The 288,358-nt window shown below is 37.9% G+C and overlaps 4 protein-coding genes across 8 annotated transcripts; all 4 read left to right on the top strand.

The window, feature by feature from the left end:
• Nucleotides 1-7,455: 7,455 nt before the first annotated feature.
• Nucleotides 7,456-63,688, top strand: FAM149A (family with sequence similarity 149 member A). 2 transcript variants are annotated; one of them, XM_079142340.1, is made up of 14 exons: nucleotides 7,456-8,536; nucleotides 43,433-43,543; nucleotides 43,740-43,881; nucleotides 46,359-46,501; nucleotides 47,769-47,894; nucleotides 48,800-48,970; nucleotides 50,079-50,269; nucleotides 51,058-51,212; nucleotides 53,284-53,387; nucleotides 53,883-54,092; nucleotides 58,290-58,410; nucleotides 59,595-59,723; nucleotides 59,822-59,900; nucleotides 62,074-63,688. In XM_079142340.1, the coding sequence occupies exons 1-14, from the start codon at nucleotides 7,878-7,880 to the stop codon at nucleotides 62,145-62,147; spliced, it is 2,415 nt and encodes an 804-aa protein (XP_078998466.1). In that variant the 5' UTR covers nucleotides 7,456-7,877; the 3' UTR covers nucleotides 62,148-63,688. The 2 variants fall into 2 exon arrangements, with proteins under 2 accessions (XP_078998466.1, XP_078998467.1); XM_079142341.1 differs by lacking the exon at nucleotides 7,456-8,536 and adding an exon at nucleotides 39,261-39,623.
• A 7,074-nt stretch (nucleotides 63,689-70,762) lies between these two features.
• On the top strand, nucleotides 70,763-91,463 carry CYP4V2 (cytochrome P450 family 4 subfamily V member 2). Its single transcript, XM_079140502.1, has 11 exons — nucleotides 70,763-71,119; nucleotides 75,001-75,113; nucleotides 75,958-76,043; nucleotides 76,894-77,084; nucleotides 77,545-77,614; nucleotides 78,986-79,112; nucleotides 81,177-81,362; nucleotides 85,379-85,481; nucleotides 87,853-87,987; nucleotides 88,084-88,263; nucleotides 89,943-91,463. Exons 1-11 carry the CDS (start codon nucleotides 70,906-70,908, stop codon nucleotides 90,128-90,130), a joined length of 1,593 nt encoding a protein of 530 aa, XP_078996628.1. The 5' UTR covers nucleotides 70,763-70,905; the 3' UTR covers nucleotides 90,131-91,463.
• A 13,305-nt stretch (nucleotides 91,464-104,768) lies between these two features.
• KLKB1 (kallikrein B1) lies at nucleotides 104,769-135,594 on the top strand. The gene is made up of 15 exons (XM_079142342.1): nucleotides 104,769-104,855; nucleotides 105,489-105,547; nucleotides 110,139-110,301; nucleotides 112,111-112,217; nucleotides 114,618-114,777; nucleotides 115,204-115,313; nucleotides 125,111-125,270; nucleotides 126,199-126,308; nucleotides 126,470-126,632; nucleotides 126,718-126,830; nucleotides 126,989-127,154; nucleotides 130,622-130,797; nucleotides 131,736-131,831; nucleotides 133,430-133,569; nucleotides 134,081-135,594. The coding sequence occupies exons 2-15, from the start codon at nucleotides 105,490-105,492 to the stop codon at nucleotides 134,270-134,272; spliced, it is 1,914 nt and encodes a 637-aa protein (XP_078998468.1). The 5' UTR covers nucleotides 104,769-104,855; nucleotide 105,489; the 3' UTR covers nucleotides 134,273-135,594.
• A 3,659-nt stretch (nucleotides 135,595-139,253) lies between these two features.
• Nucleotides 139,254-156,924, top strand: F11 (coagulation factor XI). Of its 4 annotated transcripts, none has more exons than XM_079142370.1 (16): nucleotides 139,254-139,605; nucleotides 140,699-140,754; nucleotides 141,955-142,044; nucleotides 143,580-143,742; nucleotides 145,008-145,114; nucleotides 145,771-145,930; nucleotides 146,582-146,691; nucleotides 147,038-147,197; nucleotides 149,227-149,336; nucleotides 149,438-149,600; nucleotides 149,697-149,803; nucleotides 152,280-152,448; nucleotides 153,270-153,445; nucleotides 153,905-154,000; nucleotides 154,678-154,817; nucleotides 155,235-156,924. In XM_079142370.1, the coding sequence occupies exons 2-16, from the start codon at nucleotides 140,700-140,702 to the stop codon at nucleotides 155,394-155,396; spliced, it is 1,968 nt and encodes a 655-aa protein (XP_078998496.1). In that variant the 5' UTR covers nucleotides 139,254-139,605; nucleotide 140,699; the 3' UTR covers nucleotides 155,397-156,924. The 4 variants fall into 4 exon arrangements, with proteins under 4 accessions (XP_078998496.1, XP_078998498.1, XP_078998497.1 ...); XM_079142372.1 differs by having other exon boundaries at nucleotides 152,280-152,333; nucleotides 153,275-153,445; XM_079142371.1 differs by lacking the exon at nucleotides 141,955-142,044 and having other exon boundaries at nucleotides 139,255-139,605.
• The last annotated feature ends 131,434 nt before the right edge of the window (nucleotides 156,925-288,358 follow it).

Here is a 288,358-nt window from a genome sequence, read left to right on the forward strand (position 1 = left end):
TGCCTTTTATAATTGTTCTCAGGGGGAGTCCTTGTCCCCTGGGTTCAAGACAAGGGGATTGCAGAAAAAGATGTTTATCTGACCTTCTGTTTACTTGCCACAAGTGACTTGCCTTGTTTGAAGAGTCTGGGGTGCTACCATGTAATCTGATTACTCCAAGGCTTTCCTATTTTTTCCTGTGTAAAAGGAAACCCAACTGGTTCATCCTTGAGTTTAAAATAAATCTCAGTATTTAAATTTTACCTAAAAATGATACCTTTCAGATTGTGAAAAATCATTTGTAAAAGGAACACCACAATAAATGATGGTAACCATTAGAATATAAAGATACTTCGAACCAAGGTGTACTTCTGGCAATGTATAGGGACAAAACAGATTGGTGGTTGAGTGGGCCTGGGCACAGGTATGATGAGTGACTGTAATAAGATCAAGAGATCTTTTTAGGGTAATAAAATTGTTCTCAAATTGAAATGTTCTCAAATCGGAATGATGGTACAACTATGTAAGTTTACTGAAAATCATTGAAGTGTACAGTACAAATAAGTGGTCTTAGGGCATGTGGATTATATATTTATAAAGCTCTTAGAAATAGTGTTCACTGAGCAGCTGCATGTGCCTAGCCCTTTTGTATAAAATGATGAGTTAAGTTGCAGAAAATGGGACGGAGGAATTAGGTTAGGAAGTGAACATCCACGGTGGACGTGGATAGCGAATGTTCCATTGAGTAGAGGCAGTTCCCTCAAAGGGGGATGGGATTTTGAAGAAAGGCAGAGAGACAGCACAATAAGTAGTAAGAGGGAAGGTAGGGAGGGAGACGTGAACTGGGTATTGGGAGTCGGGATGCTGAAGAGGATGAAGCCATGCTGAGGAAAGCATCACAGAGGCATTTAAGTTGAAGGAATTGAGGTATTCTGGAGTTGTGACTTTATGAGTCACAGTTGGTAAAACTAGGCATTATAATAATATTCCCTCCTGGAATCTATGACTTAGATTTAGTCAAGTGATAACTAGTTGTACAGAGGAATAGAGCTTATAATTTCATATTCAACCTGCCAGACTTACTCTCATATAACAAAGGGGTTTTGAAGCACTTAACTGTTTTCCATAAATATATACACTTCCATACCACACAACGTTTTAGTCAATGATGAACTATGTATACACAATAGTTCTGTAATATTCTATTGCCTAGTGATGTCATAGCCATCTCAGTTTGTATGAACATACCCTATGATGTCTGTGAGACAACAAAATTGCCTGATGACAGATTTCTCAGATCATACCCCCATCATACTGAATCCATGGCTGCACATCTGAGCTGAGATAATAAGGCATGGCAATCAACCAGTCATTAGTTCCTAAATACAGTAGGTGATCTATAAGCCACTCTTAGCTCTTACAACCTTCTAACCTTGATTCATCTTCCTGTTTAAGGAAGATTCTGGTTCTGTTATGTGACTTCCCCCCACCAGTGTAACAAATCATCCTCTGTGTGCATTAGACAGGAGCGTTTCTTTTCTTTTCTTTTCTTTTTTTTTTTTTTTTTTTTTTTTTTTTTTTTTTTTTTTTTTTTGGCACCAGGGATTAACCCTAGGGACACTTAACCACTGAACCACATCCCCAGCCCTTTTTTTTGAGACAGGGTCTCAGTGAATTGCTTAGAGCCTCACTAAGTTGCTGAGGTTAGCTTTGAACTTTCGATCCTTCTGCCTCAGCCTTGCAAGTTGCAGGGATTATAGGCATGTGCCACCGTGCCCGGCTTAAGCTTTTCAATAATGGACATTTTCCAGTGTTGTGTGAGAATTTCTGGGCACTCAGTATTAACTTTTTTTAGCTCTCTTTTATCTTAGGTAAGGGCCCCAGAAAATAGACTCTGGGATGGAGATTTGCATGCAGCAGATTTGAGAGACGTGATCTGATTTATAGGGAGTAAAATAAGCTGCATCATGAAAAGGGTGGACCGCAGTGCAACTGCAATTTGCAATGGAGGCCTCAGCCCACCCTGCAGGGAGCCCAGGAGTTGGAGAAGACCTGAGTTGGTGCAAATCTAGGCAAAAGAGCTGGTCTCTCTCTCCCATCGCGGTACAGGCAGCCCCAAGGAGGAAGTGTGACTGTGATCAAGACTATGGTCAGAAGAAATTCTAAAGGAGGAACCCCACCATGAACCCTCAAAGGCTAACACATGTGCAGCTGGAGAAACAGGTGCCTGGATCCTGAGGGGGGATGTCCATGTGTCACTCCAAGCGCACTATACCTTCTAAGTCGTTTAAGAATTAAAATGTACAGCACTCAATTGGCTTCTTTTGGCACTTCAGCAAACTTCCAACCTTTTGAATATGTTTTTAATTAAATCTTTTCCAGAAATTCTGGGGGAGAAATGAGTTCATAGGTGCAAGATAGTGCGCTCTCTCTCTCTCTCTCTCTCTCTCTCTCTCTCTCTTTGTAAATAAGGCTATTCTAACAGGGCTAATGTCCCCAAGACATAGGCAACCAAGAAACACACCTGTAGTTCAACCAGTTTCATTTCACTCATTGTAGTGAGTGGGGAGACACACTCTGGGGTATCTCAGTAAGAGAAAATCTAGTTGGGCTTGGGATGGGTAATTTCAGGAACAGGAAATTAGAACATGGATATAGTCACAGTTGCTAGAGAAATTACAACCCCTTAGCCAAGAGAAGAGTGCTCATGGTGTTGGAAGGGGGCTCAGTGACCTTCAAAATCATGAAGTGATCACGCTTTAACTTTACATGGTAGGGTAATCTTGTCTTGGGTTGGTATTCTGTGAGGGTGTTTATGTCCAGTAGGAGAATAACATAATCTATCTATTGGCTTGCTTCTGACAATCAAGATGCACATAAGCAGCTCACATCATCAGGAAGCAGAGAGAGAGGCCCCACTCTCCAGATACAAAACATATACCCCAAAGCCACACCCCAATTCCAATCTCCTCCAGTCACACCCTACCACTTCAATTAATCCCACCAGGGATCAATTCACTGATTGGGTTAAGACTCTTACAACTAATCATTTCTTCTCTGAACCTTCCTGCATTGTTTCACATGTGAGTTTTTTGGGGACACATCACATCCAAACCATAACACAAACCATAACAACCATCTACAGTCTTCCATGGGTTCAGAGCCTGTGGCATACATTTGGACTTTGAGCTTCCAAAACTGTGAGCTAAATATCTTTCTTAACAATTTAGCTCATTTCAGGTATCTTATTATGGTAGTGAAAAGTTAACTCATCTTTATGAGCTTAGAAGAAAAACACAAACACTGAGGGAAAACCCCCAACATGTATGTATATTGCTGTTATTATTTTCTTTTATAAGCCTCTTGCCAAAATTCCATATGATATGACATGGATAGTGTCATCCATAAATATGATGATTGAGCTAGAGATGGTCTATCACTACTTCTTCAATGAGAGCATTTGAAATGGTCAAGAAAGGCTCTCTTCTGTTATATTTATAGAGCATGATGGGGACTATAAGTGGGTAGTTGCCCTTTTAACATGATAATAATGGCTACTCAACCACGGCAGATGCTGTCAATCACCTATCCAACAAACACCCCACCTGTCCCTCTTTCTTGGTTTGTGCATGCCTAATTTTGTTCAAGTAACATCAGGATCAGAAGTAGAGCCCTTCTCTCACACTGGGGTAAGAGCAATGATTATAAGGCATGATAATAATGTTTCCCTTTGTTGATAATTAGTTTATGAATGGACTTTTGATCTAGCTCTGGAAGTCCAGTCAGCTTGAGAAGCTTCTGCAGTGTATTTTGTTCTTTAATGATGAGAAGAGAGAGTGAATGAAATTTCTTCTTGCCTTTCAGCATAGTAGGAAAAGATTGTTGGTACCATAACACCCTAAAAAATGTGTGAGCAAATAAAGAAAAGATCTTGTCTCTGATAACATTGGTAATTCATTGCATAAATCCCAGAACCAATGAATTGTGGGCTTCCTGCTCCGTGAGCTACATAGCATCTTGCCTGGTCAAACTTGAGTTAGTGAGGAGTTTCTCTATTACAGGCAGCTGAATGCACCAGGACTGCTCATTATTCTGGTCCTCTGCCCTTTCTTTCCTCTGCACTGCATCAGCTGTGACACCCAGTAGATACATTCAGGGTCTATTAATAATCTCTGTGATCCAATACTGCTTTTTGATGAGCTTTAAATTGTTCTTCCTGTTATTATTTTAATACTTTTCCCCTTATAGAATCCAGAGCCTTTAATCAAATATCAAGCAAATTTACCTAAGGCTTTATAGAGTTTTTCATTTTTTTTTTCTATTTCTCATGAAAAAGAAGTAGTAAGATCCATTTATTGAAAACATTCGAATTGTACAAAAATAAATTTATTTATTTATTTATTTATTTGGTACCAGGGATTGAACCCAGGAGCACTCAACCAGTGAGTCAAATCCCCAGCCCTTTTTATTATTTTATTTTGAGACAGCATCTCCCAAAGTTGCTTAGGGTCTCACTAAGTTACTGAGGCTAGCTTTGAACTTGTGGTCCTCCTACCTCAGCCTCCAGAGCCACTGGAATTAGAGCCACATGCACCATCATGTCCAGTGTCAAATGAAAAAATTTAGAAATAAATGTAGCTATAATTTCCTTTTTTCCAGATCTTTCTCTAGTTTTTAAATGTAATCTAGTGTCACATAAAGTAAAAATTAACTTATACTGAGAGCTTGCTATGTGCTGGGCTCTGTTCCAATGAGCTCACATGTGTAAGTAACAAATCCTACAAGGTGTCATTATTTATATTAGGTCCTATTTTATCCCTGAATTAAGTAGAGAAACCTAAGGAATGAGAAGAAGCCTTGGTAAATGACAGAAACCAAATCCGAACTTAGGCATTCTAGCCCTAGCGTCTATCATATTGTAATGCCTTTCCTGTGGTGCTCAGTAAATATTTATTAAGTCCACACATGTCTCTCATTGTTGAGAAATTTAAAATTTTTTATCATCGAACTTCACAGTATTTTTCTTTGTAGTTTCTGGTCTTAGTGTCATACTATGTGAGGAGATGTCACTTTATAAACAGATAAATTATTCTGGTTATCTGTTGTAACTTTCAGGTTTCCAAAACATAACATTTCTTCACAGTAATGTGGTCATAACTCCTAATACTTTCTCAATCATGCATCCAAGCATTGTTATGCACGTCGGTAAAAAAAAAAAAAAATCAATTTCTTAACCAATATAAGCAGAAGAATTTTATCAGATGAAACACTCCTTTGGCATTTCTAATATTCTGTCTAAAATAAACCCTGTCATGGGTAGATACAGTGATTTCCTGTTTACTCTCATTTTATTATTCTTGAAATAATGACTCAAGCCAGACCATCCTGGCGCATCACCTAAGGCTCACTGCTAAGAGAATGATGTGCTCTGGTAATTAATGAAGAAGCCTGGTAGCATCTCATGTCTGGCTGAAAGACTGTTGATTGATGAACAATGGGCATAAAAGACCTACCATCTTGCTAAGAATTGTTTAGTATGTTTGCAATTGTAGGTCATTTTCAAAGGAAAGACCTTCAAACAAAAGGATCAATCATTCCTTCATGTCCCTTTTCACCAGCCTGGCTGTTCAGAAAGCCACAACCACTACATTATCCAACAGTAGTACTCCCCGCCTCCTCCTCTGTCACCAACTCCTGTTTATAATTTCTGTCATTCTTCCTATAGATTTGACATATAAAATTATGACTATCATTTTCAATTGTAGCCAGGTTTTTAGGGCAAATGTACCCACCGAAGACTTTCATAGAAGTATCAGCAAAATAATATGATTCTAAAATGCCATCCAAATTAACTAATATCTCACTAGTCTCATAACAAATTGCCACAAACTGGGTGAATTAACACAAGAGATTTATTCTCCCTCAGTTCTGGAAACTGGAAGTCCTAAATTAGGTGTCTGCAGGATCATGCTCCCTCTGAAACCTGCAAGGTAGGATTCTGATCTGTCTCCTCTAGCTTCTGAAGGTGCCCATCCATCTGGTGTGTTCCTTGGTTTACAGCTGCATAGTCCCAGTCTCTGCCTCTCTCCTCACATTCTCACTGTGTGTCTCTGTTCAAATTTCCCTCATCTGAGGAGTACACAAGTCATATTGAATCAGGGGCCCTCCTAACAACCTCATCTTAACTTGATTACACTAGTCACCCCCAATCCAGGTTCACTTTCTAGGTTTCAGGTGCCCGGTGTTGACCACAATCCAAAAATATTATTATACTGCAACGAGAAATTAAGATATTTCTGGAGATAAAACAAAGAATCAATCATTCACATAATACTTACTGCAGTATATTGTTATAATGCTCCGGGAAGAGCACATCTCCTTCTTTGCCTCTCAGTGCTGAATACAATCTCGAGGAAGAAAAGTGACTAGAACATGTTTGTTGGTGGTGATTGGAGGCAGAAAATCGATCACAACAGGATGTCGATATCATATGCAGGAAAGTAGTCAGCTGTCTGCAAGAGAACGCAAAGTTTGGCATTGCCATGGAAATACACATGGCTCAGAATCCAATGTGATAACTTTTTCAAGATGAAAGCATATAGTCGTGAATGACTATATGTTTATTTATTCACTATCAGATTTACTCATCTCCTTTTCCTTGCCCCAGGACAGAAAATATATCTCCTGAAATAAAAACAGAATCCTCTGAAATCTGTGGATAAACTCTGTCGATGCCTGTTTTAAACTTTGCTCAGTACTGTCCCTGCAGCGCTGCAGATGTTTACACTTGTACACTCTACCCTTCGCAAACTTTCCCTTGAATTAAGTAAAATGCAATTCATTCCATTTAAGAGCTCTTACCTTTCCTGTCTTTGTAGTTTGTATCCAGCCAGTCTGATTAGTTAAAGTTCTCAAATATTTAAGCTATACTCTCTTGGTCTACTATAATAGGTGTTTGAACACAGACATGGATTTTGCTAATTCAACTCTTTTATTTGCAATTTTATTTCCAAATTCTTGGGTAAAGCACCTCCCTGTTGTTCCCATAAGTCATCTTTAGTGACATACTATGAACATGACCGTTAAGGGGATGTCAGCAGTGGGCACTGCCTTTCAAGCTTACTCTCCTGAATACATCATTTTACCCACCTCCACATCAGAGACCTGACTCTGACCAAACCACGTTTGCTTGTCAGACTGAATGAATTCCAGAACCTTTAGGAACCAGGATTGTGTTTCCTGGGGCTGCATTCCACTTCCTATTTCTCACCCTGATCCTGGTGAATCTGGTGAAGTTAAGAGTGATGGAGAAATTTGAGACTGTTCCTTTAAGGCATGAACCAAGGAGGGGAGCCAGTGTTTCCATTGTAGACACTGCCCAGCTACAGTCCCGGGGCCCAATTAGCAGTGAGCTAAGCCAGGTTTTTGTTTAGCTTAGCAACCGTCTGCGGTCTCTGGGGGCGGTCGGGGTGTCTCCAAGCAAGCCAAAGCCGCTTCTGCACGCTAAACCGCGGTGCTGTTGGCAGCAGCAGCGCGACCCTTCCTCGGGTTCCCGGACCCCTGACCCTCTCCTGGCACAGAGGCAGAGAAGGCATTGCTCTGCGCAGAGGGTGGCTGACCTCCCGCTGCCGCCCCTGCAGCTCAGTCCTCCGTGGGTGGATCAGGCTGTGCTCCAAGGTCTATCCCAACCCCAAACCTGCGGAGTTGAGTGTCCAAAGGTTTCCTGGAGGTGGAGGGAGAACCAGACGCCACCAGGACTCCACTGTGTCCGGGATCCTCACTCGCCCCGGGGCCACCTCGTCCAGATCTCTGCGGGCGGCGGTGGATGGAGCCCCGCAGCACCGCTTCTGGTGTTCTTGAGATTCTGGAAGCAGCGAGGACATTTCCAAGGTCAAGGCATGAAGGTTGCTGTGTTGGATCTTGGGTCTCTCTTTGCCAAAATCTTCAAGACTTCGACGGCATCCCCTGAGGTCCCCTCGCTGGTCTCCTCCTCCGGCCACTCGGGAGGCGCTGCTGCCTCGGGATCAGCGGGCTCTGGCGCGGGCACCTGGCTTAGCACCACCCCGACCCTAACCCTCTTACCCTCGCTAGCTCCAGACTCTTCCTCCGCCTCGCGTGGCGCGCCCACCACGCTACACCCTCTGCTCACCGCCTCCTACCCCAGGGTCTCCGCCACCAGTCGTGCGGCAGAAGCCGTGGGGTCCCCCTTCTCATTACCCGGTAGCCCAAGAACACCCAAAGTCCAGCCTCTGCTCCTGCCCCACTCCGGCGGCGGCTACAGTGCTACCAGCTCCCCCGCCCACCTGGTGGCTCTGGCGCAGCCACCACCTGGCTCTGGAGGGGTCTGGGCTGCTCTGCCCTCCGTCGCGGGCCCGGCCAGCAGCAGCGGAAGTATAGTCGCGAGTCCACAAAACCCTCGCCAGCCTGGCCGCGGAGAGCGAGAGCCCAGCGCTTGGATCGCCTCCGGGCCTGGCCCCAAAACACTGGTCCTCACCTTGCCGGACATCGGTGAGGAGTGGGCCTCAGACAGCGACTCGGAGGACATCATCGGAGAAGGGTGAGTAGCTGCAAACTCCAGGTGTGACTTTCTTTGGTTTGGACCACCCACCCACCCACATACCCGGCCCCCACCTGCCAGACCCATCATCCTAGGCTCACTTCAGAAAGTGCGCTTTTTGCAATAACTTCCGCGAACTCCCCTGGGCGTCCTCCTTGCTTTTCAGCAACTTTCTTGACGTGAATCCTCTGCTGTTTTCCAGCAGAGGAAGACTGAAGGAAAGAACAGAAGTCTGTTTCTCTTCTGCCCGTATCGAGAAGCGTGCATACTCGAATTATTTGTCTGATCTACCCAAGGACTTTAAAGGAGACTTAAAGTCTCTTTCTTTGCCACAGAATATAGCAGATATGCAAATAGCTTAATAGAAACCTTGGCAGCAACAATTTGATTTTAAGAAACGATGAAACACTCTTCGTCTCTACTTTCTAAGGATCAGCCCCAATCCTAATCCCGGGTGGGATGGGTTTCCTTCACGTGACATCTAGTTAATTTACATATGTATCACATCATCTGACTTAAGCAGGGACTTGTTATGCTCAGGGTACTTGGTTTACATATCCCTTAAAGGTCTTGAGTTCTTGCCACTGTGTCTTGAGTTACTGCAAAAAGTTGACTAACTCTATGGGAAAAATTTCACTATGAAAAACACACACATGCACACACACATACACCTTTCCCTACAAAGAGCGGTAATGAATATATTATTCTTACAACATGCGTAGTTTAGAATGAAGGTGAATTTAAATTTTTAATGAGCAGAACATATAGCTAGCTAATCTTAAATGGGTACAGACTTTTTCATCTTTCTGAATGCTACGAAGGAATAGTGAAATAGACTAAGAAACAGAGGAACCCATTCACAGCTGAAGGTTTCTGCATTGAGATCCTGCGGGAAGAAAGGCAGGTTTAATAGCACACCCGACTCCCGCCAAAAAACAAAACAAAACACCCCAAAAACATGTTCTGACTGGAGGACTTTAGTTTTAAGACTGACTCATGTCATTCACAATTTAAATAATTACAATTTCACAGAACAACATGACATTCATTACAAAGCTAAAACAGGCAGCTAAATATTATGAAGTTATTTCCTTTCATTTAAAACGATGTATTATGAAACGTGTTTATCAACATCTATTTTCCCTAAGGAAAATTAATTGCATTTGGAAAACTGGCTAGAGTACTTATGCCTAAAGAATTAGACCATTGTTATCAGCAGCTGGTCCTTAACATTTATGCAATTAAAGATTCATGAGTAAACAGATCTACACACTGACCTTATACTCTGGTCTCAGTGCTTTTAACAAATAGGCCCAGACTATGCAGCCTGATTAGCAAAAGCAGTGGAGATGGTGTCATTCTTGAGCATATTAGCCCACATTTGTATTGCCCAGTACTTTATAATAGATATTTTTTGAATAGCACTGTATTTGGCATTGTTTACAGAGGGACAATTCTGTATTACCGAACCCACCCAATTTCACTAAAGGTTAATAAATTGAATTTTAAATGATTGCCTTGAGAAATATGCACGTGTTTGCAAGAATTTCCTGATAAGGCATTTTTCACGTACTACTGTCTGTAATAGTAGATGAAGGCATAACTTATATATATATTAGTGATGATGATATATATATATATATATCTCATGTATGGTAGGCAAGGGCTCTAACACTGAGCTGTATCCCAAGCCCACACTCCATTTTTTTCTTAATCACTAAAGTGTAGAAAGGAACAAAAGGAAGGAAAAAAGTATTGAGGCAATTGTTCTTTATTTATTACAGACCTTTTGTACTTGAAAGTATTTTTTTTTCCCTCCTGGATTTGTGCGGTGGCTTTTTATAGCAATGAATTAGTAAACATGATAAGACAACAAATATAAATTGTCTTCCTGCTAGTTCATCTGTCAACTAGCATATAAGTGCTGCTCGTAGCCTGCCTGATTAATGTTAAATTAAGTATTTAATTTTCAACAACCTGGAGACATGGAAAGAGAAAGATGGTTAATGTACAAGTAGGAAGGAAAAAATATAGCATGACTGGGAGGCTGTGAATACATGAAAAGAAATGGAAACATATCCATCAGGATTATAGGTCTAATTTTAAAACTATTGCCCTCAGTAATGGAAAATCCTCATTCACAATTTATATATATATGTAAATATATATAATGCATATGTATATGCATATATATAATGCATATATATATATGCATTTTACTTTTGACCTGACCCTGTACTTACCTTTGTTATAACTAAAAGTAGCAAAAGTAATCTAAGTAGAAATATATACAAACTCTCTTGCAATTCAGAGTCTCCTCCCCGAACACACCATGAAGTAGATTAGCACTTGGGTTTTGTCCTTTGACCCAGGGATTTAATAAATGAATGGCCTGTGGAATAGATGCTTACCCTATTCCTTCACAGACATACTGGCTGCTACATCTGAACTAGGGGAGACAATATGGAGTCCTCTTTCTTTACCTCACAGTCTTGCACCCCTAGATAAGTGATCCAACTCTTTCTACCCTCACCTTCACCTTGGGATACATTTCCTGTGTACTCTGTTCTGCATTTACCCTGTTTTTCAGTATTCCTCATCCCTGTTCACTGCCTCAGTTTTGTACTTCTAGTTCAAACCACACAATTACCACATTTTAAAGGTCCTATTCATTTGTTTTGCAAATAAAGAATCCTAGAGGTTAATAGGAAAGTAGGTGGATGGAGGTAATAAGTAGGTGGGCAGTAGGAAAGCAGGTGGGCAGATCAATAATTGACACATGAATGTTGGTAGGTTATAAATTTCATGTAGTCACAAAGTATTCTTTCTTAAGTCATTGCCATTAGCATGCATCATTTTCTGAGTTCCATTGTTGAAATCATGTTAGCATGGAAATATTGGAGTGACTGTATGAAGGGTTTGTCAACTCAGCTGACAATAAAATCACCGGAGTGACTTGTACCTCGGTCCATCCATCACTGAGGCAGCCTAACATCTGAGTGGAGCCTACAAACCTAGAAATGAGTCAAATTGGATTCTAATCTCAAACCTTTGCTCTCTAGTAATTCTGGACAAGTCATTCATTCTTTCCAAGCTATAATTGTTCTTCCTTGATAAAATGGGAGTGATAATATTTGCTGCAAAGTATTTATTATTATGTTTATTAATACTATATTTTAATAATATATTATTATTAATTGAAATAACATTAATTGGTTAACACATGGAGAAGTATTATTTTTCAAAAAAACTTTACAATGATGACTAAGGAACAATTGTTCAAGGAACAATTGCCTCATTTTGGGGACCAAAATGAACTTTGAACACATGTTTTATTAAATAAAATATTCCAGGTAAAGAAAAGAATGAGATATAAAAATGATTCATTTATAGTATCATGTGACTGTAATAAATGACATCTTTTAGTTCAATAATTTTGGAGAACAGAAACAAATTATATTGCATGATAATCTTACTTTATTATTTTGTCTGCAATTCTCATAAAAGATAAAGGTTAATTCCATTAGCATTACCACTGAGTGCTGTGTAACACCAAGAAAAAATACATTTACTATATTTGATATGTCCCAAGGTTATAAAAACAATAATTATGATGTGGAATGTGAATCCTTAAAGAGTTGTATAATGGTAACAATTCTATTATATTAATATAATTTTTAGAGCATAGCTTGAAGTCATACTGAAGTTGATTTAAATTCCACTTTATTATTTTTCTTAGAATCCTCATTATGTATTCTAGGCACCTTACATAACCTCTATAAATATCATTTTCTCAGTTATAAAACAGAAATTAATAGTACATATTCAAATAGATATTTTAAAGACTAAAAGATATTATATATATAGAATTCTCTGTGGTGACTGGCATACAAGCACTCAATAAAATGTTATTGTTATTATTTTATAGTATTCATTATTATAAATATATTTTTAATTTTTACCCACTTCTGTACAGTTTATTGCTATGATCTACAGTGAAGATTAATGTGTTATTTTTCAAACATTAATGGTCATCCATCTAAGAGACATACAGAACTTGACTTTTTGAGTAACCAGAGTAAAAACTGGAAATGCATCTTACCATCAAAGAGTAGGGAAAAATTGATGAATGAACCAGGAGAGGTTTCAGAACATACAACTAAGAGAGAAGATGCTCACAGATTGAGTTATAGGGAAAGGGAAGGTGTCAGAGACTTGATTTCTAAAGAATGGGTAGAATTGGGGTACCTACATTTGGGGTTTGGGAGGACATTCTAGGAGACTAAAACTGAGCAAAAGCATGGAGGTACAAAACTATATGGCATGTGAAGAGTGTAATTTGTTAGGAGTTAGATTTTGGGAAAGGATTATGCCGGGGTCCAGCCCTAGCAGGAGTCGATGGGTTCCACACTGGTAAACGGGGCTCGTGGAGACAGCGTCGGCGATGGATGGTGAATGAAAGACACAGACTCTAGTTCTGGTGCAATCAATCCCACTTTATTCTGGGGAAGCCTGGGTTTCTATACATTTTTCTTCAGGCTATGATGACAGGCTTATGATTAATAAAATCAAAGAAGTTTCCAAAGCATAGGCAGAAATTGTTTTTACAGAAAGATTATGAGAAAACAGTAACCGTACAGATTATCCTTACTAAATCACAATTATTTTAAGCATATCTAACTATGTCAATGAGCTAATACAATGTTTATTTCCTTAATATCTAAACTCTATATGACCTAAGACTATTCTTATTACTTTTGCGGTAAAGCGATAGACAAATAATGTCATGTGACCATCTCTACTAGGTCCTTCTGGTTAATATCTAAATTGTTGAGTTAAGGGTTACAGGAGGGCAGCGGTCCCAATGTTATTATGTACCAACGTTTATTATAGGGGTGACCTATTCTTTGTAGGAAGGAAGGAATGTTGTGAAGCCTTATTTTTTTACCTTACCACCACACATAAACAAAACCATCATCTGGATTAAACTACCCTGTAGGAGACAGGGGGAAATCTATATCTACCTTCTCTAAGGGCTTGCCTTTAGGGGGGTACCAGGGCTTGCCATTGATAAAATAAGCTAGTCCATATCTAGTAGCTACTGTGGGAGGTGCTTTGTACTTAGAACTTGGGGAAACATTGTTATATATAAATTTCTGTGCCCCAACAGGTTCTGGCTGTGCCAGTAAATGCAGTGTTTGATTTTTAACATAATAAAAACATTCTCCTGTAGTGAGGTTAACATCACAGGGTTTCAACATGTGTTTTGTCTCCGTGATGTTTTTCTGGAAATTTGTAGAATTATTCCCATCACCTCTAGCAAGATCCTCAGACTGAAGTGAGTAATATATTATTAGGAGAACTCCACAGAATAACATCCAAGCTAGGGAGGCATACATCTGGCTACAATCCTTTTAGGATGAGTCTCTGCAATCATCCTTGAGTGGAACTCTGTCAAGCACTGCAAAGAGAGCCAGGGGTCCCCGCAGGATTAAAAGAATACCGGGGGAAGGCTGGAATAGCTATGGAATACATTTAGGCAGGAAGTGGCCTGTGTAAGGCTGAGCATTAAAATGATTAATTTCATGCATAGGGAGATACTGAGAGTCTCAATAAATTGTGTGAGAGGTGAGAGTGAGATGCAGAGGGACTTAGGGATGAAGGTAATTAAAAGAAAGATATTGGAATGACAAGTATCATACCTTAACAACACATTGGGAAGGATGAAGAAAGCAAGACAAAGTTTTGTATGTCTGGAAGGAAACTGTCGATAAGGTGAGAAGCCAAGAAGTGGGTTGTCAAGTAGATGAGGAATTCACTTGGATATACTCTTAAGTTGAAGTCTTAGGAAAAGATCTAAGATAGACATAGAAAATATCTTAGGATAGACATGGACTGGACATGCATGATGGATCTTAGGAGAAAGATGAGGACTGGAAATATGGATAGCTCTCCATCTGTTGGTAGTGAATGCACACAGCAAACATAAATTACATAACAAATTACATTACATACAATGCAAGAAACTTAGTGTTCTGCATTTAAAATTTTTTTTTATTTGTTCTAATTAGTTGTACATGACACTAGAATACATTTATTTTGTTGCCAAGTATTTTAAGATCCTTTCAAATAAGAGGTGTCTCCTCTCTCTTGCTAGACCACTGTTGCTCCATGTGGGCTCCAACTGTTAGCAATCACTAATTGTTACCTTCTACCTTTCCATGAAAAGTACAGAAAGTAAGGATAAGCATTTAGAAACTTTTACAGAGTAACTTTATTTCTATCGACTCCAATAATGAAATGTTAATATTCATATGTGTGTATCTTTTCCCATCTTATTAGTTTATTTATTAATAGTAAACTTATTTACTATTAATTTATTTTTATTATGTTTTAAAGTATTTATCCAGAATGAATGGAAACTTTAAAAAAAATTGGTTGAACATTGCAGATGATTTGAAAAGCCTCTTTACTAGATACTTTTTGATCAAATTGATCAAGACATTTCAGTACAAGAGGAAAAAAAACTCCACATGATTATTATATTTTACTCTCCATTTAATATAGGAATAAAGAACATTAATATTATAGGGTAAACAAATAGTTTCCTTTGATGAAAGATGAGGTTTTTCAAAGTTGCTCAAATGATGTGGAGTTGATGCTCAGTTCACAATGACTTTGAGAACTAGGGCTGTCGGAATCCTGCCTGTGGCCAAGGATCCACTGTTACAAAGGAGGGACTTTCTGATGCAAACTGCTTTTATCAGAGTTGACCTGGTAAGTCAGTGGCAGTGACTGTGTCATATCTCATTACAATTGTTGCAGTTCATTATCAACCTCAATGGCAGTTTTTCTCATAAAGCATAACCTACAGACAGAGGACCTTTGACAAGTAACTTTATGCATATGGCGAGGTCTCTTCTGTACTTGTTAGTCTATAGTCCATCTTTAGGAAGGGTCCCTGGCTTATAGCTAATAGATGGTTGCAATTTATTAATCTGTTTGAATTCCATGGGAAAGAATCACGTCACAGTGAGGTCAGTGGTCTCATGCCACCTGAGAGAATTTTCCCATAGTTTAATTTCTATTTGAAACTTAGATTCTGCCAAAGTGCCCAGAATTAAATTCAGCTAACCTAGATTTGAACCTCTTTCTGATGGTTACAACATTGTGTCTACAACATTTGGTGATAGTGAAGGAGCCCACTTGTTCTTTGATGGCTTGTCCTTTCTGAATACTGAAATGACTATAATCTCTTCTTGTCCTTCTTCTTTATGACCCAGGACTCCTGCGCACATCCAAAAGGCCCTTCATGTTAGTGGCCTCTGTCCCTTACTTCTTGATATTCCTGAGAGTCCCTGGAGTAAGCCTGCTGCTGTCTCTATTTTTCTTTTTCTTTCTTTTTTTTTAAGAGTAAAAGGAAGGTGTCATTGGACCTTTTACTACAAAATAATTCAGTGCACACTAACAAAAACAAGAATACTATCTTATATAACCACTGTACAATTATTTTTTATTTTTTTTTTAGTATTTACCCTGTTTGTTAATTAAAAAACATAAATTTACATAGAGCAATGTTGTTTGATTCGTTGTTATTTTTTTTCCTTCCCCCCCACCCATCCCACCCCTCTCCCCTCCCACCCCTCTTTTCCCTCTATACAGTCCTTCCTGCCTCCATTCTTACCACCCTCCTTATCCCTAAGCCTAACCCTAATGCTAACCCCTCCTACCCCCCATTATATGTCCTCATCTGCTTATCAGCGAGATCATTCGTCCTTTAGTTTTTTGAGATTGGCTTCTCTCACTTAGCATGATATCCTCCAATTTCATCCATTTGCCTGCAAAAGCCATAATTTTATCATTCTTCATGGCAGAGTAATATGCCATTGTATATATATGCCACAGTTACTTTATCCACTCATCAACTGAAGGGCATCTAGGTTGGTTCCACAATCTGGCTATGGTGAATTGAGCAGCTATGAACATTGATGTGGCTGTATCTCTGTAGTATGCTGATTTTAAGTCCTTCGGGTATAGGCCAAGGAGTGGGATAGCTGGGTCAAATGGTAGTACCATTCCAAGCTTTCTGAGGACTCTCCATACTGCTTTTCAGAGTGGCTGCACTAATTTGCAGCCCCACCAGCAATGTATGAGTGTACATTTTTCCCCACATCCTCGCCAACACCTGTTGTTGCTTGTATTCTTGATAATCGTCATTCTAATTGGGGTGAGATGAAATCTTAGGGTAGTTTTGATTTGCATTTCTCTTATTACCAAAGATGTTGAACATTTTTTCATATATCTGTTGATTGCTTGTACATCTTCTTCTGTGAAGTGTCTGTTCATTTCCTTAGCCCATTTGTTGATTGGATTATTTGTATTCTTGGTGTAGAGCTTTTTGAGATCTTTATAGATTCTGAAAATTAGCACTCCATCTGAAGTATGAGTGGCAAATATATTCTCCCACTCTGTAGGCTCTCTCTTCACATTACTGATAGTTTCCTTTGCTGAGAGAAAGCGTTTTAGTTTGAATCTATCCCACTTATTGATTCTTGCTTTTATTTCTTGTGCTATGGGAGTCCTGTTAAGGAAGTCTGATCCTAAGCCAACAAGTTGAAGGTTTGGACCTACTTTTTCTTCTATAAGATGCAGGGTCTCTGGTCTGATTCCGATGTCATTGATCCATTTTGAGTTGAGTTTTGTGCAGGGTGAGAGATAGGAGTTTAATTTCATTCTGTTGCATATGGTTTTCCAGTTTTCTCAGCACCATTTGTTGAAGAGGCTATCTTTTCTCCATTGCATATTTTTGGCCCCTTTGTCTAGTATGAGAAAATTGTATTTATTTGGGTTTGTGTCCATGTCCTCTATTCTGTACCATTGATTTACCTGTCTATTTTGGTACCAATACCATGCCGTTTTTGTTACTATTGCTTTGTAATAGAGTTGAAGATCTGGTATTGCGATACCCCCTGCTTTGCTCTTTCTACTAAGGATTGCTTTAGCTATTCTGGGTTTCTTATTCTTCCAGATGAATTTCGTAATTGCTTGCTCTATTTCTGTAAGGTACATCATTGGAATTTTAATTGGAATTGCATTGAATCTGTATAGCACTTTTGGTAGTATGGCCATTTTGACAATATTAATTCGGCCTATCCAAGAACATGGAAGATCTTTCCATCTTCTAAGGTTTTCTTTAATTTCTTTCTTTAGTGTTCTGTAGTTCTCATTGTAGAGGTCTTTCACCTCTTTTGTGAGATTGATTCCCAAGTATTTTATTTTTTTCGAGGCTATTGTGAATGGGGTAGTTTTCCTAATTTCTCTTTCTGAAGATTCATCACTTATGTATAAAAATGCATTGGATTTATGAGCATTGATCTTGTAACCTGCTACTTTACTGAAATCACTTATGAGTTCTAAGAGTTTTCTGGTGGAATTTCCAGGTTCCTCTAAATATATAATCATGTCATCAGCGAACAGGGATAGTTTGAGTTCTTCTTTTCCAATTCGTATCCCTTTAATTTCTTTGGTTTGTCTAATTGCTCTGGCTAGAGTCTCAAGAACGATATTGAATAGAAGTGGTGAAAGAGGGCATCCCTGCCTTGTTCCAGTCTTCAGGGGGAATGCTTTCAGTTTTCCACCATTTAGAATGATATTGGCCATGGGCTTAGCGTAGATGGCCTTTACAACGTTAAGGAATGTTCCCACTACCCCGATTTTTTCTAGTGTTTTGAGCATGAAGGGGTGCTGTATTTTATCGAATGCTTTTTCTGCATCTATTGAAATAATCATGTGATTCTTATCTTTTAGTCTGTTGACATGGTGAATGACATTTATTGATTTCTGGATGTTGAACCAACCTTGCATCCCTGGGATGAAACCCACTTGATCGTGGTACACTATCTTTTTAATATATTTTTGTATGCGATTTGCTAAAATTTTGTTGGGAATTTTTGCGTCGATGTTCATTAAGGATATTGGTCTGAAATTTTCTTTCCTCGATGTGTCTCTGTCTGGTTTAGGTATCAGGGTGATATTGGCTTCATAGAATGAGTTTGGGAGGGTTCCCTCCTCTCCTATTTTATGGAATACTTTGAGAAGTATTGGAATGAGCTCTTCTTTAAAGGTTTTGTAGAACTCGGCTGAGAACCCATCTGGTCCCGGACTTTTCTTTGTTGGTAGGCTTTTGATGACCTCTTCTATTTCATTGCTTGAAATTGATTTATTTAAGTTGTGTATATCCTCCTCATTCAGTTTAGGTAATTCATATGTCTCTAGAAACTTGTTGATGTCTTTGAGGTTTTCTGTTTTGTTGGAGTATAGATTTTCAAAATAGCTTCTAATTTAGTTTCATATTTCTCTTGGGTCTATTGTGATATTTCCTTGTTCATTCCAAATTTTAGTAATTTGAGTTTTCTCCCTCTTTCTCTTTGTTAGTGTGGCTAAGGGTTTATCAATTTTGTTTATTTTTTCAAAGAACCAACTATTTATTTTGTTAATTTTTCCGATTGTTTCTTTTGTTTCTATTTCGTTGATTTCGGCTTTGATTTTTAACTATTTCCTGTCTTCTACTACTTTTGGTGTTGGTCTGCTCTTCTTTTTCTAGGGCTTTGAGCTATAGTGTTAAGTCGTTATTTGTTGATTTCTACTTCTTTTGTTGAATGTGCCCCATGAAATAAATCTTCCTCTAAGTACTGCTTTCACAGTATCCCAGAGGTTTTGATATGATGTGTCTTTGTTCTCATTTACTTTTAAGAATTTTTTTATTTCCCTCCTGATGTCTTCTGTTATTCATTCATCATATAATAGTGTATTATTTAATCTCCAAGTATTGGAGAAGTTTCTGTTTTTTATTCTGTCATTTATTTCTAATTTCAATCCATTATGATCTGATAGAATACAAGGTAGTATCTCTATCTTCTTGTATTTGCTAACAGTAGCTTTGTGGTATAAGACATGGTCTATTTAAGAGAAGGATCCATGTGCTGCTGAGAAGAAAGTGTATTCATTCTTTGTTGGATGGTAGATTCTATTTAAGTCGGTTAAGTCTAAATTGTTGATTGTGTTATTGAGATCTATGGTTTCTTTATTCAATTTTTGTTTGGACGATCTATTCAGCGGTGAGAGAGGTGTGTTAAAATTGCCTAGTATTTTTGTGTTGTGGTCTATTTGATTTCTGGAATTGAGAAGGATTTGTTTGACGTACATGGATGAGCCAATGTTCAGGGCATAGATATTTATGATTGTTATATCTTGTTGATTTATGCTTCCCTTAAGTAGTATGTAATGTCCTTCTTTATCCCTTCTGACTAGTTTTGGCTTGAAGTCCACATAATCTGAAATGAGGATGGATACTCCAGCTTTTTTGCTGTGTCCATGTACATGGTATGTTTTTTCCTCATCCTTTCACCTTTAGTCTATGGGTATCTCTTTCTATGAGATGAGTCTCTTGCAGGCAGCAAATTGTTGGATTTTTCTTTTTAATCCAATCTGCCAGTCTATGTCTTTTGTTTGATGAGTTCAGGCCATTAACCTTCAGGGTTATTATTGTGATATGATTTGTATTCCCAGTCATTTGACTCATTTTTGTTTTTTTGACATGATTTGGTTTCTCCTTTATTTGGCTATTCCTTTAGGCTAGTTCCTCCCATTGCTGATTTGCATCATTGTTTTTCATGTATTCCTCATGGAATATTTTGCTGAGAATGTTCTGTAATGCCGGCTTTCTTTTTGTAAATTCCTTTAGCTTTTGTTTATCATGGAAGGATCTTATTTCATCGTCAAATCTGAAAGTAAGTTTTGCTAGGTATAAGATTCTTGGTTGGCTTCCATTTTCTTTCAGGGCTTGGTAAATGCTGTTCCAGGCCCTTCTAGCTTTTAGGGTCTGGATTGAAAAATCCTCTGATATTCTTATTGGTTTCCCCCTGAATGTAATTTGATTCTTTTCTCTCGCGGCCTTTAAAATTCTGTCTTTATTTTGTATATTAGATATTTTCATAATAATGTGCCTTGGTGTGGGTCTGTTGTAATTTTGTATATTTGAAGTCCTATAAGCCTCTTGTACTTGGTTTTCCATTTCATTCTTCAGATTTGGGAAATTTTCTGATATTATTTCATTGAATAGATTGTTCATTCCTTTGGTTTGTTTCTCTAAGCCTTCCTCAATCCCAATAATTCTTAAATTTGGCCTCTTCATGATATCCCATAATTCTTGTAGATTCTGTTCATGATTTCTTACCATCTTTTCTGTTTGGTCAACTTTGTTTTCAAGATTAAATATTTTGTGTTCAATATCTGAGGTTCTGTCTTCCAGTGTTCTATCCTATTGGTTATGCTTTCTATGGCGTTTTTAACTTGGTTTATTGTTTCCTTCATTTCAAGGATTTCTGTTTGTTTGTTTTTTTCCAATATCTCTAACTCTTTATTGAAATGATCTCTTGCTTCCCGTATTTGCTCTTTTAACTGTTTATTGGTGTGATCATTTAATGCCTGCATTTGCTCTTTTATCTCCTCCTTCAATGCCTACATTTGCTCTTTCATCTCCTCGTTTGCTTCCCTGATTGTTTTAATTATGTACATTCTGAACTCCCTTTCTGACATATCTTCTGCTGTGCTGTCATTGAGTTTTATTGATATAGTATCTAGGTTTGTTTGGGACATTTTCTTCCCTTGTTTTCTCATATTGGTCAGATGTCAGTGGGACTCTATGATATTGCAGATTTCCTCTATTTGCTTATAGTGTCCCTGTAGTTTTCCAGTGTATCACCTTCAGTAGCCTGAAGTCTTGGAGTAACTTGATAATGCAGTACTTCCGAAGAAAGCTCTCCCTAGGCCGCTACTGGTTCCAGGGCTTGGAGCTGGCTCTGTGTGGAAAGGCTCTTCGTGAAGCTGGCCGTGTGGGAGGAGCCCACCGCTGGAGTGCCCAGGGCTGCCTCGAGAAGATTCTAGCTGCCCTGCCCTACTCTAATAAGCCGCCCAAATCCGGGCCTGCCACCTGGCCGAGCTTCACCGGGTGGGGGAGACTCACCCTGTGGTTCTATTTTAGTCCGAGTCTCTCAATGCCTCCCCTTCTTGAATCCTGGGTTCTGGAGCGACTGGAGATGCAGTCACCCCCTAGTCTGCCATCTTGGATTGCCCCGTGGAAAAAGCCTGCGGCTGGAGCGGGGCAGGGCTGCCTGGAGAGGTCTCTGGCTGCCCTGCCCTGGTCCCAGAGGCTGCTTGCAGGTTGGAGGTCTCCGCTGGCTTGGGGACTTGTGGCTGGCTCTGTGTAGAAAGGCTCTCACTGGGCGGTCTGCTCTGAGAAGCTAGCCTGGAAGGGCACTTCCCGCCGGAGGGAGCCGGGCTGCTTGGGGAGGTCCCTGGCTGCCCTGTCCTGGTCTCTGAAGCAGCGTGTGGGTGGGACGGAGCTCTCTGCGCTCTGGATCAGGACTTGAAGCTTGGTTCTGTGCAGAAAGGCTCTCACTGGGGGGCCTGCTCCCAGAAGCTGGAGTATCTGGCCGTGTGGGAGGAGCCCACCTCCGGAGTGCTCAGGGCTGCCTGGGGGAGACTCTAGCTGCCCTGCCCTACTCTAATAAGCCACCTGAATCTGGGCCTGCCTCCCAAGCCTAGCTTCACTGGGTAGGGGAGACTCACCCTGTGGTTCTATTTTAGTCCGAGTCTCTCATGCCTCCCCTTCTTGAATCCTGGGTTCTGGAGCGACTGGAGATGCAGTCACCCTCTAGTCCGCCATCTTGGATCGCCCCATGGAAAAAGCCTGAGGGCCGGAAGGGGGCAGGGCTGCCTGAAGAGGTCTCTGGCTGCCCTGCTCTGGTCCCAGAGGCTGCTTGCGGGTTGGAGGTCTCCGCTGGCTTGGGGACTTGTGGCTGGCTCTGTGTAGAAAGGCTCTCACTGGGCAGTCTGCTCCGAGAAGCTAGCCTGGAACCACTTCCCACCAGAGGGAGCCGGGCTGCTTGGGGCTGTCTCTATTTTTCGAAGCAAAAATTAAAAAATACTTTTGGCTTTCTAATTATGGGCAGAGAAAGGGAAAATGAAAACATGAGGGAAAAAAATATCAGTTTTCCCAGTTCATGAATGGTTTACCACATATCCTTCACATACAGAGTACACTCTTCCTTCCCTTCTAGGGACATATTTGCTTCGTTTAACAACAGCCAAACCACACAACATTTGTGAATATGCATAATTTTACAATCCATAGGTGACATTTCTATATATACCAGAACATTTTATGATCTTATAAATAGTATTATAGATAACATATTTAATAGCACATGATTCATTAAATAGTGTGTATTTATTTGTGAGGTAAATAAATAAACACTATTCATTAAATAAATACTATTCATTAAAAGAACAATGAAGGCACCATGTTTTATGAAGCACAGAAAGTAGATAAAGACTTTACAATGATTAAATATCATGGAACTTGGAAAAGAAGTTGATGGTCTTCGGCAATGACAAGAAAAATAGTCAAGGAAACTTTCTCTACTTTTGTTTAGTAAACTGATTATTGTGGCTAAATTGAACTAAATAAAATGTTCCTTTCATATCTACATTCTTCTTAGAATGAAGGTCTTCTTGCGTTTGTAACCATAAATTTTGAAATTATATTCAAACAATGTAGCTCTATGTAGTGTCTATAATGAAAATGAGGATGGACTTCACCTTGGGAACTCATGATTTGCATCAGCCTTTTAATATGAATGATATTTCAGAGAATGTCACTAGTCACAAAATGTTAATAAAGGATTTATTTTCAAATGAAATCTTTAATTCAAATTCCTAAGATCTAATAGTGCAAAGTCATAGAAATCTTCCATGTATCTGCAAGACTCTTTATAATCTAGGCGAAGTTAGAGGTCTACACCAAACAAAATAAATGCAAACACAGAAATTTCATTGCTAGATTAATGAATGAACAGAAATCCTAGGAAATTGTAACTTTAGTATATGAAATATATTTTAAAGAAGCAGGTGATATATTCTCAAGAAAAGATCTACTTCAGTTAGAACTTTATTTTATGTATTAGTGTTAACATTTTTGTAAGCATATTTACTGATTGATATGAGCATTGCTCAAATAAGTACTATTCTACAAGCATTTAGAATACATATTTCATTTTCTATTAAGGCGCCAAATGCTGCACACATGTTTTTTAGACATTATAACAAATCTCTAAAATATATGCACAAGCTAAGACATTTATTTCCATATTACAGTTGAAGAAACTAAGACTCAGAAAAGATAATAAATTGTCTAATTCTACACAGTTACTAATGAAAAACATAAGATTTAATTCCAGGCAGTCAGTCTGTGTTATCCACACATAAGTGTAACCAAGGGTTTTCAATGGATTGTTTAAGATAGTAATTAGGATCAAAATCTGCTTCTAAAGTAATTTTCCCAAAAAAGAAAAAAAAATTAACTCTAAGGAATTCTACTCTTTCCAATTGAAAAAAAAATTAAAAATAAAAAAATCATGTTAGTAATTAATCTAAAAGTATCTTCCTTAAAATAATGTTTCTATTAGTACTAATAAGGAAACAAATGCCTAATAAAAAGTTATGACTTTTTAAAAATAAAAGTCAATCCACTTCTAATTCATCACAAAATTGTGCTTCTTATGAATTATTTTGTGTACATTTAATACCAAATCAAATATTTTATTCATTCTAGTAAAGCAGATAATGAGCAAGCATTGTCTTACTAGGAAAAAATGGGGAAGCAATTAGATATGGCACTTGTAGGGAAGGCTATCCCTGTGCATTAGCATTTTCTTAATTAGAGGTTTCACTTAAAGGTTTAGAAGAAGCCTTATAATTAAATATTGACAACTGTAATCCTTGCCAGGTTCTAATACTCATGTTTACTAATGAATGTTTCTTTCACATAATATTTATCATTTTAGATCTTGTTGGACAGTTGATGTCTAAACTAAAGGACATAATTTTGAAGATCTGAAAAATAAGTTTTTTTTTAATTTTAAAATTTATTAAAGTGATAATTTTAAAATTAGCCATTAATCGAAAAAATCACAGGACCCTATAAAGATGTAAAAGAAATATTGATTGCCTTTATCTTAACTTTGAAAGGACACTCAAGGCTTATTTTTGGCAAAATGTGGTTGTTAGTTTATACAGTTTGCTCTCATACTTGCAAATCTTGCCTGTATCTTTATGAAATGGGTTAATGAAAAGAGATGTGCTAATTAATGTTGGGAGACCAGTTCTCCATGGACTTTTTGTAGTCCTGCGCATTTTCCGGGATGTGCCCAAAATGCAGGCTCTTGACTCTTTAGGGATCATTCCTCAGGGTTACATTTAAAATGATCACCCTTTAGAGATGAGGGACAAATTGTAAGCTGGGCATTAGCTGCTGCAGAAGAATGATTGCCCATACCCAGTGTTTGTTGTAAAATAATCAGCAGTTCATGTTGGTATCTCCTTCCTTCCTTCCTTCCTTCCTTCCTTCCTTCCTAGTTGTGGATGGACACAATACCTTTATTTTGTTTATTCACTTTTATGTGGTGCTGAGGTTCGAACCCAGTGCTTCACACATGCTAGGCAAGCACTCTACCACTGAACTACAAAACACCCCATGCTGGTATCTTCTAGAACAAAATGCTCACCCCTGTGGGGAACTGGATTCAGGGAAAGAACACAAGTTCTACATTTTGGCTACTGCTTTTCTCCAAAGTAATTAAACCTTTTATCTCTGATCCAGGACTCTAATGTTTCTTCAAGTAATCTACAAAATCATGACACAGTATTTTAGTTAGCTTTTGTGTTGCTGTAACCAAAATATCAGACAAGAACGACCTAGAGGAGGAAAAGTTTATTTAGGACTCATGGTTTCAGAGGTCTTTGTCTGCCAATGACCAAACCCATGGCTCTGTGCTCAAGGTGGGGTAGCACATCATGGAGGAAGGGCCCAGTGCAGGAAAGCTGATCTCCTCATGGAAACAAGGAAGGAGAGAGAGAGAGAGAGAGAGAGAGAGAGAGAGAGAGAGAGAGAGAGAGAGAGAGAGAGGAGAGAAGGGTTGCAGGAAGAACAACCCTTCTAGGGCACACACCCAGTAGTGACCCACCTTCTCCTGCTATGCCCCACCTGCCTACAGTTACCACCCAGTCAGTCCATTCAAGACTGATTAGTTTACAGCTCTCATAATCCAATCATTTACCTCTGACTATTCCTGCATTAACAAATTTTTGGGGAACATCTCCTATCCAATGATAACATTCCACCCTTGGTCCCCAAAAGCAAATGCCTATCTCACATTGAGCCCCGTACTGTACTGTTAGTGGTACTGATTGATGTGCATTTGGGCTTTCTGTTAACCTGGCTCATTCACAGCCAACAGCTTTCCTCAGCAGATTGTACATGTTACTAGCACCTCTTAACTCCTGGGGTGTCCATTCCAGCTTTGGCTTCACCTTCACAGCTTCCCACATTGCCTTCTCAGAGGACGCCTCCAGGAAATCCAACTCTGCTACACTTTGCCTGACCTCCCATGCCTTCTTTTAAAATTTTTGTGGAACACCCCATGACCCTTTGACTCCAGTATCCTGCACTCCTGCAGAACGAGCACCACACGGATGGTATCAAGTCTGCCACCAGATTGAGCAGTACCTGGGACCCCTGTGTCATGGCTGCAGTGACCTCTGAGTGCCTGTGTGGGCTCAACATAGTGAAATAACTTCCTAGATCCCCTTTGTGAGCACAACACCCCAATGATCTCAAAGAAAATTTCCCTTCTATATCCTTGAGCCTGCAACGAATATGGTCTTGCAAATTCCCAACATGCCCTCAAGCCATCTTTCCTGTTGTACGTGCAAAGTACTTAGCAACTTTTAGGGGCTATGATTTCTTTAACAAGCACAACTTTCTTGGCCCCAGCTTTACATGCACTTTTCTGGCCAAACTGCAAATATTTAAAAAGTTCTTTAGCTCTGTTTTCTGCTCTCAATTCTCACAGTAAACCTGGCTGAAAGCTAATAGCAATATCATGCCACTGACTGAATGCTGTGCTGCCTTGGTATTTCCTCTGCCAGATGAATTCATCCATCACTTTTAAATTCAACCTCACATGAAATCTCGGGACATAGGCAAAATGTATCCAAGTTCTTTGCTAGAATGTAACAGGAGTAACTTTTAGTCCAATTCCCAATACAGTCCTCATTTCCCTTTGAAACCTCATGAGCACAATCCACATTCCTATTGGCATTCTGGTCTTCTGAATTCCCACCAGAATCACCATTTAAGTTCCACTATAACCTTCTAAAGCTTTTCCAACTTGTATTTGCAAACTTTCCCAAATTTCTCCTGCAGGAAATTTCCAAAAGCTTCTGAAGAACCACATGATCAGGTGAGTCCCAGTAGTGACCCCACTTCTGGCTACCGATTTCTTATTTAGTTAGCTTTTGCATCACTGTGACCTAAATACCAGACAAGAACTAGAGGAGACAAAGTTTTGGGGGAGGGGGCTCAATCTTCCACACTCCATAAAATTTGAACTATCTAAAATTTCATGGAATTAGAAGGAGATATACACTCACACACTGAGAAACTTGGTAGTAGCTAATCACTTTGTTCTCTGCACCCCCTACCCCCAAACATGGGAATCCATGGTCAGAAAAGGACAGAATTATGATAAAATTCCTAGATACATTTAAATCATGATTTTGTGAGTAGGAAGTTCGACTATTCTATATTCCTCCAGACTGGAGGCAAAAGGTGGTTAGTTTTCAACATTTTAGCCTTTCCATAGAACACAGCATAGTGATGGGTTCATGAGAATGTAGGTCTATGATAATTAAAAATCTTTGCTGGTGGCATCTCACCATCTTTCAGTATTTTTTTTTCTGTAAATAATAATGGCATTTTGGACTTGCTATTTTGTGACATATGTTTGTCACCCCCTATCTTGAACCATATCCTTCTCACTGAAAGAGTACAATGCTAAATAAAATGCCTGCATCCACCTCTTAGGCCCTCTTGACAGTGGGTCTTACAGAGGAAAGCAGCCCAGGCAGTTTCTCAAACACAGCAATGATGCTACTTTTCTGTAGCTGATCAGAGCCAGCTTGGAAACCTGAGGAACTCAATCCATTAGCTGTCCAGCAAGTGGGAAGCTCTGCCCAAGAAAAATTGTAAGTGTAATGAGGTATGTTTCTCGTGAGGATTTTGCATGGGAGGTGAAAGGCAATCAGTAGGCACCGTCCTCTGAGGGCTGTTGTCAGGTGTAAATGAGATCAATCACATAAGGCACTTAGAACAATGTCTGGCTGAAGTATAGAGGCTTAATATATGTTAGGTAATGGATATTAATATTATTAATAGTTGAAGCTGAAGGACACTTCGAGAGAAGGTAAAGAACAGATGCCATGAGATACACGCACCATGAAAAATCAAAAGGTTGGACGTGGAGGCCAAAAAGAAATATGGGGTGGAGGATGAGATGTGAAGGGAGTGACATGAAAGAGCTGAGTCACATGATCATGACTCCTTCACTGTGCTCCAAAGGGTCATACAGTCAGGAGGGTGGGATGATGCCCTAGGGGTTGCCTGGAAGGTTGAATGACGGTCACACTATAAAAATTCCAGTCCTCAGGAGTCTTCTCTCTTGTATTTCTGTTTGGGGTGGCTTTTCCCTGTGGGATCAGGACTCTTATTTTTAATATTCCTATTTTAATAATTCCAACAACATGAAATCTTTTCATCCTACCATCTCAACTTCCTAGTTGATATTATTCATTATGAAGGGTAATGTGAGGCGGCTCAGTCCTTGTAACCAAAAAGGACAAATGAATCCACTTTCTCTTCCAAACTTTTATCTTCACAAGTTCCCCTTTCCTTGCTGGAAGGGTGGAATCTATTCACTCTCCAAGTTTCTCTGTCATATAGAAGCATGATTGTTGGGAGAAATCCTAGTTCTTGGCTGGCAGCAGTGAATGTCTCAAGTGTGTAAGGAAAACTTGCAGGGAGGAGTGTTCTGCTTCGGCTACCTAGGAAAGTAAACAACTGCCCCAAGTTGACTCAGTATTACCAAAAGAACCCGTATAGGAACTGGTGGTCTGATCCCCCATGGCACATTGTGATTGGGCAAGAAACCTAAAAAATGTATGGCTGTTCCTGCAATAAATGAGTTTGCAGGCTGCTTGCCACAAGCCTGCTTCCACCCAACTCCCCGAGTCTGGGGTCTTGACTCTGCGTCCTTACCTGCGTCTGAGCTAGCCTGGCACAAACTACACATGATATTTAATTTTATGTGTTAACTTGACTGGGCTAAGGAATGCCCAGACAACCTGTAAAACATTATTTGGGGGTGTGTCTATAAGACACTTTCCAGAGGATATTAACACTTGAATCAGTGGACTGAGTAAGAAGATATTCCCTCAGCAGTGTTTGAAGGAATCATTCGATCCATGGAGGTCCTGAATAGAAGAGAAATGAAGAAATTCTCTTACTTCTGAGGCTCAGTTGTTGCTCCCTCCTACCCTCAGACAGTGGGACTCCTGGTCCTTTGTCTTCAGCTTCTAGGACTTAACATCAGCAACACCCCAACTCTTCACTTCTGAATTCTCAGGCCCTTGGCTTTGGACTAGGATTTACACCATCAACTCCCCTAGTTCTCAGGCCTAAAAACTCAAACTGAATTGCACCACTGGCTTTCCTGGTTCATCAGCTTGCAGATGGCAGATCGTGAGGCTTCTCAGCCTCCGTAACCACATGAGTAGATTCTTCTTATTTATATCTGTGTATCTCCTATTGGCTCCATTTCTCAGAGGAATCACAACTAATGCCAAGGGGATTAAGGGAGTCTTGCTCTTCATGAATGTGCAATATGTATCACAATTCTGTGGTGATTTTGAGCTAACTTTCCACTTTAGAACCATCGAAAAGGCTTATTGAGGAACAGAGTGGAATTTCATTATGGCAAAGTTGTTAGGTATGTCAACTACAAGAGTTGATTATAGTTGTTACTGTAATTGCTAGGACAGTTATTTCAGAGGCAAAACCTGTAGTTTGTGTGATTTTCTGAGAATCCTCCCTTGCAATAAGGCAGAAGCGTGCTGTTGTTGATTGTAGTAGCTGACAAGAGCCAATGATACGTCTCTTTCCAGCTCCACACTCGTGGCATAGCTTGGATAGGTTGAAATCAGCCATGCAGGGAGTACTGACACCCTGCAAGTCCTGGAACACCTCAAGTCAGGGCTTTTGTCTCTTCCAGCAAGTTGGTTTAGCAGCTTCCTGCTGCTAATGAGTATAAAACATGTTTGCTTTCAAAGCCATCCTGGATGTGATGGGTAGATTGAAACTAAGAGATGTTTTTAAAAGAGCCTTTGAGGTTACTGAAAATGGTTCTATTGTATGAACACTCAAGAGATGTTTGAGAGCTTGTACCCAGAAGTCTCACAGCTGGAGTGTGGGTACCAGGTCTGTGCTTAGTGACTTTGAATATTTGTTTCTCTCTCCTACAACATTCATCAGAGGATGGAATTTGCATTCAATGCAAGGTTTCACGAGCATTTGTTTTGCTGCAGTTATACCCCTGAATCTCCATTCAAACAAGGATAAAACAACTGTAAATGAAAAGGATAGTCTTAAAATATTCTGTCACCTAATGCAAATCATTGACAAAATTAGCCATAGTTTTTGGGGGCGGGGATCACACCTCACGATTAAGGTGAAAGTTAAGAACCATGATTTTAGGTGATACATGGGTGAGAAGAAATTGTGTTCTGCAGAGGACTCATTGCAATTTTCTGTCTTTAAGAGTCAGTTTTAAACCTTCTCAGTCCTTGATAAAAGAGCTGATTTTATAGCTAAGTGCAATAAAAAAGTAAACCAAACAAAATAATAGAAACTTCTGTGAAACACAAGTTAGCACACAATACTTTTTGTTTTCCTTCTTATAATTAGGATCACATATTTTTATCTTTATTAAGATCAAGGACTTAGCTGTGCATGTACAAACCCTTTACTAATACACTGATTTTTAAAACCTTTATATATTTGTATATTTCAACATTGTCCTTTGTAAGTACCAGATAACTGTTGATTACAGATTAAATTCAGGGAGGATTACATATATTACTTTTGGCAGACTGTGCTAAGGGCCCTAGCAATCTCAGGTCATCTTAATCCAATCAAGTATTAAGAAGATTTACAACTGACTTTCAGGTCCTGTGAGGTTGGTCTATTTCCAATTCACCTTATATCCTGGGTGTGTTTCTAAATTTATTGTTTGGCTTTTCTAGTTGCTCTAGGTGGTGACTGGTCTGAAACAATCTAGTCTATCATTGCTGAAAATAGAACTGGGGGAATTTTTAATACTGAGATAAGGCACAGCAGAGGAGGGAAATTACCATTCCTCTTCCAAGGGAATCTTCATGAATCAGTTTCCTAATGATTTAATGTCAGGATAATTTATTTATTTTTCTGCAGAGTTGCATCCTGCTTTTTGGTCCATGTGGGGCAAAAATAGAGGCTTCCAACAGGGACAGTAAGTATGTGAATTAGAAGTATATTGGAGCCCACACACACATACACACAAACACACACAAACCCATAGAGCTAAGCTCAACATGTATTAACTGAACGAAAAATTGAAGTACATTAAATAATAAAGACAAACATTCTAATCTTAAACAAACTGAATTTAATATTGACCTGGGATTCACAAAAATCAGGAGCTCTGGACCACAAAAGATACATTTCCATTAAGCACAGCTCAGTCCTTGACTGTAATAAAGAAATAAAGTTGGAGTAGTTTTTGATATCAGATCAAGTAGTTCTGTTTCTCCACTCTGTGTATATACAAAGAAGTCCTGTGAGTACTTAAAAGAGAGTTGGCAAGCTTCTGCAAGCCAGTATAAGGGCCTTCGCCAAGATCCAAATGGACTGGCACCTAGATCTGGACTTCCCAGGCTTTAGAACTATGAGAAATAAATGTCTGTTTTTAAAGTCACCCAGTTTGTGGGATATTTTGTTACAGCAACCTGAGCTAACTAAGACAATAGTCTTTCAATAAATGGTGCAGAATCACCTATATATCCTTCAAGAATTAAAAAAAAAATGTGATCACCTGTCTTGCCACATATACACAACAATTTCAAGTGGGTTATATTTCTAAATAGGAAAGGTAAAACACAAAAAAACATCAAGAAGAAAACTTAGGAGATGATCATGGCTTGGGCAGGTAACAAGACAATGTAATTAATAACCCTCAAATGAAATATTTTTAAATTAAACTATATTAAAATTAAGAACTTCCGTTAATCAAGAGACAAATTATAGAAAATATTTGATTATGCCCATCAAGATTTGCAAGGCCAGCAGGCCCTATAATTATAATTCATTGCTGGAAATAAAGGTTTTTAGAATTTGATTTTGAGTTGAATTTAGTTTCCATTCTACCTTTATCTATTTTATCTGTAAAAGGCTGGAAGACAAAAATAGTAGCTGATTAAGACTTAGAAAACCAGATAAATTCTTCATCTCTATATCAGAGTCTAATTAATCTTAATCATCAGACAAGTTATCTTGATACAATACTATATTCCAATTTATGCTATTTTTAATAAAAGGCAAATCTTTAAAGATGTATTATCTACTTTTATAAATTAAGCCATCTGTGTTGAAAAACACTTGTTCAAAATCAGAAATTCCTAAACTTCATTGAACTTAAGTTGTTATTGAATAAGAGACTCGCTATTATTTTACAGTCCACTACAAAATAAATGTGCAAATTATTATACAATGCTTTTATCATTTAGAATTTTAATTTTATTCAGATTGTGAGAACTCTTTTAGATTTAATCAGCCTTTTAGAAATCGTAAGTTATTTGTATGCCAATATAAAAGAGAGACTATAGGGTAGATAAATTCTTAAAAGTTGTCAACATTCAAAGACTCTTAAGAAGCCCTTTCCTGCATGGCATTGTAGAGGCCTTTGTATTTCCAAACAATATTTTCTGTGCTGTTGACACAGGTGAAGCCACATTTTAATAAGAACAAAGAGCTCTTGATGCTCCTAAGTTGACTTTGCAGTTATGTGGAGCCCGGGTAGTTTGACCTACCTATGGAGAGTAAATGAAGCCATCTGCTTCAACATCTCCTACCCTTCCTAGAGCAGTATGAATAAAGGCTAGAACAAGCTCAGGTGGTGTCCCTGTACTTCCTTCAAAGCAACTGACACTTACCTGGAAGATAGGAGCTAAATTTCTTAAGTTACAATATATACACATGACATAAAATTTACCCTCTAACCACTGTTTAGCACATAATTCAGTGGCATTAAGTACATTCACAGTGTTGTGCAATCATCACTACTATACAGCTCCAGAACATTTTTTGTCATCCCAAACAGAAACTCTATTCCCATTACCAATAACTCCCTATTCCATCCTCTCCTAGTCCTTCCACCATTATGCTTTTTGTGCTTATGCATTTTATTGCTCTAGGTATCTTACATAAGTGAAACCATAGAATATTTGTCCATTTGTGTCTAGCTTATTTCACTTAGCATTGTTTTTAAGGTTTATTCTATTGTAGTGTGAGTAGATTTTCACTCCTTTTAAAATCGGAACAATATCCCTTTGCATATAATTATTTCATTTTGTTTATCCATTCATCCGTTGATGGACATTTAGATGATTTCTCTCTTTTAGCTGTTGGGAATAAAGCTGCTCTGAGCATTGGTATACAACCAGTGTATTTAAGTCCCTGTTTTCAATCATTTTGAATATATGCCCAGAAATGAGATTGCTGTATCATACAGTGATCTATGTTTCCGTGTTTAAGGAGCTGCCAAAAGTGTTTCCATAGTAACTGCACCATTTGACAATCCCACCAGGAATGTGCAGGTGTACAATTTATCTACAACCTTGCCAACACTTGTTCTTTTCTTTCTTTGAGACTAGTCACTCTAATGTGTGTGAAGCCAAGGAATGATCTTTATGTTTTAATACAAATACTCCATGATTGCTGCTTAACTAACCCCTATTGTTAGCAGCTAGGCAGGGAACAATCACCTATGCTTGCTGGGGGTCTGGGGGCAACTGCTGCCTCTTCAGAGTTGGATTTGCTGCTGTTTAAGACAAGGGTCTGCGGAAGAACTTACAAGAAACCATCTACGAAATCATCGAGTCACTCTGACTCACTTACTTTAGGTGATCTGGAGATAACTTTACTCATAACACTAAATTCTTCACCCTGCTGGCATGCCTGTCCACTGGTGTATTTTTTTTTTTTTTTCGAACATGTAATATATGACCTGCTCAAGAATGTGCTGATCTCTACATGTATTGAGGAGTTTTTCCTACATGAATATATAGAAGTTTCCTTGATGAAAATCCTTTGCTTTCTCTGTTCCGAGCAACACTGATTTGAGAATTATCCCCAGTGCTCTCCTTACTTGCTGCAAGTAATGCATCTTTCCTCTCTCTTTTATGTCCCGGTTTGTGCTTATGGACTTTGCATTCAACAAGAGGCAAACCCGTTGCACCCCATTATGTTATGTGATGCTATTGATGATAGACACATCTCAAACTCAAAGATCAGGATGTGAAAAATCCTGATCTTTATTTTCTACTTTTGCAAGTTCTTTAGGCTGGCATCTCCCTGGGCCTAAAATAGAAATCAAGTTGTATGTAAAGCATCTCCATGCCTGGCCCTGTGCTAAGTAGAGGAGGAATAGGCTCTTGCTTTTCACAGGGGCATGAGCCAAACAGCAAAAGTGTAGTCACCCTGAGAGTGTTTGGCAATCCAAGTTCTTCTTTCGGCTTTGGTCATCTGAGCATCCTGGAGCATGAAGAAGAGGAACCCTGTGTTCTCCTGAGTGTCTCCTTTTCGTTAGTCCCAGGTTTTTCCTAGGTAACCAGCATTGCTGGAGAATTGGACTATCTTCTCTCTTTGGAAAGAATGGCCTTTGGTTAGTGTTCCTGCCCAAAGATAGAATGGACTTTACTCATGAGGACAGTAGCACGTTGTAAGAGAAAGCCTGCCTGACTGCTTCCTGTGCTGGCAGCTTGCAGGAGCTCTCAGTTCTTGTCCCTTGTCTGCACTGAGTTAGCTGTGGGCCTTCCTTTCCTCCTCTGCATAATGAAGGCTTTGATTCGCTCCTCTACTCCTTCTCACATTGATTAAATGTCCACTAGGTACTGAGGTTGGAGGATAGGGCTCATATGACATAATAATTGGACTCGAGTAGTTTGGGGGCAGGGGGAAGGTGTGGGTGGGAATGGGGTAGGAAGAATGGTAAAGCAGATAAATTCGAGCTGTGGTTCTCAGGGTGCCATCCTGGGCCAGTAGTAGCAGCAGCCCTTGGGAACTGTGAGAAATTCAAATTATCACCCCAGAATTGCTGAAAAAGAAACTCTAGGGTTAGGCCCAGCAATTTATATTTTGATGAGCACACAACAGGTTGGGGTGCATGTTAAAATTTGAATATCACTGAATTCAACTGTGATATGACAAGCAAAATGCAGAGTGGACAGAAGACAGTGACCACTGGCCTTTCTCTTTCTGAACTTGGATTTGTTTACTTTAGACTTAGCAATAAATAGAAAACTTGAATCTCCCAATTCTTGTATTCTGAAAGTGTTTGTGTGTTTGTGATATCTTTTAAAAGGTTTTGAAGTTAAATAATAAATTTATGAAGACATCGTGTGGCAATGTTTCATAAGTATGAACAGTGCTACAGATAACACAGTTGATTTTCATTATTCTCAATAGTTAGATTTTATAAAGTCACAGCAAACACAAAAATGGTGACTACTGAACTATTGCTACCAGGCAAAAGAGAGAGTTAGGTTCCTGTGAGCCTCTGGTCTCAACATTTTCTTGTCTACTTTGTGTTTGTGTCTAAAGATAAATTATGTAACATAGATGGTTGATTTAATAGCACTATAATTCAGGACTGAATGAAAATCATCTCACACGCATGTTTCCTCAACAAGACACATCATTATCTTCCTATGCTCAGGAACACTAGATAGCACTTAAGCACAGCACGTAGGGACCAACTTAAGCAGCGAATCCTCCAACAAAACATCTCATTGAATAGACCCCTCCGACTGACTACTTGTTTACAGAATGAGACCTGAAACAAGAATGCAGGCTCACTTTCTTCCACTTCAGCTGGGAGTCTATGCTTCAGGAAACAAATTTTTCATCATGCTGCAAATGAGCATGAAAGCACTCAAGTACTGATTTGGGAGTTACAAGTAAATTTTAGCAAGTAGGGAAATCCACAACTCGTGAAGGAGAGAATAATAAGATGAAAGATATTTTAATATTTCATTTACACAATAGGAAACCCTATTTGCACTAGGGATCTAGCAATTACTACAAAGTCTTTGTTTTCTGATCTACTATTTAAAAGAAGAAAGCAAACGATAAAAAACATTTTAGTAAAATGTATCCATCTTGATGTGATAGTTTGGAAGGTTGAATTCTTCACAGAATATAACTGAGTAGTTTTCATTTTGAAAGACAGATGAATTCTTTCTAAAGATGTAAATCAATTGTATTATTTCTTTTCTTCACTTTCTACTGATAAAAGTATAGCAAAGTAAATTTTGGAAAGTAGGAAAAAATTATTGGATACTAAGGAATGTAATTGAACCCATTTATCCAATATATTATGTTGAAACAGGAAATTTCTGTTTGTCTACTCTAAAACAGTATAACACTGACTATTGCAGGTGCTTCTGCCTAATTATTATTGTTCTTTTTTAAAATTTATTTTTATTGTAAACAAATGGGATATATCTTGTCTCTCTGTTTATATATGAAATACAGGCATACCATTTGTGTAATCATACATTTACCTAGGGTAATAGTTTTTAATTCATTCTGTTATTTTTTTCCTCCCCCCCACCCCTCTTTCCCTCTATACAGTCCCTCCTTCCTCCATTCTTGCCCCCTCCCATATTATGTGTCATCATCTGCTTATCAGCGAGATCATTCGCCCTTTGGTTTTTTGAGATTGGCTTTTCTCACTTAGCATGATATTCTTCAATTTCATCCATTTGCCTGCAAATGCCATAATTTTATTATTCTTTATGACTGAGTAATATTCCATTGGGTATATATACCACAGTTTCTTTATCCATTCATCAATTGAAGGGCATCTAGGTTGGTTCCACAATCTGGCTATTGTGAATTGAGCTGCTATGAACATTGATGTGGCTGTATCTCTGTAGTTGCTGATTGTAAGTCCTTTGGGTATAGGCCAAGGAGTGGGATAGCTGGGTCAAACAGTGGTTCCATTCCAAGTTTTCTAAGGAATCTCCACACTGCTTTCCAGATTGGCTGCACTAATTTGCAACTCCACCAGCAATGTATGAGTGTACCTTTTTCCCCACATCCTTGCCAACACCTATTGTTGCTTGTATTCTTGATAATTATTATTGTTCCTATTTCAGCATTTACTTTTAAAATTTGGGGTTCCAGAAGTTAGGCATTTTATATTTAATAATATATTAATTATCTTTCTGTGATTTTAGATAAGCTTGCAAACCTCATAGATTACGTAGTACTAAACTTTTTATATTCTTCATAATAAAAAAAGACTTGTAATTTTTCATGTGCTCTCTTTTCAAAGATAACTTTCTTATCAATTTAAAACTTATCAATTTAAAAACTCTATATTCTTAGCTAAATATAGTGAACTTACTGTGTGTCCATGTCAATTATAGAAGGCTTTTGAGCTGTGCCTCACATAGACTGAGGTATGTGTTGAATAAACCATGTTATCAACAGCCTAATTTAGAGTATTGACCCTGCCTGTCTGGCAACTTCTCTATGCATTAGTTTTCTAATTTGCTGAATAGCACTAACAGTAGTGCCTCCTGTGAACAATTATCAAACTAATATACTAATTTTTCTCAAGTGCTTCAAATACAGCCTAGCATGTGGCACGAATTCACGAAAATGTTAGTAAATGTTATAATATAATATTTGATAGATTTAAAATACAAAGAAAATATAATGAAAAGAGCTTTAACAGAAATTAGCAAATTGGATTTGAGATTGGATTTCGTAAGGTAAACTTTTGAAGTCAGTCTGGATCTATCTGGATAAAACTGCTCATCTCTGGCAATTTGCCTGATATTTTTTACCTGTTTTACTGTACAGAAGAGCAATCACCTTTCAGGATGGCTGGCACTTAGAAGGGTATGAGACTTCTAGATATTTGTCTGCCAAAGCAAAAGTATTTCACCCACCTGTGGTGAGTCTACTATCATGACACTTTCCATGAGCTGTGCCTGCAATATCTTTCCACTGCATAGTGATTTCTTTTTAAAAAAAAATGTTTTAATTAGTTATACATGACAGCAGAATGCATTATAATACATCATACATAAATGGAGTATAGTTTCTCATTTTTCTGATTATGCATGATGTAGAATCCCACCAGTCATGTAGTCACATATGCAATAATGATTTCTGATCTAAATAAGATTCTCCATCTTTTCTGGAATGAAAATTCGGTGAATCCTATCTTGCCAAAAAGATATGTGATATTAACATCTGAGCAGTTTTTTTTTTAGACAAAAGAAGGAAAATCGTGACATCTAGTGGCTTTAGGGCAATAGTGCAGTAAACATTTCAAACCCAAAGTTAATTCAGCTTGTAGTTGCATCTTGCTTTACATAAACTATTCCTAGAAATATTTCATCATAAAAAAAAATTCTGTGCCTATTTAATATCACATAACTTACTGGAATTTCCTGGAATCATTTAAAAATAATGTCCTTATAAATTTCAGCATTAAGATTATTATTTTTTAAGTTTCTCTATACCTGTTGAAACATAGATGACCTTGGATCTCAGAGAACAGATAGAACAGGTTAGGACACTTTATTCAACGTAATTATTAAAAAGTATATTGTAGAACTAGGCATGTTAATACTTAGACTTGAATACTTGGCCTTGAAAATACATTTTGCCCCAGTTAATTCACTCTATTTTCTACAGCTTATGAAAATGAGTTAAAGGAATTTTATTATCTCAGGCTAGAGCCTAGTAACTGGTCCTGATATAGTTGTGTCACTCCAAAATTGAAACAAGTACATATTAATAAACCATGCCGCAAGAATGCTCCCTGTTTTGTGGAAAATAGACACAAAGCATCTATTTGCAGATGGAGAGGCAGGACTTAAAACGATCTAAATCTTTGGTGAGGACAATAAGGCCTAGAGTTCTTCTAACAAATTATACATTTACCATATCTGGGGCTGCCTTCTTTTAATCCTTACTCGCCCGCCCACCCCATCTATACATCCTCTGGTGGGGAAAGGGAATTGGTGAACTCTTTCTAGAGTTCTCTTTCTCTCGTGAGTTAAAATTCTATTTCGAAGAAGAAAGGCAGGAAACACCCATCTGGACAGATCCTTGGACTGAGAAAGACCCCGGGGAAGGGGTGGGAAGGCCAGAACGCTGCGTGCTGGAGGTCCGGAGAGCGCGAAGCGGCTCCCCGAAGGTCAAAGCGTTGGTCAGTGGGTAGTGAAATCCGGCCTGCGTCGGGGAGAAGGGGCCATCGCGAGCCTTTCCGGAGGTCCCTGGGAGAGGCGCACGCGGACAGAGGGCAGGAGACGGCGAATCTGGACGGGAAGTGCGGACCAGGATTAGGAGGGAGAGAAGTGGACCCTAGTCCAGCTTGGCCCGGCCCGACCCGGCAAGAGCGCAGCTGCAGAGGGAGGAGACGGGAGGGCGTGCGCGGAGAGCTCAGGAGGCGTCTCCCGGCCGTCCCGGAATCTGGCCTTTGCTGGTCCCAAGGATCTGGAGAGGGCAGGAGTGCTTGGCGCCCGCCCCGCAGCAGCCGCGCCCATGGGCTGCGCAGATCAGGTCCCGAGCGCCCCTAACCGCGCTGCTGAAGGCCCCCGATAGTGACCCGGCTACGTGTGCAGGGCTGGGCCGGCGGGGAGCCGAGGCCCCGCGGGTGCGGGGGCGGGGGCGCGCCGCCGCCGGCTGCCTGTACAGCGCGCGAGGAGCGTGCCAAGGCCCAGGGGCGCGCAGGCCTCGGGGCGCGGGGCCCGGCCCGGGGGACGAGAGCCAAGACCTTGGACTGATTGTAATTGGGTAAGTGTTCATCTGCGAGAGGAGATGGAATGAATGCCTCTTCGTGTCCTGATTTTGTACGAAGTGCGTGATTTTTTTTTTTTTTTTCTTTTGACTTGTCTGCAAAACCGGAGTCTATCTGGTCTGTATTTTCCAGCATCCATTCATGAAATCGTGACGCTCTGACATCATCGGGCCTTCGCAAGTGAACTTGATCGCTTGCTCAGAGAAGCATTTCTAGCGTCTGAGGTGACTTCTCCATTAGGTCCCCAGAGCCCTGATTGCTTCTTTGACTTGTCTTAGGATGCGTGAGTTTTTGTGTCGGAGGAGCAGCTTCGTGATGATAACCCTTGAGGGGCCTGCCTGAGATTGCCACATATAGGCCAGAAAAACAACCTGCATTTTAACCAGCAGCAGAACTTATTTCAGATACTCCTGTCAAAAGCACGACTTTCCGAAAACTGAGATCACTGCTTAACATTTGAATTTCTACAGGACAATGTGGCATAAGTTTGTGGGCTATCAAGAAGCAAACTAAAAGTAAAAATAGATGATTAATCATTTACCTGACAGCTGGAATGCAGTGATTTTTGGAGATTGGTTCTCAGCCTTCACTTTGATGTAACAACAAATTAATGCAATACAGTGACTGCACTTAAGTCCACCCTGAGGGAACCTACGTCCTGCACACAAATTAAATGCACTGACAAGCAGGAGTTTATTATCTCTAAAATTTAAGAGATAAAGGGACAAGCATAATTGTCACTTTTTTATGTACAATGTAAGATAACTTTATTAGATATTCCACATTTAAGTTTTAAAACACTTATCAGCTAGAATGCATCCTGTAAGTTTGTATACTTTCTAAGACTATATAGAATATACAGATGATAGTTTGCAGGGGATTAAAAAGTGTTCAACTTTATGCATGGACTAGCAGTTCAATGCTTGGTTGGAGCACAGAGAAACCTAATGGCCAAAATATAATACAAAAAAGGGAAGACATATTATGAGTTCTGTTTTGAATTCACATGTTAGTAATTTGTGGTTCCAGGAGAGACATGCCCGTCAGTATCCTGCATCTTTATCCTAGCTACTTTCCTATCTTCTCATGACCTTTGGCAGTCATTAAGCTGTGGGTTCAAATAAATTTCTCTTCACCAGTTTCTTCCACATTTTGTGGTCAAATTTGTATGTTATTGCCCTAAACTCTGAAGTTCAAGAATTTGGATAGAAAGACCCGAAGAGTGGAAGAGAGGAAAAGATTGCAGAAATGGAGTGGAATTAGTGTTTTAATAGAAACCCCTGTGCTCAATGCAGAGCTTCCCATTTCCCTGCCCTGCTTCCTCCACACCTCACGCCCTCCACTACTTTCAAGTGAGCAGGACTTCTGGTTTTAGAAAGGACTTGGTGTCACCTGAAGAGAGAAATTAGCTTCTCCATTTTGAAATCAATTTTTTCTTCTTAGTTTGAAAAGACCCTCTTTCCTCCACCAAAAAGAATGAATTTTCTAGAGGAAGAAGTTATTCTTCATTAAAAACAAAACAAATTGCATGCTTCCAGCAAGTAAATTTTTGCTTCCAGGTTGCACAAAAGGCAGATGAACTATGAGAAAGAATAGTGGTGGAGCCAAAGCTCATATAATTCTGTTATTCTCTATTATGAAAGTCATTTGAGAAGTGGAGATAAGCTCTTCTGAGAAGAGCTGTGATTTTTTATCTTCTCTCGAAAACTTTAAAATTCTCCAGAAATGTCCTGAATTTGGAGAACGTTTTAATGTCTGGTCACAACATGATCTTTTGTGGTAAGCATGAACCTTCAGAGTATAATTACAGGTAAAAGGTGTTCTGTGTTTGAGGGATTCATTTAATCTTTGCTTATTGATTCTTTCAATAAACATAGAAAGCATTTCTTGTGTGACAAGCATTATTTAAGATGCTACAGATAAAAAGATGAATAATGTGTCAAGTTCACAATTTTTTAAAATGTCAAAAGAGATCTATTTAATACAAAATGCTAAGGAAGGCACAAAGAAACAAACAAACAAAAAAACTGTCATAGGTACATGCATAGAATAGCAAAGAATAAGGTATAACTAGAGTTCAGTGCTATCCATAGCTTCCTGCATCCACAGGAAGTCTTGGCCCTTTATCCTAGAATGAGGGAAGGATGTCTGTATTATCACTGTTTTACGGATGTGGATACTGTCCAGGAGAAGGCAAGTGTCTTCCTCAGTGTCAGTGGAGAACAAATTCTAATCCACTGCTATAAAGATATCATGAAAGGACAATGTTTTAGTTAATTCAGCACACTGAATTTTAAAATTACTTCTCAGTAACACATTCGCTCATGTATGAATATATACTTTTTAAGGTTCAAAACACATCTCTGATGTCTTTTGTTTTTAGTTAATATTTAGTCAGCTATTTTGTAGGTATTTTTTATGTTTAACAAAAAAGTTATTGAGTCACAATGTAAATGATAAGTAACTGATGGTTTTAAAACAACTGAACAGAGCTAAAGCAAAAGTAGTTTATTAAAGCATGAAAACTTGTCTTATATTCTTTTCCCTGGTACCCTTATTTTAGCATCTTTATCTTCTCATTGTACTTACAATATATAATCAGTAAGGAGAGAGGAAAAAAACCCATATAATTCTGTTATTCTCTAATGTATAAAACCTATCTATAAAAGGCAGGGGTTCTTACTAATTTCTATTTATAGTTTTAATGTTTTTACAGTTCCTTTTTGTTTTGAGTATGATAGATATATAAGTAAGGGTAATATTTATTTCAAGTATAGTAAAATTAAAATGTTGAAAATTCAGTATCATTTTACTTATTTATTTAATTTTGTTTTTTGTGGTGCTGGGGATCAAACCTAGGACCTTGTGTATTCTAGACCCTGGAATTACCCCCAACCCCAAAATTAGGTACCATTTTAATTGAAAGCAAAAATAAACTTATAAAATATGTGCACAATGAAGTGGTGTTTTTGTTGGAAATATTGAAAGTGGAAGTTCTTCCCCTAATTTATTATCATATCTTAAGTTAATGTATGTTTTATTCATATGGGAGGGCATGATTTCTACTCTAAGAATAAAAGTAGTTGACTATTAAACATCAGGAAAATATTTTGACTAGAGGGAAGTGAATGTTTTAAGAGGTTCATTGAAAGAGCATTTTAATGATTAGCCCAAACTGTGCTACAGTTAGGTTTAACAGCTTATTTAAAATTTAGATTTTCTTTTGTTACAGTTCTCCATTAAATTTAATATTTTCAGACTCTCTAAAACTCAGAATATACACTAAAAAAACAATGCTAAAGTAAAGTAGGTTTTTGTGGCTTCTTTTCATTCAAAAGAATCTGATCTATTTCAGAATTAATATGGGATTTGATTTTTATTGGTGTACCCAGTTGGGTTTTGCAAGAGTAAGGAGACCTGAAAGTCAAGGGGCAACCTGAAAGTCAACCCTTGTTTCACCACTTGCAAGTCTTACACCTTGGAGTAAAGACATGTCTGAAATACTGACAACTGTTTTGGGTCACTTTTCTCTGGTTAAGTGTCCAAAAGTTTTTATTATTCCACGTCACATAAAGATGCATACAGATTATTGGCCACCGATTCTAAGAAACATTAACAAGGCAAGGTCCAAGGCCTTAGTTTCTTAAGGATGAATGTTGTATGTACACACACATGTGTTTAGGGGACACAGAAGGAGGAGAAGAACAATCTTATAGAAAAGGAATTTTGTAAGTTTTAATGAATATTATTTAATGAACGCATTATTACATTAGGGTGACTTCTCATGTTTCCTTTTGTTTTTCAGAAGAGGACTGTCAGAAACTTCTAGAAAGCATAGTTTTGCTGTGAAAAGCAAAGATCCTTTACCTCCACATTTTACAAGAAATGTGCAGAAAGCCATTGATAAATATACCTGGTAAGAAATCACCTGTTAAATACTGCTGATTACAAAATCAAAAAATTCCTACAACAAATCAGTGATTGGCCATCTTGAGTCTTTTAAATTAAAATGTAGTTTTATTTTTAACCTAATGGAAATGATACATGGCAAAAATATTTTTAAAGTAGTGCACTCTGTTTAAGTGTTTTTCTGTTGCTTATGTTCGTTCCAGCAGTGAATCCCCTTCATCATTTTCGTCCAGTGGAGGCTGCACACCCACAAGAGCCCACGAGTCATGGTCAGGGTCTTCAACACGGAGTTCTACCACTGGCCTGTCTACAGAGAGGAGCTCAGTGTATTCCTGGAGAGATGATGTATGTCTCAGAATATTTTTGATAATACTGTGATTATAAGTTATGTGAAGAATTGCTTTCTTAGGTTCAAAAAAATCTCTACCATTTATGGTTATATCCATCCACATACATATATATGTATGTATAAAAGTATTTACATGTTACCATATTACATGCAAAAATTTTGAAGTACCAAAATATAGAAAAAAATCACTCATAATCTTATAGCCCAGAGTCTGAGCTGTTGATAATTTTGTTTTTCTCACCCTCCCATGCTCTCCCCATTATGTTCCATATAACTCCTTGTACAGTATCTATGGCTGGAAATTCAGAATAAAATTCAGACAATTAGGAACTCAACTAAAAGAACAATTTTGGAAAAGTAAAAACCGTGAAGCATCTCCATGATTAAAGGATCTCTCCCCAGTACTCTGAACCAGATGTTTTACTTTCATCTTCTAACCCTAAGGGGAAACATTAATTTTAACTCTACTTGGTTCTTTGTGAGAGTGGGCCTCTCAGCTGGGTGAGCTTTAGCTACAACTCTAACTTTGCTAAGAACTTTGCAGGCTCCACAGTCTCCTGCCTCCTTATCCCTGCAGTGTCTCTGCGCATCCTGGGACACAGCTCTGTAAAACCCACATGATTAGGCAAAGCCTTTCTATGGCACCCTGGGTATCTGTTTCTACCTCCTTGTTTGGTGTGTTTTTCTTTACTTTCTTTAAGAGCATTTTTTCACTCCTCACAGTGCATCTGAGTACCTATTATATAGTTAGTTAGCAGCAAGTCTCAGAGAGGTGGATGATCACAGGACCTAGGAGGGATCTGGAAGGGAGTCAGCTCATCACTAAGAGGACTTTTTCAGACGTGATTCCCTCACTTATGACCCCCTCTTACCCGTCTGCACGCCCATGCACTGCAAACTCACTCAAGTTCTTTTTCCTTGTGGTCATATCCCTGAAAAGACTGAAAATCCTTGCTTTATCATGTCCACATTCTGGGATTCTTTCAGTACAGATTTTCATGAAATCATCCAGCAAGAATCTTATGACTTCTATTTATTTATAGAATTTAAATAACTCTAGCAAGGTGTGGAGGCAAAGGCCTGTGATCCCCACAGTTCCAGAAGCTGAGGCAGGAGGATCATGAGTTCAAGGCCAGCCTCAGCAGCTTAGAGAGGTACTAAGTAACTCAGTGAGACCCTGTCTTTAAATTTAAATATATATGAATATATATGTTATATGAGCTGGGGATGTGACTCAGTGGTTAAGAACCCCTGGGTTCAATCTCTGTTACAAAAAAAAAAAAGTACTTCAGGGTGGGGAGATAGCTCAGTTGGTAGAGTGCTTGCCTTGCAAGCACAAGGCCCTGGGTTTGATCCCCAGTTCCGCCAAAAAAAAAAAAAAAAAAGACTTCAGAACTTACAATTTCTTTCATTTTAATATAAAAATTTTAGTTACTTTTTGATAGAAAATATTTACAAAAGCAAAAAAAAAAAAATGCAAAAGAAAGAGAAACAAAAGCAAGCCTTCTCCCATACCCTAGCTACCCAGTCCCCTCCTAGGACACAAATGATTATTAGTTTTTCTCTTATTTGCACTTTAAAAGAAATAATAAGAAATGATTCATTTCCACTGTAATCTGGGAATCTAGTTTGTTGTCAGTCTGAGAGAAGAATGACAAACAATGTATGACAAGGCTGGGTGTCTTGTCCTGGAGGCTGCCTGTGCAGGGCTGTTTCTCCCAATCGTAGTCATGTTTATGTTAGGAGTGTAACGTTCTGCTCATTGACTGATAGGACTGCTAGTTTCCAACAGAGACCATCTACAATTGCTAAGGGGCTTTCTCAAGTACAGTTCACTGCAGCTGCAGCTCAAGAAACTGCTAAGGCCAGACAGGAAAAAGTAATATGTTGATTTCACCCTAATAACCACATCTCTTAGGACAACTAAGGATCTTTTTGTTTTTCTACTTCATTGATGAAAAGAAGGTTAATGGCCCTTTCTTCAAAAGTAATTTCTTTTTTCCAAGGTATCATTAGAAGAAAAAAATAGCCTGTATTTTGCAACAGTGCTTAAGCCTATTAGGCTAAACTATGTGAGGGACCTAGGTCTGTGTACATATGTGTGTGTGTGTGTGTGTGTGTGTGTGTGTGTATACAAGCATGCATGTGCATATATGATGGTGTGTGTGGGTCTGTGTCTCCATCTGATGTCTTTATCAATATGTGTACTTACACCTCTGTCTATGTCTATGTAAAATCTCAAGGCTCAAAACACATGAGAGAAGTTATCTCTTTAATAGTTCAGGAATCTGAGACTCAGTATGAGATGTAATTGATTAGAAAAATCAAAATCAACTGCAAAGCCTACATTCTTGTTACCTAATTATACTCCCTCCTATATATTAGATTTGAAAAATGTTTAAGTATCATTGATTGTGAAGGCTATGTTTCTATGGCTCTTAGGATTCTAACGAAATGGGCTTTTCTGTTTCAGGAGTTTGACAAAGCCAATGCACAGAAAGTGCAGCAGTTGTTTTGGGAGGTCGATGAAATGCTATTTGAAGGGAAAGTAAGCCCTCAGACCCAGAATCTAGTGGCTGAGTGTGGTGAGTGGGCAAGAAGATCCCTCCATCTGAGGTAGGTATATCCTCCATAGAAATTCTCTGGAATGGGTTTTTGAACTAACCACTCCTGATCTGGGTCTATACAATCAATACATTAGAACTGAAAGCACTTGCTCAATCAAAATACCTAGCAAGAGCACAGTCTTTTACTGACAAAATACCTATTCAGAGCACAGACTTTTACTGACAGGTGCATCTTTTGTTATTGTGTCTGAGGAGATACTGAGACCCAACAGTATTCAAGTGCCTCTTAATTTGTGAGAAGCAAATCTAACTCATTCAGAGAAAGGCATCATATCTGCAACAAGTGCGAGATTGTTAGCTATGATCTTTGTCCTTCACATTCACCATATATGAGCAGATAGCTGTCATCACTGAGAACAACCAGAGGGCTCCCATAGGCAGAGTAATTATTTGCAGAATGACTGGATAGGTGAACCTTTCTATCTCATCATTGCCCCGGATGTAAACAGGGGCATTTTTATTTTTAATACCAAAGATGGAGAATATAGATTGGGTCTGAAGGGAAACTTTGCTTCCTGTCTTTCAGCCCACCTACTTAGGGGAAAGTCCATCTCAGTTATCCCAAGTTCCTCCACATTATATCTGGGAAGAATGAATTAGAATATATACATGAATTTTCTGGTTAACTTGACTAGGGAACTTTAGGAAAAAACCCAAGTAATGTTTTTAATCTTTCTTTTCAATCCTTTCTGAATCCCTGTCTTAAAACATATAATGTGTCCATTAGATGTCAATTATTTGTGTGTGCTTTTCTGGGGATGGCTCACTTACCAAAGATTCAGGAGCTCAAACTTGATCCTCTCACTGCTCTTTTACATTGTTAAGATAAAAATGAGGGAGGGAAAGCTGAAAAAGGAAAGATTTCTGGGTGTATAAGCTTAGTGCATATATGTGTATGGTTTTATTTATTAGGTAAATGTTAGTTAACACATAGAGGGAGTTTCACTGTACCCTGCCTTGCCTTACATGTCCAAATCTGATATGCATTATCTCTAAGCCACTCATCAGTCCTTCGAGGCAAATGAGATTGGTGGCCTAGAGAGCTAGCACACTGACTCGGAATCTTAACCTATGACCAGAACAGACCTTCTCGCCTTCCCAAAGCTCAGGCTTCTTCTGTGACACCATGATGCTTCTTATGTGTCAATCCATACTATATCACGTCACATCCATGCCTTCAGAAACATTAATGCATCCTACCTTTATAATCACAAAGCACATTTATCATTGTCTGGTCAATTTTCTTTCCTTTGCAGAGTATTAGGAAGACAGCTCATCCTGCCAACTGACAAAGGGTTCCAACACTTCCAGGGCAATGTGCCTAGTTCTGCTGGCCACAAACTCTTACCTGAAGCCCCAGAATGCGGCAGCAACATCAGGCAGTATGTTGATATGCGTTACTTCTGAAAAGTGTTTGTTACTGTATTTCACTTATCCTTTTTTATGTTTAACTCATCCATGAGCCTTGGCTCCATGAAATATTCAAATTTAGATTTCAGTGAAGGACAGGTGCAGAGAATATTTTCACAAGATGCTTCTAATCTAAATTTATTATGTGTACATGTAAAATACACACATGCACACCGAAGTTACCTTCAACTTTTATTCCAAAGGCACTTGTGAAAGTCAGACAAAATGCAAAATCAAAAACTGCCTCATTGTGATGGATTCAGAGCCCTAAGCATAAGAAGTAAAGCCTTATCCTGTTTTCTTTGGCTTACAAAAAGTTTCTTTTTTTTTTTTTTTTTCTTTTTTTTCGGGGGGGGTGGGTACTGGAGATTGAACCTAGGGCCTTATGCATTCTAGGATGGGGCTCTACCATTGAGCTAACCTCCCTGCCTCGACTCCCCTGCCCTTTTCATTCTTATTTTGAGACAAAATGTCTGAAATTTGCTGCATCTAGCCTTAAGCTTGCTCTCCTCCAGCCTCAGCCTCCAGAATAGCTAGGATTACAGCTGTGTACCACCTTTCCTGATTTACAGATTTCAATAAATATCTTTGTGCCATTTACACCTATTTGGAACTGAATTGTGGCATCCTTGCATTACAGCAAAGAGGATACAGACTTACAAAATGATTTAACCTTTTAAGAAACCCTTACATTTTTTTTAACGATGCTTGTGTTAAAATGCTTTCAATGACCAGTTTTTGCAAAAGTAATATTTAATTATTTTTAAATTTGAGCTTCTGTACTTTATGGCTACTTTAAAGATTCATCATGATTGTGCAAGCATTACATTCTTGTTGTTATTAAAAACCCCACGTAGGATCTGTTCTTTTCCCATAGGTTGTGCATCTCTGGTTCTCAAATAGTCCCAGCAACACTCTCAGCTTCTGCCCTGCCAGTCCCTGAAAGCTCAGGGACTGCTCACCTAACAGCGTGTCCATCCCTGGAAGAAGAGGTTTACGATGTGGATGGAAAGATGGAAGAATATTTTGCTTTTGACCAAAAAGAGGAGTAAATAGAATTTTGTTTGACATTGACCTCATAATATAATAGTTTGGCATTTATTTTTATTACATGCTCATTTTGTCTTATTAGAAAGATTTCTGTTCTTATCAGAAAGATTTCTATTCTTTTGAGAATAATGTTCTCCCCAAAGAGTTTCGATTCCTAGAGGGAAGTATATGTCTAGAGCAGTGCTTCCCTGCCTTCTTAACAGCATGGCACAGGGAGCAAACAAGAGCCGTGTGCAGCATGCTAGTGAAAATGGACAAGGCTACCAGGACCCTCATGTCCAGGGCCTCTAGGTTTCTTACAAAGGGCAAAGGAGAAGTTCTAGTCTCTGCACTAAATGCATATTTTGTTTTTTTTTAAGCTACAAGTGTTGTAGGATAGCAGTCGCCTCATATTGAAAACTGATAGATTCAAAAGGAACCAGTTGCTAAAATAAATCTTAACAAATTTAAGAAGATTGAAATATCAAGTATCAATAATAGGAGGAAATCTAGAAAATTCACCAAGATGTAGAAACTAAACAGTAGACTTTTGAACAAATGATGGGTCCAAAGAAGAAATCAAGGGGAAAAAAGAAAATATCTTGAGACAAATGAAAATGGAAATAAACCACCCCAAAATTTAATGTGATAACAAAACAGTTCTAAGAGGAAAGTGTATGGCAATAGATGCCTACATTTAAAAATAAAGAAAGATCTCAAGTAAGCACATTAACTTTATACCAGAGGGAGAGAATGAAGAAAGAGTAAAGGAAGGAAATAACAGAAATCAGTGTAGAAATAAATGAAACCAAACTAGAAAAAAGCAACAGAACAGACCCATGAAATGAAGAGTTATTTTTTTATTGTTTCTTTTGGTTTTTATCCCCTAACTTTATTGAAGTATAATTGACAAAAATTGTATATTTAAAAAAGAAAACTGTGCTGTTTAAAAAGAATGTTACATTTACTTTTATATGTGTAAATATGTATATGCAGGCATGTCAGATGATAGATAGGATTACTTTAGGATGGATAAAGAGAGAGAGGTTGAGAGAGAGAGAGAGTATGAGTTCCTTTAACTTTAACCGTGGATACTTTCAGTGATTACACTGGGTTTTCATTCTTAGTGGTGATGAATATCTTGAACAAAAACCAGCTCACTGTGGGAGGAAGTGGCGTAAGAATGGACTTCCTCCTGTTTCCCCTCATGACTGTATCAGAGATGCTGTGGCGGCAGAGGTGTTTGATCGTGTCTGGACATATGTGGTAGAAATATTAGAAGAACTGATCAGAAAAACCTGGGCAACTACACTCAAAGGTACTTATATGCAGAATTTGGCCTCCTGAAAAGACAGTGACCCCTGTTCCTGGATTTGTCCCCCCCGCCCCAGCTTGGCCACTCCTGGGACAGGACTGGGGTGAGAAGAGAGGTGGCTTTCTGCCTTTCCTCACAGGTGATCTTTAATCACTTCCAAAGGACATTGTTGTTTTTAGAGTTATAAAAACAATACTTTGTACTCTGGGGGAAAAAAAAACTCAAAAAATGCACAGAAAGAATCACATTATTTTTTATTGGGGTTAAAAAAAAACTCAACTACTCTGTAATAAAGGGATTTTTGTTTTTAATTATTGATAATATTTATAAAGTAAAATGTGAACATAGCTAAGGTAATAATCACTTCATTTACCTTCACTTCAACTTATAAAATGCTCTCTAAAGCACCTAAGATGGAGCAGAAAGAAATCATAGAAATACTGACAGTGGACGTTAATGACTAGTTTTATGTACTTGATACCGTAAGGCAATAACCATATTAGTTCTAATACTATTCTTTTTCCAGCCAAAAAGATTAGCCAGGCTGTTATAAAACTCTGAGAATCTTTTTAACTCCACTGTGTTATCTCTGCTTTACCACAAACCTCTGGAATGACAGTATCTTAACCAATTGGCCCATGGGGTCTCTGCTCTCTTCTGTATTGCTCTTTAATCAATGGCCATAACTTAGACTTGTGGTAACTCAAGAACAGATATTCTCTTTGCAGAGAATTTTATTTGTGTCAGGTAATCCGATGTTACTCATGATACTGATTTTTCTGTTGACACAGGAGGACAAAAACAGAAACAAAAGTTGAAAGTAGCTGAAAATAGACTCCCACAGGTCCTCTTCTCCCGGCTTAGCACCGAAGTGGCCAGCGTCCCCCCATCCAGGGGTTCTGAAACTCGCAGCTTGCCCCTGGCTTCTCATCCGAATCCACCCCAAGTAGGTGCATTTACATTCAATCTCTCTTTCATTTCTTCAGTTTTCACCTTAGTTTGTCAAGAACACCATTCTATTGAATTCAATTATCAAGATATTTGAGTGCAAACAAGATTAAAATGCAATGTGGTTATTTCATGATGTTTAATAGCATCACCACATTCTTTGTTGGACACTGCTTTGAGATGTGAAACTATTTTCAATATTTTGGGAGAGGGAAAGAAAGCTTTCCCCTAAGTTTCTAGCCAGTTTGAAAGTTGTAAATGGCCTCTTTGCCTTCCACCAAAGTGACAAAAGATTTAATGAGTACAGATTGGGTTCATTAAACAGTGCTTATATTAGGCGTACCATGCTAGTTGTTTGGAGAAGATATGTAAATGGATAAAACTGAGTCCCTACCTAGAGAAACAGATGAATTACATTCTGTGAGGAATATGCAGAAAAGTCATTGAAAGAGAATCGAGGAGAGACTGATTCATCCTGATTAGAGGATGGGGTTGATGCTTGACATCAGAGGGGAAAGCTGAGCAGAAACCTCAAAAAATGAGTAGGACTTTTGCGTGTAAGATTTTTGAGTGGGCCACTTCAGGTCAGGCAAAGGCATGGGTGCATAAAGATAGATGGGTTTAAGCCAGAGAAAAAAAATATGGGGGCTTTGGAATCAGAGGTCTGGACTGAGTATTATTTTGGACATGTTAACTTTCTGAACTTTAATGTACTTACCTGTGTAATGAGGAGAATACTATGTTATCTAAAATACTGTTGTGAGGACCAAATTCTAGAAAGATGTGAGAACTTTGAATGAACAATATGTAATCATATGTAACCACACAACACCCTGTCCTTGCATTTCATCTTCATTCAAAGCTGTAGTAGCAGGTGAGGCCGGAAAGGATAGGCCTGTTCATAGGAGATCTTGGATATGTTACGGAGTTTGGACTTCATGTTTCACATAACCCTTCTTATGTGGGAGACCAGAGAAAAAGGATCAGACAGGATTCCTGGTCTTGAGCTATGTGCCATTTATACTTCAGTTGGAAGCCATACTGAGTGTATGCTTGCACACACACACACACACACACACACACACACACACACAAACGAAGAGGCAATATCATTGGTAGTAGTGCAAGTGTGAGTGTGAGCTTTGCTTATAGAAACCAAGTTCAGATCCTGATGACATCATTTATTAGCATTAGGATCTCAAATCAGTCATTTTCTCTCAAAACCTCAGCTTCAGTATCTATGCTACCTGTGAATTAAAGGAGATATGACATTTGTTACAGTGTGTAGCATCAAGTAGGCACTCCATAACTGTTAGCTTTTATTATGATCAGATGCTAATTACCTATATCTTATAACTGATATGCTTTAGATCATAAGTGCTGTAGGGTTTAGAGGGAAAATATACCTTTCACAAATTAGAGTAAGACATAATCTTACTATCCTAAGTGATAGTAAGATTTGTTAAACTGAAAAAAAAAAAAAAAAAAAAAAAAAAAGAGGTACAGTTAACATAGGAACAAATAAGCAGAATGCCCGTGTAAGATTGAAAGGACTTGGCCTGGAACAGGGCTTGTGATTTGGGCAGCAGTGAGTTAAACAATATCTAAGCCTCGCAGGCTTAAATTTTGCTTTCTGGAGTAAGGGCTTTACAATAAGCTTCTTTGCTTTTCACTGTTTGAAAGAAATTTTTGTTGGAGTTTCTGTCTGGTTATTTTATTTTTTGGTTTTTTTTAAAACTGCTCTGATAAGTTCAATATAGTATTTTCCACTTTGTTTAATATGCAGTATAAAATATGGTCCCTTGATTAATTTTTTTCAAATTAGCCAGTTTGTGCCATTTGTTTTCTGAAGATTTCTGACAGGCATCAATAATTGGAGGGCTGGGGTTATAGCTCAGTGGTAGAGCGCTTGCCTAGCATGCGTGAGGCACTGGGTTCAAGTCTCAAAACCACATATAAATGAATGAAATAAAAGTACATCGACAACTGAAAATAGAATTAAAGAAATAATTGAGATATTGTTTTACCCTTTTTAAATTTACTTTAAAAAAAAAAACACCTTTTCTCAGATTCATCGCTTCTCCAACAATTTCTACAGTGATTTGAATGGTGTGATGACGATTCAAGCCAAACCACTCCAGCAGAGGCCCACGTATTTTGCAGATAGAACACAGTACGTATCAGGAAGAATTGCCCAACCACTTCCCTATGGTGGAAATGCTTGATCAGGAAGACTGCAGGCACATGGGACAGTGAAAATCCCATTTAATCGTATGCTCTAGATGTGCCTGAGCACATACCAGGGGGAGTACAGCCAGAGTAACAGCAGGTTCTTCTGACATCAACCACAAAACAGTTACTATTGCATATTAAGTCAGGAAAGAAGAGAAAAGCGCAGTGCACCTATGAATTCCTAAGCTTGTGGTCTTTGCTACCATTTTATTACAATGAAAAATTACATTTCTTTTTCTTTTTTTCACCTGTGAATGATTGTTCATTGGTGTAGAAATGGAAACAATAGTCTGTCCATTCATTCAACAAATACCCCACAGAGTATGTTCTGCGTACCAGGCACTGTTGTGCACAGCATGAGGAACGTAGCAAGAGTTGTGTTCAGTCTTTGCACAGCACTACCATCCCAGCAGCTAACTGGACTTTCCTCCCCCAGGAATGAACAAGAGGACAAATCATCTGGTGTGGGTGCCAGTGGTCTGTCCTCTGCAAAGCTCCGCCTAGCCAGAATCTTAGATCCTCGTGGATTACAGACTCCGGCCAGGAAAACACCAGCGCACCCGAGACTGCCTTCCCTTACTTCAGATTCACAGAGACTAAAAACCCCTAATGTGTATAGTGATGAAATTCTTAGGGGAACAAAACTGTAAGTCTTATTTCTTTCATAGTAAACTAAAGGTTACGTAGGATAGAGACATTATCAATTGGGTTTGATGGATTATTCTCTATCATATTTTATTGACATGCTTTTCTTATGAGTTCATTTATTCGAGTATTCAACACTAATTTTGTTCTAATAGTGGTATGTAACTGTATTCTAGAATGACAGGTCAGCGTACCCGTAGCACAGGCAGCTAGGTGAAATGAAACACTGATAGTGGGGTGATCTTGGATGATGTTCACAGGTCTCATCTGTAAAACTAAAAATTAATGCTTTTAAATTACATAATTAGTAAGTTTTAATGGGGTGGTTTAAATAAGGTAATGTATATTCATGTCCTGCATAATACTTCAGTGAACTCCAGAACAATTATATGATGGTGGTCCCATAAGATTGCCTAGTGACATCACGGCTGTGTTTGTGTAGGTACACTCTAATGTTTGAAATTGCCTGAGAACACATTTCTCAGAATGTGTCTGCAACATTAAGCCACACATGGATGTATATAAAATGCTTTAAAAGGGATACATGGTGTGGTGGTATGTGCCTGTAGTCCCAGCTATTCAGGAGGTTGAAGCAGGAGGATTGTATCAGCCTGGGCAACACAGCCAGACCCCATTTCAAAGTCAATTAATTAATTAATTGAATAAAAAAGATATTCACCTGTTTTTATTTGTTTTTAAACAAATGTTTCACCCTACATAGGAGTTTCAAAAACGGTTTTGACCTTAGGAATTAACATCAAAATCATTTCCTAATTGTAAAGTTGTTTGTCTCTTGCTTTATGTGAGGATTCCCAAGGAGCTTTCCATCTGACTTACTCAAGGCCAACCGATAGTTATGTGAATAACAGCAGCTAGTATTTATTGATTACTGCCTTAGTCGTCAGCACTAGACTGATGGATTTCATCTATTTCACTTTATTGTCTTAGTTATTCCTCATTGCAAACCTTTCCAGTTGGTATTCATACTATCCCAAATCTAAGATGAAGAAACAGACTGAAAGATGTTGAATAACTTGCTTTGGATCATCACTGCACCAGGAAGGCAGAGCTGAGGACAGTCACAGTGCTCTTGGTTTTGGAGTCCACCCCCTGGGCCCTGGGCCGTAGGCTTTCCACTGCAAAGGAATGAGCTTTAGAGGGGCTGAGCCAAAGTCTCCTGCAGGAGCTGGAGGGGTGAGCAGCTGCCAACTATTAGTCACTGGACTCACAAAGATGATTCAGAGTACCATTTACAGCTTTATGATAGACCACATTTCTTTTTTTTTTTTAATTGTAAACAAATAGGGTACAACTTGTTTCTCTGGTTGTACATGAAGTAGAGGCATACCATTTGCGTAATCATACATTTACCTAGGGTAATGGTGTTTGATTCATTCTGTTATTTTTTCCCTCCCCTCCACCCCTCTTTTCCCTCTCTACAGTTCCTCCTTCCTCCATTCTTGCCTCCCTCCCACCCCCCATTATGTGTCATAATCCGCTTATCAGTGAGATCATTCACCCTTTGGTTTTTTGAGATTGATTTATCTCACTTAGCACGATGTTCTCCAATTTCATCCATTTGCCTGCAAATGCCATAATTTTATTATTCTTTATAGCTGAGTAATATTCCATTGTATATATATACCACAGTTTCTTTATCCATTCATCAATTGAAGGGCATCTAGGTTGGTTCCACAATCTGGCTATTGTGAATTGAGCTGCTATGAACTTTGATGTGGCTGCATCTCTGTAGTATGCTGATTTTAAGTCCTTTGGGTATAGGCCAAGGAGTGGGATAGCTGGGTCAAATGGTGGTTCCATTCCAAGTTTTCTGAGGAATCTCCACACTGCTTTCCAGAGTGGCTGCACTAATTTGCAGCCCCACCAGCAATGTATGAGTGTACCTTTTTTCCCACATCCTCGCCAACACCTATTGTTGCTTGTATTCTTGATAATCGCCATTCTAATTGGGATGAGGTGGAATCTTAGGGTAGTTTTGATTTGCATTTCTCTTATTCCACATTTCTTTTACAACTATTATATATCAGCCTTCAGGACAGATTCCTGGTGGTATTTGGATCTGTTCTGTTCCTGCTTTCACGTCATCTCTGCTTCCTTCCTTGTCAGTGTGGCCACCTCCCACACTTCCTTCAGCCATGCCCATGTCAATAGCATGGACCATTCTCTCCTCTTCTTCCAGTCCACCAGGGCTCCACTATCAAACTTTCTTCAAAAACCACTCCTAATTCCAACTGAAATAAATCTAGACACCTCCAATTGTACACTCCTTCCATGTTTTGGACCCTCTTTCCATAGACCAGCACTTTTTTATAGCCCCCCGCCCCCCATTATTTACCATGCTAAACAGACCTTTTAGACTTTTTTCCCTAATTGCTCCCAATTCTGGGAATTCAAATACAACAGATAGACTATCTGGATGTATAGCAATGCTTGCTTTATGCAAAAGAGTAAAATTATTTGCCTTCTTTTGGCTCTGCCTGTTTCCTGTTAGTTCTCTTCCCTTCTTGATTCTAGGCAGACTTACCTTCCTTCCTCTGCCTCACAAACACACCAGCCATGCATTCTTTTATTTCCATGATATGCTTATGGTCTATCCTCTACAATTTTTTTTTTTTTTTTTTTTTTGGGTGGTCCTGGGATTAAAACCTAGGGCTGTGTTTTGCCACTCAGGCACTCTACCACTGAGCTATAACCCCTGCCCTTGACTTTCACTTTTATGAAATAACATTTTTTTCTCTAAATATCAAAGTACCAAACACCCTGAAACATGATAACCCTGTCAAAAAATATGAATAGAAATCAAAAATCACTGAAATACAGAAATGACAGCTGTTGGTAAACTTTCTATCAACTTTGTCTAGAATTATATTTTTTTCTTTCCTTTCCATTGTCTTTTTCCTCACACTGTCTTACTATTATGTAATGTAGCACTTTTTTACATTCATTTTACACTTAACATTATATCACTCATATTTCTCTTGGCAAATATCTTTAAAAGCATGATTTGAATGACTACTCATCATGTGGGTATCTTGTAATTTATTAAGTATTTTCTTATCTGTGAAATTTCATTTTTTTCTATATTTTCATTTTGATAATGTGCAGTGGACATCATTTTATATCAGTCTCAAAAAGGATATCCTTAAATAGTTTCCTAGTGATACAGTGCTGGAAGAAAAATGAACAGGTCAGAGGCTAATTTTTAGGTTCCTGAAATATTTTGCCAAAATACTTCCTGAAATGGTTGTACAAATTTATAGTCTCACTGGCAATATAGGTCTCCTTCCCTGTAGTCTCTAAAATTGAGGTCTTCCATATACTTTTTAAAAACTTGATAGTTTTATATGTTAAAAAGTATCCTATTATAATTTTAATAACTTTATTATTAACGAATAAGCAAATTTGAATCTGTTTCTAGAATGTCTTATCTATTCTCGTGCAAAAACCAATTTAATTTTTGAATTTGTTATCTGATAGGGACAGTCTCCTGTTATTCCTTTTCTTTTACTAAAATTTATTCACCCCTTCAAACAAATAATCTTCACAACCAAAGTGTCAAATTCAAAACAGAACATAACACATTGGGCATGATAGCATTCAATCTATTAAGAATGTAGGAAAACTGAAATCTTCACGATATTTAGTTTTCCCACCAGAGAATGTCTTTTGCCTCTAACTTTGTATCACCTTTTCATGACTCCACATAAAATTTTGTAGTCTTCCTCATCTAGGCCCTCTGCATTGACAATTAATTGTGTCCCTTGTTGGTTATGCTTTTTCTTAAATATCTATAGGGCTTGCATTCAGAATCACACACCAGAGCTCTTCATTCTACACTGTTTCATTGCTCTCTGGTTACTTTGTTTTTAGTAAGCTGGTCACAGGGAGGAGCTAGATCTTCAACTTCTTCTATGTTCTGTACCCCAGTGTGGCTGAGCACTTGGGAAATCCAGATACAGCCATTGCTAAACAGGACAACGTGACTGGAGCTGCTGACAATATGACTGGAGCTGCTGGTCCCTGCCTCACCTCTGTCTTCCTGAAGCATGGCTTGTTTCCCTTGAACAATGCCTTTGGAAGACAGATTGTGATTGGCAGCTCAGATTGGCACTTCCTGCTAGGGCCTGAACCCTCTCTCTGCACCTGGGTGTTCAGTTGCATGTTGTTGTGTTCACAGGCAAACTGGCATAGAGCACATGTCTTCCCTGCCAGTTCAAACCTCCTGGAGCAGGTTGCCCCCAATAGGCTCAGAGGCTGGGGAGCAGATCACAGCTGTTTCCGGATCCCGCTCTATTTCCGTAAGACAGATTTCATTATAAGTGCAACCATTTTAGATAATGTGTTGGAAAGCAAGTAAACCAAAACAATCCTGGTACTTCCAGAAGAAGTCAGAACATAAGAGAATGCTCTGCTTGGCAACATTCAAAATGTCTTTACAGTTCACTTCCAGAACATAAATGGCTTATGAGACTTTAAAGGGGGATGATATAAAAATTTGTCTTGAGCTAAAACAGAAATTCCAGGTGTCAAGGAAATATCTGCTGTCAGGTGACTATAGTGAAGAAAAGAGCATAGAGGTTAGGTCCAGAGACAGGCAGAGCTGTGTCTCCATCCTGCATGCAAACCCACTGATTTGGTACAAGTTTGCTTTAATCTCCCTGAACCTTAGTGTTTTCATCTATAATAGCAATTTCCTGTTTCAAGGAATTGTTGGAAGGATTAGATGAACTCATGCATTTTAAACGTATGATATAATGACTGGCATCAATTAAGAGCTCACTAAATTATTACCCGTCATTTTTATCAGCTCTCATTTTTGCAGCTAACCTTTGCCATACTTATTGCAATGCAGAGGCAATGTCTTCACTGAAGCTCAGTTCAGCCATGCTCCTGGGAGTACGGAAAACCAGGTTTCCCCCAGATTTACAATGATCCACTTGTTTCACTCTGAAACAAGTAATTTGTGTCTTTTGTATAAAACATGGAAGGACACCTGTCACAGGAGCATGGGGCAGAAGGAGAGAAAAAAACTAAGCTAGGGTGTTCTCTTGCTTCTTTCTGCCACCTTGAGCAGAGCAATAGAACCTATTCCCAGAAGACAAGAGTGGCAAAGTTTTAATGTGTAACCTCAGAATGAAATAATAAAAGAAGGCAAATGCTTCACAAATACAGAATTACATTTCTAGTATAATATAATGTTAAAAATGTTGCAGGGTTAAGGTTTTTGCTACCTATTTACCTGTTATGGTACTAACTTTTTTTTTTGGGGGGGGGGGCTTGATACTGTAATTTTGTAATTAAAAAATTTAGATATTTAGTAGTCTTTGTATTTGGCAAATTCAAATAAGTGTTTTCAAGTAAGTAGCTCAATGAGTAAATAAGTGACTGATTGTGCATGTATAGATTTTCTTTTGTCTTTCTAAGGAATTTAAACTTTTCATTTGCATTTATATTAAACAAGGACATATTATTCTTTATTCAGTACAGGGGAAGGTATCCCCAAAACCGCGTGTTAAGTGCAATGCCTGATGGCATAGAAAGATCCCCTCTCCGAGAAAGAACCATTACCCTGGATCAGCTTTCAAGGCCCAACACGACCCATACATTCCGGGTAGGTTTGCCGTTAACCATAACTTTAATTAAAACAACAAAAAAAAAATCTTTTTTGAAAAATAAAGCTCATCCCTCATTTTATTTTCCTCTCAACAGTCAGATACACCTCGAAAAGGCTTATTGACACCGATGGAATTTTCTGGTCACACATGGACAGGTCAAAGTATTTTGACAGGTCAGCATTTTCTACATATAAAGACAATAATGTAATTTGTAAACTTCTATAAGTTTCAGAAAATGAAATTGAAAGTTATCTACCTTGATAGGCCTATTTTGATCACATAGAAGAAAATAGCAAGTGTCTGTGATCTGTGACTCTAACTCAAAACTCCATCAAGAGAAAACCTGCACATAACTGCACCAGCCCCACTGCTGCTGGGCGGAAAACTGGGGTCTCATGCTCACAAAAGAAGGAAAGTCCTGTCTTCAGAGAGGTTACTCTCTCTCTCTCTCTCTGTGCTATCAAGTTTTTATGCTTTTCTTCTAAATGAAACCCTTATCCTAGATTCTCTTTGAAAATCTAATGGTAACAGTACTTGAGAAAATGAACACAGGTTTGCAAATTATTTTCTACCATAAAGCGTTACAGATATTTTCTGAGCCTAGTATGTTTTTGATGAATAAAATTATAGTTTGAATGCAGGCCAGTGATAGTTTGATTTTCAAACTCATACCAACATTTCCTTTTTCCCACAAAGGAAGCACAGATCATTCCAGCTGTGTTGTTCTGAAATCTGATGCTGGGTTTCCACCCTGGCTCTATCCAGACAAGCTGCGCAGTCCTAAGAAAGTCCCACCCTCTCTGAGCCTTAGTTTCTTATTTTATAACAGATTATATGGATAAAATAGTTATTGGAAAAAAATCCATGAAAAGATGCCAGGCATATACGGCTTGCTCAGAAATTATAAGCCATTTATATTATAAATAATCTGAAGTGTCAAGGATAATGTAATATCTTAAGTGAAATTTGTAATATCATTCTAAACATAAGATAGGTAAATTTTAAGCAATATATAACAGATTTATCACTGTTAATATGAGCCTTTTATAGTTTTATAGCAGAGTGATGTTAGGGGTTCTTTAGCCTTTAAAGTTTTACACTTATGCTAATAGCTGTAGGCTGCTGTGGCTTTTGTTGCTTTCTAAGTTCCCTAGAAGTATTACCCATCATTCTTAGTGACATTAAAGCTCCTGTAAATGGCAGCTGTTCTACATTATAAGGTATTGCTTTTAACATAATTGTAGATGGTTGAGGGAAAGTAGGTATTGAATTTGTTTGTTAATCAGTGACAAATGGCAAATGGGGCTGGGGAGATAGCTCAGTTGATAGAGTGCTTGCCTTGCAAGCACAAGGCCCTGGGTTCGATTCCCCAGCACCACCAAAAAAAAAGAAAAAAAAAAAAAAAATCAGTGACAAATGTACCTGTGCCAAGTTCTGATCTAAAGGCAGGGATTCACGATATCAAGGATGGGGATGGGGCTCAGTGGCAGAGAGTTGCCCAGCATGTTTTAGGCCTTGGGCTTGATCTCCAGCATCATACACACACATATACAAAGCAAACAAAAATATATTAAGAATGCTTTGATGTGTGCTTCAAGGAACTTTCAGTCTAGTGGGGAAGATGGAAAGGGCTGTGAGAGGTGATCAGGACAACCGAGCTCAATCTTCAGGCAGTAGCATGAGCAAAGGGTCTTCCCAGAGGAAATGAACATCACATGAAAGCTGTCAGCTGAGATTCTGTGGATGACCGGTAGTGGTGGTATAGAAAGAAGGAACCGAGGGAATTTTGAGGAACTCAGATCTGGAGTGTTGCCTGCAGCCCAAGTGAACATGTCTAATAGGTTGTTTGGATGCACAAAAAAATGAAAGGAGGTGAGAGAGCTGGGCTCTGAATCTATTTCAAATCTGCACTCCTAATCTTTCACCAAATACCAAGTCAATGTCTTCTCTTATCAATAACTTTAAGATAACATTGATGGTCAGAGATCTGTTTTATTTCTGTAGGAGCAACCAGGGGGGTACATAAGGGTTTCTAAGGGTTTATAACATGGCCTCCTTGTTCACTTTGCTTCCAACTCAAGAAGCACCAGGAGCTATTAACTTATCTTTCCATTTATACTCTGGCAGAAAAATATATACATATATTAATGACCCTTCCTTTTTCTCAGGACTCCAAATGGCAGTCTTTGTGTATGACAGCTGCCTGGTTTGTGGACGAGGAGACATTAAAATATGTATTTTTTTCTTTTTAAAAAGCATCATCTACATGGAAGGTACAAAACAATTCTCTTGAGAGGCTGAACTTTTAACATTCTCATGAGAATTACCTTTTGGTTTGTGTTTCAGGTTCACAATATCTGCCTAAATCTTTTCAGAGGACAACTGTGACTTCAAGAAAGAGGTTCCAAGTGGCATCTTGATATTACTTCACCAGACCTGTGGACTCACTCGAGCATCCAAAGCCTCAGCATGCCATTTTTCACTTGAAAAGTAGAAAAACAAGTATTATATTATTTATCTGTTTATCTGACAGTCTGCGAAGTTAGACTACCTGAGTGAAATGCAAATAAATAAGTAATTTCATTTTGAACATTTTGCATTCTAAAGAGAATTAAAGTCAAAGTCACTAATCTTCTTTACTGGGAGCATTCCTGAAGTTCTTCAGGCTTTGCTCAGAAGATCTAATATGTGTTTAAATTCCTTCACTCTGTCAGTTATGCACCCAGCAAGTGTGTGCCTGAGTGTGTGCATGTATGCGCACTCTAATAATATATGAGTGTATTACCTAGGTCTGCCATTTTGTAACTTTGTACCTTGATTTTTTAAAATCTCATTCTCTTAATAATTCCATCAAAATCCTAATCACTAATAGATCTAACTTCCTTCTTAAAAAAAATAGTAAAGTGGTGTTTGAGACAATCTGTCCCATTTGGAAAAGATTCCAATTATTCTAGTCATTGTGCCGACTTTCTTACATCTGTTTAAAAGTCTTGAGCTTCTTTGAGAAATGTCAGTGGGTAATTTTAAGCCAGTTGTTTGCTACGAGTTTTTATTTCAAAGTCAGGCATTGCATTTGATTTGAAAGTCCTCATATTTATAGATTTTTAAAGCTGAATACAAACATAATTAAAACCTGTTGCATACAGCCTCATCCTTACTATTTCAACCAGAGTATCCATGCCCTGGAGGGAAGGCTTTATAGCAGCTTCGACCTTAGATCACCACAATCTGATCTTTGCTCTAATGTCACCTCTGCAATGAAGTCCTCACCCAGCCCATTTGCTTAAAGCAGCGGCTCCCTTCACCCTCTGTCTTCTTGCCCTGTTTTATTTTTCTCAGCATGTTTTCCCACCTGGCAGTACTGCAGAAAACGGAGTGGAGAATGGAAAAGAGAAATGTCAATTGGAAGCAAAGCTAATTTATAGTGACTTAAGTCCTTGTATTCATCTCAGATCAGCATGATTTTTTCTCTGCTATCAGATAATACCTTATCAAACTAATTTTCACTAATCGAAGTTAAACTTTATACATAAACACATGTGTATCATATAAATGTGTGATAAATTTATATTCAGGCATTTCTGGCTCTAAGGAGTGGGGATTATTTTCTATTTAGAGATGTTCAGAAAGTAAAAAGTATCCTGAGACTAGAATTAGTGTATGTGCTTTTTGGTTTTTATTTTTGTTATCACAGAAAAATAAAACAAAAATAGCCCCAGAGTCTTGCCTGAAATTTGATGATTTCTCCATTATATGCTCCACTCCATTTTCATAGCCAGGGAACAGGTTAGGGAGTGGAAATGAGAAGGATGGTTATATATTTACCTCTTTTGGGGTGGCTAATGTAGGGACCTCAACTCCCTAACTCCAGGGAATATTCCTAATGCTTAGTGTCCCACACCAAGAAGACCAATGCATTTTAAGAATTTTCTAAATCACTCAATATTAGCTATGGAAACTTTTAAGAGAAAACACCAGTCTCGGTTCAGCCGTTCTTTAGCTTGAGTAATTTCTAGATGGGTGAGTGGTCTGGAGCCCCTGTTTGCAGACTCCCTCGTTGCTCTCTGGTCCACCAGAGCTGCTAGAAGAGCTGTCCATTCTTCTCTCTCACAGCCATTCAGGCAATTGTATATTAATCTCTAGACACTTCCAACTGCTTCCCTGTTCAGACATCTTAAAGTGGGGGTGGTGGACAGGCAGTCTACACTAACCAAAAGTTCAGGCAACCAAGATAAATTCTTTTTTCTTAGAGAACCACTGAGTCTCTTTATTATTTTTATAATGGCAAAATATACTTTGAAAAATAGAACTGAATACAATGATAGTGAATTTTAGCTTCTAAACATTTTGATTACAAGATTAAGTTCTGTTAGAGATTACATAAGGACTTGGTTCACTCATTAATTCTAAAAGTGCTGTTTCCATAGTAATTTTTTTTACACTTGTGTAAAAGATATTTTATTTATAGATTAAATGAGATTTAGAGGTTAGTACCTGATCCTTATATCAAGGACCGTGCTTTTTAAACTAATAAGATAAAAATTAGAGCAGCATTTTCACAATGACCTACTTTGATAAAAGAATCTTATCTTAGAATTTTTCTGCTAAAAATTGAAAAGATACAAATTTAATTATTTCTGAGATCACCTGAAACCAAAGAAGGAATGGAAAATATTTTAAATAATCTAGGCAAACCTAAAATATCACAGAAAACTGCTAGATTTTATAAAGTTAATATAAAAGGAAGTATCCATATATATTATTGTGAACTTGAGAGGAATTTCTATACCAATTGAGATGTACATTTCTATATACAAATCATTTCAGTATATTTTTTATTTTCATTGTTTTCTTATGACTACTGATCATTGTTCAGGATTTTTAATTCTTTAACTTTTAATAAAATATCAAAGTATTGAAAGTTTTCAAAAATTCATTGCATTTGTAAAAGCACCTTTACATTCTCAATTTTTATATAATTTATAAACCTATCTACTTTGCAGTTTTTAATACACGGGCATTCATTCAATCATTTCTAACTACATATCAAGCCTTTCCCAGTGAATTAAAAACATATCAACATACATGAAAGTATACTTCATTTATAAATACTCCACTGTAATCTCTGTTTCAGAAGATGACATTTCTAATGATAATCATCATGGATTTATCATTTCATAAAATACTAAGTCCTTTCTTCGTGTAAAACATTCTCAGCATTGAACTGAACAAAACAAAGTTTTGTTCTAAAACTCTAAAAGAATTTAGATTCTAGTGAAGGAGATATGCTATAAACAAATGTATAGAAACATACTATAAGGTCAATTAGCAATAAATGCTATGGAAAAACAAAACAAGGCCAGGTGACCGAGGACCCCTTTAGCTGACATCTTCAGATTTCTACAGCTGGGGTTTGGAGATGAAGTGTAGACTGGAGATATAAATTTGGGAATTGTTACATGTCCAGGTGCTTCTAGACTTGGAGTTACTTCCTGATAAACTGGAAATATCCCATAAACTTCCCATCATAAACTGGAAATATCATAAGTCAAAAATGCATTTAATATGCCTAACCTACCAAACAATATAGCTTAGTCCAGCCTGTCTTAAATATTCTGAGAATACTCACATTAGCCTAGAGTTGGGAAAAATTATCTAACACAAAGCCTCATTTATAAGAAAGTATCAACCATCTCATGTAATTTATTGACTACTTGCATCTAAAACAACTGACAATGCACACGCTATACATCCATCGATTGTTTATTCTCATGATTGCATCGCTACCTGGGTGCAGTAGCTTGCCACTGCCCAGCAGCTTGCCACTGCCCAGCATCACCAGAAGATTCCATAGCATATTGCCTGCCTAAGAAATGTTCAAAATGTAAAATTCCAAGTCTCTTTTCTTCTGAATGGGGATTACTTTTGCATCATTGTATAGTTGAAAAACAAAATATCTGTCCAGCCATCCTAAGTCAGGAATTGTCTATGTAGTCCATAGGTTTTATTAGGTATGAAATGGATGAGGTAACAGAGTGAGAGTAGGAAAGTGCGGAAGGAAAAACAGTTCTGAGGCTTAAGCATTTAAAAATCTGCAGGTCTAGGGTGTGAAGTAAACCCAGCAAAGTACACTGAGAAAGAACGACTGGTGAGGGGAAATAAAAATCAAGATAATATGGAATCCTCAGAGTCAAATGGGGAGAAAAGTGCTCCAAAGAAGGGACAAGACCTCCAATTTGTTGAATGCTACTGATAAGTCAATTCAGATAAAATGAGGAATTGAAGGACAGATTTAGCCACATGGAAGATGTCGGTGGCTGCTATGGTTTGTAGTCCCCCAAATTGCTTGTATTGGAAACCTAATCCCTAAAGTCATGTGTTAAGTCTATTTAGAAGTGGAACCTTTGGGAGGTAATTAGAATTAGATGAGGTCATGACAGCGGGGTCCCTGTGGTGCTGTTAGTGGCTTTATAAGAAAAAAAGGCTTAAGCTAGCACACTTACCTTGTCTTGTCAAGCGATGCCCTGTGCCACCTCAGGATTCTGCAGAATCCCCACCATCAAGTAGGCCCTCACCAGATGTAGCCTCTCAAACTTGAACTTCCAACCTCTGAAACCATTAAATAAACTTTCTTTTTTTTTTTTTTTTAACACCCAATTGTATACTTTATTTATCTATTTTTATGTGGTGGTGCTGAGGATCAAACCCAGTGCCTCACAGGTACTAGGAAGCTTTCTACCACTGATCCACAACCCAGGTCAAACCTTTATTCTTTATTAATTACCCAGTCTATGGTATTTGGTTATAGTAGGAGAAAATGGGCTAAGAAAATGACCGTTAAAGAAAACTGATCTTTCTACTGAGAACCATAAAAATCGTAATGAACAAGAAACAGATATTTGGAGGTATACACAAAGGTAATATGAGAAAGAAAATTGGTAAATTGGAAAAATATATTGAGGTTAATGGTATTTTTTCCTTTCCGTTGCTGTGGATTGAACCCAGGACCTCCTCACTCATGCTAGGCAAGAGCTGTACTCTTTGACCAAATGGCTGGGCACCATAGTCAAATTGACATCTAAGAATTAGCTATTACAATGGGCAAGACCTCCTCAAAGAAGCTACAAAACATTTCTGGAAGAAACTAAAGTAGAGCCAAATTATCACATTCAAGAATTGGAAGACTCAATATTGGAAAATGTCAATTCTCTTCATATTGATTTCATACTAAATTCAATTGGATATTCATATTTTTTTAATAACAGAGACCTCACTAACACACACACATTATAGATGGTTCTCATATCTAAACACAAAAGGTCAAATTATGAAGTTTCTAGAAAGTAACATGAGATATTTTATTTTTTAACCTTCTGGTAGGCAAAGATTTTCTAAACAGGACAGAAAGTACAAACAGGACAGAAAGTGTTAACTGCAATGGAAAGATCAATAAACTGTACTTCATTAAAATTTAAAAGCATTCCAAGGACATAATTAAGAAAGTATTAAGGCAAAACAGAAGAAACTTGTAGTATATATCTGGTAAAAACTTGTAATCAAAGGATGTGTAAATACAAAGGATTTGTATTTCATACAGACATACATAACAATTGTTAATTTATATATATATAAATATATAAATATTAATTTATATATTAATTAATTAATTAATTATTAATTAATTTATATATAAATATATATATTTATATATATATATATAACTCTTTCAAAGCACCAAAAAATTTATACAATTCCATTGCTGAACACGGACAAATGATTTAATAGGCACTTTTCAAAATGGCCAATAATCTCATGAAAAGATGCTCACCATTTCAAGTCATCAAGACGATGCATGTTAAAATCTCAATGTCATACCACTATGCCACCTAATAGAATAGCTTGTTTTAAAAAAAAGACACTATCAAAAGTTATCAAGTACACAAAACAGCTGGAACTAATTGAAGATTGCTAATGTAAATTGGTATGTTGGAAAACTGGCAGTTAATATAGTAAATGTTCTATATACCTTATCACCTAGTAATTTTACTCCTAGGCATATATTCAATAGAAATATATACAAATGTAAATCAAAAAATACCTAAAAGAGTGATCGTACATAATTATTTATAACATAGGAAACGTGGAAACAACTGAAACACCCATTTGCAGTAAAATGATTAATAAATCATGACATTTTCAAATAATGGAATAATATACAGTTGTGAAAAATAAGGTAAAATACTGTGCTCAGCAGTACAGATTCATCTCATAGATATAATGTTGCGTTTAAGAAGCCAGACACAAAAGAGTTCAAGTGATTCCATGTTCTGTAGTACAGTCTGGGTGATGGCTACAGGAAGTGATGATTTTTGTCCATAAAATTGTACATTTAGATATCACTCACTCTGTTTGATCTTAGTATCTGTGACTCAAACATTGATGACAAAGTTCCCTGCTACTTTTATGATTGATCTATACAAGTATGCAGATAATGTAGTGCTATACTCAGCCAGGAATTTATTTTGTAATCTAAATTAAATATCTTTTTCATATCAGGAATCATTCTAAGTGACAGAAAATTTAGAAAATGAAAGTATTAACATTTACAAAGACTTTCTGTAGTTTATAATGTCTGGCCCATGACTTTAACTTTCAAAGGCACTGATTGTAAGCAAGGGAGACTATCAAAGACTTGGTCCAAAGATCTTTCAAGTGGCACGGCATCCTTTAATACAGAAGGGGCAATAAGGAGAGAGCTTCCTGCTCAGTCGGCTTAGCTCTGTGAAGCCAACAGTCTGCTCGCAGTGAGCCTTCTTAGGTACAATACTGTGTACTCTGTTGTCCCAAGGCTGTCCTGTGAGAAGGTTATTTCCAGGAACTTCTTTCTGGCTGTCTGGTTTGAAATTTTGCTATCCTGGAGCAGGATGAGAAGATTTCTTATCTACTAACAAGGAAAATACAGAAAGATGACTAAGGGACAAAGCTCTTATTTTATTGTCCCTTTCCCCCAAAATCTCCAGTTCCCCTGTTCCTCACCTCTATAAATGGTCTTTAAAATAAAGATAATAGTTCTAAGCCTGGCAGTCCAGGTCTCTCTGGGTTTGCTCCACCCTACCTATGCACATTACCTCCCACTACTCACTGTGAATGACCAAGTGGGGGCTCTGGTGACCTCAGACTCTTCACACCGTCCCTTGCTTTGGAGGCTTTCTTTGCCCATGTCCTTGTATGCCACTGCCTGGCGCGGCCCCACTTCTCTCTTTACTAAGGGCACAAGGTATATGGTATAGCCTCGTTATGTCCATAGAGATGATCACAGAGTCAGATACATATTTTCTACTTTTAAAGATGTAATTCACCTTATAGCTCTGTCTCAATCTTTCACAGAGGAAGAAACTTAAGATATTAGTTGAGATAGACTTAAAGACATTAAATATAAATAAATATTTTTTTTCAGTGCTGGGGATCCAACCCAGGGCCTTGCACATGCTAAACCAACTGTCCATCACTGAGCTATGCCTCAGCCCAGTGCATTTAGTTTTTAAAGACGTCTTAAAGCAATTAGAAATGTAGAAGTGAATAAACTAAAAGTGTAAGTTCCCTTTCTCACTCCACAGAGTTGATCAGTGCTTTTCTTTCCAATCATCAACTTAGCTGTAAAGAAAGAAACGTTTTCTCCCTGAGAGGCCTTACATCATATATTCTGGGTTTTTTTTTTTTTTTTTTTTTTTTTGGCTTTGTTCCGTTTTTGCACTTAATATTTCATGAACCTCTTTCTATATATCAGCACCTATAGAGGAGCTGAAAAAAATTTTTATCAGAGCAGAAGCCTTTTCTGACTCACATCAACGAGAACCTGAGGAGGCTATGTATAACCTTTATAATAGCTACAAGAAAACTAACATAATTGAGCAAAGTCGGAGTCCAGGACGTTTTTCAAAAATTTCACCTTCCTTGGCTCTTAGTGCTTTGGGACTTGTTACTAGGATAGGCCTCACTTAGCCCCTCAGTAACAAGTATCAGGGCTGGAAAAGGCAATCAGTCAGGACACAGCACCTCTGCAAGCAGGAGAGAGAGAAACTGGAGCCAGTCCAGTGGTCACAGCCCTAGGTAGAAGTAGAGCATCCTTCTGTTGTCTGTTTCCTGCCTCGGGCTGGGTCTTAGTTCCCTTTTGAGTAAGCTCCTTAGCAGTTGTTCCCTTTCAATTTCTCCTCTCTCCTTGTCTCTAACCCCCACCCCTTCCCCAGACCTTCACCAGTCATCCTCTCTTTTTTCCCCTTCCCCTTAGGCTCTGGCTTATCCTTGCTCTGGAGGATATTTTGGCACATATCTGGATCACCACCTCATTTAGCTTTCCAGTGTCTCAGTCAGCTGGCACACACTGACAGGTGGTTCCCCTGAGGCTGTGTCCCTGAGGCTCTCTAGATCAAAGTAAAGTAGCTGCTCTGTATGACCCCGTGTAGAAGGCAGGGTTGCACTCTCCTCCCGGGGCAGCCAGTCCCACAGCAGCACAGCAGCGCTGCGGGTTGTGCAAGAAGAGCGAGCTTAAAGCTCCAGAGACTGAGTTTCAACCCGGATGTGTCTTTGTTTCAGTTTTGAAACAGACTGCTAGAAAGAACAGAAATCCCTCCAACGCCCAGCAGCGAGGTCCCCTCATCCCAAACTCAGCCCACGCTGGCTAGCCCCAGGGCGCCCGGGTGGGGCGATCGATGTGCGCCCTGAAGTCCCCTCCATCCCGAGGCTGTCCTAGAAGTTCTCCTGCGGCCCTACCTGCCCTCACCTACGTTCAAACCTCCCCAGAGACTCAGCTCGCTCCGAGAAGACCTGGGTGCGTTACGTAGGTTCCTGCAGCCCCGGTAACAACGCCCGCGGCGCTTTCTCTTTCCGCCTGGGAGGCTGGAAACCTTGTCCCTAGGACCCGGGGTGGCCGCTGCTGTGCTTCCGGGCGGCTGGGCCGGCCCAGTCTGGGCCGGAGGAGGAGGAACCGGCCGGCCTGGTGCTGCTCTTCCCTCTCCGCATCCCCGCCGCCCCCACCTCCGCCTCCCGAGTCGGGAACTCCGCCTCGTCCAGCGCCGTGAACTTGAACTCTGGACTAGACCTCGCCGGCCGCCCAGACGGCCCACCGCGCGGACTCGCCATCCCCATCGCTAAACCCGGGCGAAAAGGGACGCTGCGGAGATGGTCGGGCTCTGGCTGGGGCTGGTCGGGCAGAAGCTGCTGCTCTGGGGCGCGGCGAGCGCCGTCTCCCTGGCGGGCGCCACCCTCATCCTCAACCTCCTTCAGATGGTGGCCAGTTACGCGAGGAAATGGCAGCAGATGAGGCCCATCCCGACCGTCGCCCGCGCCTACCCCTTGGTGGGACACGCGCTGTTGATGAAGCCGGACGGGAGAGGTAAGAAAAGGATCGCGCCCTGGCGGCCCACACCTTGCTCCACCTGAACCCTGACTAGCAGGGGCCCCTGCTGGAGCCAGAAGTGGGGACCACACTTCCCCTCAACCCGCCTTCTACCTGGGGCGCTGGAAGCTAGGAGAAGGAAGAATCACCCTCTGGAGGATGAATTCTCAATGCAATCCAGACTTTGACACCTGCCAAAATTTGTTCACGCCCCCGCCCCTCTCCACGATGAACTTTTTATGTGTAGCTCAGAATGCAGTATTTCCAAACTAACGTCCTTCTGCTTTTTGTCTTCTCTTCTTCCCACTCAGCTGCTCAGATCCCCAAGCCCTGTACATTCTTCTGTCTTGGCTTGTTAAAGCCTTAAGGGTGGAAACTCCCCTGGAACCTGGTAAATACTTAAGTGCCACTCTCCCCTCTCTCCCACTTTGGAAAACAATAGACTGGAGATTCATTTGAGACTTACCCCCGACTCCCGCCCAGACATCATATGACTTGACCACTACATACTTTCGTTCCTTCTTGACCTTCACATTTAATAAGGAGGTTTCATAATAGCAGTTAATAAGCTGTGCTAGCAGGGCCTTTAGGCATATTTATATGACAAGCCTTATTTATTAAAGAGTGAATTGTTTTTTATTGAAATAATCCTTTAAAAATGATAGACATGCTTTGTTAATGGGAAAAGAAATCACTTTAAGTTACAAAGCTCTCAAAAAGTACCTGGTATTTACAATCGCCCATTAGGGACTTAGCAATAGATTTTAGCACTTAATTTTAATGGGTATACAAGTTAGGATACCCAGAGCTGAAAAAGATTTACCCAAAATGACATTTTTTAAAATGGACCCCAGCCAGAATTCAGTTCCTCCTCAGATTAATTATAAATAATTGTTTTACAGACTGAGCATTGACTTCAAAGCTTGAAGAATTACTTAATTTTCACTTCCGAGTCACCAAATAAAAATAATGATGTCATTTCAACGTCACAGAAATAAGATAAGGCCTTATGGGAGAGTGTTTACCAAAATATTTTCTGGCAGAAGAAAACAAAAAAAACTTCGTACTAATCAAATATCGAAGTGATTAATACTACAAGTAATTCAACAGCATGTTTAGATATATGAAAATCACACTGACAGAAATCATCTTGGCTAATATTAAAAGCCGAGCTAACCTCCCCTGTATCCTGAGGCTTTATGGTATTAAAAATAATCGCATAGCTTTGGTGTCAACCATAATTGCCAAAGTTATAATCCCAAATAGTGAAATCCCAAAATATCAAAATCCTTAAATTCTAAAATTCCTCAAATCACAGTCCTCAAAGATTAGAATCCCAAATGTTGAAATCCTGAAAGTAAAAAATCTGAAAACCAAAATTCTCATTGAAAGAAATTCTACTTAAGAGGGGTAGAAAGTTGAATTCTGGAGAGGGTTTTAAACAGGATAGTGGCATCATGTTAGACCAAGGCATACCTGGAAACCTGGTGACACATTATTTTGGAGGTGTGTGTGTGTTGGGGCGGGGGCTATCTTCAAAGAAGATTAGTTTGTAAATCCTAGTGGACCAGGTGGGGAAGATTCACTCTCAACGTGGTCAAGCACTATCTAATCCATCATGGCCTCAGAGGGAACAAATCCAGAAGGCTAACTGGTCTCTCTCTCTCTCAGAGCTAGGATAGAATTTTCTTCTGCTCCCTTGAATGTCAGAACTCCAGCCTCCCCCACCTTTGAACTGCAGAATTTAGGGCAGCATCCATTTCTCCACCCACGCCCCCCACACGTGCTAATTTTCTAGGCTGTGCCTTACGTCTTTACGTCATTTCCAATACTGGAGGCATAAAATACATAGTCTCTCAGAGAATTCTACATCATGTTATGCATTTTGTGCACATTTGACTTGACAAAAGTGTGTTACTACTATGTGTATAAACATGTATCTTCGTAAAAACATTGAAGCATCCTCAATAAGTGAAGAGATGTCTTTTTTATAACAGGCTTCTGTGAAAGAAAACATTTCTCAAGGTCTCAACTCTTTGGCCACTGTATATGTGGTGACCCATCATCCTTGTGGTGTTTGACCCCCCTCATCACAAGACTTATGTGGTCCATTTTGGTATTTTAGATACTAGCACTTAGGGCTGGGGATGTATCCATGGTAGAGAGCTTGTCTTGCATGGACACAAAACACAAAAACAAAAACAAAATTGTAGATACAGCAGTTGTAAAGTTAGGTGTACACAGTTATAAACCATAGTGATATGAGTTTATGGATTTCATTTTTTGACATATTTCATTATGATTACAGTTCATTTGCTTATAGTTGTTAATATACACGTGTGACTATTGTTATTTTGTGTTGCTGATTATGAAAATGTTATTTTTGCTTATTTTATTGTGAAAAGTGACCTCTGAAGAATTGTGCCCTTTTTTATATATTTCTCAAATAAAAATTCCCCTTTAAAAATATAAATAAAATGTAAATAAATGTCTTCTAAATAATATCTAAAATGTTTTCCTGGAATTATATTTTCAGGATTTTAGACACTAGTGGTGTCAGGTTTCAGGAATTTTGATCTTTTGGGATTTCAGTGTATGGGATTATGTCTTTGGAGCTTATGGCCCAAAGCTAGACTATACTTTCCAATTTACTAAAAGTGATCCCCTTAAGAGATCTTATGTTTTGGGGAGGATTCCAAGAATTAAATGCATAAGACCAGTTTTAAGATAAATTGTGAGTTGATTATACTATTGGAAGTAATTGTCCTTGGAGTGACTTTCTGGGTTAAGAGACTGACAATATACTGCTGTTCACAAAGGGAATTTTTATTTCATCAAGTGTTGGATTTGGGGCATCAAGAAAACTGTTGCTCAACTTTCAGTTTTGTAACCAAGCTACTTTTAAGAAGTTGTTTAAAACTCTCTATTGGAGGAGTTGTATTTATTTATTTATTTAATTTTACTTGTAAAAGTAACTACATTACAGAGTTGTTTTAAGGACTAAATTCAATGCGCGCAAACTTTCTAGGTTACCACCTAGAACTTGTTTAGAGCAAATTCTTTAATTAACAAATATTTACCGAAGTCCTACTTTTCATCCAGGATAGAACTCAGCAAACCTGGGGATAATAGACTATTCTAAAATACAGTTCCTGTTCTAAAGAACACTGTCTCTTATACAAGAGTTTACGCCTCTCATTCTGTAGCCAATGTTGGAATTCTGGCCCTAATAACCTCACCTTGAAGAATACATGTCTTCTAGTTGACCTCTAAACTCTCATTTCATGCTTTCTCAGTCCCTTGTGTCAATGCCTGCCTTTTGGAGCTGCGCCTGGCTGTTGAACCTGACATCTTGAAGCCACAGATTCAAACTTCCCTGTCCCTTCTGTCAGACCAGACCAAGACAGGCAGTATAATAGCATGGAGCAGGATGTTTTGACACTGGGGATTTGACCCAGCCCTTTCCACAGCAATATCAACAATTATATTATCCAAGAGATATTTCAAAGCAGTGTGGTATAATGGTTAAGACCTCAAGCTCTGAAGTCTTGGTACAAAGCCAGGTTCCACCAGTTACTAGCTCTGTGACATTGAGCAATGATTTTTTAAAAGTGCACCTTTTGGCACATCACAAATAATTATCCTAGAAGAGCTAACATCATTATAGTATCTGCAGTAGCAAATATTATTTCAAATAATTTTAGACCTACAGAAAATCTGTGAAACTAGTGCATAGAGTTCTTGTCTGCCCTCTTTTTGGCTTCCTTTAATGGTATCATATTACATAACTAGTGCATTTATCCAAATTAGCATATGTATGATACTATTAGCAAAATTCTTATCTTGATTGAATTTAAAATCAAATATTTTTCTCTCAGAATTTTTTCAGCAGATAATTCAGTATACTGAAGAATACCGTCACCTGCCACTGCTGAAGCTGTGGATTGGCCCAGTGCCAATGGTGGCGCTTTATAATGCTGAAAATGTGGAGGTGGGTGTGTGGTAGATAAAACAGACATTTCACTGTATATTTGATAGTGTGGAAATATCATAAGAATAAATGTGATAAATGTATCCTTAAGTTTTGTTTAAGTGAGTATAAAAAGTGACGTTATCTGTGCACGTTTGTTATCAGGTCTCAATATATTTGATCTTCTTTTTTTAGAAAGTGTCCAGAAAGCTAGCGTTTTTAAGAACCATAAATAATTCTTACACAAGTTAGCATTTGCAATCCAACAGACACAGTTGTAAGACCAGAATATATGACTAATAAAATATGGGTGTTTCCCTCAAGTTGCTCAGGGTTCATATCATATCAGTGTCAACTGTTTTATTCCACAGATATTTATAGTGTTATCATTTGTTCATGCTATTTCAATTAGTCCTCAGAAAGTTTGTATTCCTTCTGCTTATTATTTCCACTGAGAAAACGGTCTTGTGAAATGATGACAGAAGAATTTGTGTCAAGGGGTAAAAATGGGGTAAGCAGAGTTTCTCTTCATAGAACAAAATTAAAAATAGAATTTTCTCAGGACTGTGTTAGGACAAGTCTTTCTTAGTTATTGTGGTTATATTGGAATTTCTCACATACTCCACTCCAGAATTCCATGGGTTTGGTGTAAAGAGATTTTTCCAGAATAGAGTGCTGGAGCAAGAGACCTGAGAGCATTCTGTGTTTGATCCTAGACACTCATGTTCAAAATTCTAATTAGATTTCTTAGAGGCACAGAAATGAAAATGAAGATAAGAAAAGTAGTTGTAGTCATCAGGTATTCCTATAATTGCAGTTATTTTGATGCCCATATACCTCTCAAATACTTTTTTCTCTTCCTAAGGTAATTTTAACTTGTTCAAAGCAAATTGACAAATCTTATATGTACAAATTCCTAGAGCCATGGCTTGGTCTTGGACTTCTTACAAGGTAGGTAATTATAAATTTGTAAAGTTATCTGGTAGAAATAGTTGCTTCTATGTGTGAATTGTTATTTCAGTAATTGACACAAGTTTTTGTTTGTTTGTTCGTTTTTCAGGTTTTCTTTAGGGCAGTTGTTTTTGTTTTTGTTTTGTTTGTTTGTTTTTCTGTAGCAAGACTGTTCTCAGAAAGGGAGAGAGGCTGGAAGGAAAGACCCAGCTAACAGTGGGCCCTTGAGAGGATGTGATCTCCAGTGGTAATATTCCGTGGTGGCTATCACCAGTGGATGAATCAGGAGGTCCTAATGTTAGAGTGGAGCACAGCAGAATAAATCTTGAAAAGCCAGTGGCAAAGGCAGGGAGCCCCAGAGAAGTATCTGGAGCTCAGTGACCTTGACCTTGAACTCGCATCCTGAAATAGGAGTTCTGTTTCTGACTCCACCCTCTGCAAGCTGGCTTAGCAAGAGAAAGTCCCTTGTAGGGACTTTGGAGAATTCAAACACAGTAGAAAGCAAGATAGACCCATGGAGCATGTGGAAAATGGAAAACTAAGATATTGGTGGGGGCAGAAAAGGGAATTCTTAATTTTAGAATCTCAGAACTTAGAAATAGAGGAAAATCATTAAATGTTTCTATTTTACTAGTGATAAAGCAACTATTAGTATTGTTAAACAATGAACCACATATCTATATTTTGTAACAACATGATTATTATATATTTCTGTCATTTATTCTGACCAAAGCATTTGAGAATCTGTAGATGAAGCTGTTTCAGAATTTTGTTGACTTGACTATCTTCATACTGTACTTGTTTTGGATGTTACTTCTCTCTTATTTTTAATCATGTATTATATTTCTAGTACTGGAAACAAATGGCGCTCCCGAAGAAAAATGTTAACACCCACTTTCCATTTTACAATTCTGGAAGATTTCTTAGATATCATGAATGAGCAAGCGAATATATTGGTTAATAAACTTGAGAAACATGTTAACCAAGAAGCATTTAACTGCTTTTTTTACATCACTCTTTGTGCCTTAGATATAATCTGTGGTAAGTCTGACTGATTTGTATTTAAAGTTATAAGGTAAAGATAAAACTGAGTAAACAGAAAATAACATTCTATTGAGCAAGTAAATGAGGGGATTGAAAAGGACATGGATTCTCCAGGGTGGTGCTACTGATAAATCAACTGCCAAAAAGGGAACAGCCGCTCCTGAGGCAGTGAGGCAGAGCAGTCGCAGAGCCAAATTGCCAGGAAGGCCAAAAGGAAGAACAGGAAGAGGAAGTAGGAGAAGCAAATGATACAGGAAGAGGAAGTAGGAGAAGCAGATGATACAGGAAGAGGAAGTAGGAGAAGCAGATGATACAGGAAGAGCAAACGAAGAAGAATGATTCTGAAATGCAGGAGAACAAAACAGGATTTTTTTTTTCTTTATAGTGTCTGCTTTTGCAAAATAAACCCAAAATGTGTGTATGAGCTGAATGTTTGCTTCTCACCCATATTTTATAGAAACAGCTATGGGGAAGAATGTTGGTGCTCAAAGCAATGATGATTCTGAGTATGTCCGTGCAGTCTACAGGTAAGTGCAATTCTTTGAATTATTTTTTAAATTACTATTGATTTGGGGTTTAAAATTATTGCTAGTAATTTCTGTCTCACTTCTTCTTTATTGTTTCAAAATGAGATGTTAAGCTAAAAATTAGCCTCATCATTTAAGCATGTATTTTAGCATAGAGGAATGGTTATATAAATCTGGGCACATCTGAATTATGCTGTAATTTAAAATGATTACTTCTAATATATTGAGATTACATTATGAGGTACATTATAATTTACATTACAATGGTTACACTATGATACTAAGTGATAAATGATAGAAACAATTTTTTGTAGTATGACAGCCACTACCACAAAATAATTATTCATAGGAAAAAAAAAAAAAAAAAAAAAAGAAGCAGCAGAACCTACACCAAAGTGCCAGCAATGGTTACCCTTGTTCTGTGTATGGGATTTTCTTTCATATTGCATTTGGGTTTGGGTGTTATTTTCCTTTCCCATATTTTTTGTCCTGAATAGTTACTGCTTTTGTAATTGGAACCAACTATTTTACTTTAAAATTGCTTGCAATATTTTAGTTACTAAGAGGCAAGGTCAGGAATTGATTGGGTGTATCCTGTCTTGACGTCAACTGCTCATTTCACTCTTTTTAACAAATATTTATTAAATATCTAAATCTGCCAGTCAATGCACAAAATTCTAACTGGTTTTCTGCTGTTCACAGAACAGCATAGCATCAGAGACAGACATCGAACCAATTAACATAAGCTAACAGATTGTAATACTTGCTTAGGAAAAAAAGATCAAGCTGATATTTGAGAGGAAAAAGGAATGAGTTCATCAGACTGGCCACAGAAGACCTCTCTGAAGGACTGGTATCTAAGCCCATCCTGAAGGAGTAGAGCATGGAGGGCTTCTTATGCTTTATCACTGGAAAGGAGAGAGCTGCTTGGGACAGCCATATGGCAGTTATTTAATGAGCACTCTCTTACAGAAGAGGCAGCCATTTTTGTTACTCTGGAGGCCTGATCAAGTGAATGGTGGGCCTTAAATAGAAGCAGACTTCATCTCGACCTTTAGTACTGAAGCCCCAGCTGACGTGGGAAAGTTGGGAACACATCCTGGAGAAACAAAAGCAGAGACCACAGACCATCCACAAGGGTGTTTGGTAGTGGATTCCTCATTCATCTTTAAAATCCATTTTTTAAAAAATTCGTTGCTCATGTAATAGCCCCATTCCTTCATTGCTTAGCATTAAGCATGGCGTTCTTAGTAGCCTCAATGACTAGTCAGCATCACTCCTGGGTACTGCCTCTACCAAGACCAGGCACCAAGTAGGTGCTCAAGAAACAGACATTTCTGGTATAAGAGATAGTTTTTATCCTGTTTATAGGATGAGTGACATGATACACCGGAGAATGAAAATGCCCTGGCTTTGGCTTGATCTTTGGTACTTTTTGTTTAAAGAAGGATGGGAACACAAAAGAGGCCTTAAGATCCTACACACTTTTACCAACAATGTAAGTCATTTGTTTTATTGTGGTAAAATGCACATAACATAAAATTCACCATTATGACCCTTGTAAGTATGTAATTTGGTGGCATCAAGGGCATTCACAATGTCATAGAGCCATCACCACTCTCCACTTCCAGAACATTTTAAGTCCATGATTTTTATCTTTTATTAGTATAACCAGCATCGGACCATGGAACCTGAGTCCCACAAAATAAAAGTCAAATTGAACAGTAATGGGAAAAAGTGTTCAGTATGATTACATTTAAATTATACAAATGTAATACTAGTTAAATTGCATTTAAATAATATGAATACTAATACTAATTAAGTACTTGCTAAGTACTGAACACAATACCAAAGGTTGAATCTAGACCAATGAAGAAGACATGCATGACCTCTATCATAACAGGTTATCTGGTGGAGCAGGAAAAATATAACAAATAATTGCAAAACATGATGTGGGCAACAACAAACAGGATATTGTGTAAAAGCATAAAGAGGCAAAGATTTTACAGAAATGTCTTCTGGAAAGTGTTTGGAATAGATGATAGTTTTCAAAGATAAAAGGCATTTAAAGCAGTGCATACTTTAATTTTGGGAAAAAATTAAAATTAGGTCCTACTATTTTGTCTTCAATTGAAAAATAAACAGCAGAAGAAAGGAATTTTGTTTTGGATAGGATATCAGTCTTTGTGTCACAGAAGTATTTAGGAGAATCAAGATTTAATTGAAAACAAAAATTCAAATTTGAATGTACTGAAAAAAGTAACAATTTCAATATTTTCTTCCTTTGCTGTAAATTTTGGTTAAATTAAATTAGAATTGCTTCCTTATGCTGAGGAAAGCCCTGCCACCAGTAGATCAAATTATTATTAATAAATCAATAGATGTTAAATGAGTGAACTGTTTTCAGTTGGCCATGATATAATCGCCTGGTAGTATAATAGTAAACAAGTTGTATTTTATAATTATACTTTCCTTAAATTTTATGCATTAATATTAATATCAATAATTAATGAATCCTTGAATGGATAGACAATATAATATATATGTGATATGGTATGTTTGTGTGTATATATAAATTGCATCTGAGACCTAGGCTATGAGTTCCACAAAAAATATTTGGTGGTATTTTGCCCTAAAGAAGTAAAGGGCAAATCTCATTCAAATCATTTGGGGGCAGGTTTGTTCAATTTCCTGATTGGGAAATGAAAGTTCAAATGTGTAATGAAATTCAGCACGTGAACTTTAATTCTTTCATTCATTCAACAAGTGTCTAACGAGCATTCTTAAAATGCCAGGAAGTGTTCTGGAGTTTAGAAAGGTATCAGTGAACAAAGACAAATGTGCTACCACACGAACAGTGGTGTTTGAGTTGGAGGAGAAGGAGTCTGAACAGTTAGTATGATATGATGTCAGGTGGTAAGAGAATTGGAGAGAAATAAAGGAAGGTTGGGAAAACAGAGTGGTAGGGATGGGGTAGCAGTGAAGGGGGAAGTCTCTCTGGTAGTGTGACAGAGAGCAGAGACAGGAGAGAAGGGAAAGAGCCAGTCTTGTGGGCATACAAAGGAAGAACATTCCAGGCATAAGGAGTAGCAAGCTTGCGGGGCGAACTGCCTAATCAAACTTCTGTTACTTTTCTCCAACACATGTAAGTAAGAGTGATCTATAATTAGTCTATTATATAATTATTGCATGTTCTCTGCTACTTAAACTTTTTCTCATTAGCTTATTCAAGTTCTAGGGTACTTCCCATGTTAGGTATTCCCTAACTTCCCATGTTAGGTATTCCCATGTTAGAAAGATCAGAAAAATCTGCACTTGAAAATTATGAATTTGTCTGACATTTAATTTGTTCTTAATGGTTTCAACCCAACTATGCCCAAATGTTAGCAAGAGGCTTTATTGTATTTTCATAAGAACCTAAGTTGTCATCAAAATGGAAATAAACAGGAAAGTTTTTTAAAAATTAAGTTAGAAGAGGCTAGCATATTCTCGTAGAAAAATGTGTCATTAGACCTTAGCAAAGTCCAAACTAAAGCCTGTGACTGTCATTTAAATTATATAGGTCATTGCTGAACGGACCAAGAAAATGAAGGAAGTCGGAGACTGTAGAGGTGCTGATGGGGGCCCTGTCCCTTCTAAAAATAAACGCAAGGCTTTTCTTGACTTGCTTTTAAGTGTGACTGATGACAAAGGGAGCAAGCTAAGTCAGGAAGATATTCGAGAAGAAGTTGACACCTTCATGTTTGAGGTACTTTATATCCTCAGGTTATTTTCAGGTATCATTAACATTCCAGAGCTCCGGGTATAGCTCTTGCCTAAGCATGTACTAGGCCCTAGGTTCCATCCCCAGCACGGCAAAAACAAACAACAAATAAATTCCATTTATTTTCAGAGTCTTTCGAATACTTTTAACAGGTAAATCAATGTTAAAATAATTCCATGTAATCAGAGAGATTATTTTATCATCAGAAGTGACAGAATTGAAGAACTTGATTGAGTACCAGGCCAACTTCCTTATTCAGAACAAGCTTTATGTCATGGTGGATACCATAGTAGACACATTCTTTACTTAAGAAAAGTTAAAGTTTATCAGACTATCCCAAGAAGAAGAGCCACACGAAATTGTTCTCAGTTCTCTATATTACTTCATGCTTCCAAATCCACAAGTTCATTTCCTGACTACCTCCCTTTAAAGTTCTAACAAATGAGCACTTAGCTATTTCAATGGCTGCTAAGCCAGAGGGCAGTAAGGGTCCTCCAATGAAGATCTGACCAGTTTGCCATGCTAAAGGGGTTTCTGGTCTTTGTATATTTTTTAAACAGTTCTTTTCACAAAATAGTTTAAAATGTTTTATTAAAAGTTACAAAGAGTAAAACTTTCCATGTGTGGATTGCAATAAAGATAAACAATTTTTTTTAAATGGTAACACTCTCCAAAGGGAGGACAGTAGAATGCATCCAAGTTTTCAGTGACTTATGGTGTGCTAAGCATTGTGCTGGCTGCTCTGTTACAGGCATCTGGATAGAATGCCAATGCTCATACATTCTTTTTAACAATTTGATTTTATTTATTTTATTTTTAATTGACAACTAATAATTGCATATATTTATTGGGTACAATGCAATGGTGTTTGGATGCATGTTTACATTGCAGCCTGATCAAACCAGGTTAAAAGCTCCATCACCTCACTTGCTTATCATTTCTTTGTCATAAGAATAATTAAAATTCACTCTCAGCAATTTTGAACTACACAATCCATTGTTAACTGTGATCACCAAGCTGTACTACAGATCACCAGAAGTTGTTTCTCCTGACTAGCTGAGACTTTCTGTCCTTTGATCAACATCTCTCCTTTCCCCTTTCACCTCTCCCCAGCCAGCCTTGAGTCACCAGCCTTCTAGTCTCTACCTCCATGATCCTAAACCAACTAGTTTAGGTTCCCACATATGAATGAGATCATGTAATATTTGTCATTCTGTCCTGGCCTATTTAACTTAGCATAATATCTTCTAGATTCATCCATATCGCCACAAATGGCAGAATTTCTTTGTTTTCTAAAAACTGAAGAGTATGCCAGTTAATGGGCACTTCAGTTGTATAGAATATAGATTCAATGTGATTCCTATAAACATCCCAGTGACATTTTCCAAATAAATAAAATACTGAGTCCTAAAATTCTCATGGAATCCCAAAAGACCCTAAAAGACTAAAGTGATCTTGAGCAAAAAGAACAGAACTGGAAATATAATACTACCTGATTTCAAAATATACCACAAGACCAAAACAGCACGATACTGGCATTAAAAAGATTTTGAGTCCATGGGAACAGAATGGAGAACCCAGAAATAAATCCATGTATTTATAACCAGCTGATTTTTTACCAAATGCCAGGAATTCACAATGGGGAGAGTTTCAATAAATGTGATGGGAAAACTAAAGATCCATATACAGAAAAATATAATGGACCCTTATCTCACCCCTAGTTAGTTTTGAGAACTAACTCAAAATGGATTAAGGATGCAAATGTAATATGTGAAATTAAAATTCCTGGGAGAAAAACAGTGGGAAAGCTAGTGATTTCTTAGAGATGATCCCTACAATCACAAAAACAAAAATAGACAGATGGGATTGGGTCAGGCATTCTTTTTGTAAAATTCCACACCACACAATTGAAGAAAGCTGTGTTCAGGATTCAGAGAACTGAGTTCTAGTTCTACCCCATGCTGATTAGCCAAGTGAAATGATTTCAATCCTTCCTGATCACCACAATTTCTCTATGTGCTAAAGAGAGAAATGAACTGAATTGTGTTTTTAAACTTCTTCTTTTTTTTTTTTTTTGAGTGAACTTTATTGAAAAGAAATCTAAAGCAGAAGGTGGACATCTAAATTAACTGGAAGGGAGAAAAGGAAACTAGGTGTGTGGACTCTGGGGCCATATCCCAGTTTTAACTTGTATTGGTGTGGCCTTGGTACCTGGCCTAACCCCTCTATGCCTTGGTATTTCGTATTGGAATAACACAGACCTCACGGAGGAGCTCTGATGATTAGATTTTGGAAAGTGTTCCAAGTGCCTTGCCCGGCACATAGGAAGCGTGCAGCAGGTATTGGCTGTCATTATCTGATGTTGAAGTAGAGAAGCCTTCCATCTCCACCCTGCCCATGTTCTCTCACACACATGCGCACACACACATACATATGCAAATAACCAGCCTAATGATCTCTTTCTTTTAGCTCAAACATTCTTCAAAATTCTGATTCTTTTCTCCTTTGCATTGAGTTGGAGGCACACCATGTATATAATATTGTAACTCCCTCCATGAAAGGGATGCAGGCAATAAATACCATGCCTTTTATGCCCCAAGTTCTAGCCACTAATGTGCTTCAGTAAACTCTCTGCTTTATGTTTTGCCTCATCCTGAAATAGGAAGCTCAGCAGACTTCTCCTACCTAGTCAGATCAGGCTTCTCCTCACAAATTCAAGAAAAGCTATTAAAAACTATTTAATAGTTCCCTCTACTACTTCCCTCTGTGACTTAGTAGCCTACTGAGTGAAATGACCCAGATCTCTATAGTTCAGAGTAGGTACTGTAAAGGAACTACAAGTTTAAGAAAATGCAATGAGGCATTAATATCAGAGACTTGTAGAGTATAAATTTTAAGACTTGCAGAATTAGCCTCAAATGATTAAATTTGAGAGCTGTTTTATAAAGCAAGTATTTTGGAGATTTTTGCTCTGAGAAGGAAACAATTTAATGAGCATTTATGTATTATAGGGAAAATGGAAAAGTAAGATCATATATGGAGGAATATTTCTTGTTTTGTCTCAAAAGTTTTATTCCTAGAGTTATAATTACTGGTTTTCCAGTACATTTTTTGAAGAACTTACTGATTCTGTACATGAAAATGTCCTACTGAGATAAGGACCAGAGACAAGAGCCAGATGCCTAAAACTGAGTGGACAAAGAATGAGGTTATGATATTGACTTCAGTCTTTGAGGCGGAGTCTCCTGACCAAAGGCCACTTCACAGTTGTAGAGGAGGATAGTGTGGCCTCTCCTTTGTCATTAGATATTCTGTGGGTGGGATCAATTCCTACTTCTACCTCCTCCTAAGCTATCTGGTCCTGGGGAAATTATTCGACTTTTTTTAGGTTTTTTTGTTTGTTTGTTTTGTTTTTTGTCTTTTTTAATCTCTAAAATCCGAATAATAAAAATGAGTATTTCCTTGAGATTTTGTGAAGTTTAATTAAATTATTTTCTGCAAAGTACTAATATTTTGCCTAAATATCAGCTAGTCTTAAATGAGGCTATCTGTCACTTTCTAGAGGTGGAGACTTTTACCCAGGACCACACACATACCCACTGGAACCATTGTCAGGTAAAGCCACCCTCACAATGGGGCAAGTAGAGAAGCACAGATCTGGCAAGTTGGCTCCTTAAAGTTGAACTTCTTTTCCCCTTTAGAAAGACTAGTTCTTTGAAAGGCTTCAACTGCCCTCCTTATTAGCATAGCTTAGCCACTTCTGGCAAAGTATGCAACACTATGAGGCATAAATGTACCATCTCTAAGCTTGAACCTCTACTTTTAAGGGGTGGTTTTATTTGTTTGTTTTTCACCAAGGTGAGAAACATTCATATTCCGCAGTCACACTATGGCTGTCAAATGTAGAGTCAATTCAAAAGAGCTAGTATAGACATTCCTAGTCTCATCATAACTCTGCTTTTTTAGCTAGTTTTTTGTTTTGTTTTGTTTTACATTTATAGGGCCATGATACAACTGCAGCTGCAATAAACTTGTCCTTGTATCTATTGGGTTGTCATCCAGAAGTTCAGAAAAAAGTGGACAATGAACTGGATGAAGTGTTTGGTATGTTTGGCCCCTTCACTAGTTCTGTTGTAGGTCCTAAGTCCACTGAAGCAAATGTCATTCTTGCTCATTAGGAATGTGCAGGAAGACTTACTCTAAGGACATTGGCATAAGCAGAAAGGCTCCTTTATAGGATTCTTCCAGAACCTGCCTCCTTAGCAAGCTTCATCCCTTGTCTTGCAAGCATTTGTCAACCTCCTGACACATGACTGCACTGGGCCCGAGCCTGAGGACACATAGATTGATGTGATTGTCCTCAAGGGTCTAACCGTTTAATAGGTTAGACACACGTACATCAAGCTTTGAGCCAGGGGTTGTGCCCTAAAGCGATGGGCAGAAGGTGATGTTTGGGAGCACAGAGGAGCAGGTGAAGCTATTTATAAGGGTAGAGGAAAGCTGTATCATATGGGACTGCGTCTGACCACAGATGAGAGACAAGCTGGAAAAGTTGACAGGAGGTCAATGTCTGTTATACAGCAAGCAATCTGCAGCTGGAGTCCCAGGATGATGCCAGTAGGGATGTCCCAGGCTCCCAGACTTCCTCTTTTCTCTCTTCTGACCTTACCATCTTGGCTTTTGTCTCCTGATTGTATTTCTAGGCACCATCAGAGCAAGAAGAAAGGGGAAGTAGGAATGAAAGATGTATTTATTTCCTGCTGCTGCTGTTAAACAAACAAAAAAAGTCAGTAAACTGGGAGGCATAACACAGCAGAAATTTATTCTCTCACAGGCTTGGACACCAGAAGTCAAAAAATTAGTATCACTGAGCTTATTATCATTGAGTTGGTAGAATTCAACTCCTTCTGGAAAAATCCATTCCTTATGTCTTAAACTTGTGGTGTCTGCCAGCATTCCTTGGCTTATGGGCACATTACTCAAACTCTTCTTGTGTCTCCACATAGTCTCAGTGTGTGTGTGTGTGTGTGTGTGTGTGTGTGTGTCTTGTAAGGATATTTGTGATGGCATTCAGGGCCCACCTAGATAATCCAAGACAACATTTGCATTGGAAGATCCTAGATTTAATTATATCTTCAAAGACCCATTTTTCCAAATAAGGTAATGTAACATTCCTGGTTTCAGTGATCAGGACCTACCTGATATTTTGGGGAGCCATTGTCAGTCTGCCACAAGGGGCTACCATCATTTTTAGTCTTGTTTAAATCATGTATCACATGGTTCTCCATAGCTAGAAGGTGAAAAGGAAAAAAGTCAGGTTAGCCCACCAACCATATGGTACCTGATGTAAATTTCTAGAGGAAAGAATCAAGGAAGGAAAAATAAAGGGGAATGATAGAAAGAAAAAAGCATTCTAGAAAGAGGGGAACCAGAGGAACAGTGGCACAGAAGTGGAAAAGATTCTGGCTTGGAAGACAATAACCAATAATGATGGACAGCCAGAATTCAGGATATAATGTAGAATTGAGAGATGAGGTTGGGAAGCAAGGTTTGTGTTCACATTATACAAAGACTGGAATTTCTTATCAAGAGATGGCTTCATCTTATAGAATGAAGACAATCTAAACTTTTTAGCTGTGATTCTGTAGTCATTTTTTCCATATTGATTTTAATTTTAGAGTGCCTCAGGAGAGTAAATTTGATCTTTTAAAAGTTCACAAGTTCTTTTGAAAGAAGTTCAATTTTTATATCCTCCACAATTTCTAGTTCCTTGCTAGTTTCAAAATTGCTTTTTAATCTCATATAATAATAATTGTCATTATTACTAGAATCTTTATTCTGCTGTTTGTCATTTTTTTCTACTTAGGATGCCTCCCTTTTTCTAAAGTATTGTAATAATTTTGGGCTGGGGATATAGCTCAGTTGGTCAAGTGCTTGCATGCACAAGGTCCTGAGCTCAATCCCCAGCACCACAGAAAAATAAAAAAAAGTTGTAATAATTTTGAGCAAATAATTTTTGGGTACTGAGCTACAAGTATCAAGTCCTTTTATCATTATTTTTTTAAGAAAGGCAAACATTACATAATATAAAATGACCATTTTAAAATGTAAAATTTAGTGGCATTTAATATAGTCACAATGCTTTGCAATTGTCACTCTAATTCTAAAATATTTTAGTACCCCCAAATGAAACCCTGTACCCTTAAGCAGTCTCTCCGTCTTCCTCCGTCCCTCAGCCCCTGACAACCACTGATTGACTGCGACTCTCTACATGGAGCCAGACTATAAGTTACCTTTTGTGTTTGGTTTCTTTTACTTAGCATGTCATCTCCTTGTATTTTGATTATGTATAATATTAGAAATTCTACTTCAGGGTATTTAACCTTTGATGTTTGATTCATGTGTTCCACAATGCTCTCATGCCTGCCCCAAGCCCAGACAGTTCTTTGTCATTTTATACTCTTACTTCAATCAGGGAAGTCTGATCATCCTGCTACCTTGGAAGACCTGAAGAAACTGAAGTATCTGGAATGTGTTATTAAGGAGACTCTTCGCATTTTCCCCTCTGTCCCTTTGTTTGCCCGGAGTCTTAATGAAGATTGTGAAGTGGGTGAGTGTTCTAGAATTGGACCGGTAGGGAGAGTGTGTTTCATACCTAATGTCTGTCTTGCTCCAGTCTCATGACGGGTTGCTCACTTCTCGACAGCGGGTTACAAGATTGTGAAAGGCACCGAGGTGGTCATCATTCCCTACGCATTGCACAGAGACCCCAAATACTTCCCAAACCCTGAGGCATTCCGGCCAGAACGGTTCTTTCCTGAGAATGCACAAGGACGCCATCCGTACTCGTATGTGCCCTTCTCGGCTGGGCCCAGAAACTGCATAGGTTTGTATTCATCCAGTTGGGTTTTGACTTTTCATTTCCATGTGATAGCAGGTTTCTCACAAGTTTTTTTTTTTCGAATTGTGATGTGACATTACCCATATGTAACAGCCTTAAAAAAGAAAAAAAAAAAAAAAAAACTGGTTTCTTTTTTCTGCCATTTTATGTTATAGCTTTAAAGCATTCCTGTCAGGAAGTATATTAGTTTGCTAGGGATGCTATAACAAATTTGCACAGATTGGGTGGCTTAAACAACAGGAATATATTTTCCCACAGTTCTGAAGATGTCAGTGGGGTTAGTTTCTTCCCAGGCCTCTCTCTGGCTTGTAGATGGCAGCCTTTTCCCTGTGTCTCCATGGGTCTCTGCTCTGTGTGGATCAATGTTCTCATCTTTTGCAGATTGTATTACAGCCCACCCTCATGACCACATTTTAACTTTAACCTGATTAAGGTTTACACTTAACATTAATTACCTCTTTAAAAGAACCTATTTCCAAATACAGTCACAGTCTGAAATACTGGGGTTAGGACTTCTACACCTGAATTTGGTCAAGAGAGCACACTTTAGCATGTAACATAAAGCATAAATAGTCTCAGGGTAGAGTTTTAAAATGTTATAGACGGGGTCTGGGGTTGTGGCTCAGTGGCAGAGACCTTGCCTAGAATATGTGAGGCACTGGGATCTATTCTCAACACCACATATAAATAAATAAATGCCCATTGCCAATTTAAAAAAATTTTTTTAGAGTTATAGATGTGGGATTAAAGTTATATATAATGTATTGTGGTAGAAAAACTACATGATTGGTTATGTTTGACCTTATTTTTGTATTTGTTACTTTTAAGAACTGTATTTTGCAAAACCAAAACAAAAGATATTCATGATGTGACTAGTTGAAGTACTCCAGAAATGAGTGCCCATCACTATGCGTTATGAACACTCTTGGTTTTAGTATCTTTAAAGCATTTTATCATTTATGTAAATACAGATATTAGTAAAATGAGGCCAGATTCACTCCATTGGAATAGAGTGAATGTGAAGCTTATTTGGTGACTCTATAGTAAATAAAGGACCAATAAAAACAAGTTTAGAGTAGTGATTCCCAAGCTTAAATGAGCCCAGGATTCATCTGGGATGTAGTCATCCCTAGGTATTCTTAAAGAATTAGTTCCAGAACCTCCTACAGATACCAAAAACCACAGGTGTGCAAGTGCCATATACAAATGGCATAGTATTTTCCTATAACCTACACACATCCTCCTGTATATTTAAAATCATCTCTAGGTTACTTGAAATACAATGGAAAGGCTACGTAAGCAGTTGTTACACTGTATGGTTTAGGGAACAGTGACAGGAAGAACAGTACACTTTCAGTGTAGATGAAATTATTTTTCAAATATTTTCAATTCACCTTTGGGTGTATCTGTGGATGTGGAACGTGCGGATACAGAGGGTCCTCTGTACCGCTAAAGTTCAGATTCTCTGGGTCACCACAGATACACTGGGTGGGAGCAGAAAAGGATACTTGAAAATCTTCATTTTTAACAAGCATCCCAAATGATTCCGATTCTTCTAGGACCTATGTGAAAATATTAAGTTGCGTATTCCTGCAACAGGGCTTTTTATTTCTCATATTAGAGTTGTAAATAATTAAAATGATGGTATTTATCTTAATTTAAAGGTCAAAGGTTTGCTGTGATGGAGGAAAAGACCATTCTTTCCTGTATTCTGAGGCAGTTTTGGGTAGAATCCACCCAAAAAAGAGAAGAACTTGGCTTGTCAGGAGAGTTGATTCTCCGGCCAAATAATGGTATCTGGATCAAGTTGAAGAGGAGAGATGCAGATACATCCTATGTTTGTGGACCATGACCTTATCATCAAAAAGATGTTTGTGTATAAGATACTTGGCGTTTTCAACTTAAGTGCACTTTTAGCCTTCCTTTCATTTTTGTAGATCATAATTACCTCTATATATCATGAATTATTGGAATAGAGTCCTCTTGGTAATAATCTCCAGTGTCTCCTAGTGTCTCATAGGTTAATTAATGGCTTCCAGATAAACTAAGAGTCATCTGCTTATACTTTCTAATGTAAAAGAAAGGAATCAACAAGAAGGTAAATTTCTGCCCAAAGTCATGCTCCTAATTGGGATATAGCTGGAAATAGAGGTCCACACCCAATCTCCCCACTCTCATTCTAAGATACCATCTTCTGAATATCCTGTTGCTCTATGGACCTCAGATTTGTGACTAAATGTGTTTTAAGAACTTAGGACTTCTGCCTCTAGCTTAAACCTTTTTTTTTAATTTTAATTTCCTTAAGAGAACAAAGAAACCATTCATCTTTAGTCAGCAACCCAATAATATCTCAGTTTGAGATTAGACCTCTAGTGAATTCAGTTCTGCAGAACAAAATTGTCAAACAGATAACTGATCCATATTCCTTGAAATCTATTTTGATACATAGTACTTCTTGGTGATTTTTCAAAACTTTTAATAAATAATTGCAAGAAAATTGATTTGTTGGTTTGTTTCAATTTTCTCAAGGCACTAACAGAAGCAACGAATCAAGAGAGCAGACTATGTATTCTTCAGTGGATAGCAAATGAAGAAGTTACAAAATCATAGCCATTTGTAAACACTCCAGCCTGGGGCATTTAAGGGTAGTGTCAGCAACAGCACCCACATAAGTAACCTAAAAAGATACAACCCAGTCCCTAACTTGGTGAGAAAAGTCCAGAAAGTAGGTGAGATATTTGGAAACATTTCCTATCAAATACTTAATATTGTTACCTAGAAAATGCATATATATACGAAACCTCTTTCCTGGATGATTTTTGTAGTATAAAACGTTGTTAATTGAAATTTGTATTGCCTCTCATGTGATACACTTAAATTTAACCTGGCTTTTATATTTTTATTGAACTTACACTAGGCATTAAATTAAATTTAAAGTAAAACATTATTTCATGATTCATTTTGTTATAATATCTTTATTTGGCCTAAAATAATTTTTACTCATATTTTAATTCATCTAAAATGTGTCGGAGTTGGAACAGAAATTATGTCATGTTCCATAGTATTGAAAATATAGATGCTGATTTTTGTTTTAAATATGAAGATGATCAAATATGTGTGTCCCCACTCTCTTACTCCTATTTGAAAGAGATGACTCAAGAAAACTAAATTGTGTTTTAAACTTGGGTGCTATATTTTATTCAAAGAATTGATGTTGGTTTGAAATATAGATAACTTTAAAAGATAAATCGGTGGCTATTGATTCACAGTGGGCAATAAAAGGAATAGAACTTTTGAGTGAATATCCTCAGTGACACTTGGACTTTCTAATAGCAGTTCCTTCAAACTGTGAATCTCTGTGACTCAAGAATAAAATAGAGACGTAAAATGCCAGAGAATTTTGCTCAGTTAATAGTAGAAAGTGGAATCTCTTAGAGCTGCAGGACTCTCCTGGGTATCACAAAAGCCATGGTCTCATTGGGTCCCAGGGATTTAGAGGCTAAAACCTCTCCTGATGAAGGACTATTGAGAAGGTCCACTTTTTTTTGTCGCAGACAACTGAGGAATGTCAATTACTGAACCAAGAGATGCCAATCACAAGAGATGCCAATCAAAAAAAAAAAAAAAATCAACTTTCACCCTAGAATGCTTCTAGAATAACAAAAATATTTTTCTCTTTAGCATCTAATGGAGTGCCTTATATATACATTTAAATTTTTTTAGTCTGCCTATAAACCTTCTTTCCCGAGGAACAGCATACTTTAATTTTAAGGACAGTCCTAGGATAAATCCCTCCTCTTCCTCTATTCTCCTCATTCTTTTGCTTCCCCAACATATATATACTGTACCAATGTGGTTTATTTGGAGATCTCATGTCCTTAGGTGATCCCACTTTCCCAGCTTAAACTGATCGACCCAAAAAACACCAAATAAGGGTGCTCCCCTTGGGTTGTACCAGCTGGGATTGGGGAAAAGAGGCGGTTAATATTCTTTGGTGGAAACTTTAGGTCATGAGGCTCAGGATGAACCGGCAGTTGAACCTCTGGAGCAGCTGCTAGGAGACAGCAAGTGAGGAGAAGAGAAGACCCAGAGAAAAGAAATGGAGAGAATCCTAGAAGAGTTTGAGTCCTGGGTTCCAGGTGATGCTAAGGTTCAGCTGTATGTCTGTCCTGCCCTCTGTTCAGTTGTTCAGCACTACCTTGGAAGCCAGGAGCCAATAAACTGCCATTTTACCCAAGTTGGTGGTCTTTTACTTAGAAACAAAGCAACTCAGGGTTTGTCAGTTCAGTAGGATGAAGAAAGGGATTCATTCTTGGGATATGATGTTGGGTCTTCACCCTATTTTCTCTTTGCATTTCCGTAACTGTTCTCTATGCTGGATTATCAGTTCATATGACTGCTAACCATTTTAATGTAATAGTATCTAAGAAAATACAGAATTTCTTTTCTAGAGATTAGACAAATAAAAATACAGAGCTTCATTTGAGAATACAATTTACACCATCCTTAGCTCCACCAGACTACTCATTCATTCTTTTCCTCCTCTAATTAAACTAGGTTCATTCTGGTTTTCCTTCTGGATATCTATATCCAAGTTTCTGGGACAAATCTCTCTCTCTCTTTTTTTTAACCAAATTTAAACTTAACTTTATGTTTCTGATCAGCCTCAAGCTCTGAGAGGGGACAGTTTATGTCAGGTTGTACTCCAGTGAAACTGAAGAATAAAGCTGGAAATCTGAAAACTTCAAAAGATATCATTAAAAGCACACAACTAGAAATCAAGATTTTCAAGTTCCTCAATGTCTTTAGCTTTTGCTTTAAGATATAACAAAATTGTTTTAATGATTAGTTACCATCTAAAATAATTACTAAGAATTCAGAGTATCCTTTTATTTATTTTTTTATTTTTACAGACTGCATTTTGATTCATTGTACACAAATGGGGTACATCATTTCATTTCTATGGTTGTGCATGATGCAGATTCATACCATTTGTGTAATCATACTTGTATGTAGGGTAATGATGTCTGTCTCATTCCACCATTTTTCATACCCGCTCCCTCTCATTTCCCTCTATGAAATCTAAAGTTCCTCCATTCTTCTTATTTATAATTACTAACAATGGACCTGTTGCACCCTGTCTTCAGTTTCTTCTCTAGAAAGTAACCAAATGATTATTTTTTTGATTTCTTGGGCCAAATTCAAATTTTACTGAGCTCAGATCTTTAGTTGTTTCTACTTCTGTTCTTTTGATATCAGGAGATACAGTTTTTGCATTTTCTTTCTTCCATAATTATATTTCCTGCTCTTTACCCTTTTCTTTCTTTTTGTTAATATTCAGTATTTACATTTGTTGATTCTTATCTTTCCTGATACTAATCAATTTATGTGTCATAGAAATAGAGGCTATACTGAAATATATTTCTATATAAATAACACTTTGATAGCCCTTTTCTTTTTCTTCTTTTTTCTATAAGGGGCATATAGAGAGCACATATCCTATCAGGAAGATAAATTATCATATTTAGACTTGATTGTCATATTTCTAGAATGTTTTTTGACTTTAACATACTTAGAACAATGTGTTGGTTAATAGCAGATCATCTACATAATGGTGGTCCCATAATATTATAAAGAAAATGAAAAATCCCTATTGCCTGCTGACGTCATAGCCTTCACAATGCCAGAGCACAAGGCATCACTTACATGTTTGTGGTGAGGCTGTTGTAAACAAATCTGCACTGCCAGTCACGTAAAAGTAATACAGTTATGTACTGCATATAATACTTGACAAGAAATGTCTATGCTAACCGGATACAGTGTTGGACATCTGAAGTCCCATCCACTAGGGAGGTTGAAGCAGGAGGATGGCAAATTCAAGGCCAGCCTCAGCAACTTAGCAAGGTCCTAAGCAACTTAACAAGACCTGGTCACAAAATAAAAAACAAAAAGGGCTGGGATGTGTCTCAGTGGTAAGGCAACCCTGAGTTAAATCCCCAGTATCAAAATTATTTAATTAAAATAGAATAAATGACCATGCTACTGGTTTATATATTTATTATACTTTTAAGCATTATTTTAGAGAGTACTCCTTCTACTAAAAAGGAAAGTAAGCTTGTGCAGGTGATATAGCTCAGTGTCAGAGTGCTTCCTAACATGTATGAATTCCTGGGTTTAATCCCCAGCACTGAAAGAAAAAAAAAAGTTTACTGTAAAATAGTGTGCCATACCATGCTGATAGCAGCCTCCACTATCTTACACTTACTGTTTCTCTTGTGCTTAACTTAATTTTATGTTGTTTTGCTCATATACAAGATGCATAGTAACTTAGGTCTAGAGCTGGATAGTACTCTCCATGATCCTATAAATGATGGCTTTACCAACAATAGAATATATGTGTATACACCATATCATATATACACACACACACACACACATATATGACATATATATACATATATATAAACATATATATAAACATTATTTATAAACATTATATATAAACATATATATATATGTTTTAGCCATATATACATATATATGTAATGTAAAGCTCTAACATGGGGTAAGTACTCTCTATTTGACAAAATTGCCTAACCCATTTCTCAGAGCATATCCCTCTCATTAAGGAACACAGGACTGTAAAATTTTAAAACACCCATTTTTGCTGAATAGTGAATAGTATGTAGCTATGTGAGTGCCTATAGAAAATTAGCTCTTTTATAAAACTATGTTGTACTTGCAGACTATGCCTCTTTTTACTCAAGTTGATCTTAACTTTTAACTTTTATATTGCTGGAGATAAAGTAAATTAAGACTTTTAGACCATTCAAGCATAATCAATTTTTTTCATATGACCACATCATCATAGGAGTTGATTGTGCTTCAGTTTTATCAGCCTTCTATGCCTCAATAATACTATCATCAATAATTCTTAATGTTGCAACTGATGTTGGCTAGTTACTACCAAAATCCATTGTTTTTAAAATCCAGAGATGCAGGCTCTCATATAGATGCAAATGGATAGAACCTAGAAAGACATCTCCTCCCACAAAGGGCACTCAGGAGACCTACAACCCCAGAACTTAGTCCCTCCTCCAGGGACACAATCTCTAGGCCCACCCTCAACTCACACCATCTTTTCAGCAGTACCTAGCTTCAGACTGGCCCCTGCAACTCTAATGCCAATCTAGACCTTGGCTCCAGGCTAGTCCCCACAGCTCTAGGCTCCACTGAACTCAGGGTCCCGGCCTGTATCAATATACCCTGGCACAGGCTAACCCCTCAGGACAGACATTTCAGTCCTCCCTACAAACCTGGGATCTAGGCAAGTTCTGGATGAGCAAGGTCCAAGGCTTGCACACTTAGAATCAGGTACCAGGACCATTCCCAGGGGTACAGGTGCCAAGTTCATTCTAGAGACAGGCCAACTTCAGAGGTCAAGACTTCAGGCCTGCCCCTTGGACCCAGTGAAATAAATGGGAAGATGTTTGTCAAAGAGTATGAAATTTCAGTTACAGAGAATGAATGAGTTTTGGAGGTCTATTATAGAGCATGGTAACTATGGCTAATAATAATGTTTACTTGAAAGTTCTGAAGAGTAGATCTTAAATGTTCTCACCACAAAAAAAAAAAAAAAAAAAAATGGTAAGTAAGTTAGGAGCCAGAAGTTAACTGGATTAATTTAATCATTTGGCAGTGTGTACATATATATTATATATATATATATCATAGTTGTATACCATAAACATATACTGTTTTTATTTGTTGTTTAAGAAATATTCTTCGAAGTAGCATATGCTATAAAAAGTGATTTTTAAAAGAGCAGAAGAGCAGCAATAAAGGAACATTCAGCAGTTTGGGCCATGCTGGCTCTTTTTAGTATGAGAACCATTTTCAGTTCATCTAAGACAAGCAGCTAATCTTAAAGCACAATTGTGACTCTTCCTTTGAATCAGATGACCTACAATTGTGGGTAAAGGGACCATCTGTCCTCAGTCTGTTTTTCTTTTTTTTTTTAAAGAACATTTAATTACTTATTCACTTGCTTCTTTATTCATCATTTCACTCTCATTCAATGGACAACTGCCATGTTCTATTCAGGACTCTGTAGGCAAGAAAATAAACCAAGCCCCAGTCCTAACAGCAGGGAGCTAAAGATGAGGGGTAGCAGACAAAAAATATAGACAGGAGCAGATAGTGAGATGTTGCCAGGCAGCGACAAGATCTGTGAAGAGAAGTGAAGTGTGGTAGAGACAGGGGAGCAACTTTCAAGTAAACATTTCTAAAGACGTGCTGCTTTGGGAGGTCGTTTGAGCAGAGGTCTGACTGAAGTGTGCCTATATTGCCTGGAACAACCCTGGTCCAGGAAGAGGGGGAAAGTGAAGAGAACTGGAGGCAGAGAAGGATTGAAGGAAGGTTCTGGAGACAAGTCCTCCAGGTTTCCTCAGTTTGTTGAAAGTATTCAGAGATCACTCTCGGGTCCTTGCTCCATGGTCCCCTCCATCTCAAAACTGTCACTGGAGAACTTCCCTGCTACCCAGACCCTCTCAATCTTTTGATTTCTCTGGTTTCTCATTATCACAAGAGCAGGGACAAAAAAACAAAAACAAAAACAAAAACAAACCACAAACAACTCTGTTTTTGAAGGGCTCACGTGATGAGTTTAGGTCCACCCAGATAGTCTCCACTTGATCAAAGTCAACTGAGTAGTAATCGTAATTACATCTCCAAAATTATTTTAATCAGGTAACGTCATCATGACCAGCTGTGATATCTCATTGTATTGAAAGTCCCCAGAATTAAAGTGGGAAGTCCATGCAGGCCATATAGCCCATCTCGTAGAGTGCCTGCTCCTCATGCCCGAGGCCTGGGTTCGAGTCCCCAGCACTCTGAGATTCCGAAAATGACAAACAAACAAGACCAACCTAAAGTGAGAAATCCGAGGTAACATTTTAGAACTCTGTCCATGCCTCTTTTCAATTTAATTGATTTTGTTTTTTCTGAATCCACAAGGGAATTTTTAGTTTTTATTATATGACTGTTTTATTGTAAGAAAAATGCAAACTAAACATAGAACTAAGTTTAAGTAGGTTAAAAATCTTTAATCTCATTTTTAGGGAAATAATCTCTGAGAGTTTTTGCTGTGCTTTGTACACAAGGTGCTTTTTGTCCCAATCATATATTTTTGTTGTTGTTATTAAGCCTGGTCACAGATGAGATCCAAAATCCACATTCTTTCATACCGTACAGAGCAGAGGGTTCTCTTTTTGCTGGTTGTTAATATACCAGTTAATAATTTGAATCTGAAAGGCAGCACAGCACTCATTTAAATATGCTTCTTCATTGCATCCAAAAATATTTTGTTGGTAACATTACCTTACATTTCTAATAAATATAGCTCTACAATTCCGGTAATATACATAAAACATTTATGAATCAACTCTCTCCAAATCTAATTTACAGGTTAGAATGATGCACTACAATTGTGAAGAATGAAAACAAGAGGAGATTTAGTGGGCATGTGATTATGGTTTCAAATATTTTTAAAAGCATAAATAAGGGGAATAAATTATTTCACATGTCTAGTAGGTAACTCTAGGACTGAAGGTTAGAAGTTGCAAAGAAGTGTATTTCAGTATTTTACAAAGCATTTTCCTAAAAATAAAACATCTCCCTGAGCAGAAGCAGTCTGTCTGGAAAATCTTCACATTTCCTCCAAGTCAAGGAATCCTAACAGGAAAGTCTCGACTATGCAAAGTGCTATAAGCAGGTTTCAACCAACTTGATCTGTGAAGAGACAGATAGTAAATCATTTTTGGCTTTGTAGGTCATTCAGTCTCTGCTGTGACCTCTAGTTCTTCAGTTATACAGTTAAAGCATGTGTAGATAATAAATAAATGAGCCCACATGACTGTGTGCCAAAAAATCTTTATTTACAAAAACAAGTGCTGGACCAGATTTGGTCTATGACTGGTTTATCTGTCCTGATATGATAGATTTCATTTCCTGAACTAGGTAGCAGGAGACTTAATGTCAATCATGTTGCTTAGAAATCAGAAATTTCATTAGTCTGTACTTCTGTCTTCATGACACTACATGCTGTTTTTGTTACTGTAGCTCTGCAGTATAATTTAAAATCAGATTATCATTATGCTTCTAGCATCATCCGTATGTCTGTTTCACTTTGACTGTTCTGGGTCTTTTATTCTTCCGTGTGAGTTTTAGAATTGTTTTTCCTAGTTCTATAAAGAATGACATTGATATTTTGATGGGGATTGCATTGAATCTGTAGATCACTTTTGGTAATATGAACATTTTAACAATATTAATTCTGCCTATGTGTGAACATAGGAGGTCTTTCCATCTTCTAGTGTCTTCTTTCATTTCTTCCTTCAGTGTTTTATAATTTTCATTGTAATTTTCAACTCCTTGGTTAGATTTATTCCTAGGTTTTTGTTTTGTTTTGTTTCATTTGTGGGTTTTGTTTATTTTGTTTTGAAGCTGCTGCAAATGGATTTGTTTTCCTGGTTTACTCTTTAGCAGACTCACTATTGGTGTATAGGAAAGCTACTCATTTTTGTGTGTTGATTTCATATATTGCTACTTTTATGATTTGTTTATTATCTTCTGGTGGAGCTTTATAAATCTTCTATGCATGAAATCAGAGTAATACAGTGACTATTCCTTTCTTGTTTATACCTCTTTAATTTTCTTTTCTTGCCTGATTGCTCTGGCTCAAAATTCAAGTACTATATTGAATAGAAATGGTGAGAGTGAATGACCTTGTCTCATTCCAGATTTTATGAGAAATACTTCTAGTTCTTCCCCAATAAATGTGATTTTGATTTTGAGTTTGTTATATACAGCCTTTATGATATTGAGGTAAGGTCCTTATATCACCCATTTTATTCAATGTTTTTAACATGAATGTGTACCAAATTTTGTCAAAGACTTTTTCCTCATCTATTGAGATAAATATGTGTTTTTTGTCCTTAATCTATTTATGTGGTGAATTACATTTATTGATTTTTGTGTTGAACCATTGTTGTATCCCCAAATGAATCAAACTTGATCATGAGGTAAAAATCTTCTTAATGTGCTTTTGAATGCAGATTGATAATATTTTATTAAAAATTTTTGCATCTATCTTTATCAGAGATATTGGTCTGTAGTCTTCCTTCCTTGATGTGCCCTTATCTGGTTTGGGTATGAGGGTGATACTGGTTTCATAGAATAAATTCATAAGTGTTACATCTCTTTCCATGTCATGGAATAATTTGAGGAGCATTGGCATAATTCTTTAAAGGTCTAGTAGAATTCATCTGAGAATCCATAGAAGATGCAGAGACAAATCCACAGAGTTATAGTAATCTGATCCTTAACAAAGATGTCAAAATCATAAATTGAAGAAAAAGAAGGCTTTTAAAGAAATGTTACTGGAGCAACTAGATATTCATATGTAGAAGAATGAAACTATCTTTCATCCTGCACAAAAGTCAACTCAAAATGGATCGAAGACCTAGGAATTACCAGAAATTTTGCAACTACTGAAAGAAAGTGTAGGGTCAACACTCTGATATATAGGCATAGGCAATAACTTCCTCAAGAGGACTCTTAAAATTTGGAAAATAATAATTAGAGTAGCAGCAAATTATAAAGCTTCTACACAGCAAAGGAAGCAAATAAAAGCATGAGCAGAGAGCATACAGAATGGGAGAAAAATTGTGCTGGCTACTATTCCAACAGACGATTAATATATAAAGAACCAAAAAAAACCCCACAAATAACCCAAACAAAAAATGTACAAATGAATTAAACAGACACTTCTCAAAAGAAGAAATACAAATGGTCAACAAATTTATGAAAAATGTACATCTTTAGCAATTAGAGAAATATAAGTTATAACTACATTGAGAGTCCATCTCAATTCAGTTAGAAAGGTAGTCATCAGGAATAAAAATAAGACTTGCTAGTGGGAATTTGGAGAAAAGGGAACAATTATACACTGCTAGTAGGATTGTAAATTAGGACAACCATTAGGGAAATCGGTATGGAGTTCCTAAAAAAACTGGGAATAAAACCACCATATGACTCAACTATACCATTCTTCAGTATTTATCCAAACAAAATAAAATCAGCATACTATAGTGATATATACATATATCCACATTTATAGCAAGACAATTCACAATGGACAAATTATGAAACCAGCTTAGGTGTCCATCAGCAAATAAATGGATAAAGAAAATTATATACATGCACATACACCTATAATGCAGTGGAATTTTATTTAGCAATAAAGAATAAAATTATGTCATTGTTAGGAAAATGGATGAACATGATGTTAAATGAAGTAAACCAGACTTCAAAAGTCAAAGGCTGTATGTTTTCTCTCACATTTTCTTTAGAAAGAAAAAAGGGAGAGGGAAAGAGAGCTAATCTCATGACAATAAATGGAGAGCAGTAGAATAGAGAAAGAGGACTGGAGGGAAGGAGGTGGGAAGGGAAATGTAAAGTACTGGAGAACTAAATTCATCAAACTGTGTTATGTACATGTACAAATATGGAACAAAAAATCCCACTATTTTGCATAATTATATGCTTCAATAAAAATTAAACAGATCTAAAATTGTGGTGATATGTCATTCTTTGGGTAGGGCATAGAAAGACAAAGACATTATTTGTTAAAATATTCCTCTAGTGAGAGCTATCTATACTCACCCCTTATTCAGGATTCAGGCAACTCACATGGGAAGAAATAAAAATATTAGATGAGATTTTAGCTGCATGCCCTCAAATAATTGGAAATGCTATAAATGTTTTTTTTTTTTTTTAAAGGAAACCTCTGCATGAGTTGTGTGGTTTTAACATGAAATATATTTTTTTCTGAGTTCAGCATTTTAATGCATTTTCCTTTTTGTTGGTTTTTGTTTTGTTTTGTTTTGTTTTGTTTTGTTTTTGTATTAGGGATTGAATGGAGGGCTGCTTAACCACTGAACCACATCCCTGGCCCTTGTCCTTGGGCAGGGGGATTACAGGAGTGCACCACCATGCCCAAATTTCCCACCATTTTTTGATGTATAATTTACAAATAAAAAATGTATATATTTATAGTAGACAACATGATATTTTGATGTACTTGAATGTTGTGAAATGATTACCACAACCAAGCTAATTAAAATAACCATCATCTCACACCATTATCATTTGAGTATGGGGAGTGGCAAGATCTACTGTCTAGCAAATTTTATATGTACAATGCAATGCTATTAATTATAGTCACAGTATAATTAGTCTCCCAATTTATTCATCCTGCAAATTGAAACTTTGTATCCTTTGGCCAACATCATCTCATTCTTTCCACTCCCCAGACCCTGAAAACCGCCATTTTCATTGCTTCATTGACTTCTACTCTTTTTATATTCCATGTGAAAGATAACCATATAATTCAGATAATCATATAATTTTTGTACTTCATTCTCTTGATGCATTGTGCCTCAGTCTGTTTTGTGTTGCTAACACTGAGATCTCATGACAGTTGATCTGACAACCTTGGCTGAGATGTGATTAAAAATGTGTAATTCATACAGCATGGATATGCTGGACACAGGGAGATTCACATCCCAGGTGGGTCAAAGTGTGATGATGTGAAATTTCATTACACTACTCACAACGGCATGCAAATTAAAGCTTATGAATTGTTTGTTTCTAGAATCCTCCATTTAATATTTTCAGACTGAAGTTGACCAGGTTTAACTGAAACCACAGAAAGCAAAACTATGCATAATGGAGACTACCTTCATGACCATGTCTCTTGTAACATTTTTTGATTTAACTTTATTTTGTCTGATAAAGAATGACAACCTCTTCTCTCTTTTGGTTGCCATTTAAGTGTAATATTTTTCCATCCCTTCATTTCCAGACTATGTATTTCATTATACCTAAAGTTAGTCTCTGGTATACATTATATAATTGGATCTTGCTTTTTTTAAAAAATACATTCAGTCACTCTACATCTTTTGATATGGAATTTAATCCATTTCCATTTAACGTGATGATTGATATGTAACAACTTAGTACTGCCCATTTTATTTGTTTTCTGTTTTGTATTTCCTTTGCTTCTTTATCCTTCTTTGTGATTTTGATTTTTTTATACTTCTATGCTTTGATTCTTATCTTTCATGGATCTATTAAAGGTTTTTTTTCATGTTTATCTTATAGGTATAACCTATTTTAGGCTGATAATAGCTTAACTTCTGTGTACATACACTCTACATTTTAAATTGTTACTCTCACATTTTATGCTGTTCATATCATATATATATGCATATATATGTAGTAGCCATTACCAAATTATTATAACTATTGTTATTTCTAATATTTGGTCTTTTAGCTTTTATACTAGAGTTAAAATTTATTTTCACACAACCACTGCAGTAGTTCAGTATTTTGAATTTGGCCATATTCTTAGCTTTCTACTGAGTTTTATTCAATCATATGTTTTTATTTTCTTAGTGTCCTTTTGTTTCAACTTGTGAACTCCCTTTAGCATATTTGCAAGGCAAGTCAAGTGACAATAACTTCCATTTGGAAAAATCTTTATCTCACCTTTGAAAGTTAGCTTTGCTGATAATATTCTTGTTTGGCAGGGATTTTTTTCCTTTCAGTACAGATGCTCCTGACTTAAAATGGGATATGTCACAATTAACTCATCATCATAAATTGTAAAAATCACAAACCAAAATTGTATCCAATCACCTAACCTACCAAACATCACTGCTTAACTACATGATACATTGTAGATTGTTGGTTGTTTACCCTGGTGATCTCATAACTGCTTCTCAGCATCACAAGGGATTATTATACCTCATATTTCTAGCTTGAGAAAAGTTCAAGGTTCAATATTGGAAGCATAGTTTCTACTTAATGTATAACAATTTTTCACTATTGTGAAAAAAGGAAAAAAGATATTCTCTTCTGACCTGGGAGATTTCTGCTAAGAATTCCCCAGATAGTTTACAGAGATATCTTTGTATGTGTCAAGTTGTGTGTCTTGCTGCTTTCAACATTCTCTTTGTCTTTGACTTTTAATAATTTGATTATAATGTGTATTTGGTGCACATGTCTTTATATTTACATCTATTTGGATTTCTTTGGGATTCATGGATCTGGATATTCCTTCTTCACATTTGAGATTTTATTTTCATTATTTCTTTAAATAAGCATTCTACCACTTTTTCTTTCTCTGCTCCTTCTGGGACTCTTAGAATGTATACAAATTTTCTCAATTGTTTTTTATAAGCCCTTTAGTCCTTCTTCATTCTGTAGTAGACATATTTTTCTTTTCGTTCCTCTGGCTAATTTCAAATGAACTGTCTCAGAGCTTGCTGATTCTTTCTTTGTTGAACTCCACATTGGTGTCTGCACATTTGAAGAAGTAAGCATCTATTTTAGACTTTACAAATTCACTTTAGCAAAGAAAGCCGTTAATCCTTAACTCATACAGAGATTCTGGGTGGGCTTTCTGATAGGCTTCTTGGGCAGGCTTGCTACTCAAGTCAGGGAGGCTAGCCTGGTGCCTAGGTCTGCAGGAGTGGGTCTAGATCTTAGGTCCACAGAGGCTAGCCTGGCACCACTGGGGTGGGCCTGGTCACTGTGTCCATAAGAGCATGACTGGGTACCAGGCTTAGTGGGGCTGCCAGGATCCTGTGTTTAAGGACTGACTTGAGGGCTGACCTGACTCTAGGATGAGTCTTGAGCCTGAGACTTCACTTGACTCTGAGGTCAAGCTTTGACCAGATCCCCAGGTCCATGGGGATGGATCTGTGTCTGAGTCCACAGATTTCTACGGGGTCCACTGGAGTGGGCCTGGCAGCTGGGTCTACTGGGACTGGTCTGGAGTCTGGAGTCATGGGGACAGGTTTGGAGCTGGGGTAGGCCTGAAGTCTAGATCTGTGGGGGTCATGTTGGTGTCTGGAGCCCCAGGGTCTTCCTAGGCTGAGATAAGGCTGGGGCTGCTAGGCCCCTGTGTTGGCCTAGAGGTTAGGTTTGCAGGTGCCTGTCTAGATCCTGGGGGCAGTGGCTGCCCTGGTCCTGGGATTTACTGGAACAAGCTCGGTGCTGGAATCTGTGGGTATACGCCTTATTATCGTTCCTTCATTCAGAGGACTGTCCTTCCCACACTTTCCTTTTTGTCGTTTCTGTCATTCAACCAGATACTTTAACCTCTCATCTAGATTCCTTAGCTCTTGGGAAGGTATTTTCGTGCTTGGGTTGTTGTTCAAACTGAGTTTTTTTTTCAAGGGAATGAGTGACAGAAATTCCTATTCTGCCATCTTGTTGATATTTCTCTATGAAATAGTTAATATATTAAGTAGCTGAACACAGGAATAGGGTGTTCAGGGATTATATTGACAGGACAAAAAGTTGAAAGTGTTGGCAGCAACCCAGAGTCAATATTGAAGCCAAGCAAATATTGCCTGCAGTGCCACATTAGAACAGCTAGAGGACTGTTCAGTTTTAAGTGGCAAGAGACTCCCTCATCTCCAGAACCACAGAAGCAATTGGGCTTTCAGGTAGCAAATTTCTATTATTCTGATTGCCTCCAAATAGTGTTGTTTCTGAAGTATACTTCTTATTCTATTTTACAAAGAATCTACTAGTTTGTGTTCTAATTTTCTGAGTACGTAGAAAGTCTAGAAAGAAAAGATGCTCTTGTATGTGGAAATATTTAAACACATAACACTTTAAAATCAAAGACAGTATTTGATTGGTTTAACTTTTTAAAGGGGCTTTACGATTTTAATACATATAGATTTTGGATTGGTATAATTGGTATTATGATAAATTTCTTTTTATTTAAGTCAAGAGGTTAACAATGGTTTAATTCTTCTCTATCAATTCCCTTTTCAAAATTATTAGCAACAGAGGTGAAAAATGAACAAAAATAATCTAAAGGTTTCAATTCTCTATCTTGGGAAGCATTATAAGATTTTCCAAATTCCTAGAGATAAAAAGTAAAACCAACCAACCAAACAAAAAAATCCACAAAACTTTAAAAAAGTTTTGGCTCTCTATTGATAATTTTGTGCTTTGGTTTATAATTCAGACAGTTACAAGAAAATCTGTATCAACTAAGATTAATGTTTGTGTTAAATGTGTTAGATATGGTCCCAAACTAACAGACATGTATGCATTGTTGTTTTTAGGATGTTTTCATTCAAGCAAGTTGCTTACTTCATTTGCTTGTTTACTTCAGTTTCCTGTGGTAAGTAGATTATCCACAAGTTAAGGGTAAAGTTAAGGGTGTGTGAGAGAGCAAATCATACCATCCTAGAGAAAGGTATGGAATATACAGGTTTGAAGAAGGAGGCAGCCCCTGATAATTCAGGAGAATTATCCTATTAATGTTTGGAGGCAAGAACCTCTTCCCAGAAATGTTCTCCTTAACATACACGATTTATCAGGGGGAGGAGACCGGAAATGAGATGTCTTAGAGCAGGTGCTAGAAAAGCTTCTGTTTGGAGCTGAATCTTTACAAAGAAGATCTCAAAATGAACAATTAGACTTCTATTTTTATTTTTACCATTAAAAATAAAAAAGAGTACTGGGCAGTGTATAGTATCTGAGTCCAACCAAGTGTCTGATAGGTACATGGTACATGGTTTTACTCTAAGCTACTAGGGAACCATTTCAGAAATGGTTTAAAGTTAACTTACTAAAACATACCTTTGATACTCTAGCTGAATAGTTTTCTTTTTTTATTAATTTTTTAAATTTTTACAAACTGCATTCTGATTCATTGTACACAAATGGGGTACATTCATTTCTATGGTTGTACACAATGTACATTCACACCATTCGTGTAATCATACATGTACATAGGGTAATACTGTCTGTTTCATTCTACTATCTTTCTGTCCCCCACCCCCTCTCACCCCATTTTCCTCTACACTGTCCAAAGTTCCTCCATTCTTCTCTTCCCCCCACCACCCCACCTCATTATATATCCTCATCCACTTATCAGAGAAAACTTTTGGCCTTTGGTTTTTTGGGCTTGGCCTATTTCACTTAGCATGATATTTTCCAGCTTTATCCATTTACCAGCAAATGCCATAATTTTATTCTTCTTTATGGCTGAGTAATATTCCATTGTATATATATACCACAGTTTTCAACACCATGTTTTGATATAATTTCTTTCTTTACCTATTCCCTTAACTTGCAGAATGACTTTGGATCTTTTTCATTAGTCATTGCTGAGTGAAATATTCTCTGGGTTACCATTAGGGGTAGATTCTGAGTCTATGATGACTTTAGATGATCACTCTAAGGTTTTTTATTGATCTCTTAGATGTGTGGCTATGATAAATACCTCTGGGTAAGATTTATATTTGTAATGAGAAACTATTTTTTTCAGGATAAACTTAAAAAAAAAAAAAACTCTAAGTCACACTGACTCTTCATCTTTCCCTCAACCCCTAACTACATTTCTATACCATAATCATTGCCATGTAAAAACCAAATTAATCATGTGAAGGAGGATAAGTCGGAGATACTATGGATCTTGATCACTTCAATTTTATTTTTCTGGAAAACAAATTAAAAAATCAAGCCAGGCATGGTATGAAACCAAATCCCACAAGCTCAAGAGACTGAGGCAGGAAGAATGTAAGTTCAAAACCAGCCTCAGCAACTTTGCTAGGCCCTAAGCAACTTAGTGAGACCCTGTCTTAAAATTTTAAAAGGGGTAGGGAGTAGCTCTGAATGAAGCTCAGTAGTATTCTGAGTACAGTCTGCAGTACCAAAAAAAAAAAAAAAAAAAAAAAAATCATGTTTGTCAGGATGAACCCAATTACTGTATATAACTATAAAGCACTAATAAAAAATTTAAAATTATGATTATGTAAGGAAAATTGGAGGCATAAATTCACAGAAAATGAGAAACTGTATATAGCATGTTGTCCCTAAATGCAGAAATAGCCATTGTTAAAATTTTTTGTTTAGCCTTTCAGATAGTTTTCTACTTGTGTTTATTTACACATTTTGCAAAGGTGTTATTAATTACAAATACTCTTTAACTTTGACATTTATAGCTACATTTAATTCAAATAAATACATATCACACTTGTTGGTACCCTTTCCTTTTCACAGTATTTTGAATGCACATTCTCACACAGATATTTGATTATTTCTGCAGGTTAAATTTTGGGAAATTGCTGGGCATGGTGGTGCACGCCTGTAATCACATAGGCTGGGGAGGCTGAGGCAGGAGGATCAAGAGTTCAAAGCCAGCCTCAGCAAAAGCAAGGTGCTAAGAAACTCATTGAGACAGGCTGTCTCTAAATAAAATGCAAAATAGGCCTGGGGATGTGGCTCAGTGGTTGAGGGCTCCTGAGTTTGATCCTTGGTATCCCCCCCCACAAAAAAAAAAATCAGAGGGAAATAGAAGAACTAGATACAAAGGTGAATATTTTAAAGGCCTTAATGACATGTATCATGAAATTATATTCCATAGGGTAATTTTCTAGTAAGTTCTTTCCACTGGCATGTGTGAATGCTCGATTGTCTGCTTAGGTCAACTCTAATAAGCATCTGTAGCTTTGTAACCTGACATATTGTGACCTTTTGTTAAACAGTAGCCTGATTTATTTCTGGAGACCTGCTGCCTCCCAGTTTTGGTCCATGTGTTTCTGGTGACATTGCTTCTGCTTATGCCCCAGCAAGACCTGAATCAGGAAGTACACACATCCTGCTGACTGCAATGACCCAATCAGAGCCAAAGTCTTTTAATAACACTTTGGCTCAGACCTAGAAATAAGGCCGCTAATGAGATCAATGATACCACTACAAAACAGAGCAAACTGATGTAGACAAATTGTGTACTGATGTTATTATCCATTTAATATATTATACAACTACTCCTAAAGCCAGATTTACCATGTGCTTTTTGGCATCTGAACCAATAAATGTCATTTGTATCCAAGCCACTTTGAACTAATTTTTCTATCACTTGCAAACAAAATCAATATGCAAACACTGGTTCTTTAATTTTGACTCTTTGCTAACCTTATGGGTAAATTGACACCTAATTTTTTTACCTTATATGAATTTGTGATTCTTATCATTGTTCACATACTTACTAGTCACTTTTATTTCTTTGGTAGGTTATTGTGTTATATTTGTCACCTATTTTTTTTTTTTTAAAGTTAGAGTGCTTTGCTTCTCTCCATTGATTATGTAATTTTTTTTTTTTTTCAACAAGACCAAATAACCTGCTCTATGTCCAGGGACATGTGAAAACTATGAAAGCCATGATAACTAGAGGATGGACAGGATACCTACTAGAACTTTCTTTCCGTTTAGCTCCAAAGTTGATACATTCCTAGTTACCCTTCTATCATCTGACCACATGGCTGTTCACAAAGACTCAACTGTAGAATGGGAACTCTCAGTGTTGGTTATAATTTGTACCTTGCGATCAAGATGGCGTGATTGCTTGATAATTAAGAATAAGCCAAAACACCAAAAGTCTAAACATCAAGGCTCTTTATAGCTAGCATTGCTCCTGGGCCAACTACTTGGTGTTTTGTGTATGTACAAAATCTAGGTATACACACTTGGGGACTTGTATTCCCAGAACTTTCACCTGAAGAGATTTATGTTTCTTCCAAATATAGACCTTACCCAAGGGATAAGCTTCTTAGCCATAATGCTAAGAGGAAAAGAAGGAATCTAGCTGGTTTAGGTTGTCAAATGGGTCTCAGGGCCAGAGTCCCCAGACAGGATAGGATGGTACAAAGAAAATGTTAAAATCTAAGGAAATACATGTTGTCTGAGCTGCCTGTTCTCTGAAAGGCAACACAAAAATACACACTATTTAAATTGAAGAGTGACTACTGCGCTAGGTTGTAGACAGTGGCCACTGGAATATTGCTTGGTTAACTGAAAGTTGATTAAGTAAAATGGATGCACTACCTGAGCAGGATAGCTTATTAAGCAGAATTTGAACTGGGTCTTTCAAGGTGAATCCAAATTCAGACGGGAAAGCCAGTACAGACAATTCTCTAGTAATATATGGGGTGCAAAGTAATTAAGAGCTGTGATTAACTCCAAATAGCAAGTGGTTCAAAATTTATTTTTGATTTAGTATATGCATGCATTTGCTTAAACTATCTAAAAATTATCTTGCTAGAAATTCAATAAAAATTAATTTAAAAATTAAAAAAAAACAATTTTCTTGAATTAAGTGTAGTTGAGAACAACATTTAACATTGCATGCTAGAAAAGGGAAATAAGATTTGAAATTAGAAAGGCTCCATTTACGTCCCAGGACATTAATTAGCTGTAGATCTTGGGCAAATCTGTACACTCTGAGAACCAGTTACTTAATTTCTTTCTAAAAAAAAAAAAAAAAAAAAAAATGTCAGATGCAGAAAATAAAGCCTGGTTGAAGCTTCCCTTACAGAGTTGTATCTAGGGAGATGTTTGTTTTGAAAGTTTGAAAATAGATCAAATATCATTGTATTTAGGGCTTATTTTCATAGCATTGTTAGGCATAGGGAGAAATCAAGTTAGTATATTTTATGGGGGATATTTGATCTGCAAATTATTGTATGATTAACAATAATTGAAATCTTTATACAGAAGTACTTCTAATGTTATTTATTATGTAAATAGCATTATATGCTGTTTAAATAATTTCCTTAGTATGTTCCATTCTACTTCTATAATTAAAGTCATGCTATAAACATCTTGAGTAGTCACTAGAAGAAGTAAGAAGGTTAAGGACACAATATATTTCTGTTCTGATTATTATTTACAGTCATTCCACATTAATCTTGATGATTATATCACAGGCTGCCTGACTCATCTATACCACAATACTTTCTTCAGAGGTGGGGATATCACTGCCTTGTACAGCCCAGATGCCGAGCACTGTCGGATGATGTGCACGTTCCACCCCAGGTGTTTGCTATTCAGTTTTCTTCCAGCAAGTTCAACTAATGAGCCAGAGAAAAAGTAAGAGTGTTTATTTCATTATGGGAAAAGTCAGTCATTTTTCAAACTGATATCAGATATGTGCAAAAAGCCAAAATATCTCACTGGATCCTCAAATGAGTTAAAAGACCAGCTTCATCAGGATCTCCTGACTCTTAGGTCACAGGCCAGACCTACTGAACTAAAATGTCTTGGTCCTAGAAATGTGTGTTTTAAAAATCACTGAAGTGACTTAAAGTAGTAGAAGCCAGTTATTTTCAATCCAATGCTTCAATAAAAACATACTTAAAAATCATCAGATTAAGAGATTGTCTCAAGAAATAATCAAATAATAGGTAAACATTTTCCCTACACCAGAAAAATACTTAACTGTCTGACTTACTATCACATTTGTGGATAGTGTAGTCTTAAATATAAAATGCTAGGCACAGAGGTGCATGCCTGTAATCCCAGCAACTCAGGAGGCTGAGGCAGAAGGATCACAAGTTTGAGGCCAGCCTCAGCAACTTAGTGAGACTCTGTCTCAAAATTAAAAAAAAAAAAGTTTAAAGGGCTGGGATGTGAATTGGTGTAAAGTATCTCTAAGTTCAATCTCTAGTACCAAAAAAAAAGAAAAAAGAAAAAAAAATAGAAAAGAAAATATAACATGAAACAAGCATTTTGTTGAGAACATCATTGAATAAGACCCAGAACTTGGGATCTTGAGAGAAGGCAGATCTTGGTCTTAGTGAATGGTGCCTATAGTAAGCTAGTTTGGTCACCTAGAGTGCACAGGGTGTGTGTGTGTGTGTGTGTGTGTGTGTGTGTGTGTGTGTGTGTGTGAGAGAGAGAGAGAGAGAGAGAGAGAGAGAGAGATGTATTATCAAATGATAGTTTGAAAAAGTATTTGAAAAATAATGATTAAAATCTTAGTTTGTAAAGATGCCTATTGCACACACCAATAGCTTTATCTTAATTTTCTTTCACTTTGATCAATACCCAGAACAAAATATTTTGTTCCCATTTCCATATTCATGACTCTTTTCTTATCTCCCACTCTATTTGAGTTTAATAATTAGAATTGAATACTCATTCTCCAATCTTATATGTTAAACTGCACAGAAAACCCAGACTGTGAGAGTCATCACATTAATAGCTGAATTAAGATCTAGAATCCTCATAAATAATGAAATTAACATTAAGATTGACATTAAAGACAGAAAGAAGTCTTCTAGTAGATGTAGACTACAAAGAACTAATAAGCATGATAAGTATTATATAGAGATCCAACTCCTAGGACTGATTTAATTATTTTTAAGTAAATTATTTATAAAAACAATCACCAAACTGGGTGTGGTGGCACACAACTGTAACTCCAGCAGCTCTGGAGGCTGAGGCAAGAAGATCCCAAGTTCAAAGCCAGTCTCAGCAACTTAGCAAGGCTCTCAGCAAAATAAAAATTAAAAAGGTCTGGGAATGGGGCTCAGTGGTTAAGCGTCCCTGGGTTCAATCCCCAGTACAAAAAAATAAATAAATAAATAAAATTTAAAAATGACCAGTTGGGAATCACCCTGGAATTTTAGAAAGACAGGAATAATTAACTCTAATATGATTGACTTTCTATTCTTAAAGAAATGTGAGCATGAAGAAAAACAATGCTTATGTGAAGTATTACAGAGACCACCAGATATTATGCAATTGCCTCTGAGAATGTTTTTCCAGCAAGTGTTGGGAAATAGCATTAATTTTCTTATTCCTGGCTTCATTTACTAGTGTATAGAAAATGCCAGACATTTCTCCAGTGTATGTTTATTGTTTCTACTTCCTAAGTGAAGCTACTTTTAAAAACAGGTTTGGCTGCTTCTTGAAAGACAGTGTTACCGGAACGCTACCAAGGGTGCATAGGACAAGTGCAATCTCTGGGCATTCCTTAAAGCAGTGTGGCCACCAAATAAGTGGTAAGATGTGCATTTTGTTATTTAGCAAAATTTAATAGCTGATCTACTTTAAAATAGTTTTTGCTCAAAGTCTGTATTGTTGTGCACTTTTGGAAGGAAGCACCCAGAAAAATAACCAAGATGAGATAGTATAATGGACATAAAAGAGGGAAGCATGTTTAACTTGACAATTCTCTTGTCTTTATCAGTCAACATATCAGTCAACACACACATGCATAATGAGCCTCTGTTATTTATGAGGTTAGCAATATAGTTTAATATTTGCAGAAAGTGAAAACATAGCCAAAGGATAGTCTTTTCTTGATTCCAGATAAGACAGTTAAAGAAAATTCAAGAACCATCTCTCTCCTCAGTTCACTTGAGGGTAATCTGTGGTTCTTATCAGTGGTTTTCAGTAGTTCTCAATCAGCAGTGACTTTATCCCCACCCTGGGAACATTTGCCGATGCCTGGAGATATTTTTGGTGGTCTCAACTAGGGGAGATGGTTCTACATATAATGAGTAGAAGCCAGAAATGCTGCTACACATTTTTCAAGGCATAGGGTCATCCTCCACCACGAAGAATTTTCTGGTGCCAAATGTCAATAGTGCCATTGGCAAGGGTTTAAGAAACCTTGTTGTATACCATTCAAGCAAACTGAAGGATTGGGTTCTGTAAATCTGGCTAAGAATAATACTTCTTAGAAGAAATATGAAGACCAGAATGCTCAAGGACTTTAATTTCAACACTTGATGCAACTGGTTTATTAGGAAACAATTTCTAACACTATCTGAAACAAAATATGACAAGGGAAGTGTTTCTTTAGCATGACTGGGACTGGACAGAAAGTGAAAAGTTTCTCTCAACTGATGGGTGGGTGGAATCTTAAAGTAACTGTGCTGGGACTATCTGTCATTACTACAGTATCTTTACTGTATCCCATTAATTTTATAGGTTCAAATTTCAGAAGTGAACTTTTCCTCCTCCACTGACACCACTTTCTGAATAAGCCACATTTTGAGCCTGCAGTTAGAAATTTTAACCAGTTAACCAAGGGTGGCAGGGCCTTAGTTATAAATATGAAGGCCTGACTAAGTCAGTGTAACAGATGTAGTTACCCTGAGGCAAAGTGCATTTCCTATTTATAAGATCAAGTTTCTATCCTAATATAATTTGGTATTATCATTCCCAATTGTTGTATTTTATAGCAAAATTTAAAGAGTAATAAATTTTGTGCCATTTTTCAATACTGTTGTTATTCATTTATGCCCCAAATTAGTCAACTTACTAGCTTGATTTTAAAGTTTCTTTTTCATTCTCTTCAATTCTCTGAAATAAGTGGGGGGAAAAAATGCTCCCAGGAAGTACAGTCTCCAAACTCAGGATCAGTTTTAATCAAAAACAGAGGTAGATTTAAAGTTTTCATATAATCATAAAGAGGAGTTTTTGTAAGTATCCCATCCCAATTCTTAGTCTATTATTTTCATCTGTAGTAAACTTGAGAAGAGACTTTATTTCTATAACCTACAGAGTCCTGTCTTCAGGTACTATTGGAGGTCATCCACTCCCCTGCCCATCTCAATATACTGTGTTCCTGCAACTGTGTACATTTCCTGACCTTCCCATGCTGAAAATTAGTTTTATGGATTCACATGTCTTAGGAGGTGGAAAATTATATATAATAATAGATTTGGGTTTATACTGCTAGTTATACTGGTTTCTTAACCAAGGGGCTAACTAACAAATGGTTAAAAAAAAAAAAAAAAAGAAAGACAGACTAATTTGAGTCACTGTTAATTATCTACATTTTTGGCACATGATAAATGTCAATTAAAAGGGTGCTTAAATAGAATTGAATAAACTTTTAGAACAAAATTGGAAACTGTTTTAATATGCATATACAAGAACTCTCCACATTTTATAAAGATTTGACACAGAGCAGTCAATGGCAGGGCTTACAGAGATAATTCATAATCAGACCTGAGTAGTCAAAACTGGAGAAATACAACAGAGGTAAAGAAGTTTCTTCACTCAGTGCAAGAGGTCTAAAGCACATTAGTCTGTTTAATTACCCAAACTCCTGGAACACATGATCAGGATCCCTGTTATTATTGTCTTTTTTATTTTCCAGTGCCCATTGATAATTTCAATGTGAAATATTACCTGCATTAATGCACATATCTTGCAGTTCAGGAAGCAAAGGAACCCCTTTTTATTGGTGATATTCTAACGGAAAAAACATATTGGATTATATTTATTTCAAGCAGAGTTTGACAATTTAGAAACGTATCAAAAAATTTAAATCCCCTAGTTAAACTGGGGATATTATCCTTCAAAACTACCCTGCCCAATGGTGGGGGGGTGAGTTCTCTCTAGAAAGGAACTTGACTGACTCAGTTCCATGTGTTTCATTTGTATAGCTTGCCACCGAGACATTTATGAGGGAATTGACATGAGAGGAACCAATTTTAATCTTTCTAAGGTTAAAAGTGTTGAAGAATGCCAACAGTTGTGCACCAATAATATTCGCTGCCAATTTTTCACATATGCCACACAAAAGTTTTATAATGCTGGGTATCGGTAAGTCAAACTCATAGTGTTTGTCTTTTATGATGGTGCTTTCTGGAATTACTTGTATTCTTTATAGCTTCTTCTTTTCCCAACCACAAACCAAGCTGTATTTTGTCCTAACTACCTTCCATATTTGCCTGTCATTTTCTCTGAAGAGAATAAGCTCCGTTTGGTCCACAAATAAGCTGTATTTGTGGAATGAAGATTTAGGGTCTTCCATTCCATTATCAACATAAACTTCTTTCTGCGGAGGGGAAGGATGTCCCTTTTATTAGTAATGCAGACCTCTAACCCACTCACTATAAAGGTTTTTGTTTTGATTGCCTTGTTTATTTTCTACTGAACGTGGATCATTTCAGTGCCAAATACTACCTGGACAGCTACACGCACCTCCAAGTGCAAGACGCAGAGTAACCTTTTTTTCTACACATTCAGGAACAATTGCCTACTAAAGCAGAGTCCAAATGGAACACCTACCAGTATCAAGGTACTGGACAATGTGGTGTCTGGATTCTCACTGAAGCCCTGTGCACTTTCAGAAATTGGTAAGTAGAGGACCACTGTTTCACTGTGTGCACAGAATGAGTCACTGGAACTCTTGAATATGTTACCTTACTTGGCAAAAGTGCCTTTGTGAATGTGACCAAGTTAAGGACTTTGAAATGGGGAGATTATTCTGGATTATCTGTACGTATCTGATCTAGACACCTGTATCATTGTAAGAGAATGTGGGAAGCAGTAGGGTCAGTTAGAGAGAGATTACACTCCTGGCTTTAAAGTTACAAGAGGAATGCAGGAGGCCTTTAGAAGCTGAAAAGGATGAGGCACTAGATCTTCCTAGAGAGCATTCCAAGGGAACAAAGCCCTGCCAACATCCAGATTTTAGTCTAGAAAGACCCATTTCAGACTTCTGATCTCTGGAACTATAAAATATCAAATTGTCCTGTTTTAAGTCTTTAAGTTTGTGATAATCCTCCTATGAGAGCAGTGATAGGAAACTAGTACAGTGATAGTGTAGCAAAATCTGTAGGATCATTTCTTGATCATGTTGATATCTGGTGAAATGACTCTACCATAATGAATCAGTAAAACCCTATTATTCCAGACATATAGGCAATTTCAATTGAATTATCCAGACAATTGCCATGAAATTTCATCTTGTTTAGCACAATATTATTATTAATGAGATTTTATTGAAACCAAATCAGTTCTGCATAGTACTAAGTATTAGCTCTGTGCTAAGGCTTATCTTAGGTTCTGGGCAAGAAACTCTCAGTGGAAGATTGGGAAGTCAGAAAAAATGCATCCCTTTTCCTATTTATGGTGTGTACCAGTTTGTTGATTCAAATCTTCTGATTATCTAATTTTACTATTCACATTTATTTTCTGAAAGAATTTCTGAAGGTATGGACTACAGGAGGTAGGACTCCTTATTCAGATATATTGCCTTTTGTACATAGCACTTGTCTCAGTATATTTTCTGTTATGGGAGCAGAATGCCTGAGATTGAATAACTTATATTTTTAAAAAGAGGTATATTCAGCTCAGGCTGGGAAGTTCAAAACTGGGCAGTTGCATCTAGCAAGTGCCTCGTGGTGTGTCATAACATGGTGGAAGAAAGCGGAAAGGCAAGCAGGCATGTGTGGAAGCCTCAGGCCCTTCCCCGCTGCTGTCCACAGCCTGAAAGAACACCTCATATAACTAATCTCAACCTGTCCTGTGCTTGCTTTCTTGTTAAGTTCCAGTAAAATCACATTTTACTTTAATCTAATTAAGTGGCTTCTACAGAGTGATAAAAATCCTGGATATTTCAGAAAGTGGCATAAACTCTTACGGGAATGACTTTTCTCTGGATTCATTCTTCCAAAGTCTTCAGATGCCAACGAAATCTACAAGACAAGACTGTCTCTAGACTTAATTGTCCCCCAAAATTCATAAGTTCAGGGTGACTTTAGTCATCACCACATATTTGTCCCCTATCTTTAGTTTCACCAAGGATTTTCCTAATTTCACAAGAAACTGAGGCTCCTAGAGGTGAAATGATCTGCTCCAGGTCACACAGCCAAATCAGAGCTAGGACTTGAACCTGGTTCCACTTATTTCACTACCCCCCCCCTCCTCTTTTAATGCAAAACTTCCTCCCTCTCAACCCAAATGTGAATATGTTTAAAGCTTCTTTCTCTTCTTGAGCTGCTTCCTGCATGGATATTGAAAGAAGGTTTTAGGATCTCACATTTCCCCCATCTCTGTGACAAAACTATTTGCAATTCTGATCAAGAAAACTCTTACTATCTTACTTGCTTGGTATTTGTTCCAGCTGTTACTAATGCCTTAGGCAGCTACCATGCTGTATAATCACTGTGCTTTTGTTTTTCTTTTTCTTCTTTTTTCCTTTTCCCTCAGCAAATGTTCCCAAGGAAAAGGCTGGAAAAAAAATGAGTAATCTCAAAGTTGGGTCAAAGAAATTCTAGTCTTGGGAGTGGGATTCTCCAGAGAACTTTATGACACCTCAAATGATGACTGCCATCTTGGAACAGGACACTGGTGTTGCCTTTTCTTTTCTTTTTTTCTTTTTCTTTTTCTTTTTTTTTGTTATTGCTCCCTGGATTATTGTTTGCCTTTGGTTAGTTTCCAGAGCTCTAGAAAATATTGGTTCTGATGATTTAGCCAGTATTCTCCCTACTTTTGTGGAGGAGATGATCTTTGGAAGTCCTTACTCTGACATTTTCCACTAAATTTTTTAGTGCATTTGGTAGACAAACCAAACAAGTTGGCTTTAAAAAGAAAGAAAATAGCTTTTGGAATCAAGAAGTTCTTTTGTCACCTGCATTGGTCAGACCAAGACTGAAAGATTGATACCAAAACTCAGTCCTTGTCCCCAATGCTGATCCAACAGTGAGGACAAGTGGTTTTTTTGTTTGTTTGTTTTTGCACCAGGAATTGAATCCAGGAGTACTTAACTACTGAGCCATTTTTGTTTTTTATTTTGAGACAGGGTCTCACTGGGTTTTAGGGCCTTGCTAAGTTGCTGATACTAGCTTTGAACTTGTAATCCTCAGATTCCTGAGCCACTGGGATTAGAGGCATGCACTACTGTACACTTAGTGAGGACAAGGTTTGGAGAAAAAGGAGAAATTATTTTGATTGCTTTGTTAGCAAAGGAGAAACACAGGGGACTTTTGTCTCAGAGATTGTCATTCTGTCAGGGGGAACAGAGGGTTTTTCTAGAGGGGATACAAAAGCTATGTTCTAGCTATACCCTGTTAGGAGTCAAGATTCATTTGCAACCTTGAGAAACAGCCATTTCTCAGCCCCGCTGGTACCAACCCTAAAGTCTGGATTCCTTCATTCCCATGGTCCATGAGCTGAAGGACAGATAACTTGGCCTAAGATGGGAAAGAGAGAGAAGATGGGAAAGAGAGGGGAAGAGTGAGAAGAAGATGGGGAAAAATGTGGGTTTTAAAATAAGTTGCAGTGGCAGGGAGGAAAGATTGTACCAAAGCACAAATTGGATCCCTGTTACTTTTTCCCTACCATCAATTTCTGTCTTCCATTTCTATGGAAAAATGGGCAACAGCTTCTCCACGCTGCTTCCTGCTAAGAATGGGTCTTTAGAATGGAAGGTTTTAAAACCTTCCATTGTTCTTGTCATTGTTCTTTTGGACTTCTACCTGAAGTGAGAGAGACATTTCAAACTTGATTGGGACCTGGAAGAAACACATTTATGTATAGCAGTTAATATTTGACTGATTTGTTGAACATACTAGTTTAACTAGTTCATACTTAATCTAGTTTTTTTGATATATCCACATATTCCCATTTTCTACTCTCCTACTGTCCCAAGGTATCAGAAGTTTTTCCCATGCATTACTTTCCCCCCAAGTCTCAATTTAAGCCTGCTTCTGGGATCACTGCATCCAGAGGAGAGCAAGTAGCAGCACCTTATCCCACTGCAGGGGGGCTTGTTGCCATAATTTAGCCACTGCTTTCTTTTAGGTGTGATTTATCTTTTCCCTTTTCCTTGTAGATTGGGGTCTCCAGGATATGTATAGCTTCGGTTGGATAGCAAATGCTTTGCTCAGTTGCTGGGTCACCTTTGAAGAGAGACACTTTGCATAGAGGAGTGGAGTCTTTATCTTGGGATCAGGTCTTTCTAGAAAACTTTTAGTTATTTCGGAAGCTTGTGTTTATGTGTGTGTGTGGAGATTGTGTGTGTGTGTATGTATGTGTGTTTAAAGCTTGTGTGTGTGTGTGTGTGTGTGTGTTTGAAGCTTGCGTGTGTGTGTGTGTGTGTGTGTGTGTGTGTGTGTGTGGTTTTGTAGAAGGGATTGAACACCGAGGTGCTTAACCATTGAGCCACATCCTCAGCCTATTTTATTTTTCATTTTTAATTTATTATGGCATTATTTCAAGGGCAGCTTTAATGTCTTCATTCTAGCTATGAGGAGCTCTCTTTCTAGAGAGTTCCAAGTGCATGAACTATCATGGAAGTGTATTTTGAGTCAGTATAAATGGTCACCTTCTTTTCTTTAGAAGTCTGAGCGCTCTTGTCAGAGCAATTAGCTGGGCTTTCTGGGCCCAGTGGCAAAGCCTTAGCCTTTAGTACCTGTGGTTCCATGACCACAGCATATCCAGCGCTCTGCTGGCCGTTGTCCGTGAAGCTGTTCCTGTTGGTGAAGAGGTCCCAGAGCAGCTCTGTGTGAGGCTGACCAGGCAGATCCAAGCTGCTGGAGTAAGCAGTCTCAAGATTTCTGAGCAGCCATGTTGTACTAGCCTGTTACCATCTGCTGGCAACAGATATCTGGATTCAAGTTGGATAGTTTTTTTGTTTGTTTGTTTTTATTTAGCTTTTCATTTTTTACAGACTGCATTTTGATTCATGGTAACAAATGGGGTACAACATTTTGTTTCTATGGTTGTACACAATGTAGATTCATACCATTCGTGTAATCATACACGTACATAGGGTAATGATGTCTGTCTCATTTCACTATTTTTCAGACCCTTCTCCCTCTCATTTCCTTCTACATATTCTAAAGTTTCCCTATTCTTCTCTCACTCCCCCCCCCCCCCCCCCATTATATATCGTTCTCCACTTATCAGGGAAAACATTCTGCCTTTGGTTTTTTGGGCTTGGCTTATTTCACTTAGCATGATATTCTCCAATTCCATCCATTTATTTGTAAATGCCATAATATTATTCTTCTTTATGTCTGAATAGTATTCCATGGTATATACATACCAGAGTTTCTTTATCCAGTCATCTGTTGAAGGGCGTCTAGGGTTGGTTCCACAATCTAGCTATTGTGAACTGAGCTGCTATGCACACTGATGTGGCTGTGTTATTGTAGTTTGCTGATTTTAGATAGTTTTAATGTTAGCATTTGGACTCCCTGGTAGGATGCCCTGGTATCTCTACAACCTTCCAGGAGTCAGTCAGTAGCCATCCTTCTGTTTTAGTAGGACCAGGATTTGGTGAGGAACTAACACAGTAATGGGTTGTCCTAGAGTGAACTTTTCAGCCTCTTGTAGTAAATCACAAGTGGCAGTCATCTCCTGAAGGCAGGGGACATCCTTTTCTGTGTGGTTAGGCTATTTTGATGAATAAGCTATGGGTCTCAATATGTCTCCCCATGTCTGTAAGAGAACTTCAGGGGCTCTGCCTTATTTCTCATGAACTCCTTTTGTAAGTCAGGCAGGCCTGGGGCAAGCATTTCATGAAGCTTTGTTTTAAATTCTCAAAAGCAGTTTGGCATTCTGGAGTCTAAATCCAGTTTCTATTTCTGTTACTTTTAGGGTCTCATACAGGGGTTTGGCAATCAGTTGAAAATTAAGGATCCAAATATGTCAGAATTCTGACATTTCTAGGAACCCACCTAGCTGTCTCTGGTTTCCAACTTCTCAGAGGCCCTGGATTGTCTGCTTCTGATCTGACATTAAACTTTGGCTTCTTTGGCTAATTTGGAATCTTAGTTAGGTGACGTGCTGTTTATAAACCTGAGACTTTTTAGCGAGCAACTTATATCTTTATGAGGTAAGGTTCTTCAATATAACGATAGTGTTTAAAAGGTAGTGATTATAGTTGGGGCTAGCTATAAGCAGGTCATCCACGTATTGCAAAAGGATTCCTTGATCCAGCCATAACCCTTGCAGTTCTTCTGCCAGACTCTCATTAAATAGTATGAGAACTGTTTAATCCGTAGGGTAGGACAGTCCAATAATACCAGGTGGTTACTTTGGTATTAGGGTCCTGCCACTCAAAGCAGACAGTACTGGGACCTTTTTTTCCTCTGCATCCAGTGGGCTGCAGAAGGATCATCTTCTAAATCTAGCACTGTGAACCAGTCACAGTCTCCTGGCGCCACAGTCACCAGTGTATGGATTTGGTGCTGTGGGCTGAATATATTGAATGATATTAATTACTTATAGCTCTCAAGTGTTGCACAAATCAGTACTCATAAGTGTGAGGAAGGATCGGAGTATTATAAGGGATCTTGCAAAGCTGACTCAATCTGTGTTTGAAAATTTGTCCAGAAAAGGCTGAATCCTTATCAATGCCTTTCTCTTATGGGAGGAAATACCATTTCTTCAGGAGTTACCACCTCTTCCTTAGGTAAAATCTTGGTTAAGATGGCACTGATCACCCTTCCCAGGGTCCCTTCAGCCCATACGGCCTTACTCACTTTTTAACAGACCTCCAGTAAAGCAGGCTCAGTTTCCCTATCCTGGTTGGCAAGTGAAAGCAGGAACCAGGGCATGTTTTCTGGTGGTACTTGTTTTTTGGGTGAAAAGGTCGTTTCGGCTATTAATTTACACAAGGAATCTCATCCTAGGAGAGGGCTTGGACACTCGGGCATGTACAAAAAGCTAATCTTTGTTCTCCCAGTTTGCATTCAAGGGGTTAGAGCAAAGGATGTCATTGTGCCTGACTTGTCACTCTTATTGTTATTGCAATATCATCAACTTTGAGTGAGTTTCCTGCTGACAGTGGGCTCCCTCTTCTAACAGTGGGCATGCTGATTTTCAGTGGAGGATGGCCCTTCCCATCATTTTCTTTAGACTTCCTTTTGGATCCCTTTACAAGGACTGCCAACAAAGTCTATTGACTTTAGGTTTTGTTCCTCCGGGCATTAAGTACATTAGGCAATCAACTAGCTCTCAGGGGTTTATGTCGATTGCCCCCTCCACTCACTGAAGCTTTCTCCTTATGCAGTTTCTCCTATCACTACAGGATGTGGCCCCTGCTGCTTATGGTGCAGCTGTGGCATAGTCTGGCAGTACAACAGTCCAAGACCTTCACCTTTTCTTTCATTCTTTTTTTCTTTTTTTGAGGACCCTGGGACGAGAGAAGAGGCTTTTCAGGGTGTTTTGTTAGTTTGTTTTTGGTGGGGTGCTTTTTATTTTGACCTACTGTAGTTGAAGGTTTTCAAGCAGCAGCTTTCCCTCCTCCCCGGGGTCCCCACTACCATGTGCAGTTGTTCACCCTGCTTGTCCCCCTCTGCATGTACGTTAATGGGATACTTTCATAGCAAGCATTGCTCTGCACCACTTAGGGGTGTACCCTGGCAAAATGAGGTGTCCTGCTGGATCTTAAAAGGAGAAAACACTTCTGTGCCCAGAGCATGATCTAGTGGTGTTTGCAGCCACCACCAAGTCCTCTTGGGCTGGTGAGCCTTTCCCCACCACTGCAGGCAAAGGAGACTAGAAGGTGGGGCAGTGGTCGAGTCCTCAGGGGTTTCACTCACCCCATGCACGCATTTTTCCTCACCTCCAGCGGCTTCCTGGAATTTTTTTCTCCAGCTGAGGGCTGGCAACCCCCTAACCCACATGCCTGGAACTGAGGCCAGGCTGAGAGGCAGTGTTGGGCCACCTGGCACTGGGTTGAAAGGGTTTAAATCTTTTGCGTTTTTTTTCTTCCAAAGTCCTGCTATCCTTGCACACCAGAGGCAGGTCCGTCCTTTGTACCATCAACTTAGTTCCTGGCCTTTTTGACTCCATATCATGGATCTACATAAATGCCTGCACATACAGAATCTCTTCCACTTATTTGACCTCTAACAGACCAACTCCAAATGCAAAGTCATGTAATAATTCAAAATACCATTCAATGGCCAGACTGTGTTACAGTAAAACATCAGCTTTTCCTTATTCGTAGGCTTATATTGATATGTGGTCCATTCAGCCAAGATCTTTCCCAAGAGTCTACCTACCCAGTGGCATCAACATGGCATTGCCCATGTCTAACAAAAACACAGAGGAAATCCCCAAAACCAAGGCAGACAGATGGGAAACTTTAAAACAGACCAAATGGGGGAAAATAGCCTCTAAATTTCCTATTCCAACCTAACCATAACTACTCACCATGGCTCCACAGATGTCCCCAAGAAGAGGGACCAGATGTCCCCATAAAGGGGAAGCAGATGTGTGGAATTAAGGGTCTTAGCTTGCACACCAGGAGAGCTTACCAGATGGCCCAGGTATTGATTTTACTGTATACAGCTTCCTTTCTCTCAAAGTACACCAATTGATAGAACAACCCGTAAGAGTTCAGAGTAAGAAGAGGGAGTTCCCTAAAGCAAAAGGAGTCTTGACAGCTGCTGGGATGGTCCCTCCCTTTACTTACAGGAACAGCTCTTCTGGTTCAACCTGAGACAAACTCACTCCATCTCCTAATTCTCTGGCAGCTGGTTCTCACCAAACTCACCAGCCATCTTGCATGCTCAGCATGAAAGGGGAGGCACTTGATGTGCCAGACCTGCCCAAGAAGGCCAGAGTCAGCGACACGCTCAGGTTCCATTGGGGTCCCAAATTTGGTACTGAAAGCTCAGACCTTGACCCTTATGCCAGTCTAAAAATAAGGAGAAGATTTTAAGAAGAAAAAGAAAAATGGTTTATTAAAAACAGGGAACTGCTTTCCCAGACACTGAGATTCTAACCCTTGGAGGGAAGAGTGGGCTTTTCAAGAGGGGATACAAAGGCTGCACTCAGTTGTGCCCTGTTGGGAGTCACAGTTTATTTGTACCCTTGAGAGATAGCCATTTCTGGGACCTGCTGGTGCCAGTCCCAAAATCTGGATTCTTTCATTCTTGTGATCCATGATCCAAAGGACAGAAAACTTGACCTATGACAGGAAAAAGGTTAATCTTGCTTCTCCATGGTGAGAGAGGGGGATGGAGCGAAGAGGAAGGGGGTAAAAATCCCTGACAGGTCAGTTTTCAACCAAGTGACAGAGGCAGAGCATCAAGGGTTATATTCAAAGCATAAAGTAGACCCTGCTTTATGATCATGCTCAATTCTGTATTCCACAGTTGGGGTGCAGCAATAGAAAGTTGGAACACTTTGAAAGAGGGCAACTGGGATGATAAAACAGCTAGAAGGAATGGAAACGTTTTGAATGATCAGAGAAAAGGGTTAAAGGTATTAATCTCAAAAATGGGTTTAGATGACTATCTTAATTTGGGGTCGCATGTTTTACTTTCAGTCTTTTTTTTTTAAGGCTGTCATTAATAAAGAATTAATCTATGTAGTCTCGTTGACTCATAATTAAGAAAATAAGAAATAACCCTAACATTTATAGTGGGTCTTGTTAGGAAGTAGTGAGATCCTTCTCACTATGAATGTCTACATAAAGTTGAAGAAGAACCTGTCATGCTGGCATCAATGACCCATTCATTTTCTTCCAGCTTCAAGGGTCTGTGCATATTATTTTTTTAATTCAATGAGTCAAGGTCTAATTTCCAAGACTGAACATAGGAAAGCACCATAGGAGGTGCTGTCTCAATCCAAATGTGTTCATTTAAATGCATTATTCTTAAAGCTTCCATAATTTTAATAACATTGATTAATATAAACAGAAGAAAAAATGAAATTGAAAAATAAAATTACATAAGGAGAATGAAAGTGAGAATTTTTCCTGTTCTAATTTCAAAGGGGAAAGGACATTTTGCTGGCTGCCTAGAATTTTGTTGCCTCTTCTTATTAAAATAGTTTTCATCATATTTAAGAACTCAATAAACCTTATGTTCCTAAGGTCTGACTTGGGATCAGGGTAATATCAAGCAAACACATTCTAAGTAACTTCACCATTTTGTGTTGATGGAAGATGGAACTGGGAGGCTTATTTTATTTCTCTGATGTAGATTTGTCTCTTATCAGAATAGTTTTGCCTTCTTCCAAATGCCAAACAATAAATTTGGGGATATTTTAAGAGACAGTTGTCCATCTAGGATGTCTCCTGCCACAGATGACAAACTGGCATAATTTTCTTAGCTATGATGACAAGGATCAGAAAATGTAGCCTTGGTGGTTGGCTGAGGAGTGTCTGTCCTTTGTGAGTCCTCAGGTTGCCACATGGACCTTTTCCAGCAACTTGCGTTTTCCGACGTGGATGTTGCCAGAGTTGTCACTCCGGATGCCCTGGTGTGCCGGACCATCTGCACCTATCACGCTAACTGCCTCTTCTTCACCTTCCACACCAGCGAATGGGATGTAGAATCAGAGAGGCGAGTATGAAGGGGCGCAGGCCGCTGTTCTCACGCCACCTCTGCGGTTTGAGTTTTGAAAGAGTTTTGTTCATCTCCCTCAAAGCACTAGAGCCTGCAGTTTAAGCAGGTACTTTTCTGTCAGAGGCAGATGAATTGAGAGATGCGTGGTCTTTCCCACGTACTTCCTCTTATCTGAAACAAATGCACCATTGAAAACGAAACACGTGGTATGGAAAAGAACTGAGAAAATGCCTTTCTTACAGGTCTTCATGTTTTGTGGTAGCTGCTCGCTGGCTGTGTGTCTTTGAAGACAGTGGCCTCTCATTGTTTTGCGTTCTAGAAATTAGAGCCCTGTTTATCCTGATCAAGGTTCTTGACTGACCTCTATATCTTACATAACCCTCTCTTTTCTTTATGGGGGTAATAGAAGGTTAATTAGTTCTTTGACGTCTTTGGGGTTTTATTTTTCCAAGTAGAAAGTGGAACTTAATTATGCCCTTCTTAGGTTATTTGTGCCTATTAATTTTCACCACAGGGAAAGGTGGCTTGATTTACATTTAATCTCTATAATTTACTAGAGCCCTGTGGTCTGATTTATTTTGAAGAGAGTTTCTCAAAAGAAAAAAATGTACAGAGCTGCTTTTTTGATGTGAGCCGCTTTCACACTGGCCTGATGCTTTTAACCCATTTGGTACCATCACCCCAGATGTGGAAAACCTATAAAAACTTAAATAAAGAGTGCAACATATAAGAATATAATGATGATTTAGTTATATTATAATATAATAATATTAATTATTATACTAAAACATTTAAGTTCTGGATTATGATTTTCAACCTATTTGAATGCACCTGTGTTAATTTCATTGGAATGTTCCAGAATTGAAAACTTGACAGGGATTAATGCAACTTTTTTTCTTTCTCTCTCCCATTTTTCTTTAAATAGAAATGTTTGCTTCCTTAAGACTTCTGAACGTGGGACACCACGTCCCCTTACTCTTCAGGAAAACGTTATATCTGGACATAGCCTTTCATCCTGCAGAAAAACTCTGCCCGGTAATGGGATTCACTGATCATAGTACACATGACAGATTGTAGGACTTTCTAAAATGTAATAGTGATGAAAATTCCTGGAGGCACCAGAAATTTGTGCCCATGTGGTATGTTGCTTTTTTGCATTTAAAAAAAAATTCTTTTTATGTTTATTCTTGGCACAGAACCATGCCATAAGAAAATCTACTCTGGAGTTGACTTTAGAGGGGAAGAACTGAACGTGACCATCACGCAAGGAGTGACTGCTTGCCAAGAGACGTGTACAGAAACAGTTCGATGTCAGTTTTTTACTTACTCTTTACTCCCAGAAGACTGTAAGGGAGAGAAGTAAGGGAACATTTATTTTACGATTGATGGAATAATTTCATACTTTTCTGTGAAGGTTTAATTTTACACTGTTCTTTTGATGCAGGTGTAAATGTTCTTTGAGATTATCTTCAGATGGTTCCCCCACCAGGATTACATATGGGATCCAAGGGACCTCTGGTTATTCTTTGAGATTGTGTAAAACAGGGGACAGTTCTGGTGAGTATGGTTCACTTTGTCATGGAACTGCAAAGGGATGACCCTGTTATTTTGATAGCTTGATTTGTCTTCTGTAACAGAATTATGCATCCAGTTGTCCTTGCTGGATGGGGACTCACTCACTTCTAATTCTAACCATTAGCTTCAAAACTTTTCAGTCTGCACAAAAACAAACCCACGCATTGTGGGAGGAACAAACTCGTCTTTGGGAGAGTGGCCCTGGCAGGTCAGCCTGCAGGTGAAGCTGACGACCCGGAGTCACCTGTGTGGAGGGTCAATCATTGGAAACCAGTGGATCCTGACTGCTGCCCATTGCTTTGATGGGTAAGTTTTGAATATGTCTTATCTTGCCTGTTCATTTTGAAAAAGGTACAATCAGTTTTTCTGTCATCATGTGATTTATTAATGGAGAATTATTCTGTTTTCTAATTTTTTTAAGTTTTATTTAAGCTTACTTTTTAACTGATAAATAAAAATATAAAATTATACATATTGGTGGTGTACCATGTTGTTTTTCAATGAATGTATGTACTGTGTGATGTCTAAATCAGCATAAACCTTTCTATCCCCTCAAACATTTATTTTTTCTTTAAAAGAAAACATTCAAAAACCTTTCTTCTAGTCTTCTGAAATATATAGTACATTATCATTCTCTAGTCACCCTATTGTGCCACACTATTCAAGGATATCTTACTCCCATTTAACTGTAACTTAGTACCCATGGATCAACCCTACTCTTCTCAGCCCCTGGTAATCACCATTTCCCTCTCAGCTTCTATGAAATCAGCATTTTTATGTTCTGCATAGGAGTAAGATTATACATATCTGCCTTTCTGTGCCTGCTTATTTCACCTAATATGATCAGCTCCAGGTTCATCCATGTTGTCACCACAGTTGACAGGATATCATCCCATTTTATGACTGAATGGCATTCTGTTGTGTGTATGCACCATATCCATCTGCTGATGGACACCTAGGTTGCTTTAGTGTCTTGGTGATTGTGAATAGTGCTGCAGGGAACATGGGAGTTCTTTTTTATTACTATTTTTTTTCTTTTTTCTTTTTTTATGAAAATTTTTTTATTTTTACGGACACATTTTGGTTCATTGTACACAAATGGGGTACAACTTTTCACTTCTATGGTTGTACACAATGTAGATTCACACTATTCATGTAATCATAGATATACATAGGGTAATACTGTCTGTTTCATTCTACTCTCTTTCTGTCCCCCTTCCCTTCCACCCCGATTATCCTCTACACCATCCAAAGTTCATTCATTCTTCTCTTCCCTCCGCCACCCCCCTCATTATATATTGTCATGTACTTATCAGAGAAAACATTCGGCCTTTGGTTTTTTGGGCTTGGCCTATTTCACTTAGCATGATATTTTCCAACTTCATCCATTTACCAGAAATGCCATAATTTTATTCTTCTTTATGGCAGAGTAAAATTCCATTGTGTGTATATATACCACAGTTTCTTTATCCATTAATCTGTCGAAGGGCATCTAGGTTGGTTCCACAATCTAGCTATTGTGAATTGAGCTGCTATGAACATCGATGTGGCTGCATCACTGTAGTATGCTGATTTTAAGTCCTTTGGGTAGAACCCGAGGAGTGGGATAGCTGGGTCAAATGGTGGGTTCATTCCAAGCTTTCTGGGGAATCTCCATACTGCTTTCCAGAGTGGCTGCACCAATTTGCAACTCCACCAGCCATGTATAAGTGTGCTTTTCTCCCCACATCCACGCCAACACTTATTATTGCTTGTGTTCTTGATAATAGCCATTCTAATTGGAGTTAGATGAAATCGTAGGGTAGTTTTAATTTGCATTTCTCTAATTACTAAGGATGATGAGCACTTTTTCATATATTTGTTGATCACCTGTGTAGAGCTATTCGCTTAGCACCAAGGGGAGTTCTTATGTGTCTTCAACATATTAATTTCATTTCATTTCCATTGGATGAATAGCCAGTAGTGGGATTGATGGATCATCTAATGGTTCTATTTTTAATTTTGGGGGGGGAACTTCCATCCCATTTTCCAAAGAGGCAGTACTAATGTGCATTCCCACCAACAGTGTGCAAGGTTTTCCTTTATGCCATGTCTTTGCCAAAACTTAATATCTTTTGTCTTTTTACCAATAACCGTTCTTATTAGAGTGAGATAATATCCCATCACGGATTTAATTTGCATCTCCCTGATGATTAGTGATGATATTGCGAATATTTTGCAGTTATAGGGGCCTGACAGAGGGTGACCTATTTTCAGGACTGATGCGCCTGGGTAGATAATCACTCCTACCTATAGAAAAGCCTACAAAATGTCCCAGCTGCTGCCTCCACTCTTTAAATGTATTCTTCAAAGACTTCTTTTTCAGGCCAATGGTAATTTTACTTTCTGCTCTTTGATGTACAAAGATACCAAGGAGTAATATGGAGGGCAAAATTCTGATAGTTTATTAATCTACATATTTATTAATCTACATATTTCAATGTATATAATTTGATACAATATTTCTATTTTATGAAGCAAACAGTATAATAGGGCAGGGTTTTAAAGTTCTAAAACACTTAGACTTTGTAGTTAGAAAAGGGTCTGAGTCACATTTCTGTCATTTATTAACATCATGACCATGGACAACTTGTAAATCTTTATGAGTTATATTTTATTTAGAATGTGAATAATAATGTAGCTAATTTGTAATGTTATTGAAAGGATTAAATGACACACTTCAATGTTTAGCACTATACCTGAAACATAAAAATTTCTCAGAAAATACCGGCTACATTCAATGAGAAATGAACAAAGCACACAATGAGCAAAAGAGATCCTAAAAGGTGCTAAATTTCTCTGACAAAGAAACAAATTGAAGTATTTTTATTTTACTCACCCCTTCTCCTGCCGAAAAGGGCTGGCCCAGGTTGCTGCATATGAGGATTGAACATAAAGCCATGAAAGTGTAGCAGTCAGTGCACAGCTGGGTAGCCCAAGGCTCCTGCACAGTGCCACCTCCCCACAGGGTTGCTTCAGTTACCTCTTTGCAGCACGTGGCCTTGAAAAGAGTAGAGGGGTGGCGCAAAAGAAAAAGCTCCAAGACAGGAAATCGTAGTCTCTTTTTGTTGAATGCAATTTGGGATGAAGAAATTTCATTCTTGAAGACTCAGTGTTGTGAGTTTATAGGAGATAATAAACATAGGAACTTTGTGATTTAATTGAAAGAAAACCATTTGCACGTGATAGCTCCAGCGTTCCCTTTGGAAACTTGTGTGAGCCATTCTTACAGCAGTTGATGATGGTAATATTTTCCAGATCTTTGCACAAAATAAAACTACAAATTCGGAATTATTTGTTATACATTTATCTTTTAAGCAGTCCATTTAAATGCTCATACTTTGCAAAAATATAGATAAATCTTAAATAAGAAGTCCCCCTAATGTGGCCTATTTTCTATCAGTCTCTTTGATTTTTCTGGAAAAAAAAAAGAAAGCAATTGCTTTCAGCTTTGGTGAACTGAACTTGATTTTCCCACAGCTTCTCAGAATGGGACAATGATATTCTTGTACTTTCACTTGTAGTAAATATGATGTAAATATATAAATGTGCATTTTCAATATTCTAAATTAAATCTTAAGAGATTTGCTACTGCTGCTGTTGGCGACAAATAAAATAAATCCAAAAAGGATTTCCTGTCCTTTTTATTTGAAAGAGAAAGTGAGAGGGGAAAAGGAGCAATATCAAAAATGAGTCTCTCCAATTTCAACAAAGAATTTGTTTTTCTGTCCTAGGATTCCCTTACCGGATGTTTGGCGCATTTACGGTGGCTTTGTGGAACTGTCCAACATTACAAAAGAAACTCCTTTCTCAAGGATAAAAGAGATTATTATTCACCAGAAATATAAAATCTCAGAAAGTAGTCATGACATTGCCTTAATAAAACTTCAGGCGCCCCTGAATTATACAGGTAAGTAGCATATTTAAGGAAAACCTATGCAGCTCAATTGTATTGGTTTAAATTTTTCATAGCATTTCTAGTGAGAGGACAGACTCTTTATTCCCTGGTTGATGGAGTTGAGGGGAAGAAGAGCATTTGTGAAGGTAGAGAAGAGCCTGTGACTTGACCTAAAATATCTTTCTACTTAAGGGGTAAGAAATGTTAATTAGTTCTTTCATGGAGGGATTCAATTGCAGATACATCATCTTTGCCATCTGGATCAGAAGACTTCTGCAAGGGTAGCAGAAGTACCATTGCTCAGGCTTAGGAATATTAGGAGTATATGTGGGGAAGTGGAACCAGATGTTAATTTCCAGGAATCACTTGGGTAGAGAACATAATGATGCAAAAGAAAGCTCTGGGAAGACCGGAGCATCGGGGTTGACTTTGGAGGTACAATGCATCACAGGACCTGAATGCCCACTAACAGAATTCATTGTTAATGTCCATTCACAATATTATGTGACCTCCAGCAACTTGCTTCTCCTTGGATCTCTCATTCCCTCATCTGTAAAATCAGGATGATGATTTCCTCATTGGTTTATTATAATAATGAAGTAATGCAATACTTTCTGAAGCGGTGTAGACAGTTTTGCCACCACTGTTAACTCTATCATACATACACTGCATAAGACACAAGAACCTCTAAATGCTTTTGATGGTAAATTTGCATTGTGAGTTTTTCATTTATTCTGGGAAATTTTAATGTCAAAAATGACATGGAAAAATGATGCCAATGGTGAGAAATTTTCTTGAATTGTGGACCCGAGAAATTGAGCAACAAGTAGAAGGGTCGATCTTGATGTTCTTCTGTGGTAAGAGAATATGGGAAAATATAAGGATGTATTTTTCAAGTCAATATCTATAACTTTATTTAACTCAACTCTGGTTTTAAAATTTTCTTTCAGAATTCCAAAAACCAATATGCCTACCTTCCAAATATGATGCAAATGCAATTTATACCAACTGTTGGGTGACTGGATGGGGCTACAATAAAGAAAGAGGTACAGCCTGACATTCTCAATGTAGCTCCCGAAGTCAGTCTTATAACCAGGAGTACATCAATCTAGTCAGTTTCTGTCTAAAATTAAGTCCACACTCATGATCTTTCAACTCTATTTATTCCCAAATGTTTGTTCAGTGATTCTTGAGAAGATATTTTTGCTGAGTCTTGAAGAAATTTATAAGCTAAACTTTTAAGCATCTTATTTTCATAATAAAGATGATTTGCTTGACTTTGCACAAAGAACAGGGCCCCTGTAAGGTCAATAAGCCCACTGAAGTGCATCTGGTCCTCAGTATTAATACTGTTCCTGTCTCCCACTACCAGGTTCTTCCTTGATATTATGACCAGTAACACAGGCCAACATGACAGCCTTTCTTTATGTCCAATTCTTAATTTTTTTCCATGCATCCTTACTGCAATCTGATAAAGCCTGAGCTTCTCATTAATAATGCCTTTAAGTGATTAAATAAAGCATGCACAATTAGAAAGCTAATTATATTGCAATACTGTTATCAAAATACATCAAAAGATGTGTTATAGTGATATGTGTGCTTCTTTATTAATGTATTAAATAGAAAGCTGTTTTAATATCAGCCATCAGTGTGCAATAGTGAGGAGTACACGTGATATTTTCAGTTATCTACCACTGTTATGATACCAAAATATCTGGGATCCCTTTCTATGACTAAGTTAATGTTGCTGCTAAGTGTGTATGGTCTACATTTATAATTGGAGGGCATGTTAGACTTTAGTTGACCATTAGTAAATATAAAGATGTATTTTTTTTTCTGAGTTTATAGACCATGTGATTATTTGTATAGACTCTAGGTGACGATCCCCTGCTTATAGATACGTGGAGTATTCCAATTGCCCTTGAACTTTTCCAGAAACATGATTCTTCCTTTTCAAAATTAAGTTCCCTGCAACACAATAGGAACTAATTTTTGTGTCATTCTTTACAAAGAGATAGTGGACCAATCTCTTTCTATCTTCCAGAATCCCTGAATCAGCCATGTATTCAGCTGAATTAAAAATTTTCACATTTTTTACAAGTACCTTGAGAGAGGAAGTGTGAAAGTAACTTTAACTAAACAAAGAAAACTTCCAATGTATATCCAAGAACTTGGGTAGAAATAAAATTATTTGTGAATAAATTGTTCTTCATGGATTATGTGTTTATTCAAAAAACAAAATACTCCTCCATTATCAGAGGTTTGGGATTTATTTCACAAATTAAATATTTTTGTATTATAATTTTGAATATTTAAATATTTGTATAAGAATGTCCAGATTTGTATTGCAGGCAATAAATGTATGAAGGAATTTCTGAGGTACTTCTGTTGAGATGAGAGGGTTGCAGATAATATGGAAACAGCCTTTGCTCGGCCTAGGTACAGGGTTGTAGAAACAAAGGCTAGTACAGGGTGCTCTCTATGCACTCTCTCTCTCTCTCTACCTTCTTGACATTTACTGTCTTTATCCAAAAATATGACCCTAATGGAAAGTGCACCTTCCTACTTTGCTTTAAGATTTTAATCCTATTTCCATATTTATTGCATTTCCTCCCTCTGAAGTTATATATTGGTTACTTTGCAGGTGAAATCCAAAATATTCTACAAAAGGCAAATATTCCTTTGGTAACAAATGATGAATGCCAGAAAAGATACAAAGATTATGTCATAACCAAGCAGATGGTCTGTGCTGGCTACAAAGAAGGGGGCAAAGATGCTTGTAAGGTACTGCATTAGGGTATGAAATACACCACAGTTTACATGAGGTTATTCATTTCACTATTCATTTTCCAATAGTACAATTCATTGTGGATTTTTTAAAACTTAGAGACAAATAATCTGATGATTTTACATCCTTTAACAAGTCAAATATAATGTACATCAGATATTATTTCTGACATATATGTCAGAATCTGTACCTGTGCATGTTAAACTTAAGGAGGACAGCTGTATATACTATAATCTAAAATATAAGAACATTAGATTTCTTTTACTTTGGGATAAGGTTGTCCAAATTTCTAGGTTGCATTTAAAACCCTAGAATAGATGAGGGAATAATTTTTACCACACAGAGCAGCTAACAAGGAACACAAGAGGGCCTGAGAATCTTCCAGAAACTGTGTATGCTGTGTGTGCTATGTGAAGTGGGACTGCAGAATTTTAAAGGCAGTCACTTATTTGAATCACCTCCGTTGTAATCTTCTGCCATTTTATTTTTCTACCCTCTGTGACACAGGGAGACTCCGGTGGTCCCTTAGTCTGTAAACACAATGGAATGTGGCAGCTGGTGGGCATCACCAGTTGGGGGGAAGGCTGTGGCCGCAGGGAACAACCTGGAGTCTACACCAAAGTTGCTGAGTATGTGGACTGGATTTTAGAGAAGACACAGAACCGCAACAGAGATGCTTTGATGAAGTCATCGGCATAAGGAGGCTGGAGAATGAGGGAGAACCCAGGGTTTTAGCTCTAGATCTACAATCTGAGTTCTGGTCAAGTTCTAAGCCTTAGAGTCCTCACCTACAAAACGTGGAGAGGAGTGTCTACCTCACATCCTTGTTCTAAGGATGAAAAAACAAAAAACAAAAACAAAAAAACAACAAACAGGCACACAGATTCTGGGGAAGATGCCCTGCTGAAGCTCACTTTCAGTATTCAGTAGCCAAGAGCTCCTAATGGAGATCATTGAAGAGCTCTGCGATTTCATTGTGAAATAAAACAGCGAAAGAGCACAATTTAAAAAAAGAGTTTCCTTCTGGTTTTGAAACAGAACAGATAAGTGACTCCCGATTGCAGCCCAGTGCCTGGGATCATTCTGATCTTCCTACTTCTGCTGGAACTCAACATATCTCAGAGATATAACTTGTCCATGCCTCACCTGCCAGCTCATTAGGACCTCATGCTGCCTGTGTCTTTGGGTGAAGAGCTAGGAAACTCAAGTTTTGTTCTGCTCAGTAAGTGAAGGAGATATGTGTAACATTCCCCTTGACAATAAAAAGATGGGTTTCTGGAATCTAAGAGAAGAGGCTACCTTTTCATTTCAGGCCCCTACTTCTGCATCCCCAGCACTGCCATAGGCATCCTGTGTGGATATGCAGATGAGGACCACAGGTCTCCTTTTTCCTGGTTGCAGATCCTGCAATAGACTCACTGTACAGCCCTCCTGGAAACCAAGAAATCTGCTTTGCAAAGGACATTAACCCTGGTAGTGGACATCAGTGACTATTAGTTTCTGCAATAGTAATTCAAGAAGCATTGTTAGGAATACCATGTTTCATAAAATATAGACTTGTAAATTCATGATCATCAGTAATCATAAGTGGGCTTGAAAGGGATGATATAAATCCTCATGGAACACAAATTCCATACTTGTTTGGCAAGTCCCACAACTGATTAGAGTTACCTTGATTCAGTTCAGTTAAGCTGGTTAACATTTACCCAGAATTGACCATTTACACAATCTTTAATCTCTAGAAAAATAAAAAAGTGAAGTTTTCTAAAAGTGAATTTTTCCTTGCATACTCAAAGACACATTGACTGGTAAAAAGGATTAAAGTTGGAGAGGCCGAAGGAAAGCCATAAAGTCCAGGTTACCCACCGACCATGCAATAGGAAAATTAAGGGTTAAGAATTTAGTCCAGAAGCAAAATGATTTTTGTAAAACCTGGCTAGACTGCATGAATTGATTTTTAAAAAGCATACAATTTCAACTTTTACTTTTGAATGCAATAAAGGTATTAGTCTTGTTCTGCATGGAAGTTGTTTTATATTTAAAAGGGAAAAAATTTGTTTCAATTAAAATCTCTCATCTCTGGTTTTTGGTATTGATAATTCCAAAGGGTGTGTAAATAGGACTTTGGAATGCCTACAGGGTAAACCCCTGGGCTTTGGTTGCACAAGGAAAGACCTCGTTTGGGCAAAACAGAGAGAATTTTGAAATGTGAAACTTTCCTAAGGCATAAATTATCATTTTGAGGTTTCTAACTCAAGTCTCTTGGTACTGGGATGCTCTCTTCCCTTCACACAGCTAAGAGCCTCATGGGACTAAAAGCATGTAAGAGGCTAAGAAGTGAGAGGTTGGGATGATATCACCTCACAAGGAACAGTGATAGGAGGCGCGGGTCTCTGGCAGGTCCATCCAAGAAAGAGTTGACAGTGCCAACCCTGGAAACTAGTGCAGCTCTTGCCCTGTGCCAACGGTATGCACGTGGAATACACAGTGCCCATACCATCTCACAGAAGGGTAACCAAGGGCTCCAACATTTGTTTCTGATTAAACTTGAAACTTTTTTTTAACTTATTATTAATGTCTAACTTCTCCACTAAACCGTGAGCCACTTCAAAGGAGGCTCTCTCTCATCCATGCTGCAGATAAGAGGACATGTGGTAAATAGCTAATGAATAAATCCATCTTTATTAAGAAGATGAGTCAATGGAGGCTTAAAGAGGTAAAAAGATTAGCTCAAGTTCACTTTCAAGGACACAGCCAGGACTAAGCTTAGCATTCATATCCCAGATGTCTTCTAAGTCAATATCATCTGACCTTGTACTAAGAGAAGGATAAAAGATGCCAGAACCATTTTATGACCATCATCGATTATTTTCATTATCATCCAGGACAGCTGTTGTCAACCAGGGATGATTTGACAATGGCTACAGACCTTTTGGTGGTCATTGCTGGTGGAGGAGGTGTAACCAACTGTAGCAGGTAGAGGCCAGGAACACTGCTGAACATAATGCTGTGCCCAGGACAGACCCCGCAACAAAGAATGATTTGGACTTGATATCAATAATGCCAATATTGCTGAAACCCTGATCAAAGGTAGGCATCAAAACTTGATAATAAAAAGGAGATATTTCAGGGACAGCATCAAGATGGGAGTTGTAGGATATGGCAGGCTGTGCCCTTTCCAAAGGGAGTTTTGATGAGAGAGAATAGGCACTCCAAGAGGAAGTGGGTTGTGACTATGATTGAGAAGAGGACTCCACCTGGACATTGTGGTCTTTCCTGTCTCAGACAGGATTTTAGGTTACCATAGGCCCAGCTCCTCTGTTACCTATGTTCCTAACTTGTGATTTACACTTGGACTTCTTTTGACTAAATTTTGGATTTTCCTTGCAAATTTTGTCTTCTGAGTTTGGTTGGGGCTTAAAAAATATTTCACAGAAAAAAAAATTACCTTTATAATAAAAGTAGTGATATCAGAATTTTAAGCTGGAATGCATTCCTTGAAAAGAATTTTTAGAATTTCTACTTTCAGTTTGAAAGAAAGTTCTATTTAAAAAAAATGCAGTTAAGAATCTTATTGTACTTTGATTTGAATAAAGAACAATATTTCAGAGTCCTTATGCTACTTCAAAGGCTTTAGAGATTTCACTAACTAGCTAAATTAAATTTAGGAAAATAGTATCTGGTTTTCCAGTGAAGCATTTCTCCCATTTAAAATCTTTCTGATTCTCTTAATAAGATTAAAAAGGAGTTATTATCTTCTTCTTATAGGGGATTTAGGAAAAATGGGAGTTTATGGGAGTAACCATATAGGAAGAGAGGCCTTAACATAATCTCACATATCAGTTGGCCATGATAACCTTTCCTGGTGTAAGTTTGCTGTTCTGTTTGAGCCTCATAAAAGGCCAGGCATCATACATACTGTCTTTTGTGTGACTGGAATGTACTTCATTTTAAGTGGGAAACTCGAGGCAGTTACTAAGGACATTTTATGCCAAGATGGGTCACAACGTATTGGCAACAGATCAAATAAAAACAGAGGAGCAGCCTTTACACAGAACAAAACAACAGTGCATTAGTATTTCTTGTGAAGACCTAAGTTCAGTGCCCTGTCCCTTTCACCTTTCTGCCCAACAGAACAAAGGCTGACTTTTCTCTTCCTTTCAAAAATATTCCCATCTATTTATACATTGAATTTCAAACATACCTTTACTCAGTAAGTTCTTTTTCTCCCCCATATTTTCCCTTCTGCAGGACTTTGTGAAAGGGTTGGCCAGTGTTTCCTCATCTTGGGCCATCTTTCCACTTGGGTCTTTGGCCTCGAGGGCTTGGGTAAGCCTGACCTTCAAAATCTATTCAGAAAAAAAAAAAAAAAAATAACAAAACAAAAAAAAAAAACTATTCAGAAAGTGCATAGTAGCATTGCTATGATAATGATATACGGGAAATGAGATTGCCTCCCTATGTCCCCAAATATTGAAATGCTTACAGTCAACTGGTGACATTGTTTAGGTTCACAAGATCACACTCACATTACTGTGTTGTCCCTGAACAAAGTCCAGTGTTCCCTTTGGTACACATCACTTCAGCATGATCGCTAACAGGGATAAACTTGTACATTCATTACTGTCCTGGTCTCCAGAATATTTTTTTGAAAATTTAATTCCATTGTAAAACCCAAGCCTTTTTAGCTTTCCTATGAAAAATTGGGAACTTTCTCTGAACCATAAAATCATCTTTCTCTAAAATTTACTTAAATTGGACATATTGCCCCTCCCCACCTTTTCTGTTGGATTATCAGGGGACCACCCAGACATCATTAGGACTAGTGAGTGTCTAATGAGGACTGAGACCCTGAGGGATAAAGCAACATGGCCCAGAATCCATAGGTAGCTGGTGTACAGTGTAGCTACCTGTTGTTTGCTCAAGTGACACAACTACTAAACTATTGAATAGTTCTGGATAACAGAGAACAGGGATTATCAAGACAACTACAAAGCTCTTAGCCCTTCTTCAAGCTCAATAGGAAGGGTCAGAACTGAATCACAGCTGTGGGAAACCCAGAAAAATACTTGTCAATTTTCTTTTCCATAGGTGGCAACAAGCCCTACCCCTGGAAGTTTCTTCCGGTACAAGCTCCTTATCCTTCAAGTAATTGAGGTGGCGTTTTAATAGTTTGTCATGTCACTTCCTTGTTCTCCATTTGTGTCTCAATATCCTGAGATGACCAAAAAAATAATAAATAAATAAAAATAAAATTTAAAAACCTATGAGACCTTTAAAGTTTCTTGTTAAAAAAATTTAGGCAATGTTCACAAATGAGATAGAGTTTAGCTTCTTAAAACTAATCATATCTGCATAAGCTTCTGAAAAGTAAGACTTTTTTTTTTTTTTTTTTTTTTTTTTTGAGTTCTGGGGATTGAACCCAGGGCCTTGTTCTTACCAGGCAAGCACTCTTCCAGCTGAGCTATATCCCCAGCCAAAGCAATGTTATTTAAAAGAAAATAAATCTGTAGAGACGGACTTTACTTTTTACCCATTCCCAGCCCTCAGCAACTGATCTCCTTCCTTCATACACCGCAGTTCATCAGACATTCTGTGTTCTCTTAGTAGACTCTGGGATTGAACTTTGACTGGAATTCATGGTTAACAATTAATTATGGCAAGCGTGGCTACATGCAGTTTGGCTAGCAGGCATTCCAGATGTGAGTTTGTCCAACTGCTAAGGCAAATTCGAGTTCTCTAGCTGTCTCTGTGTGTGTCACTTGTTGAGTATACAATAAAAAGATCAAAAATAATTTTAGTGTATTGAAAAAGCTAGTAACTCTCTTAAAGTACATTTCCGATACACAGAGTTTATTAAAGACTTTCCTGAATATGCTGTATGAAAGTTTAACGTTGGAAACCAGGAAAAATAAATATTTGAGTGAGCATCACCTACACATGCTTATTTAGGAAAGGATGACGATCCTTTTGGAAGAAGAAAAACACCCTTATTGAGAATTGCAGCAAATAAGCAAACAAGGTATTTTCAGGTATGATTTCAAAAATTATTACTTAACATTTCTCTTAAGCAATTATGCCTTGAAATGCTTTTTTTTCCCTGCCAATGGGGGGTTTTAAAAATTTGCAATAGAGAAAGATTAATTTTTAGTATGTGTTTGATTTCACATTTTGGATATTTTGTATAATAAATTTGAGAGAAGCATAATGAAAGGAGAGTGGCAGTGTGTACTCAAAAATTAGTATTTTGCAAATTAAGAAGACATTCCAGAGCAACACTGAGGGATCAGAAGGACTGACTTGTCTCATGGATGAATTCATTTTTCACAGAACAAAGCTTTCAGTGCTTAGTGGGAGTAAGTGCATATGTAGGCAATTAAGTCAATTTACTAATGTCTTCATTTGCCCAGAATTTTTTCCTTTGAGAGATATAGAAAGAGACCTCCAATATGGAAAGAAAGGACATGAACTGGAAGAGGATGTAAAGTCGGAAAATTGGGGTGGGGAAAGCAGATGGTCACAGCATCTGATTAACAGTGAGCTGGAGGCAGAGAGAGGGCAGGAAGAAAGACAAGGGAGAGAACCTGCCCTGTGAGTTAGGGCTTCCACAGAACTGTGACAGGGTGGAATGTCACACACCCACCACAACAAGGACCATTCTGAAATTCTGAAAAGATAAAACTCAGTATCATGATAGGAGCCCTGTGAACTCTATTTAATTTACTACTCCCTTCTCTTCCTATTTCTTTTAAATTTTGATGTCAGTAAACTAATTATATTTACGAATATATATAATATAAAATTGTATATACATATGTATATATAAGACAGAGATTTTATTTATTTATTTATTTATTGGTACTGGGGATTGAACCCAATGCGCTCTACCACTGAGTCCCATCCCCAGCCCTTTTTAGTTTTTTTATTTTTTATTTTATTTTTTTTCATTTTGAGACAGGGTCTGCCTAAGTTGCTGGAGCCTTGCTAAATTGCTGAGGTTGGCCTTGAACTTGCAATTCTCCTGCCTCAGCCTCCTGAGTTGTTGAGATCCCAGGCATGTGCCACCACACCTGGCATGAATATACTTTTTATGTTCTAAAAACTTGCACATTTTTCTCTTTGTAGGATGATCTTATTATGCCAAATGGTACATTTCATTTTATTTGCCTCTGTTTCTGGTGGTAAGTAAATCCTTAAGAATGGACTGGAAATAGCTTAATTTATTGGTCTGTAGAGTGAGAAACAAGAAAGCATAAGTCTATGCAAGAAAATCACAGTATGAACTGCACACATGTAGAAGAATCCCATGCCATTTACTCCAGGGGAGGAAATAAATTGTTTTATTTATTTTTCACTTAAACCTCCAGGAGTTTTCAAAGCAGGAACAGAAATCGGGGTGAAGAATATCTATACCTATAGCTGTATCTCTATTATATTTTTATTTTCATACATACCCATCTATCTACATAATACATATAAATGATAACAAATAACAGCATTTAAAAAGCAGAAGTTTTTATTTGCCTCATTGATATTTCAGTTTTCCATAAGCAGTCAGTTCAATAATATAAACACACACTAGTAACTTTGGACTAAAAAATGTCATACAAACATGCATACATAGTTTATACATTTCAATAATGTATTGCTGTTAATTCTCTACCCTATGTTGCTTTCACTAAATTTCTTTATAAATTACTTCAGCAAAAAAAAAAAAAAAAAAAAAAAAAAAAAAAAAATTACTTCAGCAATATTCAGTAGGTTATATTAATATAAGTATTTTTAGGCCCAATGTTTATTTTCTATTCTTATGAAAACATAAGCATTCCTTTAAAAAATTGACTTAGGCATATTGCATTTAATTTCTGATACCATTGTTAAACTTTTTTCTGACATGTGAAAACTGAAAAATCTGGGTAAAGATTTGAAATAAAGTAAGTTGCCTATAATATATTAAACTATATAGTTTAAACTATAATATATTAAACTATATATATTATAATTTCAATTTTCTTTTTGGTTATCATCCAGATTATATTTCCTCATTGTCATTATTTTGAAATTATATTTTTATTTTATTGATAAACATGTCAGTACTAACTTGACTGACATATTTTGAACACTGGACTCAATAATTACATATATACATACCTATGTTCTTTAGGCATTGTATATGCAACAATAACAAAAATTGACCACATGCAAGAACTTAAAATAAGTCACCACAAACTTTAAAGTGTGAACATTATACAGTGCATGTTATTCAGTTACAATGGAACTGAGCTAAAAAATAACAAAAGAGTCAGCCAAAGTATAACCAATATGTAACTGGAAAATCTCAAGTGAAAAAGTCAATAATGAAATACTGAAAACTTTCTAAGGGATGTGGGATAAGACAATATCTGCTGTCACCTTAAACATTGTCCTGGAGAACCCAGTCGGCACAGTAAGAAGGAAAGAAGAAATAAAAGGTAAAAGATCAGAAGAAAATTAACTCTGCTCATAGATAATATATTTGTGTACCTAGAAAACTCCAAAACAATACCATATAAATTATTTTAGTCAAATTAAAAAGAAACCTGAATGCTAATTCAATATTCAAACCAACAAACAAAAACTCACCAAATGTTACTGGTGAGTTTTATTAAATTTTACTAAAACATTATGTCTGGATTTAAAAAATCAGTCTGCCTTTAAAATTAAATGGCTTAATTAACAGGAGATATAGCCTAAGAAAATTACCACATTTAATGTTTTAAAATCTATTAAACTTACTAAATAATTAAGATTCTTATTCAAAATAATATTTTAATGTAGCATGATTGCTTTGTAAGAATATAGGCACGTGTGGCTTCCATGGTCAACAGGAATACCTTGAGGTGAGAACAGACCGAGGCTACTGTAGAGATTGGTTGCAATTAACACAGAACTTGGGAGCCAATAAATTTCCAAGTCGTTTTTGAAATACCTACCATTTGGGGAGAAATCATGCGATATTTGGAGGTTATGTGTGGATAATTTAGAAGGTATACTGGTGAATTTTTGAGGCAGGTCTGTCAGTCCCACAGATCTCTGTGGCAGTTCAGTGAACACTATAGATTCTGCTCTTGGAGTAATATTTTTAAATGCATAAACTAAAAACAGATAGGATTATTGAGAAAATCAATTACATTGAATGTAATTAGTTTAAATGTAAAAAATGTGATACGAGAAATGGATATGGCTCTTATTTCTGTATTATGTAACAAATTCAGTGGTGAACCTAAGAGTAGTAAGGAGTGATAAGGAAGATCTGAAATATCCACAACTGTAGTACTTTTAAAAAAATCTGATTGTTATTATGAAAAAGTCAAAGATACCATGAATACCAAAGTAGTTTGTTGGTTACATTTATAATAGAAGACCACATTTCAGTTAGCGGTTAGTGAAAATGAACATAAAACTTTTCCTCACTGAGTTGATAGACTAACTAAATCCTATAAACCTTTTATAATGGTTTCAACTGCATTTGCATTTTCCAAGATATTTATGGAATAATGTTATAACAATAGATATTTGAGTAATATTTTATTCTGTATGAAATATTTCCATTTTGGTCATGTGTCATTTTATAACATTATGAAGAAAAAGGTGCATAGCAGCACACCACCTCTCAGTGGGAATATGTGAAGATTAAAAACTACAACCTCAATGGCTAAGGATTGGATGACCTAAAAACATTACACACCATGTGAGATATCAGGAAAAAAAAATTTAAATTTTATACAAGGTAACTTTTTAATAGTGAGATGTCATTCAGGCAAATGTGCCATTTGTGATTTTTTTTTTCCACCTAAGACCACTCATTAAAAAAAACTGACATAAAAGTGTTGTTTGCTTTGATGTCCAAATTCAGGCATACTTTCTGTTAAGTAGACCTGTTTGTCTTGCCTCTACCAGATTATTATCTAACTAGACACATACCCATGAAAATCCATGGTAACTTTTGCCATGTGTTGCCTCTTAGAATGTGTGACAAGGCTGTTCAAAGACTCCTACTTTCAAGGAGGAGACATTGCTACTGTGTTTACACCAAGTGCCAAGTACTGTCAAGTGGTCTGCACCCACCACCCAAGATGTTTGCTCTTCACATTTATGTCTGAAACGTCAGCTGAAGATCCTACTCAATGGTAAATGCTAATGTTTCTACATTGAAGAACTAGAATTCTCAGGCCAGTTACATACTAATAAATTTCTGTCTATCATTTCATATAATGTACAGTTAACAACCTGAAGATAAATTGATCTTCAGTTGAAATATTAACTATGACAGAAAAATGCTATTTAAGCATATTAGGGGGAATATTTATGCCTCTGTGGCTTTTCCAGCCTCTCTTGGGGTCTCAGTATTAAGGGTGCATTTTTTTCCCTTTCTCTCTACTTTTATCCATATTAATCTTTCTGTTATTTATTTGCTTTTCTATTAATTGATATTATTTAAGTGAGAAATTTCTTCTAACTATTTTATTAGAAAAATTAAACATTTATAAAGGTATTTTTTAAAAATAATGCAATAATCCCCTACCACCATCAAGACTGCTATTTTTACTTTACCCTCCTCTATATGTACATATGTCTGAACATTTCAAGTGACTTTAAGACATCGTGACTTGTCATCCCTAAGCACTTCAATACACATTATTCTTTGCCAAAGGGAAAGAAAAAAACAAGAATTTTTTTATATCATTTTACTTGACCACCAAATGTAATTTGCAGCAATTAACTATGATCTCATCAAAATTCGCAAATTGCATTTGGTTGCTTTTTAAAACTCTCTGGTCATATTTTTAAAATTTCTAACATTCCATCCAGCACTTTTGTTTCCAAATTGGACTAAAAAAATCAGTAATTAAGGCTTTCTGCAAATATAAGTTGTCAGCATCTTTGTGTGTTATTGCTGCATTCACAGATATTCATATAGTAAGTATCCTGAATTTATAGTTTACAGAAATCTAGAACAGGAATCAGCAAGCCTTTTATTAAAAAGGCAGAGACTAAATGCTTAGTCTTTGCTGGTCCAATGGACAAATCAGGGACATCATGCACATGCTTTATCACTACTTAACCTGTAATCATTTAAAAATACTAAAATCATTCTTAGCTCATAGGTTATATGAAAACAGGCAGATTTTCAGCAGTGTTTTAGCAACAGGTCATAGTTCACCTGCTCTTGTTTATTTCTTGTTAAGGAGTAATATGTGGTCTTTTAAATATAGAAATGATGAAATGAAAAACAAAGTAACAGTCTTGCTTAGAAAATATTTGTTTGGGTTAAATATTTGTTTTGTCAAGAGATAGTTGGTTTCCTTCTCTTTGGCTTTCTGTGTGCTAACTTCTAAGACCTGTTATTTTAAAACACACATTTCCACCTGGTAATGCTGTTTCTAAAAAACAGGTTTACCTGTGTCCTAAAAGACAGTGTCACAGAAACACTGCCAAGGGTGAATAACACAGGAGCGATTTCTGGATATTCTTTCAAGCAATGCCCGCACCAATTAAGTGGTAAGATGTCTTGTTGGAATTGATAAATACTAGCTATGATGATGATGCATATAATTACATGAGATATGGTTTTATGGCTATAAAACAAAACTCTGCTGTGTGGAAATAAACTCCCCTATTGAAGTTTTTTCAGTGTAAAACCTCTCACACACAAGTACACAGCTCCCAGCATGCAACACTACAGTTCATTAGAATTTCTTTTTCCTCATAAAAGGACTCAGTTCTCATCATTTCTTTATATTCTTTCAACTTTCCAGCCTAAAAGCTTCCTTGAAAGCCTTTATTATATATATTAATTCAAATCAAAGGGGACAAATACAAAGACTGAAGTGCCACTTTTCTTAATTAAAAAAAAAAACCCAGATACTTGAATAGGTTGATTATTCAAGCAATGTCAATGGAGTTTAGGGGCTAAGAGAGGCTAGGTCAACAAATCAAGATGCAAATTAACAAGTGTAAAATTGTTGCAATAAAAAGAACATTGACTTCCATTGAAAGTAGGAATTAAGCAAGATTAAAATAAAAACAAAGGACTTCTAAGGAATCCTTGGTGAAAAGGTTATAAGTTCAAGTCAGGGGGACTGTTGAGAAATTAGAAATACTGCAGTTGTCCCTGGAATCTGGAAGCTGCCCATATTTCCCACTTCTAATTCCAGCTTGCCACAAAGATATTTATGTGGACCTAGACATGAAAGGAATAAACTATAATGGCTCTATTGCCAAGAATGCTCGAGAATGCCAAGAGAGATGCACAAATGACATCCACTGTCACTTTTTCACATATGCAGCAAGGGATTTTCCCAGCGAAGAGCATCGGTGAGTGAGCCAAAAGCTGAACCTAAGGACATGAAGATACTCAAGGAAAAATGAAAGGCTGACTCATTGAAATTGTTTTTCATCAGTCTGAGGCTAAAATTTATTAACCCCTAAAAGACATTTGCATAATAGCAATAACTGTTTTTGTCGTGAAAAGTTCATTTAAAACCCAATTTGGATGAGTTTAATTTATGATAGTCTGTCTTTTAATGACACAGTTATAAAATATGTGTGTGTAACCCATATCCTAGCTAATTTCAAAAGTGCTTCATATTTAAATTGGCAATTTCAAAACAGTTGCAATTGGTCTGATGGCTAATTCTCTTCCCAGCCAAAATGATGGTGTAGTTCAACCCTCCAGAAATAAATAAATAAATAAAAATCTACTCATCTACTCATCACTTCTCTTAAGCTGTCATTTTACTGATGAGGAAATAAAAGTCTGCAAAATTCATGGCACCATCGAGTGCCTAGCGGTGGTGCTAAGACTCAAGTCAGCTGCCTCACCTCTCGGAGGAATGTTCTTTTGGGGGGTAATTCCTTTATTTCATGCCTAAGTCTTCTCTCAAATGATCATTTCCCATCATCTTGTGCTTTTACCCACTTGCAGGTGGAAGAATAAAAACTTTTTCCATTTTTGTTTTTATTCAGTAATATTTGTCTGTTGAAGTACACCCAAACAGGGACACCAACCAAAATAACGAAGCTCCGCAATGTGGCATCTGGCTTTTCATTGAAATCCTGTGCGCTTTCTAACCTGGGTAACTACTGTTTTCTCAGTGAGGTGGTTGAACCAGTAGTTGGAACAGAGCTGATGATATGTGCAATGAGGCTAGCTTTGGATCCCTCTCAATGGTCACTGATGAAATGGACCCAATGATCTATAACCATTTTTGTGTGATAAACATAGCTATGTCTTATATAGAGTTTGTATTTAAACTTCAAGTTTAAAGTAGTTACTTCATGTTTCTCTAAATTCAATTTTTTTTTAAAAGATCTCAGGGTAAATTTAAGTATTTTAATGTGGAATTTACAAATACTGGGACTGGAATTTTCACAATTCTACTGGCACATTGATTTCCCACCACGGTTTCTCCTATTATCCAGGTTGTATTAGGGACATCTTCCCTAGTACGGTGCTTGCGGACAGCAACATCGACAGTATTTTGGCTCCGGATGCTTTTGTCTGCCAACGTATTTGTACTCATCATCCCAATTGTTTGTTTTTTACCTTCTTTTCCCAGGAATGGCCAAAAGAATCTCAAAGGTAAGGAATTATATTTAAGGGTCATTTGCCTTTTTAACACAGATGATTAAAATTCATCATTAAACATTCTGAGTAACTAAAACCAAATATTCTGAATGTCCGTATTGGATTAAAATTGCAAAGAATCCCTAGCCCCTCTCCCTTCCTATTTCCCACCTACTGACTGCAGATCCAATGTCACCAAGGACTTTTCTCGATCTTTAGTTTGGGAGGTGAGGGAGAGTTGTGAAGAGAATAATCATGGCTGTTAAGAGGCAATGGAGTCCAATACCATTTGAGATAACTGAACTGGGAGCAGAAATGTCAGTGAAAGATGGGATCCAATGTGGGGAAGGGGTAAAAGTCTACATCAAGAGGATTGGAGTGGTGGCAGAGAGGGATTCAAGAATAGAGACCCCATTTCTCTACTGATGAATATTAACAACAATATAAAAAGAAGAGGAAATTCTTCAGTCTTCAAAAGGACAATTGCTAGGGTTGTTGCCCCTCACTAACAAGATTCACTAAAAAAATAGTAATTTCATTTAAAAAACAATTTTAAGTCAGCTTCAAACCTAGATTCTATATATCTGAGAGCCCTTGCTTGACATGGTTGCCCACTGTTGAGGAGAGCATTACCCCAGAGCTATTCAGCCAGGTAAGCTCTGGAGTTCCTTGACCATCAGGTAAATCTCATTTTCCATTGAGTGAGGTTACAATTTCAGGATCTGTCACAGAAAAATGTATCTGTTAATTTCATTTGCTAAACAAATTTAATGATTTATTTGGCGCCTATTATATATCAGGCATTTTTCTAGCACTATTACTAGTGAACTACATAGACACCAAACTCACCTCCTTTGATCAGGATGCAGATGATAGAGAAGTGTTCAGATTGGGACATATTGTCACCTAGAGTCAATAAGAGTTGCTTTGGGATAGAGTGTAGGCTGTAAAGGAAAGAATAAGCCTGATATTTTTGGCCCAAGGATTCAGAAGAATGGAAATACTACTAGCTGAGATGTGGAAGATTTCATGAAAGGCAGAGGTGAGGGGAAAATGTTGAATAGGCAATTAAAAATAAAAGTTAGATTCAGAAGGGAGTTTTATGCTGTAGATCCATGTTAGGGTATTCCCAGAACATAGCTGATAATTCAGACTATTACATGGGTGAGAGCACCAAATGATTGAATGCAGAGAAGAAAGAATGTCCAAAGATAGAGACTTAGAGCCTTATAAAATCCAGAAATCAGAAAGATGACTGTCATTTTGTGATAATTGCTTCTCTGTTTTCTTTGTCATGTTTATTTCCTTTTATAAAATTACCAATCAATACCTACAAAATTAGAAATACATTTGATCCATAAAACAGGGTTGATAGGAACATGGCAGCTACAAGGCAAGATTTGACTACTTAAATTAAAATCAATTAACTAATTAAACTAATTAATTGAATTAATTAAATGAAATTAAAAATTCACTTCTTCAACTGTACTAGTCACATTTCAAATGGCGGAAAGCCACACATAGCTTGTTGCTTCTGTGTTGCATGGCATGGATAGAGAATATTTCCATCATTGAAGAAATTTCTATTGGACAACTTTGCTCAAGAGTGATTTTGTGCTGCTTAGGAAAAGTCACTCCCTTCCAAGAAGATGCTGCCAGGGTACAGAGTCAACCATGTATTTCACTTACCATTTCTAAACTGGAACAAACCTGGATAGGAGACTTCTCGGTAACATGAAAATTCTTGAATCTTTGAGGTAGACTAAGAGTGTTGAAATAAAGACAGAAGATACTAGGAATACTGACAATAGAGCAAGATCTGAAAGTTTTTAGATATCCTGATGATTTTGTTTTGAAAACCTGTCTACAACTTATGGATCATAGACTGTTACTCAATAATCCATGAAGGGTACTTTCAAAATAGGAAAGTTTTCACTATTCATGCCAATGTGACCTGTCTTTACTTTCAAGAGATGCTGAGAAAAATGTTCTTTTCCTCTGATATGTATTTATGACATGTTGATATTTCCCTTTTTCATATCAGAAATCTTTGTCTCCTTAAAACATCTGAAAGTGGATTACCAAGTACTCGCATCACAAAAAGCAAAGCTCTCTCTGGTTTCAGTCTACAAACCTGCAAGCACAGCATCCCAGGTGAACGATGAGGGTACTTTCTTCCTGTTGAGATTAACTGTTCTGGAAAAAATCGATGTAAGGTTCTGTGTCTCATATTTGATATGTGATTTGTTATCTAGTCTTCTGTCATTCTTCATTTTACCATGACACTGACTTCTTGGGAGAAGAACTGGACATTGTAGAAGTGAAAGGTCATGAAGCCTGCCAGAAAATGTGCACCAACACCATCCGCTGCCAGTTTTTCACCTACTCCCCACCTCAAGAATCTTACCGTGAAAGGAAGTAAGACAAATGAAGGGTCAAGGTGATAGATGCGCCTGTCCCACCTCTATGTGAAGGACGTTATGTTTATTTATACCATTTTGTTTCCAATTATAGGGGCAAATGTTACTTAAAACTTTCTTCCAATGGATCTCCAACTAAAATACTTCATGGAAGAGGAGGCATCTCTGGATATACACTAAGGTTATGTAAAATGGATAATGGTGAGTCTAATGTCACTTGAAAAAAGTACATCAGAAGGAGTTGTTCAACACTGAACATAGCATGGCTAAGGTAGTCGGTAATAGCCACGGAGGAAAGAAAAGGAGTAAAATAACAAATTTAACCATTTTCTGTTATTTTTCTTTCACATAAGCTAACCACACTTTAAAGGTATAAATTGATTTAACTAAACCTCACATTGCCTAGTATGAATTGAATATGTGTTTAAGTTCAGAGCCTTTATACAACCAGCATTTCATGAGACATAAGTGCAGACAACACTTATATAACTGACGCTTGTTCTCAGGGCCAAGGATCTTTCTTATTATTCTTGATGATCAAAATATCAATCATACCTTGATAAATCAAATTATTCACTTTACCCTCACTGGATCTTCAAGTGAAGCATAAATAACCATCATGTCTTTAAAATCATGCATTTATTCAAAAAATACTGAAGTAACTTCTTTTTCAGAGAGTGACTATCATTCTTTCAGTTTTCCCTGCAAAACTCTGTAGACTTATGAATACTGGCAGAGATATTTAAAACAAAAATATATTTTTAATTTAAAACAATGAGTGTGGTAGGGTGGAAATAAAAAGATCATCTAGATTACACAAAGCTTATAATTACAGAAATAATAATAAAAATCAGTTCAGTAATGTTTCAATCCTAGCTGCTAATTTCTGAGCACAATAGCAAGAAATGGTTTGTAGGCAAATAGAATTTTTCTAAGGGACAGAATTCCATTGGGAAAGAATGTACCACAAACACTTCTCCATACATTACTGTAACTCCCTGTTAGACTATTTGTTTTACTTAATATCCAAAATTTTAAGGCACTATAAGTTAAGATGAAAATGATATTTAATAAGTAAAATGAAAATGATATTCATACCTTGTAATAGTTTAGAAGTATAAAAAATCTTTTGTGTCAGATTATTTGCTATACCAAGAAAGTGATTCAATACTTAACTCTGAGAACTTGTTTTGTAGCCCATACAGATGTTACATTATGTCCAACATCAATATCCTAACTAGAAAACTATGCCTTACTATAGTGTAGAGAGGCTCTGAGAATCTTTAGGTAATCCAAGCCTCTTTAGAAAGCAAGTCAATTAAATTGTATTTCATACTTTCTCTGTTTTCTTTACAATGAACTTACTTCAAAAGGAGCACTCGAAATAATTCTGTTGTCTTAATTCAACCTCCTATCATTAGAAGAGACATGCAACAAACTTTGTCAGGTGATGTTGGCATGATTGAAAAAGGGGAACCAGCGTATTCACCTTGATAAATTGCAGATTCCATTTCCACTCCTCCTCTTTCACTTTCTTCTCTGTTGAATTTATAGACTCTGACCGGAGAAGTTATAGACTATCTCAGGTATAGGTCGATAGCTCTGGAGAAAATATAAGACAAACAAATAAAATCTTATGCATTTTTAGTGCCCCTTCTGAATTTATTGAATTAGATAACTAGGTTTTATTGCACTATACTAGATGAAATAACACCTTAATATATGAAGGACAGTCCGAAGTGTTCATCATATCCTGTCATTGATCTACAATGTAGTGTAGTTTTCTGAAGATACCTAACAATGTCTAAAGGAAACACTCCTTAACACCAAATATAATGGTGAAAATTATTTTTTTAGCATTTTGTTTAAACTGAGAAATAAAATAGAAAGAAAATCAAGATCTATGTCCTGTACCTAATGAGGTCTTGATTGAGTTATTTATAACATATCTTAGTTACTGCTTACCTATTACATTTCCTAAACTTTCCATTTATGCCACTTTCCAGCTTGGAAACTAGAAGGGCTTCCCAGAAATTCCAGAATATAGATAAAATCTTCAAAATGGCCCTCCAAAACTAATTTCCACCCTATCCTCTTAAATGAGAACTCTCTTTCTGGCAGTCCAAAATCATGCCATGCTCATTCTTATCTTAGCTTACTGTTAACTGTTGTCCCCATCAAATTTCCTTCTCCTATTCCCTCCTCTGTTTGAAGTCTGCCCCAGAATTATACATTCATTTTCCCATGGGAAAAAGAAAAGGCTAGCAAGAGTCTTTTACCCCCACAAAACTAGTGAATAGACCATTTTCACTGTCAGAGTTTCGGATCTGAGGTGGAGCTCAAGAATTGACATTTTTTAACAAGTTCCAAGGTGATGTTATTAGTTCGTGGCCATACTTGTCCAACACCGCATTAAAAGAAACATCAGTGAGACTACTTGTGGTATCAAATAAGGACACTAACATTCTTTTGAGCATGTAATTAGAAGATGACCTGGTCATTCCATTTTTATGTGCATGTTTTGTTTTGTCAATTTAATTATGAAGTCTTTTGCACTCAGGGTCGTGGTAAACTCTTGATCTGAAGGAAACTTTTCTCCTTTTCTTCCTCATGGAACACAGACACTGGTGGAACATGAAGATACAAGATGCTACTTACTGTAATCTTTCTGTTGTAGAGTGCACAACCAAAATCAAACCCAGAATTGTTGGAGGAACTGCATCTGTTCGAGGTGAGTGGCCATGGCAAGTGACACTACAGATCATGTCACCCACCCAGAGACACCTTTGTGGAGGCTCCATCATTGGAAACCAGTGGATATTAACGGCTGCACATTGCTTCTTTGGGTCAGTACAGTGCTATTTTTTATTAGTTTGCCATCCTCATACTACTAGCATATTAATAAATACCTTAAAGAGTAAACTATCCTATCCTATTTGATACATGAATTATTACCTTTCTTAAACTTTAGAAGGAAAAAAAATGCAAAAAGGAAGAACCATTCAAGGTCTACCAGCATCAGAATAGGTGCAGGAACCTATTCTGTGCAAACACATCCCCCCACCCATCCCAAATGCAGAAGGGCTTCATTATACATTCTCAAGTTGGATTCCCTACATCACTTTCAACATTGGCCAGGCATAAAAGCTGCAGCTGGAGAATATATGAGTGCGTATAACCCAGGGAATTTAAGTTGATCAAACTTTCTCTTCATCATCCCCTGAGTTGTCTCCAGACAGTTTTGTGTATTTGCTTTAGTTATTGCTTTCCTATCAGTATACAGAGTACTCATATCATAACTCAAGAACACATTTGAGGTCGGTAGTCTTCTTCACTTCTTACATGTGGGAAAATGGAGTACAGAAAGTCCATGTGAATTTCTCAGGGATTAAACTAAAACCCAGGGCTCTTCATGGGTTGTGGGTATATGTACATGATGGAGAATGGAAAGAGCCTTCATTCTCTGTGTTAAGTTATTCCAGCGCTTGCTTTCTTTGGAAAATATGTGATTGAAATTTTGGAGATGAAATCATTTCTTTCAACTTAAAAGCTACACCAATGGCAGAAAGTATTAATAACAATAGCCAGTTAAATAGATATGCAGCTCAGAATGTTTGGAAATTATTTAGTGAAGGAAATTTTTCTTCCTCTATTGTTTTCTCCTCAGTGTAGAGTCACCTAAAATTCTGCGTGTCTATGGTGGCATTGTAAATCAATCTGAAATAAATGAGAGTAGGTCTTTTTTTGGAGTTCAAGAAATAATAATTCATGATCAGTATGAAATGGCAGAAAGTGGATACGATATTGCCTTGTTGAAACTGGAAACAACCATGAACTACACAGGTATGTAGAATTTTAAGTGGAAAGTTGTCTATAAAGGTGACCTAGATAAAATGTTCAACCTTACAAGATCCACAGCTTGACCCTATCGACCAGTCTCTCCAGGCAGAGGGTCTAGAAAGTTAGTCTTGCACTCTGTTAAGACTGACACACTTGCCTGATTATGCAATCATATTTTGAGAATCTGGGTGAAAAAATAAGTTTTCTTCAAGCTTTATTCCAGTGCATGGGATGACATAATTTTATAATCTACTAGAGTATTAAGAATGATTTCACCTAATATCTTCCTTTCAGGACATATTATATGTAACACTGAAAATGAGAAATGAAAATATACAAAAGAATGCAGAAAAATGAATATAATATATGAAGAAAACAATATAAAGTGAAAGAAGAGAGTCTTTTCAGGGAAACAAAATATATATTGTTTCTAATAGCTAAACTATGATTTTTTAAATTTAGACTTGCAACGGCCCATATGCCTACCTTCCAAAGGAGATAGAAACGTAATATATACTGACTGCTGGGTGACTGGATGGGGGTACAGAAAACTAAGAGGTAAAAAATGATGTTCTAAAATATACTGCATCCTAAAAATAAAAACAATAGTTTAAGCACAAACTTTTCTAGTCTAACAGGTCATATAGCCAAAATGCAAATCAAATCAATTATAGGAAGTACAGTAAAAAAAAAAAAATGGAAAGAAAAAACATCCAAGTGAGGATATCATGTCTGTTTGACTAGAAACTTTAAATGTGATTAAATCTCTTTAAAGACTATTTTTAATGATGTTTAATGGGAGACTAAGCATTTTTCAGTAGATGTCCTAGCTCATTATCCAATTATTTCCTCTGGAAAGTAATTCTAGTTAGTTGTAATTAATTTTTGAATTCAATTAGATTAACAAAATATACACACAATAGTGGGAATAATGTCATCTTTATACTCTCAATTATAAAATGTCTATGAGGTAAAAAAGTAATAGCTAAACTAATATTTTTTCTTTGTAGATTTTCATATAGGTATGATTTTCATTTTTAATATTCATATGTTTACATATATGCAGATATTGTACATATATAATATATATATGTTGTATATATGTATATATATTTTGTGTATATGCATACATGGTATATATGGATATATTGTATACATGTGTATGTGTGTGTGTATAAATATATATATAGTTTATATGGTTATTCCACTAAAAACATAAAAACATTTTTTTTCAGACAAAATACAAAACACTCTTCAGAAAGCCAGGGTACCTTTGGTGTCAAATGAAGAATGCCAGACAAGATACAGAGGGCATAAAATAACCAATAAGATGATCTGCGCAGGCTATAAAGAAGGAGGAAAGGATGCTTGTAAGGTAAGTGGATGTTCTCCACCCACAACATTTTCAAATTGGAATTTTTGATACAAATTTAAAAAGCAGTCTTCAGCCAATGAGCAGGAGACGCTGAATTTGAGTTACTTAAACTGAAATCTAAATGGGACAACTTAGATGCACCGAGCAATCAGGTTTTTTGAAATTTATGAAGGCCAGGACAGAATTTTCAGCAAAATCACTGAATAAATTGTATTTAAGGGACTGGGGTTGTGGCTTAGTGGTTGAGCTCTTGCCTAAAATGCATGAGGCACTGGGTTCGATCCTCGGCACCACACAAAAATAAAATAAAGGTATTGTGTTCACCTACAACTATATATATATATATAAATTATATTTAAGACAGGTAGTTTCTGAGTGACCAGGGGCACTTTTTTTTTTTTCCTCCGCTTTCCATAGGGAGACTCCGGGGGGCCCCTGTCCTGCAAGCACAATGAGGTCTGGCTTTTGGTGGGCATCACGAGCTGGGGTGAAGGCTGTGCTCAAAGGGAACGACCAGGCATTTACACCAACGTGGCCAAGTATGTGGACTGGATTTTGGAGAAAACTCAAGCAGCATGAAGGAGTCTCCAGGTGCCTTTTGCCCCTGAATGACGTGCCAGATTGCTCCCTGGAAGAGGGAAGAGGGTGTTGCTACCCCTTGAAGAAGACACGGTGACAGCATGTTTCCTCCACAGTCACAAGTCCAAGAGGTGTGGTATTTGCAAGAATGTACCCCAAGGAAAACAAACCTTCATTTTTAAAACTCCTGTTCTTGGATAATCACAATTGTTTCCAGCATCAAGTGTCTTGCTTTCTAATCAGACTTTCATTCAGTCAAAGAAATACTATTTTTGAAGATTATAATATGGCAGATATATTAGAAAAGTAATCAAGTCCTGGCACCAAGAGATTAGGTAGGAGGACTGCTAAAAGAAACCACCACAAAAGAAGATTCATTAAAAGAAAGTGGAAACTGGAAGAAATGGTGACAAGGACAGTCCCCATCAATTTGCAGGAATCTATACTCTGCCTACATTAACATGTTTCTGCTATAAAGAATTATATGAATTTACTGACAGTTTTTTAGAATGGTCAGAAATTCTTGCCTTTTTGATGTTTAATATATATATTTTTCAAATCGAGTTGGGTAGGCACAAACTACAGGGGAATGTGAATGAAGACTCCAGAATTTCTCTGTGAGAGAGGACAGGGTACAGCAATTTACCTGGAAGAGACACCTTAGTGGACAAATCTTAAAGATGTACTTGCCTGGAAAACTATTTGTGCATAGATGGTAGATTTAATGGCAGCATTATAGGAGGGGGAGGCTGACGGAAAGAAGGGAAGCCAGTCACCCCCAGCCCCAAGGAAAAGCAGCCTTGGACAGAAATTAATATAAATTGCATCCATACTACAGGTAAAAACAATCTGGAGCAAATGGATGATTATAGTAGGTTCTCTGTATTCTAAATACTGGGGTCTTCTCTTTCCTGTAAGAATTTAAAATTGTACAATTGCTGTTCTGGAATAATTTAATAACCTAGAATTTGAATGGCTTTCAATTTGTATTAATAGCTAGACAATTCATCCAATAAGAAAAGTATTTATTGAACACAATTATGTGATAATATCACCCTGAACTTTGGGGATACAGGGTGAGTAAGTGATTTGTTCCTAGTTTTATGAAGTTTACTGTCTACTGAGCAACAAAATAAAATACATACAATTTGTAATTTTAAACTGAATTAGAAGGATGCACAGGTTTTATGAGATGAGAAAACAAGACAGGCCCTTGGAGAAAGCTCAAGATCAGGATAAAAAGGATGTGTTCCTGAGGAAGACAGAACAACAGCAAACCATGTAAAATAAGATACACTTCCATTGTAACAAAGTAATGATTTTTTTTTACAGGAGGAAAAAAAAAAAAAAAGACAAATCAGCTTCAAGTATTTTCGATTCATTTCTCCATTTTCCCACTAGATGGCACTTTTATACCTCTGTTAAATTTTAAAGCAGCATGTGAGCAGAGCCTGTCTAATTTATATGTTGAAACAAATTCTATGTATATGTAATATCTGGGAACATTAAATCAAATCAACCACTTCAATCCAAATGTGTTTGACTTTTCAAGTATAATTGTAAATATCTAGTTCCTAGATAGCAGTTTCTCCTTTAAACCATATTGCCCTTCAGTCCCTCAGTCCCAAGGCCTCCCCTACCTGTACTAAGTAGTCTGAGTCTCTGGGGGAGGTTCACCCTAGGTTGCATGCACTGAGCTGTCCTCCACAAGCAACTTTGGGATGGCAGGGAGAGTACTGGCCTGTGTCTCTCCAACCTTTCCCTGTTGTCACCTGCCTTCCGGCAAGTGCCAGTGGCTCAGGACCCCTCTTGCCATCTCTCTGTGGTTTCCCTTACACTGTGCTATCCTCCCCACCCTTCTATGTCCCCAAACCTCTCTACACATCCTCTACTCCAGCTTTGCTCAACGTGGGCAACAGAATCCTCTCAGTTGATTACTCAAAGAATTATTAGGATTATGTTGTATTTAAGAAAAAAATAAACCATGCAGGGCACAGTGGAGCATGCCTGTAATACCAGTGGCTCAGAAGGCTGAGGACAGGAGGATAGCAAGTTCAAAGCCAGCCTCAGCAACTTAGCGTGGCCATAAGCAACTCAGCAAGACCCTGTCTCAAAATAAAATATAAAAATATAAAGAAGGGCTGGGGATGTAGCTCATTGTTTAAATGCCCCTGGGTATATATATATGTGTGTGTGTGTGTGTGTGTGTGTGTGTGTATATATATATATATATATATATATATATATATATACCATGATTATATATGATATATCATATATTATATAATGATGGTTGATTCAAACAGAAAGAAAGGAAGGAAGAAAGACAAAAGAGTGCTTAGGACTCTAAGTGGGGAGGTGTCCACGCAGGGGATTATGGGAACTGACTCTCAGTCTCTCTCCACTTTCTGGCTTGAGATTCGACCTTTGGCTTTGATAAACCACTCTGCCATGATGTGCCACTCATCAGAACTGTCACCCTCACTAGAACTAAGTCCTTGGAGGCACCTTGCCTTTGAATCTCTGAAACTAAACTAAGCAAGCCTATTTTCTTCACAAGTTGCCTATCTCAGATATTTCCTTATAGTGACCCAAGCTGATTGATATAACCCTCCCCCACCCCCTGTGCCTGACACACACAAAACACACATACACACATTTTGACAATATGGACCCAACTCTCCAAGACTCAGAGATAAGAGGCTGTCTGACTAACTCTGTTTCCTTCCCGGCCCCCAACATTGCCAGTCCCAGCTTCTGCATACACTAACCACAGGGGCCATAGGAGTAAAAGCAGGTTTTGTGGGGCTGAAGTTTATAGTGTTTTGTCACTGACTAGCAGCTGACCTTCAATCAGAATTTGGTTGTCCACTTGATGTGAACAGAGAGAATTTGAGGTATGAATCTCTAACTTGTGGACAGTGTCTCACAAGTTAGTCAGCTGGTTAGAGACTCAAAAGGGAAAAGAAAGAAATTGTTCAAATTTGATGACAAATTATAAGGAAGGAAATGTAAGCTTGACTCTTGAAAAAGCAGGATGAAATCTGCATAGCCGCCTATGTGCCCACCAGAGGGTGGAATGATCCTGCAAATCTAACTTCTGAACTCCAGACTCTGGCCTCTACAGAGGTTGAGCCGGAAGCCTTAACTGCCATTTGCCTCTTAATTCACTTGCCCTGTGTTCAACTTGCAGTTTCCAAACACCTGTTCTCATCAGGAGCACCTAATCATAATTCAACCCTACTAACCAGGGACAGTTCAATAAGGAAGATGGAGTTGTGCAAAGCCCTGGAAAGACTCAGAGAGCATCGACTTGTGTCTGGTTCCCAAGACAACTTAGAAACAGTGCCACCAAGTTCTGCCTGAGTAGTGCAGCAAGGGAAGGAAGGGAGGGAGGAAAGGAGATAGGGAGGAAAGAAGGGAGGGAGGGAGGAAGGAAGCCCCAGAGGAGCCCCTCTGCAAAGAGCTGCAGGTATTTGAGGGTCACATACTTGTGAAAATGAGACCTTAGAAAGTCAAATGTTATTCAAATGTGAGCCATTAAACTCTTTATCTGTGCAAGTAAGTACAGTCTCTATTAGAAAATGCAGAGCAAACTTTTATAAAAGAAGTATTATTTTGGAATAAATTTAAGAACTCCCTTTTAAACTTATTCCAAGGAATGATTGCTACAAAGAACAGGATTCAAAGATGCAAATATTTAAACTCTAATTATCAGAAACAATGTAGTGAAATCAACAGTCTTATCTATATCAGTTCATCCAAGAATAATCATTACAATTGATTTTATGGCCCATTGTAAGGCCCCCAAAAAAGGGCCCCCAACTCTGTCCCATGGATGGACGGCAACCCCAATCAACCGCAGGAGGCGTCACTTGATGCAAACCGCAAGAGGTGTTTATTCCAGCGCGCTGGGACCCAACTCCAGGAGTCGAGTCCCTAGCAGAAAATCTTGTAGGTTTATAAAGGCAGAAACCACACATCGGGAGGAGTCACACATGAAAGGGGGAAAAGGGGGGACAAAGCTGCCGGGAAATTTCAAAGGGGGGTCTGGGTTTGCTGATAACATACAACATGTTTCACAATGTTTTACAATAGGGCGTAGATTCTGGTCAATAGTTTCTGGTAATCATTCTGTTTGATCACTATCTGGCTATCTGGCTCAATTTATCCTTTTATTCTCTGTTTGGGGCTGTTTCTTGGAACAGCTTTAAGGGCTTTGTTTCCATTCCTGGGAGGGTGACCTTAGGGAGTTGAGATGACTGGGAGGGTGACCTTAGGGAGTTAAGATAACTGGGAGGGTAACCTCAGACAGCTTAAAAAAATGTCCATTCTTTCATTTCCCCATTTTCTTTTCTGGTAAGTTCTAATCATGGAACTTCTGTCTCTATATACTCTTCTCCAAAGCTATTTCCTTGGCGGAGGGACTGGTATTGTTGCCTAAGCATTAGTACCTGTACAGCACTTATTCTTTCCCTGATGAAGGTGACTAGGCGATTTCAGGCAGGCAAGAGCCGAGGGGGCGGGCAACCAATTAGCAGCCCCTTGTTTGCAGTCCTTGATAAACAGTCCTTGATAAAGGCAGGTAAATTTGGTAATCAATGGCCTCCGGAGATCCTTGACATTCCATTCTTCCAGGGGCAGTCTCCAACTTGCAGAGGCAAATGACCTCATGGTTTCATTTCCTCGATTTGACCCGATCCCCTATTTCTACACTAACTACCTATTCCCAATTCTGGCTTCATTCCCCCCTTTAGCTTTAGGAACCCATAACTGCTTGTTAAGAAAATGAAAAGGGGCGTCGGTCATTCTGGCTGCTTCGAAGCTGAATGGGGGCAGCGAGGGGCAAGCAGTTTGGAGTTCCTTCTTTTTAAAAAATCGGGTCAATCGAGGGGTCCCAGGAAGAAGCCTGGTTGGAGAAGAGCAGGTTGTAAAGTCGTCTGGGGGTGGCTGCTTCTATGATAGAAGAACAAAAAGACATGAGTACTGAAATGAGATTAGCACAAAGTAAATGTTGCAGCATCTGAAATATGCCACTGAGTATCATGAAAATGACAGAAGTTAATCTCTCACCAGGAGGTGGAAGAACTGAGAAATTGTTCCCATAACTAGGCCTAGCAAAGGCTGGAGAGAACAAGGCCTTTATTTGGGGACTTTAACATTGCCATAGATGTCCCCAAAAAATATAGTTAAGCTACTTAATGTCATCTGATTTTGTAAAATATCCCTTTATTGGTATAACCTGTGTTTAGTAGAGATCTCTATACTTCTGTTACTTAGAAATAGATAATCATACTGGCAAACATAGATTAAGTCTACCTGTGTAGCTTAGGAAGGTCTGCAGGCCTTAAACTGACTAAAAACTTCTGACTCTGGCAGTTTCTCTGATAGTTATCAGGCTACATCTAAAGTTACATTTAACTATTATTTCCTTTAAATGCCCAAGAATGGCTATACTTTGGTTTTAACTGTTTTGCTGGGTGTCTAAGATCAAGCTGGTCAAATTGACCTGGTTCCTGTCTTGTTAAAGAGTCAGCTGAGTCCCACAGGGGTCACTCGTACAGAACTTAAGAGCGGCTCCTTAGCTCCACCAGTGACTTTGGTTAGGCAGGGTCTCTTGATGGGGTGACTTCCTTTAGAAACATCAAGGGATGTTTCCCCTTTTCCATGACCCTCCTCTGCAGCAGATGCACTGGATGATTTTTCATCCTCTAGTCAACAATCTCCTTGATCAGGAGGTTGTGTGACCCAGAGTTGCAACGCTCCTTAGAGAAGTTCTCTTATTCCCTGGGTTCAGGCTAATGTTGAGGGCAAGACCCAAATATGGACTTTTCTTGACCTCTGTATTTAACTCCAATTTCTAAGTTTGATCTTAATTATCCAGCAAGCCAGTCTCACCAGTCATAAATTAAGAGTAATGGGCTTTAACTTTAATGTCCATAACTTTACAGTTATTTACCCTTTTATCTAACTGGAGTCTGCATTAGTACTGGAAGTTACCACTATCTATTCTATAGGTGATGGCTTATTATCACAAGTTACCTAGGTTGTATATTCTTGAAGCAGCTACTTCTGCAAAACATTAACAGGTAACAGTTTTACAAAATGAAATTAGCAAGAGTAAAAATATATTCAGCTTGTATAATAGCTATCTTGAATTTTGATTGAGAACTATATTCTATCCCCTATTTGAGATCACAGTACTTTTACAACAAGAACCAATCTTTTGACTATAACTTTAAATAAGCTGAAGTCTGGCTTATTTTGGAGTCACTCTAACATGCAGTAAGGTGGGAGGCAGAGCCTTATCTCAGGTAAGGCAGGGCTCTTTACAGATCTTAAGTGTTCTAATTCTGATGTTGATCTTTGCTTCTTCCTTAAATATCATTAAGTAGTTTACATATACTGTTTCCTGAGTCTATATAAACTTTATAATTAACACAATTTAACATAGTATCTAAAACATGAATCAAAGAAAGGCTGAAAGAACTTTTGTTATTTCCACAATCCGAGAGTGCTGGGACTCGAACCCAGGCCTCCCGCTTGAGAGTCAGGAACTCTACGTACGAGATGAGCTAAATGGCCTGCACTGAGAGAGCTTTTAACTTTCCTTTTGTGATTAAATGGCAAAATGTTTTCATGTTTCTTTCATGTTTCACAATATTAACCTTTAAACAATCAGACTCTAATGTTTAGAAATACATTTACATTTGAAATTCTTTATCCCAGTGTAAAAAGTAACAAATTTTACACATACCCTATTGATAGCAGGTCCTATAATAGAACATTAAATGATAGAAATAAATCCCCAATAAAATTTACTCTTTATAAGATTAAGATTACCATTACAGACAAGTTTAATCTGGAGGATAGCAGAGCTTAATAAATTAGTTGCTTTAAAAACTTGTGGTCCTGAAAAATATGAACACATTTAATATACAACTAGTGACCATTTCACAAATACCTTGACACTTTTATCTTACCAAATTGAGTTTTTAAAGAGAAATGTATACTCTGTAACAAAGTACAATACTCTATAATAGTTGTTTAATCATAATTGTATACACCCCAATTTTTAAGACTAATTGTTCTAAAGAATAAAACTTAATAGACACAAAGTTAAGAGTAAATTAGTGTTTCAAATCCTTGTCATTTTACCATGTCATTCTACCATATAGATTAAACTTTGGTTTATATCAGAACGTTAGTATTTCACCTTAGGAAAAACCTTCAATAGTTTTAGCTGTCTCACATACATATAACCAACTTAGTTACACACAAACTTGTTGAAACTTGCCCTTTACTTACATAGACTTTCTTAGCACTTACTTAGACCCTCATGTATTTCATCACACAAGCACTTTCTTACCCAGAAACATTTCCTTTTTCCTTTTACTAAATATATTTCCATACCCAGAACCTTTTATTTTCTCTTTCCTACTCGTTGACCCCTTTTTGTTCACATTCTGAAACAACTCTTATGAAATTTCTGAATTTAGATAAATTACTCTATTTTAATAAGATTAAATATTCTGTTGTTTATAGTACTCTAATTGAAACACAGTTGAAACTTTTGGGACCCTTTGTATATAGAATTGCACTTGTTAGGACATACTCTTAGTAACCTTGTTTTTAGTTTAGTGATGACACAAAGCAAGTTTAAACCCTTTTATTTACCAACCTATGAAAACACCAATAATGTTTAAGTATGATACCCCATGGAATTCAAGGAGTTAAAAGTACTCGATGTTATTTAACAATTAGCATTTTAACTTTGTAAATTAATCAGATGTCTCTACAAACACATTAGAGTAATCCCATACATGTTAACTCTAATTCACTTATTCTGTAAAAACCAAGATATCAGACAAGTGTCCTGAACAGTATTTGCTGTCTCTTCCCTGTTGAAGAAAAGTCCTAGAAACAATTGATATTAGACATTTTATTAACATCAATATTTTATTAGCTTGACCACCTAGAGACTTGCAAGTTATTTTCAAAGACATTTTACTCTTATTAGTTTACCCAATTTGAACCTTTTTAAATCACGTGAATTAAAAGTATCTGGATCCATTTTTAAATCTTAATTTTAGGAGCGCTCAGTTTTGATACAGACAAAACATGACATCAGACAGCACAACATACAAATAACACAAAATCAAGCCCTTGTAACTTCATAGGTGAATCTCCATTGCAGTGTAACAGATGTTCAAAAACTCTAGTTGAATAAAAAATAGAACTGGTCAAAAAAATCATGAGCTCAAAAAAACATATAATTAAAAAAAAACCAAGAGTCCTGGAAAAAAATCATACGGCCGTTAATTACTTTAGTAAAGTACCATAAAATTTACTTTGCTGGAGTTTTAAAGACTCTTTTTACCTTTTCTTTCCCTGGGTTTGAGACCGGTCTCCTACTGAGCCATTAGGCTTCTTTTATTTATATTTCAATGCAAGCCTGGACTGAGATCTGGAAGGATCTAACAGGTTTTAACAGAAACTCTGTGTCTAAGGCATTTTAGCCATCTCATCAGGACAGGTTGGATGTTAAAATTATGAGACCTTATTTTTCATTACTTTTGAGACTGAAGCTACTTTGCTAAGTTACCCTTTAGGGCTGTTGGGAGGGGGAGTCCAGAGAAGGAACCTTTGGGGTCCACCCGAGAGTAGCCCGGGCCCAGAACCCCCCAGTTGTTCCAACCCTTCCTCCACCTCCGCCACAAACACACAACAGAACCAGATACAGACAGGCGCCAATCTCTGATCCACCAATTGAACCCCATCAGCGCCCTTACCGACGGAGACTACCAGGCGTCCCTGGCTCTCCTTCCACCCTTAGGGCGTCCCCCAGGGCTGCAACCTGTGGCCCCCCAGGCACGTCTACCGGCCACTGTCCGGCCCCTCTCACGAGTCACCGAACGGCTGCCACCGAAACCGAAAGCGCGCTCACAGAACCAGACCAACTAACAAAACACAAGACAAAGACAGACAACTTCGGGGTACCCCTTCTTACCTCCAAGGTCGACTCCGCGGATGAGGGGGGGCCGTCTTATCCCGGACGAGCCCCCAAATGTAAGGCCCCCAAAAAAGGGCCCCCAACTCTGTCCCATGGATGGACGGCAACCCCAATCAACCGCAGGAGGCGTCACTTGATGCAAACCGCAAGAGGTGTTTATTCCAGCGCGCTGGGACCCAACTCCAGGAGTCGAGTCCCTAGCAGAAAATCTTGTAGGTTTATAAAGGCAGAAACCACACATCGGGAGGAGTCACACATGAAAGGGGGAAAAGGGGGGACAAAGCTGCCGGGAAATTTCAAAGGGGGGTCTGGGTTTGCTGATAACATACAACATGTTTCACAATGTTTTACAATAGGGCGTAGATTCTGGTCAATAGTTTCTGGTAATCATTCTGTTTGATCACTATCTGGCTATCTGGCTCAATTTATCCTTTTATTCTCTGTTTGGGGCTGTTTCTTGGAACAGCTTTAAGGGCTTTGTTTCCATTCCTGGGAGGGTGACCTTAGGGAGTTGAGATGACTGGGAGGGTGACCTTAGGGAGTTAAGATAACTGGGAGGGTAACCTCAGACAGCTTAAAAAAATGTCCATTCTTTCACCATAACTATCTTATTTTATTACTAGGGTAGGCCCATAACTATATTATTTTATTACTAGGGTAAGAGATGGAAAAGAAAATGTTAAAACTCAATTGATAATTATTTAAGTGAAAAACCTTAAATAATGTCTTGGCAAACCTACAGATTATTTCATAGTTTGGATGATTTTATTTTTTTCTTTAAAAACTATGAATGAATCTAAATATGACCAACTTATTAATATTCAATTTCATAACATTTCTTTCAAGATTTTATGTCAGTGTTGTCCATTTAAATTACAGTTATCTTGCTGTCAATGGTTAAAGTCATATAAAATTTGTCAAATATTTTAAGTGCTTAACTGCTGAAAAGTTTTCTCTTTTCAACGAATGGAAGCTTTTGGCTAAGGTTCTTGTTCAAATTACATCCCTAACGTTTAGGAATTTGTAATGTTATTTTATGAATAGAAATACAAGATAAACTTCTTAAAGAAAAAATATGTTAAACATCAAACTCCCCATGACCCCAATGTGCTGCTCATATTCTGACCTAATTCTTCCCAGGCATTTTTGTATTTATAGGACCTAATGTTATTGTTGGAGTGGAGTTCAGTGGGGGTCCAGGTCTTTGGTATCCCAAAGATTTGAGCAAGACACACGGAAGTAACAGGCAAAGCACAGATAGATATATTGAAGGTGAAGTATAAATAGCACTCAATAAGGTAGAGTGGACTGGACCCAGTCAGAAGAGAGGCTCAGGGCCCTGATGGCTGGGAATTCTTGTCTTTGATCCTAGCTAGCTGTGAAGTGGTCTCCTCCCTGCATAGACCTGACTAAAGACCTTACCCTGTTTGCTCCCATTGGTTACCTTAGGATTTCTGATTAGAATACAGTCTAGTTTTTCCCCATCAATTACTTTAGAACACTGAACATGGGGTGGGAATTGTCATGTGCCACAAATTGTCAGTGGCAGGAGTTGACATGGTAATGGGATTTATCATAAACAGGGACATGATAACTCACCTCCCCTTCTGGTCCTCCAGGAGCATTTTTCTTGTATACCCTGCTCCACCATCTTGATGTCCCTGAACTTCCTAACACTAATTAAGATATCTTAGCTATCTTAGAGCAATGTCCTATTCAAATACAGATAGGAAAATTCAACCTAGAACACAAACAGCTAGAATCCAGATTTATATTTGAAGTGAGGTAAAGTTGTATTGGACATAAATGGACCTAAATGATTTGACATCTCAGTAAATATCTCTGCCTTTCCCTCTGTTTCCTGGTAACAGGACAGAGATACACACACTAAAGGTCTTTCTCCACCCACCTCTGCCCTCTACAACAGAGGTAAATCCTTCCTTTAAGGGCACAGAGATAGCACCAGCAGACCCAGAGGAATCTGCAACAGACTTTCCCACAGTGTTCCCACCTCTGAACCTGAAACTTCTCAATTCCTTGTCTTGTCATGCTCAGATTTATTGCTTTTTTGTTGTTGTTGAAATACGACTTAAACAAGGCTCCTAAGCCACTGAGTAGAGAGAACTACTTTCCCAAGAGAAAGACTTCTCCCTTGCAAAAGTATGATGCAGGTTTTTTCTCTTGTTAATCCTCCCTTTGTTAACCAGAATCTACTAGCTAAGAACCTAGGAGGGTTGAGGAAAATTCTGTTTTCTCCCCTACTTGCCTTGTCCTTTGCTCTAGGGCATCCTGTCTTTGTAGCTGGCTTGAAAGATATATTGGGAAGAGGACAGGATATTCTGATAGAAGGACTTGAGGTGGAGGTTCAGCAGACAAAGCCAGGCCAATGGGGCTCTGGTTAGAGATGCAAAGACAATTGTGGAGTTTACAGGTTTTCTATGTATTCCTCATGCAAGAATGGTAGGGTGTGTGTAGATGTTGCTAACCAGTCCCCGTGTAAGGCCCCCAAAAAGGAAACCCCAACTCTGTCCCACGGATCTACGGCAACCCCAATCAACTGCAGGAGGCGTCACTTGATGCAAACCGCAAGAGGCTTTTATTCCAGCGCGCTGGGACCCAACTCGTGACTCACGCAGGAGTCGAGGAGTCGAGTCCCGAGCAAAAAAATCTTACAAGTTTATAAAGGCAGAAACCACACATCGGGAGGGGTCGCACACAGAAGAGAAAAGGGGAACAAAGCTGCCGGGAAATTCCAAAGGGGGTCTGGGTTTGCTGATAACATACAACATGTTTCACAATGTTTTACAACAGGGCGTAGACTCTGGTAATCTTATAGCATATATATCTTAACTGTCTGAATACTATCTTGCTCCAATTACTCTCTTACTCTCTGTTTGGAGCTGATTCCTGGAACAGCTTTAAGGGCTTTGTTCCCATCACTGGGAGGGAGACCTTAGGGAGTTGAGATAAAATAGACAGCTTAAAAAAATGTCCATTCTTTCACCCGTCCATCTTAAACATCAGAATTATGCTGCTTTGTTAATTTTGCTAACAGACTCTCTGGTGTAGATTTGATATTTCATTTGAAATGCAAGCAACTACCTGTGATTGTTGATCAGGGCATGTCACGTGCCCACTAGTCAGTCACCCTGCGTTATTACAGGAATCTGTCGCACACATGTACTGCACTGTTGATACTGGACTCCTCGCTTGCATTCTTCCTTCCCCTAATCTGGTTTTGAAGCCAGAATTAAGGACAGGTAGTAGAAATAGAGGATCTGGTCAAATCGAGGAAATGAAGCCATGAAGACATCTGCCTCTGGAAGTTGGAGACTGCCCCTGGAAGAATGGAATGTCAAGGATCTCCGGAGCCCATTGATTACCAAATTTACCTGCCTTTATCAAGGACTGCAAGCCAGGAGCTGCTAATTAATGACCCCTGGGCCCTTGCCTGCCTGAATCACCTTGGCCCTCCCCCTGCCCAAGGCTTCTCACTTAATGCAAAACCAGGCCTAGTCAGGGAGGAAGGAAGGAGAGATAAGGGGGAGAGAACTGGAGAACAAGAGAGACTTTAGCCTATAAAAGATGTAGAGTGCACTCACTTTTGGGGACTTTAGAACATCAGCCATGGCCCCCTTCTTCCTGCCGGGAGAAGTCTGTATTATTACCTTTAAATAAAACCTGCTTAATACACTTGCCTTGGCTGCTTCTCTAGTGTTCAGTCTTCAACATTAGAAGGAGAACTCGTCACCGGTAAACGGCGGTATCAGTTTCAACCCAGGAACCAAAGTGAGCCCATTAAAACATCAGTCTAATTGTGCCACTCTGCCTCTCAAAGGCCTCCAGTGGCCCCTCCACACCCAAAGCAACAGCCAGCACCTTACAATGGAGGTTCCACGACATACAAGCCTAGTATAGAGACGAGAGAGTCCAGCAGTGTCACGAAGAAATAAATAAAAGAACCAGTAAATATTGAAATAGACCTAAAATAAATGACTAGACAGGCAACATACAGGTTTTTGTTCATATTTCAAATGAGTTTTTGTGTACTCTCTGTAAGGAATCTGGCTTCCCCCACCACCTGTCAATCTGCGTTCGCCCGCCTCTCACGTTACAGGAATTTCCGGCTTACGTTGCCATAATCTTCCTGCCTCCCACATTATGTTCTAATATGTCATTGGTCCATCAGTCAGTCTGTAAGAATTCTCCTCCGCGATTGGTTCCTCTCAGCCCGCGAAATTCCTATGTCTGAGAGAAACCTTGTGCCATGTTTCTCTTTTCTTTCTTCCCCTTCCCCCGTGCAGACGTGATCGTCTGCGCAAAATAAAGGTTCCTTGTGTGAGACCTGTATCTGTGGAGCGTTTCTGGGAGCTAGATACGAACCATAACTGCGCCTTTAACACCTAACACTCTCACTTTAATATTCTTCATCTCCAGCTATTCTTTTTTTGCAGAATGAAAAGGTGCTGTACTGTTTTAAAGGGTTCCTAAATTAAATCTAAGCACAACTAAAATTCAAGAAAACACTGATTTTCCTTAAATCAATTGTTAATACCATTGTGTCTTAGTGTGAAACTTCAAAGAGTCATGGTGTTAGTCAGATATTAGCATTCACATCTAATTCTCTATTTGTTATGTCATCCCCTACAAAAAACATTATCTGACTCCTTTAATCCTCCATTTTTTTCTGGGTTTTAACATAATACTGCCCCATAAATACTTTCAAGAAGTTAAAAAAAAAAAAAATCACACTGTGTTTTGCAGTACTCAAGGCTGCCACGGTTAAACTGGTGTCATGAATGATATTTTACTAATGGAATGAAATTTTACCAAATTCCTTACTTTTAAAAATATTTTGCTATTGAGAAGTTGTTTTTTAAGTCTGGGGCTGCCTGTTTCCTCTGCTGATCTCTAGAAGTTCAGACACTTTGTGGAGACTGGTGGAAGATGTGGGCAGAGGGCATGGAGGCTGAGCAGTGTCCTCCCCATTACCCCCCAGATGTTCTTCCCTGATCCCCAGATTCCTTCCTTACATGGAAAAAGGGACTTGGTGATGTGATTAAGGTAAAAATCCTGAGATGTGAGATTATCCAGGATGATCCAATGGGCCTGATGTCATCCTTAGGCTCCTTTTAAGCAGGAGGCAGGAGGATCAGTGTCAGCACAGAAGACAGATCACAAAAGCAAAAGATTGGTGCGATACAAAGAAGCAGCCATAAGCCCTGCAATACCAGTAGCCTTTAGAAGCTACAAAGGGCAAGGATATGACTCCCCCACAGAACCTCCAGAAGAGTACAACCCTGCCAACACCTCAACTTTAACCCAGTAGGATTGAATTTGGACTCTGGCCTCCAAAACTGAAAGATAAATTATGTTGCTTTCAACAACTCTATGCATAGCAAGGTGTTAGAGCAGCAATAGGAAACTAATGCAATGGCTTTAAGAACTTCCCCAGAGATAGACATCACTGCTTTATTTCATAGAACAATTGAAAGTATTCATGGATGTACTAAAAACTTTATTTAATGTGGGCAGAGAAAAGTCTGTGGCTGCTAAAAGTCTACCCTAAATGCAAACTCCACAGCCCGACATGAAGGAGGAGTTGAACACCTGGAGGGTGAAGGTTGCTGAAGGAGGACCCCAGTTCTCCTGGTAAACATCAAACAGTAATAAATTTGTCTTCTTTGTCATTCTCTGCTTGGAGACAGTCCACTCTCTTGAGAGTGCTCTCTAAGCCTCACTTTGCTTTTACTTTACTTTCACTTTTTACTAATAATAAAGTTCTCTTGCATGGCTTTCGGTGTCTGAATTTAAATTTTCTTTCATTGGAACACAAGAACCAAGGTTTGGAGTTTCATCTCCCTGCTTTCCTGTGACAAAATGATTCCTCACCTGAAGACTCTTAAGGCCCTAAGTTATGGGGCTCCCGTGTCTCTCCATCTTTGTCACTGTCATACCCCTTCCTAATTCTCCATTCTCCATTGCAGCAGAGTGAATGCATGTGGCCCCCCTTCAATTCCCATGTTGAATCCTAACCCCCAAGGTGATGGTGTTAGGAGGTGGGACTTTGGGGAGTGTGATTAGGTCCTAATGAAATTATAAAGGAGAGCCCAGAGGGAGCTAGACTCCTTCACCATGGAAGGACACACTGAGAAGGGACTGTCTCTGAGGAGACCAACCCTCACCAGATCTGCTAGTACATAGATCTCGGAAATTCCAGACTCCAGACCTGACTGTGTTTTGTTTATAAGCCATCCAGTTTCTGGCATTCTGTGATCCTGGATGAACAGGCTAAGACATCCACCAATGCACTTTTCTTAGTCATTTTTTTTTTTTTTTTTCCTATTTTCTCTCTCTGGAAGGTGCCATCCTTAGTTCTTCACTTTATAGCTCTTTCTAATATTTTTAGGTCTCAGTTCAAATGCTACATCCATACAGACATTTTCTTTGTCTTCACTAAGTAAATTAGACCCTGCTAGGCTGTCATTAACATTATACCCTTTGTGTCCTTATTGTAATTTAAAGCATTTTATATGATTTTTGTTTGTTTTCTATCATCCCATCTGAATAGAAATTCTACTAGCTTCTAAACCACAGTTGAATCTCAGTGACTATTTGTTGAGCAAACGAATACATGAATCAGTAAATGAAGCAGCCAGCAGAGGGCCCATTACTTCTTGTTGGTTATCATAAGCAACTATTTACACATTCGGAGCAACAAAACATTTTAATTCACTTTTTTTCTTTTTTAACTTTCTTATGCTTATCACTGGAAATTCGGGTCTTTTTTTTTTTTTTTTTTTTTCCCACAAATTAGTTGCCCTGAAAGATCGGTCCTCAAGAATAGAAATCTGTCTGTCTTAAATGAAAGCATTAATGTTAATCTGGCAAACAAATAATTTTCAAATCTCCAAAGAGATTCTATGAAAGGTCAACTAAATGTTGAGAAGTAGTGAGTTCTTTAAACCTTGAGGTAGGTCAAAATAGACTGGAAGGATGCTGTCCCTGTAGCCCAAACTGCATTCAACACCCGGAACAATTACTGCAGCTCTAGAAAGAAATTTGATTCCATCCAGAAGTCTCATTCGATTTCCCAGGCTGTTTTTGTACTGAGTCATCTCCTGCAGAGGGGGAAAATGGTGGGGTTGTCGAGTGACTAAACATGAGGTGCTCTGCCTGGATATTGACAAAATGACTCAGAAAAAGCAGACAAGTGTATTTGGAGGTGTTACTCTTTTATCACCACAATGGACTTAATTTTATGAGTAACACATTTGAGTTAATGGCTTGCAGATTCACTGCCAACATGTCCAGTACCTGCTGTAAATACCTTGACGGGTTCAACCCCCACCAAATGCCCAGCAGTTACTGTCTCCAACCCTTGAGGGTCTGTTATCTTTTGCTGAGCTGAAACTTGAAATTGATTGTGTTTTCAAATTTGTTCAGGTCGGTTTTACTTATTCATTGTTATTTACTTACAAGTACATAGACACCCCAATCTGAAAGAATTTCCAATGGCTAAAGCTGGAATAATTTTCAACAACAAATGAATTAATACAGAATTGAGTTATAGCTTTAAAAAAAACCCATGAGTTCATACTAATAATAAATTATTGAATGAATTAAAAACTGAAATAGGAAAGAGAATTCTCCAATATGGAAGAATTCCAAATAACTTTTGAAAATTGTTCCTTCTCTCTAGGAAGGAAAGCTTAACTCTCTACTCCTTGCTTAGGGAATTGCTTCCAAAGAGTAGAGTATGGATAGGAGTGAAAAGGTAATTTTACCAAGAAGTTGCCCAGCTGATCAAGGTTAACAACATCATTCTAAGTGTGTTGATAGAATGTACTCTGTCTTTAAAAATCAGATTTACTGATATGTAATTCACATGCACCGAAATTCACCCATTTAAAGTTTGCAATTTAGTGATGTTTTTAGTATAGCACAGAGTGTATTGATCTAACTTTAGAAACTCATCACTCCCAAACAGAAGACTTACATTTATCAGCAATCTTTTTTTCTATTTGTATAGATTATCACTAATCCTACTTTTGTTCCCTATGGATTTGACTATTCTGGCATCTCATATAAATTGAATCATACAATTTGTGGTCCTTCTGACTTGTTTCTTTCATTTTCGTCTTATTTTCAAGGTTAGTTCTTCATTCCATTTTACTGCTGAATAATATTCCATCATATGGATATCCATATTTTATCTGTTCATCAAATGGAAATTTGAATTTCCCCACTTTTTGGTTATTACGAATAGTGTTGCTATAAATATTCACATGCAAGTTTCTGGGTGGACATATGTTTTTCTCTTGGATATATACCTAGGAGTGGAATTTCTAGGTCATATACTAACACAGTATTGGACATTTTGAAGACTCTCAAGCTGTTTTTGAAAGCAGCTGCACAATTCTACGTTCCTATCAACAAAGTTTGAGGACTGCAATTTCTCCACATCTTTGCTAACACTTATTTTGTCTTTTTGATCCTGTAGCCATCCTAGTGGGTTTGAAGTGGTAATTCATTGTGATTTTGATTTGCATTTCCACAATGACTGATAATATTTAAAGTTTGTTTGTGTGCTTATTGTATATTTGCATATCTTCTTTGGAGAAATATCAATTTAAATCCTTTACCCATTTTTATTATTATTATTTTTAATTATGAAGTTGTAAGAGTTCTCTACCTATTCCAGATATTAGTCCTTTGTTATATATGTAATTTGCAAACATTTCATTCATACTGCAACTTATTCTATAGTCTTTTCACTTTTTTAATGGTGTCCTATGAAGCCCTAAAGATTCTAATTTGATGAAGTAGAGTAGTCTTTTTTTTTTTTTTCCTTGTTTGTAATTTTCTTTGTAATTTTGGTACTTTATCTAAGAAATGAATTCTTGATCCAGAGGTCTTAAGATATATTCCTATAACTTCATCTAAGGGTTTTATAGAGTCAACAATTACATTTAGGTATATTCTCCATTGTGTATGATGTAATATAAGAGTCTGAATTCCATCTCTTCCACATGGATTCTACTTGTCCCAACACCCTTTGTTGAAGAGATTGTTCTCTTTTCCCATTCAATGTACTTGGAACTCTTGTCAGAAATCTATTGGCCAAAAGGTGAGGGTTTATTTCTGGATTTTTCAGTGCTATTCCCTTGATCTATATGTCTATATTTATGTCAGTTTCATAAAATCTTGATTATGGTAGCTTTGCAAGAAATTTGGAAATTGGGCAATTCTTTTTCAAGATCATTTTGGTTACTTTGGATCCCCTGCATTTCTACATACAATGTTGGATCAGCTAGTCAATTTTTGCAATAAAAGATAGCTGATATTTTGATAAGGAATGAGGTGAATCTGTAGATCAATTTGTAGAGTATTGCTATTCTACAACTTTAAGTATTTTGATCCATGATTATGGGTTATCTTTTCATTTATTTGAGATCTTTAATTTGTCTTACAGTTTTCAGAATATACATCTTGTTCTTCTTTTGTTAAAGATATGTCTGGGTATTTATTCTTTTTATGCTGCTTTAAGTAAAATTGTGGAATTGTTTTCTTGATTTCATTTTTGGATTGTTTATTCCAAGTATGTAGAAATAGAATTGATTTTTGTATGTTAATCTTATGTTCTGTGTCATTGCTGAACTGGTTTATTAGTTCTGTTAATTTTAGTGATTTGAGTCTGCTTTGTCTTTTTCCTGATGAGGCTCATTAGAAGTTTGTTTATTTTATTAATCTCTTCAGAGAAATGGCATATTTTTATTGTTTTTCTTATGTTTTTATATTCTATTTTGCATTTATTTTCACTCTAATCTTTATTTTACTCCTTTTTCTTATTTAGTTTAGTTTACTCCTTAAAATATTAATGGAATGTATACAGTATTTTATGTGGTTCCTCTTTCAATGAACGTTCTGACTATACAACTCTAAGTTCCAACAGCATACAATAGGGGAGCTCCTGTCCTATTATGATCCAGTGCTCTAAAAAACTTTTTTCCTCCCAATACACTTATATATCCTCGTGACCTGTGCTCAATAGTGTAAGACCTAAAACCACAATATAGGGCTAGGGAGATAGCTCAGTCAGTAGAGTGCTGGCCTTGTAAGCACAAGGCCCTGGGTTCAATCCCCAGCACCAAAAAAATAAAAATAAAAAATAAATAAATAAAACCACAATATAAGAAATTTCACTAGATTTGTCTTAACATTTTTGAATCTCAGGATGCCCATTTCTATTCAGAAATAGAATATGAAGTACTCACCTGGTACTAACAATATACTAAGCATTTATCCTATGAAAAGATACTATCTATATTCTTATTTTATAGGTGAGAAGCCAGACAAATAGAGATTACGAATTAGGGAATGAAAAGTCAACCAGAAAAATAAAATCCATATTGTGTGGCTCCTTATTCTATGTTTATATCAACTCCATGAAAGATCATCAAATGATACACATTTCCTGTTTCTGATAAATATTATTATCTAGTGAGAAAATGAGTATTAGAAATTCACCAATAATTGTAAGACAAGGCAAGTCATATTGCTCTTAAACTCCACACACAAAAAAACTATCTGATTTCACTGCCTCTAACCCAGCTGTGGAGTGTTACTGAAAGGAAAGATCCTTTCCCATGTTTTATAGGATAGGATCACTTTATCAGTCAATCACTCACTCATTCAACAAATAATTTTTGATCCCCTGTGGCTAGCACTGTTCTGGATGACAGGACTAAAGTAGTGTATCTTATACTAATTGATGTAAATATGATATACTTTTCAATGCACCCTGGCCTTCTGTTTTTAGATAAGTTTGTGAAAAATGAAAATATGTCACCTATGAAGTTGCATCTTAACTGATATTTTAGGTTTTCTGTAAAACTTACAATAAGATTGCAATTTTTTTATGTATTTTCAGGATAATTTTAAACTACTTCATGTTAAATAGAGTATGTTACAATGGTTGTGGGTTCCAGAAAATAATCAGGTCTTTTGAGTATCAGTACCATAATGAAAGATGAGAAAATTATGCTTTCAGTGAGCAAAACTCCCCTCTCTGTGTTAACCCTGCACCATACTCCATGTTGCAAATCATTTTAAGCTATATCCCCATTTTCCACTATTTTGCTTTTGTCATCCAAATGTAGAGATTATTTTTCCCTTAATTACAATTATAGATTATATAATCTATATATAATCTATTATATAATCCTCCAGGATTACTTCTAAATGTGTAAGACATTCCCAGGCATTCTCTGCTCATCTCTTTAACCTCTGTCCCCAACTATTGCCCCATATCCTGTGGGTGAGTGAAAGAGTTCCTGTGGAAGAAGGAATGGGCTGGCTGCAAAATAAAAAGCTAATTAAATTTATTTATCAGGAATAACAACAGAAGACAGAATTGTCTTAAAGGAAGGGGTATGACCCATTGAGTCGTCCATAAAGTCTCGCTCTAACAAAAAGAGGAGACCCCACTTGCTTCATTTATAGTGGTACAGATCAGAAGGGGGTCAGTAGGAGCTTCTGACATGAAGAACAGGATGCCAGGTGGAGTTAAGCAAGCCATTGGCTCTAGGTGGTCATTCCCACATCCAGGGCCTGCATTTGAACTTCTGCAGTAAACCAAGGCAGGGAAACCCATGCCAAGGCAGGGAAACCAGTGACTCAGGCAGTTTCTGAGCCCAGATTTCCCTATTAGCTCAACCATCCCCTATCTCATGTGTCTTTGGCCCAGCCACGTCAAACCTTCTTTTGCTATCACGTGTCTCTCTGACATAGCACTGTGTATCATCCCTTTACCACCATATCCACTTGCTTATATATATATATATATATATATATATATATATATATTTTTATTTTTATTTTTTTTTTTTGCGGTGCTGGGGATCGAACTCAGGGCCTTGTGCCTTGAGAGGCAAGCACTCTACCGACTGAGCTATCTCCCTAGCCCCACTTGCTTATATTTTAAAACTGGATCAACACTCATGTCCATGAAGCTCCTCCAGCTTTCTCAGGAAGATCTCCTATTGTGCTCCATTGTCACCCTCTGCAGGCCTCTATTTGGAAGTCTGAGGCTTGCTTGTGGCTGCCCTACTAAGCCTGAGCTCATCGTGGACAAGGGATTGTTCCTCCTCTTCCCTATACTCCAGCGCTTATCACATAAACACTCATCATTTATTTGGAATGTTGGAAGAAAGTGAAAAAAAGTTCAGTAGTGGTCGCAACCCAACAAAACCCAGTTCTGGGTAAGACGTGTCGGGGATGAGAACTTCATGCTCCATCAACGGAGTGTGTCGGGGACTGCCGGGAGGGCAGGAGAAGAGGCAAAGAGGGGAGAGAGGAGAAAGAAAATTTGAATTCCATAATTGAACTGTGCTTTGTGCGAATACCCCAAACATTATTTAAAATATGCAAATCCATTACAAACAAATCTTACTTATTTATCATAGTTATAAAATATGAGTTTGATAAGGTTTATGTTTCATGACTCCAGTTTACAGCTGGTCCAATCCTGTTCATCCGCCTCACTCCCACTCCATTGTATCAGTTATACATGAAAATAACTGTTTACCTTTTGTATCCTCCAACTCAATAGTGAGAAACTTGTCCCTGCCATCCAATTCTTGAACTCTTGGATATTGGTGTACACGTGTGATGTTTCAGGGTGGTTCACCTGCATTCCCATGGGATGGCTTTATCAAACTGCAGCCCAAGGTTTGCATGAGTTATTTTTAGTCTTCACAAAATCCAGTGGCTTCCAGAAGGATTTAGGTCCACATCATTTCCTCTCTCCCTTTTCAGTGAATTTGTTTCACATATCTGTAACAGATTCGTTTTATATTTTCATTTATATTCCATTATTATGTTACGTATTTCATTCTTTAATTCCCTGACATTCTATACCACTTTTTAATGTGCATGCATGAAGGCTCACTCTCTGTGCTGTGAGTTCTGGGGGGTGGGACAAATGCAGTGTCATGCATTCATCTTTAGAGCGTCACGCAAAATAGTTTTACCACCAAATTATTCCCTGTGCTTTACTTATTTAATATCTCATATGCCTTGAACTCCTGGTCTGTCCCTGTCTCTATACTTTTACCTTTTCCAGAATGTCACATAGTTGATATCATATAGATGTCGCTTTCACAGACCAACTTCTTTCACTTAACAAGGTTTATTTAAGATTCACCTGTGTCATTGTGTGACTTAATAGCTTGTTCCTTTTCATTACTGAATAATATTCCATCATTTGATGTACTATCGTCTACTAAGTTCTACCTTGATTGCTCTCAATTTTCCATTCATTTTAAATAAAACTGCTGTAAACTTTCACATGCAAGCTTAGGGATAGAGACATTTTCAAATTAGTTGGATAAATACCTAGGAGTGCAATTGATAGAAAGGCTCCATTCAGCTTTATTTAAAAAAGGCCTCCAACCTATCTTCCCAAAGTTGCTATATTATTTTGCATTCTTGCACTGAATGGGAATTCCTGGTTGCTCCACATCCTTGCCTGGAATTATTATTATCTGGCTTCTTTCTTTTTTTCTTTTTCTTTTTTAATTTAGTCATTTTAAGAGGTATGTAGTGGTATTTCTTAATTTGTATCACACTTACAATTCATGGTGCTAAACATCTTTTCATAGGCTTATTTGCTGAAAAAATGTCTGTTCAGATCCTTTCCCATGTTTTATAGGATTATTTGTCTTATTGTTGAGTTTGAAGAGTTTTTTTATTATTTTTGGACTTAATGCTTTTGTATAAGCTCTGTGAAAGTTTTTTTCTGTCTTTGACAAGTCTTTTGTTCTCTTAACTGTGCCTTCTTCTGAGCAGAAACTTTTAATACTATTACAATCCATCTTACTGACTTTCATTTTATGGATTATGCTTTTGGTATTGTATCTAAGAATTTATCACCAGAGGGAAGACAAAGAGGAAATATTGGGAAATAATATTGACCAAAGTACATTGTTACATTGTATGAATATGCAATAACAAAAGCACCATCATGTGCAACTATAAATGCACCAACAAAAACATGGAAAAAAAAAAAAAAACCCAGGAATCTGTTAAATTTTGTTTAAAAACTAAAATAAAAATTTATCACCAACCCAAGAGGATGTAAATGTTCTTTTTCTGGAAGTATTATTGTTTTGAATTCTACAATTGAGCCCACCCACTTAAACTTAACTTTACGGCTTGGCTCAAAATCACGCCCTCCAGTTATTTCCCTGTTGAAACTGTTGAGGCTACGGTGGCACTGATGAGCCAGAGGACAGCACGAGGACTCAGGTACATGTGGAAAGAAGTAAGGAGAAGACAAAGGACACTGAAAAGCACAGGCGAAAAGGAGACAAAGGTGAACTGTAGCATCTGCCCCAAGCTAGTTCTGTAGGAGTGAAAGTACTTCCACTCATTTTTAATGATGCAATTTCAAACCATTAAAAGATTGAAATTATAGTTTTAGTGGCCCAAAATGAGGATGATTCTCACATTTTTGCTAAGAAAATTTGACTCATTTTCTTGGTTATTTCATCCAAGCACATATTGAACTGTGCAGTAGCAATTATATCTCCCTGGTACCCAGTACCCACCTCCTAAGCTCTGATCTGATCCAGAGTTGTCCTGTGATTGTCCCTATGGTGGTGAGTAGTCACATATGGGGAACCCAGCACCTCTCTTGAACTGTTTTTTTTTTTTTTTTTTTTTTTTTTTTTTTTTTTTTTTATTCTAACTTTAAAGATAGAAGAAGAAATAACAGGACTCTAACCTTTGAACTGTTAAAAAATGTTTTCTATTGTTATTTCTTCATGGATAAATGCTTGCTTTCCTTTCTTTTTTTCATTTTTATGTAGTGCTAAGATGATATCCCATGACATCCTACTGGATGTCATGCTTTAAAACTGGTTTACAATGACAAAAGTACTGATGTTTTATCAAGTCTGTATTATGAGCTTGGCCCTGTAACTAATTTTTTGTAAAAATAATCTCATTTAGTATTCCCAATAACCTGGCGAAGCTGATCGTATTCGTAATAAAGAAACTGAGTCATTGATGGGCTGGGCGACTTGTCCCTGAGTCACTGATGGGCTGGGTGACTTGTCCCTGGGCTCAGTGGGGAGTAGGACTAGGGGGCAGGCTTGCTACGACTCCACCAACACTCTCAACTCCTCTGCACGGTTCCTGCTGCAGTCAACTTGGAGGGATTTACAACCAACCCACTACATTTTATTTTATGGATGAAGAGTACCTTTGAGAGTGTGCTGAACAGAATTTGTTCACATACTACGAATTGTAAATAGGTAGAGACTGAACTGGTAGATAACAGGGGAGCCTCACTTGGCAATGCTTGGAGGTGGGTCCAAGGCTGCACTGGAGCTGCGTTAACTGTGGCGGAGACTTCCAGCGTCCAGCCACGTTTCATCTCCTCTCCTTCTGGGCTCATCCTATTCCCCATTCTGTTGCAGTGAGGCAGAGCCATGTTATTCTTCCTGACTGTTGGATGTGACTAACATTTGTGAATACATCATTTATGAATAGGAACGTTTACATTTTCTGAAAAAACTGACTCTGGTTGTGAGGATCGGGAAGCGTGGGCTGACTTGGAGCAATCACACTGGGCTAATTTCAGCATTAGCCCAAATGCTAAACCAACTCTTTTTGTTGGGTGTGGGGGGTGGATGTTAATGAGCCACAACATAATCCACCCCGCCTAATGGACTCTCCATTTGTCTGCCATCTCTAGTTCAAATGACAAACCACAGGATAGCATGTCTTCATTCACAACCTTTACTGACAGCTGATCTTAGGTTATTATTTTTAACAATTCAAATTTCTTGGGTGTCATTTATTTCAACCTAGAAGTTGAAGATCCTCAGTAAAGTAGGCATCAGCCATAATTTTTCAATGTGTTCTTTTTATCTTTTATTTCACTCAAGGTGAAGGAGTCAAGCTTTCATGCTGTGCCAAGTGCAGTAACGAGTTTGGAGACAGTCTGTCACCTGTTGTAAGCATTTGGACTGAAGCTAAAGTATGTTGGGGTGCTTTGGAAGTAATTCTCACTTGCCGTTCTTCAGTACTAAAAATGGAACAAAGAGTTATTTGAATTTACATACTGTTACAAAATTAGTGATATTTAGCTTTCTTTTTTATTTCATTTTAAGACAGCAGGAATTCAAGCTATATCAGCAATTAGGAGATATTAATGTTAGCCATTGAATCCTTGTACTGAGTTTGGATGGACTGTCACTCAGTTGCTACTAAAATAGTGATGAGAGTCAAATCTGAATTATAAATAAGCTAATAATAGAGGTGCATATACACGTATGTATTTCTGTGTCATTTTAACAAAATGACATTATAGAATTAAGCCTCAATGAAATTAACATGCTTAAATTAAAGTTAGAGACTTGATGAATTTTATAAAATATATCATAATTTTTCTTTATAAGCAGTTTACCTTTTAATAATTATGTATGTATCTAAAAGCTTTATTATATTCTATTTAAATGATTTAAACTTATATTCTATGACAGGTGACATTCTTTTTTTTAAAAAATAAACTTGTGAATTAAGTTTGGCCATAAAGGGGACTTTTGAAACATACTTTTGATAAAGTAGCAGAAAAAAATCTCAAAGACATGAAGATTATGATAGAAACATAGAAAAGGTCAGTTTTCTGGAGAAAAGACAGTCCCACAGGTTCAGGTTGTTTCAAACAGTATTCACTGCAGGAATGTGCTCTCTGTTTTCCTCTCTCTGGACTGAAGGGAAGAGAAGCTAAGAGAGAACCAGTGAGCATGGTGAGAGAAGGCGCCTCCTGGAGGAGCTCTATGGAAGCTGAGGTGAGGACAGCACTGGGAACTGCCCAGCAAACTCAAAGAATTTCCGACGCCACCCTGGCCTGAAATCTGTTTCCAGGAGCCATCGACTCCTCCATAATCCACATGAGTTAGAAGAAAGATTTAAATCCAACGTGGGGTTAGATTAAAATTACGGAAACAGATAAAAAGAATTAAGTTAACTTATACGCATTAACATGTAATTACATATATACAACATGATGATTACATATATTGGATTAAAGCTAAACTATACATATTGTGGGCTGGGGTCGTGGCTCAGTGATAGAGCACTTGCCTGGCATGTATGAGGCTCTGGGTTTGAGTCTCAGCACCACTTATAAATAAATAAATAAATAAATAAATAAATAAATAAATAAATAAATAAATAAATAAAATGAAGACCCAAGGACAACTAAAATATTTTTTAAAAAACTATGCATATTGTATGTATGCATACATACACACATATAAACATATATGCACATATATGAGTGAAGTAATTAGCATGTTGGACATATAGGTGAGTAGAAAAGGAAAAATGAGGGCTGGGGTTGTGGCTCAGTGGTAGAGTGCATACCTAGCATGTGTGAGGCACTGGGTTCAATTCTCAGCACTGCATATAAATGAATAAATAAAATAAAGACCCATTGACAACTAAAGACATATTTAAAAAAAAGAAAAGAAATTAAGGGAGGAAGGAGGTAGAGGGAGGAAAAGAAAAAGGAAGAGAAAAAGGGACAAAAAATGAATCTATATATGCACATATACATACAGATATATATATATATATAAACTATTACAAATATTATTGATGAATGGTGAAATTATATGTAACACTTGCTTATATTAAGAATATTTTGATAATTAGTATTCAATGACTATATACTACTTTAATGATCAATGAAGCATTGAATGCAAATTAAAAGAGGTAATGTAAAAGGTACCAAGTTTACCCAAGCATATTTTAAAGAAAAGACTATTTTGTTTTTTAAAAATATGCTTGATTGTTTCACTGAGAAAGCATATTTAGTTTTTTTTATTTATCTTTTAATTTCTTACAGACTGCATTTTGATTCATTGTACACAAACGAGGTACATCATCTCATTTCTATGGTTATGCACAATGTAGATTCATACCATTCGTGTAATCATACATGTACATAGGGTAATGATGTCTGTCTCATTCCATTCATTTTTCACACTCCCCTCCCTTTCATTTCCTTCTACATAATCTAAAGTTCCTCCATTCTTCTCTCAGTCCCCACCCACCCCCATTAGATATCATTCTCCACTTATCAGGGAAAACATTCGGCCTTTGGTTTTTTGGGATTGGCTTATTTCACTTAGCATGGTATTCTCCAATTCCATCCACTTATTTGCAAATGCCATAATATTATTCTTCTTTATGTCTGAATAGTATTCCATTGTGTATATATACCAGAGTTTCTTTATCTAGTCATCTGTTGAAGGGCATCTAGGTTGGTTCCATAATCGAGCTATTGTGAACTGAGCTGCTATAAACATTGATGTGGCTGTGTTACTGTAGTTTGCTGATTTAAGTCCTTTGGATATAGGAAGTATGTTTAGTTTTAAAAGTGTACACTGGGCTTCCCATTTCTAGTCTAGGATGTAAGGAGCTTAAGGTCAATGCTCCTGTCCTAGCAACAAGGAAACAACTGAACAGATTGTAAATAAACAACTTTTATTAGATCGATCAGAGAATTGAGGTCAAAGGGAACCAAATTGGAGAGACTGACAGGTAGATGCAGAGAATGACAATTTACTGGAATGGACCTCAAGAATAAAAACCACTACTGAAGCCACAACAGGGCTCAGAAAACTTAAGTTGTAACTGACAAATTTCCAGATGATCAATGTGGACAACCCTGAGAGCTAAAAACGCGGAGGGGGAGTACTGAGCCTTAAGATGAATGCTTTTGTGAGTTTTACCTCCAGGACCTTTGTAGAATTCTCACAGTGAAAATCTGAGAAAAATTCCCTTATCCATCCAAAAATAGCCATTTGGAAATATGCCCAGTGATTTCTGTTTTCCTTAACAAGATCTTCTAAATTTGCAAAAGGTTCAGATCAGGCAACACAGCATTGAAGGACAAGAACAAAGTTCAAGAACTGGCATCACCAACTTCAAGACTTAATGCAAAACTATAGACCAACAGTGTAATATTGCTGAAAGAATAGAAAAAGAGATGAACAAAACAGAATTGAGAGCCCAGAAATCAACCAACACAAATACTATCAACTGATCCTTGATGAAGGAGCAAAGATAATTCAATGGAAAAAAATGCATTGTCTTTTAAGCAAATTACCCTGGAACAACTGAATATATGCAGGCAAAATAAATGAATATACACAAAGATTTGCACATTTCATAAACAACTCAAAATGGATCAAAGACCTAAATGAGAAACACAAAACTATAAAATTCCCAGACAGAAGAAAAATGAAGATGATTTTGAATGTGGAATGGGTTTTAGATATAATACCAAAAACATTATTAGCTCAAGAAAAAAATTGATAAGCTGGACTTAATTAAAGTTAGAAACTTCTGCTCTGCCAATGCTACTGTTAAGTGAATGAGCAAACATACCAGACTAATAGATGATGTTTGCAAAACACATTCCAAAACCTACAAAGAATTCTACAACTCAACAATAAAAAAAAACCCCTATTAAGAAGTAAGCAAAACATCCAAACAGATACCTCATCAAAGACATGCAATTGGCAAATAAGTGTATGAAAAGATACTCAATATCATATGTTATTAAAGAAATGCAAATTAAAGCAATGAGTTACCACTACACATCTATTAGTAATGGCTAAAATCCAAAACACTGACATCTCCAAATGTTGGTGAGGACATGTAAGAACAGGAATTCTTCATTTATTGTTGATGAGAATGAAAAATGTCATAGCCATTTTTGAAAACAGTTGTCAGTTTCTTCCAAAACTGAACATACTCTGCCCATGTGATCGAGCATAAAACATGTTTCAGTATTAACCCAAATTAACTGAAACTTTAAAACCTGGACACAGATTTTATAGCAGCTTTATTTGTAGCTGCCAAAATTTGGAAGGAATCAAGATTGTCCAGTAGGTTAATGGACAAACTGTTGTATTACCATATAATAAAATATTATTGAGCAATAAAAAAAACTATCAAATCCATTAAAGATATGTGGGTAATTTAAAGATTGCTAAGAGAAGGAAGCTAATCTACATAATATTCTGAAAAGTTAAAACTAAGGAGATTATAATAAGATCAGTGATTGCCAGAGGTTTGAAGGGAGGGTGGATAAATGGGGGAAACACATGGAATTTTTAGGAAAATGAAACTTCTCTGTACCATACCGTAATTTTGATTATATGTCAAGCCAGCCATGAAGGTAATCCCAGACATTCAGGAAGAGGATCACAAGTTCAAGGCCAACCTCAGCAAATTAGTGAGGTCCTAAGAAACCTAGCAAGACCCTGTCTCAAAATAAACAATAAAAAGGGCTGGAGTTGTAGCTCAGTAATAAAGTGCCCCTGGGTTCAATTCCCAATACTGAAAAAAAAAAAAAAGGTCATATGACATTATACATTGACAAAACTAATGAGATGTAAAATACCCAGAGTTAACCCTACTGTAAACTGCAGATATTAGTTAATAATTATTTATCAACATGGTTCATCGGTCATGACAAACATACTACAATAATGCAAGATATTAAAAATAGGTGAAACTGTGGAGAGGGAAGAAAAGGGTATGTAGGAACTCTGAACTTTCTGCTCAGTTTTTTTGTACACTGAAATTGCTCATATTAAAGTGAAGCCTATTGATTTTTAAAAGATAATCACTAGTTTGGAAATAAGTTCTACTAATCAGATCATGAGGGGTGTGAGCTCTGGATCTAGGCTGCTGGAAGGACCTGGAGAAATGAGGTATGCAAGGGGCCATCGGTGCCTGCGGGTCCTAGGCCTGGTGTGAGGATCAATGGGAATCTGTGGGGAGAACACAGCCCAGTGCTCTTGGGTGGCTGTAATATTCATCAGAGCTCTTGTGAGGGAGTTTCTTTTAACAGAAGTACTCAAGATAAGACTGGGCTCCCTTGTGAAATAGTTCCATGTCACTGCAGTATTCAAGCAGAGATTGATTGATTATACATTTAATACTGAATTGGAAAAGAAGCCCTATCAGAAAAATGATCAGGGAGCATGCCGTCTGATGTCCCTTTCAACACTGGAATTTTAAGATCCTAGGAGATGATGCATGTAAAACCACCAGGAAATTGTAAAAGCCAAACATTAAGATACTGTTTTTGATATCTCCAGATTGTACTGCATTTCAGTTCATTGCCAAAGAAATTACTCCACAGCCGTGGAAGAACAAAGTGTCAGTGTTGGAGAAGACATCAGTGCTCATAAACAACCACCTTTTATAGATGTAGAAAACGAGGTTGCAAGAAATTGATTTCTCCAAAGATACAAAATGAATTAGTGATGTCACTGAGTTGAAACCACGGGTCTCTTGGTTCTGCTCGTTTTATTACATATACTGCCATCATTATTGCTGGCGACAACAGTTTCAAAATCCTGAATGCCATACACATAATTGGAACAAAGATGGCCCCAGTTTGTCTTTCTGGAGGGTCTCCTCCGAGCTCTGTAATTTTCCCCTTTGTGGGAGAGAGAGTTCCTATCAGCTGCTCCTTGTAGAAGTTTCTCTTATTCACAGTTCTCTCTACGCCTACCATACAGCAAATCAAACTTCACCACCATGTGTTGGCAATGACATTTCCTTACTAACATCATAATAGCACCTTCATACCACGCAATTTTCAAATCACTTTTCATAAATAGTCTTATAGGATGGACAGGATAAGATTTTATTTTAATCTTTTTTTTTTTTTTTTTTTTTTTTAAGATAGGAAACAAGAACTCAGAGAAGTTTCATGACTCACCCCAATTCTCAGTACTTGTCAGTTGATGAAATGGTTTTGACACAAGTCTTCTGACTTTGGTTTGGTCTGGTAGTTTTCTACCTGCTGTTGTTATTTGAGAAAAAAGTGTTGCTGTACATAATAAATATTCTTGCTTCAAAGTCATTTGTTTAGCTGAAGAAATAATATCCTTATATTGAATCTATAAAATATTTTTTATATTTGATCTAGAACAAAGAATATATATAGTAAGTATATATGTAATATAAGTATATACCTATTACCCACTATAAAAAGCATTACAAAGAAATGAACACTTGTGGCATCTCTTTTCCTTACTACCTCGAATCTACTGGTGTGGTTCTTTATCTTATTACTTTCTTTTTCAATGGAGTAAATCTCATCACTTTCCTCCTTTCAAAACTTAAGTTTTTTGGTCACAAAATCATAGCTGTTTCTAACACTGTATTGCTTAGTTTTGTTTTTAAGTTATATAAAATTTTTTTCTCGACTGTATTTGGCCTGTAGCAAATTGTTCTTTTCATTCAATATTATATTCCTAAGACTCTTTCAAGTTATTTTGTGTAAAGGCATTCATTTATTTTCTACCAAATCATATTCCATTGTGAAAAATTCCTCAATATATTTTTTCATCCATCCACTGGTGGACATTTAGGTCATTGGTAAGCTTTTCTGTTGTGAACAATAGTACCATGGCATTTTTGTGTCCACGTCCCTGTGAACCTAGGAACACATTTACATCTAGATGTAAAATCGGTGACTTAAAGGGTAGGCAAGCATTCAGTTTTATGGGATACTTCCATACTTGTTTTTAGAACTGTAAAAAAAAATTGAATGATAAGATTTTAATTTTTTGAATCCAATATTTGTAAATGGCACTGTATTGAGATTTTAGGACATATTTCCTGAAAAGTTAATAAGATCCAATTTTGTGTTAGTGATAATTTGTTATTTGGGCTTCTTTCTCTCTGAAATAACCCCCTGTGTATTTTCCTCATTATTATTATTATTTTTTTTTCTTTTTGATAGGTAGGAGTTTGGAATACTAGTCTTTTATCAATTTTGTGTGTTGTATATACTTTATCCCACTTGATGGCTGATCTTTTAATGTTATTTATAAAGTCTTTTCATGTATTTAAGTAAATAATTTGACACATTTAGAGTTACCAGTCTTGACCTTATTATTAGTATATTTAGCCACATCAAATCTTTTTTTTTCCTACTGGATTTATAATATTATTTTCCTAAATTTTCTTCAGAAATATTTGAAGTTTTTGTGTCACAATTGCCTTTAACCCATCAGGAATTTATTTTGATGCTATTTAGTAACATACCAATTTCTTCCCTCAATGATGAACAATTGACTTAACATTATCTTTTGAATTTTTGATCCCTTCCTCAGTTACCAGAAGCACCACCACCGCTCTCTTATTTCAATTTTCCATGTATGTGTTGGTCTATGTTCTGGCTCTTTATTCTGTCCTTCTGGGTAGTTCATGATGGTGTCAGTACCAACCTTTCTTTTCATTGCTTTACAGTAAGTCTTGACCTCTAGTAGGAAGTGTTCTCTCAAATTCTTCTTCATCCAGAAGGATAATTCTGCTTCTTGTCTATTAAGTATTTGCTACTCTATGCTAATTTTAGAATGATATTGTCAAGTTTCTTAACAAAAGTTTAAAAAAAAGAATTTGCAGGATTTTACTAGAATCAGAGAATAAATACTATTAAGTTTACACTGATCAGATCCTTATGACGTTGAACCTCTTTATCTGTGAACATATACTCTATTTCTTTTGTCTTATTTATTGTTCTTTATCTTGATTTAAACATCTATTCTTAAATGCATATCTGAGGATCTTCTTTTGTGGTAGATCTTACTTGTAAAATCATCTGGGCCTTTTGATCTTTGTAAAGAATGTTGACTGTAGAGTCAATCACTTCAAGGGCAAAAATACTTATTTTAATCTAATATTTGGAAAATCCTTAGTGGTTAAGAATATTTTTTTCCGGTGAGAAATTGGACCGTCTTTGTCCAAAAGCCAGGGAGTACATCTGATCTAGAGCCACTTCAGGGCTGGGGATATAGCTCAGTTGGTAGAGTGCTTGCCTTGCAAGCACAAGGCCCTGAGTTCAATCCCCAGCACCACACACACACACACACAAAAAAGTGGTAGAGCCACTTCAGCCTCTTTGTTGGGGAATAGAGTCCCAGGCTTCCCACTCATAGTCTCTACCTGCTTCGGAATTACCACTGTCATCAGGCCCTCAGGGAAATCTTCATTTAAAGTGAATGATACTTAGTTTTTATGACTTGAGTTTTAATTCAAGCTTTAAAAATTTCCATCTTTTCTTGTAATTTGGCTCCTTGGAGGTTTCTGATTTCCTCTGAACTGAGAAGTGTAAAAAAAGAAAAAGAAAAATGACCTTTTATGCAGACTATAGGTATTTTTCAATGAAAATTCCCTTCAAAAAATCTAATATGACCTTCTAGTAAAAAGAAACATCTCAAAATTGACTCTGCACTCCTGGCTCCCAATTTCTAAAAGGCAGAGAGGATGTTGAGCCTGAAGGAAGGGGGCCAAGAGGCATTCTCTTTTATTTAACCAATATTTAATTGATTTTGGAATAAACCGCCTTGATTAAGTCACCTCTTGACAATGTCACCGATCCTCTGCTCCTTCAGACATCTACCAAATCTACCCATCAGTAGAGAAATGAAAATAGCTCAGTCCAACAGGAGTGCTTGCAACAGGTGGGTGCCATATAAAGTCATATGATTCCATTTGTTTATTTACTTTTGCTGAAAGAATGGTGTTGTCTCTGTCTACTGAATTCCAGTAAGGTCTACATGGGACAGGAGTGACCTAGGAATGACCAGCTATGCTTTTATTTGGAATCATGCTCCAGCCCTTCCAAACTCTCCGCTCACCTGTGTTTATGTGTACCTGAACACCTGGGCATTGCTCTTAAGCTGCTTTCTAGCAGTTCCCGCCCCCCACTACTGTGCCTTTCTTCATCACTATGTTAACCACCGAGCCTAATAAATGTTTGTTGTCGTGAACTCTTCAAACAGGGGTAGAAGGAAAAAGTACAACTTAGCAACTTCTTCTGCACAAATGTGGTTATATATGATGTTTGAATACAAAGATAACATGAGTCTCTCTACTAATTTGTATACATACACGGAATCACTCAGAGAGCTCTGGCTGAATACATAAAATAAGATGAAATAGCCTATGCATATTTTGGGGAATGTCACCCACAAGAAATATATAGAATTGGCAAGTAGTTGCTTAATTGCATCTCATTCTAACCGCCAGGAACATATCTAAAAATTACTCATCAGCCTCATTAGAGTTGAGGTCCACTGGAGCAACGTAGCCTAATTAACACTCTGGCTTGTGCTCTCCTTGATTTTGAACTTCACAAATATACTGTCTGGGTTCTGTCCTATCTAATTTGCAAAATAGTTTTCATACTTTTATGCTTTCAAAAGCAAATATTTATTTATTGTGAGTTTACTAAATGTACACTATGCTACATATTTAAGAATATAACAGGGCTGGGGAGATAGCTCAGTTGGTAGAGTGCTTGCCTTACAAGCACAAGGCCCTGGGTTCGGATCCCCAGCACAGCAAAAGAAAAAAGAAAAAAAAGAATACAACAAAATGGAAGAAACCAGGTCATATTTCCTACCGGCACTCTGATTCTCTAAGAAGAGACAGATAATCAGTACCAGAAGTATCAAAAATGTTTTTTGAAAGAGAAATATATGAAATATCAATACAATGACTAGAAGTAATTAATTCTGCCTGTCAGGAAAAAATTAACAGAAGTAATTATATATAAACCAGATGGCAAAAAGTGAGTAGGAGTTTTCCAAGAGAACACACAGGGAACGGAACGTTTCAGCCCAGAGACATCATGATATAGTGGGTACTGCAAGGAGGAGAGTGAAAGTTCACCTTCTGGCCTCGTCACTTCCCATATTTTAGTTAACAGTCACTTCTCTCTGAGGTAACTTTTTATTTTTTATTTTTTTGCAAATTACACTCATTTATCTAAGAGATATCATAGAGCTTTCTTAGAACTGACTGAGATAAATTATAACGTGGCTCTAAATCTCAGACATGAAGAAGAAATTATAACTTTCAAAGGCAAGGAAGTCATGATTAGGGTAGATCAGGAATTGTTTTTAATATTTTCAATGAATTCCAATGTACCCAGGGACTCATCTGTCATTGTTTATTTGCAATCTATATTTGGAAAAGATTTTTGAATGAATTAAAGAGATGGTAAAAAATTTCCACTTTACTTGTTTTTAAATGAAACTTTTTGTTAGGTTCACCTGCAATTTTAAGATAAAATGGAGACATTCATGTACTTTTTTACCTAGTTTCTACCAATGGGAACATCTTGCAAAACTGTACCGTAATGGCTCAATCAGGATATTGACACAGATGCAATTAAAATACAGAATATTTCCACCATCCCATCTCTCATGTTGTCCTTTTATAGCCCACCCTGATGCCCACCTGCCTGAACCTTTTCCTTATCCCTGGGAACCACTTATCAATCGAGTCTCTATTTGTATTAAATTTCATTTCAAGGAAATTATGTAAGTGGAATCAATTGTCCAATTTTTAGTGTTTTCCTTTCATGAATTATGCTTTTGATACCAAGTTCATGAATTCTATTTAATGCTAGATCCTGAAGATTTCCTTTATGTTTTTTTTCTCTAAAAGTGCATAACTTTATATTACATTTAAGTCTATGATTCATTTTTTAGTTAATTTTTATAAGATGTGAGATTTAGGTCAAGGCTTATTTATTTATTGCCTATATATTACAATTGCTCCATTGTTATTTATCAAAAAGGTTATTTTTCATCTATGGAACTATTTTTGCACCTTTTTTTGTTTGTTTGTTTTTGAAAATCAGGTATGTTTGTGTGGATTGTTTTCTGGGTTTACTATTCTATCCCATTTATTTATGTTCCCATCTATTTACCTATACAACATAACTTTTTTTTTTTTTTTTTTTGTACTTGCATTGAGCCCAGGGGTGCTGAACTATTGAGTCATGTCGGCAGCCCTTTTTTGCGTTTTATTTTGAAATAGGCTCTGGCTAAGTTGCTTAGGGTCTCCCAAAGTTACTAGGCTGACTTTGAACTTGTGATCCTCCTGTCTCAGCCTCCTGAGCTGCTGGGATTACAGGTATGTGCCACCATGCCCAGCCCAATGTATTCTTAACTACTGTAGCTATGTAAAAATTCTTAAAATTGGGTAGATTATTTCTGTCCCCTTTCTTAATATTTTTAATAATTATTTTAGATATGTTTCCTAGCTTTTCCAAAGAAATATTAAGATAACCCTTCCTACATATAAAAAATATTATGCTGTACGTATTTTTTATAGGAATATCAATAAACCTGTATAAACTTAACATCGTCTCAAGATTAAGTCTTTCAATCCTTTGACATGGAATGTCTCTTCGTTTATTTAGATCTCCTTCGGGCTTATTCATTCATTCATTCATTTGTAGTATTCTAGTACTACGTTGAATAAGAGTGGTAAAAGTCAGCATGCTTATCTTAGTTCTGATCTTACAAGATAAGCATTCAATCTTTTGACACTGAGTACGATGTTAATTAGGTGTTTTGAGGACACATTTTATTGAGTTGAAGAAGTTCTGTATTCCTATTTTCCAAATATTTTAACTGTGAATAAGTGTTTAATGCTATCAAGTGCTTTTTTTTGCACTAATTAGTATTCTCATGTGATTTTTATTTTTTATTGAATTTTAATTAATAATTATTATGTATATTTATGGAGTATCTGTGATGTTTTATTCTATGAGTACATTGTAAAGACTCAGTAAAGATGACAGCATGTCTGTCACTTCACCAGTTTACTATGTTTTTGTGGTGAGCATGTTAAAATCTATTTTTTTTTGCGATTTTGAAATGTACAATACATTATTAATTGTCACCACCACGTAAGACAATAGATCACTAAGTCTTATTCCTTTAGGCTAACAGAAACTTTGTTCCCTGTAATCAACATTTCTCATCTCTCTTCCTCCTTCTCCCTAGCCTTTGGTAACCATCTTTGATTCTCTGTTTCTATGAGACTGACCTTTATAAGTTTCCTCATATAAATGAGATCATATGATATTCGTTTTTCTGCACCTGGATTACTTTACTTAGCATAATGTCCTCCAGTTCCATCCATGTTGTCATGAATTACAGAATTTTCTTCTTTCATAAGGCTGTATAGTATTCCATTGTGTATGTATACCACATTTTCTTTATCCATTCATCCATTCATGAACACTTACATTGCTTCTATATCTTGGTTAGTGTGAATAATGCTGAAATGAATATATGATTCACATCTCTTTGACAAATCCATTTCAATTCCATTGACTATATACATAGAAGTAGGAATTCTGTTTTCAGTTTTTTTCTTTTTAAAGCAAACTCCATACTATTTTCCAAAAGCTATATTAATTTACAGTCAACAACCTCCAAGGCTTCTATTTTCTCCACATTCCTGATACTTGCTATTCTCCTTTTGATAATAATCATTATAACAGATATGATATTTCATCAAAGTTTTCTTTTTAATTTTCCTGATTAGAGATGGTAAGCACACTTTAAAATACATAGTTAGCCATTAATATTTCCTCTTTTGAGAAATGTGTCTAAGATTCTTTGCCTATTTTAAAATCAGATTATTCGTTTTCTTGCACTTGAGTTGAGTTCCTTACATATTTTGGATATCTCCCCTTATTAGATGCACAGTGTGCAAATATTTTCTTTCTTTTAATGAGCCATATCTTCTCTCTATTAATTATTGCCTTTACTGTGAAGAAGCTTTTGAATCTGATGCAGTCTCTTTTGTCTATTTTTGCTTTTGTTGCTTCTGTTTTCCAAATCTTATCCAAAAAAGTATTGCCAGGACCAATATCATGAGCTTTTTCTACTGTATTTTCTTTCAATAGCTTTATAGTGTTAGTGCTTACACTTAAGTTTTTATCTACTTTGAATTGATGTTTGCATATGGTGGGAAATAAGGACCCAATTTTGTTATTCTTCATTTGGATACCCAGTTTTCAAAATATCATTAATTGAAGAAATTGTCCTTCCCCCATTGTGTGTTCTTGGCACCTTTATCAAAAATCAATGGATGATAAATACCTGGGGTCATTTCTGGGCTTTCTTGCCTTTGCATTCATTGACATGCTGTTTTATGATTTGTGATTTGCAATGTTATTGAATTTGTTTATTAGTGCCAAACAGGTTTTTTTTTTTTTTTTTTTTTTTTTGGTGAAATCTTTAGGATTTTATGTATATGATTATGTCATTAGCAAATAAAAAATTTTCATTTCTTCCTTTCCTATATAAATGACTTTTGTTACTTTTTCTTGCCTAAGTGCTCTACCTAGGCCCTTCAGTATTATGTGATATAGAAATGGTGACAGTAAGCATCCTTATCTTGTTCCTAAATTTGGAGGGACAGCATTCAGCTTTTCACCATTGAGAATGATGTTAGCTATGAATTTCTCATTTATAACTTTAACTGTCTTCAGGTGAATTTCTTTATACTTATTTCATTGAGAGATGTTTTTAATCATGAGTGAGTGTTGAATTTTGTCAAATGCTTTTTCTATATTTATTGAAATCTATCTGTCCTTCATTTGGTTAATATGGTGTATCACACTTTTTTATTTACATATATCAAACCATGTTTTCATCCTTAGAATAAATCCTACCTGTTTATGGTAAATTATCTTTTCAGTGTGTTGTTAAATTACGTTTGGTAGTGTTTTGTTGAGGATTTTTGCATCTATATTCATGAGGGACATCGATCTGTAGTTTTCTTGAAGTGTTCTTGTCTCACTTGGTATAAGGGTAATGTTGATCTCCTAAAATGATCTTGGAAACGTTTCCACCTCTTCAAGTTTTGAGAAGACTTAGAGAATGGTATTAATTTTGTGAGTCAGATGATGCATCTCCTGGACTAATCCTTTAAAATCTATATTACTCCTACGTCTCATTTATTATTCTTTCTATTCTCTTTTGTGGAACATTTATCAACTTACTTTTCATACCTGTTGTGTCCTCATTTATGACACAGTCTTTTTAAGACCTAAGAGCTCTTTTTGTTTTCTAAAGATTTTCCTTTTATTACATTTTGTTCTTCGTTCACAGATGCAACATCTTCTCTCATCACTTCAAATATATAAATAATAAGTTAATTTTTTAGATTTTCTTTTTTGGTAAAATTTCTGTTGTCTCTGGGTTGCTTTTTGTTTATTTTCATGGTTTTGGTCTTTGTCTTTCCTAGAACAGAGGTCTTCTTCAGAGAGCAATAATCCTCGGGTGTCTGCTCATACATGAGTGAGAGACCAGAAATGTGACTAGGAGTTCTTATTAGGGAGGTTGCATGGTGGCCAGGTTGGAACATTTTTGGAGAAACCCTGGAATTGGAAAAAGTCAAAATTTTTCTTCCTTTTATGCTAGTCATATTCCCAAGAGAAGATTCCTCCCATTTTCCACCTGGAAGTAAAGTGAGGAAGCTGAGAAAGGATCCTGGAGAGGGAATTATCTATCAGTGCGTACACTTAATATTTCAGCTATTGATTCAATACTTAGGCCTCACACTGTGCTTTTTGGGCTTCAGTACAGGAACTCCCTATTTTACCCTTGCTAGAGTATAAAGTTGCTGGGTGGTACCAAATTGAAAGAAAGATTTAAATTTCTTGTTAATGAGCTTAATATATACACACACACACACACACCCATATATTGTGTATGTTAGGTGCTTCTGTTTATTTCTGCTTCAGAGATACCTGATGCCACCAGTTCCTGCATCTCTTGCAAATTCTGGGATCCAATTATATTAGATTTTAGCTTTCCTCTTGCTGCTTATAATTTGGATTTCTTGAGTTGCCTAAGCAGGTGCCCACTTGTCTATGTCTCCTTTTCACTTACCAAAATATGTTGTTATTGTCTTCTTCCTTCCATCTTCTTGCCTTCATTTCTTAAAAATTAGGTTTGCTGATAGTTTGGTCGAGTTTCTGTGTCAGGAGGTCAGAATGAGTTTCCTGAGCTCAATCTGTCAGAAGCCATATTCTAAAACTTTTCTTTGGTGGTACATGGGGTTAGACGTGGAGTAGATCAAAAAAGGTGGCAAAACAGAGAGAAAAGAGGTGATGAAGGGATGAGTTTGGGGATTTGGGGAATAAAAGAGAGTGAGGGTAAAGTGTAAGAGAAGATTCTGAGTGTAATAGCTAGCTTTCTTTTACTACAATGAAATAACTGAGGCTGCTAACTTTATAATGAAAGGAGTTTATTTAGCTCACATTTTTTGGAGGTTCAAAGATGTGTAATCCCATTGTCCATTGTCTCAGTTCTAGCAAAGACTCTGAGTGTGGCAGAAAAGACCTCTACACAAACCTCTCCAGATTACTAACCACATTCCAGAAGATAATTTAAGTACAAGTCAGGTTATAGAAAATATAAAGTATTTTACTGAAAAGCAAAAGTACATACTCAAGAGCTGCGTGTGGACAAGCGCAAAACTGAGCAACCTTGCAGTTGGATTGGTTGTGGTTTGTATTGGTTAGGGGAGTTAATATTCATAAGCAGAGGCCAGCGATGGATGAGGTTCCTTGGAATTGGTAGGTCTCCTTGCAGAACCCTGCTTGGTTTCTTTAGCATTTAATTATACAACTAAGTAGTGTGTGACTACGTGTGATAATCAGCCTTAATAAGCAAGAAGATATGATAGAAGTGTTTCATTTAGCTTTTTCATTGCTGTGAGTAAAATATCCAATAAGAACAAGATAGAGGGGAAAAGTTAATTTTGACTCATGGTTTCAGAGGTTTCAGTCCATAGACATCCTACTCTTTATCTCTGGGCCCAAGCAAAACATCATGGCAAAAGTACATGGAGGAGGAAGAGAACTCAGGACCTGACAATCGGGAAGTAGAGAAAGAGCTCTCACCAGGGACAAAATATAAACCCCAAAGGCATGTCCTCAGTGACAAACTTCCTCTCGTCATACCCTACCTGCCTACATTTACCATCCAGTTAATTCACGGATTAGGTTAAATCTCTCATCATTTAATCATCTCACCTCTGAAACTTCTTGTGTTCTCATGCATGAGCTTTAGGTGGGACATCTCATATCTAAGCCATAGCAAGAAGTCACTTGCTTCTTGGTATGCCTGGGGTTCAAGGATGTGGTCACTCTGTGGTCAGACAGAATATTGCTGTGTCCAATCAAGTGCTAACAGAATGCCTTTGTCTGAACAGGGAGCCTGATGTCAGTGGGATCCTTGTTGGTTAAGTAACTGCCAGTTCAGTAAGACCAGCTCACACTCCCTACTAAGCAAGATTGCTGTCCATACCTACTTCCTCTGTTCCTCGTCCCAGTCACACAATCCTTTTTGAGAGCACACTCCCCATGACCTGAGGAACCCCCATCAGGCCCCTACCTCCCATCATCTTCCACTCTGGTTGCACCTAAGGTTCACTGCATGGGGTCACAGTACCTGAGAGGACCACCTCTGTTCATCACTAGAAGTATTCTGACAACAGGCATGATAACAGGCTGCCAGGACTGAAGCAGATCAACCCATATCTTACCCCTACATTGAAGTGTGCCAGGAACTTCTATTCCTGATTGCTCATCCTGTTCAAAAACTGTCACCCCAATGTCCTGACGACTGCCTACTCTTTTTCTGAATTGATATTGTTTCAGAGAAGGGTCAGGTTTGAGCAAAAGCCTGTAAAATATGGTACTTCCTTTACTTGATATAATAACAAACACCAACTGTTTCCAACTTCATATTCTTATCATGCAAGGTTTTTTTTTTTTTAATATGTTACCTCAAATCCTTATGAAACAGGAGGTACATTAGTTATCGAAATGGAATAAATATAGTCAATTTCTTTAATTTGGATTATTTGCTGTTTTGGGTCATTGGTTTTTCTGGGAAAAGGAATTAAAATAATTGGTAGGTAAATTATCTTTCATCTTCAGTATGCACGGGTAAGTAATGATTAGGTTGGCATTATGTGTCACCACACGAAGATGTCTAAAGGAAATTACCTGTCGCTTACGGAATTGGAAAGCAAGTTAATTTCTAATGACCTGCATTGAAAATCCTACTCAGTTAAAGATTTGGTGAGTAAAATACAAATTAATTAGGACCACGGGTTTTTCAAGACGGCGGACTAGAGGGTGGCTGCATTTCATGTTGCTCCAGGACTCAGGATTCAAAAGAGGAGATATAGAGAGACTTGGGACCAACTCAAAGCAGCCGGGTGAGTCTCTCCCGTTGGGGAGGCGTCCCGGATGGGGCGGTAGTCCCAGAACGCAGGGGACTTTGTGAAGTAGAGCTGCCGGCGAGACATCCCTCCCCCCGCTGGAGCAGTGAACTCGGACAATTGGGAGCGTCGTAGAGGAGGCCGCTCAGCACAGCGCTGGGACTCGGAGCAACCACTGGGCAGTGGCCCAGAGGAGGGGCTGCGAGGAGAGCTGTTTGGACTCAGAGCAACTGCTTCTGAACACTGGGGAGCTGCCTGGAGGAGGAGGAGGAGCGCGGCGGGTCGCTTGGTCTCGCAGTGACTGCATCAGAGCTCCAGGTTGCTGCTCAGAGGAGGAGCTGCATGGAGAGCTGTTTGGACTCAGAGAAACCACTCCTGAATACCGGGGCCTGCCCGGAGGAAGAGGAGGAGGAGGAGGAGCGTGGCCGCTTGGATTCGGAGTGACTATACCAGAGCTACGAGCAGTTGCCAGAGGAGAAGCTGCGTGGCGAGATGTTTGGACTCAAAGCGACCGTTCCTGAACACCGAGGCCTGCCCGGAGGAGGAGGAGGAGGAGGAGGAGCGCGGCGGGTCGCTTGGACTCGCAGTGACTGCATTGGAGCTCCAGGCGGCTGCTCAGAGGAGGAGGCGAGTGGTGAGTTCTTTGGACTCAAAGTGACAGCTCCTGAACACCGGGGGGCTGCCTGGAGGAGGAGCGCGGTGGGTCGCTTGGTCTCCAGTGGCCGCACCAGAGCTCTGGTCGGCTGCCCGGAGGAGGCGTGCAGCGGGTCACATGGACTCAGAGCGACTCAGAGTGACCGCTCCTGAACACGCGGGGGCTACCTGGAGGAGGAGGAGGAACGGGGCGGGTCACTTGGACTCGGAGTGACTGCCCAGGACTACGGGTGGTTGGCGGGAGTAGGAGGCACGCAGTGAGTTGCTTGGACTCCTAGTGACCACACCGGAACACCGGGCGGCTGTCTGGAGGAAGAGGCTTGTGGCGGGGCACTGGGACTCAGAGCGATTGTACGGGGCCCCAGGTGGCTGCTCAGAGGAGGGGCCCCATAGCCAGGTAATTAGGTACAGAGCAGGGTCCCAGGACCTAGGAGGCTTCTTGGTGGAACAGCCGCACAGAGATACGCTTAGGGGCGGAGCGAAGTTTCCAGGACTGCGGGCAGATTCTCTGAGGAGAGGCAGCCTAAGGAGACACGTCTGCGAAGGGTGAGGCTCCCAGGCCCAGGAGGTAGGTCCGGGCCCCTGAGAATTTTGCAAAGGAAGGCAGCCCAGCCCAGGCGGTACCTGTAGATTGAGGGAAACCTCTAGGAGGGGAACTGACCAGCAAGACCCCCCCACCAGGTGAGTCTTCCCTGCCAGGTGCGGTTTTCCCACAAGGACGGTAAAACTTGAGACACAGGCCCAAACAGGCCTTGCCTAAGCCCACAGCCTAGTTCCCCTTTGGATGACCATTGGTCAACAAGTGGAGGCACCTCTGCCCACTAGCAGGGAATATACCCCACCTGAAGGCCACCACCACTAGAGAGGCAGCTTCCTTGTGGAGCACCGCATTATCAACTTCCTCCAAGACTTCAGCCTACTGAAGGCTAAGAGGGGATATATATAGAAATCTTCAGGGACATTATAAGTCAATAGAGGAAATCTGCAATATCTCAGCAGTCCACTGATACCTGAACAATATGAGAAAACGAGGGAAGAAAATGCCCCAAACAAATCTAGATGTTACATCAATAAAACCCAATGACAGCATGGCAGAAGAAACGACAGAAAAGGAGTTCAGAATGTACATAATTAAAATGATCAGGGAAGCAAACGATGAGATGAAAGAGCAAATGCACGCACTGAATGATGAGATGAAAGAGCAAATGCAGGCATTGAATGATCGCACCAATCGACAGTTAAAAGAGCAAATACAGGAAGCAAAAGTTCATTTCAATAAAGAGTTAGAGATAGTGAAAAAAAAACAAACAGAAATCCTTGACATGAAGGAAACAATAAACCAAATTAAAAACTCCATAGAAAGCAAAACCAATAGGATAGAACACCTGGAAGACAGAACCTCAGACATTGAAGAAAAAATATTTAACCTTGAAAACAAAGTTGAACAAACAGAGAAGATGGTAAGAAATCATGAACAGAATCTCCAAGAACTATGGGATATCATGAAAAGGCCAAATTTAAGAATTATTGGGATTGAGGAAGGATTAGAGAAACAAACCAAAGGAATGAACAATCTATTCAATGAAATATTATCAGAAAATTTTCCAAATCTGAAGAATGAAATGGAAAATCAAGTTCAAGAGGCTTATAGGACTCCAAATACACAAAATTACAACAGACCCATACCAAGGCACATTATAATGAAAATACCTAACATACAAAATAAAGACAGAATTTTAAAGGCTGTGAGAGAAAAGAACCAAATTACATTCAGGGGGAAACCAATACAGATATCAGCAGATTTTTCAGTCCAGACCCTAAAAGCTAGAAGGGCCTGGAACAACATTTTTCAAGCTCTGAAAGAAAATGGATGCCAACCAAGAATCTTATACCCAGCAAAATTTACCTTCAAATTTGACGATGAAATAAAATCCTTCCAAGATAAACAAAAGCTAAAAGAATTTACAAAAAGAAAGCCAGCATTACAGAACATTCTCAGCAAAATATTCCATGAGGAAGAGATGAAAAACAAAGAAGCAAATCAGCAAAGGGAGGAATCATCCTAAAGGAACTGTCAAATATAGGAGGAACCAAGTCGTGTCAAATAAATAAATAAATAAATAAATAAATAAATAAATAAAATTTTAAAAATGAACCAAATGACTGGGAAATCAAATCATATCTCAATAATAACCCTGAATGTTAATGGCCTGAATTCATCAACCAAAAGACATAGATTGGCAGATTGGATTAAAAAGAAAGATCCAATAATATGTTGCCTGCAAGAGACTCACCTCATAGAAAAAGGTACTCATAGACTAAAGGTGAAAGGATGGGGTAAAACATACCATGCACATGGACTCAGCAAAAAAGCTGGAGTATCCATCCTCATTTCAGATAATGTGGACTTCAAGCCAAAGTTAGTCAGAAGAGATAAAGAAGGACATTTCATACTGCTTAAGGGAAGCATAAATCAGCAAGATATAACAATCATAAACATCTATGCCCCAAACAGTGGCTCATCCATGTATGTCAAACAAATCCTTCTCAATTTCAGAAACCAAATAGACCATAACACAATAATACTAGGTGATTTTAACACGCCGCTCTCACCACTGGACAGATCTTCCAAACAAAAATTGAACAAAGAAACCATAGATCTCAATAACACAATCAATAATTTAGACTTAACGGACATTTATAGAATATACCATCCAACCAAGAGTGAATACACTTTCTTCTCAGCAGCACATGGATCCTTCTCTAAAACAGACCATATATTATGTCACAAAGCTAATGTTAGCAAATACAAGAAGATAGAGACACTACCTTGTATTCTATCAGATCATAATGGATTGAAGTTAGAAATAAATGGAAGAGTAAAAAACAGAAACTATTCCAACATCTGGAGATTAAACAATATGCTATTATATGATGAATGGATAACAGAATATATTAGGAAGGAAATTAAAAAATTCTTAGAGGTAAGTGAAAACAAAGAAACATCATATCAAAATCTCTGGGGCACTATGAAAGCAGTACTTAGAGGGAAATTTATTTCATGGAGCACATTTAATAAAAGAAGTAAAACTCAACAAATAAACGACCTAACACTACAGCTCAAAGCCCTAGAAAAAGAAGAACAGAACAGCACCAAAAGTGGTAGAAGACAGGAAATAGTTAAACTCAGAGCTGATATCAACGAAATTGAAACAAAAGAAACAATACAAAAAATTGACAAAATAAATAGTTGGTTCCTTGAAAAAATAAACAAAATTGATAAACCTTTAGCCACACTAACAAAGAGAAGATGAGAGAAAACCCAAATCACCAAAATTCGGAATGAACAAGGAAATATCACAACAGACACGACTGAAATACAAAACATAATTAGAAGCTATTTTGAAAATCTATACTCCAACAAAATAGAAAATTTTGAAGACATCAACAGGGTTCTAGAGACATATGAATTGTCTAAACTGAACGAGGAGGACATACACAATTTAAATAGACCAATTTCAAGTAATGAAATAGAAGAGGTCATCAAAAGCCTACCAACAAAGAAAAGTCCGGGACCAGATGGGTTCTCAGCCGAGTTCTACAAAACCTTTAAAGAAGAGCTCATTCCAATACTTCTCAAAGTATTCCATAAAATAGAAGAGGAGGGAACCCTCCCAAACTCATTCTATGAAGCCAATATCACCCTGATACCTAAACCAGACAGAGACTCATCAAGGAAAGAAAATTTCAGACCAATATCCTTAATGAACATCGATGCAAAAATTCTCAACAAAATTTTAGCAAATCACATACAAAAACATATTAAAAAGATAGTGCACCATGATCAAGTGGGTTTCAACCCAGGGATGCAAGCTTGGTTCAACATCAGGAAATCAATAAATATAATTTACCATATCAATAGACTTAAAGTCAAGAATCACATGATTATTTCAATAGATGCAGAAAAAGCATTTGATAAAATACAGCACCCCTTCATGCTCAAAACACTAGAAAAAATAGGGATAGTGGGAATATTCCTTAACATTGTAAAGGCCATTTATGCTAAGCCCATGGCCAATATCATTCTAAATGGTGAAAAACTGAAAGCATTCCCCCTAAAAACTAGAACAAGGCAGGGATGCCCTCTTCTACCACTTCTATTCAATATTGTCCTTGAAACTCTAGCCAGAGCAATTAGACATACCAAAGAAATTAAAGGGATAGGAATAGGAAAAGAAGAACTCAAACTATCCCTATTTGCTGATGATATGATTATATACTTAGAGAAACCAGGAAATTCCACCAGAAAACTGTCAGAACTCATAAGTGAATTCAGTAAAGTAGCGGGATATAAGATCAATGCACATAAATCTAATGCATTTTTATACATAAGTGATGAATCTTTGGAAAGAATAATCAGGAAAACTACCCCATTCACAATAGCCTCGAAAAAAATAAAATACTTGGGAATCAATCTCACAAAAGAGGTGAAAGACCTCTACAATGAGAACTACAGAACACTAAAGAAAGAAATTAAAAAAAACCTTAGAAGATGGAAAGATCTCCCATGTTCTTGGATAGGAAGAATTAATATTGTCAAAATGGCCATACTACCAAAAGTACTATACAGATTCAATGCAATTCCAATTAAAATCCTAATGATGTACCTTACAGAAATAGAGCAAGCAATTATGAAATTCATCTGGAAGAATAAGAAACCCAGAATAGCTAAAGCAATCCTTAGCAGGAAGAGTGAAACAGGGGGTATCACAATACCAGATCTTCAACTCTACTACAAAGCAATAGTAACAAAAACGGCATGGTATTGGTACCAAAATAGAAAGGTAGATCAATGGTACAGAATAGAGGACACGGACACAAACCCAAATAAATACAATTTTCTCATAGTAGACAAAGGGGCCAAAAATATGCAGTGGAGAAAAGATAGCCTCTTCAACAAATGATGCTGGGAGAATTGGAAATCCATATGCAACAGAATGAAACTAAACCCATATCTCTCACCATGCACGAAACTAAACTCAAAATGCATTAAGGACCTCGGAATCAGACCAGAGACCCTGCAAATTATAGAAGAAAAAGTAGGTCCAGATCTTCAACATGTCGGCTTAGGACCAGACTTCCTCAACAGGACTCCCATAGCACAAGAAATAAAAGCAAGAATCAATAACTGGGATAGATTCAAACTAAAAAGCTTTCTCTCAGCAAAGGAATCTATCAGCAATGCAAGAAAGAGCCTACAGAGTGGGAGAAAATCTTTGCCAATCATACTTCAGATAGAGCACTAATTTCCAGAATCTATAAAGAACTCAAAAAACTCTACACCAAGAATGCAAATAATCCAATTGACAAATGGGTTAAGGAAATGAATAGACACTTCACAGAAGAAGATCTACAAGCAATCAACAAACATATGGAAAAATGTTCAACATCTCTGGTAATAAGAGAAATGCAAATCAAAACCACCCTAAGATTCCATCTCACCCCAATTAGAATGGCGATTATCAAGAATACAAGCAACAACAAGTGTTGGCGAGGATGTGGGGAGAAAGGTACACTCATACATTGCTGGCGGGGCTGCAAATTAGTGCAGCCACTCTGGAAAGCAGTATGGAGATTCCTTAGAAAACTTGGAATGGACCCACCATTTGACCCAGCTATCCATTCCTTGGCCTATACCCAAAGGACTTAAAATCAGCATACTACAGAGATACAGCCACATCAATGTTCATAGCTGCTGAATTCACAATAGCCAGATTGTGGAACCAACCTAGATGTCCTTCAATTGAGGAATGGATAAAGAAACTGTGGTATATATATACAATGGAATATTACTCAGCCATAAAGAATGATAAAATTATGCCATTTGCAGGCAAATGGATGAAATTGGAGAATATCATGCTAAGTGAGATAAGTCAATCTCAAAAAACCAAAGGTCGAATGATATCGCTAATAAGTGGATGAGGACACATAATGGGGGGAGGGAGGGGTTAGTGTTAGGGTTAGAGTTAGGGTTAGGGAGGGGGGCAAGAATGGAGGAAGGAAGGACTGTATAGAGGGAAAAGAGGGGTGGGAGGGGTGTGAGGAGTGGGGGAAGGGAAAAAATAACAGAACGAATCGAGCAACATTACCCTATGTAAATTTATGATTACACAAATCGTATGCCTTTATGCCATGTACAAACAGAGAAACAGCATGTATCCCATTTGTTTACAATGAAAAAAAAATTAAATAAAAAAAATTAGGACCACATAGACCTATGTGAAACAAGCACAGATTTTTGAGTGAAAATATATATACTTGATAAAATATTGGGTTTATGTAATTCATAAGTTAAATATTTAAGATATTTAATAAAAGACGTAATACCACTGAACACATACACATGAATTACTATTATTTAAAGAGAGTAGAAGGTCATATATCTTATTAAATATGTTAGCTAAAGCATGTATTGAATATCAAAACCTCCATAAGACTAGGGGAAGAGGACAACATCTGGTTTAAAATATAAACAGGTTACTTGGAAAAGAGGCCACCCCTCAGGACTATCAATAGCAGTTACATAGCTTGAGATGCAGCAGTGTGAGGAGGTGTGGGAGGGGAGCCACGAGAGAGAGTTTTGAGATTTGGAAATCAAGAATGACTTAAAAATTGAAGAAAAACGCTCAGCTATGTTAAATGTATGGAGAAAGTTAAGATGCAAAGTTCCTTGAATAACACTTAGGAGTTTTCATTGTGCTGGGTTTAAGTCTGATTAACGCTTAAGGCCACTGTTTATATAATTTAAAAGGTCACCAAAAATGCGAGCTTATGTTGTCTTATGTTGTCTTCACACAAAGAAATGACTCAATTTGCACATCTGACTGAAAAATTGCTGTTAGGAACAGGTGTCTTGTTATTTGAACCCAGATATCTTGCAGCCAGTTCTCTGCTCTGCTGTTACCTGACCCTCTTTTGATGTTATTAAGCATGTAAGAAGTTCTACCAGAACAAATACTTACTAGTAAGACACTTACTAATAGAGATATCTGCTCAGGCTGGGACTTTTCTGACAATGGTAATGATCTCATTAGTTATTTTAATAGTTTTAATAGTGCCTTGGAGAGTAAGAAGATCTGCCATTAAGGGAGGGAAAAGCACAGCTGAGTTGTCTCATTAATGAATTAAGCCACTTATTAGCTAATCTTTTCCAAAGTCTCTAATGACATCCTGTCTAATGGGCACTAGGACTACAGAAGTATTTTAATAGAGAGTCCTCTGTTGAAATAAAGCCTTTGCAGCTGTAACACTGATTACTTTACACCCAATAATAACACCACCAATAAGGGCAGCAATCAATTTTTATTGCGTGCTTACTATGTGTCATGTGCACTGGGAATAGTATACCTGAAAAGACAAGCTGAATTAATTCATTTGGCTAGCTAACGGATATTGAACTAAAGTCGTACATAAATTTATTAAATTGCACCAGTTGACATGATTGGTCAACTGTTCAAAATTGGACAGATGGAGGATACAGGTGAGTCCTAAAGGTTCAAGATTTATGAGACGATATGTATCACATCTTGCCTCTATGGGGGAGAAAATTCATTTTTGACAGCATATATCTCCATACTGAGGTAAGAAAGAAGAAGGTTTTGTGGTTGTGGTTGTTGCTTCATTCCTGAATCTTCCCATCTTGCATGTAGAAGTCTAAAAATAATGTTCATGTACAGAATGTAAACCACTGTGTTAGGTGGTGTGGAAGAACGAGACTAGGTTGCCCTTTCCCTGGAAGTTAAATCTCTAATGCCCTCTAACAGTTGATTCAGACCATCTAGTTCCTCATCAAATCCTAGCCAGGACAAGTAGTATATCAGAAAATCTGTCACGGGGTGACACTGCGCAGCACCCAAGAGCACAGGCTTGGGAAGTCAAAGTCTGTACTGAAACTCCATCTCTGCTTGTTACTATTTGACTTTGCTTGCTTTGTTAAATTTTTCAGCATTTCAACTTTCGTCATCTCTGAAAATGGAGACACAAGTAGCCACCTCATTGGACTGTTATAAGGACTGAATGCAAATACAGTTATGTACAATGGTACATAATAAGTATCTAATATATGGAAGCTGTTATTATTTTTATATTTATTATTAATAATGGGAGTACCACTCGGGTCATATCAGTTATATTATGCCTCTGCCTAAGATTTCAATACTCCTCCTGCAACTAGATTTGAACTTTGCCCAAATTTGTTTGTCTACCTTAAGTTTTACTAAATTTCTATCCCAGGGCCTGGACCCTGTCTCCTTTAAACACTTATCGACAATACAGTTGCCTCCTTTCCGGTATCTAGTCCATATTTGTCATGGTTTAAATCATCAAAAGCCCACTGGTTTCTGAGCAACAGCTGACACAAAAATTTTCTTCTGTATCTCTGCCCCAACTTAACAGCTGGACATCTTTAGATCCCAGAAATTGCCTCCATTGGGGCTGACTTGCCTTTTGCATGATGAATCAGTTGGCCGTCATAGTTGGGGCAACCAGGTACCAACTTGTGTTTCCCACATCTCTACCCTCTCTTCAGACTCCTTCCTGTTGGCTTAGGTCTTAGCACATTTCTCATGAGAGCTCTTTACATGTTAAATCATCCAGAGGAATAAAAACTCACAGCAGCTTCATCAAAGAGGGTTAAAATTCACTTTTCAACATAACCTTCCCTTCTAGTCCTAAAATACTTGAACAATGGACATAACCCTTTGCTGTTTTACTACTTATCAGACAATGGAATTCTATAAATAAATACCAGTGTAGCATCCAACTCAGTAATACATACCATTCTTACTCTGTCTTATATTGGTTTCTTGGTGTGGACACAAAAACAATTAGATGGAAAATTAAAGCATGTCTCGAGATCTTTATTACATATTCAGCAGCCTATAAGGAAAATGCAGCAACTAACATTTTAGTACTACTGCAACATTAAATGGCATTGATGCCTTTCAACATTTTTAAAGAGGAAGATCTAGCTATTTATCTCAAGTGAAATAGGGTCTCAAAATAGAAATCTTCATAAAGAAATCCTGAATGTATAACCCTCTTACATAAAACACTTTAAAGGCTCCTAAATCCTCCTAGGATAAAGACCCCGGTCCTTTCCATGGTCTGTGCACCCTGACATTATCTGGTGCTCAGGGTTTCTCCCCCGCCTCCTGTCATATCACATGGCCCCTGCCCTTGCTCTGTATTCTCCAGCACCCATTTCCTCCTCTCAGTTCCCTGGGTTACCTCTCTCCAAAAGTCCTTTACCATCTCTTCCAGGAACCTGTTCTTCCTTTAGGTTGTGGCTCAGTTAGACTTTTTTTGACTTTTCAGATTAGATTGGAAACCCCTAGTGTGTGCTTTCTTGCATTGGATGTCACTTCTGTGAATCACTTATGGCATTGTGATTTTCCACAAATCTGTGCAGTTATGTGATTAACATGTCAAGTGCCATGAACTGCATGTCGAGCCATAGACTATATTGATTTTGGTCTTCATAGACGTTCATGGTTCCTGGGACACACAGCACATTTCATTAAAGGCAGAGAGGGATTAGAAGTCAGCCAGGCTTTGCTTTTCCAAGGAGCCTGGTCATTCCCAGTCAGCATCTCCCAGGTCAGCTGGGATGGCTCTAATTAGTCATTCAATGTTCTTCATCTGTGCCCTCTGGTGGGCTGCTCACTCTCAGCAGTCTCATTTCTCTAGTTGATTTTTTTTTCTTGCAGTTGTCTCACTTCTATTTATTATTCTGCCTTGCAACCTGCAGTCATTGTTCCTTCATTCAACCAACTCCTGGATGCCCCTCACAGACTCAGTTGGGTGTCTGACCCTAGTCCAGGTCACCTTCTGTAAGCTTAGAGCTTGACACTTCATATTCAATTTTATTGCCAGGATGTGCTGATAGAAGCCACTCACAAACCCAGACGACAGCCGGGAAATGTATTCTTCTGTAAATGCTTCCCATGTCTTGCTTATGCTCACCATAGGGAACTTTTCTTTCAGTATTTTTGCCTCAGATAGAGATTCATGACTCTCAGGACATTATCCCAATATCGACTGTTCTGCTTTGTATGGCTGCATTAGTGAAGAAAAGGACTCGTGTTTACCAAAAAAGACACAAATCCTTAAACTCAGGTAGGTTAGTCGGAAAAAAAAAAATTCATAAAAATGCTCAGAGGTTGAGATTGCTTCTTCAAGCCTTTCACAGCAAAAATGTGTTAATATTTACAAATCGATTCCTAGGTCAGGTCAAGAGCATGATCTTTCAAACCAAATGTTCAGGATATTAGCTGCCATGTGTGTACCAAACCCCCCTCCAATGTGACCCCAGTCTGCATCTGTTTATAGAATGTATGAATCAGGATAGTCCCAGTTTATGTGAAACACAACTCAATTATATCCTGAGCTTGACCCAAATTCTAAAGTAATTCTGAACTCTTTGACATATCAACTTACTGTCTTTGGTAAGGCATCCTCAATCACAGAATAGTTACTAGATTTTTCTAACAACCAGGTCAAAAAACTGGCCAGACTGTGCCATCTTTACATTCCATGAAAGAAGAAATCAGGGAGAAGAGCTCATTGCTTGTGAACTCTATCCCAATACAGCTGTAAACCCAGAAGACCTTTTTTTGTTGATTTTTCTTTGACTTTTTCCTTATTTGATCCTGTCTCTCTTTCTGAGTCCCCATCTGGTCCAGCTCTTTTTGGTTTCCTATCCAATTTTGTTTCTTTGTATGCTAATTAATACTTCATTCATACATGGCTTTAATTGTTCCCCTAAATCTTGACCTGTTTAAGGCTATATTCTTGATAAGGAACCTTCTTATTTTGGTCCTTGGATATTTTCTTTTGAGTTTCCCTGATGGATGACCTCAGACCTCAGCAGGTCAAGTACAGACACACCTTGAAATATGTAATCTATTAGTTACAATTTTTTTAATGGTTCTGATTTAGACACCCAGTCTTGCACTCACATACATACATTCTCAATTTCTTTTGCAATGAAATTTCTTCTGTAACCATGAATTCATTATGTTGCAACAAATAATCACTGTATAACACAAATTTGGTGCACATTGATTCTGTGTATGTGTGTGTATATATACACACACACATACATATATATATATATATATGCCTCATATAAAGCATTATAAATACAATAATATTAAAATACCTTTTAATGTAAGACTATGCATATACATTATGGGTATAAGGTAATTACTATTAATTTGTAGATTCTATCGCTCAATGTTTCTAAAAAAATGTTATTATATGCTAGCAGGTGAGTCATGACAATAGTATAATTTTACTGGAAACTGAAATATCTTGAGAAAGACAGGGGACTCTATTAGTAGTTACATGGGAACAAAAGTCATGAAACTGGAACTGATGTGGGCTAACAGGAATGTGTGGTCTCCTTAGTTATAGCTATCCTGAAGCGTGCTGCAGACCACTTGAATACCAACTAAAGTAGTAATATATGTAAGTGAGAGCAGGTTCAAAGTTATTGCTCATTTATACATGGCTTCCTGAGTGAAATATTTACATGCTTTCCTGAGTGAAATATTTGCAATTAATTTTGTCCTTTAATTATAAATAGTCCTGGGTAATTTCACATAAACCTTGTGACAAGGTATTGGCCTTATGGGATCAATGCTTTAAAGTTATATGCACATAAGCTAGAGGTAACTGAAATTTATGCTTTACAAACTGCATTGAATTTCTACAAAAAATATGATTTATGATTTGTACCAATTCACTAGTTCTCTTTCCTGAATTCCCAAAGAAGCCTGACCTCAACTGATCACTTTGTGATACATCCTTTTTGTTCCAATTTGGATCTGGAATGTCCCCAAATGTGCTGAAAGAATGGTCCCTGTGGGCCAGGTTTGGAGGTGAGGCTTTTAGGAGGTAATTGGATCATAAGAACTCTGACCTTACCAGTGGATTAATCCTTTGATGGCTGAATGGACTAGTGGAAGATGGGACCTCATTGGAGGAAACAGGTCACTGGGGGCATGCCCTACAAGAGTTTATCTTCTTCCTGCCCCCACCCCTGCTTCTTGGCTGCCATGAGCTGAGAGGCTTTTCTCCACCATGCCATTTTTCCAGGATGTCTTTCCTTTGGAGTCAACAGATCATGTACTCCTCTGAAACCATAAACCACAACAAAACTTTCCTCCTCTAAGTTGTCCTTGTCAGGTATTTTAGTCACAGTGACAAAAAGCTAACTAACACACTTTTCCTCCTCACTCAGAACCCATAGTTCCTAGAAACCTATATCATTTTTCTAATCAATCCATAATAGATGATGTTATGGCTTAGATATTAGGTGTCCCCCCAAAACTCAAGCATGAGACCATGTAAGAAAGGTTAGAGGTGAGATGATTAGGTTATGAGAACCTTAACTTAATTGGTGCATTAATCCTGATAAGGATTAACTGGGTGATAGCTATAGGCAGATAGGGTGTGGCAGGAGGAGGTGGTCCCTGGGGCATGCTCATGGGATATATATTCTGTCCCTGGTGAGCGGAGCAGTCTCTCTCTGCTTCCTGCTGGCCATATCCTGAATTGCTTTCCTCTACCACACTCTTCCACCAGGATGTTCTGCCTCACCTGGGGGCCCAGAGCAACAGAGTTGGCTCTCCGTGGACTGAGACCTCTGAAACCATGAGCCAAGTAAATTTTTTCTCTTCTAAAATTGTTTTTGTCATGGTCTTTGGTCACAGAAAAAAAAAAAAAAAAACCGAAAACTGACTAAAACAGATAATATCCACCTAAGATCATTTCAATTGTAATACTTTAACATCATTTTGTTATTAGTCACTTTTAATTCCTTTGGGAATCTGGACAGAAAGCCTCTTGTGTGGCCACCCTCCCTTTGTGATCTCCCTTTCCTTTTCTCATAGGTTACTGTCCTGATCATAACCAGCAGCTCAGTAGGATTCCTTAGATGTATCACTAAGGGAACAGGCTAGTTAGCTTTAGGAACTGGCATTTCTGAAAGCAGCAGGAGTTTTTTTCCTCAGAATTTTTTCAAGTAACATGTAGAGTGTAGGGAGTGGTGATTTGAATCACGGTCTCTGATTGTCCTACAGTGGGAGCTGCACCTACGCTGGGAACTTCCTGTGCAAAGGTGCAGGTCAAGCTTGCCCAGCTGCTATGGTGACGCCCTGCTTAAAGGAGGTTCTGTGGTAGTCACTGGACTGTCAGTCTTGGCCCTGAGTTCAGACACCAGCTGCCAGGGGTAAAGAATTATGAGCACAAAAGGACAATTATAATTGGCTGCTCGGTATTTTAACCTTCAGCTTGCCTGCTTTGAAGAAACTTTCTCAAATAAAACCTTTTGATGCTAAAACCTATATAATAAACGTGCTGAGCTAGCTCTTTGTCATTATTCTCTATCAGGGAATGACATCCCATCTGGTCTCAGCTTTCTCTCTATGTGTGTCTGTTCTAATCCCCCATTACCCCTCTTACCAGTTTCTGAATTAATGACCGTGCAGGTCATGGCAGTAGAGAATCAAAGAACTTAGAGATCTGGATTCATTACAAAATAGCATGTCCTAATTTTGAGAGTTGTACCCCATCAGTCAATTAAATACATACATATATATATATATACAAATATTTTACTGAGTCCTAGAATTTCAGACAAAATTTATAATTAACCTAAAGAGAACCAGGACCTAAGGACTTTAAGGAGAATTATCTGTAACACGCAATTTGTATGAGTGAAGTAGGAATGAATACATAGCTCAGTGGTAGAGTGTTTCCCTCATTTGCAAGAGGCCCTGGCTTTGATCCTCAGTAGAGGTGGGGGAAAGTTTCAAGTATGATACATGCATCTAGGTGCAATTTTCTGGTAAAAGATTTCTTTCTGTTATTAAATTGTTCTAAATTATGAACATTGTTGAAAGAGGGAAATAAATGCAGTTATGTTGCTCTATTCCCAGGAATAGTATATCTTAAAACTAATTATATAGAAAACATGTTGAAGGGTTCACAAACACTACTGCTAAATTAATAATGACATACTTCTATGTATTATTCTCTAATAGTTTCATGCATTTTGATTTTTTTTTTTATCTACGACTGGATTATAAGCCCCTGAGAGGAAGAACCACATCTCATTCATCACTGGCCAACAAAGAGAAGCCGAGTAAAACTCAACGCATGCACATGATATCTTGCCTGTGCAAAGCTTTTAGACTGGTCATTAGATGAAGTAGTCTACTGTGTAAATAGTCATCTGCTAATAAGATCATACATTTAGAATATGCTTAAGAATGCCAAGGAAATGTTAGCATATATATGCACTATAAATATAGCAATACACTCTCAATCTACCTTTTGTTTTACAAATTATTGCAATATTTTAAGATTTTGCTATTCATAAGGAAAGTTAAATAGTGCAATAATTTCCTACAGCAGCCATAACAAAGTACGAACAACAGAAATGTACTTTCTCACAGTTCTGGAAGTTGGAAGTCCAAGATCAAGATGCCATCAGGGATGGTGTCTGATAAGGCCTCTCTTCCAGACTTGTAGATGGCTGCTGTCTTGCTGTGTCCTCACATGATCTTTTCTCAATGCATGTGTGGAGAGTGATATTTCTGGTGTGGAGACAGTGATATTTCTGTTGTCTCTTCCTCTTCTTACAAGGATACCAGTCTATCAGATTAGGCCACCGCCCCCAATTACCTCCCTAGAGGCCCTATCTACAAACACAGTCAAAGTGGGGTTTGGGGCTTCAACATATAAATCAGGGAGGGGACAAGATTCAGTCCATAACAATGAACTTTATTGAAACCAAGATCTTTGGTCTTTCTTTCCAACTCCACAATGAATTATGTAGTTGATACATTTGAGCCTAGAGCATAGAGTTTTGCTAGTGATTGAACCCCACCCAGTAGAAAGCCTAAGAGAGTTCGATTTGGAATTAAGTGATATGGTAGTAGAGAATCCATAAATCTGTTTTGCCAGCATGGATCTGGTAGGGGTAGCATGATTCTGGAGCTAGTGGCAGCTTCCTAATTTGGCAAGCTGCATGCTTTTTGCAGCATGAGTGGTAGCTTTTCTGGTTATGGTCAAGGTAACATGGCTCTCTAGTCAAAGGCATTGGTAGAAGTATTTATTCATTGTTTGTTCATTTACTTTGGTGTCACATTGAATGAATGAATGAATGAGTGAATGAATGAATGAATGAATGAGTGAATGAGTGGGTGACCTGTATGAGAACCTTGGAAGCCCTTGGAGCCCTGTGCCAGGGCTCCTTGATTTGTCGGCTTCTGGTCATCACAGTCAAATCTGTCTGCCTCATCAGGGCAGAAGAGTAGTTTCTGGAACTGGGAATCATTCCAGGAGCTCAGCCCACATCCTGCATCTTCACACGTCAAACTGTTGTCAACGAGGAGTGCTGGTGCCAACTGGGGTGTTTTCAGCTGCCTGTCGTTGAATACTTTTAGTTTCTTTCAGAGGAACAGAAGAAACTTTTTGGTTGGAACCTCAGTAGGAAGACCATCCCCTCAGAAATGACAGATTAGTTCTCTGTGGATTGGTTCTCTATCACAGTTCAAAGATCCTTCGGATTCAAGACTTAGTAACCATCTGAACTTGATCATTTATAACCTGAGCATTTCATCTCTGAGCCTCTTCCCATTTTCATGGAGAAAATGTGCCCACCACAACCACCAAATTCTTATGGTGAAACCCTAAACTTCAGTGTGGCTGTGTCTAAATGGAGCCTCTAAAGCAAGTGATTAAGATTAAAGGAGATCAGGGTAGGGCTCTGATGTAAAGGATTTGTATCATTCTAAGAAGGGACACCAACTCTCCCCCACATGCACTGAGGAAAGGCCATATGAGCAGGCAGTGAGACAGGCCATCTGCAACCTTCTCCAGACACCAGCCCTGCTGGCACCTTCATCTTGGATTTCCAGTCTGCAGGAATGAATTTCTGTTGTTTAAAACTCCTGTTCTCTGATGTTCGTGAAGGAAGCCTGACTACACTAATAGGCCCCACTACTGTGACCCTTGGAACCCATGAAGTCATCTTCTCAGCCATTTCACCTGCCATACTTTCTCCTTTTCCTTGAATTGCAGCAACTAGATTGACATATGCTGTTTCTGGAGTGACCTCTCTAAAAGAGGAGCAGAAGACCCTTAAGCATGAGGCACATTTCCAGAGAAACTTGTTGCCTATAAAATTTATTATTTAATGCTCTTTTGTCAGTAATCACAAAATACTCAGAATCTCCTCTCTAGTTTCCATTTATCTCGAATTGCTAGAGGCTTAGGCCAAGGGCTATAGCTGAAGAACTATATAGAAGAAAAAGCAAGCTAGCACCATTGGTGATCTGCTTTGTTCGGGGCTTTGTGTTGTATGCTTTTTTAAAAATTTTATTTATTTATTTATTTATTTTTTTACTTATTTATTTTTATTGTAAACTAATGGGATACATGTTGTTTCTCTGTACACGGAGTAAAGGCATACCATTTGTGTAATCATAAATTTACATAGGGTAATGTTGTTTGATTCATTCTGTTATTTTTTCCCTTCCCCCCACCCCTTCCACCCCTCTTTTCCCTCTATACAGTCCTTCCTTTCTCCATTCTTGCCCCCCTCCCTAACCCTGACCCTAACCGTAACCCTAACCCTAACACTATCCCCTCCCAACCCCCATTATGTGTCATCATCCGCTTATCAGCGAGATCATTTGACCTTTGGTTTTTTGAGATTGGCTTATCTCACTTAGCGTGATATTCTCCAATTTCATCCATTTGCCTGCAAATGCCATAATTTTATCATTCTTTATGGCTGAGTAATAGTCCATTGTATATATATATATATATATATATATATATATATATATATATATACACACACATACCACAGTTTCTTTATCCATTCATCAATTGAAGGACATCTAGGTTGGTTCCACAATCTGGCTATTGTGAATTGAGCAGCTATGAACATCGACGTGGCTGTATCTCTGTAGTATGCTGATTTTAAGTCCTTTGGGTATAGGCCAAGGAGTGGGATAGCTGGGTCAAATGGTGGTTCCATTCCAAGCTTTCTGAGGAATCTCCATACTGCTTTCCAGAGTGGCTGCACTAATTTGCAACCCCACCAGCAATGTATGAGTTTACCTTTTTCCCCACATCCTCTCCAACACCTATTGTTGCTTGTGTTCTTGATAATCACCATTCTAATTGGGGTGAGATGGAATCTTAGGGTAGTTTTGATTTGCATTTCTCTTATTACTAAAGACGTTGAACATTTTTTCATATATCTGTTGATTGCTTGTACATCTTCTTCTGTGAGTGTCTGTTCATTTCCTTAGCCCATTTGTTGATTTGATTATTTGTATTCTTGGTGTAGAGTCTTTTGAGTTCTTTATAGATTCTGGAGATTAGTGCTCTATCTGAAGTATGAGTGGCAAAGATATTCTCCCACTCTGTAGGTTCTCTCTTCACATTACTGATAGTTTCCTTTGCTGAGAGAAACTTTTTAGTTTGAATCTATCCCAGTTGTTGATTCTTGCTTTTATTTCTTGTGCTATGTGAGTCCTGTTAAGGAAGTCTGATCCTAAGCTAACATGTTGAAGGTTTGGACCTACTTTTTCTTCTATAAGATGCAGGGTGTCTGGTCTGACTCCGATGTCCTTGATCCATTTTGAGTTGAGTTTTGTGCACGTGAGAGATAGGGGTTTAATTTCATTCTATTGCATATGGATATCCAGTTTTCCCAGCACCATTTGTTGAAGAGGCTATCTTTTCTCCATTGCATATTTTTGAGCCCTTTGTCCAGTATGAGAAAATTGTATTTATTTGGGTTTGTGTCCGTGTCCTCTATTCTGTACCATTGATCTACCTGTCTATTTTGGTACCAGTACCATGCCGTTTTTGTTACTATTGCTTTGTAGTAGAGTTGAAGATCTGGTATTGCGATGCCCCCTGCTTCGCTCTTTCTACTGAGGATTGCTTTAGCTATTCTGGGTTTCTTATTCTTCCAGATGAATTTCATAATTGCTTGCTCTATTTCTGTAAGGTACATCATTGGGATTTTAATTGGAATTGCATTGAATCTGTATAGCACTTTTGGTAGTATGGCCATTTTGACAATATTAATTCTGCCTATCCAAGAACATGGGAGATCTTTCCATCTTCTAAGGTTTTCTTTAATTTCTTTCTTTAGTGTTCTTTGGTTCTCATTGTAGAGGTCTTTCACCTCTTTTGTGAGATTGATTCCCAAGTATTTTATTTTTTTCAATGCTATTGTGAATGGGGTAGTTTTCCTAATTTCTCTTTCTGAAGATTCATCACTTATGTATAAAAATGCATTGGATTTATGAGCATTGATCTTGTAACCTGCTACTTTACTGAATTCACTTATGAGTTCTAAAAGTTTTCTGGTGGAATTTCCGGGTTCCTCTAAATATATAATCATGATTATATATTTAGTGTTGTATCCTTTATTCATGAGCATTGTCCACTGAATTGTTTCAACTATGAGATAAAGTAGAATTTTTAGAGATGATGAGAAACGAGGACTCTTAATATCTAGCTTCTCATATTCTGTCTAGCCCTTCCTATCTTTCCAGCTTGATTTCTCTAATACCCTGATTCAGTTTTATTCAATGCTAATAATTGCTTGCCCTGTGACTGACAGCATTTTACTGTCCCCTCGTTCTGCATGCATGTACTACTCCCCTTATCCGGATTTGATACTGTGGCCCATGTAATAATCACCCCCTTGAACAGCCCTCGATACTGTTGTTTTTTTCTTCCTGTCACTTCAATTGCTTGGTTAAACCCCATCTAGGGAAAAATCTAACTCCCTATCTACTCCATCTCAATACCTGGACTAGTCAATGTGAATGTCACATGGTAAAGTAATGACTCTTGACTTCTAGGCACCTAGTAGTACTCCCAGGCACTTCCTCAGTCCATTCACTCTCCTGCTGCCCCAATTATTTCATGCCTTTTTTCTTCTCAATTTCCCCAAATGCCTCCACATTCTCAAATTAACTATTTCAATGAGAAAACAAATAGAACACAACATTCTCACTCAGTCACAATCTCAACGTTAACCTGGCTATACAAATGCCCAAATAGTTTTTTGTAATGACCATAAATACTCCCAATCCTCTACTTATTTGTTACTCTATCCCCTTTCTCCAACCAAAGAGCACACTCCTGCAACTATCTCCTGTCTGTCTTCAATCTCCACTGAGTCCTCCCATCAGCAGACACACATACTATTATTTCTCCCGCTTACAATACCTTCTCTTGTGCCGTGTGCCGCAGAACTTCTCAAGGTTATCTCAGCTCTTCTGACCCCATTCTCCCTCAGCTCTAATTCAATCGGCTTTAACTCCATTTCTCCTCCAGAATAACACTTGTCAAGGTCATCCATGAACTTACATTGAGAAAAAAAATATGTGGCACAGAATTAATAAAATAAGTACCGAGCATATGTGGTGAATGAATCAAAACAACCTTTGCCTAAGACATGAGTTTGCTGGAGGCTAGGCATGGTTAAATATTAATGATTACTCTCAGTAGCACAATAACAATGACAAAAGTAAAGAGACGACTAATTTTTCTCAGCAGAAATGAGTAATACTAAAATATAAAATTTCTAGGAAGTTAATCACTGTAAGGATTTTCACCGACTACTGAGAGGACTTTATTGATATGCTAACAAGCTCATTAATTTCTGACAACTTCCAAAACATCTTCAATTACCAAAAAATGATTCATAGGTTAGTATGCAAAGAGATACATCAATATGAATCATCATGAAATAGAATTTCTTTTAAAAAATATTGCTGGGGCAGCCGGCAGGCACAGAGAATATGAGAGAAATATTTGTAGCATGTAGTGTGTAATACCTCGGGCACGCAAGTAGCCCAAGGCTGTTGCCTTCATATTCTTTCTTCTGGGATCCCAGTAGGACTGGTAGTGATGTAAGACTAGGAAGAAATTATAGGCTTTTATAAGTTTAATTTTAAAAAGCTGTAGGTAAGCATGAAATGATGACAAACTAAGTTGATATTAAATAAATGTTTTTGGATGGAGGATGTAGCCCAGTGGTCAAGTACTTGCCTAGCTAAGGTTTGCCTAGAGGTCTTGGGTTTGACCCCCCGCCCAAGAGCAAAAAAAAAAAAAAAAGTTTTTAAAGTGTATTAAATTGTGAAATACAGACATATGTGTGCGTGTGTGTGTGTGTGTGTGTGTGTGTGTGTGTATACAATACTCATTGACATACAAATGGGGAATTGATGTGACAATGTTGTCAAGTGGTATGGACTTCAGCTGTTCAATTCCATTGAGTTGTTGAAAATAGTCCCTGTAGTATCCCTCAGGTCTACAGGAGGGACTAGAGATGATGTTGGTAGGATGCCAGGCTGATTCCAGTAGGTTGATTCCAGCAGTCAGCATCAATGAAGACCTCGTGCTGCAAACATCTCACTGTGCTAGCCATTACCCAGGGTGAGCAAACCTGGGTGATGTCACTGTAAGGATTTTCACCGACCACTGTAAGGACTTCATTGATATGCTAACAAGCTCATTAATTTCTGACAACTTGGGTCATTGTCAGCTCCATCTTTGAACAGTCTTAAGAAATGAGACGGTTCTATATTTGCAAAGTTTCAAATCTTCATGTGCATCGTAATAAAACTACATAAATTGAAACAATTTTCCATCATTTACATCTCCTTTTATTAATCTGTTCAAATAGGAGAGTGCATTTGGTTAGACTTGAAAGAACATGAGGTCACACTTACTTAAGACTGAAAAAAAAAAAAAAAAAGGTATTCTGAAGCATGTTAGATAGCCCTTGGGGGAAGGAAAATAAATTTTGTTATTCCCATTCTTCTGGATTTTATGCTGTCCTTAGAAATTTCTGAGATCATTAGTCCCATGTCCACAAAATATATGAAACTATTCCACTTTGTCACAACTTTCTAAGAGCTAAAATAACTTTTAAGCAGAAAGAAAAGCCTTGGTAGGGTCCAGAGGACAATATATAAGGCCAAAAATGTCTTAGAGAGGAATTGCAACCTTTGTGTTACAGGTCAGAGGTTGCTGCAAAACTGAGGCATTTGCAGAGACCCCTCTTGACCCCCGATTCTTACAATCATTTCAGAAAGATATCAGACATGTTGTTCAGAGTAACAGGCAAGACTTAGTTAGAAGGAGTAGGAAAAGGAAAAAGGGGACGCTCTCAAGGGAAAGAGTGAATCGTTTTAGGGAGAGGAAGGATGGTCAACCCTCCTGCCCTCCAGTTTATTGGGAGTCCCGGGGAAGTTTCCAAAAGGGTCCCACCCAGTTCCACCTTTCAACATTTTATAAAAAAACTTTTTTAGTTGGCAATAGGCCTTCATTTTATTTATTTGTATGTGGTGCGGAGAACCAAACCCAGTACCTCACACATGCTAGGCAAGTGCTCTGCCACTGAGCCACAACCCCAGCCCATCTTTCAACTTTTGACTGACAGCACAGCAACTGCACGGACTCCTGGGAGAGAGGAAGGCATAGGGCTTACAGAGTTGGGATTAAGGACACTAAATTCTCTGTTTCTCCCTCAGTTTCCTGCCCCCTTAATTGGTTCACTGCCCTTGGAATAACCCTCAGCAAACTTTCTTTGTGAGGGTTTTGATGTTTCTTTTGATTGCTGGGATAATTGGGGGTTATGACAGTTTCAGTGATAAGGGGGGTTGGGCTACCTGGGAGGGGATGACATGATCTTAAAACAAATAGTTTTTCTTAAGGGGATGCAATTATGGTTAGGGAGGTTTTCACGCTGCAGGTCCTTGTATTCCAGGTGCTTGCCTGTTAGATTAGGCCTCCTGGGGTTTCAGTCACCCAGTAGTTCTTTCCTTGCTCACCCATTCATGGCTGGCTGACTAGCTACCTAACATCTTGACCACAGACATAAATTACACAAATGACAAAGCCAGGGCTTCTCTTAGGACTTTCCCTGCAGGATCAGAACAGTGCCTCTCAACATGGCCTACTTTCTAGCCCATGCTTGAAGGATCGAAATCACTGATGGGGCCCAGGAAGCTGCCTTGTGTCTGTTCCCCAAGTGTTTCTCATGGGAAAACCACTGCTGTCTAAATTAAACTTGTCAAAGGTCTTTCTTCATTAGTGGTCCTCAAACTATACAGTATACCTGTAAGCAGAGGACTCGAGTCTCTTTAAAAGTTAAGTGATAAGGACTGGGACTGTCGCTCAGTGATAGAGATCTTAGCATGCATGAGACCCTGGGTTCAATCCCCAGCAACTATTAAAAAAAATGTTTAAATGGTGAAGGAGAGAGCATTCTTCATACCTCAACTGCCTTTATTAAAATAATGAAGGAATAGTTGAAAATGTGCAGAATGTCCTCGAACCAGTGAGACCACACCTGTTCATCTAAATACTCTGTTAAAGCCCCCTCCCTTAAATTGTTGCCCGTCTATTTAGCATTCTTTGTAACAATTCTCCCCAGATTATCCTATTTCTATGATACTTATATTTTGCCTGTTAACTGTCTCTTGTGAACTATACTTCCGTTAATGGGAGCAAGAGTAATCATTTGTGCTGAAAAATAAGTTATTTTTTTCAAGTGAAGTAACTATTTTAATCTCTTGGTGGAATTTTTAAATTATTTTTGCATACTATGTTGCCTTATTTTCCCAGTAATATTCAATCCCCAAAAGATTCTTGTAATGTTCAAATTATATGCAGAATTAGAGTGATAAATATGAACAAATAGTCTTTTCTAGTGTTTTTTAACTTCTCATCTGGTATAATAAGTACCTTTTATAAGTGAAGATACCTTTAAAAGAAATATAAAGATGATTTAAAAATAAAGGATTACAGTATTTATCTTTAAGGGGTTAGAATCTAGTTACATTTACTGAAAAAAAATAACATAGTCATGTCAACAGTACAATGTTCTTTTTTCACATTTTAATTTTTTCTAAATTTATACATGAAAGTAGAACGCATTTTTGACCCGTTGTACACAAATGGAGCACAACTTCTCATTCCTCTGGCTGCAGAGTCACACCAGTAATGAAATCATACATGTATATAGGGTAATAATGTCTGTTTCATTCCACTGTCCTTCCCATCCCACTACCCCACCCCTTCTCCCCTCCCCTCTGCCCAGTTCAAAGTTTCTTCATTCTTCTCTACCCTGCCCCCCATTATGAATCAGCATCCACTTATAAGAGAAAACATTCCACCTTTGGTTTTTTGGGTTTGGCTTATTTCACTTAGCATGATATTCTCCAGCTCCATCCATTTACTTGCAAATGTCATAATTTCAGTTTTCTTTAAGGCTGAGTAATATTCCATCATGTATATATACCACACTTTCTTTATCCATTCATCCATTGAAGGGCATCTAGGTTGGTTCAATAGTTTAGCTATTGTGAATTGAGCTGCTATAAACACTGATGTGGCTGTGTCACTGTACTATGCTGATTTTAAGCCCTTTGGATATAAACCAAAGAGTGGGATAGCTGGGTCAAATGGTGTTTCCATTCCAGATTTTCTTAGAAATCTCCATACTGCCATACTGCTTTCCAGAGGGGTTGCATCAATTTGCAGTTCCACCAACAATGTCTGAGTGTGCCTTTTTCCCCACATCCTCAGCAACATTTATTGTTGCTTGTACTCTTGATGATTGCCATTCTACTGCAATGAGATGAAATCTTAGAGTAGTATTGATTTGCATTTCTCTAATTGCTAAAGATGATGAACATTTTTTCATGTTTGCTGATCAATTGTATTTCTTCTTCTGTGAAGCGTCTGTTCAGTTCTTTAGCCCATTTATGGATTAGGTTATTTGTATTTTCAGTATTAAAGTTTTTGAATTCTTTATATGTCCTGGAGATTAGTGCTCTATCTGAAGTGTGTGTGGTAAGATTTTCTCCCATTCTGTAGGCTCTCTCTTAACATTGTTTCCTTTGCTGAGAACAAGCTTTTTAATTTGAATTCATCCCATTTATTGATTCTTCATTTTACTTCTTGAGCTATAGAAGTCTTGTTAAGGAAGGCAGGTCCTAAGCTGATATGATGAAGATCTGGGCCTACTTTTTCTTCTATTAGGCACAGGGTCTCTGGTCTAATTCCTAGGTCCTTGATCCACTTTGAGTTGAGTTTTGTGAAGGGTGAGAGATAGGGGTTTAATTTCATTTGACTGCATATGGATTTCCAGTTTTCCCAGCAACATTTGTTGAAGAGGTTATCTTTTCTCCATTTTTGACACGTTTATCTAGTATGAGATAACGGTATTTATGTGGGTTTGTCTCTGTGTCTTCTATTTTGTACCATTAGTCTACATGTCTATTTTGGTGTCAATACCATGCTGTTTTGTTATTATATCTCTGAGCTATAGCTTAAGGTCTGGTATGGTGATTCCCTCTGAGGGATCGAAATCACTGATGGGTCTCAGGAAGCTGCTTTGTGTCTTCTTGCTAAGGATTATTTTGACTATTCTGGGTCTCTTATTTTTTCAAATGAATTTCATGATTGCTTTTTCTATTTCTATGAGGAACGTCATTGGGATTTTAATTGGAATTGCATTAAATCTGTATAATGCTTTTGGTAGTATGGCCACTTTGACAATATTAATTCAGCATATCCAAGAACATGGGAAACCTTTCCATCTTCTAAGGTCTTCTTCAATTTCTTTCTTTAGTATTTTGTAATTTTCATTGTAGAGGTCTTTCAGCTCTATTGTTAGAATGATTCCCAAGCATTTTATTTTATTTTTTTGAGGTTATTGTGATTGGTATTGTTTTCCTAATTTCTCTTTCAGAGGATTCCTCACTGATGTATAGAAATGCATTTGATTTATGGCTCTTGACTTTATATCCTGCTACTTTGCTGAATTCATTAATCAGTTCTAAAAGTTTTCTGGTGGAACTTTTTGTAGCTTCTAAATATTGATTCATGTTGTTGGCCCATAGTGATAGTTTGAGTTCTTCTTTTCCTATTCGTATACCTTTGATTTCTTTCATCTGTCTAATTGCACTTGAGTTTCAAGGACTATGTTGAATAGAAGTGGTAAAAGACAGCATCCCTGTCTTGATCCAGTTTTTAGAGTGAATGCTTTCAATTTTTCTTCATTTAGAATGATATTGGCCTTGGGCTTAGCATAGATAGCTTTTACAGTGTTGAAGTATGTTCCTATTATCCCTAGTATTTCTAGTGTTTTGAGCATGAAGAGATGCTATATTTTGTCAAATGCTTTTTCTGCATCTGTTGAGAAGATCATATGATTCTTGTCTTTAAGTCTATTGATGTGATGAATTACATTATTGATTTCTGTATGTTGAAGAAACCTTGCACCCTGGGATGAACCCTACTTGATCATGGTGCACTATCTTTTTAATGTGTTTTGTATGCTATTTGTCAGAATTTTACTGAGAATTTTTGTGTCTATGTTCATGAGTGATATTGGTCTGAAGTTTTCCTTCCTTGATGTGTCTTTGTCTGGTTTTGGTATCAGGGTAATACTAGTCTCATAGAATGAGTTTGGAAGGGTCCCCTTCCTTCTTTTCTATCTCATGGAATAATTTGAGTAATATTGGTGTTAGTTCTTCTTTAAAGGTCTTGTAAAGCTTGACTGAGAATCTGTCTGGTCCTGGGTTTTTCTTGGTTGATAGGCTTTGATGGTGACTTGTATTTCATTGCTTGAAACTGATCTGTTTAAATTGTGTTCCCCTGGGGGGAAATGCCCTAGTCTCTGGCTTACCACAGGCCTGCCAGGCCCAGACTGACCCACGTGGACCCAGTTAGGTGCAATCTGATGGACCTGGGCTTCAGATTCCCAAGGCTCTGCCTTGTTATAGTCCCAAGGTCCCAGTGCCATTCCGACTTGCAGAGAGACCAACAGGAATGTGCTCCTACAAAGGAGCGACCCTGCAAAAAGGCAGCCAGATGGAGATCTTAGCACACCCAGCAGGGAGACTTCAGATGCATCCAGACCTGCAGGTACCCCAACAATAGACCCCCAGGCCCTGGCCTTTGTCCCCAGAGGCAGCCACACCCTTGTGATGGCAGCGGTGGCAGTGGCAGACCTGCAGGTCCTGGCTGGTGTCCCAAGATGGTGGTGACCCCGTGTAACCAAATCTGCAGTTACCCTGACAATGGACTTCCAGGCAGCAGGGGGCAGCAGGTGATCATGGGTGAACATTGCATCGTGGGTGGTGGGCAGGTGAAAGGCAGGTGATGGGCAGGTGAAAAGCAGGCAAATGGGAAAATGGTGGGCGAGTGATCTTGATGTTGGGCTTCCGGGCCCTGGCCAGTGTTGAGATGGCTATGGGGGTAGCTGTGGAGTCCAAGATGGAGGCAACCACTGAGGCAGTGGCTGCAGGGTGCTCAGTGATGGTGGGCAGCCATGTTCATAGATGAGGAGTCCACAGTATGCAGGTCTGTGCAGCGCAGAGGTCTCCTCTATTATTATTATTATTATTATTATTATTATTATTATTATTTGCAGTGCTGAGGATTGAATCCTCTATTGTTTTCAAATAAAGGAAATGTATGGTTTTTGTTGCTTCTGAGGTCTATACAACCACCCGTAAATTGAGATTTCTCAAAGCTGGGTCTCTAGTCTCTTTGTGCAAGGAATGTTAGCCTCTGCAAGCCCTTTGATACAATAAAGTGTACCTGTAAGCAGTGGACTCCAGTCTCTTTTTAAAATTTAAGTGATAAGGACACACAGGAGACCCTGGGTTCAATCTCTAGCATTACCAAAAAATAAAAATTAAAAAAAAAGGATTTAATGGTAAAGAGGAAAGCATCCTTCATGTCTCAGATTCCTTTATTACAATAATAAAAGAATAGCTAAAAATGTGCAGATTTTATATACCATGCAGGACTGTCAGTTTTATGTGTCAACTTGTTTGGGTATAGCCCCTAGTCATTCCATCAAATATCCATCTAACTGTGGCACAAAGGAATTTCGTAGATGTGCAGATTGATATTCATAATCTGTTAACAATATGTAAGGGAGATCATCCTAGGTAATGTGAGTAGGTCTAATTCAATTAGTTAAAAGACCTTAAAAACAGAGTGGAGACTTTCCTGATGAAGAAATTCTGTGGTCAGCAGCTTCAGCCTATGCCTAAAGTTTCTGTCTGCTCTTCCTAACATCCTCTCTATGAATTTTGGAATGACCTAGAATCACATAAGCCAATTCCTTGCAATTAATCTCTTAGTATTTATCTCCCACTAGTTCTGTTTTTCTGATTGAACCTTGACTGATACATCAGTCATTTCTTTTATTCATATATCAATTTATAAATGTGTTTAATTTTTAAATATTCAACTCTGGGTAAGGTGCTGGAGATTCAAAATATTTTATGCTTGAGGAATAGCTTTGATAAGAGCACGGACAGCATGTATTTTAAGGTGGGGACCTCAAACAATGCCGAATTACTGGACTATAAGCTACAAGTCTGTGCATAATAACTGGTAAGACCTGAGAGAGAATAATTTTATTGGGGACATTACTATAGACTATTTGGAGTTCAGAAAACAAACTCTAAAATCTGGTGCTTTGATATGCTGAGCTGGAGAATGGGTCTTAAAATCAATATCTCTCTACCCTTCCCTTGCTTTTCCCCCAAGTACAGCCGGTGACTCTCTCTGAAGGCCTCTTATCTGAGAAAACTTCTTCCAAAAGAAATGCAATTGTCTGAAACCTCCTCCCTAGAAACTCTAGAGTAACCAGGAAATGTTAGCTACCTGGAAAAGAGAAGAAATCAAAAGTCTTGGTCATGCCCAGGTAAGCTTCATCGATTCTGAAGGCAGCTTTGAAACTTTACCTGGGAGATTTTGTTTATCTGTATAAAGCAATCTTTATTCCCACTGAAGTTCTTCCCTTAACCTACCAGGAGCTTGTTGCTATATTCCCCAGATCTGAGAAGAACTTTGTACCAGGTCATTGTCTGATCTTTGGACTCATTCATTTATCCTAAAAATAATTTATTGCCCTACTAAAATAGCCTACACCCTCCAAACCCATGTTTCTTCCCCTATGGAAAGGATATTTAAGCTTCAACCATCCCACTCTGAATTTCATATTTAGTATGGTTCCTATTCTTATGCATGTTCGTAAATTTGTATGCCTTTTTCTCTTGTTAGTCTGCCTATTGCTAGTTTCTATGAATCTTCAATGGGGAGAGGGAAGGTTTCCCTGTCCCTACAGGACCAATCACTGTGCTGAAATCTTTACACATATCAACACATTTAATCATCCCAACCACCTTATGAGGTAAGTACTCTTATTCTATATACTTTTCAAACAAGGATACTGATACATAGAATAATTAGAAAATTTGCTCAAGATCAAGTAGCAGAACCAGGACTCAAAGTCTGGCTCCAAATCTAGCATGATTACTATATTTATTGACAGATCAAGGAATAATGAATTCCAGGCCAGGTTGAAGTATTTCCTTTGCTTTCTCTTAGAACACAGAATGTTTCAGAGTGAGTCTGACCCTAGCATTTTGCTTTCCATCAAAAATTTCCTTGTACAAGATCTGCTTTGCACCAGGAATCAATTTAATCTGCACTCCATAATTTACACTAAAATTGAATGATACAATTAAAGTTGAATAGGGCTTTGTGTGGATTGTATAGACCAAATTCATGGTGAGTTGAGTGAAGTAAAAATCCAGAACATTTTAAAATTGGATTTAAAGTTCATATGCTGGATACATATGGGGGCGGGGGGGGGGGCGGGAATATTCTCCCTTTATTTAGAGAACAAAGTTTATTGCATGAACCAGCACTGAGAATCAGTCACTCTGTCCTGGATCCTGACCTGAGTTCTTCGAGTAGACAGTAACTGTTACTTCCTGCAAGTTGCTACAGGTATAGGTGACAATTGTATTTCAGTGGATGTCATTGAATCCAGAGGTTAAGAGCAAAAACGATGGGAATCAACACCTGGAAGATTGTCAAATAACATAAACATGCTAATTTCAGTTCCCATGTACTCTCACAATATTTTCTTTTATATTCTGAATTCATGAATAGTCATTCTTCATTGTTATATTTCATTAAAAGATAGATGGGAAAGCATGTTTTAGAAAGAGGATAATCTGTTGGTTGAAAAATGAATGGGTGTAACTCTTATCAAGTCTATTCTTATTTACTATTAGCAACCAAATGACCTGAGTTTTATACTCAACTACACAGGCTAATCATTTCCATTTCCATTCAGATAAGCAGAAACACAATAGCATGGTGTTGATAACTGCTGCTTCTGCTAAAGAATGAATGAACACCAACACAAATAGAAGGCTCTATAGTCTAGTAAGTAAGCTTAGGCTTGCTGGAATTTCCATTGATAATAGATAAAAGTCAGGCAAGTTATAAACCTGAGAAAAGCAACACATCTTCTCAGAGAACATTGCCTTTTGAGAGTTAGGACAGAACACAATTTAGTGTAAGTGTGGTAGACTTTTTTTTTTTTTTTGCAGTGCTGGGGATCGAACCCAAGGTCTTATGCTTGCAAGGCAAGTACTCTACCAACTGAGCTATCTCCCCAGCCCCTGTGTGGTAGACTTTTTTCCAGGATTCCTGTGAGTTTTTGCTATGTGCATAAAGACAGTTTAACTTCCTCATTCCCAATGGTTATGCTTTTCACTCCTTCCTTCCTGTGTTTTATTTTTTATCTTGCTCTCCTCCCAATCCCAATTGCATTGGCTTAGACTCTTAGTAGTATAATGAATGAATGGAAGTGGTGAGAGTGGACATATTTGCCATCATTTTCATTTTGGTGGTAATGAATTTTGTGTTTCATCATTGAGAGTGTTGTTAATTGTATAACTTTCATAGATGTTCTTTGTCCAGTTGAGGAAGTTTTCTCATTCCTGGTGTGCTGTGCATTTTTTTTTTTTTTTTTTTTTTTTTTTTGTCATGACAAATGTGTTAGAATTTGTTAAATGATATTTTTTTTTTAATCTACAGACATTCATCTGATTTTCCTCCTTTAATCTGCTAATGTGGTGAATTACACTGACATACTTTCAAATTCTAACATACCATTATAACTCCAGGATAAGCCTCACTTTGTTAGGATGCATTATCTTTCTTTATATGAGACTTAATTTGCTAAACTTACATTTTCGATTTTGGCATCTTCTATAATGAGTAATATCAGTTGGTAGTTTCTCTTCTTGCCAAATGCCCTCATCAGATTATTACTAACATTAATATTAGCCTTAGTGTTAATTTGGATTCAGAGGAAGTGTTATAAGTTATTGCTTCTTTTTCTATTTTCTGAAAGATTTCTAAAAAAATTTTTTAGGGCTGGGGAGATAGCTCAGCTGGTAGAGTACTTGCCTTGCAAGCACAAGGCCCTGAGTTCGATCCCCAGTACCGAAAAAAAAAAAAAAAAAAAAATTGTTAGTTGTTGATAGGCCTTTATTTTAGTCATTTATTTATATGTGTGGTATATGACTTGAAATATTTCTTCCTTCAATGTTTGGTTAAAAAATTCACCTATAAAGCAATCTGGAAAAGTGTCTGCCACAAAGGTAAACTCTGCCACCTTTAAATTAAATTATATTAAATCAATTTTTTTTTTTTTTTTTTTTTTTTGAGCAAGGATCTTGCGATGCTGCCCAGGCCGACTTTGACTTCTTGGGCTCTAGCAATCCTCCCCCCGTGACTCCTCTGCACCACCCTGCCCGGATGTGCCTACTTTTTTCAACAAGCTTCCTTTTCAAAGGAAGTTGTTTATCTCCTCATTCCCAGATGGCCAGTTTTCATGCTCCTTTCATTGCCTGATTCAGTTGCATGACCAGTCACCATGACCTTCAGTAACCCCACTGCTTCCCATCCTCATGTGAAATATGGGTTTGTTACCCTTGTATACCCTCTTGCATGCTATTTTTCTCATGACTTATTATACAATCCATATACTTTATTAATATAATATCCCACTTCTTAAATGGATCAGCTTGTTCCTGAAGGACACAGGACATGCCTTACAAGCTTCTGTGTACCTCCATTTCAGTGTAGTCCAGGGTACAGAGGGGCTCAAAACATGACTAATGATGAGGTTAAGGGTGATGGTGGGTACAGCCAGTGCATCCCGTATTGCTAGTTTATGGTACAAAGTGTAAAGAAACTTTTATTCTTTTCTGGTTACTGATTTCAGTTCCCAAATGCCTTATGTAAACAAAAGAATACTCTCTTCCTCTCTGAGGCCTTACTTCTCATCCCGCAAGTTATTCAATAGCCCTAGGAAGTTATTTAGATCTAAAAAGTCAATTATGAATTTCAATGTTAGGCAGAAAAAGAGGGAAGTCTGACGTGTCTAATTATATAGTTACTTTGTCCGTTTCAATACCATATGGTCAGATGGACAAATCTCCACTTCCCTGGTGGTCCTTGCCAGTTTGGTTTCCCACCAAAACCACAATGATGCCTTAGGTTGGACTTCAAAGTTGGGGCTCACATGCTCTGCATTTGTTCCCACATATGCATGTGTTTATGATAGAGTCTGGAGAGGGCTTCTGTCTAAGCATGGGCTCTGCAGGAGGAGACCTCCCACAGAATCCCCTCAGCTCTCTGCAAAGCTCAACACTGTCTTTTCTCCTTGTATGTTCTCTGGTCGTTTTGCTGAACCTGATATCATTTTCTCTTAGCAGACTTTGATGGGTGCCTCTCTGATTTATGTAGATTTCTCTAACTTTCACCCTCGGGGTTAGATATTTTGTTTTCCTTCCAACTCCCAGTGAGGATATACAAAGTCACAAGAAAAAACAAAACAAGTGATGGGAATGCAGCTCAGTGGTAGAGCACTTGCTTAGCATGTGCAAGACCCTGGGTTGACTCCCCAGTTACACACACACACACACACACACACACACACACACACACAAAGAATAAATAAAACAAATCTGTCAAGTCAAGACTTCAGTGTGAGTTGAAAAAAAAAGTGTGTCAATCAAGGGACTACATGTATAAATAACAGCCAAAACATCTGCTCCGATCCAATAAGACAAGTCTATTGCAAATATATTTCTAGAGTAGTAACAGATGATCACTGTGTTATGGTGTAATGAAACTTGCTGCTAAAAACCTTTCTAACAAGTCAACTCCTTCTTCTTGTTCCAGCTCTATCAACAAATTTCATATAGTAATTCAACTTCCCATGCAAATTTTTCTCCAGGGAGAGAAAACAGTTTTCATTAGCTATGTGTAATCCACTCTTTTGGTTTTAATACCTCAACTCTCTGACAATAAATATAGTAGTATATCCATTGAGTAATAGATCTGATCTCAGTGCTGGTGGAGCAGGTTCTTGATCCTGCATTGAGAAAAATCCAGCCTTTGGCCAGGCATGGTGTTGCACACCTGTAATCCCAGCTACTTGGGAGGCTGAGGCAAGGAGGATCGCAAGTTTGAAACCAGCCTCAGCAACTTAGCAAAGACCTAGGTAACTTAGCATGAACCTGTCTCAAAATAAAAAATAAAAAAAGCTGGGGATATGGCTTAGTGGTTAAGTAACACCTGGAATCCCCCCAAAAAGAATATGTGATTCCTAAAGATTACAGTACAACTCCCAAGCAGTCTTACCCCATCCCCATATTTAAATAAATAAATCAAGTAAATCATATCAAGTCTTTCTATTCAATTACCAATGAAAAAAAAATTCCAAGGACAGAGGAAGACATTAAAGAGCAGGCTAATATGCAATCTTTAAAATCCAGACTATAAAAAGTTCTGCAAGAAAGATAATGCCCTTTTTTTTCTCAAGAAATAAACGATAATGGGAAAAAAAGAGACAGAGAAGAATCTATAAAACAAAATTGAGAGACATTTCAACTAATTATAGTAAGTAGGAAGCCACAATTGAATTCTTGTTTGAACAAATTACTTTTTAAATGACATTTAGGGGACAACCAGAAATTTTAGTATTAACAGAATATTTGTGAATGAAGAATCTATTGTTAAATTTTAGATGAGACAGTCATCTGGTAGAGTTTATTTTCAGAGTCCTTATCTTTTAGGGATCCACAATGAAATAGTTCAGGATTAAGTCTGGGATTTGCTTCAAAATAATATGTAAGCAGAAAATATGTATGTGTGTACGTGCGTGTGTGTGTGCGCGCGCGTGTGCATGCGTGCGTGCGTGTGTGTGTAGATGAAGTAAGAATGTCTTTGAGTTGATGATTTTGGGAACTGGGTGAAGGGAACATGGTGATCTCTATACCATTAAGCCAAATTTATATGTGTGTAAAATTATTGATATTGAATATTGAAAATATTGTTTTTCAAGTCTGCAGTTTAAATGTCTATGGTAATAGTGGGAATTTGGAAATTCTGGGATTTAGCCTCTCACAGATTCATCAACTTAAGGTAGACTGTACCCAACACTGTGCAATGCCCATATGAACGAAGGCAGATTTCATTTTGTGGTGGTCAATTTCTTTCCATCAATGCCAAAAAAAATGGATAGTAATACTGAAATATAGTGATGGTATATTTAGAATCAATGAATTTTAAAATATGTAAAGAAAATATTAATGGCAATGTCAAGAAATTCTATATACCCTATGCTAATGAAATTGTTTTTATGAGCTTTCTAGGGTGGTGAGTCAGCCTAAATTTATTAACATGAATAAAGAGAATAATTACATTTAAAGGAGAAAGTAATAAAAAGACATTAAAACAATGCAGAAAAGCCTTAAAATTTATTGTCAGTGGGTACGAAGGCATAAAATTCAAAATATTTTTCCTGATTTCCTTAATATATTTCCATACAGAGTTAACTAATATACTCTACTTTGGCCATTATTATAGATTACCCTGAAAAGATCATAGGAAGGATATAAGTATAAACTGGGTGCTGTGGTGCACACCCATAATCCCAGCAGATTGGGAGGCTGAGATAGGAGGATCACAAGTTTGAGGCAAGCCTCAGCAACTTAGGGAGTTCCTAAGCAACTTAGTGAGCACCTGTCTCAAAATTTAAAAGGGAAGGGCAGAGGATGTAGCTCAGTGGTAAAGTGTCCCTGGATTCAGTTATCAGTACTAAAAAAAAGAAAAGGTTATAAGTATATATTTATGCTGTGTCAAAGGAGGAGTGGATGGATGAATGAACAGATAATAAGAGTGAAAAAGAAATATTTACTCTGACTTTCTATGATTCTAGGGAAATACATAACATTGATATATGATCAGGCTGATGCTATTATTTAAAAAGAATATAGGCATGTTTTCACTTGGACTTAACATTTATTTCTTTATGTGTTTAGGCAGCTGGAAAGTTGGAGACACAGGTAAGAGTTGACGTTGATGTCTTGAGTTCCAAACCTGCAGGGTCAGCCAGGCGGGGTGGCCCCTCAGGCTGACCCTGCAGGTTTCCATGCTAGAGGCTTGAAGTACAATTTCTTGTTCCTCCGGAAAACTCAGTTGTTGCTCTGAGGTCTTCAACTTCTTAAAGGAGGCCCCCCGGCTGTAAATGTTAATCATATTTGTAAAACATCTAGACCGGTGTTTGGCTGCACAGTTGGGCACTATAACCTCACCAAGGTGATAGATAAAATTAATCATCAAGGTGTTGAGTTTTTTTTATTAATTTTTAATTTTATTTGTTCTAATTAATTTACATGACAGTAGAATGCATTTATACATTTTGATAGATCATACATAGAGTCTAATCTCTCATTTTTCTAATTATACATATTTCAGGATCACATCGATCATGCAGCCATACATGTACATGAGGTAATAATGTTCGTTTCACTCTACTATCATTTCTAACCCCAGACCCTTTCCCCTCCCTGCACTTTCCTCTACCTAATATAAAGTAACTCTGTTCTTCCCTATCCCCCCGACTCCTTATTATGAATTAGCTTCTGCATCATTTTAAGCTGTAAAGTTTTTGGTTAAAGGAGATATTTTGAATCAAAGACTATTTATGTTATATAATTGAAATAGGGTGATAAATGTGTTTATAATCTTAGCTTAAGGTACCATATTGCTTTAATGCTACAGAAATACTTACCACAGTTCCATTATTAGTTATTGGGCACCTACCGTATGGCAGAGACTGTTAAGCACTGGGTCACTGCGGTGAACACGTTAGATGCTAGGTTGAAAAGTGTGTTCCTCATGGGAACTTAACTAATTGCGACAGCTGGCTTGGAGGTGGGAGAGGGAGGCCTTTATGACGTGACAGCTCAGTTCAGACTTCAAGAAGGGATAAGACTTTGCTGTGGAGAATGGGGAATGGCTAAGAACATTCCAGGCAGAAAGAAGGACATGGACAAAGGCTAGGAGTTAAGCGAAGTCATGGAGGGCTTGAGGAATGGAAAGAAATCCAGTTTGACTTTCGTACATACAGCAATAAGAAGGCAGAAATCAAGCCAGAAAGGAAAGCAGAGACCAAACCCCTGAAAGCTAAATTACCCTTAAATTTTATCTTAAGGACAATAATAAACATATATTAATTGATCCTATTCTTTTATGTCATGTCAGAAAATAAAAGAATATAATTTAATGGAGAAGCAACGAATGCAGTACATATCATTACCTGTGGCTGGCCTCATTGTGTGGGAACAGAGCAGCTGTTTAAACAAATCAATAAAGTGTCACTTTGTCTTTAGAAAGGTATGAGTCCATTAAAATACAACTTCAGACTGAATAAACAGATCAGTGTCTAATGCGCTCCTGTTTATGACATTGCTGTTTATGACTCTTGATCACTTTAAGAACGCTGAGGTTTATATACTTCATTTTGTGATCCTCAGTTATGTGACTGGCTATTTTAATTAAGAAGAAGAAAACCCTGTTGAAGTAACAGGAGTCCTTCCTAAATGGGAACTGGGGTTCAGATTTTCCTTATTCCTGGAATTGCTTGACTGATCTCATCTTGGTGTTTGTTTAAATTCACTTATTTCTATGGGGGCTAAAAAGCTCTATAGAGAAAATATTTATGGTAGCTACCAGATTCGGGTTCAGATATGCAGGTTAGTCTTACAAAGAAGAGCTAGGAATATAGAAAAATAGGTAAATTTTAAGGAAACCCTGTGCAGCTCTGGGAGTATCTGCAAAAACAAGCATGCTAATGGCTTTGTGTGAGTCCCTGGATTTTGGACAGCAGTAGACTTGACTATTGTGAAGGTCCCTTCAACTGCCCCATCCAAGTACCACAAGGGATATGTACAGGTTTGGAAGTGTACCTGGTAACACTGCAGCCTTTATGGAATGAATCAAAGCAACGGATGTCAAGCCCTAACTTGGAAGAGATGCTGCAAAAGAAAGCCGAGGCCACAGTCATAACCAGCAGCAGCAACAGCGTCAGCACAACCCCGAAGGACAGAGCTGCAGTTGGCTCCTGTGTGGCATGCGGAGCGGGTGGACCAGTGCATATGCTGGCCTCCCAGGCAGCAGGAGCATGAGCAGGACCGCAGCGGTACAGTTTGCGGGAGAAAAGCCCAGGAGGGGGCTATCTGTCAGGCATGACTAGCCCTGAGGCTGGATTCAAATCAGTGTGGAAGGAAGAGAATAGTGAAACTGCAGAGCGGAGCGCCTGGCAAGTCCCCTGTGACCTCACTGACCCAAACAAGCAGTTTAAAAGTTTACTGCAAAGCTCTGAGCACCAAGAAAGCTCTGCAGCGGCTTAAGCTAATGACAACCCGAACCTTCAACTTTCCTCTTACCTAAGAGGACAGACACTCTTTCCTCCGTATTTTATTCCCTTTGGATGCTCCACACAGGAACTGTACTGCGCCCTCATTGTTCCATATCTTCAATGCTGTAGCTCTTCACCTAGGGCTTAGTTAGGAGGGGATCCAGGCTCAGTCAGCTACTCTGCCAAAAAATCAGCTTTCCCCATAACCATGGGACACAACATAGTAATAGAAATTCCAAAGGAAAATTGGCAGGAGGGAATTTCTGGGAGGCCTGCCTTTTCAGCAACTTCTAAACTCCTTTATATATATATATAAAATTCAGAAATCTAGACCCTTGACAAGGTAATAAAAAAAAATATTCAGGTATACCATTGCCTGGAAGAATGGATGGGGCCCTTCCCTGCATTTACACGAGGGCAAGGGTCACCCTCATGATTTGCCAAGGAAACAGGAATTCTTCTACACTGAACATTTGAATTTTTATATTTGAGAAATAGAAGGGCCATTGACCCCCAAATGGTTTCACCCTTACTTAACTGATATTTAGAATATATGTTCCTTTTAACCAGGCCCCCTTTATAGTCTACGGTACATAAAGACTCCCAAATTAAGTGCAGTTTCTTACTCTGAGTTGGTCATTAAGCTAATCACAGAAAGAAGAACACTAAGGATTGAGTTATACATGTGCACAACAGATTTCAAAACTGGGGAATGAAAAGATAAGTGAATTTTAAAAGTCGCATTAGACGGTGGTTAAAAAATAATAAGTTAAAAAGCATAATGAGAAAGCTCCGAAGCTTCCTCTATTATAATTATCACATTTAGATGCAGATAAAAACCTCAAAGTTGCTGCCACTGATTTACCTTTTGAATAAACTGAGATTCCTAAAAAAATTTTGGTGGAAAAAAATTACTTATATATGGCCTAATAACCATGAGAAAAAAATCTGAACACAGGACTTTCTTCTCTTCTTTAAGTTATACCATTGTGATCATGTTAGTTTCAATTATTCTTATTTCTGCTTAAGATCATATTTCATTTAAATGGAAAGCAAAATTTAATAACTCTAAATGAGCTTGGTAATCTTAAGGAAATAATCAGTTCCTCTGAACATGAATTAAATTAGCAGTTTTGCACTATCATATTGCTAGTCAGATAAAACTTTGAAAAAGAAAGAAAACCAATCGTAAGACACTATATCTTCAAAACGTTTGATTCTTGTTGGCACAGTGTGCTTCTGGAAACACTTCATAATTATAAAAAAACCAAACAATGCCAGACCTTGGCTTTACAAACTGTCCTACTTAGGAGATAGCTTTTTATTCTATTTCTGTGAAGAGAATGTGTGAGAGGAGGACTTTTCAGAAGAAGGCTTCTTTGTTTAGATTTATGACTTTCTCCAGATTGAGTCTCTTGGTTCCTTTTGTGTTCATTCACCTCCTTAATTACTTTAAGTAAGCTTTTTTAATGTTCAGTTTAAAAAATAAAATAAATAGTGGTTGTTAAGAGTCAAGATATGGATAGTTTTAATCCATAGGTTACTGCTAATATGGCCTTGAGGAGAAAATGGTTTTTAAAAACCAGGGCTCACAAGATGGCTTTCTGTGGATCATTTTAATACTGTTCGTCACAGTCTGTAGTGAAGAAAATAGAACCTATGGATGATTAGGGTCTAAATATTGGTGTTCCCTACACTCATAATCCTCATGAATGGGATTAGTGTCCTCAAAACGGAGGCCCAGAGGAGTTTGAAGTTCCACCAAGAGAGGACACATGGAGAAGAAGCCATCTGTGAGGAAGGAGCCCTTCCCAGATGCTTCAGGAGCTGGGTCCTGAACTTCCAAGGCCATAGAACTTGAGAGATGAGTTTTGTATCGTTTGCATTTTGTTGTAGGAACCAAATGGATTAAGATGCTAATGTAGCTTAATTTTAAAAGTTGCAATCATGGCACTAATATAGAGCCATACACATAATAGTATGTCAACTCACCTTTGCATACATTTGTCTGCACACATCTATATCAGTACCATTCAGACCAAGATACAGAACACCCATTTGATTCTTAGGGGTGCCATAAAGTACCCCAAACCAGTTGACTTCAACAACACATTTTTTTTCCCTCATAATTCCGAGGAAGGTGTGGGTAGGGCTGGTTGCTTCCGAGGGATCAAGGGAAGAACCTATTTCCTATCTCTCTTCCACTTCTTTTTTTTTTTTAATTTATTTATTTAAATTAAAAATCCATTATTTACATAGGGCAATGTTGCTTGATTCATTCTGTTATTTTTCCCCTCCCCTCCCCTCCCACCCCTCTTTTCCCTCTATACAGTCCTTCCTTCCTCCATTCTTACCACCCTCCTTATCCCTAACCCTAAACCTAACCCTAACTCTAACATTAACCCCTTCTACCCCGCCTTATATGTCCTCATCCACTTATCAGCGACATCATTCGTCCTTTAGTTTTTTGAGATTGGCTTATCTCACTTAACATGATATCCTCCAATTTCATCCATTTGCCTGCAAATGCCATAATTTTATCATTCTTCATGGTGGAGTAATATTCCATTGTATATATATTCCACAGTTTCTTTATCCATTCATCAACTGAAGGGCATCTAGGTTGGTTCCACAATCTGGCTATTGGCTATTGTGAATATTACCAGAGATGTTGAACATTTTTTCATATATCTGTTGATTGCTTGTACATCTTCTTCTGTGAAGTGTCTGTTCATTTCCTTAGCCCATTTGTTGATTGGATTATTTGTATTCTTGGTGTAGAGTTTTTTGAATTCTTTATAGATTCTGGAAATTAGCGCTCTATCTGAAGTATGAGTGGCAAAGATATTCTCCCACTCTGTAGGCTCTCTCTTTGCATTGCTGATAGTTTCCTTTGCTGAGAGAAAGCTTTTTAGTTTGAATCTATCCCAGTGGTTGATTCTAGCTTTTATTTCTTGTGCTATGGGAGTCCTGTTAAGGAAGTCTGATCCTAAGCCAACTAGTTGAAGGTTTGGACCTACTTTTTCTTCTATAAGATGCAGCGTGTCTGCTGTGACTCCGAGGTCCTTGATCCATTTTGAGTTGAGTTTTGTGCAGGGTGAGAGATAGGGATTTAGTTTCATTCTATTGCATATGGATTTCCAGTTTTCCCAGCACCATTTGTTGAAGACGCTATCTTTTCTCCATTGCATATTTTTGGAACCCTTGTCTAGTATGAGAAAATTGTATTTATTTGGGTTTGCATCCATGTCCTCTATTCTGTACCATTGATCTACCTGTCTATTTTGGCACCAATACCATGCCATTTTTTTGTTACTATTGCTTTGTAATAGAGTTGAAGATCTGGTATTGCAATACCCCCTGCTTCGCTCTTTCTACTGAGGATTGCTTTAGCTACTCTGGGTTTCTTATTCTTCCAGATGAATTTCATAATTGCTTGCTCTATTTCTGTAAGGTACGTCATTGGGATTTTAATTGGAATTGCATTGAACCTGTATAGCACTTTTGGTAGTATGGCCATTTTGACAATATTAATTCTGCCTATCCAAGAACATGGGAGATCTTTCCATCTTCGAAGGTTTTCTTTAATTTCTTTCTTTAGTATTCTGTAGTTCTCATTGTAGAGGTCTTTCACCACTTTTGTGAGATTGATTCCCAAGTATTTTATTTTTTTCGATGCTATTGTGAATGGGGTAGTTTTCCTAATTTCTCTTTCTGAAGATTCATCACTTATGTATAAAAATGCATTGGATTTATGAGCATTGATCTTGTAACCTGCTACTTTACTGAATTCACTTATGAGTTCTAAAAGTTTTCTGGTGGAATTTCCAGGTTCCTCTAAATATATAATCATGTCATCAGCGAACAGGGATAGTTTGAGTTCTTCTTTTCCTATTCGTATCCCTTTAATTTCTTTGTTTTGTCTAATTGCTCTGACTAGAGTCTCAAGAACGATGTTGAATAGAAGTGGTGAAAGAGGGCATCCCTGTCTTGTTCCAGTTTTTAGGGGGAATGCTTTCAGTTTTTCACCATTTAGAATGATATTGGCCATGGGCTTAGCGTAGATGGCCTTTACAATGTTAAGGAATGTTCCTACTACCCCGATTTTTTCTAGTGTTTTGAGCATGAAGGGGTGCTGTATTTTATGGAATGCTTTTTCTGCATCTACTGAAATAATCATGTGATTCTTAACTTTTAGTCTGTTGATATGGTGAATGACATTTATTGATTTCCGGATGTTGAACCAACCTTGCATCCCTGGGATGAAACCCACTGGATCGTGGTGCACTATCTTTTTAATATATTTTTTTATGCGATTTGCTAAAATGTTGTTGAGAATTTTTGCATCCATGTTCATTAAGGATATTGGTCTGAAATTTTCTTTCCTCGATGTGTCTCTGTCTGGTTTAGGTATCAGGGTGATATTGGCTTCATAGAAAGAGTTTGGGAGGGTTCCCTCCTCTTCTATTTTATGGAATACTTTGAGAAGTATTGGAATGAGCTCTTCTTTAAAGGTTTTGAAGAACTCGGCTGAGAACCCATCTGGTCCCAAACTTTTCTTTGTTGGTAGGCTTTTGATGACCTCTTCTTTCATTGCTTGAAATTGATTTATTTAAGTTGTGTATGTCCTCCTCGTTCAGTTTAGGTAATTCATATGTCTCTAGAAACTTGTCGATGTCTTCGAGGTTTTCTGTTTTGTTGGAGTATAGATTTTCAAAATAGCTTCTAATTATGTTTTGCATTTCATTCGTGTCTGTTGTGAGATTTCCTTGTTCATTCCGAATTTTAGTAATTTGAGTTTTCTCCCTCTTTCTCTTTGTTAGTGTGGCTAAGGGTTTATCAATTTTGTTTATTTTTTCAAGGAACCAGTTATTTATTTTGTTAATTTTTCCAATTGTTTCTTTTGTTTCAATTTCATTGATTTCTGCTCTGATTTAACTATTTCCTGTCTTCCACTACTTTTGGTGTTGGTCTGCTCTTCTTTTTCTAGGGCTTTGAGCTATAGTGTTAAATCATTTATTTGTTGATTTCTACTTCTTTTGTTGAATGCACCCCATGAAATAAATCTTCCTCTAAGTACTGCTTTCATAGTGTCCCAGAGATTTTCATATGTGTCTTTATTCTCGTTTACTTCTAAGAATTTTTTTATTTCCCTCCTGATGTCTTCTGTTATCCATTCATCATATAATAGTGTATTATTTAATCTCCAGGTATTGGAGAAGTTTCTGTTTTTTATTCTGTCATTTATTTCTAATTTAAATCCATTATGATCTGATAGAGTACAAGGTAGTATCTCTATCTTCTTGTATTTGCTAACAGTAGCTTTGTGGCATAAGACATGGTCTTTTTAGAGAAGGATCCATGTGCTGCTGAGAAGAAGGTGTATTCGTTCTTTGTTGGATGGTATATTCTATATAATTTGGTTAAGTCTAAATTGTTGATTGTGTTATTGAGATCTATGGTTTCTTTATTCAATTTTTTTTTGGACGATCTATCCAGCAGTGAGAGAGGTGTGTTAAAATCGCCTAGTATTATTGTGTTGTGGTCTGTTTGATTTCTGGAATTGTGAAGGATTTGTTTGACGTACATGGATGAGCCACTGTTTGGGGCATGGATGTTTATGATTGTTATGTCTTGCTGATTTATGCTTCCCTTAAGCAGTATGAAATGTCCTTCTTTATCCCTTCTGACTAGTTTTGGCTTGAAGTCCACATTATCTGAAATGAGGATGGATACTCCAGCTTTTTTGCTGAGTCCATGTGCATGGTATGTTTTACCCCATCCTTTCACCTTTAGTCTATGGGTATCTCTTTCTATGAGATAAGTCTCTTGCAGGCAGCAAATTGTTGGATTTTTCTTTTTAATCCAATCTGCCAGTCTATGTCTTTTGATTAATGAGTTCAGGCCATTAACATTCAGGGTTATTATTGTGATATGATTTGTATTCCCAGTCATTTGACTCATTTTTGTTTTTTTGACATGATTTGGTTTCTCCTTTATTTGGCTATTCCTTTAGGCTAGTTCCTCCCGTTGCTGATTTGCATCGTTGTTTTTCATGTCTTCCTTATGGAATATTTTGCTGAGAATGTTCTCCAATGCCAGCTTTCTTTTTGTAAATTCTTTCAGCTTTTGTTTATCATGGAAGGATCTTATTTCATCGTCAAATCTGAAAGTAAGTTTTGCTGGGTATAAGATTCTTGGTTGGCATCCGTTTTCTTTCAGGGCTTGGTAAATGTTGTTTCAGGCCCTTCTAGCGTTTAGGATCTGGATTGAAAAATCTGCTGATATTCTTATTGGTTTCCCCCTGAATCTAATTTGATTCTTTTCTCTCGCAGCCTTTAAAATTCTGTCTTTATTTTGTATGTTAGGTATTTTCATAATAATGTGCCTTGGTGTGGGTCTGTTGTAATTTTGTATATTTGGAGTCCTATAAGCCTCTTGAACTTGGTTTTTCATTTCATTCTTCAGATTTGGGAAATTTTCTGATATTATTTCATTGAATAGATTGTTCATTCCTTTGGTTTGTTTCTCTAAGCCTTCCTCAATCCCAATAATTCTTAAATTTGGCCCTTTCATGATATCCCATAATTCTGGTAGATTCTGTTCATGATTTCTTACCATCTTTTCTGTTTGGTCAACTTTGTTTTCAAGATTAAATATTTTGTCTTCAGTGTCTGAGGTTCTGTCTTCCAGGTGTTCTATCCTATTGGTTATGCTTTCTATGGAGTTTTTAACTTGGTTTATTGTTTCCTTCATTTCAAGGATTTCTGTTTGTTTTTTTTTTCAGTATCTCTAACTCTTTATTGAAATGATCTCTTGCTTCCCGTATTTGCTCGTTTAACTGTTGATTGGTGTGATCACTTAATGCCTGCGTTTGCTCTTTCATCTCCTCCTTCAATGCCTGCATTTGCTCTTTCATCTCCTCATTTGCTTCCCTGATTGTTTTAATTATGTACATTTGGAACTCCCTTTCTGACATTTCTTCTGCTGTGCTGTCATTGGGTTTTATTGATATAGTATCTAGGTTTGTTTGGGACATTTTCTTCCCTTGTTTTCTCATATTGGTCAGATGTTAGTGGGACTTTGTGATATTGCAGAATTCTTCTATTGGCTTATATTGTCCCTATAGATTTCCAGTGTATCACCTTCCTGCCTTCAGTAGCCTGAAGTCTTGGAGTAACTTGATAATGCAGTGCTTCCAAGGAAAGCTGCCCCTAGTCTTCTACTGGTTCCAGGGCTTGGAGTTTGCTCTGTATGGAAAGGCTCTTACTGGGGGGTCTGCTCCGAGAAGCTAGCCTGGAAAGGTGCTTCCCGCCAGAGGGGGCCGGGCTGCGGGCTGCTTGGGGAAGTCCCTGGCTGCCCTGTCCTGGTCCTTGAAGCAACCTGTGGGCAGGAACTCACCGCCCTGGTTCAGGGACTTGAAGCTTGGTTCTGTGCAGGAAGGATCTCACTGGGGGGCCTGCTCCGAGATGCTGGAGAATCTGGCCCTGTGGGAGGAGCCCACCGCCAGAGTGCGCAGGGCTGCCTGGGGAGGACTCTAACTGCCCTGCCTTACTCTAATAAGCCACCCGAATCTGGGCCTGCCACCCGGGCAGTGCTTCACCACGTGGGGGAGACTCACCCCGAGGCTCTCTTTTAGTCCGAGTCTCTCAATGCCTCCCCTTCTGGAATCCTGGGTTCTGGAGCGACTGGAGATGTAGTCACCCTCTAGTCCGCCATCTTGGATCACCCCTCTTCCACTTCTTTCTGCTGGCAACCTGTGGCATTCCTTGGCTTGTGAACTCATCACTGAGTCTCTGCCTCCGTCCTCCCTCAGCCTCTCCCTGGACACTTCACATGGTCTTCTCTGTGCACATCTCTCTCTGAGTCCACACTTCTCATTTTTATCAAGACACTGGTCATATTGAATTAGGACCCACCGTAATGACCCTACAACTTAAGTGGATTAGATCTTAGTTTCCAAAAGATCACATTCTGGGTTCCTGAGAATTCAACATAGCTTTTTTTTTTTTTTTTTTGTGGGGGACACAATCCAACACATAACAAATGCCTACAACACCTCAGACAGAGTCTCTCTGCAGAGATAACCAGCGTTTTCATTTTCGTCACACAGATTAACTTTGCTCATTTCTGTAACTTTGCAGATCAAATCCTCTTTTGATTCTAGTTTCTTTTGCTCAACTTTGTGAAATCCACTCATGTTTTTTAGATAGAAAATGCTTGTTATTTCACACTTGTGTAATATCCATGGTGTGAATGCACAACTATCACATTTATTCATAGAAATTGTGGTTATTTCCAGTTTGGGGGGATTACAAATAACGCTGCCGTTTCCTCTGGCACCCATGTTGTCATTTTTCCTCAACGTGTAACTAAGGCATAGAATTAAGTTAGTAGAGGCTACCAGTCTCTTTCAAGGTTCTTTTACCAAATTGTACTCCCATCAGCCCTTCAAGTTACTGCTCATATCACACTCCTTTTTCTTTTTATGGCTAGTTTATATTCTGTTCCTGTTTTAAGCAATCTTTGCCCACATTAGTGCCATACAAATATTTTCTGTGTTTTTTTTTTCTAGATGTTTTAGCATTTTTCTTTTCACATTTAGGCCCATGATCTAGTTTAAATGACATTTGACACTAGTGAGAGGCAGAAAATTAAAGATTAAAGTTCAATTTTCTTTTACAGATATCCAATTGTAAATACCAGCAAAACTGAGTTTTCTCAGTTAATATAGTTTCCTTTCAATCCTTTCTTCAGTTTGTACCTAAGTTCCAGGGAACGTTCACATTTCTTTAGGAGAACACCTGAGCATCTAATCATCAGTATTCTTAGCTCTCACCAGGTTCTTGGTATTATCCACTGGTCTCTCCTGAGACACCCCTAATCTTATCACAGTCTTTAGTTCTTGGTTCACCCTGGTATCTACTGCTGGTGTCTGACGCTCTGACTTGATTTGGGTGCAGAGACTCTATGTACAGAATTCTCTATGCACAGCTCTATCTCAGGTAATTCTGAATCCATTTTGGTTTCATGGAAGATTTAGTTACTTTTCTACCTCCTCTGTAGCAGCCATTGAAGCTTTCAGGCTGTTCAGTATTCTTGGTCCGTGCTAGTTTCTTAGAACTCTAAAGACCTTGATTCGCCAGGCTACATGGGAAGCAAGGAACAGCTTTCCCACACTCTTACATCCCCAGATATCTACGCATCCTTTGTGCACCTCCTTCTACACACTTATGCATGGATTGAACCCAAAGGGGAGGAAGATCCCCACTCAAATCCACATCTCACCCCATGTCTCCCTTGATTTCCTTCCTCCTCTAGCCTGTGGCATTTTTCTCTGTCTTAGGTGGAATTGAGAGCACGTGGGTGAAATCAGTAAGTGTTTCTCTGAATATATTATCTATCTCAAGACTTAGACTTTGACTAGAGTTCAGCTGTATTTACTTTGATAAGAGTTAACCTTCTTATTCTATACATTGTTAGAAGTGTTCCCTTCCTTGAGAGAGAATAAGCCAATGTCATACAGCTTTTAGGAGTTGGCCACAGGACTGGAGGCATTACTGTGAATGAAAAGGACATCGGTTACTACGTAAAAATAGTAGTCCTTTATTTAGGAAAAGAGGGTAAGGAAGAGAAAAGATCCAGGCAACAAACAAAATGTTCCGAGGAAGGAAAAGCCTAGAGAGGGAAGGAAGGAGCTGAAGTATAAATGAAGTGAAGAAAAGCAAAACCAGAAAGGCCTCTCAAGAATGGGAAGGGTCTGATCATGAAGAGCCTTTGAAGACACACTAATGACTTTTGACCTTTCTACCTCTAACCCGTTTCTTGTGCATATGTGAGATTAAACCTAAAAATGATCCTTGATTTTTATAAGAGTGACTTCAAGATTGGCTATGCTAAAATGGTTCCCTCAATAAGATAAACAAAATAGAAGCCATGTTCTGTTATTACCACTTCCCATAGCTACAGAAAAACACATGTGAATGTCTTAGAAAATCATTTTAATACTTATAGCTAAAGCATTTTCAATCTCTTCAACATCTCTAACAATTAGAGAAATGCAAATTAAAACTACCCTGAGATTCCATCTTTCTCCAGTCAGAATGGCAAATATCAAGAATACGTGTAACAATATATGTTGGTGAGGATGTGGAGAAAAGGTTCACTCATACATTGCTGATGGGACTGCAAATTGGTGCAACCACTCTGGAAACCAGTACGGAGATTCCTCAAAAAACTAGGAATGGAATCACCATTTGACCCAGCTCCCACTCCTTGGCCTATACCCTAAAGATTTAAAATCAGCATGATATAGTGCTATAGCCACATCAATGTTTATAGCAGCTCAATTTACAATAGCTAAGATATGGAACCAACCTAGATGCCCTTCAACAGACAAATGGATAAAGAAACTATGCTATATATACACAATGGAATATTACTCAGCCTTAAAGAAGAATGAAATTATGGCATTTGCTGGTAAATATATGGAACTGGAGACTATCATGCTAAGTGAAATAAGCCAATCCCAAAAAACCAAAGGCAAATATTCTCTCTGGTGTGTGGATGCTGACACACAATAGGGGTGAGGGGAGGGAACAATAGTTCATTGGATTATACAAAGGGGAATGAAGGGAAGGGAGGGGGAATGGGAATAGAAAAGACAGTATAATAAATTGGACCTAACTTTCTTATGTTCTCATATGAATACATGACCAGTGCAACTCTATATCATGTGCAACCACAAAATGGGATCCTAATTAAAATAAGTTATACTTCATGTATGGATAATATGTCAAAATACATTCTACTATCATGTATATTTGAAAAGAACAAATACAATTTAAAAATTAAGATAAAAAAATAACAGACTATGCTAGGCATTTTTAGTGTTATTTAATCCTCACAAGTCCATGACATTGATAGTAATATTATCACCTTTTTATACTGATTGATTGGTGTTTCAAGATGACATAACTTGAAAACGGTGGAGTTGAATTCGAAGTTAGGCCATTTCACCTGAATGTAGGGACAAGAAAACCACAAGAGCATAATAGTGTTTCCACTTCTTGTACTACTTAAAAATTGTCAGCCCCATGACATAGCATTCAACATGGGCTCAGCATAGGGCTCATTCAGTCTGATGAGGAGTCAGTAGATGACAGTCTATGGATGATCCATATCTTTCCCTACCCACTTCTCCATGGCCTTTCTCTCTTATAGAGACTGGAAAACCCAGTTGATCTGTTTTGTCACCAGTTGCAGCTAAGTGTGGTCATGGACAGAATTGTTGTCAATGAAACACAAGTAGAAGTTATAAAAGTTGGGAACAGTATTTTAAAGATACATAATTAGCTGGCCTGCCCCTAAGGCTTTGGTCTTGGCCTCTTTTCTCTATTTCCCAGCTGAAAGGAACATACCTGGATTGGTAGCAGCATTTTGTGATGAGTGTGAGAAAAAATGAGAAAACCAGTGTAAGGAAGGAAGGAGATTACCTACCTATTCAACATGGTCAGGCAGCATGATGGAGAGAACAGGTTCCTAATGGACATTGTGTTGGAACACAAAGCTTCCATGGGACTTCTTGTTAGGCCACTTGTTGTTGCTTTTCTCTTATTTGCTGTTAAATGAAATAATATTGTTATTAATCAGAAAAGAAGAAAATTATAATTTTAAGAAGAGACATAAGATTTCAATATAGATAAATTCAGATTCCTTACCATTAATGATGAGCCTTGATTATACAGACATTTAAAACAAACCATCTAATCAGATCATACTTTTAAACTTCCACATATATTTTTCTAAAATTTATAATGATTTTATGCCCAGTCCAGAGTGTTCACCAGTGCTCCTTAGGAAAAAAAAAAATTTAGTGTATTTAGGGTTTCTTATCTAATAGTATGAGACAGAAAAGCATATGACAAGTTGAGAAGACAGGAAAATTCCTCTCCATATTGCAAAAAGAAATAGCTAAAATTGCACACAGGAATAATAAGACAATATCTCAAAATAATTTAGTCGTCAGAAAATAGAGAATGTGTAGAAAAAAATGCTAAATGTTTGGGAGAATGCTATTTATACAGTGTGGGATTTATCATTTACTCATAAGTACAGATGTTCCTAACCCATCTTAGCTAATGGTTTTATCTAGATTTTGTTTCAAATAACTACTTTTTAAATTATCAATGGAAAGAAGAACTGAAAGTATACACCACTAATAGAAACAGTTTATTTAATGATATCAATTTTTCGGGAAGAAAAAAAAATCTGCTAAAATACAAACTACTAATGCTGTAGCTGCTTTGACCGAAATAAAATACAGATTTCAGGTAATGAGTCTGAGAATAAAACATGTGAAACTCAGAGATTGCCTCATTCAAAGGCCAGTGAATACACTGAATCGGCTGGAACCAGAAGGACTTAAAGAGTTGTATCCTTCATGCAGGATATCATTCATGTGGCTAGTTATATTTAAAGCAAACAAGAGTCTCTTCAAAATACACGACAATCATTTCATGTGGTCATAAAATGCTTTAAAATGTAAAAGGCTTACTTCTTATCTCCAGGCAAGTATATTTTTAAAAGCTTTTCTCTAATAATAAAAGCTAACTCCCTTTTGAAATTGGCTGCCTTTTCCCATGAGGACAAGTAATAGGGTAGCCTCGTGCCCCAAGAAACTATCCTTAACCTCCAGGGTGTCAGGATCACCTGGAGAACTTGCAAAACCCCCTTGCTGGGCCCCATTCCTGGAGTTGCTGATCCAGTCGGCCAGAAATGGAGCTGAGGATTTGCACTGATTACAATTCCACATGAGGTAGGTGCCACTGACCCAGAGGATACTTTGAGAGTCATTAACAGTGGGCTGTTTAAACACGCACACACAAACACGCACTCACACTTACTCTGTACCCTTTAGGCACACATGATCCTTCAAGAATAAATGAAAATAAAACTGCTTTTTTTATTGGGTTAAACTATACATAACATATAATTTACCATCTTAAATATATTGAAGTGTCTAATTCAGTGGCATTAAGTACATTCACACTGCTGTGACCACCAACCTTCCAGTGAATTATTTTCATTATCCCCTAATAAAATCTGTACACACGAATTAACAACTCATTCCACACATCACCTCAGCTCTTGTCAAATTACCACTCAAATTTCTCCATGTACCTGGCCACTGTAGGTACCTCAGATGAAAGGCAGATACCGTATTTGTCCTCTCATGTCTGGCTTCTTCCAAAATATCAGAACTTTTCTTTCTATGGTAAACTAATAACACCAGTCTTTTTTGTTTTTAAAAGCATGGAGGATATTTTGAAAAACATTTGCATTTTTATGTTATTATGATGCAATTTGTGTGTTGAAAACCATATGTCATCTATAGAAGCTCTTGCATCTGTCCTCTTAAAAATTGAAAACATGCAGGGCTAGGGGTGTACCTCAGTGACAAAGTATGTGCGTAGCATGCACAAGACCCTGGGTTCCATCCCCAGCACCAGAAAAAAAGAAACCATCATTTACAAATTTTTTGAAAAATGTAAACAAAAAAATGGTTTTAATTTAAAACAAAAAATGTAAGTGAATCATAAATGATTTTTCAAAGGAACAAAAATTCATCAGTAGTTTAATAGCCTTCAAGGACCACTAAAATCAAGAAAAATAGAATCTCCAGAAGGGGTTAAACAAAAATCTTCCTAATTACTGAATAGAATTATAAGAGTAAATTCATAATTTTTTAAGGAAACCACTTTTGATTTCTTCTTGCTAAACCTCTTTTTAAATCATCTTTTTCAGTTACAAAAACTATTAAAACTGAGTAATGGTATCCTCAAATAAAGTGAAATTAGTTCTAATTCTCTGAATTATTATGCACAGAACATTAGGCCAAGACTTTAAAAAATAATGAAGCATCTTTACCATATTATACTCTATAAATTATTAATAACACTTTTGTGAAAGAAAAAGGTACCTATTATCATTTAAGAATATTTTTGGTATAATTTCACCTTCATCTCCTACTTTTCAAATTATTATTTTTTGCATGTTTTATACAATAAATAATACATTAGTAAAGTAATGTAAAAACTTCACAAGTAAGCAAATATGTATGTATCAAGAGAACAGGCTCAATGGTACTCACTGATAGAACCGTACAATGTGAACACCAGTTTTATTGGTAAGGTTGTTTTTATGGGAGGAATTCAGTGTTGTTTTTTTTTTTAACAAACTGTTAATGAATTGAGGTAAATATTTCTGTATGAATTAAATGAAGCTAGTGGGAAATAAGACAGATAAGAAAATATTTTATTGCAGTTTCTCAAAAGGTTGTGAAAAAAAATTAGACATTTATTTTGCTGGTGAAACATTGACACAAGCCATGTTTCTGACTGGCTCTTCCGAAGGGATGCTACCTGCCTCTGCCTCTCCTTGCTGTCCTCTCCTATTGTTCCTGTGCACCTGCTCTCTCCTCTCAATTTATTTATTTGTCAGGGAAACAGGACAATAGGGTGTGTGTATGTATGTTTGTGTAGGAAATATACAAATATATGAATATTAGAAAGGGGTTCCTGTGATTTTCCTACAAAGTGGGACCCAGCTAGAGTTCATTTCTGTTCAAATCCAATGTCCATCTGCTGGCTCAGTTTTCTGCTGCTTTGGAAAGGACAGTGCTGTTCTATCCAGGTCTCCAACTGATTGGATAAGGCCCACACAGTTTATAAAAGGAAGTTTTTAAAGGGCAAATGCTTTGCCCAAAGTTCACCAATTCAAATATCAATCACATTCAAAAACACTCTCACAGAAACATCCAGAGTAATGTTTGGTCAAGTATCTGGCCACTGTATCCCAGTGGAGTTGACCCATGGAAGTAACCATCTTAGCCTACAAACATGTTCACATTGTTAATTGCCTCCAACGGAGATAAAAGAGAAGAAAAAAAGAAAAAAAAGGGAACTTTAAATGTAAAAACTCCACCAACACCTTCACCTTAACTATGCAGGCCTGTTTTCCTCCAGGCCTAAATTCTTAAAATGTCCAAAAATCTTAGAGTATTGCAAATCCAGTTAATTTGTGCCTCTATACTTTGTTTGCTTATGGAATGTATTTTTTTTCATTGATTAAAAGAGGCCTAGAGAGAGATTTTTAAAGACCCATGATATGGGTACAGTCCAAGCACTGGGTATTAACCAAAAAAATGTCAACCTAAAGAGTCTGAAAAGAACCCCATCACCATGGCCCACTCTGCTCCACAACCACAGGAATCAAGCCATCAGCTCCCTTATGCTTCTCATGATCACCATTTATAAGGTTTCCTTTAAAAGGAGAAAGCTGAGACCCCCAAAGCTCTTCTCACTCCTGAGTGCCCACTGTCCTTCCTTCGAGTATGTATCCTGCTATATTATCTACTTTCCTGAATAAATCTTACGTTCTTCTTTAGATGCACCCTGAAATTCCTTTAGGTGGTATAAATCAAGAACCTGCCAGGGCTGCGTTGAGGTTTCCTTGTTCTTTCTGGGGACTTCCTCAGAACTCATCTGGTGATAAGACCAAAACATCTACAAGTTCCACCATTGCGGCAATGGTCAATAGTTGATATTGACTGTCAACAGTTGACCTCCTCCCTCCCAAGCTACAGCTCTGTGATTCTCCTGTCTTTAATTACTAGTTTGATTCAACATTGAGGAGGCTGGCCCACTGTAAATTACGTATGCACACATGTGTGATATAGATTCAATGTGCACTAGTGGTAAGGTCACCTGGAGAAGTAAACAATGACATGAGTTAAGTGAATCAGTTTTACCACTCACAGATAGTCCTCAAAGGACAATACAACATAAGCCTAGCACCCAGGGCAAGCCATTCTTCCAAGGCTGAGGAAAGTTACCTGGGTGGATGGAGGTTCATCTATGTCACACTGCAACTGAAAAACTCTGAACGCATTCTGCTTTGGGGGGGTCTTCTAGCCCTTACATAACTTGGTTCACTGACCTGCAGTGTGCAAGACACCCTCTTCTTGGAGGGATGAAGACAAAGGTTGGGCTATTCTGGATATTTCTTCCTTATCTCAGGGTACTGCATTCACATTCTAATCAATTACCTTACAGGTAAGAGGGCAGAGCCAAGTGGGCAGAACTCATCTGGGACCTGTCCTGCTGCAATGTAGTGTGTGGGGGTTTTTCTCAGTTCTAGTACTTAAGATGCCCAAAGTTGCTTTGGTTTCACTTAAGATGGTTACTCAACTTTGAGGCATAAATAATACCTTCATCCTGAAGAGTGGAGTCTCTTGAAGTCAGGTGATTGCCGGCTCTGAGAGTAGCTTTCTCTTTCCCTGAAGTACCAGAGTATAGAGGGAAAACTTCCAGATACCACCTCTTTCTCCAGAAAGCTGGTCGAAGATAACTGGTCAGGCTAAGTCTGTGACGTGGGGGACACAGAGCCATCTCAGCACTAATATCTGAGGACATGTTCTCAATGAGGAAATAATTTAGTGACTTGTGAATTTTCAAGCAAATATATGAACATGCAAAGACTAGACAACTGAGTATTTCAGAACTCTGATACTTTTCAGAAAAAGAGTAAAGATGAATGTACTTTCTCATTTTAACCTGTGACCTGATGCAGAAGCATCATCACTATTAAAATAGTACAGTGAGGACAAATATGAAATAAAGATAACATCCATATCTGACCCAGAAAGGATTGACCTCCATCTTCTTTCTTTCAATGTGAAATCAATGGAAGAAAAGTGAATGCAGAAGCAGCAACCCACTGGAGTGTTTCCAGCAGGGCTCTGGAGGAACAAACGTGAGGGGTGGAGCCTGAACTGCAGCTCCACAGGCTTTGAGGATAGAAGCCATGTGCACTTTCACATGGGCATCCAGAGGACAGTCTGTTGAGATAAGCACGTTTGGAGACCCTGTGGTAGAGGCAATGCTATGTCATAACCTAGTACCATCCTATTATTCTCTTACAGGGCTCAGAGAGTTGACCATTAAACCCCAACCCCTCCTGCATGTGACTGAATTCACTATTAAGAATGTGGTAGCAGAAGTGGTGTACGTGACTTAATAGTCTGCCCACGAATCCACCTGCAAATTTGCTCACAAGTTCTCTGGGTTTGCATAAAAAGTCATGCACCAGAGAATGGGAGCAGTCTTTCTTAACTCTTGAATTAAGAATGTTTTGAGTATATTTTGTTAAATGATTGAAATTTGGAATTGTATTTATTTTACTAGAGCATAGGCTAGCTATCCTTATCCAAACAACATTCCCCTTGATTTATTACACTATGGTCTATAGTACCCAAAAGTGATCATTGATTTTAAAAATAAAAAATAACTTGTGGCCATGAGTTGTGGGCCTCCTGTGCCATGGTCTCCCCATCTACCAATGTGGGGCTGCCCCAGCCACCTCCATCTTGGGACACTGCAGCCACTTCCATAACCCCCTTGAGATGGTTTTAGCCTCCACCGTGGGTGATCACACAGGGCCCAGAGGCAGCTGCTCACAGCAGCATTACCTGCCACAGCACTGCATATCTGCACAGGCCACTCAATGCTACCGTGCAGCCCACCCTCACTGCCCTATCTCTACAAGAGATCACCTCCATCTTGGGACACTTACACCACCATCTTAGATTATCTCTGCTATAGCCATTGCCATCTTTAGTTGGGGCAGCTTCCATCTTGGGACATTGACCAGGACCTGGAGGCCCAACATCAAGGTACCTACAAGTTTGCCTCCACTGCTTCTCCCACCAACTAGGGACATGGCCCATTCCATCTAGGGACAATAACCAGGGCCTGCAAGACTATCACCAAGGTCCCTGCAGGGTTGATCTTCCTGTTAGGTGTGCTAATAGCTACCAGCTTGCTGCAGAGGCAGGAGAGAGCCTTGCACGGGATTGGTAGGTTGGAAGAGGTTATGAGGGCATCTTGATCCTGGCTCACCCAGCCAACCAGTTGGCACCCACTAGGATCCCAGGAATAATTCAAGCAGCACTGGCTGGGACCTGATGACAGCCTTGTCCAGGACTACGTCCCCAATACAGCATCCACCAATCACCTATCCCGCCAATTTGACAATCAACAGGGCCCTCCAGTTCCTCAATCCCCAGTCTCCCAACATCCCCCCTAGTCACCAACCCAGCCCAGCCTTGCAGCTACACAGCTGCCCTTCAGCTCTCAACGCCTGGTCCTGATCCGCCCAATACAGAAAAACTTTTCACAGCTGGCACACAGATTCTGGGGCTCAGCCCCCAGAGCCTCTGGAGAGAGAAGTTCCTGATTGGGAAGTCGAAAGGGCCAGGGTGGGAAAGATATAATTTAGAGACTAAATTAGAGACCAGAAATTGTGGGGGCCACAAGCAATGTAAGGGGCTAAGACCAAGCTCTTGCATCACACATGTGGACCCCAAAGGAGAGTCTTGGGGTGAAGTCTTCCAGCAGGACTAGAAATTGCTATAACCCACCTCCAGGAGTTCTGCCTCCAAGACTAACCCTACCACCCTACTAACCTTCAGCATCCTGAGGGTGGAGATGCCATCAAACTCCAGACAACGCCATGCTATCTCACCAATAAGGGAAGCAGAGAAGATATTGAACTCCAACAGAAACAATTGTTCAATTTTCCTTCAAGATTTTTTTTTCTTTTTTTCCTGTCTCTCACATCCCCAACATTTTTGAAACCGAGTACTTTTTATGCATCAGGCTACTGAGGACTGGGATGTCTGAAGAGTATATTATCGTTTGTATATTCTTTTTTAATATAACTCTATTTTCTTCTCACTTATCTGTTTCCCCAGACTCTCTTTCACTCTTTTCTCCTGCTAACAGTTGACTTCTTTTGATTCCGCTATCATTCTTGTTATGATCTACTACCTCTATATTCTCACCTCCTACCTCATAAACATCACATCCTACATTCCTCCAGTTCTTTTTTCACCATTAGAAACTGTAGACCCTTTTCCAAACCTACTGTTTATATTGTAGATAATAATTGGACACATCATTTCTGTTTATTGTGACAAAACTGTAAATGTCTTAATAGGGGTTATTTGGTTTAAGACTATATCTTATTTGCATTGGGTGCTATTAATATTGATCTCCCCCTTAAAGGTGAGGTATTGGAAACCTGCAGGGACACTATTAGTCTTTAGGGAAGCAACTAGTACCTCAGACCTGCACTGCTAGAGGGTAAAACAAATGAACAATATGAAAAAACAAGGGAAGAAAGGGTTCCAAAGAAACCAAGATGCTAAAATAGAAGAATCCATTGATAACACAGTAGAAGAAATGTCAGAGGAGTTCATAATGTACATACTTAAAATGATCTGTCAGTAAAGGATGATATAAGAGAGCAAAAGCAGGTAGCAAAAGAATACTTCAATAAAGAGATTGAGATTTTGGAAAAAAATAATCAAACAGGAATCCTTCAAATAAAGAAAAATAAAACCAAAAAATTCAATAGAAAGCATCACCAACAGACTAGATCACTTGGAAGATAGAAACTCAGGCAATGAAGTCAAAGTATATAATTTTGAAAATAAAACTGACCACACAGTGAAGATGATAAGAAACCATGAACAGAACTTTCAGGAATTATGGGATAACAAGAAAAGACCAAATATAAAAAAGATTTATCAGGATAGAGGAAGGCACAGAGATACAAACCAAAGGAATGAACAATCTATTCAATGAAATAATACCAGACCTTAAACTATACTACAGAGCCATGGTAACAAAAACAGCATGGTAGTGGCACCAAAATGGACATGTAGACAAATGGTGCAAAATAGAAGACACAGAGACAAACCCACATATATATAGTTATCTCATACTAGACAAAGGTGCCAAAAACATACAATAGAGAAAAGATAGCCTATTCAACAGAACAGTGCTGGGAAAACTGGAAATCCATATGCAGCCAAATGAAATTAAAGTCCCATCTCTCACACTGCACAAAACTCAACTCAAAGTGGATCAAGGACCTAGGAATTAGACCAGAGACCCTGTGCCTAATAGAAGAAAAAGTAGGCCCAAATCTTCATTATGTTTGCTTATGACCTGATTTCCTTAACAGGACTTCTACAAAGCAAGAAATAAAATCAAGAATCAGTAAATGGGATGGATTCAAACTAAAAAAACTTCTTCTCAGCAAAGGAAACAATCAATAACATGAAGAGAGAGCCTACAGAATGGAAGAAAATCTTTATCAAATGCAACTCAGATAGAGCACTAATCTCCAGGATATATAAAGAAGACCAAAAAAGCCAAATAACCCAAACAATAAATGGACTAAGGAACTGAGCAGACACTTCACAGAAGAAGATGTACAATTGATCAACAAATATATGAAAAAATGTTGATCATATCTAGCAATTAGAGAAATGCAAATCAAAACTACTATAAGATTTCATCTCATTCCACTCAGAATGACAATTATCAAGAACACAAGCAACAATAATTGTTGGCGAGGATGTGGGGAAAAGGCACACTCATACATTGCTGGTGAGACTGCAAATTGGTACAACCATTCTGGAAAGCAGTATGGAGATTCCTCAGTAAACTTGGAATGGAACCACCATTTGACCCAGCTGTTCCTCTCCTTGTTCTATACCCAAACGACTTAAACTTAGCATGCTACAGTGACACAGCCACGTCAATGTTTACAGCAGCTCAATTCACAATATCTAAACTGTGGAACTAACCTAGATGCCCTTCAACAGATGAACAGATGAAGAAACTGTGCTGTATATACACAATGGAATATTACTCAACCTTAAAGGAAATAAAATTATGGTATTTGCAGGTAAATGGACAGAGTTGGAGAATATTGTGCTAAGCAAAATAAGTAAATCTCAAAAACCCAAGGGCAAATGTTTTCTCTGATATGTGGATGTTGGTCTATAATGGGGCCATGGGGGCAAGGGAAGAATGAAGTAACATTGGATTTGGCAGAGGGGGATTAAGTGGAAGGGGTATGGGGTGGGAAGGATGGTGGATTGAGACAGACATTATTACCCTACGTACATGTATGATTACAGGAGTGGGGTGACTCTGCATCGTGTACAACCAGAGAAATGAAGAGTTGTGCTCCATTTGTGTGCAATTAGTCGAAATGCATCCTGTTGTCATGTATAACTAATTAGAACAAACAATACAAAATAAATAAATAACTTGCTTTTTTTAATCTTAGAATTCAAAGTGCAGCAAGAAATAATCGAGAAACCTCAAAGGAACCTAGGACATGAGACAGTCCCAGGACTTTCCACAGTAGATTCATTCTAAACCGCTCCACTATTTATTTGCCATTACTAGTGTGGCCCAAGGTGATGACAGCAAGGACACAAGTGATTTCCCAGGGGTTATTTTCAAATGTGGGTTAAAAATACCAAGATTTGATCACCCTTCTATGACGCAACCATTTTCCACTCTGACCTGAACAGATAAGGTTCCATGGTTCAAGAATGCAAGTCTAATCCCTACTTCTATTCTGTAATTATTAGGCTGGAGGGGTGGAAGGGAGAAATAGGCCAGCAGTTACTGCTACCATATTATATCCTGAACCAGCAAAAGTAGCAGCACTGAGCATGCTCACCCAGTACTGCATGATGAATATGGGTAACAAGCACCAGCATCCTTTTTAAATTTAGTCTGCCTATAGAAAATCCTACAAAATAGAAGCAAAACGAAGCTAAGTGCCATTATTACATGTTTCCCTGCTGGGGGTTGTTCCATCTGGCGTTCCTTACTCCCCTCCCATATAAATCCAGAGAACTTTAAATTCAGTGGTTTCTCAATATCCAGTGATGAGAAAAAGAACCTGGAAAGGAAGCTCTGAGTTGGCCAAGTAGCATCTTTGCCCTTGTGCTAGGATTATAAGGCCTCCGAACCTTGGGGGAAATATTTTAAAAACTGCATCGTGTAAAACTGACAAGCACTGATAATCTCCTAAGGTTGCAGGCATCTCTCATCAAGGTCATAAGAAATCATGCAAGATACAAACGCACACAGTAACTGTCCTCTGGATAGTCCCTTTAAAATGACCTCGCTCTCTGGAGCCCAAGGTCAGGGCACCCTGATACCTGCTAGGGAATCTTTGGTGTTGAGTTTGGGCAGTGGATACTGCCAAATTCCTCATCCTAATGAGGAGGGGAATGCCTGTTTTCCTTTATTCCATGGAATTTTATTTAGTTTTTAGGTATGGCCTAATGGACACTTGCTACATTTACTACCTTTCTAGTTAATAAGAAATCATCCAGAGGTATCAGATCTCTAGATGTCTCAACTAGAGATGCCTTAACTGCCTGCATATTAAAGCTCCAAAGATGCTTTGGGGTCCTTTGATTTGAGGGTAGGAACCATGGCATCAGAGGTCAGAAAGGTCATGGCCACCTGAGGAAGTCTGACCCAGATGGTTACTGAGCTTGTGACCAGGGCAAAAAATTGTTGCAAGCACACAAACTGCCAGTGCTTACACTCACCTGAGCAGAGACCCTGGACTGACAGTTCTAGCCTGGGCACATTCTGTGCACACTTTGATTAAACTTCCATTTTAGCATTTGCCACCAAACTAATCATAAGAGCTCTCTGTTTAAAATCTTCTCAGTTGCATCTCAGGACAAAGCGTCACTTCCCAATCTCCTGGAGAGGTGCTCCAATAAGAGAGATTACATGCATAATTCTGAGAGGATTAGGATTATAGCCAAAAGGCAGCCCAATGCTTCAAGGATAAAATGTACTAGATAACAAAGTTCAATTACAGGTTTATGTGAATTTTTAAATCTATCTTTTGTCCCTAAGTAAAAAATGTTAAAAATAATGCATTAACAATAAGTAAGGGATGCTTAGGAGCACCACATTTATCTGAGGTTTCTCGTTCCAGTCTGGGGGTGAGGAAAGACATGATCCAGAAAGAGATGTGGAATCACCAAGCCCAAATATCTTTGCCCAATGTGCAGAGTTTTCGTATGTCCCCTATTGCCCTGACCAGTCCTATCTTCTGCTATTTCCTGTGACACTTTGACGCTTTTCTGAATGTGAAGTTCTACTCCTCCAAGTCTCTATACACATTGCTCCCTCAGCATCTTTCCTTTTCTTATCTAATTAGTAACTTGAATTTCTTCTTTAAAATGTATTCATGTTTTTCCTTCTGCATGAAGCCCTTTCCTGTCCCTCCTTTCACATTGCACCTTGTATTTGCTTTTGTTTCCCCACTCCTTTGGTACCGAGGATTGAACCCAGGAGTGTTTAATCATTGAGCCACATTCTCAGCCCTTCTGCCTAAGCCTTATGAGCCTAATTTTGCTTCTGTTTTCTCCCCTCATAGTTTAAGGATCTGATTCTTTCTCATTTGTTTTTTTTTTTTTTTTTTTTTTTTGTTTTGTTTTTTGTACCAGGGATTGAACCCAGGGGTGCTTAACCACTGAGCCACATCCTTGGCCCTTTTTTACATTTTATTTAGAGACAACATCTCACTAAGTTGCTTAGGGCCTTGCTAGGTTGCTGAGGCTGGCTTTGAACTCATGATCCTCCTGCCTCAGCCTCCCCAGTCCCTGGGATTACAGGTGTGCACCACTGTGCCCTGTCTTTCATTGGTCTTTGTACCCTTCACTCTGTAGGAAAAAGCCTGACATATATTGAATGTCCAATAAACAGTGGAAATAATGGCATACATTTCTTTTATGCATATATTTTTCCTGTAGGTGTGTCATATTTCTTTTTATTATAGGATTATTTTCCCAACTTTTATGTTCTTGAGTCAAATTTTTCAAGATATTATCTCTGAAAAGTTTGTCCCTGTGACAGTTATGTAATGATTTGACATCACACGTGTGCAAACAGCCCATGTTGCTAAGAAATGCACTCTCCTTAAGAGCCGTTTTCTGTAGCTGATTTGATCTATATCCTTCAAGACTCCACTTCCACTTACTTAAATTGAGTGATTATCTCCAACAGATGGCCTTCACCAATAATGAAAACCTAGCTTTTATAAAGGAAGTCTAATTGCAAAGGCAACTTTCGCTCTTTTATTGCATTTTCTTATATATCTTTTTGTTATCCATTTTTCATAAGTCTAGTGCAAAATCAGGATTCAATGGTTGCAAAATGTTATTTTATAAACTCAAGAGATTTGAGGTAAAGAAGAAAATACTGTGATTCCCATTTTGAGAAAACTGTTTTGTTTTCGGTATATGCTAGTTACTGAAAGCATAGCTTCAGAATAGTTAGTAATAGATTGCCAATTTAATAGAATCCTTTCTCTTTACTTTTTTTCAATTTACACAGTGCAATATTATGTCTCAAATTTAACTGTCTTCCTCTGCTGATTAAGTCCTTCCTTGGATTGCCTTCAGAGTGATAGTCAACTCCTTAGCCAAAGCCTAAGGGTCTTCGGAGTCAGGCCTCTACCTCCTCCTGCATGTTTATACCCCCACCCTGGGCATATGCACTATTCCTCCCAAAACACTTGCACTTTTCAACACATTTTCTGGAGAGACACACATTTTTCACGTCTATTTTTATATTGCTCCCCCCTACAAACACACACACACACACACACACACACACACACACACACACACACACACTCATGTACCTATGACCATCCTTGCCCCAATTTCAAGCCTAATTCTAAATCTAATTTTATGGGAGCCTCTTCCTGGAAACCCTGTCTTTTTTCACATTGCCAGTGCCACTTACATAGAAATAAGTGTACATGGAAAATTCTGGAATAGGTTACTACTGTCTGTTAGTCGAGATAAACCAGACATGGGAAATACTTATTTAGAAACAGGCTTACTTGAATCATTAAAGGCTTACTATGTGGGGGGATAATAAATCTGCTGTAGCGTACAGAATATACTGGTTAAGTGAAAGTTGGGAAAAGGAATACAAGCGAGGGTTTTAGTCACTCTATGTGTGCCCTAGTATGTTTGTAGTAGATATGGGAAGGATGAAGGTGGTACCCAGCCTGAAGGAAGCAGGTTGGGCTTTGAGTGCTTTGATCAGCTCCACCAACATGGTTGAGAGAGCAGGCCACATTTTTGCTCAAAACCAGTCATCTATAGTCTTCCTGTCCCCCAGGATAAAACTGAAATCCACACTATGACACACAAGACCCTACATGCTCTGGCCAATTACCTACCATTTGAAGTATTATGAATTCTATGTCAGCTATGATGGCCTCTGGCCTTCCCTTGATCATGTCAAGCTTTGTTCTGCCAGAGGTATTTGATGTCTTCTCTGATCTGTGCCTGGAATTTTCTTTCTTGGTTACTCTTGTGTAGGCTTTTCCTTTCCTTCCAGTTGCTACCCAATATCACCTTGACAGATGAGCCTTTCTTGGCCATCCTAGTTAAGCCAGCACTCACGCATCAGTTCTGTCCATTAGACTGATTCATTTTTCTGCATAGTTTATGTCTCTACAATGTCGGCATCATAAGTGTGCATGTTTTGGCTTATTTACTTACTGTCTTTGTGATTATAATGCAAGTTTGCAAGAACAAAACTTGCATTTGTTTGTACCTTCTTCATTCAATAGCTTATTTATTCATTTTTACAACATGGTACAAAAATAGGACTGTTTGCCCTCATTTCAATTTAATGGGCCATAAGGTGGACATAAGATATCAAAGTTGGTTTGAGGCACCATGTACCAAATTAATAAAGGAAATTATAAAAACCTTGGATCTGTCAGCCAGATTCAGGATATAAAAATCATCAGTTTATGAAGAGAACAGAAATATCTAAGAAATTATTATTATTATTAATTTTTTATGAGAACTGCTCTTTTCATCTTACGCCTATTGAAGGAGAATCTATGGGAATACCCAGAGAGCTTTGAAATGTGTTCCCTGCAGTTGGGAGGTACGCAAGACTGGTGTCTGACCCCTACACGTGGTTCACAAAGGATAAAAATATACCCACTGTATTCAGCTTCATGAATATTTTCCTCTTCCAGGACTGCTTGGACCAAGGCATGCTTCTAGAGACTAAATATGGACCAAACCAAACCAAACAAACAAGAGAGATGGAGTGTTCTGAGTTTTTCCTAAGAAAATTTCTGCAAAAGTCTGAGATGACTCCAGTATTGAGACTCTGTTAAAGATAGATAAGGGGTTCTGGGAGTGATGGAAAGAAAGAAATGTGTCCAGCATCACAGTTGTCTCGTTGTTGGAGGGAAAGCTTGTGGAATCTTCTAAACATCCTTAAAAACATCCATGGAAGATTTACAATCTACTGAGTATAACAATTATGAGGCTGCACAACCAGATACAGAAAAGTGTGGTCTTCTCTCTGCCTCCTCTTACTCTGGCCATGTTGGCCTTAGCAGTATAAAGTGAGTAGATGGGGAATAGGGGAGGAAAAGAGAGCTCAATGTTGCAGACATTATTTAAAATGCTAAACACTGTGAAAACACAAATAGCTTATCAAAGACAAACTTTTAAACCCATTTCATAATCATTTTAATATAGAAATTTCAGAAAGTTCATTTTTTCCAGCTTGATTATTTCAATAACACCAGAGCATCTGAGTAAGAACAATCTCTCATTACTTTCAAATATGCCCATGTAAATGTAGTATGTGTTGGGAAAAACTACAGTTAGCTTATTTTTATCAATTAACAGATTTAAACAAGCTTTCCATTATTATTGGTTTTGGTGCTTGCTTTTGAGGTGATGTGTTGTCTTTGGTTTGCAGCAATGTGAAGTTCTGCCAAAAGAGCTAATGAGTGACACATCTAGTAGAACAGGGATATGATTTTCACGCTTGCCAGGGTCTGAGAAAAGGTGGTGAAGGGTACTACAATGAGACTTTTTCAGTTTTTGAAGCACCTGCTACCTGAGTGCCCAGGAAGTTTCTTCATTTGACATAATTGGGTGTTAGGCTGGGGATGGCTGCAGCCCCGGAGTGAGGGAGTGAGACACTTTTCAGAAGCCTGACTTCATAGATCTGGGCCTAAAATTGAGTGCTAAAAGAAACCATTCATTTCCCCTTTTCTGCTGTGCATTTTGCCCACTTTTGAATGGAGTCATGCACTAGAAAAGTCTTAATTGGTAGAAATAGTTCTAGTTGGCAAGAGCATCCTAAAAGTCTCTCTCTGCAGACAACTGGAGTGATGGAGGGAAAGAAGTTAGACAACCACCTAAATTCACCAGAAGATAAATGGCACACAAAATCTGCAAGAAACTGGTGAAGAGGCTACAGTGGATATCATAATTTCCCATGTAAAATGTCATATTGTACTTGGACCAGCAGAGAGGATGAGGGATTTTTCTAAAGAATATTGTCATTGGGGCTGGGGCTTTGGTTCATGTTTTGTTGGTAGAGTGGTTTCCTAACATTTGTGAGGTTCTGGTTTGGGCCCAGCACCAAGAAAGGAAGGAAGGAAGGAAGGAAGGAAGGAAGGAAGGAAGGAAGGAAGGAAGGAAGGAAGGAAGGAAGGAAGGAAGGAGGGAGGGAGGGAGGGAAGGAGGGAAGGGAGGGGGGGGGAACGGGAGGGAGGGAGGAAGGGAGGGAGGGAAGGGAGGAGGGGAGGGAGGGAGGGAGGGAGGGAGGGAAAGAAAGAAAGAAAAGAAAGAAAGAAAGAAAGAAAGAAAGAAAGAAAGAAAGAAAGAAAGAAAGAAAGAAAGAAAGAAAGAAAGAAAGACAGAAAGAAAGGAAGAAAGGAAGAAAGGAAGAAAGAAAGAACATTACCATGATTTTCTCACCTTGGGATAGAAAGGAAAGAAGGCAAATGTTTGAGCACTGGAGATAAACGCCTTTCTTAGGAGATATGAATGGGGGCTTGTTCCAATTTAGTGCTTTGCTGAACACTAAATCAGGATCAACCAGGCTTTCAATGACTCAAGTAAATAAAGCAATTCAGAATCATTCACACTTCGAATAAAGTAACTTTGGAGACTATGGACCAGTCTAAAAGGAAGTATGAGGAGGCAAAACTATAAAAACCAGAAATGCTACTGCCCTTGGGGACCCTGACCATTTGAGTCTGGTATTTCTGCCAGGGGATCCAGTTTTACCCACCTCCAAGTACCTGTCCTCCTGCTCTGGGATTTGGGGGAGTCAGTGAATGAGAAATAAAATTGGAGAGGGTCCCTGTATGGTCCAACGACGATGACTGCCATAGAGGGAGGGTGTGATTAGCTGAGGGAAGAAGAGGATAGGGAAGGGGAGGAAAGCAAGAAGGGGTGCTTCATCCACCCTGAACTCTGAACCAACCGAGAGCCTGGCAAAGGAAAGAGCAGATGGAGCTCAAGTGAGAGTTTTTGTCAGTACTGGGCCATTGAGACCGTGGCTTGGGCCTGGAGCCACAGCAACCCCATACTCCCACACCCGGGATGGAAGGCTGTAAGCCACTCACAGACAAAGCTGAACCACCACAGGCCCGTGAGACCCCGGAAACAGAAAAGTAGGCAAGTAAGTTACAGCCTAGTGGGATGTCATGACTAGAGAAAAGCAGGGCGTTCTCTGCAGGAAAGAAGGGGATTTCTTCCCCAAATCATGCCTCAGGTAACTCACTCCTGCCGACTTGGGAAGAAGAAGACAGGCACCAGGGAATAAAGAGGATTTTGTAAGGTAAATTAATCCTCATGTGAATGGGAAGACCCTGGAATAAGAAAGGCTTCTCTCCCTTTCCCCAGAAGTATGTTAGATTCCTTTTATTAATAGTTTTAAATTTAGTATTTAGTGCTTTGAGTGCCCAGGTAGCCTAATAATAATCGTATCACAATCACCTGAGTATCAGAGGCAATAATTTACCTCTGGTCTTTTAGGGTCCTGGTTGGGCCTGAGAATTAAATTGACATTAAGAGACTAACAGGAGAAAAGTACACATTAGTGTAAGTTTTGCATGACATAGTATCCCCATAAGCAAACTAAAATCCAAATACATGGTAAATTTTAAATGCTTTTATATTATGTTGAACAAAGAGGGGCAATCATGGAAAAGTAATTGCATTATGCAGGGAAGCTAAAATAAAATTATTTTAACAAGGTCCCTTTGTACCAAATTCTCTTGACTATGACTCACCAATCAAAAAGTAGTTTTTCCTCTGGGTACAGGGAAGGCATCTTTTACACCGGGGCTTTTGATCTCCTGTTTTCAGGAGGGGAAAAAAACAGAGATTAGAATACCCTTCTTGCATCTGCTGTTTTCCAAGTGCCTTTGGCTCAAAATGATTCTTACCACAGTGGCATATTTTGGGGTGCAGGTATGAATACTGCCACCCTTCATTGTTATTTATTTCGGTGGTTCTCAAAACTGTGCAGAACCTCAGCATCATCTGCAAGGTGACTTAACAGCACTCCAGTGTTCGGGTTTCACTCCAGACTTAATCAAAATCTGCCATCAGGGAACCCAGGCACTTAAGAAGCCAACCCATAATGCCGACAGCTTTATGCACCCATTGATGCACCATCGGGATGTAGAATTAAGATAGAAACAGTCCCTGTCTAGAGTCTCGAAGAGAAAACACATAAGTAGGAAATAAATTATAGCACAGTGGGATGCTGTCACAAGTGAAGTATGTAAAATGTGCAAAGAAAGCAAAAAGCTACAGTTTACTAAGTGCTCTACTTTGGCATCCATTATCTCAGAGCTGGAGGATTCTGGAAGGACTGAGTTGATAAATGGTATCCTTTACTTTTTGGCTTTTAGTTTTGTTCAACCAGTAGGGCACCCCAGCAGGAGACAGAGAAGGAGTTGGGTTATTCTTCTCCTGGATCACACCACAGGCGGAATGGCTGTGTCTCAACCAGAGGCTGCAGCTCTGGCAGCTGGGCATTTTAGAGGTGACAGGTCTAGGAGTGCCAGGCCCTTCCCACACCTGAGACGCAGAACTGTTTACCCTGAACATACTTATTCGTGGTTCCTCCGTTCAATTCTCCCCAAATTACCTGATCTGCTTGTGTCAACTGTCTCCTGATTGTATTGGAATCAAAACAAAATTCCGGAATCAATAATAGAGGGCTCTTAAGAAGTACTCCATCACCGATGCTCTTGACACACAAGCTGACATCATGCAGAAAATTCTGGACATTCATAAATCTGAGTCAGCAATGGGTTCACATGAACTGTCTCTGAATGTCACAAATTTCTAGAAATAAACGAATATGTTTCCCCGGCGTATTTCTCTTTGTGAATGTACAATGATGATAAGTCATTTTTTAAAAAATCTTTGTCTTGAGAGTCAACCTATTTCAATAAGTATAGAATAAAAAGCTTGGGTGATAAGAAAGCACTTTATTACAATTTGATTGGCAGCCTCTTTTGTAAGGAAACATAAAATAATGGTAAATCACATCGTCTCTGGCATCTTAGATTCAATAAAATGTTGTAATAGCTTTTGGTATGAATTCCACCTAGCCTGATAGTAAAATTGTGTTCTCTGATTTCCTTCTTGCATTGTCCTACATATCTTAGCTATCCTTTCATTTTCAACATTTTAAAATTACCTTTAGATGGGTCTCATGTATAGCATGAGGTTTTGTTTTATAAGCCACATTTGTTTGTTTTATTTCTACCAATAAATATATTTTATGATTATCACAAATCTTATTGTCATAGTTTCCTTTGTCATTACTTGGTTGACTGACATTTATTCTCCAGCAGTTTGCTTAAAAAATTTTTTTTTTAATTTTTAAAAGTCCATGGGAACAATATTTCCTACACTACTACATGTTTAAGAATGTCGTACAAACATTTTGACACTGAAGGACAGATTGACTTACATTTTCTTCTTTTCAATATTTTGTAGTGTTGTTTTGCTCTTTTAGTCAAAATTTGTCAGGAGAAAACTAGAAACCAATCTTTTACCACCTTATAAGTACCTTCTTTTTTTTTTTTTTTTTTTAATTTTTCACTCCCCCAAATTCTTTCCTTACCTTCGAAGTACAAAAATTTTGCACATATATTTTGATTTTGACTATTCTAGTTCCATTTTGCCTAGCACATAGTATGCTTTGCAATATCTTAGTGTTTTTTTTTTTTTTTCAGGAATGTTTTCTTGAATCATTATTTGTTTTTATATTTTGGTACTGGGGATTAAACCTAGAGGCACTCCACCTGTGGAATACTACCCCAGTCCCATTTTTATTTATTTACTTTTTTTAATTTTGAGACAGGCTCTCACTAAGTGGCTGAAGCTGGCTTTGAACTTTTGACCCACCTGCCTCAGCCTTCTGAGTTGCTCAGATTACAGGTACGTGCTGCCACACCCAGCTGAATTATAATTTATATAATCATATTCTTCTATTGTTCTGGTTCTGGGTTTTTGTTTAGGATTTCAGTTCTTTTTTCTTTCTTTCTATCTTTGGTTTTCAAGTGCTGGGATCGATTCCGGGGCCTCCTCACACATGCTAGGCAAGCACTCTTGAAGCCTTGCGTTAAGGACTTCATATTGAACTTCACCTGACTTTTGTCTTTCTTCTCTGGGCAACTACCCCCTCTAGCATATCCACTGTGTAGTACTTGTAGGCAAACAAATCAATAAGAATAGCCTGAGGAAATAATGATCTTTGACAAAAATAACCACTGTTATTCCTGAGATCATTTTCAGAATTGAAAACCATGTCGTGACTGGACTATTAAGATCAAATGTGCATCATCTCACCCCAAACTCACTGTGAGAAGGCACCCACCAGTCTGTGAACACCCATCACCTGCCTCCTCAGTCAGCCTCTAGGCAAGATGGACTTTGAACAGGAGTCCTCCATCTTCTTTTGGTCAGCTTTTCAAAATAAAGTCATCATCTCTGCCTCAATACCTTGTCTCTTGACTGAACTGACCCATCATGCACTGAGCTTTCAGACCTGGGTCAGACTTTACCACTGGTCCACATTTCTAGACTAGAATTTCAATTCTTTATGTATCAGAACTGGTTCATCTCATTTCTCTGTCTTTTCTCCCTGGTCTTTTTAATTCTTTGTTTGTTCCCATTTTGTCAAACTCACTTTTCTTAACTGTAACCTATATCCACTAGATCTTCAATATCTATACTTCCTAGTGCATCCTTCAATTTCATTTTCTTTTCTCTTTTGTTAAATAGTTCTGAGTTCGGTAGGCTCATGCTTTATCTACTATTGTTTAAACACCAATTTGAGATCTCAAGATCTCAAAATCTCAAATTTCTGATTTGTGCAGAAATATTCTGCAAAGAGGTTATTGACTAAGTATTTTTTTTTTAACCATGGGGGAACATCTGGTTGCTCTTTTTATATATGTTGTGGCAAACTTTTCTTTCCTGATGAGTGTTATTTCTCTATCAGTAAATTTTGCTCCTCTTCTTAGTTAACAATCTCCCAGTTCCTGGTTGTTGTTTCCCTCCCCAGCCCCATCACTGAATAAGTTAGAGATTGTGGAAATTTCTGATGTAAAGAAGAGATCAAGGGCAACTTCTAGATTGTTAAGATAAAAGATTCTGACTTTTGCTGCTAACAGAGATGGACTTCCGGGAAGTACAACCAATTATTGCATTTCTCTTTCTTCCTTCCTTCCTTCCTCTCTCTGTCCCTACTTTCCTCTCTCCCTCCCTCATTTCTTTTCTCTCCTCCTCTCTCCCTCCCTCCTCTTCTTTTTTAGCTCATATCCTCCACCTCTTTGAAACAAACCACATCCTACCCATTGTCACCAAAACGGAATGTAGTTACATATGTCAGTTGAGCCTATCATTTTACAAAAGTGTACTTTTGCTGACATTTCCTGAGATCTGCTACAACTTAGCTCAACTGTAACTCGGCATGATTGGGCTCCTCAGTTTCGCTGGCCCACACCTTTCTGCCAAATCTCAGCTGTACCGGACATTCTGTATTTTGCTCAAAAATGGAGATTTTTCTTTTAAGATTTCCAGCAGGGCCACAATTGGAAATTTGAGGAGAGGGAAACATGATAATTTGTGCAGCAATGCTCATACCATAAATTCACTTAAAATGTTTTAATTTGAATTATTGGAAATATTTTCTTGGAGCATCAATTCCAGGTTGAGACAATATAGAGCTGTAAGACAATTTTCAGGCTCTTGTACTCTGAATTCATTTCAGTGTTCCTAGTAGGATGTGAATATCAGGGTAACATTCAGCTTAATTAAGTGTCAGATCATAGGGTGGAAATGACAGTAGCCTGCCCAAAGAGCAGATGCAGAAACAGCATAATCCACAGAAATTTCCCATTTCATTTTCTACCTAGTGTCTAGAAGCGATCATTTATTAAATAATGCTTGGCGGGCATTTCCTACCTTCACACTTTTTTCCGGGCTTTGCTATTGCTGAAGGGCCTAGGTCTGGCTCCTTTTCTGAGGACCTGCCCTCATTGTGGCTGCCTGCCTTTAAATTAAACACCTTTCCATTTGCAGGAAAGGACTTTCACTATGCCAAAAGATACCCTCTCCTCCTTTGCATGGACCACACTCTCAATGTGTACACGTACACATGAAAGTACACATATCCAGAAAGTGAAAAACTAAGCACGTGATCAATTAAAATAAAAATGATATGAGCCACAGGCCTGTAATCCCAGGAACTCAGGAGGTTCAGACCAGAGGACTGCAAGTTCAAGATCAGCAACTTAGCGAGACTCTAAGCAAATTAGTGAGACCCTGTCTTAAAATAAAAATGAAAAAGGGCTGGTATGTTGCTCAGTGGTAGAACACCCATGGGTTCAGTTTCCTGTAAACAAACAAATAAATAATTAAGTAAAAAGAAATGGCTCATCTCTGATCTTATTGTTTAAATTTGACCTTAAATTTGCTGTTGTATAGAAAAAGGAAGCATTTGTTTCAAGATTAAGTTGGGATGGCATCTAATAAATAAGAAAGAAAATTCAGAGTGCTTTCTCTTCCCAAAAGAACTCCGGATACATTGCTATTTGCCTCAAGATACTGTCCTTCAGAGTCAGACATCCAAGACTGGGTTTGTTCCAACCTCCTGTACTGTGGGCGAGATGTTTACTTTGGATGCATTTTGTTGGACCCATTAAACTCTGCAAATGGTGACAGAACAATGGCTGTTTTTCTAACTTGTAGTATGCATTCTTTTCAGATGGAAATTTATCAAAATTATGAACCCATTATGTAGCTGAGATTGGACACCAATATTCAGTTAGAAATAAATGGTTCTTTCCACTTTGAAAAGGAACAAAATAAAATCACAGGTCTATTTATTAATTTCTCCTTGTGGCAAAAAAGGGAGTTTTTCAGTGTTGAAATGAATGTTTGCTGAGGCAATTCCCAAAGCACTATTTAAACATCCTCAGAGGTAGCCTCTATTCTCTGCCTACATTGAACTAAAAAAAAAAAAAAAAAAAAAAATACTACTTCCAACCATGATGCCTGATCTTCTTATAAATTTCTTTAATTAAAAATAAAAAGGGTAGTTGTGCATGGTGTTACACACCTGTAACCTCAGATACTCAGGAGACTGAGGCAGGAGGATTGCAAATTTGAGGCTAGCTTCAGCAATTTAACAAGACTCTGTCTCAAATAAAAAATAAAAAGGGTCGAGGATATGGCTTAGTGATAAAGCACTCAGGGTCTAATCCCCAGTACCACACACACACACACACACACACACAAGACCACTTTTGTTTTCTTTTGTAGTACTGGGGATTAAAACCCACGGGTGCCCTACCACTGAGCTACATCACATCCCCAGGCCTTTTTATTTTAGAGACAAGGTCTTGCAAGCTGCCCACGCTAGACTCAAACTTGTAATCCTGCCTCAGCTTCGTGAATTGCTGGGATTACAGTGTACATCACCATGCCCAGCTCAATAATCGTTTTCTAACATTTTTTGTAACATTTTACATGGTGCAACTGGACTCATCGAGTGCTGGTTCAATTTACCATGCATAAGGTCTTTACCCATTCAGCCTTATTCTCCTGTCAGTCATTTACAGGCTCAGTCTTGTGTATAGGATGAAAAGATAAAATAGGGAAACCATCAGTAAACAACAGGTGTTAAAATCACTAGATATTCAATACAGAATTTTTAAAAAGCCTTAAAATCAAGTGAGTTTTTAAACTTGTACTCATATCTTTTGGTACAACATAGACTCAATCTGTGATTTTGCAGCATGTTTATGGTTATACTTTAGAGTTCATTGATTATTATTCCATCAAGAAGTATTTTGAGCAGTAGTAAATGCTATTGCAAAGGATGCAGTAATATGTAGTGTTTGGCTTTTAAAACATATGGTGTAAGGAATCCCACGGAAACCATGCCAGACACAGGAAATCATATAAGGGAGTTTATTAAGCAAACAGAGTGTCTCCCTGCAGGGTAAGAGAGAAAATGAGAGGAAAAGAGAAAGGAAAAGAAAGGGCGTGTGCTAGAGAGAGTGGAAAGTGTGGAGGAGAAAGAAAGCAAGTCAGGGGGAGAGAAAAGCAAGAGAAAAGATGGTGGCGAAGCTATCTTTAAGAATCCTGCCGGGCTAACAGGGGACCAATAACGGAGAAGGATACTTGCAAGCTGACTGATGAACCAATAGCTAGCTAGGATGTTCACAGACTGACAGTAGTTGGGAGGCGGGAAAAATGGCTGCACCGGAAAGGGCGGGGAGAGCAGCTTTCAGACTGACAAGCTAGATTGTGATGTCATGGAAAGGGCGGGGGAGCAGCTTTGTATTACGCATGGCACACAGGTACTAAAGAGCTGCTCGAGTTAATTTTTGGTTTCAAGGAATCATGGTACACCTCAAGGGCAGCAAGGTTTATCAGAACATAAACAAGGGTTGGGATCAAGAGGTTGTCAGAAATTAGACAACGAGCCTGTCATCTCCTCCCTGGGAGGAGCCACATAATCCCTTGCAAGTTGCTCCTGTTCCTCTACTATGACTCTCTCCTTTCTCTCTTCTCCCCCCCACCCCCCACTTGGCTTCCTTACCACTATGGCTGACACTGGCCTTAAATGAACTCCTTGGTCTCATTTTATCACGACTCACCAATCCATTTTATCATTTTCTCAATTCCAGATTATCAAGAGACAAATGGGATTGTCTAGTTTATCTCTTCATTCCTAGCAAATCATGGACTCTCTGCCTGTGGCAGAATGTGAATGGTTGAAAACTCCCTTCTACTCCCATTAAAACATAAAGTCCAACTTCCTCCTCTCAAAGCTGGCCTTGCCTTAGTGGTTTACTTGATGCATAGCATACAGAATTAACTTGGAAGACCACCTGACCAAGCGTAGGTGGGAAGCCTTGCAGCTTCTCCCTGGGGGTCTCTGTAGAACAAGTCTCCTTGCAGCCATGAAGTGCCATGTTAACCACCATGACAGAAAGACCACATGAAAGTGACTACATGGTAAAGGAGAAGGATGCAACCGAATCTTGCCATCCAGCGCCTCCAGCAAGGTCCCAGCCACGTGAGTAAGGTTGCATTGGACTCTCCAGAGGAGACTAGCCATCAGTTGACTACCACAAACTGTCCCTAGTCAACACCATGTGCAACAGAATCACCCCACATCTGAGCACTGTTAAATATCCCTGACGACAGGATTTTGAGATTTCATTTAATGGTTGTTTTTTAAGGTAGTTTGCTATGTGACCATGATAAGGAACACAAGCTCAGCAACGGAAGCCTACCAAAGACAGTGGCTGGAAGTTTCCTTATGGAAAAGACAGCATGTCTTCAGGGATCATAAATGAACCCCTAGTTTACTTGCTGGCTGTTCTTAATTTCCCCTGAGGACTTAACAAGGCAGAATGGGATTAAGTTACATCCAGGTTCTGGTAGGATTTAGATTACAAATACAAAGACCTATCTCCATGCTGGATGAGACTACTGACGTCACAAGCCAGACTGCAATTTAATCATGTTAAAAGTGGATAATCATATTCCAACAAGGCTTGTGTTTGTACTTAAGGATAATTACGTAAAAGTCAAGGACTGTCTTTGTCAATCTTATATTTTTATGATGAGCTGAAGCAGAGAAATGAATAAATTTTAATGATGCCTCAATTCTTTTTGAACCTTGGCCTAAATGTGTTTTGTAGATGGGCACTTGAAAGTAAATGGTATGTATGTAAAGTCAGTTATGTGTAAATATTTTTTTTATTGTAAACTAATGGGATACATGTTGTTTCTCTGTACATGGAGTCAAGGCATACCATTTGTGTAATCATAAATTTACATAGGGTAATGTTGTTTGATTCATTCTGGTTTTTTTTTCCTTCCCCCCCACCCCCTCACCCCTCTTTTCCCTCTATACAGTCCTTCCTTCCTCCATTCTTGCCACCCTCCTTAACCCTAACCCTAAACCTAACCCTATCCTTAACACTAACCCCCCATTATATGTCCTCATCCGCTTATCAGCGAGATCATTCGTCCTTTAGTTTTTTTGAGATTGGCTTATCTCACTTAGCATGATATTCTCCAATTTCATCCATTTGCCTGCAAATGCCATAATTTTATCATTCTTTATGGCTAAGTAATATTCCATTGTATATATATATATATATATATATGCCACAGTTCCTTTATCCATTCATCAATTGAAGGACATCTAGATTGGTTCCACAATCTGGCTATTGTGAATTGAGCAGCAATGAACATTGATGTGGCTGTATCTCTGTAGTATGCTGATTTTAAGTCCTTTGGGTATAGGCCAAGGAGTGGGATAGCTGGGTCAAATGGTGGTTCCATTCCAAGCTTTCTGAGGAATCTCCATACTGCTTTCCAGAGTGGCTGCACTAATTTGCAGCCCCACCAGCAATGTATGAGTGTACCTTTTTCCCCACATCCTCACCAACACCTATTGTTGCTTGTGTTCTTGATAATTGCCATTCTAATTGGGGTGAGATGGAATCTTAGGGTAGTTTTGATTTGCATGCAAATGTGTAAATATTTTTAAAGAAAAAGTCTAAAACTTAGAAACCAATTAGTCATTATTAGCCAAAAAGTGATAAAATTAATCTCATTTCTCAAAACTATAGTTATTTAAAAATAACTATATTCTCTCAAATATTATAAATTTCAGCCTTCAATCTACATATTTCTGAAGAAAACATCACAAGCATCTGGGCAGTATGTTTATTGTCAGATTTATTCTGACTTACCTGCAAAACAGTTGCCTCAGTTTAACTTACTGAAATACAGCAACAAAAACCTTGAAGCCATCAGGAAATTTCTGTGAATTGTCAAAGTTAACATAATGTAAAAATGAGAATTTTTGATTCCTTTCAAATGGACTTAATGGGTCAGCTGTGTTCACTATTTTACTTGAAAATTTGTGTACTAAATATTAATGTTTATTGGTAGGATCACTTATTAAATTGCCTAATTAAAAAATTATTATGCCTCCAATTTTTAAATGATGCTCAAGTCCTCATATACGTTTATAGTGTCTTGGAATTTGGTTCTGAGTTAACAGCATTCAGAGGAAAATTCACTGAGACCAGATCACAAAATGCAACATTGATACTCTGATGCTTCTTTTCAAATGAGGCTCTTTGCTCACTCAACAAGTACTTGTTGAGCATTGAAAATCATGGAGTTGACTCATCCCCAATCTCCTCCTTGTCTTAAATAAAGTGAGGAAGTACCCAACAACTTCTTTTCCCAAACCTAAGCTCTCTTTTTGTGACCTTGATCACATGATCATATTCCTATAAACTTACCCCAGGAGTTCTTTTTCCCATCAAGAATATGTCTTGGTCTTTTACACCCAGAAACATGTTGAGTTCTTTCCTTTTCCAATTTTCTATTACTTGCTAATTTCATTTATTCCTTAAGTCATCTCTCTTCTCTCATTTAGTTAATTAACAATATCTATGGATATTCAAGATGAACTTCAAGGCCTAACTGAGGTAGAGCTGCCTCTCTCAATGCTTCCCTGATCACCATTAAAAATTGTTGCCCTGCCTAGAAAATTACTTTTTAGACAATAATTACTGAATGATTGCTTTTGGATGTAGTTAAAATAAAATACATTCCCTGACTCATCCAATCGCCATAATAATTTGCTATAATAAATTTCAAAAAAAGCAATAGTGGAAATGCACAGGTCAGGGGGGAACAATTAGTTCTGACCAGGGTAATCGGTGCAAGCTCCATGGAGGGAGATGAATTTAAATGGCGCCTGAAGGATGAATAAGATTTTGTTGATGACAGAAAAGGTAGAGAGAGGAGGCCAGTAAAGTGAATAGTATGAACAAAGTCATGAAAATGTGACATTCATGATTCACCAAGCACATTGAAAGACAAAAAGTTTGAGTTTATTTATAGGTATTGTATGGCCTATAACATCTTTAAAACACTTTAGTATTATGAGATTTTATATATACATATATATATACATACACATATATATTAGTTTGCACTGCTTCCTTAATATTGTCATATTCGCCTCAAATGATCTTGATCACAGAAGCATATAAAACAGACTGAACGACTTTTTTGTACCTGGTAGCTAATAGTGGCAGAATTCCAGATATTTGTTCTTATTATAAGATGCCATGTGGAAGCAAGGTTATAAAGAGGAGACACTTGTCTATCTTTAAGTACAAGAGGTTACCAAAAGGAATCCAACAATTATGAACAACCAAATGCAAACAGAACAGTTGGCCATAAGAGATGTTGAGAAAATAAATGGTCTATTATTCAGGTCAGACTGAATATTAGGAAGATGATCATTCTTACCCTTTAGGCAAGTATGAGAAAAAATAATTTCGGCAGACCCTCAAAAATCATTTGCAACTTAGAGTTTCCAATCAGTCCCTTAAGTTTTATTCATTCCCTAATTCATTGTCTAACATTGATAGAACCCCTTCTCTATATTAGTTAATTCTAGAAGTCAGGGATAAAGTATAGAATAAGATAGACAAGGTCCCTTTCCTCAGAGCACCCACATTCCAAGGCAGTGAAAGAGATTCGATTTTCAAGAACTCTAGATATCTAATTGTTTTCTTGGTTTCTCATGTGGTTGTTGAGAAACCAAACAAAACTAGTTTTGAGTGTATGTTCTTTCTTCATTTTAAAATTTTAGTACATGAGCAAAATACATTGACCACATTCATTGAAACCACTTTTTTTTTGCAGGGAGTGGGTGCCTGGGATTGAACCCAGGGGCACTCGAACACCAAGCCACATCCCCAGTCCTATTTTGTATTTTTTTAGAGACAGGATCTCATTGAGTTTCTTAGTGCCTCGCTTTTGCTGAGGCTGGCTTTGAACTCGAGATCCTCCAGCCTCAGCCTCCTAAGCCACTGAGATTACAAGTGGGCGCCACTGCACCTAGCTACCACTTGTTCTTAATTAAGAAATTTATTTTATTTTGTGTTTATTGTTGTTGTTGTTGCTTCTGTGCTGGGAATCGAACCTAGGGCCTCACACATACTAGGCAAATACTGTATTACTGAGCTGCATCTCCAGCTTAAGAAATTTGGTAATCCTTATCAAATGGGAATCTTTTTTGAATGAACTATATACATTTTTGGAAGAAGAAAAAAAAAAAAAAAAAAAGTGGTACCAACCCGCATGCGCAGTGTTCTGCCAACCGACCTCAGACTTTCTGCTTAACAATGGGGATGAAAGGGTTTCTGAGGGAACCTGATTAGGGGCAGTAGAGGACTGAAGTCATCCAGAGAGGCTGCAGAGGTAGTCATCTGGGATGCACCTGCTTGTTGCATCCAAAACAGAATGCTTCCCAGAGGCCACAGGACAGTCTGATGTAGCCAAAGCCCACCTGAGGTGTTTGTGGGCAGCTGCCACTATGAAAGATGGAAAAATGAATAGTATTTCTTGGGAGCCATGGACCCTTCTCTTTTGTGCTTTTACAGCCAGTTTTTGCCAAGTGGTCACAATACATGTTGGCAAAATCATTGCAGCCACAGCGACTGCAAGTTAAACAATGATGATGACATACTTTATAATGTTTCTTTGTTTAGAATCTGTTATACACAACACAGTCCTAAGAAATGCAGAGATTCAAAATCTGTGAAAGAAAATTTCTTCTTTTAAAAATAGTTTCACTTACCTTGGTTGCTGGTTCTCTCCAGGGTCAAGTCTACCAGCTCACCAAACTTTCATCCCTTTATCCACTGTCTTAAAATTCACCCCTAATATTACAACACTGCCTTTAAGACTCATGTTTTCTGGATCTAATATACAGTTCTGGATGTATTTTATTAATAAGCCACAGCATCATCTTTCTCTACAAGCTATAAAACAAAAACAGATATCAGTTGGGTGCGAGGTGAGTTTCTGGGAGGCAGAGGCAAGAGGATGGCAAGCTGGAGGCCAGCCTGGGCAACTTAGCAAGACCAACTCAAAATAAAGATAGAAAAAGAAGCCGAGATGTAGCTCAATGGTAGAGCACCCTGAGTTCAATCCCCAGTGCCTCAAAAATCAAATAAAAAAAGCATGTTTGTTTTCAGTAGGTTTTGAAGTGATAACATTTTGATGGGTTCTCTCAATTTCAGTCCTTACCTTTCCCATCTGCCCCTCTTTGGTACTGGGGTATCTATCACTAAGCTATATCCACAGCTGCTTTTATTTTTATTACAAGACAGGGTTTTGCTAAGTTGCTGAGGCTGGCCTGGAAGCATTAATCCTCCTGCCTCAGCCTCCTGAGTCACAGGAATTACAGGTGTGTGCTACAATGTTTTTTCAACATTTTTTTAACATTATTTGTCCTATCTCATATAGCCAATGTCAACTTCATAAAATCTTTTTTAAGAGCATAGGAAATTATAGACAATTCACATCCTCATCAGTGCTTCTCAAACTGTGGTCCAACATCTTCTTGCATGAGGACTGGAGTGCTTTTCTAAAAATTTAGATTCCCCAAATCCTACCCTTACTTGCCAAATTAAAATTTTGAAAATAGGATCCTGTCATCTACATTATGAAAGTTCCCTAGTTAATTTACATAAAATAGTATTTGTATTTCAGAACTACTGGGTTATATATTATTGTGAAAAAGACAAAACTGGGTAGCAAAACTTAAGTACCATACCTTTTTATTCTCCTTTTTTCCATTTCAGAAGAAGGTATTTTCTTGGGTCATTTTACAGTTTAAACACCCCCACCACCCCCCAATATTATACAACCTGTTAGAATTCTCTACTTCAATTCCAGGCAAGTTCATAGATGAAAATGGCTTTGAATCTACTAGAATGACTGTTACATAATTTTCTCTGATTATTTTCTTATGTGTCTATCTGGTTGTAATCACATTTCAATAGGTTTGAAGTCATCATAATAAAGCACATGGGACTCTTTATCCTGCCACAGACTCCTTAAACTCATATTCTGGATTGTCATGTGAGTAGCACGACAAATCCTACAATGCTTATGAAACATGGAAGCAATTAGGTTAATAAGAAAAGGAAAAAGTAAACTCAGAGAAAAAGAAAGTCATTTAACATTTACAGATAAAACCCTAGGGGAAATTAATAAGCACTTTTATACATTTTAGAAAAAAAATCCAGATTGGTCCTGATTTCTGAGCCATTCAAATCACTAAGATGCCATTTAGTAATTGGTAATGTTGAATGCCATTAGTTTGTAATTAATGATCATTTGGGTTCAAGACAAAGCTGTTGCTTCCTTTGAATATTTTGATGAAGAAATGCCAAGTAAATTGATGGTACCAACAGGAAGGAATGCTTTGCAGGACAACTCATTTTTAAACCTCTATAAACCTTACAAGAATCCACTTGCATGAAAACAAATAATAATAAATTGCACACTAAATATTCCCTATCATTCACTATGCAACACAAGAGATTATCTTAGAAGATAAATCCTGTTCCAGCTGTTCTATGAGAATTTGGTTTAGAAGCAGGGTTGGTATATAATATAGTTAAAAGTGTGTGTATCTTCAGTCATTCCTCAATTTGTTAATTACAAAGGACTAACTTGTAGATAAATTTTGGAGTATCCAAAGTGACTGTTAAAAAGCTCAAAGCCAAGTTTGATCCTCAGTTACAAATTTATAACTTTCTTGACCAGTACATTATTACTATTATTATTTCTTCTTCTTCACCTTTTTCTTCTCCTCCTCCTCCTCCTTTCTCCTTCTCCTCCCTCTCTCTCTCTCTCTCTCTCTCTCTCTCTCTCTCTCTCTCTCTCTCTCTCTCTCTCTCTATCTTATGGCACTGGGATTAACCTAGGGCCTCATACATGCTAAGCAAGTGTTCTACCACTAAGCTACATTTCCAGCCCTTTTTTAAAATTTTACTTTGAGACAGAGTCTAAATTGCCCAGGCTGACCTTGAACTTGGATCCTCTTGCCTCCACCTCCCAAGTAGCCAGGATTACAGGTTTGCACCACCATACCTGGCTTCTGATGCATATGTTCTTTCGATATATTCAGGTTGGTCAAGAAAAATTGAACCTGAAAGCTAAGGTCTTATACAAGATTGTATGTCAAAATCAGATTTGCTAACCATTCCCCAAACCTCCAAGCACCCATTGGTACTCTTCCACAAAACGTCTACCATCTCACCAATTGTAAATAGAAGGGAATAAAAGAGTTCTTGATAATGCTTCATGTTTACCACACCCATAAAGAGATGTAATGACATATATGTTACAGCAACTACTTGGTGCTCATGTCAGATTTGCCACTGAAACAGCTACTTTCCAGGTAATTAATAAAAAAATCTTTGCCGTTGAAGAGTTGACTCCTTGTACTTTTCAGCATCTGGTGGTTGCTGACATTCCTTGATTTGTGACCTCATCCCTTGAATCTTTGCCTCCGTAGTCACATTGTCTTTCTTCTGTCTGTGCCAACTACCCCTCTACCTCCCTTTGATAAGGACACTTGGAATAAATTTAGATCTCACCTGAATAATCCAGGATAATGTCCCCATCTCAAGATCCCTAATTGAAATACATCTTAATTCCATCCTTTAACTGTCACATAAAGTAACACTCATGGGTACAGGGATAAGAATGTGAATATATTTGGGGAGCCAGTATTCATGCTTCCCCAGCTTCTGAAGATGAAAGGGATTGGACACGCACCTTAGCTCTCACGTCTAGGTATCATAGTCAGTTCCTACCCCACGCCACTCATCCCTTGGGTTAAAATAAGGAGCTGATCAAAGTATGATTTCATGACTCACATGATTTATTACCAAAGAGATTTTTTCTTTGCTTTTGGTTCATGATACTTAAAGAGATGGAGAATAACAGGATCGAATCTCAGGAATCCAGTCAAGAGACAAGATTTGTTAGCCATGGAGTAAAAGAATTCCAATTTAGAATCCAATTATTAAAGTCCAGTTGCTTAATTAGGATGCAAGTAGGCTTCCGTGCAAAGTCAAGTCTAATTAGTCTGAAGTGCACCTTTTTATCAACAATTCTCAGGAGAGACTGGTGTGGCAAATAGCAGAGATCCATGAGGACAGGCAAGGTCCCTGAACTCCAAAGGGCAGTTACTAGCAAGGCTTTGAAGATTAGCTCAAAGGCTAACTGGGTGTGGTGCTGTCACAGTTTGAGCTCTTAAAAGTAGGGTGACAGTATGCAGCCCTACCATGACCTAAGCTCTCAAAGTGTGTCAAACTCTTAGGTTTATTTGTATCTTGGAGTCCAGCTTTGAGGGTGCTAAGTGGGTATTTACTCCATCACTGAGCTACACCTCCACTCTTTTTCATTTTGAGACAGGATCTCACTAAGTTACCCAGGCTGGCCTTGAACTTGCGATTCTCCTGTCTCTGCCTCCTGAGTAGCTAGGATTATAGATATGTAACACCATGCCCAGTGCAAAATGGCACTTTCGAGGGGAAAGGGAGCTCATTCCAAGTTCTTATTATAGCAAAACATATGTCAAACTATGTAACTATTTTGAACTTGTGGAGTGTGGACTCTGAAATGTGCAGGCACAAAATTCCTCATCTTTAATAAGATGAATGCAATACATTAAAAGGTAGACTCATTTCAACTTAAAACTGCAAGAAGAAAATAGCTCTCACCTGTTTTAGAGAATACTGATTTTTGTAATTAGTTCATGGAAATATTTAAATATTTCTTTCCCATTATGGTATCACTTATCTGAAGAAACAAATAGTCCATTTGCAAACTTACATTGTCAAAGTGGGCTGCAACTCAACATCTCTGAATAGTTGGACTAACTACCTATTTTAGGGTAATCAGAATTTTGCCTTTTTATGCTGATACCTGGCCATGTTATAGTCTGGTTTTAAGTGATTCTGTAACAAAGAAGATGAATTCCAGAGGAAGATGTCAACACTTGCATTATCATGATCATTAATCATTTAATTTGCCAGGCACTCTGTTAAGTGTGTAATGCAGTTCATTTTATTTAACTCTCTCAATGACCCTACAACTAAGATTCTCTCATTATGAAACAACCAGCCTCTCCATTCTAGAACCAAGCTTCGGATAGTAACTTTTCCAACATTACAAATAAGTGACTATGATCAAGTTTAAACCCAGAATGTAGAGCCCACAATAGAGAATTCTGTGGTTTCACAGGCATTTAACCACATATTCATTCTCAGAACAGGAAGGTAGAGGCAAAAAAATGGAATTTTGCCCCCACCTTTCTCTTTGGGCTGTGCCATAAACTGAGCTTGAGATGGGGGCTTCTGGTTTTGTCTCTGCTCCTGAGCAGCACAGCATCTAACTGTACTGAGGGTGGTTTCCATATTAAGTGTTTAAAGCAACATAAGCAACTACTAGGAAACTGCTATACCACTAGCTCAAAGGAGGAACACTTTTACACTTTTGGTAGAATTGTAAATTCTATGGAAGTCAGTATGCAATGTCCTCCAAAAAAAAAAAAAAATAGGAATGGAACCATTACATAACCCAGCTGTACCACTCCTTGGTATTTATCCTAAAGAATTAATGTCATCATACTATGGTGATACATGCATACCACTGTTTATGAGTTATGAAAACCATCCTAGGTGTTAATCAGTGGATGAATGGGTAAAGAAAATGTGATTTATACATGCAACGAAGTTTTATTCAGCCATTAAAAAGGAATGAAATTATGTAAGTGGATGGAACTTGAGAGCATTATGTTAAAGAAAATAGGCCAACCTCAGAAAGTCGAGGGGGATGTGTTTCTGTCATATGTGGAAGCTAGAGGGGGGGAAGGGTGAGAGCGTGGTATGTAAGGGTAGAATCTCATGAAAATAGAAGGGACGCCAGTAGAACAGAGGAAGGGGACTGGAGGGAGGGAGGAGAAGAGGGAAAGGGAGATAGTGGGGATTAAATTGACCAAATGACATCATTATGTCACGTGCATGTACAAATATGTAACAACAAATGCAACTGTGTTGTAATTAAAATGCATCAATTTAAAAAAATTGTTTCCAAGATTAAGAAAAACCTGTGTTGAAACTCAGAGATAAGACTAGGTGCAGCAGCACACACCTGTAATCCCAGAGGCTCAGGAGACTGAGGCAGGAGGATCATGAGTTTAAAGTCAGCCCCAGCAACTTAGCAAGGTCCTAAGCAACTCTGTGAGACCCTGTCTCTAAATAAAATATAAAAAGGACTGGGGATGTGGCTCAGTGGTTAAGTGCCCCTGTGTTCAATCCCTGGTTTAAAAATAAAATTAAAGATAATACTTTCTTGCACTTTCTGAGTATTTAGAAATTTCCCAGAGTAATTGAGACCCACGTGATTTTCCTCTTATATTCCAACTTCAGAATCAATGTCTTACAAAAAGGTGATCACCACCTCCTCTCCTCTCTAGACTTTGCTCACTTTTATATATAAAATAAACAGTCAATGGTTTAATCCTGTGTAAGTTTGTTCCTGCCAACATACTAGCCTCTCTGGATAGAGCTGTAAATCATTAGAATTTTGCATTTCTTTATGTTTTCAGGTGCAATTTAGGTGAGTGGGGGAAACATATTCAGATTAGTCTTTCACTTGTGGTGTTACTGGCTTTCTTACCAAGATTACACAGCTCCAACCAGGAGTTCCAAAGGGTTGATCTCCCAACACATGCCTGGGATTGAAAGAAATGTGTCACCAGGCACTATTCAGGAGGCTGAGGCAGGAGGATTCCAAGTTCTAGACCAACCTCAGCAACTTAGTGAGGCCCTAAGAAACTTAGCAACACCCCACCTCAAAATAAAAAATAAAAAAGGCTAGGGATGTGGCTCAGGGGTACAGTGTCCCTGGATTGAATCCCCAGTACCAGAAAGAGAGAGAGAGAGAGAGAGAGAGAGAGAGAGAGAGAGAGAGAGAGAGGGAAGGAGGGGGAAAGAGAAAAGAAATGTTTCCCTAAAATGGTAGGTCCAATATACTCAGTTTAGGTTGACTCTTCTAGCCCAAGCTAAAAGATGTTATCTTGAAATTTTGATAGCTTATTTTGTTTTGTGGTACTGGGGATGGAACACAGTGCCTTGCCCATTCTAGGCAAGTATTCTCCCACAGAGTTTTATCCCCAACCCATTTTTATTTTTCATTTTTAGATAGGGTCTTTCTGTGTTGCCCAGGCTGGCCTTAAACCTACAATCCTCCTGCCTCAGCCTCCCAAATAGGGAGATAACAGGCATGTACCACCACGCCTGGCTTGTTTTTGTCCTTACTGAAATCTTGGTGTTTGCTTTATAAAACTGGTGGTTTTACCATTTACAAAAACTATCTTCAATTTTATAATCTTCTGTAGTCTCAGCTAGGACATCATGCCTGAAGGGAAAAATATATCAAAATTGAAAAAGAAATTCTCAGCCAATAAGACGAAATAAAGATGAATTCAATATGCTATTTCTAGCTCAACAACTTACACAGCCCTGTAATCACTTTTCTAAGCTACCGTTCCCTGATGATAACTCTTCCTTTTAGAAAAGCTTTAATGGCAAGGAGCAAAAAAGAAACAAAAGAAAACCCAAAAAAAAGGAAGAGAAACTTTCAACTTGTCTATTCAGGAATGATGAATGGGCCAAAAGATGAAGGGATTTGTTATAAAAAAAAAAAAATACATAAATCAGATCAACACTGGTTGCACTAGAAAGAGAGACGCTTGTCTTCCTGCAGTATTTCTTGGAATTTTGAGCTGTGTCTCTGTTCTGCTCACTCTGGGCCAGGCCCGACTTCTGGGGTAATGGTTTGAGCAGGATCAATGTTCCACAAAGCCAGCTATAGAGAGAGAGTTGCCTTATCGGAGTACCGAGGGATGAGTATCCTCTTCTTCTGGTAGCTAGACACCCTACTTTCTGAGGTTTTTCTCAAGTAGCAATAACAGCCAGGTAGACAGATATGACCAGATAACAGATGGATAGACAGATAGATATGACCAGATAGATATGCAACCACCTGGTTTATCACTGAATCCTGCAACAGTCAGTGGAAAAAAGCACCAAAAGTCAGTGCCCAGGGGTATATCAAACAGGTGGGCCAAGTCACCCCTTTTTCTCTGGCTACCCTCACCCTCCACAGCACCATTTCTATTTATGGTAAACTCCCAAATGCACACATCAGCCCTCCACATTCACAGGTTTCACATCCTCTGACTGAAAAGTTTCAAGGAAAAGAAAATTGTGTCTGAAATGAACAGACACAATTCTTGTTTTTATTCCTTAAAGAATATAGTCTAGAACTGTTTACACAGCACTGACAGTGCACTGGTAGTATAGGTAATCTAGACATGATTTAAAGATCATGGAAAGATGTGAGTAGGTTATTTGCAAATACAGTATCACATTAATAAGGGACTTACATACACAGATTTTGGTATGTGCAGGATGCCCTGGAATAAATCCCTTGCAGATACCAAGGGATGACTGTACTTTAGGATTTATTAATGGATGTGGGTAGCAAAGTAAGGAGCAGACTAGGTCTAGAATACCCAACTCAGGATGAAAACTTCATCTTTCCCAAAACCAATATTAATCTCTTTCCTATCCTGTCTTCTGCTCAGGTCTTCACTTTCTCACTGTCTTACATCAGACTCAGTTGGTTGTGCAAATCACATGTAGGTTACCCAGCTACTACTTCTCTCCCCACCCCTCACACACAATATATTCAACAAATCAATTTTGATTAAAACTCAGATATGTATTTAATATATCTACCTGTCCTATCTTTATGTCCAGGGATATTACCCTAGTCCAAGTCACTACCATGTCTCCCTGGCATATTACAGTATCTTTCCTTCTTTCTGTTCACCTCATTCTGTGTCTAAAGAAAGATTTCCAATGTCTTTACACTGGACATTGGCTAAATATGAAACCAAAGCTCATCACCATCTGCAAACCTGGGTGATGGGGTTCCTGCCTACCCTATTGTCCTTGCTTCATGGATTTTGTTTCTCATTGCTCTCCCACTGCACCCTAGCCTGGTACCTCTCAACTCATTGACTTTATTCATTCTTTGCTAACTTGGACTTCTGATAAACTGTTCTAGGCAAGTGCTATACCACTGAGCTACACCCACAGCCCTGACTTACTTTTGATAAATAGGATATAACAAGAAATAATGATGGTAAGAAATCATGAATAGAATCTCCAAGAACTATGGGACATCATGAAAAGACCAAATTTAAGAATTATTGGGATTGAGGAAGGCACAGAGATACAAACCAAAGGAATGAACAACCTATTCAATGAAATAATATCAGAAAATTTCCCAAACCTGAAGAATGAAAAGGAAAATCAAATACAAGATGCTTACAGAACACCAAATGCACAGAATCACAACAGATCCACACCAAGGCACATTATAATGAAAATGCCTAACATTCAAAATAAAGATAGGATTTTGAAGGCCACGAGAGAAAAGCATCAGATTACATATAGGGGGAGACCAATACGGATAGCAGCAGACTTCTCAACCCAGACTCTAAAAGCTAGAAGGGCCTGGACCAATATATTTCAAGCTCTGAAAGAACATGGTTGCCAACCAAGAATCCTATACCCAGCAAAACTAACCTTCAGATTTGAAGATGAAATAAATCCTTCCATGATAAACAAAAGTTAAAAGAATTTACAAATAGAAAGCCTGCACTGCAGAATGTTCTCAACAAAATATTCCATGAGGAGGAAATGAAAAACAACAATGGAGGTCAGCAAAGGGAAGAACTACCTTAGAGAAAAACCACTCAAAGGAGAAACCAAGCCAACTTAAAAACCAAAAATAAGCCAAATGACTGGGACAACAAATCATATTGCAATAATAACCCTGAAGGTTAATGGCCTAAACTCATCAATCAAAAGACATAGACTGGCAGAATGGATTAAAAAGAAAGATTCAACAATATGCTGCCAGCAAGAGACTCATCTCATAGAAAAAGACATCCACAGACTAAAGGTGAAAGGATGGGAAAAAACCTACCACGCACATGGACTCAGTAAAAAAGCGGGGGTTTCCATCCCTATATCAGATAAAGTGCACTTCAAGCCAAAGTTAGTCAGAAGGGATAAAGAAGGACATTTCATACTGCTTAAGGGAACCATAAATCAGGAAGACATAACGATAGTAAATATTTATGCCCCAAACAATGGTGCATCCCTGTACATCAAACAAATCTTTCTCAATTTCAGGAATCACATAGACCACAACACAATAATTCTGGGTGACTTTAACGCACCACTGTCACCACTAGATAGATCTTCCAAACAAAATCCAACCAAAGAAACCATAGAACTCAATAACACAATCAATAACCTAGACTTAATAGACATATATAGAATATTCCATCAATCAACGAGCAGATTCACTTTCTTCTCAGCAGCACATGGAACCTTCTCGAAAACAGACCATATGTTATGCCACAAAGCAGCCCTTAGGAAATGCAAAAAAATAGAGATACTGCCTTGTGTTCTATCAGATCATAATGGACTGAGAGTAGAAATCAATGACAAAATAAAAAAGGGAAATTACTCCAACACCTGGAGACTAAATATATGCTATTGAATGAAACATGGATAACAAAAAACATCAGGGAGGAGATTAAAAAATTCTTAGAGGTCAATGAGAACGACGATACAACGTATCAAAATCTCTGGGACATTATGAAAGTGGTACTAAGAGGAAAATTCATTGCGTGGAACTCATTCCAGAAAAGAATGAAAAGTCAACAACTAAATGACCTAACATTACAGCTCAAAGCCCTAGAAAAAGAACAGAATAACAGCAAAAGTAGTAGAAGACAGGAAATAATTAAAATCAGAGCTGAAATCAATGAAATTGAAACAAAAGAAACTATTCAAAAAATTGACAAAACAAAAAGTTGGTTCTTTGAAAAAGTAAACAAAATAGACAAACCCTTAGCCACACTAACAAAGAGAAGGAGAGAGAAGACTCAAATTACTAAAATACATGATGCAAAAGGAAATATCACGACAGATACCACTGAGATACAGAACATAATGAGAAGCTACTTTGAAAACCTGTATTCCAACAAAATAGAAACTACCAAAGACATTGACAAATTTCTAGAGACATATGCTCCTCCCAAACTGAACCAGGAGGACATACATGATTTAAACAGATCAATATCAAGCAATGAAATAGAAGAAGCCATTAAAAATCTACCATACAAGAAAAGCCCAGGACCAGACGAATTCTCAGCCGAGTTCTACAAGACCTTCAAAGAAGAACTCATTCCAATACTTCTCAAAGTATTCCAGGAAATAGAAAAGGAGGGTACCCTACCAAACTCATTCTATGAAGCTAATATCACCCTCATACCCAAACCAGGAAAAGACACATCAAGGAAAGAAAATTTTAGACCAATATCCTTGATGAATATAGATGCAAAGATCCTTAACAAAATATTGGCAAACCATATCCAAAAACATATTAAGAAAACTGTGCACCACGATCAAGTGGGATTCATCCCTGGAATGCAAGGATGGTTCAACATTCGTAAATCAATAAATGTAATCCATCATGTCAATAGATTTAAGGATAAGAATCATATGGTTATTTCAATTGACACAGAAAAAGCGTTCGACTAAATACCACACCCCTTTATGCTCAAAACACTAGAAAAAATAGGGATAGTAGGAACATACCTGAACATTGTAAAGGCTATTTATGCTAAGCCCATGGCCAACATTATTCTTAATGGACAAAAACTGAAACCATTCTCTTTAAAAACGGGAACAAGACAGGATGTCCTCTTTCACCACTTCTATTCAACGTTGTCCTCGAAACTCTAGCCACAGCAATTAGACAGACTAAAGAAATTAAAGGGAAATGAATAGGGAAAGAGGAACATAAGTGTCACTATTTGCTGATGACATGATTCTATATTTAGAGGATCCAAAAACCTACTCCAGAAAACTTCTAGACCTCATCAATGAATTCAGCAAAATAGCAGGCTATAAAATCAACATGCATAAATCTAAAGCATTTTTATATGCAAGCGATGAAACAGCTGAAAGGGAAATGAGGAAAACAACTCCATTTGCAATAGCCTCAAAAAAAAAAATAAAATAAAATACATGGGAATCAATCTAACCAAAGAGGTAAAAGATCTCTACAATGAAAATGACAAAAAATTGAAGAAAGAAATAAGGAAGACCTTAGAAGATGGAAAGATCTCCCATGTTCTTGGATAGGCAGAATTAATATTGTCAAAATGGCCATACTATCAAAAGTGCTATACAGATTCAATGCAATTCCAATTAAAATCCCAATGACATACCTTACAGAAATAGAGCAAGCAATCATGAAATTCATCTGGAAGAATAAGAAACCCAGAATAGCTAAAGCAATCCGTAGCAGGAAGAATGAAACAGGGGGTATTGCAATACCAGAACTTCAACTCTACTACAAAGCAATAATAACAAAAACAGCATGGTATTGGCACCAAAATAGACAGGTAGATCAATGGTACAGAATAGAGGACACAGACACAAACCCAAATAAATACAATTTTCTAATACTAGACAAAGGTACCAAAAATAGGCAATGGAGAAAAGATAGCCTCTTCAACAAATGGTGCTGGGAAAACTGGAAATCCATATGCAACAGAATGAAATTAAACCCCTATCTCTCACCCTGCACAAAACTCAACTCACAATGGATCAAGGACCTTGAAATCAGACCAGAGACCCTGCATATTATAGAAGAAAAAGTAGATCCAAATCTTCACCTTGTTGGCTTAGGATCAGACTTCCTTAACAGGACTCCCATAGCACAAGAAATAAAAGCAAGAATCAATAACTGGGATAGATTCAAACTAAAAAGCTTTCTCTCAGTGAAGGAAACTATCAGCAATGCGAAGAAAGAGCCTACAGAGTGGGAGAATATCTTTGCCACTCATATTTCAGATAGAGCACTAATTTCCAGAATATATAAAGAACTCAAAAAACTCTATACGAAGAATACAAATAACCCAACCAACAAATGGGCTAAGGATATGAACAGACGCTTCACAGAAGAAGATCTACAAGCAATCAACAAACATATGAAAAAAAATGTTCACCATCTTTAGTAATAAGAGAAATGCAAATCAA

This window comes from Sciurus vulgaris (genome assembly GCF_902686455.1).
Source record: "Sciurus vulgaris genome assembly, chromosome: 5".
Lineage (NCBI taxonomy): Eukaryota > Metazoa > Chordata > Mammalia > Rodentia > Sciuridae > Sciurus > Sciurus vulgaris.

Bases quoted from the DNA above. Each gene is read 5' to 3' on its own strand.
- FAM149A (XM_079142340.1), top strand. From the start codon at position 7,878: ATGAAGGTTGCTGTGTTGGATCTTGGGTCTCTCTTTGCCAAAATCTTC. The intron at 46,502-47,768 runs GTAGGTATATCC...TTTCCTTTGCAG, and splicing joins AGAAGATCCCTCCATCTGAG to AGTATTAGGAAGACAGCTCA. The intron at 53,388-53,882 runs GTACGTATCAGG...TTCCTCCCCCAG, and splicing joins TATTTTGCAGATAGAACACA to GAATGAACAAGAGGACAAAT.
- CYP4V2 (XM_079140502.1), top strand. From the start codon at position 70,906: ATGGTCGGGCTCTGGCTGGGGCTGGTCGGGCAGAAGCTGCTGCTCTGG. The intron at 79,113-81,176 runs GTAAGTCATTTG...TAAATTATATAG, and splicing joins TACACACTTTTACCAACAAT to GTCATTGCTGAACGGACCAA. The intron at 85,482-87,852 runs GTATGTTTGGCC...TACTTCAATCAG, and splicing joins TGAACTGGATGAAGTGTTTG to GGAAGTCTGATCATCCTGCT.
- KLKB1 (XM_079142342.1), top strand. From the start codon at position 105,490: ATGTTTTCATTCAAGCAAGTTGCTTACTTCATTTGCTTGTTTACTTCA. The intron at 110,302-112,110 runs GTAAGAGTGTTT...TTTTAAAAACAG, and splicing joins ACTAATGAGCCAGAGAAAAA to GTTTGGCTGCTTCTTGAAAG. The intron at 112,218-114,617 runs GTAAGATGTGCA...TCATTTGTATAG, and splicing joins GTGTGGCCACCAAATAAGTG to CTTGCCACCGAGACATTTAT.
- F11 (XM_079142370.1), top strand. From the start codon at position 140,700: ATGATCTTATTATGCCAAATGGTACATTTCATTTTATTTGCCTCTGTT. The intron at 149,337-149,437 runs GTGAACGATGAG...TTTGTTATCTAG, and splicing joins CTGCAAGCACAGCATCCCAG to TCTTCTGTCATTCTTCATTT. The intron at 153,446-153,904 runs GTATGTAGAATT...TTTTAAATTTAG, and splicing joins AACAACCATGAACTACACAG to ACTTGCAACGGCCCATATGC.